Source organism: Zootoca vivipara, chromosome 12 (assembly GCF_963506605.1).
Source record: "Zootoca vivipara chromosome 12, rZooViv1.1, whole genome shotgun sequence".
Lineage (NCBI taxonomy): Eukaryota > Metazoa > Chordata > Lepidosauria > Squamata > Lacertidae > Zootoca > Zootoca vivipara.
This window is the reverse complement of record NC_083287.1, coordinates 51,232,705-51,521,062: the sequence shown is the minus strand read 5'-3', so window position 1 is coordinate 51,521,062 and position 288,358 is coordinate 51,232,705. Positions and strand designations below refer to the sequence as shown.

At 45.5% G+C, this 288,358-nt stretch overlaps 3 protein-coding genes and 2 long non-coding RNA genes across 8 annotated transcripts; 2 read left to right on the top strand and 3 right to left on the bottom strand.

Moving 5' to 3' along the window:
• Window positions 1-43,721: 43,721 nt before the first annotated feature.
• LOC132592870 (uncharacterized) lies at window positions 43,722-52,540 on the bottom strand. Its single transcript, XR_009558427.1, has 3 exons — window positions 52,144-52,540; window positions 44,065-44,130; window positions 43,722-43,758 (listed from the first exon to the last, which is right to left on the bottom strand). It is a non-coding gene; the product is annotated as an uncharacterized LOC132592870 (long non-coding RNA).
• Window positions 52,541-96,020: 43,480 nt separating this feature from the next.
• Window positions 96,021-158,727, top strand: CTDSPL (CTD small phosphatase like). 3 transcript variants are annotated; one of them, XM_035129294.2, is made up of 9 exons: window positions 96,024-96,747; window positions 131,034-131,192; window positions 133,919-134,073; window positions 138,007-138,039; window positions 140,586-140,687; window positions 143,244-143,300; window positions 147,353-147,445; window positions 151,882-152,067; window positions 155,316-158,727. In XM_035129294.2, the coding sequence occupies exons 4-9, from the start codon at window positions 138,016-138,018 to the stop codon at window positions 155,439-155,441; spliced, it is 588 nt and encodes a 195-aa protein (XP_034985185.1). In that variant the 5' UTR covers window positions 96,024-96,747; window positions 131,034-131,192; window positions 133,919-134,073; window positions 138,007-138,015; the 3' UTR covers window positions 155,442-158,727. The 3 variants fall into 3 exon arrangements, with proteins under 3 accessions (XP_034985184.1, XP_034985185.1, XP_034985183.1); XM_035129292.2 differs by lacking the exon at window positions 131,034-131,192 and having other exon boundaries at window positions 96,025-96,747; XM_035129293.2 differs by lacking the exons at window positions 131,034-131,192; window positions 151,882-152,067; window positions 155,316-158,727 and adding an exon at window positions 150,705-151,875 and having other exon boundaries at window positions 96,021-96,747.
• Window positions 137,027-137,278, bottom strand: LOC132592869 (uncharacterized). Its single transcript, XR_009558426.1, has 2 exons — window positions 137,196-137,278; window positions 137,027-137,141 (listed from the first exon to the last, which is right to left on the bottom strand). It is a non-coding gene; the product is annotated as an uncharacterized LOC132592869 (long non-coding RNA).
• Window positions 158,728-170,129: 11,402 nt separating the features above from the next.
• On the top strand, window positions 170,130-221,637 carry VILL (villin like). The gene is made up of 20 exons (XM_035129295.2): window positions 170,130-170,276; window positions 189,734-189,813; window positions 193,850-193,924; window positions 196,768-196,964; window positions 197,865-197,973; window positions 198,529-198,639; window positions 198,969-199,168; window positions 200,123-200,201; window positions 200,394-200,492; window positions 201,500-201,653; window positions 203,049-203,149; window positions 205,228-205,365; window positions 206,964-207,122; window positions 208,113-208,292; window positions 209,742-209,887; window positions 211,083-211,227; window positions 212,662-212,850; window positions 214,108-214,179; window positions 216,111-216,365; window positions 218,710-221,637. The coding sequence occupies exons 2-20, from the start codon at window positions 189,736-189,738 to the stop codon at window positions 218,821-218,823; spliced, it is 2,601 nt and encodes an 866-aa protein (XP_034985186.2). The 5' UTR covers window positions 170,130-170,276; window positions 189,734-189,735; the 3' UTR covers window positions 218,824-221,637.
• PLCD1 (phospholipase C delta 1) lies at window positions 221,103-287,769 on the bottom strand. 2 transcript variants are annotated; one of them, XM_035129298.2, is made up of 15 exons: window positions 287,499-287,769; window positions 259,917-260,081; window positions 241,212-241,440; window positions 237,807-237,936; window positions 236,152-236,383; window positions 235,185-235,386; window positions 233,713-233,857; window positions 232,408-232,557; window positions 231,979-232,107; window positions 230,282-230,426; window positions 228,814-228,930; window positions 228,133-228,311; window positions 227,854-227,986; window positions 225,764-225,913; window positions 221,103-224,726 (listed from the first exon to the last, which is right to left on the bottom strand). In XM_035129298.2, the coding sequence occupies exons 1-15, from the start codon at window positions 287,530-287,532 to the stop codon at window positions 224,638-224,640; spliced, it is 2,229 nt and encodes a 742-aa protein (XP_034985189.1). In that variant the 5' UTR covers window positions 287,533-287,769; the 3' UTR covers window positions 221,103-224,637. The 2 variants fall into 2 exon arrangements, with proteins under 2 accessions (XP_034985189.1, XP_034985188.1); XM_035129297.2 differs by lacking the exon at window positions 287,499-287,769 and adding an exon at window positions 269,558-270,084.
• Between the last annotated feature and the right edge of the window lie 589 nt (window positions 287,770-288,358).

Below are 288,358 nucleotides of genomic sequence, written 5' to 3'. Positions count from 1 at the left end.
GGGGGGGGGTGGATGGGAGCTCCATCCTTCCTTCCTTCCTTCCTTCCATCCTTCCTACCCCCTCTTTCTTTCTTCCTTCCTTTCTCTCCCTCTCTCCCTCCCTCCCTTCTCTCTCTCTCTCACCCCTTCCTTCCTTCCTTCCTTCCTTCCTTCCTTCCTTCCTTCCTTCCTTCCTTCCTTCTTTCTCTTCCCTCCCTCCCTCCTTCCTTCCCTCTCTCTTCCCCTCTCTTGCCCCCCCCCCAGTTTTGATCCTGGGTACGCCCCTGATCTGTGGTGTTTAGGGCATGAATAAAGTCCCTCTGGCCATTCCCCTATACAGTGGTACCTCGGTTTACAAACTTAATCTGTTCTGGAAGTCCGTTCTTAAACCAAAACCATTCTTAAACTGAGGCACGCTTTCCCTAATGAGACCTCCCACCGCCAGTGGTCTTCCACCCTTTGGACTCCGTTCTTAGACCGAGATAAAGTTCTCAAAGCAAGACACTATTTCCAATTTTGCAGAGTTTGTAAACCAAGTCGTTCTTAAACCAGACTGTTCTTATACCGAGGTACCACTGTATTTTAGTTGTCCATGTTTTTTTTTTCCTCTGGCTGAGGGTCACATGCCCTGCTAGGCGGAGCCAGAGGCCAAAAGTGTGTGGAAACAAACAGGAGTCAACCCAAATGATTAAGCGCCTGGAAACCAAGCCTTAGTAGGAGGGACAGTTGAGGAAGCTGGGTTTGTTTAGTCTGGAGAAGAGGAGACTGGGAGGTGATGTGATAGCCATTTTCAAATATCTAAAAGGGCAGTTTTTCTCCTGCTCCAGAGGGTAGAACCCAAACCAATGGCTTCAAGTTACAAGAAAGGAGATTCCGACTAAACACCACGAATAACTTCTTGATGATAAAAGCTGTTCAATCGTGGAATGGTCTCCCTCGGGAGGTGGTGGACTCTCCTTCCCTGGAGGCTTTCAAGTAGAGGTTGGATGGCCACCTGTTATGGATGATCTAGCTGAGATTGCAGGGGGTTGGAGCCTTGGACTCCCTTCCAACTCTTCAAGTCTATGACTCTATGGTTGAGCCAATGCTGGCATCTTTGTGCCCTAGGTGGTGGTGGTGGAGGAGGCGACAACACCAGCTCAGAATTCAACTGGGTATCTGGTGTGTCCTTGGTGGGCAGCTGGAGATGATGGGGGGCAGGCTCTGGAGGTGGTCTTGGACACAGGACTATTCACTGCTGGGATGGCGGCGCAGACGGGCAGAGAGACAACCCGCTGGAACCCACCCTGGGATCATCCGCTGGCAGCTCCTCAAGCTCCTCCCACCTGGCATCCTGCTCTGACCAGCACCTCGAAGGCCTCATGGCAGCCCCCCCCCCCCAATCCCGTACAGCAGCTCCGGCCTGCTCACCATGTTTTGGAGCGAGGTAGTGCCATCTAAAGAAAGGGGCCCTTTTCACAAGAAGCTGCTTTCTACTGAGTCAAACCATTTAGCTTAGTATTGCCTACTCTGACTGGCAGTGACTCTCCGGGATTTTAGGTAGGGTTGTCTCCCATACCTACCTAGAGATGCTGGGGGTTGAAGCTGCAACCTTCTGCATGCAAAGCAACTGCTCTGCCCCTGAGTTATGGCAGTTCCCTCAAAAAGTATGAAGTCCAGAGTCTATAATTAACTAACTCTAGGGAGCCTGAGGTCCAACCCCAAAGGATGTCCTTGTCTTGTTGGACCTCCGGAATCCATAAACTGTGTAGTCTAGCAGCACTCCTCCGAGGGTTCAGCTCGAAGGAGCACTCTGCTCTGTAAAACTTTTACTCATTCTTGGTGTCTTTTTGGCGATGTCGGTGCACAGCCTAATAGAAAGACTGGACGGCCTCCAAGTTCTCACACATGGGAATGAATTCAAATCTGAATTCTCTTTAATCTGAAGATGTAACGCTGAAGCTCCTTTCTTTATTCCCCGCGCCCGCAGTGGATGCCTCGCAGAGCCTATTAAAACTAATTTAAAACACCTCCTAACATTAATGGGTTTTGGCTCAGGCACCTTTGAAATGGTTTTGGTCTAACTGTTGTTTTATGCCTGTACATATAACACATAATATTGTATCTTAGCTTCCTAAAAATAAGACGGTGACCAATTTCAGTACCACCTGTGAGTTATCAGGAAAGATAAGAAATGTACCAATGTAGGGAGAGACAATGGCTTGACCCCCCCCCCCTAGTGCAGCCTTTGTGAACAGGTGTGTGAATCCAAATTTATTTCTATGGTTTATCTCTGTAGGCCATTGCATAAGTGTAACTCAATGGGATTTACTTCTGAGTAGACACTTTTAGGACTGTACTGAAAATACCCTTTCCGTCCCCTGTAAATGCGATCTTGTCGAGCGGCGCACGAGCCCAGAGTGTCACAACACAGTTCCGTGCTTTATCTTCTGTGCCTGCGAACTAATAATTTTGCTTTAATCTTTTTCTCTTTCCCTTTTTAAGTTCCCTTCCCTCTCCGTTATTGTCACCCGAGTGCGATCAACCATAAGTTCAAGGCTTTATTTCAGGCAAGACTGAAACCTATTTTTCTATCTCAAGGGCAGGACTCGTGGTGCAGAAGGCTTTTAACAATTCCGAGAGATGGGAAGAAAGCAGGCAGGGGAGAACAGGAGTTCTCTCTCTCTTTTTTTGCGTTGCCTCCTTTCATCTGTGTCTCTTTGCATGCGCTACGTGCTCTGGTCCTTTTAATCTAGCCGTAGTCTCTTCTGCGGACGATTTGCATGACAAGCTTTTCAATCTGGCAGTCGAGCTTTCGCATTAAAAAGAGGCACTTCCACATGGCCAAAAGTAAAAAGTAAAAAAATGCAACTTCATTTCTCCTCTGCTTACGGGTTTGGAGCAAGGGACTGCTGAGAATGAAAGTAGATCAGGATTATGGCCACACCAGCATACTCTTAGACATGGGTTCAGAGACAAGAATCATCATCTAAACCAGACACTGTGAACTGAGGCCTGCACCTTCCTCAGATACTTTTGACTGGCAATAATAAGTCCTCAAACTTCATGCCCTCCAAGTGTCCCTGTTTTCCAGGGACAGTCCTGGAGTTACAGAAGCCGTCCCAGTTTCTGATTTGATCCTGGAATGTCCCGCTTTTCCCCAGGACATCCCTATGTTCCTTGGAGAAACGTTGGAGAGGATGGAATAGGACGTCCCTATTTTCCTTGGAGAAATGTTGAAGAGGATGGAATAGGACATCCCTATTTTCCTTGAGTGCTCACTGGAAGGACAGATCCCGAAGCTGAGGCTCCAATACTTTGGCCACCTCATGAGAAGAGAAGACTCCCTGGAAGAGACCCTGATGCTGGGAAAGATTGAGGGCACAAGGAGAAGGGGACGACAGAGGACGAGATGGTTGGACAGTGTTCTCGAAGCTACGAACATGAGTCTGACCAAACTGCGGGAGGCAGTGCAAGACAGGAGTGCCTGGCGTGCTATGGTCCATGGGGTCACGAAGAGTCGGACATGACTAAACAACAACATTTTCCTTGGATAAATGTTGGAGGGGATTGAATAGGATGCCCCTATTTTCCCTGGAGAAATGTTGGAGGGGATGGAGTTATGGTGACCCCCCCGAGCCATCTAGAGGCAATCCTGTATAGGGAAGTTTTAAAAAAACGTTTAATTTTTTATTATGCTTTTATATATGTTGAAAGCCGCCCAGAATGGCTGGGGAGTGGGGCAACCCAGCAAGATATGTGGGGTATAAATTGTAAAATGGAATAGGATGTCGCTATTTTCATCAGAGAAATGGTGAAGGGTATGTCATCGCTGACCTTTGGCCACACGGTCTGGGGTTAGTAGGAATTGGGTCCAACCACACAATAGCTGCCTCCCAATCTAATTCCTCCCACTTCTGCTCCTGAATTTTCCTACGTTTCCTCTCCGTTTTTTTACGCCAAACTTGGACAACCCTCACACAAAAAAAGCACCCCAAATGCCCAGTTCATAAATCACTTTGGCATTCATTTATCTCCTAGGCTACAGAGACAGCAGTAAATAATGAAATCAGGTTTCGGTGCTTGCGGAGGAAATTGAGGGAGAGAAAAGTATATGCGAATACTGGGCGATGGAACTCAGAGGGACAAGGTATCTGCAGCGGGCTGTCTTGCACCTGCAAAAGAGAGAGAGAGCAGGGAATTAAGTCAAAACAAATGAAATTTAATTCAAGGGAGAACGTGAACCGAACGCAAATTTGCATTCTAGATAGTGAGTAGGGACGGATTAAGACCTTCATAGGCCCTATCCACTTAAAAGTTTTGGGTGCCCCCATATATATCCAATTCAAAATATAAACAATAAACTGTAAAATAAACTTTTGTTTCTCGAAATGAAACATAAACAAAAAAGGAAGAAAGAAGAAAAAAGTTTATTTTTGTATATTTCTACTTGAAAATGTTTTCTCCTACTTTTTCTAATTGCCAAGTCTTTGATCAGATCCTAAAAACTGAATTCACACAACACTTCTGCTTCTATACGTAGTAGAGAGGAGGCACCCAGCCTGCCTTGTTGCACACTTGTTCTCGGGATTTTTAAAATGTACTTCGACTGAGAAAATGGATGCTCAGCCGAGCAATCTGTGGCCATGAATGTTAAAAATCCGGCAATGGGAAATTTCTGCGGGCTTATTTGGCTTAATAGTTAATCCAGCCCTGATAGCGAGGAGGAACTACTAGCCAAGAAGTGAAGCCGTCTCATATAAAGACCCTGGAATTTTATTTCAGAGGAGCTGCACAAATAAATGCAGGGGGAAAGTAGACCCCACACAACTGTTTGAAATCTCAAGTCAGGATGATGATGATAAGTTTGCAGTGCAATCTTGTGCACATTCCCTGTTTAGGAAAGCTTTTAATGTTTAATAAATTATTGTATTTTAATATTTCTGTTGGAAGCCGCCCAGAGTGGCTGGGGGAACCCAGTCAGATGGGCGGGGTATAAATAATAATTTATTATTACAGTGGAACCTCGGTTTATGAATTTTCGGTTTATGAACACTGCGGACCCATCTGGAACGGATTAATTCATTTTCCATTACTTTCAATGGGAAAGTTCGCTTCAGTTTATGAACGCTTCAGTTTATGAACAGACTTCCGGAACCAATTACACCCATGCTTCAGTTTATGAACGCTTCAGTTTAAGTACTCAGCGGACCCGTCTGGAACGGATTAATCCACTTTCCATTACTTTCAATGGGAAAGTTCGCATCAGTTTATGAACGCTTCAGTTTAAGTACTCAGCGGACCCGTCTGGAACGGATTAATCCACTTTCCATTACTTTCAATGGGAAAGTTCGCATCAGTTTATGAACGCTTCAGTTTAAGTACTCTGCGGACCGTCTGGAACGGATTAATCCACTTTCCATTACTTTCAATGGGAAAGTTCGCTTCAGTTTATGAACGCTTCAGTTTATGAACAGACTTCCGGAACCAATTGTGTTCATAAACCGAGGTACCACTGTATTATTATTATTATTATTATTATTATTATTATTTCTCAGAAGTAAATCCCACTGTCACCAAGTTCCATGGGGATTCCTCCCAGGTAGAAACACAGCAGCCTAAGAGCCCCCGTGGCCAAACAGAGAGAGGTTTTGTGCTGGGTTGGAAAGACCCAAGTTCAAATCCCTTTGCACCACCGAATGGTATCCCATGCAATCCATTTATCAGATTTTCACTTTTAATCCAGACATGTGCTGGGCCACTACAATAAACAGGATGCCAGCCTAGATGGACATTTGGTCTGACCCGGCACCAAGGCTCTTCTTAAGTTCTGTTCCGATGGGGTCACCTGCCCCAGGTAGCTTGCGGATCTGATGAAAGTGTCAAATACAGCGGTGCCTTGGTTCTCAAATTTAATCCGTTCCAGAAGTCCGTTCCAAAACCAAAGCGTTCCAAAAGCAAGGCGCGCTTTCCCATAGAAAGGAATGCAAAATGATTAATCCATTCCAGACTTTTAAAAACAACCCCTAAAGCAGCAATTTAACATGAATTTTACTATTTGACGAGACCATTGATCTGGAAAACGAAAAGCGATAAACAGTGTACTGCAGTCACACAATCAATCAATCAATCAATCAATCAGTAGCTGAACTGGGTTCCACACAGTCACACACACACACAAATAGAGCCACAAAAACACAAAATAAATAGCAAAAACAGACAGACCTCAGCGTAACACTCAAAACGGAAGTGTGGCAGTCAAACCAGGGCATGTTTGGCTTCCGAAAAAAGTTCGCAAACCAGAACACTTCATTCCGGGTTTGCAGTGTTTGGGTTCCAAGTTGTTTGAGTACCAAGGCATTTGAGAACCAAGGTACCACTGTACTGTTCGTTTCCGAGAGGCCTTTTGACTTGTGAAACAACTCTGACTGTTTTCCAGCGGTGCTTTCCAATGACTGCAGGTCTTCCGCAATATTTTGACGTTGATTAACCTAAGGTGAACTTTTTATTGTTTTACTGACTGAATTGCAGTCGTTATATCCTAAGCTGCTTCAGGAAATAAAGTCGCTGTGGGTTGTAAATGGGATGGTAAAGCAATATTTGTCTATAACTGAGCATTGCACTTTATTGTTCTTAAGATTTTTTCCCTCCTTATAAAAATATTTTCGCTTTTCAAGGTTTTTGTTTTGCAGATTGAATTAATGTTGAACATTCTAAATCATGGAATGATTTGCTTATCAGCTTTTTAATAATATGGCTGATCTAACTCATAACTCTCTCTCTCTCTGGTTCAATTTTTCTGTTCATATCAACTTATATAATTTTTCTGCTGGGGGTTTTAAAGAATGGGACGAATGAAATAAGTTTATGTCACGTTTTGTTAGTGGAGACACTTGATACAGGTAGGTAGTTAGGTAGGTAGATAATAGATACAAACCAACCTTTCCCAAACTGGCACCCTTCATGTTTTGTACTACAATTCCCTCGCCAGCGCAACCACATCACCTGTGGCTGGTTGGAATTTGCTTTTATTTGTTTGATTCAGTTTATTTATGAAACACTTCCCACAAAACATCTCTGAAAGATTTCGCAGCAGAAGCGCCAACAGTAAAAACAATGAAAAACAATTCCATATGTAAAGGAAAATACACATACACACACACACACACACACACACACACACACACACACACACACACCAAAAACAATATATATATATATATCTCCCTCCCCCCCTCTCTCTCTATATATAACAAAAACACACTCTTATGTGAAAGCTGTTTCCAGTCCAATACAGAGACTTAACGATCTACACTTAAAAGGTTGTTTGGGTGGGAAGGAAGTCTTCAATAGGCAAGGGAGACGTAAAAAGGGTAAAGACAAAGGCAGGGCCGTCTTACCCATAGGTGCTAGGAGTGCAGGGCACCTGGGCGCCGGGCTCTCAGGGGGGCCAGGCCAAGAGTCTAGGGCTTGAGAGTTGAGTCCGGGGACGAACCCACCCGTCGGTCGGAGCGCCGCAGTGGACTCTTCTGATGCGGGGGGGCTCTGCACCGTGAGTTTGGGGGCGACCGAGCCAGCGAGATGCTGAGGCGGCCAGCTGGCTCCACCCTCCTGCATGCCTGGGACTGGGCAACCTGGAGGGGGGGCCACCGGGCGGATCTTTGCCCCCTGGCACCACATATGCTTAAGACAGCCCTGGGTAAAGGACCCCTGGACGGTCAAGTCCAGTCAAAGGCAACTATGGGATTGCGGCGCTCATTTTGCTTTCAGGCCGAGGGAGCCTGCGTTTGTCCGCAGACAGCTTTCCTGGTCATGTGGCCAGCATGACTAAACCACTTCTGGTACAACGGGGCACTGTGACGGAAGCCAGAGTGCATGGAAACGGTGTTTACCTTCCCAACACAGTGGTACCTATTTATCTACTTGCACTGGCATGTTTGCGAACTGCTAGGTTGGCAGGAGCTGGGACAGAGCAGTGGGGGCTCACCCCATCACAGGGATTTGACCCATCGACCTTCTGATGGGCAAGCCCAAGAGGCTCAGTGGTTTAGACCACAGTGCCACCTGTGTCCCTGCAAGGGAGAGGAAACAGAGACGGCGCCTGTCTGTTACATAATGAGGGCGGGACTTCCAAGGGCTGGGGCCACCACACTAAAGGCCCAACTCCTATAAAGCATGGAATGGTCCTCTGGATAAGATGATGTCAGCATGAAAGCACTGCAGAGCACAGTGATGGGTTGGGTATATATGGAGTGAGAGGTTATCCTGGTCCCGAGCTGCTTAGGGCTTTGTACACCAGAACCAACACCCTTGGGAACCAACTGCATACCCTCCAACATTTCTCTGATGAAAATAAGAGTGTCCTATTCTATAATAATAATAATAATACCCCACCCATTAGACTGGGTTTCCCCAGCCACTCTGGGTGGCTTCCAACATATATTAAAATATATTAAAACATTAACCAGGGGGGGGGGAATTCCCTCTACAGGGCTGCCTTCGGATGTCTTCTAAAGGTTGTACAGTATAGTTACTTATCTCCTTGGCTCGGAGGTTGCAGAACTCCATACCCTCCAACATTTCTCTGATGAAAATAGGGATGTCCCAAGGAAGAGCGGGACATTCCGGGATCAAATCAGAAACTTGGGCAGCTTCTGTAAATCTGGGACTTTCCCTGGGAAATCGTGACACTTGGAGGGTCTGCAGGTGGCAGCCTGTGGATTTTTTTCCAGCCGTGGTGTAACATGGTGGTGATTGTCTGCCCTGTTGACCAGTTGAGCTTCTGCATTTTGCACTAGCTATATCTTCCCACTCCTCAATAAGGAGTGCATTGCGGGTACCTAGCCTGGAGTTGTAAGCTGGAGGGCAACAGGTTGGCAAAGGAGAGGTAAAATAAGTCAGCAGGGGGTTCGGACTGAAATAAACTATGGGTCCCCTTCCAAAATTGTGTCCAGTTCTGGGCACCGCAGTTCAAGAAGGATACTGACAAGCTGGAACGTGTCCAGAAGAGGGCAACCAAAATGGTCAAAGGCCTGGAAATGATGCCTTATGAGGAACGTCTTAGGGAGCTGGGTAGGTTTAGCCTGGAGAAGAGAAGGTTAAGGGGTGATATGATAGTCATGTTCAAATATATAAAAGGATGTCATATAGAGGAGAGAGAAAGATTGTTTTCTGCTGCTCCAGAGAAGCGGACACGGAGCAGTGGATTCAAACTACAAGAAAGAAGATTCCACCTAAACATTAGGAAGAACTTCCTGACAGTAAGAGCTGTTCGGCAGTGGAATTTGCTACCAAGGAGTGTGGTGGAGTCTCCTTCTTTGGACGTCTTTAAGCAGAGGCTTGACAGGCATATGTCAAGAATGCTTTGATGGTGTTTCCTGCTCGGCATGGGGTTGGACTGGATGGCCTTTGTGGTCTCTTCCAACTCTATGATTCTATGAAAATGGCAATCCTGTATCTGTGAGAGTGGAATGTATAAGGGGAGGCTTGCCCGGCCAATTCCTTTGTTAAGGTGATGACTCTGGTTGGCTAGAGAAGTAGCACGATTTAGCATATCCAAAGAAGTTTCCCTGTGTGATAGAAACAAGTGTGTGGACCTTTCTCCCACCTGCCCAGGCTCACCAACTCCCCCAGTTTGTGAGCATGACAACTATGACCCACTACATGAAGGAGTTTCTCCACCACCACCACCCCCCATCATTTTGCCCAGAAGCTGAGACATAGCTGCCAAGTTTTCACTTTTCTCGCGAGGAAGCCTATTCAGCATAAGGGAAAATCCCTGTAAAAAAGGGATAACTTGGCAGCTATGAGCTGAGATCCAGCTCCAAGGGCCTTCTGGTGGTTCCCTCATTGCAAGAAGCGAAGTTACAGGGAACCATGCAGAAGGCCTTCTTTGTGGTGGCGCCTGCCCTGTTGAATGCTCTCCCACCAGATGTCAAGGAAATAAACAGTTATATGACTTTTAGAAGACATCCGAAGGCAGCCCTGTATAGGGAAGTTTTTAATGCTTGATGTCTTGCTGTTTTCAATTTGCTGGAAGCCAACCAGAGCAGCAGGGGTAACCCCGTCAGATGGGCGACCAATGAATAATAAATTATCATTCGTAGTTTTATTCTAGGTTTCCATTTTTCGCTTCCATCATAAGAAGGGAGAGGGATGAAATTCAATTCCGTTTGCATGTAAAGGTGGGCCTACCTAACTCGCCCTTTCTGAAACAATACGGAAACCGCAATGCAGCCATCTTTTGAAATTCACATTTCTCTGAATTTTGCAGTGCAGTTCTCCAGCAAAGTAAAAGGACCTATACTGGGGGGGGGGGTGGATGTTAAAGTGTGCATAAAATTGCCTGACTCCATGAAAATAAGACCCCAAAATGCATGGCATGGCATAAATCTACAATGTGGATGTGGAACCGTAGGGAACCGAACTTAAGCCTGGCAAACTCCGAAAGCGGGAGAACCCAAAACGGATCGATTCATTTTTCCTTGCCTCCTAAATGCAAAGGAGCGTTTTGTTGTTCGGAGAGTATGGTAACTTGAACGGCCTAAAAATACGAGGCTGATCTCATGACCGAGGGTGGCCTGCATTCCTCACCTCTGACATAACCCACTGGGAGCGTTCTTGCAGAAAAACACAAACAAGATGTCCTCGCTGCTGGCTGGCTGGCTCAATGTGCTTACGCTCAAAACCCTCGATGAGGCCCCCAGATGTTGGAGCTAGTTGAGTGCTCAGCCCAGCTCAGCTCTTCCCCTCCCCAGCTACAACCAAACCACACGGCCGGCCGCAGTAACAGGACGCTTCTCGGCTCCGGACGGGTGGCAGCAGAACCCTTCGTATGCCCCAAAATGTGCACTCCACCCATGCCAGCCGCTTGGCCCTTTCCGCTCACCCAGCCTAGATGTACCGTAATTCCTGGGCATGTTGAAAGGGAGGGGAGGGAAATAAACCCAGCGTCTTAAGGAACAACCATCGGTTTGTTTTGAATCATCTCAGAGAGCAGAGGGGGAGGGAAGTAAGAGCTAGGCATGCAGGCACACACCGGTTGACAGAAGGTCCCTCCCAAATGCTTGTACTGTAGGTGTTTTATTCTCACCAGGCTGAGGCTGTATTTTCATTAAAGGCAATCTCAGTTCAGCAAAGCCTTAACATGCGCCGTAACGGCTGGACCATTCTCACATAGACTGGACACCCAGTGCGATGAATCCAGCGTCGTTTCAGCTGACCCGGGCTAAGGCAGCTTCCCATGGGGGCCGGAAATGTATCCGCCCATCGCAAAATGACATTCCGTACACAAACGCACGCAACAGTCTCTGAGCTGCTGTCCGATGGGTCGTTGCATACAAGCCCCTTGGAAAACTTGTGGCGTTAATGGGTGGAATATCTCTCGTGAATTCTCTGCTGGTTTCTGCAGGAAGCTCTCACTTCCTGGTGACATCATCATCACCATTATTATATTTATATTTATATCCCACCCACCTGACTGGGTTACCCCAACCACTCTGGGTGGCTTCCAACAAATTTAAACACAATACGACATCAAACATTAAAAACTTCCCTGAACAGGGCTGCCTTTGGGTGTCTTCTAAAAATCAGGTGGTTGTTTATTTCTGATGGGAGGGCATTTTAAAACTTTAAAAATAGCCCCTCATAGTGTGACGGGAAATGATCTGGGCAGACAATGCGAAGGTTTGTTCTATCCTTTTGGTATCAACATGTCTCTTCCTTGTCATCTTCCTTTTCCAGACCCTCATTCTATTCCCCTTCTCATTTGGTTCCCCTTCCCATACGGCTCTTTTCCTTTCAGTAGCCATTGAGTCCTCATTCCCTCCCAGCTTTAAAGTATTATTCTAAAGCAGTGGTTCTGAGATTGTGGACCATCGGTAGTCTACACGTTTTATTCAGCTCGTCTGTGCAGCGTTTCTGTGGATTTGTGGTTGAAGGCAGGAGATGGAACATCCATCGAATCGAATATTGATATTGATTTTTAATAGTATTGTTCTCGCTTCGTTTATTTCTTATATTGCGTTTTATTGCACAGTAAGCCTGCAACTTATGCGCATTTACGTTGTGCTCATTCAGCTTTACGCGCATGGCAAAAATATAAAAAGGAGCAGAAAGCAGGCAGGGTTCTGGCAAAGATGACTTTGGCAATCCCCCGGCCATCGCACCCAATGTGCTTTGACTATACGCAGTATTGACGTTAGGTTTAAAATACTATGGAATTCAAATTCTGTTGTGACAAAATACCATTCAATATCATACAGCATCCAGCACAGCACATTACAATTGCCGCCACGGGCAGAAATCTAATCAAGTGGTCCACCAAGGCAGTCATCAATTTTCAAGTGGTCCACAAGGGGACATTTGGGGAAGTGACGCTCTAAATATTTTTGTACTCATGCACAGCTCTGGCTCGCCTTGAGTCTGCTGATGCCTCCCTCCCATGCATAGGTGGTGTGAGTTGGCTTCCATTCGCTGGAGCATGTGAAGACTTGATTTGAGATGATGATAAGCTGGAACACCTTCAAGATTAATTCATGTTTTTCACAGGCGACAGATTGTTTCAGGCACCTCCGAGCATCCTTTCCACATCGACTCATCTGCGGAGACTCTCAGTATATGTGGAGCCCTGGTCAAAACCCATCTCTCGCATGAACTGCAGATGGTTTAAGTTCCCCTTCATCCCTCGGACAAAGATAGCCGTTGTCTGTTCAAACCCTTTCCAGGATAACTGAGTTACTCATGCGGGATATTATTATTTTTCCTTCACCTGAAGCCCTAGTCCAGGTGCAACGAACCTTTGTAATCTGAGGCCCACATTCCCTAAATGTTGTTGGTTGTCAACCTACTGGGAGCCACATTCCCATCGTAGCAGCAGGGACTTGCAGGGCTGTCGGGCGTCAGAGGATCTAAGCCCCACAGTAAGTTGCTAGGAACGGATAAGACAAGGAAAGTTCTTACCGATGCTTTGTATTCAATATTCACAGAGAGAGGCTTGGGAATGCAGTCTCTTGGAATACTGGCGTTGCCCCAAGTGACTCTCCACCCCCCTTCCTCTCTCCCATTATGTGTCATCACTATGGGTGCTGAAATGTGCCCTCTGCTTCTGAGCTCCCTGCTCTCCTACTTTCAAGGCCCACCAGGTTCTGGAGGGGGGGGGGTCTGGAATGCTTTCTAGAGACACTGTGTCCATCAGCTGTTGTCCTCCTGGTGGTTCCTCCTCTTCCATTATTTCCCAGCTTTCCCCCTCTTCTGCCTCTGAGCTGTGCTCTCCTTCAAACCCCTGTTGTAATTCTGAACTGTCTTCTTCTCTGGAAGGGCCAGGCTGGGGAGGAGGTCTCTACCATCCCTCCTCTGCCCAGTCCCTGACGAGGACGCTGACGAGTGTGCACTGAGGAAAGGGGGGCAGTGATTTGCGGGGAACTGTACCCGCCAGGAGGCAATAATCATAGGCAGGGGAAGCTTCAGAGCTGGAAAATGGAGCACAGAATGGGTTGCAAGAAGAGGAGGAAGAGGCAGGTCAGGGACATAGCTCAGTTGGTTAGAGTGTGGTGCTGATAACACCAGGGTTGCAGGTTCGATCCCCGTACGGGATAACTGCATATTCCTGCATTGCAGGGATTGCCCTAGATGGTCCTCAGGGTCCCTTCCAACTCTCCAATTCTATGATATCCAAGACAAGTGAAGAGCCGGGTAGTCCCCCTCCTCCTCCGCCACTCTCTCCTAGAACCAGGAGGGGGCTGAAAAGGGATGAGCAGAGGATGCTTCCATGCAGGCTTAGTCTCTGGCTGTACACTCGCAGCCCATTGGGGGAAGGTACCTAAACTGCTGGAGGGGGAACGGTCCCCTGTTGCTGCAACTGCTCCATAGAGCTGCCTAGATGCTCGATGGTGTGCATGGGTATTTGGAGCTGTGGAAATGACTGTAAGTGTCGTATTTGACGATAAAGGGCTCACTATCTGCCAGGTGCATTCCTTCAGCCTTTGACAGGTGGGTGAGGCCAAAGACAAATGTAGGTGTGGCTGAAGGCAAAAAGCAGGCAAGAGCAAAGGTGAAGCAACACACCTGACTCTTACCTTTGCACCGTGAGCTACCTTCCAGTCTTGCAAAGGTTTACACACACACACACACACGTAAAAGTATTATCACAATTTAAGAACATATTCCAGCTTGGGGGGGGGGGACTTGAGCAGAATGTGTAGCAAGGGCAATGAGGACTGTGTCCTGAAGAGAGTCCCAAGGGCCAGATTGCGAAATTTGGAGGGCCACATTCAACCCTCTGGGCAGAGGCTCCCTAGGCAAACATTTGCTGAATGCATCGGAGTGACGGGACTTCTCCCTTCAAAAACTTGGCTCATGGCAGCTGGAATGTGGGTACAAGGTTGCCCACATGGGCATGCACAGGGTCAGAGTTGTGCTCTTGTGCTCATGTTCTGCTTGCCGGTTTCCCACAGGCACCTGGCTGGCCTCGGAGAAAGCAGGAGGCTAGGCTAGATGGGCCATTGGCCTGATCCAGCAGGCTTCTCTTGTGGTCTTCTGCCTGGTTATCACATGAGACAGTGGCCTACTGGCCCATCAAGCTCAGCCTGCCCTTAGCCATTCCCCATTTGCCTGCCTTGTTACTTATATCCAGTCCAGGGAGTAGCCCTGGCTTTCAACTTCATAAGAACATCAGAGGAGCCTCTTAGATGTCCACCAAAACCATCAGCAGTCTGGGCGTCCTCAACACTGCCTCTGAAACCAGCTCTGTCGGCTCAGGGACGGAGACTGCTGGGCAGCAAGGTAAACTAGCAAGCTAGCAGGATCTGTCCCAATTGCCCATTGCCACTGGGGCAGAGAGGCTGGAGAGAGAGAATTTCTATAGATTGCAACAACTCCCCTGCAGCGTGCCAGCAAGGATTCCCTTTTATGTGTCCTGAATCTTCCAGCATAACCTCCTTGAGCTCCTCAGAGGAAAGGTGGGATACAAATGTAAACATAAAATAAGCTGCTTCTTCTTCTTTTTTTAAAAAAAGCACCTGCACAGAAGGGCCTGTGAGCTGTCCAACGTTAGGGAAATGAACTCCCGCAAGCTGTCTTCGGAGATTCCGCAAACTTTTTACCACACGCCCGATGTGGCTGGTGAAGAAAAACCAGCCGTGAAGAGCTGCCGCCGTATTTATACAGCCAAGACATTTTGGAGATCTATTCAGTTTGATCTCCGAGCAAGAGAGTGGAAACTGCCTAATGATCCCAGCGTAAAAATAGCTGCTGAGCTGCAGAAGTTCCATTATTTATAATGTGTCCCCATTTTTCATCTTCCCATTCCCTAGATAGTCTGCTTCTGAGCCCAGTTTGAAGAGCTGGTGTCTGCTTTAAAAACCCTACACAGCTTGCGACGAAGATGCTCCCGTATTTACTTTCCTCTTAGGCATCCTTCACCAAACATCAGGTATCTTCCCTGATGTTTTTGACTACAGCTCCCAGCAGCCCAAGCCAGCAGTCAGCCATGACGCTTACATGGGCCAGTCATTCTCTCAGCCTATCCTACCTCACAGGGTTGTTATGAGGATAAAATGAGAAGGTGGGGTTGGAACCACATACAATGCCTTGGTGAATAAATGTGGCAAACAAAACTTAAGATTGGATGGATGAGAAACCAAAAATTGCTTCACCTGCCTCACTTCTGTTTTTTTTAAAAAAATAATATTTATTGGTTTTATATAATAACACAAAAGAGACAAAACATAAAAAACATATCCATCCACCTTCCCTCCTTCCCCCCACAAGTCCCCTTCTGCCACAAGTAGGTCCTGCGGGTGTTGGGAGTCGAAGGTAGTCCAATTTATAGCTGGGGTTGTCCTCACCCCCCCTCCTTGACCCCTGAGCCCCCCTGCCACCAAGAGGCCCCAGGATAAAAGCAGAGATTAGGGTTGGTTTCCCCCCAGCTATTTATATATAGTCCTCCAACATAACACACAAACAAACAGACAGTTAAAAATATCAATTTCTTACTTTGTTAAACATTATATTTGTGACTTCCTCAGATCCCTTCTTCCTGGATTTCATAATTTCTTAATATAATTATAGCGGGTTTCTTATTCTTAATTCCAATTCTTATTCTTTAAAAACAAAATTATTTTCCACCTCCTTTGTGTCGCCTCCCCACAGGCCCCCTCCTGCCACAAGAGGAACCTATGAGGTGCGACCGTCCAAAGGAGGTCCATTTTTGTAGTTGGGTTTCCTTCTGCCCCTCCCTCCCCCCCAGAGCCCCCCCCCTGCCACCAGAGGCTTCAGGACGATAGGGAGGAAGATAGCACCTGCCTCACTTCTGTCAGGGGACGCACATGGAGAAGGTCCCGAGAACAGCCTTTGCCAACCTGGAATCTTCTAGATGTTTTGGACTCTTGAAGTTGGCACCCGTCTATCTTGAGAGGCAAAGGAGTGCACCTCTGGGAGTGAATTCAAGCCACTGCATTTGCAGCACCGAAGTGATCTCCCCGGGTGCAGGGCTGGGCAGCCTGTATGGAGGTCCTGGGCTGCCCAGATGACAAGATGTGGTCCAAAGGAAAGCAGAGCAAGACGTTGGGCACCAGCTTGGCTGCAGGAGTTGCTGGAAGGAAGCGTACAAGGCACCATCTTAGGGACTCCACTCTAGATTTATGTAGAGTTTACTCCTTAGCCTTTTCTTCTCTCCAAGATACCCCTCAAGGCAGTGGAGGTTTAGGGTCAGATGGGCTACCTTCCCTTCTGCATGTGCAGAAACTGCCTTCTTGACCATTGGTCCCACTGTTGGTCTCATCCGGTCAGTTCACCGGAGCCTGTCTTCGCATACAGGGGAAGACCCTAACTCACTGAGGCTTTGAGACCCGCTGGCTCCCCTCACCTGGTTTAGTTGGTCAGTCAAGGTCATTCCCAGGGTACGGACGCTTTCTCGTGCTGACAGCTTCTAGGAGCCACAGGTGAGAGCTGAGTGGGAACCTGTGCTGGGCCCGGGGGTAACCCAAGCAGCGCGATCCAGGTCCAGTCCAGAAGCCGAGGGTTTCACAAGGAGCCAGTCCAACGGGGCCGAGGCAGGACACGAGGCAGGAAACCAGGTAAGGACAGGTACAGGATTACAGGCAGGATCTGGTGTGCTGCAATGATGGGCATGGTCCGACAGCCTTTTATCTTTGCCTGGGTAATGGCCGGTCCTGATCCCCCGGCGACTCACCTCCCTGTTTCGCCCACAGACGAGCACTCCTGCGAGTACTCAGGTCTCTCCTTCTCTCAGACCTTGGTTTCTGCAGTTCGGGAGACATCAGTTACTAGACCCAGGGGCCGCTTCTGCCTCCCCTGACCAACCTGGTAGTGGAGCAGCAGTAAGTGATGGCCCAACTGAAGCCAGGACAGGCTCATGCCCCTGACTTGGCCCAGCTGGTGTTTGCTGCAGGGGAACCTGTGCAGACTGGGGGACTCTTCAGAATCAGGCCCCAGGCTTGGTTCAGATGGTGTATGAGGCAAAAGATCCGGTGGTGTATGAGGCAAAAGATCCGGTCTACTGCTCTTAACCACTACACCACACTGGACAAACTTCCCCAGAAGGAACATGACATACCCCCCCACCAGAGGTACTACCCCTCCCCTAACACCCCATACATCCCACTATTATTATTAGTATTGATTGATTGAATTTATATACTGTCCTATACCCGCAGGTCTCAGGGTGGTTGATACAGTATTATTATTATTACAATTTGTTACCCCTTCACCCTAAGGTCCCAGGGCAGGTTGTAACCAATAATAACATACTCTATTTAATATCAAAAGACAATATTAGACAACTTTGAAACAATTAAAAACAACTTAAGCTTAACTACAACTCTGTTAGGTCCTAGTCTAGCACCCTAATCACTGTGCCACCTTGGCTCTCTCATTTCAACATCAGTTTGCAATATTATTGTTGTTGTCTTAAAAGTCCTCCTGAAAATTAGTTACCATTTTAATGTACATTTTTCTGAATAGGCAGTTTGCAAGCAGTTCCCCCTGCCAAAAAATAATAATGCATATTTTGTGTGTGTTCTTTTCACAATCTCTTCTTCTTCTTCTTCTTCTTCTTCTTCTTCTTCTTCTTCTTCTTCTTCTTCTTCTTCTTCTTCTTCTTCTTCTTCCTCCTCCTCCTCCTCCTCCTCCTCCTCCTCCTCCTCTTCTTCTTCTTCTTCTTCTTCTTCTTCTTCTTCTTCTTCTTCTTCTTCTTCTTCTGCGATCACTTGTAGCCGAGTAAGATTGTCTTCCATAAACACAGTTTTAACAATGAGTCCGTAAGTGACTGTGGAGGCCAATTCTGGATCCACACGTCTTTCCACAGTGGGGACATTGGTTTCCGGACGAGAGTTGATCACGGTGTGGATTTGCCAAGTGTGCCTTCCTCTTGGCACGTTTCTCCCTTGCGTCCTGAGTTTGAGTGTCTTCAAAGCCCATGACACCTTTGGAAAAGCCTGTTCTCCAACTGGAGCGCTCGCAGGTCTGTTTCCCAATTGTTGGTGTTTCTACTACATTTTTTTAGATTTGCCTTGAGACAGTCTTTAAACCTCTTTTGTTGACCTTTCCATTTTTAAGTTCAGAATAGAGTAGTTGCTTTGGAAGAAGATGATAATCAGGCATCTGCACAACATGCCCAGTCCAACGAAGTTGATGTTGAAGAATCATTGCTTCAACACTGGTGATCTTTGCTTCTTCCAGTACACTGGCGTTAGTGACGAACACAACAGAGGTTGATTTTTTTGGTAGGAAAACTGTTATGTACTGAGCTGAATCCTAGAACAATAGGATTCAGAATCAGCGGGAGCTACCCAATCCAACTCCAGGTGGAAGTGAATCCGCAACCTGATTGGCCTGCTGGAGCAGCCAATCAGGCGGCTGGCAGAAGTGAATCTGCTACCTGATTGGCCTGTAGGAGCAGCCAATCAGGCTGCAGGCAGAAGTCAATCCACAATATAATTGGCCCACAGGTGTAGCCCTGAAGTAGCCAATCACGCAAGGCCCATTGTGTAAATAATGTATATAAGCAGATGGTTTTGGGAAAAGAGCCATTCGTCTTCTCTTCTTCTCCTTGATGAATATGAGCTGAATAAAGAGCATGAAATTCACTCTCGACTCCGAGTATATTTCACTGGCGACGAGGATGGGATCCTGCTGAGCTGACCGCCACCACGCACTGCACCGCAGCACCGCCACCTGCTGCACCGCTGCATCGCACCGTGCATCCAGGCTTCAGCTCCAGGACCCAAGGAACCCAGAATGGCAACCGACAGCAGCTTCTTGCCATTCAAACCAGCATCAGGAGACTGGGAAGGGTACGCCGCCCGTTTCAACTTCCTCCTGCAAGCGAAAGAAGTCACCAACGATGCCATGAAGAGGGCGACATTCTTCAGCGTCTGTGGAGAGGAGACGTTTGAAATCGCCCGGGCTCTCCTTGCACCTAGAGATGTCGCTACCGTCTCTTACAAAACAATAATGGAACGGCTGAAGGAGCACTTTTCACCACAGCCCTCGGTGGTAGCTTGCCGAAATGCCTTCTACGCAAAGCGGCAAGCCCCAGGGGAAACCATAACTGGGTTTGTGACCTCCCTCCGCCAAGCCGCCCGGTTATGCAACTTCTCAGAGTTGGAGAACATGCTTCGTGACCGCCTCGTCGGTGGCCTGAGGGACGAGATGTTGCAACGACGCCTCTACGCCAAAAAAGACCTCACGTTCCAGATTGCTCTGGAGGAAGCCCTGGCAACCGAAGCCGCCGAGAGGTCAACGCAAGAGGCACGACCGGCCCCGCCATCCCAACCGAGGGTCTACCACGAAGACCTCACCGACGAATCCGAATCTGACAGGGAGGAAGTACACCGAGTACAGCGGCGCACTCAAGCAGCACACACACCACAGCAGCCTCGACGAGAAGGAGGGAACTGTGCAAGCTGCGGGGAGAACCACGAGAGGAGGACCTGTCGTTTCCGCAACGCAGAGTGCAGGCAGTGCAGAAAATTGGGACACATCGCCCGGGTGTGTCGGGCTCGACTCACCCGTCGACAAGCATCAGATGACCGACCCAGGAGCCCCAGGTCACACGAGGTACTAACGGAAGGGGGGCAATGTTGGCGCCGCCACTGCGACCAGCTACGGCGACGATTCCCAGGAGGAACCCGGGAGGAGAGCGGGACAGAGGGGTCCCAAGGGGACAGCAGGGCAGTGAGGCCTGTAGAGCGAGAGGGGTGGGCAGGGGAAGCAGAAGCAGTAGGCACAGAGGGGCGCCCCGAGGCTGGAAGGACACCGGAACCAGAGTCACAACCTAGTGGTTCAGTGGCGCCAGACCAGACAGCCCCGGCACAGCCAGCAGCCTCGGAACACGAGCCAGAACCAGAACCCCTGACCAAGGAACACCCCAGGCCACAACGCACACGGAGGCGGCCAGCAGACCTTGGGGACTACGAATGCAACTTCCCGGGCAGGACTGGAACTTAGAGGGGAGGGGTGTTATGTACTGAGCTGAATCCTAGAACAATAGGATTCAGAATCAGCGGGAGCTACCCAATCCAACTCCAGGTGGAAGTGAATCCGCAACCTGATTGGCCTGCTGGAGCAGCCAATCAGGCGGCTGGCAGAAGTGAATCTGCTACCTGATTGGCCTGTAGGAGCAGCCAATCAGGCTGCAGGCAGAAGTCAATCCACAATATAATTGGCCCACAGGTGTAGCCCTGAAGTAGCCAATCACGCAAGGCCCATTGTGTAAATAATGTATATAAGCAGATGGTTTTGGGAAAAGAGCCATTCGTCTTCTCTTCTTCTCCTTGATGAATATGAGCTGAATAAAGAGCATGAAATTCACTCTCGACTCCGAGTATATTTCAAAAACGTTTCCAGTTCTGGTTTTCCAGCTGCTCTAATGTGAATCAAAGGATGTTTGAGCCAAGGTGGCCCTTAAAAAACATGGGAGATGAAATGGAATATTCAGAAGTGTGGCATTTGCCATAGCTGAGAGATTTTCTTGTGTCGATAACTGAGAGATGCCCAGTGTTGCTTTCCAGGAGTTCCCTTTCCTGTTTCTCTTGTTTCTTTTCACTAACCCAATGCATTTTCATGCTCACTTTCCTCTGTTGTATATAGGCACTTGGGTACACCATTTTCTGACTGGAAAATTGCATTGCATGCTTTGGAGGACGGTGAACTTCAAAGGATGGCTACATACGAGTCTTCTGCAAATGAGGGAAGGTTTGCATTCAAAGGGGGAATACAGTGTTAGTGCTGGACAAGGCATCAAGAAATCTGGTTCCGGATCAAGGCTTAGATTCAGGAGTCCAAGGTCAGTAACAAGGGCTTCAAGACCACCTAAATTCAAATAATAATAACAATAACAATAACAACAACAATAATAATAATAGGAGCTGTGAGGTTGTTCCAATGAGTTTCCCCACCTACCCACCAAGCTTTTGCAAACAGGGGTTTAATGACCATCTGTCAGGGATTTTTGAGCTGTGATTCCTGCATTGCAGGGGGTTGGCCTAGATGACCCTCCGGGTCCCTTACAACTCTACAATTCTATTATTTTATGCAGTGGCAGAGAATGACCAGCTACTTGTGAGGATCTGTGTGAAGGAATCTGTGGCCTGAAGGCACGATGTCCACCTAGGGAGAGAAGTCTCCTCTTCTTTCTTGATGCGCCGCCTGGGAGACATTACTGGACCCAATTCCTCATCTTCCAGTGTGGAAACTTCTTCCACGGTTCCAAATGGCCCCCTTCTCTCCTCCATGGACAAGAGGGTGGCAGCCTCTGGGACTCTTGCGCCGTCAGCAGAGTCAGGTGTGTCTGGAGGCACCCCAGCAGGAAGAAGGAGCTTCAACAGAAAGGCCCTACTCCATAGTCTCATCCTCTCCTCCCTCCACCACTTTCAAAATTGTCTTTCTCTGAATCGGAGGGGATCATGGCAGTCTGGAAAGCTCTGCGCAGAAGAGCAAAAGAAGAGCCTGCTGGATCAGGCCCATCTAGTCCAGCATCCTGTTCTCACAGTGGTCAACCAGATGCCTGTGCAAAACCAGCGATCAGGATTTGAGCACAAGAGCTACTTTCCCCTCCTGCGGTTTCCGGCAACTGGTACTCTGAGAAAAGCAATATATATTACTTGTGTGCCATTAAGGACAGGTGGACAAGTCCAGGACTGCTCCCAAGACTCGGGAAGGAATGTCAAGATTTGCATAGAAGCTGAAGTCGGCACGAAAAGCCCTGCACCTCATTAGCAGAGCGGCGAGCCATTCCCTCCCTCCGCTCTTGATGTTGCTCTTTCTTCTTTGATCAAAGTGCATCGGAGGAGATCTATTTTCAGCTCCCCTGCCTTGTGTACCTTGATTGCTCATTGCTAAACATGCTGACGTTCCGCAGCGCTTCGTTTTGCCACCACCAAAATCACAGAACCGTAGACTGGGAAAGGACCCAAGGGTCATCTAGTCCAACCCCCTGTGGTGCAGGGAACAAATGGCTTCCCAACTCTCAAACACTTACTTCTCTATTCACATTTTAGGCTTGCTTCTACTTTTCTCCATTTCTTACATTTTCATACTCCACCTCTCCTCCAAGGAGCTCAAAGCGTCATAGACGGCCTCCCCACTCCCTCCATAATATTTTCACAACCACCCTGCAAGGTAGTGAAGCTGAGAGTTGGGGACTAGCTCAAGATCACCCAGTGAGCTGCCCGGCTGAGTGGAGATTCGAACCCTGGTCTCCTAGGTCCTAGTATGACATGCTAACCAATACTGGTTTCCCCACTCTTGGTTTTATTATTCAAATTAGGGGCTGCTGGCCCCCACTTACAACCCCCCCACCAACCCCACATCTGCCACAGCTGGCCAAGCCCTTCTTTGTTACAGAGCTACAGTTCCCAGAGTGCTTTAACAACCAATCCCTCTTCATGAGGAACTCTGGGAATTGTAGTGCTGGGACGGGGGCCTGCTAACAACTCTCAGTGCAAACTACAGCTCCCAGAATTCTATGGGGGGAAAACCACTCTATGGTGCCCTAGATGCGGTTTAGATCCTCTCTGCCGTGCGGATCGATAAGGATCAGACTGGGTTATGCTCCCCACGTCTGAACTGCAAGAGAAAGAAGAATTGAATATCCGCCCGATACCTGTTGGTTAGAGTCATTTGGTTGTACCTGGAGTAAACAACAGAAGCTGTGAAGAAGACAATGATCCGGAATGTTCTGCCACTGTGAAAAGTGTTTTGTTGATATACCGGCCTTTCTCTGGCACCTCGGCTCAGCGCTGGGGGGGGGGGGCGGTTGGCTTGCCATTCTGTCGCTCTCGCTCTCTGGTTTTGACAGCTAAATTTCAGAGCTTGCCACAGAATGCAGCATAGCAACAGCGAGGTTGCAATTTTCAGCGGCAAGAGAAACAGAAACGACGGCCCCAACTGCCATAAAAGAAAACCTTGAAATAACTGTAACCTTTTGAGCAAAACAAGAACAGCAAGGATCCAGCGGCCTCGAGGAATGTCTGTCCAGCTGTGTTTTTGCCACAGGGCATTTTCCACAACGCGTCCAGGGCATTAGCAATGCCGTAATAATAAACCGGCACATGTTCTTGTGCATTTCCAGGAAAGGGAGAAACACAATAAACTGGCCTTGCTACAAAACTGAGAAAAGAAGGAGGGGGAGAAGCCAAGCTGCGGTGAGGGAACTGTGTTTGAACTTTTGAAAGGAGGAGCCGGCCGGTTTGATGGAAATAGATGTTTATTTGAGAAGGGGATAAAAAGCGGCTTCTTATGGGGGCGGAAGGAGAAATTTAAACCCAGAAAACCATAGCGCGTTGGAAAGGATTAGCAAAGGTCGCTCGCGGCCATCCAGGACTTGTACACCTAGGTGGGAATATAGGGAGAAAGTCTTGGCTAAATGTGCTCTGATGTGGTCTGTGACCCACATAAGTCTGTGTTAGAGATGGGCTGGGCGATGAGGAGTGGTGGGAGACTCCCCCTAGGGAAGCCTGGACATGGAAGACTGGTCAAAGGATGAAGGGAAGAGCAGAATGGTTGGATGCTGAACAAGCAACAGGCTGGAGTGAGAGAGAGGCAGAAGAGGCAGAAAGCACTGTAGATGCGGGACAGGCAGCTGAGGAGGAGGTGGGACAACAAAAACAGAAATAATGGGCTAATGCTGCCAATTTCTTCAACAATACATGCTCAAACTAAGAAAACTCTGAATATAAGAAATTGAATATGTAAATGTATCAAAGCCGCATGAGAGAACCTTTTGAAAAAGAACTTGAGCATTGTGGCCTAAGCCAAGATAAGTGGTTTTATACAAATTTGAATGCACTAAACATAACTGAAAGCAGAAGGAGAAACTACTGAAGAAGCCCGTCATATGGGCAAAACAGGTGAAAAACGCCGGCAGCCTGTCTATCATTGACATTTCATTCGACCTGCTGCCACTTTGCTGACCACTTTGTTGTTGTTGTTTAGTCGTTTAGTCGTGTCCGACTCTTCGTGACCCCATGGCCTCAAAGACCATAAAGACTGGTTTGCCTTTCGGTATTTATTTGTATATGCTATCTGCTTGACGTTTGGTTTTGGCTTCTGTGTCAGCACTTGTATATGGTTCTCTTATTGTTTTCTTTTTGTATTAATAATACTTGATTGAAACTTGATTGAATCTTGTGCCCTTGCGTGCTGCTTGTTTTGTATTTGACTGAGGAGGAGGTGGGGGCTGAGGCTGCAACAGATCACAGGATCCTGCCGGTACTACTGTGTTCAGCTCCCCGCCTCCCTTGTCACTGAGGGCACAGGGAACTTTGCATTTAGCAGAGCAAAGAACACAAAAGGGGCAGGGCTCCCCCCCAACGGAGTTTAAGACTGCTGGGGAAACACCTGGACAGGGAGAAGACTTAGGGGGAAGCAGGAGGCACAGATCATCACTTCTGGCAACTGCTTTACAGGGGCCAGTCTTGCCCGTAGGTTTCTCTGTTTGTATTCTGTTTCTTTGAATAAAGAATCAACTTTACTGCTCGTCTCTGAGTCTCCGCGATGACTTGCAGCCGAGCCAGCCCCGACAGTCAGACTCCTAACTACAGCGTCACTGCAGGGGATGTGGCGTCCATGATCCCCTCCAACTGCACTTTTAGTTTATTTAATAGATGTAGAATCGGTCTATGAAGTGACTTGCTGTATCAGAGTTAGGGCTAGTCCACACATTGGATCTGAGTGCATTCGCGTACTCTCCACATGCGACGCCCAGCAATGGAGGCTGCATACACACCGTGCATTTAAAGCACATTTTCCCTCCCGAAGGACCCAGGGGAACTGTAGTTTGCTAAGGGTGCTGGGAATTGTGGCGCTGGGGGAAAACTACCGTTTCCAAGATTATTTTTTGAGGTTGTGAGGAATGTCTTCAATGCATGATGTGCTTGCAGCCTGGTATTCAATGCATGATGTGTTTGCAGCCTCTGACCCTATTAGCCATCACCACTTGGAGCTGCTAAATATTTTAAACACACACACACACACACACACACACACACACACACACACACACACACACCAGTAGCAGTTAGTTTATCACATTTAGTAAAATGTGGGCCAGAATTATATATTAAAAAAAAGTGTTAAGATTCCTTTTCAAAAGATGGGACCACAAGCTCAATGGAGGGTCACAAATTCAGACCCGTGCTAATTTATCGGCTTTTGATAAATAAATATTCAAATTATGCTCTTCTCTTTCTTTATTCTTTGGTGCCTTCTTTTGCTTTCATGTGCTGTCAATTTTTTTATCATGGCTGGGGCCTCAAAAGCTGCCAGTGGCACGGGCCCCTCTGGACCTCTAAGGGGGCCTGGTGACAGTCCAAATCAGCTGCCCGAGGAAGCCACCTCAGGCTGCCTAACGGTAGGGCCAGCCTTAGCAGCATATCCTGCTTTGGAATGAAGCTCATTCCGGGGAGAGGAGAATCAGACAGACCAAGTGGGTGGTTGCCTAGCAACCTCTCATCTGAATCTCCCCGTCCTCTCTGCCTCCCTAGAACAGGCTTTGCAACGGCGCAGAACCTGTCTGCCAGGCCACTATTAATACTGTTTTTATTTCTCTGCTCCGTCTACCCGTTCCACAAAATATCGATTAAAAATGACAAAGCAACGCACAACTTTTTAAAGCACAGTGACATACAGCCCCGTTGTCCCCATCATGTTGCTTTAGAAAGCAATAGCAATAATAATAATAAAATACAGTGGTGCCTCGCTAGACGAAATTAATTCGTTCCACGGGTCTTTTCTTATAGCGGAAAATTCGTCTAGCGAATCCCATAGGAATGCACTGAATTTTTTTTGAATTTTTTTGCCCATAGGAACGCATTAATTGAATTTCAATGCATTCCTATGGGAAACCGTGATTCGCTAGATGAATTTTTCGTAAAACGCATTCGTCTAGCGAGGCAACCTCTGCTCGAAAAATCCTTTTGTGAAGCGGAAATTTTGTTAAGCAGGGCATTTGTTAAGCGAGGCACCACTGTAATAATAATAATTTATATCCTGCCCTCCCCGGCCAAGCTGGGCTCAGAGTGGCTAAAATCAAAGGATATAATACATTAAAACATAAAATCCAGCAATCTAATGAAATACAGATTAAAATTAGAATAAATCAGATGGCAACCCACAATTTATAACTATAAGGGTTGGGAACATTAAGTGCTCACCAGGCTCAGCTATTGATATGAGCTGCTGAGAAGAGTTAGAGGCCACTTATATGCAGGGTCTTGTAAAAAGAGGGGGGTCAGGCTGGACCCTGACCAAAGGCCTGGTGGAACAGCTCTGTCTTGCAGGCCCTGCAGAAGGTTGCCAAGTCCCACAGGGCCCTGATCTCTTGTGACAGAGCGTTCCACCAGACTGGGGCCATGGCCGAAAAGGCCCTGGCTGTGGTCGAGGCCAGTCTAACCTCCTTGAAGCCCTGGACCTCCAAGATGTTATTGTTTGTGGACCATAAGGTCCTCTGCGGGGCATACCAGGTATGAGGGTCCCAGGCCGTATAGGGCTTTAAAGGTTTAAACCAGCACCTTAAACCTGACCCTCTACTCCACCGGGAGCCAGTGCAGCTGGTGTAGCACTGGGTGAATGTGATCCCGCGGCGAATACCCCGTAAGGAGTCTCACTGCGGCATTCTGCACCCGCTGGAGTTTCTGGGTCAGCTTCAAGGGCAGCCCCGCTTAGAGCGAATTACAATAATCGAGCCTGGAGGTGACCGTTGCATGGATCACAGTGGCTAGATCAGGGCAAGAAAGGTAAGGGACCAACTGCTTAGTACGGCAGAGATGGAAAAATGCCGCCTTTGCTGTGGCTGCAGCCTGCGCCTCCATAGAGAGGGAGGCATGGAAGGTTACATCCAGACAGAAGGTGCTGGAAGTAGTTGTACCCCCGCAAGGGATGGGAGTTTGCCCCGCAACCCCATGTCATCTCTACCCAACCAGAGGACCTCTGTCTTCGAAGGATTTAATTTCAACCAGCTCCCACGCAACAGGTCTGTTTCCCCGAACACCCCCAGCCCCTACCCTGCCATACCTGCCAAGTCCTGGACGACAAAATCCGGGATCGGCAGCCGCATGACACCGGAAGTTGCGTAAATGCAACTTCCGGTGTCGCTTTGCCCATCTATGGGCACCAAAAATGGCCGGCGCCGGCAACGGAAGTCGCGTCTACGCATGTCTGGAAGTGCATAGATGCAACTTCCGGTACCGCTTTGCCCATCTATGGGCACTGAAAATGGCCGGCGCCAGCAACGGAAGTCGCGTCTACGCATGTCCAGAAGTGCGTAGGCGCGACTTCCGGCGCCGGCCATTTTCGGTGCCCATAGATGGGCAAAGCAGAAAAAAAATGGCCGCTGGCAGGAGCAGAATAAGGGAGAATAACGGGTGATCACTAGCTAACAGGGCCAGTGGTCAGGGATCATGGGAGTTGTAGTTCCAAAACATCTGGAGAGCCAAGGTTGCCTATGCCTGCCCCTGGTGATGTCACAGGGGGAAGCCTCCAATGATGTCGTGGGGTGGGCCCTGAAGATGGAGGTTAATTGGGAAGCGGAGGAGAGCAGACCTCCCACAGTGTCTGTGCTATAATTTGCAGCCAGATCCTGCTGGGCTGAATCTTGCAAGCTTCAGGCACAGTCTTCTTAATTCTTATGATTATGACTACTTTAAAATAACAACAATTAAAGACACTCTCACCCACCTGGAGGTTCAAGACCTCCACCTGCCACCCGGAGACTTCAGGTCAGATCTGGAGGTCTGGCAGCGCTGCCCATCATCCCTGCGCTGGGGTGTGGTTGATCAACAATATCTGGAGGGCACCAGGTGGGGAAAGGCTGCCCCCTTGAAGGGCGGGGAGAAGCCCCACATAGCACGGGAAAATTCAGTGGTAAAAAGGAGTTGATGCAGAAGCAAGCCCATGTCCTGTGAGGACAATGCCAGATAATTCAAGAGGCACATCACAGAATGAATTCTCTGGAAAAGAAATTATAAGAGATTGTCAGGGCACATTGCGTCAGGCTGCCTGGCTCAAGTACCACTCTAGGACACTATATATATATATATATATATATATATATATATATATATATATATACAGTGGTACCTCGGTTTATGAACACAATTGGTTCCAGAAGTCTATTCATAAACTGAAGCGTTCATAAACTGAAGCGAACTTTCCCATTGAAAGTAATGGAAAGTGGATTAATCCGTTCTAGACGGTCCGCGGAGTAATCGTTCATAAACTGAAGCGAACTTTCCCATTGAAAGTAATGGAAAGTGGATTAATCCGTTCCAGACGGGTCCGCGGAGTACTTAAACTGAAGCGTTCATAAACTGAAACATGGGTGTAATTGGTTCCGGAAGTCTGTTCATAAACTGAAGCGTTCATAAACTGAAGCGAACTTTCCCATTAAAAGTAATGGAAAGTGAATTAATCCGTTCCAGATGGGTCCGCGACGTTCATAAACCGAAAATTCATAAACCGAGGTGTTCATAAACCGAGGTTCCATTGTATATATATACATACATATACACACACACACACACACACACACACACACACACACACACACAATTTTATTTTGAGCTTTGCAGAAACAAACCGCATTACAAACGGTTGCTCTGGAAGAATTTCCAGCTTAGCTGCCGGAATATGTTGTAACGATAAATCGGTCAAAACCAGATAAATATTATTGTCTGGGCAAACTGTTTAACTTAGCACAGCGGTGCCAGAAATTCATCAGGGCATCATTACATAATTGGTAAATTAAGTATGTATGCAGACGGTAGTTAAAATTCAATAGAATGTGGCTGCATCTGAAAACAGAAACCATCAAATCCTCCTGGTGCAAATGTTTGGGGAAGTTGGTTTCAGTTCTGTCCTAACTAATGCAATGCAATATCATGCCTTCGAAGACCTTTTTCATTAGCATGGGCCTTTGGCTTTGTGAGGCAGGCAATGTTTTTTATGACTTGGTTTTAAGTAGGTCTGGCTCAAAATGACGCTGATGGTTTTCATAACTGTTTCGCTCACCTTGAAGTTGGATTACTGTGTTTTATAAGCCTGCCCTGCCCTTCTGGTGCTCGTATGTTTAAAAAATGACCTTGGTAGGCAAAAGCCACCCAGAAAGGGGGGGGGCATTTCCACCTGCTGCTGAAAGACAACCAAAGAGAGGGTCATCTGTGCTTTATAGATTGAGGTATCCCTCAATATTGGTGCAGCCACCGAAAAGGCCCTGTCTTTTATTGCCATCATCGACTGTGCCTCCAATCTAAGTGAACCAATAAAAAACAGACCAAGAGCTCAGGCCAATATAAGATTCAATAGTGAGAATAATCCCTACTCACAAGTCAAATATGAATTGCAAAAAACAAGAATTGCCAAAAAAACAAGAATACATATAATCATACAGAGATTGTAAACTTAAAGCCACAAGAATGTATACAAAGCAATAATCTGTTGCAGCATTAAATGTGAGAGTCTTTAAGTTGTAGTCAGAAGTCGGTCATAAATCAGAAGCCAGGACAGGGCCCTGTTTCGGTGTCTTAACCTTCATCAGCTGGAAGTATTAAACATTACATGACAACACATTTATGTACCAGTTACATAAATTGAAATTGAAAATATAAGTTATTAAACAACGTTTAAACATGTGGTTCCTCACCTAGGTTTAAATACATCATATAAATGGTTTTCCCAGTAGTCACGTATGGAAGTGAGAGCTGGACCATCAAGAAGGCTGATCGCCGAAGAATGGATGCTTTTCAATTATGGTGCTGGAGGAGACTCTTGAGACTCCCATGGACTGCAAGAAGATCAAACCTATCCATTCTTAAGGAAATCAGCCCTGAGCGCTCACTGGAAGGACAGATCCTGAAGCTGAGGCTCCAATACTTTGGCCACCTCATGAGAAGAGAAGACTCCCTGGAAAAGACCCTGGTGTTGGGAAAGATTGAGGGCACAAGGAGAAGGGGACGACAGAGGATGAGATGGTTGGACAGTGTTTTCGAAGCTACGAACACGAGTCTGACCAAACTGCAGGAGGCAGTGCAAGACAGGAGTGCCTGGCATGCTCTGGTCCATGGGGTCACGAAGAGTCGGACACGACTAAATGACTAAACAACAACAACAATAAATGTGTCCTATAATTTCCTGCGTTTCTCAGGAAAAAAATAAACATTGAATAAGAAAGCATAAATATACACTAATGACATGGATTGAACTTGAAAATTCTAAACAGTATGTAATCATTATGTCTGTTTTTTATTGGTGCATTTACTAACAAGAACACCAATTTATTTAACTCCAATCTAAGTGAGGGACGCCTGCATTCAGACCTGGGTTTGTCTTACTAGTTTATAATGCCAGCACCTCTGTCCCTATTCCCAACTTTCCTGTTGCACTTCAGTACCTGTTGCGTTACGTAGCTCTGGCTCTTTGAGCAATATCATGCCAAATTTTAAACAGCAGGAAAGAACTGTTATGTCGGGCTATCAACCCCCATTTTTGTCACATGAAATGACAAACTCAAAACTCCCGTGATTTTCCAGGATGGGTTGCGAGTGGATTCCCCACCTGTCAGGGGGACTCCCTACAGGGAGCCTCCCCCCCCGTCATTCTGACCAGCACTTCCCCCAGCGACAGCACGAGCAGCGAGTCAGGAGGAGGGAATGGAGCGGTATGGAGGGAGGGCTCAGTGAGGCGTCAGAGCCCTGGCAATGCTCTGGTCGAGGGACAGCGGATGCGGGGCTCAGCAAGAGGGGAGACCTCTCCTTCCGGCGCCCGAATTGAGGCACATGCCCACGCGTAGGGCTAAGGGGCGGCGTTTTGGGGTGCGCAGGCTTTTATGCTGGCCTCGAAGCAGACGGAAGCCATTGCCGGATTCTGGAAGTGACTAGGTGGTCATGTTTTCTGCTATCTCTGCACTGTAAATACTATGCACAATAAAACTCTTAAAGACAGCGCGGACTGGAGCGTCTATACTCGAGAGTAGCCGCAACAACCCCCTGACACCACCCCACCCTCCAGAAACAATTAACACAGAAATGAGCACTAGACTTACACTAGATTTCCGGAACTGGCTTTTAGAAGGTGTGATAGGTCACATAAAATGCAGACATTATCAGGTAAGGAAATGTCAGGGGAAAGATACGGGTGATTCCTCAAAATGAGCATCTCGTACTAAATGCACCAGAGATGGGGAGAACCTGTGGTCTTCCTGATGTTGCTGGGCTACAACTCCCATCATCCTTGACTATTGGCTATGTTGGCTGGGGCTGATGGGAATGGAAGTCCAATATCTGGAGGGCCTCAGGTTCCTCCCATTCCTGAACTATACTAATGCATAGGTGCCAGATTGAAAAATCCGGGATCGGCGTGGCGTGGCACCGGAAGTTGCGCTGCTGCCATTTTGGAACTGGGCAAAGTGGCACCGGAAGTCACTTCTACGCATGCTCTGCCCATTTCCAAAATGGCCACAGCGTCAGAAATCGCTTCTGCGCATGTCCAGAGACTCCAGACATGCGCAGAAGGAGCTCCCCGGGCCGGTAAGAATCCGGGCGATTTACGGGGTTTTTAAAAATCCGGGCTGCCAGTGGGAAACGGCTGGAAAAACGGGGGTTTCCCGGGGAATACGGGAGACTTGGCAGCTATGTACTAATGCTGTCATGGAATCATAGAATTGTACCGCAAGTAGCAGCAATAAGTGTTGTTATTCAGTTGGCAGTGAATTAGGTAGAGATGCAAAGCTACAGAGGAACAATTCCACAGGAACAAAGAAAGCTGCCTCAAACAAAGCCAGACCATTGGTCTATTTAGCTCTGTACTGCCTGCACAAATTGGCAGCCTTTCCCAGCCTTACCTGATCATAGAATCATAGAATCATGGAGTTGGAAGAGACCAAAAGGGCCCTCCAGTCCAACCCCCTGCCAAGCAGGAAACACCATCAAAGCATTCCTGACAGATGGCTGTCAAGCCTCCGCTTAAAGACCTCCAAAGGAGACTCCACCACACTCCTTGGCAGCAATACCTGGTATTGCTAGATATTGAACCTTCGGCATTCTGCATGCAAAGCTGGTGATCTACCACCGAGCTGCGGCCCTTTTCACTGATCTATCAAAAGCGGGAAGGGAGGAGTGAGAACTCTCCTCTTTCCATGGCACCTCATTCCTCTCCCTGTTCCTCCATTCCAGCGTCAAAACCTACTCACTCTGTGCTGTGTTGTGACTTGCTGCTCGCAGAGAACAATTACGCCGAGCTACTTGGGCAGATTTAAAACGGTTGCCACACCAACAGCGAGCGATTCCCTTCTGTTCTTGTCAAAACATCTTGACAACCATTCCTGCCCTCTCCGGCTGAGAGACCCAGCCTCTCCGGGAAATTAAGCAAGCTGTGGTTAGCAATGCCATTGGCCCAGTTTGCCACAACCAACATGAGTTGATGCGCTAAAGGCCTTGGAGCAGAGCCATTGTCTCTATGGTACAAATAACACCCTTCAAATTAAGGAACAGGTTGCCTCCAAATGCATTAGGACCAGCTTACAGTCCTTTGACATCAAAATCCACTCCTGGTTTTCCTCTTAAACTTCCTTTGCGTCAGCAGCCCAGTTCTGAAGATCGGTCCTTGTTGCTAGTGCTAAACATTTGGGAATCACTGACCCCCTGCAAACTACCCGGAGATACACTGGCCCACCACCTGGTCTAGAAGATCTAGTGGATTCCCCTCCGGGCTGGGGATCCTTATTCACAGCCAGTTTTGGCTCCTAATTAAAATGTGGGTCTTCATCTGACCACCTGGGCTCATTTTCTCTCTCCTTCCTTTCCCACCACCTTGCCCTCTGGCGTCAACATCCGGCAATTAGTAGCTCCGCCGAGGCTCTTGGCGGTGCCTGCATCCTGGATGAATCAGTCCTCTTTTTCTCGGCGCCCTTTAAAATCCAAGTGTGTTGTGAACAAACAGCAGATGGCCAAGTGAACTGTGGGATGGAGCCATGCTGGAGCTGCGGTGGCATCCTACCCAGCCGAGCTGGCTTGGGATCGTGGTGGAAGTGCGCTTGGGTGCTGTGGCTTCCAGCACGATACAGGCCATCCAGTGGCACCGGCGGCAGACCCCAGTTGCTGTATGCAGAGGTTTTAAGGCAGAGGTTAGATGGCATGATATAGCTGAGATTCCTGCACTGCAATTCTATGTTCTGTGTGCTCAGTCACCACCTAATGTTAGACGCGAGGAACATTTGCAAGTGGTTCTGCAAGGAAACGATTCATACCTGCAGGACTTTCACGTGTGATGCTGCTATGGGTGCCCTCAAGGACCGCCTCTTTCCATATGAACCTACCCGGACCCTGAGATCATCTTCTGAAGCCCTTCTTTGGGTGCTTCCTCCATGTGAGGTCCGGAGGGTGGCAACATGAGAACAGGGACTTCTCTGCAGTGGCTCCCCATTTGCGGAATGCTCTCCCCAGGGAGGCTCACCTGGTGCCTTCATTGTACACTTTTAGGTGCCTGGTGAAGATGTTCCTCTTCAACCAGGCCTTTGGCTGATTGACATCCAATGCCCTTTTGAAATGTGTTGTGGGGGTGTTATTGGGGTTTTTATTATGATGTATTTTGTGTTTTTATAATGTGATTTTACGTTGTAACTGCCCTGAGACCTGCGGGTAAAGGGCGTATATAAATTTAATAAATAACAATTATTATAATGGGGATCCAGGTGCAGAGGAACTCTTTTGGGTCTGTGATAGTGCCCAGAGAGACTGGTAGGGTGGAAAGTGTGGGAATGTTCAGGGATGTGGATGAGGAGATATTGTTTAATATATCTTATCCCCGCTTGCGCTAGCAAGCACCAAACTTTAGCAGAGTAAAAACATTCCCCTTTTGCAAAATACACAGCAGAAAAGCGTTTGTGCAGGCTTGATTTAAGCCTATAAAATAAAGTGTATTTTCCTGGTATTTTCCCCTTTATCCCTCTTAAAAGAAAAGACACAACACAATGCTCTTAAAAGTATAAAAGATGTTTACTTACAAGCATCTCGAGGTACAGCACACTCAAGAGGTAGACTTGCTTAGTTAAAAGGTAATATATACATTGTGAAGTTCACTTATAAGAAGTGAGACTCCATCTCATCTCTCTCTCTGGGCTGGAGGCCTTGAGAGAGAGACTCACTAAGATGTTGCTTCTTACATGTGTGTAGTCCAAGAGGTCTGGTCCAAGAGAGGAAGTGGCTTCTTGCTAGTGAATTTATTTGCCACTTCCTCAACTCATTTGCATGTGTGGGAACAGGAAACCAAGCTGCCGGTAGTCATGTGTCTTCCAAGTGGACTCTCTAGGGATTGTTGTGACTTGACTGCACTTAACCCTTTGCATCCCACAGAAAGCAGGGAGTCCAACAGTAGAGGGTGTCAGAGCCAATGACAGATAGAGCCATGTGTTCCAGTTTTGTCCTCATCCTCTTCTCAAGTGAGCTCTACAGAGGCAACATGGAGGAGGAGGAGCTGCCATCTCATCTGATTATTAAGGAAGAAGGCTGGCAGGTGGCGTAACTGAGGTCAGAGGGGGTTGTTCCTCATTTACCCCAGTGGACCAACCTCCACTGTGGAAAAGGTAGCTGTGAATTTGCCCACGGGTCCTCCTTTGTCTATGTTCCTCACCAGGATAAATAGCAGGTTGCCGTCAGGGACCATTTTGAGGAGGGCTGCTCTGAGGAGGAATGGTGGGAGCCTCCCTCACCCCCACCCCACCCCCTGCTCCTGATCAGGATTCTGAATCTTCCCAGGAGCAGGAGAAAAGTATAGATTTGGAACAGTGGTTTGCAGAGGGACATAGTTCAGAAGGCAGAAGCTGGGAAATACTGAGTAGTGAGCAGCTAGGAGGAGAAGAACTGGGAGAGAGAGAGTTAACAGATTCACTGTCTCTGGAAAGCATTCACTCGCTCAGCCCAAGGTCAAGGAGAGCTGATAAAGTGGCAGCGCAGAAAGCAGAGTGGTTGTGAGATCCGGTTGCAGGACGCGGAAGTGACATGGGTGGCAAGGGGGGAAGTGGGTAGAACCCTTAATTGGGAGCACCGTCGTTCCTAGGAATGGATTCTTTCTTCTCTCGCTGTGATCAGTAAAGTTTCTAACTGGTAAGAAAGCTCTTTTCCTTTGTTCTGCTTATCTACGGCCAAAGGTTGGGGGAGGGGAGCTGATTCCCTGAAGCCTGACAGTTGCTGGTCTGAAAAATGGCTAACCACCACATGTGGCTCAGCTGTTTCCAAGGCATGGTCCACACCAGGCCATAGCCTTGATAGTTGGCCATCTGTTGATATACACCTGAGCTGCAGGTACCACACTGTAAGATCACAGGGCTACTGAGAAGATATTTGCACTTCCATTTGATGATGCCTACGGTAGCATTGCTGCTGCTGCTGCTGCTGTTATTACATAGGTGCATTTTAATTGCAGCTCATCCCACCGTGAGCCATGTGATTCTGAAGAACCCCTCCTGAACGGCACCAAAGTGTTGGGGAGAGGGGTTCAGTGCTCCTTCCCTGCAGGTGGAGAATATTTTATTTGAGGTGCTCCTTCCCTATCGAGAGTAGGCCGGAAGTCTGGTAAATCTTTAATCCTTTGGGCAGGCTTTTTAATAGCTGGGATTAGGCAAGCATGGCACAGTTTGAAACCTATCCATTGTAAGAGGGTGAGCTGGCAGTGCAGGAACACAGAGTTCAGGCATGATAAGGGTTCAAGGATTTTTCATAGCTTAGCTGGAAAATTGGGTTGTTTTTATACAGAAAATGTTACAGCGATTTCCATGTTTCGCTGTTCAACACTGTGTGTGTGTGTGTGTGTTTTATGTACCTCATTACTCCAGTCATAAAACTGCAAACGAGTCTGTTAATTTCTTTCTTTCTTTTCGAAAGGCAAACATATTGCGCTCGGCTACAGAACAAAGCGGAGCTGTTAAACCAGCTTTCCGTTTTACTTTTCCTATCATTCGTGCTGGACTTTAAAAAAAAACACATTTTAATTAAGGAGCTATCTTGTCCCCGCTATAAAAGTTTTACGGCCTATTCGTAAAGAGAATCGAAATAGACATTTTGAGCAAGAGGCACAGCGTGCAAAAGAGGGAGAAAGACTTTATCCTTTGGAGAGAGAGAGAAATATTTTGCAGAGTATAGGTTTTCCCCACAACCTAATGCCTTCTAGGTGGTTTCGGACTACAACTCCCATTAACCCCGTCAACTGCGCAGGCTGTGGCCGATGGGAATTGTAGTCCAAAACATGAAGAAGCCACCAGTTTGGGAGAGGCTGGTCTAGAAGATTACATGTTTTTCTTTGGCATAACTGGTTACAGAATCTGGTGGCAGGGAGCCATGGTGTTGGTCTAAAAATGAAACACTCTGCTTATCAGTGTGCTTAATTATTTATTAAAGAGACTTCAAGAAGAAAGGAAACACCGTATCATCCAGTGATAAATTAATGGATGATAACAAGATGGAGCTGTGGTGGACAAAGAAGGGCGCAAGGAGCTCTAGCCTGCTCATGAGCATCATAGCTGCCAAGTTCCGTCCTGAGAAATAAGGGACTGGACCGGAAGTAGCGCTGTCTTTTGATGCTGCTCTGCCCTGTTCCAAAATGGCCGCCGCACCAGAAGTCGCACTGCAGCCATTTTGGAACTGGGCAAAGCGGCGTCAAAAGTCGCTTCTGAGCATGCTCCGCCCAGTTCCAAAATGGCGCCAGAATAAACCGGGGGAAAACAAAAAAAAAATCCGTTTTTTCAGCTGGGAACAGCCGGAAAAACGGGGGTTTCCCGGGGAATACGGGTGACTTGGCAGCTATGATGAGCATGTTTTGGACAGGTGTGGCCAACAGCTGCAGAGGTGGCTGGTGCTCATCGGTGGGGCAAAAAGCAGGTAAACCAGCAGGGGGTGGTGCGCGAGCCAATGAGAGGCAGAGGCAGGCCCTGATTGGTTGCAAATAAGAAGGCAGGCAGGTGGAGGCTGGCTAAGACTGCAGGTTGGTGGCGCAGGGGACCATTCTCCACTGATCCACTGGAACTAAGTCCGCCTGCCAGGATGTCATGGACTGCCTGGATACAGAGGAATGGTGGGAGGCACCAGCTGGGAAACCTCCAAGGGAAGAAGGCTCAGAGCCCAGGGAGCCATGGTGGGACAATGAGGAGGGGCTAGATGGAGAAGTCTGGGAGGAGAAGGTGTCGGAAGCTGAAGTTGTAACAGGGCTTAGTGAGCAGGGAGAATGTGTGGCAGAGAGGAGTCCAGAAGGTGAGGCAGAAGCTGAACCAGGAGAGGAGGGAGACCAAGAGGTAGAGATGAGTCCAGCTGGTGAAGAAGCAATAAGCACCCCTCCCCACTGGCCTCCCAGGACCAGGAGAGGCATCAAGAGGGCAGAGGAGAAGTTGGCACCATGTGGGCACAGTCTCTGATTGCGTGGGAAGAATCTGAGAGAGGAGGAGACCTCTCAGTCTCCACAAGTGCCTCCTAGGGGCAAGACCTTTAGAAGAAACGTAATGAAACAGTGAACATTTAAAAACTTCCCTATACAGGGCTGCTTTCAGATGCCTTCTAGAGGTTATCTCCTTGGCTCGGGGGGTCGCATAACTCCATACCCTCCAACATTTCTCCGATGGAAATAGGGACGTCCTAAGGGAAAGTGGGGCATTCCGGGGTCAGATCAGAAACTTGGATAAATCAGGAATATCGGGACCCTTGGAGGGTCTGGCGTTGGAGTCCAACAACATCTGGAGAGCCACAGGTTCTTCATATTCCTGGCTTAACGCCATACATGTGCAGGGTCTCCTGCCTAAGAGTGTCTCCCTAGGAGTGAGGAGGGGCAATTCTGTCATCAGAAATGTTTCTCCAGGCCTCTGTTCCGCCTCCTGTCGAGGCATGATTCCATTCCAACTCTCTGCTCAAGCGATGGGAGATGGCCCTCTCACTACAGTAAATGATGGGAGGCAGCAAAGTGAAGCAGGAACCTTGATCTCCTCCACAGAGATTGGAGCTTTGCTTGGAGGTCGCCATCTCCCCCCCCCCCTGCCGCTAACACAGCACTATGTTGCCTCTGCTTCCAAAGCTCAAAGGCACAGAAAATTTTGGGGACTTTTTGAGTCTGGTCAATTCAGGACTCTCAAGAGAGTATTGCGATTGCTGTCCTGATTGCAGAATTGCAAGGAACTCTGCCAGGTCCCGAAACCATCGCCAGGAACAAGCCAAGATAGACTGTTTAAGTGGGAGTTAGGAAAACAGCCAGCCTGTGGGAAGGAGAAAACTCATCTCTGTGATAATAATGATGGTAACATAAAGAGAGAGGGGGGGTCCCACTGGACGCTTTCAGGGGTCACTATGCTTTGTGAAATGTTTTATTCTTGTTTCCAGCATTTGCGCCTTTCCTCATTACTTGCTGGGATGAGAAGGTGGAAAGTCTTAAATGGCGACCCCACACTTAACGTGGCCAGATTCAAACCCATGCTGCAGACACACAATACATTTAAAAGCACCTTTATCCTCCCTCCGCCCCACCCCCCAAAATCCTGGGAACTGTAGTTTATTCACAGAGCCACAATTCCCAGCACCCTTAATAAACTACAACCAGTATGAGGGTCCGTATAGTTAAAGCCATGGTTTTTGATGTATGGAAGTGAGAGCTGGACCATAAAGAAGGCTGATTGCCGAAGAATGGATGCTTTTGAATTATGGTGCTGGAGGAGACTCTTGAGGGTCCCATGGACTGCAAGAAGATCAGGCCTATCCATTCTTAGGGAAATCAGCCCTGAGTGCTCACTAGAAGGACAGATCCTGAAGCTGAGGCTCCAATACTTTGGCCACCTCATGAGAAGAGAAGACTCCCTGGAAAAGACCCTGATGTTGGGAAAGATGGAAGGCACAAGGAGAAGGGGGGGAGAGAGGACGAGATGGTTGGACAGTGTTCTCGAAGCTACCCACATGAATTTGACGAAACTCCGGGAGGCAGTGGAGTGCCTGGCGTGCTCTGGTCCATGGAGTCACGAAGAGTCGGACACGACTAAACGACTAAACAACAACAACAAAGTATGAGGGTAGATGGGATTATCCCGTCATCTCAGCAACTTTGGGTTCCTCTTGTCTCTGAACTGTGTCCATCCCACGTGCTCCTAATAAGAACTTTGAAACTTGAAGAAGCGCTGCCTGAGTTGACTTCTTCCCTCCCTGTCCTTTCTTCCTTCTGCGTCGTGTCTTGGAGACTGCAAGCCAGTAAACAAGGACTGCCCTGCTGTCCGAGAGCCGTGCTAGGGTGGGGTAGAAACACTCTCTGTGAAGCGTTGGGATCAGTGCAGCATAAAGGAGGCTGGAGTTACCTAAACGTAGAGTGCCCATTTGTCCCCACCCCTGAAGCTCCTTTGCAGGTGAGAGGGGAGCTGAGGCGCCGCTTGCATGCAAAACTCTCTTCTAAAGCGCACTCAAAGGTGACCCTTAAAGACGTTTCCATGCAACCAATTAATAAAGAGCGACGCAATTCCGCAGAGTACATATTTACCTGTTACGATAGGAGGCCCATTTAGCCGCCTTGCAGTTTATCAAAAGATGAAAGAACATTTTCGCCGGCTTTCTTGGAACATGATTCCTCCCCACCCCCGAGCTGGTGGCAAGTAGGGATGGAAAGGAGAGTAGAACCACCATAGGTGCCTCTCTGAGCTCCTTGGAAAAAAGGCTGCTCCCGGTCCCTAAGAACCTGCAACCCTCAAGGTGTTGCTGGACTCCAGCTCCCATCAGCTCCAGCCAGCATGTCCAATGGTTAGGCATGATGGGAACTATGGTCCAAATACTGTACAGTGGTACCTTGGTTTTAGAACAGCTTAGTTTATGAGCAACTTGGAAATGTTGTTGTTGTTTAGTCGTGTCCGACTCTTCGTGACCCCATGGACCATAGCACGCCAAGCACTCCTGTCTTCCACTGCCTCCCGCAGTTTGGTCAAACTCATGTTCGTAGCTTCAAGGACACTGTCCAACCATCTCGTCCTCTGTCGTTTCCTACTTCTATTTCCTACCTCTGTTTCCTACTTGGAAATAGAATGCTGCAAACCCAGAAGTAGATTAACTTTGCCTTTGAAGCTGAACATGTTCCGCTTTCTGTTGAATGTGTTCCGTTTGTAAATTGAGTCCCCTTTGCTAATCAGAGGCTTCCTGTTGAGTCTGTTGGCTGTTCAGTCCTAAGCACCCACACAACACAGAGGTGATATTTGGGGCTTTTGTTTTTGCTAGTTTTTTTGCGCTTTGCTTTCTGTAGCTTTTGCATTTTTTTTGCCGTGGCTGGTGACTTCGTTTTTACGACTTGTTTTTGTGACTGTGTGGAACCCAGTTTCAGCTACTGATTGATTGATTGATTGTGTGACTGCAGAAATGGATAAAAGCCCCACCCCCATCCAAACAATGACTATCATCAGTGCATGTAAGGGGGTGGGGATTAATTCTAATTTTTATCATCTCCAATACTGTCTTATTTATTTTATAGTACAGTACATTGATTATTGCTTTCATTTTATGGATCAATGGCCTCCTTAGATAGTAAAATTCATGTTAAGTTGCTGTTTTAGGCGTTGTTTTTAAAAGCCTGGAACGGATTAATCCATTTTGCATTACTTTCTATGGGAAAGCACGCCTTGCTTTTGAAACGCTTTGGTTTTGGAACGGACTTCCGGAACGGATTAAGTTTGGGAACCAAGGTACCACTATATCTGGAAGGAACCCAGTTCCACACCCCTGCCCTAACACAAGCATTTTGCTGAAAAACAGGACACTTAAGGGGCAGACCTGCTAGTTTCCTCCCCAGAGGCGCCAGCTTGAGAGAGCGATTGGAGGAGGGGAAAATGTTATGCATGTGATGTCAGGATGTGGGGAGGAGTCGGGGTGGAGCTGAACCCAGTGGCCGCATGGCTCAATGGCCAACAGCTCCTTCTCCACCTCCTCTTGCCGCCCCTGGGGGGAAGCTGCTTGGCCCATCCTTCGAATCTGTGCTTTCAGGAATGTTGGACGGACCCAGCATCTATCCCCCAAATATGGGGGGGCGCTAGGAGCTGCCCCCCCTGTTCCTCCCTCTTTCTTCATATGAATACATCTTCTCCAGCTTATTGATCTAAAAATTAACAAGCACTAAGTTCAAAGCTAGCCAGTAGGCTTCTTCTTTTTTTAAAAAGAGTTTTCAGAATTTTATGAAACCAGAAGTTGGGGGTCAAAAGGGTTTTCAAGCTCTCTTGCTAATTGACCGACAATGACAGAGCAAATTAAGCCCCGTGGTGTTTCCTTGCACGCAAGAGGTTATCTATCAAGTTGGCCTTTTAACCAGCAGATTCTTGCTGCCCCCCCCCCCCAAAAAATAATCCCTCGCAAGGAGGAAAGGAGCCAGGGGAGAACCGTAACAGAATGAAAGCCATGTCTGTTTTGTTAAATGGATCCGAATCTCTCCAGAGAACGTTCCGGAAACGAGAAAAACGAAAGACTTTCTCAGCGCAGCCTGTAACGAATTCGTGGAATTTACTGCCACAAACGTATGGAATTTATTGCCACAAACTATTTATGGAATTTACTGCAACTTTGATGGCTGTAACAAGGGCTTAGGTAAGTTTACGCAGGACAGAGCTAGCAATGGCTGTCAGCCACAATGTGGGTGCTGCAACAAAGTGTTGCACCGCTGAAGGGCTATTCAGGGTTAAAGTCACTCCACTTTCATTCCTAACAGTCAGTAGGCACCCTTTTAGCCACTGAGTGTGCTCAGGCCTCATAAAGTTGTTTCTGAAGTCCTTCCTACTTACATTTTTATATATAGATAAAGGTAAAGGGACCCCTGACCATTAGGTCCAGTCGTGACCGACTCTGGGGTTGCGGCGCTCATCTTGCGTTATTGGCCGAGGGAGCTGGCGTACAGCTTCCAGGTCATGTGACCAGCATGACAAAGCCGCTTCTGGCGAACAAGAGCAGCACACGGAAACGCCGTTTACCTTCCCGCCAGAGCAGTACCTATTTATCTACTTGCACTTTGATGTGCTTTCGAACTCCTAGGTTGGCAGGAGCTGGGACCGAGCAACGGGAGCTCACCCCGTCGCAGGGATTCTTTGGCTAAACCGTCCCTGGCCATTGAGCGGCACCCTACACAACAACAGTGGGTGGTAGGGTGGGATGTGAAGCCTGGAACTTATTGAGTAGTGCTTGGTGGATCAAGGCAGAGCTTTCTAGGGAGGGGAGCTTTTCAGCACTGCTTCTATGGCGCCTGGCTCGTCTTTCCTGGTACAGGTTGCTGGACTGGCAAGAGGGCTATAGCAGTAGGTTTGATTCAATGTGCCGCTCTAGCTCTTCTCTTTCTCAGTGGTGGCCTCCTATTTCCTGTGCCACTCTACTTCTTTTGTATCTTTATGCCAGTCCCCTACTTCCTGTGTCACCATGATTCCCTGCCTTTGCCTCCATTCACTTTCTAGTGGTTCTATGACCTCCCACACCACACATTATCTGATAGGGTGGCCACCCTGTCGTCCAATCTCCAACCCCTGAGCCCCCCAGGAGTGGCAACACCAGGAGACACACTAGCTCCTGTTAGCACTCCTTAGCACCAACTAGCGCATCATGTTTTCTGCTGTGGAAATGGGAGGCCGGTCTTCTTTTTGAAAGTCATGCTTCATTTGCTGTTGTAAAGCACAGGAGGGCAAAAAAGAAACGGCTGCTTTCTTCCCCTTCGTTCTCAGCGCACGAGAGAAGGAGCATGTTTCCTTAAACTCTCCGTGACACGCATTGCTCCCGACAGCTGAAATAAAACGAAATTTACGAGCTTATGTCCACGGGCACCGAGAACGCAATCGATTCCAGAGAAGCACTCTTGCACGCCCGGCATAATTCACGGCCCTTCTTCCCTGTTCTCAAGGCAAGCTCTAATTTAATATCATTATGTTTTCATGCCCCCACACATTCCAGCCGTCTCATCCACTGACGCTTTATTGGACTCCGGATAATTTACAGTTGGATGGGCCGCCTTCAGCCCGTCCTATTTTTAGCGAGTCTCACATCTATACATATTCTTTCCTTCCTTCACCACAGAACAAAATGTGTCTGTACACACACATAAATATATATATATACAGAGAGAGAGAGAGAGAGAGAGAGAGAGAGAGAGAGAGAGAGAGAACTGCCATGCCAGGCAAACCATGGATAGCACCAGGTACATCATTAGGGTCCCTGAACCAACGTGTGGTGTTGAGTCAGGCCTGCAAATCGCAATAATGCGGCTTCCATTGCTGCTGCTGCTGCTGCTGCTACTGCTACTGCTGCTGCTGCCTCCGTCAAAGTCCTAAATGAGAAGGATGCAAAGTGGGAAGAGAGATAGACCAGAGCACAGTGACATGAAGCAGAATCTTACAAAGAACTCTCCAATGCAATGGTAGCGGGGAGCCTGTAGCCCTTGGGCCTAATCAGGCTTGCTATTACTCCCCATTTGGCCTGCCAGGCTATGGTGGCCAAGCCACGGCCACCTGCTCTACCCCTAGAGACAGTGGGGAGGGGAGTCGATTCTTTTTGCATTTAAAGGCAAAGCCGATCTACTTTGCACTTCCTGAAACAATGCGAAACGCTGCCTCCCCCCGAAATCTGTTCTCACCTGAATTTTGCAGCGTGCGTCTCCAGCGTAGTCACACATACAAAGATGTGTGCTCTAGGGTAAACCCTGCATGTAAATGCATTTGTCAGCCAAAAAAGCAACATTTAAAAATTCAATGTATATGGGGAAATTGCTTGGCAAAAAATATATATATTTTAAGGCAGAATCGGCATACAAAAATGTGAATATTCAGAGAAATTGGTACTAAAATGTTTGTGAATTTTCACAACACACACACACACATACACACACGACGAAATGAAGAAATTTTAATTTAAGATTGGGAATTGTCAGGGTTTGTTGCGACTACTCTTGAGTAACGACCGTCCACATGCTTGTCTTTCAGACGTTTTTATTGGTGCACATTATTTACAGTGTAACGGATTGCTCATATCATGTCTACGCACTCGAGTCAGATACCTGCACTAAACTCTTTTTGACCAGCATAAAAGCCTCGGAACTGAGAAGCGCCTCCCTTTCCTTCTCTTTCGCAGTTCCGGCGTCGGAGGTACTGGTCTTCTGTCTGCCCTACTCCTGTCCACTCTTTCCCCCTCTCTCTCTTCCTGCCTATGGAGCAGGGGCTCTCTAGTCCTGCCAGAGCCCTGGCACTCCTTCTCCGCTTCCTGACTCACTTCTTCAGACCCCTCGCTCTCATGGCTGCTTGGAGACGGGCTGCTTCTGATGGGGGGGTTCTCTGTAATCCCTCCCCCTTACAGGAATAAAATGAGAAAATGACGTAAAGCAAAGTGGACAGATTCGCCCACCCATTACTACGTCTGACATCATAACTTACGTCAGGTTTGCGGCCAGAAACATGCAAATGGGCCAAACAGGAATTTGTAGGCACTGCTGATCTGCTGATCAAGAGCATCTCCAAAGCCCCACACGTGGTGTTTTGCAGGCAGTGACAATCAGCTGGCTGTTGGGGCTTGGATACTGCTGCCAGACCAGTTGCATGGCGGTTTGGCTGGTTTATAGCATTTCTATCACACCTTTTTTTTGTCAAGCTGCTCCGGGTAGCATGCATGGTTCTCCCACTCCTCAATTGCACCCACAACAACCCCAGGAGGTAGGTTAGGCTGAGAGGCAGTGACTGGCTCATTAAGGTCACCAGTGAGCATCATGGCTTAGTGATGATTTGAACCCTGGTCCCCAGACCACTGTTTGAAAACCACTGTGACAGAAAACATAACTTTCCAAAGGAGTAAGGCATGAGTGCTGTGCTGAAATCAGTCCTCCAGTTTCTCATAGGTTTCCTTCCTTCACAAAAATCGGCTTCTTTGTTTTTCCAGGGAACTTGGAAGTGTCCTTAGGATGTTGGTAGCTGTGGGATTTTGAGCTTATATTATCTCTATCATAGCCGGTGGTGCTGTGGATTAAACCACAGAGCCTAGGGCTTGGTGATCAGAAGGTTGGCGGTTCGAATCCCCGTGACGGGGTGAGCTCCCGTTGTTCAGTCCCTGCTCCTGCCAACCTAGCAGTTCGAAAGCACGTCAAAGTACAAGTAGATAAATCAGCACCGCTTCGGTGGGAAGGTAAACGGCGCTTTCCATGCGCTGCTCTGGTTAGTCATGCTGGCCACACGACCCAGAAGCTGTACGCCGGCTCCCTTGGCCAGTAAAGCGATATGAGCACCGCAACCCCAGAGTCATCCTCAACTGGATCTAATGGTCAGGGGTCCCTTTACCTTTACCTATAATAAAAATGTAAGAATGTCATTGCAGAGTCTCCAATGGTGGACTTGTAGTGCCGCGTCACAATCCTACAGTTGCATTAAGTCAGAGCCCAGCTTCAATTGGTGGATTTGTGGCGTTGTGTGTCACAATACTGGATTTCCATGAACTCAGGGCAAAGTAGGGGACCCAGAGTTAAGGCAGGTTGCACAACATCCGTGGTCATGACACAGGAGTGAGAAGTGAGGAGCAGTGAGAGGGGGAAAGTAGTGAGGGAGGCGGTTTAAGGCCTAATTTCTGATATTTTTTTAATGCAATCTGTTTTCTCCTTAAGTGATTACCGGTATTGGTTGGTGGGATATAGGATAATTTTTTTGGCACAACGCGATAAGAAATGCCTGTCTCCAAGCATTCTACAGTGATGCAGCGAAATTGTTTGGCTCAGCCTGTGCTATTTACTGTATTTATCCTTCCTGGCTTTATAACAAATGATGGCATTGTGGCTCTGAAGGATCCTTAGGCAGAATCTTTGAAAGCCTATATACCGAGCAAAGGAAAGGAAAAGTTCAATAAGGAAAACACTCAAAAGAAATGAAACTTGTGAGAGGAAAACAAGCCCGCAACCACCAAATTCAACCCACAGATTGCTGCCTTATTTACTTATTTCATTTAAAAACCACGGGTGCCTAGGGAATAAGATGCAGATTTTTGAATTGAAAGAAAGAAAGAAAGAAAGAAGAGAAAGAGGAGAAAGAGGAGAAAGAGAGAGAGAGGCTGGACAGACATTTCCCATCAAAGCCTGCACTTGATTACTCCTCTCCCAAAATAAGCACCTGAAAACAAGTAGCAGAAAGTTGTTTACTGTCTCAAGCACACACAATAAGATGCTGATGAGCATCTTCCTGGTTAGTTGTCAGCCCAGCCCATTAACAGCTGGTATAGCTTCTGCCACCTCAGCTCTCAGGGCCTGCTTTTTAAGGTTGAACAGCTGTGTTTTGCTGGTGAAATCAGAAGCTTAGACACTTAATAATTTCACCCACCCTCCACCCCGATATGTTAGTTCAGGCATAAGAACACGGTGGCCGCAGTTTCCTCCCTCCCATGTTGTTATTCACTGATTGGAGGAGGAGGAGGAGGAGTTTGGATTTGATATCCCGCTTTATCACTACCTGAAGGAATCTCAAAGCGGTTAACATTCTCCTTTCCCTTCCTCTCCCACAACAAACACTCTGTGAGGTGAGTGGGGCTGAGAGACTTCAGAGAAGTGTGACTAGCCCAAGGTCACCCAGCAGCTGCATGTGGAGGAGCGGAGATGCGAACCTGGTTCCCCAGATTACGAGTCTACCGCTCTTAACCACTACACCACACTGGCTCTCAGAGAGAGAGAGAGAGAGAGAGAGAGAGAGAGAGAGAGAGAGAGAGAGAGAGAGGTGGACACATGGATAGATATTTATTTCAGTCTGTTAGTTATTTCATAAAATTTATACAGCGCTTGTAAGGAGGTTCTTTTAAAAAAATAGAGTCAAACAATAAAATTTTCAGGAAAAACTCCTTAATAATTCCAAAGGGAAAACTGGCAATAAACACAAAACAAATTCAAACACACACCAACATTCTGCATGTCTGGGTAGGCCTGCCTAAACAAAATATGTTTTCCCCGCAATGCAGGACTAGCTTCTAAAACGCTCATTATATACAGTGGTACCTCTACTTACGAATAACTCTACTTACGAATGTTTCTACTTACGAATGGAGCTCCGTCCGCCATCTTGGATGCGGTTTAGATAGGATTTTTTCTACTTGCGAATTTTTAGATAGGGTTGCTTCTACTTTTGAATTTTTTTCTCCCAATGCATTCCTATGGGATTCGACTTACAATTTTTTTCAACTTACAAATGTGCATTCGGAACGCATTAAATTCATAAGTAGAGGTACCACTGTATTTACTGGATGCGGCTAGATTGACTATCACCCAAGGATGGAGAAATATGCTGGGTTTCTCTTCCCTTCATGTTCAGTTTCAGAAGGCTCTGCATATTCACAAATTCAGAAAAGTTGAGTCACTCAATGCAAGTTTCACAAGGCACAATCAAGCCAATGGACTATGACGGGAAGAATCAGGACGATAAAAATGTCAACAAAGACTTGGGGGAAATTGTAGTATATTTGACAGAACACTGTAAACAGTTAAAAACATTAGCAGGACTGGAATAATGCTTGCAATGTGAAAAGAACTATAAGAAAAAATAGAGATTTGTGGAGAAATGGAGGATAATAGGATATGCAGTGAAAATGATTATCAGCGGACCCCACGAAAGGGAGGATTGAAGTCTGAGAATCTGGGGAATTCTATATTTTTGGATTGTATTTTTCTTTCTTTTTTTGTGATTGTAAAACCAATAAAAATTATTATAAAAAAAGAAAAGAAAAGTGCAAATCTGGCAGATTTCCCTTTCAATGTGACCTGAATAAAATTTCTTCACATCCCACTCTCAGCCTGCTGTTGCCTTCACCAAAGTAGAACACTCTGAATGGGCAGCTGTATTTCTATCCAATCAGAATTAAAACCGCTTTCCTTCTTTGTACACTTGATTTTCTCATTGGTTTGCAGCGGCCGATGGGAGAGCTCGCTGCACATTATAGCAGGTTTTAGACCTCTAGAGCTCTGGGGTTTTGGAGCCGAAGTACTAAGGCTCTACCCTTGGAAGGTGTGTCGCTTGGGATCAGGGGGAACTCAGACAGTGTGACTCCTACGATGACAGCTCCTGGCAACTCTCGATTTAGATATTAAGAGCTAATCTAAGCATTTGGCTTCCTCCCTGCCCCCCTCTCCCCCGCCTGGAGGCTGATCCCAGCTTGTCCGTTCTCCAAGGTGGAAATAATGATTCACCCAGACTTTAAGTTGACCTATTGAGAAACGACGGAGGAATCGGCACACTTGCCAAGAAAGATATTTGAGGCCCTCGCTGCAGGGTTGATGTTATTCCAAGTCGGAGCATAGCATGGTAAACCGAACTACTCTTTCCAGTTATCTTGGCACTCAATCTATCAGGCTGCATCTGCTGTGTTTACTATTATGTTGGGCACAACTACCCATGTTGCCAGGCGGCGTTCAGCGCACCCGCGATAGAAAAAAAGCTTTGTAAAAAAAGGGGGGGCAAGGTCCTCAGTGAAGTGCAAACACTGGTTTAACTCTGTTCCATTTTTAACCCGTCCTCTCTCAGAATGCCCAAGCCAGTTTATAATTCAGATCAACTTTTCCCTCATCCTCTTCGTCCTCCTTCCTAAATTTGTTGTTGTTTAGTCGTTTAGTCGTGTCCGACTCTTTGTGACCCCATGGACCAGAGCACGCCAGGCACTCCTGTCTTCCACTACCTCCCGCAGTTTGGTCAGACTCATGTTGGTGGCTTCGAGAACACTGTCCAACCATCTCGTCCCCTGTCGTCCCCTTCTCCTAATGCCCTCCATCTTTCCCAGCATTAGGGTCTTTTCCTAAATTTACTCTGCCAAAATGTTAAAATGGCCCCACTAGTGACTAACATGGCAGCAATTAAAAGATCTTCTATCGGAAACCAAAGGCATTGAGTGCATTTGAAATTATACGTTTTGAGATGAAGCCTACCATTCCTTATTTGCTATGAGTTGAAAGTTATCTATCTTTGTTATTTCTTGAGAATGTTCTCATTAGAAGAGTTTCATAATATCATGGCTAGTATTTTAATCAGCATCCCTTCTGACTCTTCACATTTTGCATATTTGAGTATTTAATAATGAGGTTGCTGCTTTCATAGCAAAGTTCATGCATGGATATAGATCAGCCTTTGCCAACCTGGTGCCCCCCAGATGTTCTGGGTGAGAATTCCTACCAGCTCCAGACAGTGCTTCTTATCCTATACAATAAAGTGCAAGTGTCTCTGCGTCCAGATTCTCTGTGTCCCTGTGTCCGCGCTACTGCACATGTGCCCCACGGACACAGGGATTGGACGCAGAAAGCTCGCCAGCGCTCGCCCTCGCTCGCTCACGCACTCCCCTCTCGCATCGCCACCCGGCTCAGGTCTTGAGCGGTTGGCGCGCTGCTGACAGCACAAAAGCCGAAGGAAGGAGGCGGAGGCTGCGATGGTAACAGCAGCAGCGGGAGCAGCCCGGCCCGAGCGTGCCTCACCTTCCCTGGCCTCTGCCCATCCTGAGCTCCTCGCCCTCAGGGGACCGGCCTCCATGGGCGCCTAGAGGATGCAGAGCAGCGACGGAGGAGCCCGTGAGAGGAGCGGTGAGGCTGCGGCCTTCCCTCCCTCTCTGCACTCAGCCGCGGGGCACGACAGGAGAGCGAGTTTGTTTACTTGCGTTCCCGGCGCGCCCCGCGGCTGAGCACAGAGAGAGAGGGAAGGCCGCGGCCCCGCTGCTCTTCTCACATATCTTCTAGCGCCCGTTTTCTAAACGGGCTGAATGACACTAGTATAAAATAAACACTTTAAAATGCATTGACCGAACCCAAAGGGTGCTCATCAATGGCTCCTCTTCATCCTGGAGAGAAGTGACTAGTGGGGTGCCACAGGTTTCTGTCTTGGGCCCAGTCTTATTCAACATCTTTATCAATTACTTGGATGATGGGCTTGAGGGCATCCTGAGCAAGTTTGCAGATGACACCAAATTGGGAGGGGTAGCTAATACCCCAGAGGACAGAATCACACTTCAGAATGACCTTAACAGATTAGACAACTGGGCCAAAGCAAACAGGATGGATTTTAACAAGGAGAAGTGTAAAGTACTACACTTGGGCAAAAAAAAAAAATGAAAGGCACAAATACAGGATGGGTGGCACCTGGCTTGAGAGCAGTACATGTGAAAAGGATCTAGGAGTCTTGGTAGACCACAAACTTGACATGAGTCAGCAGTGTGATGCAGCAGCTAAAAAAGCCAATGCAATTCTGGGCTGCATCAATAGGAGTATAGCATCTAGATCAGGCATCCTCAAACTGCGGCCCTCCAGATGTTTTGGCCTACAACTCCCATGATCCCTAGCTAACAGGACCAGTTGTCGGGGAAGATGGGAATTGTAGTCCAAAACATCTGGAGGGCCGAAGTTTGTGGATGCCTGATCTAGATCAAGGGAAGTAATAGGACCACTGTATTCTGCTCTGGTCAGACCTCACCTGGAATACTGTGTCCAGTTCTGGGCACCACAGTTCAAGAAGGATACTGACAAGCTGGAACGTGTCCAGAAGAGGGCAACCAAAATGGTCAAAGGCCTGGAAATGATGCCTTATGAGGAACGGCTTAGGGAGCAGGGCATGTTTAGCCTGGAGAAGAGAAGGTTAAGGGGTGATATGATAGCCATGTTCAAATATATAAAAGGATGTCATATAAAGGAGGGAGAAAGGTTGTTTTCTGCTGCTCCAGAGAAGCGGACACGGAGCAATGGATTCAAACTACAAGAAAGAAGATTCCACCTAAACATTAGGAAGAACTTCCTGACAGTAAGAGCTGTTCGGCAGTGGAATTTGCTGCCAAGGAGTGTGGTGGAGTCTCCTTCTTTGGAGGTCTTTAAGCAGAGGCTTGACCGGCATATGTCAAGAATGCTTTGATGGTGTTTCCTGCTCGGCAGGGGGTTGGACTGGATGGCCCTTGTGGTCTCTTCCAACTCTATGATTCTATGAAATGTGGCATGCTGAACAAATTATCCAGGCGTGGCCCAAAACAGCCGCTTGATTGACTTTTCAGCCCTTCTGTCTAGATTGTTACTTGGCATCAGAAAGCTACACACAGAGACGGTGTCTTCGTCTCCCTTTTCTCTGCTACGATAAGTGGGAAATGGGCCGGAAGGGATTCCATTCAGGTCTACCTATTTGTATTTCCTGAAACAATCCTGCTGCCCTGGGCTGCTTTGGGAGAAAGGACAGAGTAGAAAGTTAACAAATTAATTAAATAAAATTAAATATTTGACGTGAAACACAACCATCCTTATTTAGGTAGGGTGAACCTTCAAAATTAGCATTTCTCAGGATTTTGCAGTGTAGTTCACCAGCCGAGCAATCTGCGCAAAAATTCATGCGCTGGAGGGAAGTATATGTAAACATCCTGTTAGGGGCCACCGTGACACATACATATATGAGCAAAAATATCATACGATGCACTTTATTGGAAGAAATTGATTTACAGTGGTACCTCTACTTACGAATAACTCTACTTACGAATGTTTCTACTTATGAATGGAGCTCCGTCCGCCATCTTGGATGCGGTTTAGATAGGATTTTTTCTACTTACGAATTTTTTCTCCCAATGCATTCCTATGGGATTCGACTTACACTTTTTTCGACTTATGAATCTGCGTTCAGAACGCATTAAATTTGTAAGTAGAGGTACCACTGTATACATGATTTTTTTAAAAAAAAATGCACGCATTTCTTACTATATAATGCAATTGTAAGTCAGCGTCACTCTGTCTTCCAAACACCTTTGCCTTCACGAATCCAGTTCCACTTGTTTCTGCTGTGAGACAACCATCAGTCAATGTTCTGTGCCTGTTGGGTAAACTGAGTCTGGGAAAACTAATGGATTGTAGCTCATGTTTAGCACTCATCATTGAGCTGTTGGGGTGGGGGAGAACTCCCCTTCCTTTTAAAAAAAATGTCACTGCAGGTTTTTTTAGAATTGAATTTCTGCGAAACTTAGGGTTCCCCGGAATCTGCTGGTTGCTCCCTCTTGTGCATGAGTAATGCTGCTTGGGCTAAAAAAGGAAAGACACTCACATCTTGGAGACTGGAAATAGGAGGAATGATATAATCGTTGGCCAATGTTAGAACGGCAACATTGCACCAGGCATCTTGCAAAACTCCGCTCGGGTCACCCCGCAACTGATACTTGCCTACAGAGTCTGGATTTGCACCAAAATATCCCAGAATGTGCCCTTTGCCCATTGGGGGATTTGGGCTAGGGGATTTGGGTTGAACTCACTTCCGCTCCATGTTCTGCAGCTGGAGACGACGGCTGCCGAGTCATTTCCCTTGGCCGTTCCAAATGTTAGCAACAAGGTTGACGCCGCTCCCTTGGCAACCGGGCCACAACAGAGATTCGCTTTCAGTTGCCCCCGCTTTCTCCAGACCTCCTCCTTCAGGGCGGAAGGTACATGCAGCGGCCGGGGGTGCTATTCTATTTAAGGTGTGTTTTCATCAGGCCATGTGAAAGCATCTGGAGAATGAGCGACGGGCACATTTTAGGTGGCTAAAAATAAGGCTGCTCTCATCTCAACTCTGGTCTCTTTAAAGGAGGGGGCCAGATCAAGTCTGCAAGATCACTGTGTGTGTGTTTGTGTGTGTAAAAGGGCCTTCTGTATTATTATTTATTTATTTATTTATTTATTTATTTATACCCCGCCCATCTGGCTGGGCCTCCCCCGCCACTCTGGGCGGCTTCCAACAAATACCAAAATACATTAAAATATCACAGATTAAAAACTTCCCTAAACAGGGCTGCCTCTATGTGTTTTCTAAATGTCAGGTAGTTGCTTATCTCCTTGACCTCCGATGGGAGGGCGTTCCACAGGGCGGGCGCCACCACCGAGAAGGCCCTATGTCTGGTTCCCTGTAACCTCACTTCTCGCAGCGAGGGAACCGCCAGAAGGCCCTTGGCGCTGAACCTTAGTGTCCGGGCAGAACGATGGGGGTGGAGACGCTCCTTCAGGTATACAGGACCGAGGCCATTTAGGTCTTTAAAGGTCAGCACCAACACTTTGAACACTTTGAACTGTGCTCGGAAACTGGAGCCAATGTAGATCTTTCAAGACCAGTGTTATGTGGTCTCGGCGGCTGCTCCCAGTCACCAGTCTAGCTGCCGCATTCTGGGTTACTTGTAGTTTCTGAGTGTTTGTTGTGGGGGAGGAAGGGAAAGGAGAATGTTAGCCGCTTTGAGAATCCTTTGGGTAGTGATAAAGCAGGATATCAAATCCAAACTCTTCTTCTTCTCCAGTGTGTGTGTTGTGTTGACTTTGATGAAAACCACTCGCTGCTCCCTAGATGATCTGCTCCAGTCAGCAGAGGTGTCTTTCTTCCTTTTTTAAAAAATAATTCTTTATTGGTTTTACATAAGTTTTTACACAATAAATGTAACCTTTCCAAAAAAAAAAAAGGTTCTTTTGAACCTACAGACCTCCTCCCCTCCCTCCATGGGTTCCATTTCCAATTTTTTCTCTCTGCATCTTTTACCGTTATCCATCTGTTATATAATCATAGTAACCAAAATTCATTTCACATTACAAGTGTCATTGTATCCCTGCCAATGATTTTAACTGTCTGCAGTGGTCTTTTAAGTATGTTAAAAAGTTATTCCAAACTTTTTAGGAATACTTGATCTTCCTGGTTTCTGATTTTTCCCATCAGTCTCGCCGTTTCTGCGTATTTCAGCATCTTGGTCTGCTTTTCTTCTTTTTTTGGTACTTCTCCTTCCATCTCTGGGCTAGAAGGATTCTCACTGCCGTCGTTGCATACAGAAACAGTATATGCTCAAAGGCCTGGAAACAATGCCTTATGAGCAGGGGTCAGCAAACTTTTTCAGCAGGGGGCCGGTCCACTGTCCCTCAGTCCTTGTTGGGGGCCGGACTATATTTTGGAAAAAAATATGAACGAATTCCTATGCCCCACAAATAACCCAGAGATGCATTTTAAATAAAAGGACACATTCTACTCATATAAAAACAAGCTGATTCCCGGGCCATCCGCTGGCCGGATTGAGAAGGCGATTGGGCCGCATCTGGCCCCCGGGCCTCAGTTTGGGGACCCCTGCTTATGAGGAACGGGTTAGGGAGCAGGGCATGTTTAGCTTGCAGAAGAGAAGGTTAAGGGGTGATATGATAGCCATGTTCAAATATATAAAAGGATGCCATATAGAGGAGGGAGAAAGATTGTTTTCTGCTGCTCCAGAGAAGCAGACACGGAGCAATGGATTCAAACTACAGTACAAGAAAGAAGATTCCACCTAAACATTAGGAAGAACTTCCTGACAGTAAGAGCTGTTCGACAGTGGAATTTGCTGCCAAGGAGTGTGGTGGAGTTTTCTTCTTTGGAGGTCTTTAAGCAGAGGCTTGACAGCAATCTGTCAGAAATGCTTTGATGGTGTTTCCTGCTTGGCAGGGGGTTGGACTGGATGGCCCTTGTGGTCTCTTCCAATTCTATGATTCTTTTATTTTCTTTTGGTAGTTCCTCACCTATTATACCTAACAAAAAAAAGCCTCTGGTTTTTTAACAAAAGTTTTCTTAAACATTTTCTTTAACTCATTATATAAAAAGGTACAGTCGTGTCCGACTCTGGGGTTGCGGCACTCATCTTGCTTTATAGGCCGAGGGAGCCAGTGTTTGTCCGCAGACAGCTTCCGGGTCATGTGGCCAGCATGACAAAGCTGCTTCTGGCGAACCAGAGCAGCGCACAGAAACGCCATTTACCTTCCCGCTGGAGCGGTCCCTATTTATCTACTTGCACTTTGATGTGCTTTCAAACTGCTAGGTGGGCAGGAGCTGGGACCGAGCAACAGGAGCTCACCCTGTTGCAGGGATTCGAACCGCCGACCTTCTGATCAGCAAGCCCTAGACTCTATGGTTTAACCCACAGCGCCACCTGGGTCCCTAACTCATTATATACCAGATGTCAAAAAGAAAAACAACTACTAGACTTTCAGGAGACATCTGAAGGCAGCCACCTGTTTAAGGAAGCTTTTAATGTTTAATAGATTATTGTACAGTCATACCTCGGTTTAAGTACGCCTCGGTTTGAGTATTTTCAGTTTAAGTACTCTGCGGACCCGTCTGGAACGGATTAATCTACTTTCCATTACTTTCAATGGGAAAGTTCGCTTCAGGTTCTTCAGGTTAAGTACGGACTTCCGGAACCAATTACACTCATACCTCGGGTTAAGTACGCTTCAGGTTGAGTACTCCACGGACCCATCTGGAACAGATTAATCCACTTTCCATTACTTTCAATGGGAAAGTTTGCTTCAGGTTAAGTATGCTTCAGGTTAAGTACTCCACGGACCATCTAGAACGGATTAATCCACTTTCCATTACTTTCAATGCTTCAGGTTAAGTACGCTTCAGGTTAAGTACAGACTTCCGGAACCAATTGTGTTTGTAAACCGAGGTACCACTGTATTTTAATGTTTTGTTGGAAGCCACCCAGAGTGGCTGGGGAAACCCAGCCAGATGGGCAGGGTATAAATAATAAATTATTATTAAAATCATTATTATTATTATTCCCAGAAAGCTTTTACCGAGGTGGCTTTCTTCCTAACCATGGCACACATAGCAGGGAGGGAACTTTTAACTCCTCTGCCCAGCATGCCACAATAGGGAAGAAATTCAGGCTGCCCTGCTCCTGAGCTGAACCACATCTCTCAGCAGGAGGAGGCAGGAGGGAGTCCTGGTTTCGCCATCCGTAATGTAGCTAGAGACTTTCCACCCCTACTGGGGTTGGAGGTTATCCATGCCTACAGCAACTCCTCATCTACCTGCCTCTCATCTCATCCCTGTGTTCATGGAGGGAATCATGCAATATTCAGTGGTGGGTGGTGCATCTGCCGTTTGAACAGAGGAAGGGATTTGCCTGTGGCCCTTTCAGAAAAGAACCCTACTCTATCCCCAGTGTCGCTGTTTGCAGCTGGGACTGACATTTCCTGATATGGCTCTTCCAATAATTAAGATCGGTCTTGCTCTTGCACTCAGCTATAATGAAGCCTGCAAACTCCCTCCAGCTTCCTGCCTGATTTGTGACCTTAGCAGGTGTCCACTGAGGACTGGCCACTTGTTAATTTTAATTGATTGTCATGATTTACATCTGAGCGGGGCCTCGCTCTCGCGCACCTCCGGGGTCGAGGAGCGTTATTCCGAGAAAACCAGGAGACTTCGCGTTTCCAACGCAGCCTAGCTGGCAAATGAATGGCAATAAATAATAAGCCCATCTGGGAGAGCAAAGGCAGACAGTTGAGAAATGAATTCATTCATTAGCCATGATTGCATCGCTGAAGGGAGGAGGGGTGGAGGAAAGACTGGGAGACAGGACGGAGGAAATGTAAGCTTAAAGCTTTGCTCTTTCTCTCAAGAAACATCCATATAGGAATACAGGGTGCCGGCTTACACTGAGTCAAAACGTTGGTCCATTTAGTTCAGTACTGTCTGCACTGGCTGGCAGCAGCACTCCAGGGTTTCTTTTTTTAAAAAAATAATAATAATTTTTATTCCATTTTCCCAAATAAACAAACAAAAAGAATTTTTTAATATACAATTCATCTTATATTCACCCATCTCCTTTCATTTCGCTCTGCCGAGCTGTGACTTCCCTCCCTCCCCATCATTCAGCTTTATTTCTCACTCTTATCTCGCAGTTCCTTTTTACCCACTTTTTAAACCAGTTCGTGGGATTTATTTCAGTCCTGCGAGTGTCTTTAAACTTCTACAGTTCTTCTTCATATAGTCAATGAATTTACTCCATTCCCTTTGGTACTTTGTCTCTCCCTGGTCATGGATCCCGTAGTTCAACTTTGCTAACTCTGCACAGTCAATCATTTTTGTCTGCCACTCCTCAATCGTCGGTATCTCTTGTGATTTCCATTTTTGGGCTAATAAAGTCCTTGCCGCGGTTGGAGCATACATAAATAGTCTCTGATCTCCTTTTGCTATTTCCTCTCCCATTAATCCCAATAGAAAAGCCTCCCGTTTTTTGGGAAAGGTATACCCAAACATCTTTTTCAATTCATTATATATCATTTCCCAAAATCTTTTAACTTTTTCGCATGTCCACCACATATGGTAGAAATTGCCATCTTTGTCTTTACATTTCCAGCATAATTCACTACTCGTTCTATACATTTTAGCTAGTTTTACTGGTATTAGATAAGCACTCCAGGGTTTCAAGCAGGGGCACATTCCCGACCCTACCTGCAGAGGCTGGGGAACAGGGACCTTCTGCAAGCAAAGCAGTTACACAAGCTGTTGAAATAAACATAAGCAGCTGGAATATAAATCCAGAAACAGGTTAGCAGGAACCTGTGAACTTAACAGAGAAGATACACTTCTAGGTGACATTTCTGGGCTGGCTTCCGCAATGGCAACAGTCTCCAAGTTGAGAGATTACCTATCAGCTCTTTGAAGGGTCAGGGATTTGGGCAATGGGGTTGCGGAAGGGGGGGGTGTTATCTGTCTCAGAGGGCCAGAAATGCGCACAAAGTCCAAACCAGGCAGCAGCTGAGTCCCAGGACTGCAAACAACGACAGGAGAGGTCAGAACCGGGCTAGTCAATGCAGGGCAGGGGATCAGGAGGAGAGAGAAAATCAGTCTTTGCACATGACTGTGCAAGATTTGCACAGATTTGCATCCCAGACTATCATGTGGATCCGAACGCAGGTATCTGCTAATGTTTGCAGTTTGCAAATGTGCCGACGTGAGTTCTTGGCTCAATATATATATATATATATATATATATATATATATATATATATATATATATATCGATGTGGAACTCTCTCAACACCACCTGAACTGGTTGTAAGGGAGGAGGCCAGAGGCAGTGAGAGGAGACAGGCACTGGTATTGTTATTATATGATCGATATTATATATATAATTATTTATACCCTAGGGCCCAGAAGCCTGGAAGAAGGGCCCTGGGGGGGCCCTGACCAGCTTGCCTATGTTTTGCGCAATTCTTAACAAAATATATATTTCATGTTCAATGCGCGCACGATTCTGAACGGCGGCTTGCGAATTTATGCTGCAAACCGAGCATTTCCGACTTCTATACGAACATTCGCTTTTGCACTTTGACGGCGTGACAGCGCAGCCCTCGTCTATCTACGTGCATTTGAACTTTTCCCGCGAGTGAAACACCGCGGGAAACATGCAACAAAGTTGCTGCGTGGTGCATGTTGCGTTGTTCTACACACACACGAGTTGAAGGTGTATGGTTAGTTTGGCAACTGTAGTGTGGGTGTTTATATTATTGATATTACTCACTAGAATCTTAATATTGTGAAAGCAGGCTGAGGTCGTGGAGCAGCCTCTACTGCCCCCCATCCCTAGCAGAAATCTTTCAATGTAAATTGAAAACATGTTTAATCTTTTGGATCAAATTGAGCACTAGTTACCCTGTAATAATTGGGCACAATTTAAAGTGCTGGCATTGAGCTGGAAAGCCCTACGCAGGTTAGGTCCAAGCTACTTGAAAGACTGTATCCCCTCATACTCACCCGCCTGGGTTTTGATATCTTAAGGGGAGGCCCTTCTTTCAGCCCCCCACCCTCACTGGCATGCTTGGTGGGGACACTTGAGAGGGCCTTCTTGGTGGTGGCTTCTCCCAGACTTTGGAATTCCCTCCCTAGAGAAGCTAGACTGGCTCCCTCCTTGTTGTCCTTCCACTGGCAGTTGAAGACTTTCTTGCTTCAACAGACTGATTTTAATGAAAAGGCTGGTGCTGTGCTATTTTTTATTATCTCATTTTAATTCTATTAATGTTTAATTGATTTTTAATGATGGGGGGGGCATGATTTTAGCTCGAGTCCCTGCCAGGAAAAAAGTCAGGGAATAATAATAATAATAATAATAATAATAATAACAACGCTCTGTTTCTGCTTCTGTTGCTGTGAGACAGCTTGGGGGAATTTGAAATGTTTTCAACAGTAGATATTTGTGCTGCATGTTGTTGTTGTTGTTTAGTCGTTTAGTCGTGTCCGACTCTTCGTGACCCCATGGACCACAGCACGCCAGGCACTCCTGTCTTGCACTGCCTCCCGCAGTTTGGTCAAACTCATGTTCGTAGCTTCGAGAACACTGTCTCGTCCTCTGTCGTCCCCTTCTCCTAGTGCCCTCCATCTTTCCCAACATCAGGGTCTTTTCCAGGGAGTCTTCTCTTCTTCTCATGAGGTGGCCAAAGTATTGGAGCCTCAGCTTCAGGATCTGTCCTTCCAGGGAGCACTCAGGGCTGATTTCCTTCAGAATGGATAGGCTTGATCTTCTTGCAGTCCACGGGACTCTCAAGAGTCTCCTCCAGCACCATGATTCAAAAGCATCAATTCTTCGGCGATCAGCCTTCTTTAGGGTCCAGCTCTACTTTATGGTCCAGCTCTACTTCTTTTGTGCTGCTACTTTATTTTATTTTTATTTTTTGCTTTATATAACTGTGTTTTATATGTTTGGTTCCCTGTACTCCTATTGGAGGTGCAAAGCTAAGGCTCCTTTCAGAGCTGACATGGAAGAAGGAGGGAGGGAAGGGGCAGAACAGAGAGGGAAACAAGCAAATTGATTTATTTATTACATTTATATCCCACCTTTCCACTTAGGAGCTCAATATGGTGCACATGATTCCCCACCCCCCATTTAATCCCCACAACAATCCTGAAATGTAGGTTTGACTGCGAGGCAGTGACTGGCCCAAGGCCACTTAGTGAGCTTTACAGCTGAATGGGGCTGACAACCCTGTGTGGGATCACCAGCCTCATATAAGCAACATGCTTAAGTCCACTTAATGCATGAAGGGGTTAAGACCATAGAGTAAACTGTCCTGCCAGGCTTAGCTCAGTTTGGGAGGGTTGAAGTCATCCATTTGTTCCCCTCAGTCTACCTGAGAAGCTCAGCGTGTGAAGAGAGAGAGAGGAAGGAAGGAAGGAAGGAAGGAAGGAAGGAAGGAAGGAAGGAAGGAAGGAAGGAAGGAAGGAAGGAAGGAAGGAGAGAGAGAGAGAGAGAGAGAGAATCAGGTACACAAATACAATACTGGGCTCATGCAGTCAGGCTCTCAATGCAGGGATTCATCGGATAAATGGGCAAGCACTAATACCTTTGTCTAAAAGCACCAGGCAACCCATGTTCCCAGGAAAGGATGCTTCCTCCTTCATTCACATAATCTATCAAAGCAGCAACGCCTCCATAAAACCCAGGCACACATCTTGCAATTCACAGCCTCCCCGAGCAGACGTCCTCCCGTTCAAATATTCTGCCGCTGCAATTAAAGGAACACCTGGCCTTTGAAGGAAAACTTTGCACCCGCAAATACCTTTCCTCCCTTCTGTTATCTGCATACCATTCATACCGCCCAAGTCCTTGGACCATCGTACAGAAGCCAGCAGGCATACACAACAACAATGCAGCCTGCGCTCTGCAGAGGAGGAGAACCGCTGCTTCAAAACCACGATGCAAAACTGAGCTGTGGACCTTCCTTCCCCAGCGCTTTAAGTCAATGGTTTTAAGGGCCCTGCTGGATTAGACCAAAGGTCTACCTAGCACCCGGAGCCTAGTTGTAAGGAATTCCCATCGTTATCGTGGCAGTAACATCTGCTATGCATGAGGAAGGTGCAAGGTGCAATTTCTGCCATTTCTAGACAGGGCTGGGAATGCGCCCTGCCAGAAAGCCCTGGAGAGATACTGCCGGTCAGTGTAGAGAATACTGAGCTACATGGATCAATTGTTTGAGTCAGTGTAAGGCAGCCGTCAAGGACTGGCAAGTGTGCAGGGGGGGGAGGGGTTTGAGCCTGACTTGGGAGAGGGGGGCAGTGATTTGTGGGGAACTATACCAGCCCAGGAGGCAAGAGTCGGAGTCAGGGGAAGCTTCAGTGCTGGAGGGTGGAGCACAGGACGGGGTGGAAGAAGGTCAGACGGAAGATTGGTGCTGTGGTCTAAAAACCACTGAGCCTCTCGGCCTTGCCGATCGGAAGGTCGGCGGTTTGAATCCCTGTGACGGAGTGAGCCGCCATTGCTCTGTCCCAGCTCCTGCCAACCTAGCAGTTAAAAAACATGTCATTGCAAGTAGATAAATAGGTACCGCTGGGGCGGGAAGGTAAGCGGCGTTTCCGTGCGCTCTGGTTTCCTGTCACGATGTTCCGTTGCGGCAGAAGCAGTTTAGTCCTGCTGGCCACATGACCTGGAAAGCTGTCTGCGGACAAATGCTGGCTCCCTTGGCCTGAAAGCCAGATGAGCGCTGCAACCCCATAGTCACCTTTGACTGGACTTAACCATCCAGGGGTCCTTTACCTTTTTACCTTTACCTACTCCCCCCAAAACATCACCCTCAGGAAAGAATCATCCACGTAGAAGCAGAACCGCCACAAAGTGGTGCCACCCACCCCTAACTTGGACAGCTGCTGCAGAAGGATACCATGGTTGACGGTATCGAAAGCCACCGAGGGGAGAATGAACAGGGACACATTTCCGCTGTCTCTCTCCCAACAGAGGTCATCACGCAGGGCGACCAAAGCAGTTTCTGTGCCCAAGCGGGGCCTAAACCCCAACTGAACTGGATCTAGAGAATCAGTTTCCTCCCAGAGACTGTGGATCTAGCCCACGACCACCTGCTGAAGAACTTTGCCCAAGAAGGGGAGATCGGCCATTGGCTTATAGTTACTTAGATTTCCCAAGCTCAGGGAGCATTTATTAAGGAGTAGTTTTACCACTGCCTCCTTCAAGCAGGCAAGGACCACCCCCTCTCACAAGGAGGAAGAAGAAGAGTTTGGATTTGATATCCCGCTTTATCACTACCCGAAGGAGTCTCAAAGCGGCTAACATTCTCCTTTCCCTTCCTCCCCCACAACAAACACTCTGTGAGGTGAGTGGGGCTGAGAGACTTCAAAGGAGTGTGACTAGCCCAAGGTCACCCAGCAGCTGCATGTGGAGGAGCGGAGACATGAACCCAGTTCACCAGATTTCGAGTCTACTGCTCTTAACCACTACACCACACTGGTGTGTAGATACAAAATTTAGTGTATAGATATAGATTTAGATGGTGTATAGGTATAGACTTAGATGGTGTATAGATATAGATTTAGATGGTGTATAGATATAGATTTAGATGGTGTATAGATATAGATTTAGATGGTGTATAGATATAGATTTAGCCAGCAACAGAGACAGAGTCTTTTCGATGGTGACCCCAGCATCTTTGGAACACCTTGCCCCAAGAATTTCATTTGATCCCAGTTCTGGACACCCCAGTTTAAGAAGGGTATTCACAAGCTGGAACATGTACAGAGGAGGCTGACCAAGATGATAAAAAGGTCAGGATACCAAGCCTGAGGAGGAGGAGGAGGAGGAGATGAGTTGTTGTTGTTGTTGTTGTTTGGATTTGATATCCCGCTTTATCACTACCCAAAGGAGTCTTAAAGCGGCTAACATTCTCCTTTCCCCTCCTCCCCCACAACAAACACTCTGTGAGGTGAGTGGAGCTGAGAGACTTCAGAGAAGTGTGACTAGCCCAAGGTCACCCAGCAGCTGCATGTGGAGGAGTGGAGACGCGAACCCAGTTCCCCAGATTACGAGTCTACCGCTCTTAACCACTACACCACACTGGCATTAATCACCTCCTTGGCCCAGTCAGCTGCCCCCACCCAGCTAGCTTTTATCAGCCAGGAGGAGCAAGGGTCCAGAGAGCAAGTGGTCACCCTAGCTCATCCAATTACCTTGCCCACATCTTTGATCCTTAGCAACTGAATACCAGCCTCTGGCATTACTGAATTTGGATCAGGGAGGGAGTGAGCCCCTGGCTCTGGCCCCTTGAGAAATGACAGTGTCACACAACTCCGAACCATTCCCTCTGCCTCTCTCCATCCATCCAAATGTTCGATTTTCTCTCCGCTTCCCAAATCGTCCCCATATGTCAACAGGCACTAGCTTGTCATCGGGCTGACGTCTAAGGACAGACATATGAAGGCTTTCTCCATTCTTGGGAAAGGCTGTTGTTTTGGGGTTCTTGGAAATGAAGATGTTTTAAAAAGAAGAAGTCGTTTGCAACAGGTGTTCTGCGTAAATGTGCGAATCCGGGGGGTATTCGTATCGACGCTTGCCATCTCCCTTAATGAATCACCGCCCTGTGATCCTCGGATGAAGGCCGGAATAGGTATTTAATAAATGACAGTAATAGCAATGCTTGGAGAAGCAAAGAGAGATGTAGCAAGGTTTAGCTGTCTTGAAATCCAAATGGCGTCTCTTGGTGCTCAACAGTAGGGAGTAAAAAAACAACCCAAAAAAGTCAGCATTTATTTCTGTCTCTTTTGTGGAGACGGGAAGAACGTCAAAGAAATTCCATGGTCTCATGGTCAGGAAATAAGCACCACTGCAAGGATGAACAGGACTTTTCTAAATGCTTAAGAGTGTGCAGTTCTTAGCAATGTCTCTGAGATATGTCACATGGTCACTTGGTCCTTCCAAGCCAAAATGTCCCTCCATAACAGCTGGCTCATTCCATATACAATTGGATCCAGGATTGGCAGAAACATACAAATTGATAATTGAGTGTCTCTGAGCATGTACAGAGTGCTCCCTCCGTATCCCTGTGGAAACAGAGACAAGCCACCACATTCAGGATTACGGGGAAATCATGCCATATCCTGGGCAAGCTTGACTTCTGGCATCCCAATTTACATAAAGTGAGTCCTTTTGCCATTTACAGGATTTCACAATTTCATCTTCCAGGAACACTGAACATTCAAACCTAAGATTATCTAATAGCCAATTTGGGGGCTGAATTCCATTGGCTATGTAGCCAAATCAGGGTCACTGAGGAACTAGAGAGATATCAGCAGGCTCAGAGGAACTCTAAGGTTTGCAAATATATAGATATGGAAAATCTAAGGTGCTCAACAGCAACAAAACAGTCATTTTAAGTGGCAATGGAAAGCTGAATATCTGTTGCAGAGAGAGAGAGAGAGAGAGAGAGAGAGAGAGAGAGAGAGAGAGAGAGAGAGAGAGGGAAAGTACAACGGGCAGCAGGGGGGATGGAATGGAATGAAAAAGGGCATGCCTGCGAGGCTGGAACCCTGAACAGGAGCATTTCACACTACAACATTTTGTTGCAGCCACCGCTCCTGTAGCTATATTTCCAGACTCAGACAGGACTCCCCTAAGCTTCCCAGCAAGCCCAGATTAATTTGTAAACATCATTCGGCTCCTCCATGATAATATGACAGCAACAATCGCAGATAACAATGGCTCTCAAAGTGAACCATTCACAGTGGGATCAGGTGTTAAACAGGGTTGTGTTATTGCCCCAACTCTATTCATTATTTTCATTGCCATGATCCTACACTTTGTTGACGGGAAACTCCCCACCGGAGTAGAAATCATATATCGAACAGATGGAAAGCTCTTCAATCTGAGCAGGCTGAAAGCAAAAAGTAAGGTTACTGTAACTTCCGTCATAGAGCTTCAGTATCCTGATGACAACATAGTGTGCTCACGCTCAGAGGATGACCTCCATACCATCCTAAATATCTTTGTAGAAGCTAACGAAAAGCTTGGCCTATCACTCAACATCCAAAAAACCAAAGTGCTGCACCAACAAGTACAAAATAACCCCTCTGCAGCGCCACAAATCCAACTCAGTGGCGTAACGTTGGAAAATGTTGATCACTTCTCCTACCTAGGCAGCTATCTTTCCACAAGGGCCAACATGGATGCCGAAATCTAGCATCACCTGAGCTATGCAAGTGCAGCTTTCTCCCGATTGAAGTGCAGAGTGTTTGAGGACCAGGACATTCGCAGGGAAACCAAAATGCTTGTTTACGAAGCTATTGTACTACCAACCTTACTATATGCTTGTGAAACATGGACCACTTATAAACGCCATCTCCAACTCCTTGAAAGATTCCATAAACGGTGTCTCCGAAAATTTTTACACATCACTTGGGAAGCCAGGCGAACTAATATCACTGTACTGGATGAACCAAAGATCACCAGTGTTGAAGCAATGATTCTTCAACATCAACTTCGTTGGACTGGTCATGTTGTGCGGATGCCTGATGATCGTCTTCCAAAGCAACTACTCTATTCCGAACTTTAAAATGGAAAGCGTAATGCTGGTGGTCAACAATAGAGGTTTAAAGACTGTCTCAAGGCAAATCTTTAAAAATGTAGTATAAACACTGACAACTGGGAAACACTGGCCTGCGAGCGCTCCAGTTGGAGAACAGCCTTTACCAAAGGTGTCATGGGCTTTGAAGGAACTCGATCTCAGGACGCAAGGGAGAAACGTGCTAAGAGGAAGGCACACTTGGCAAATCCACACCGTGATCAACTCCCACCTGGAAACCAATGTCCCCACTGTGGAACGACATGTGGATCCAGAATTGGCCCCCACAGTCACTTACGGACCCATTGCTAAACCCATGTTTATGGAAGACAATCTTACTCGGCTACGAGTGAAAGAAGAGGAAGAAGAAGAAGAAGAAGAAGAAGAAGAAGAAGAAGAAGAAGAAGAAGAAGAAGAAGAAGAAGAAGAAGAAGAAGAAGAAGAAGAAGCTTCCCAGCACGAGGGAGCAGATCTGTTCCTCTTTTGCTGAGGGCACGGAGAGGTTTTCCTGAGGTTCTTCTCTGCACTTCCCTCTGAAATGTTCTTTCGGGAGTTTCTTTTAGCTCTTTTCCCGAGAAGGGGCCCAACTAGTCTGTCTCCTCTTCCATCCTTCCTGCTGGGAAATGAGGGGGAAGTTCATATTGACACTTGGTTAAGAAATACAAATTTTGCCCATTCAGTGCCAGGGATCCATTGACAGCTGGCTCCAGCTCCTGATCTATTGCTTGGGAGCTGGACGGGCAAAATATTGTTGCCAAAACGCCATAATGAGTGACCACGCCAATGGGGCACACTGGCAACCTTTCCCTCAGTCCAGTATGAGTCACAGTCCCTTCCTTTTCTCAGACGAACATGCCAAGACTTTGAAGCTGTGGGCAGCAGTGGCGACAGCAGCGCTGCGAGGCACCTAAATAGCTCCTTTTTCATACGAACAGCAGGTGATGGGATTTTTGTTTTCCCTCAGTTACTCATTTGCTGTATCCCCTGCCTTCCTTTTGCCCCAGCGCCTCTCCTGCCTTTTTTAAAAGAAAAACAAAACAAAACAGCACTTTATACTTGAGGCGACGTAGTGGAGCCTTCAAACAGAAGCCTTATTATGAAGGGAGAGAGAGAGAGAGAGAGAGAGAGAGAGAGAGAGAGAGAGAGAGAGAGAGAGAGAGAGACTGAGAAACAGACTACCTCCCCGAATCCTAGGCATAGGGCAACACCCATTTCCAAGTCTCTTGAGAGTTTTCAAAAATGTCAATTCTGTGGGATTAAAATGAAAAGGTTGGGTATCGAAGACCCGTGACACTGTGCCCATGTGCCCAAAATTGCTTTTAGGATTTGTTTTCTGAAAAGAAAAGAAAAGAAAAGAAAAGAATCTTCCTCGTACCTCACAGCCAGGCAAAATACTTATGAATCCAATGGGAGTCTCAAATGGAGCTTGTGGCTCCCAGTACGTTTCCGAGCACAATTCAAAGTATTGGTGCTGACCTTTAAAGCCTTAAACGGCCTCTCGGCCCTATATACCTGAAGGAGCATCTCCACCCCCACCGTTCAGCCCGGACATTGAGATCCAGTTCCAGGGGCCTTCTGGCGGTTCCCTCCCTGTGAGAAGTGAGGTTACAGGGAACCAGGAAGAGGGGCCTATTTTCCAGTGACAGTCCCTGATTTAGAGAAGCCATCCCGGTTTGTGATTTGATCCCGGAATGTTCCATGTGCTGCTCTGGTTTCGCCAGAAGCGGCTTAGTCATGCTGGCCACATGACCTGGAAAAAACTGTCTCCGGACAAACACCGGCTCCATCAGCTTGAAAGCGAGATGAGCGCCGCAACCCCAGAGTCGTCTGCGACTGGACTTAACTGTCAGGGGTCCTTTACCTTTACCTTTTTAAGCTACTGAAGGTAATGGGTCCCTTTATATGTCCAGCTGTCCATTGTCAACAACAAATGGTCACTGATTTTTGTGTTGAATATATGCTATGTGGTAATTTATGGACCTAATAGGTATCTAAAGCCATTTGCACATGCAGAATGCAGGCACCCTATATATAGAAATGAGCAAACCAGTGATATTTTAGGGAGCAGGCTAGCAGGCGGGGCCCATGACTTACATCATAGGAGCCTACACAACACAGAACACTGTTGCTGTGTGTAGGTTTTATTTTTATTTTTTTTATCTTATATTTTGGAAATGTACATCCAGGTTTTTTTCCTTTACATTTTTTTGGCACCCCCAAGAGAGTGGAGCCCTAAGCTATAGCTTGTTTAGCTTATACGTAAATCCGGCACTGGGTTCACCTCTATTTCCTTGGCTGCTCCTGGTGAGGATGATCAGAATCTAGTGCCATTTCACCACCACCACCCCCACAGTTTCTCGCTCCTTCCTGTCTGGATTAGACCCAGAGCTGATTGCAGCCACTCAGGGATGCCAACGTGCTGCTTTTTGGGGGCACATGGTATTAATCTCTGCAAGCACCCTGGAGCCCATGTGCGAAATCCTACCAGTGGGCAATGCTTATAAACTCTGCAAACTCGCTTTTTGCGGATTTTAATGAGTTGGCATTTGTCTTTTGTATTAAAGACAGCAGTCCAGCTGCCTGTGTTTGCAGACTCTTTGGGGGGGGGGCAGCTAAGGACTCTCCTTCAAGGCTCTGCCACCTGCCCTGATTTGCTTCTGCAATTCAGAATTTACCCCGATGCTGGCAGCTAAGGCCTCATTCATGCCTGCAAGTGTGAATCGGCCCTGCACTTCCACCGATACGCTCCCTGCCAAATGAAAATCTTTTCTGCGGAGAGAGAGAGAGAGAGAGGCAAAAGCTCACCTCCACATTCCCTTTGGGCTGCACGCCATGTGATGTTGTCTACCACACAAACCGTAAGACCCATCCACTCATAGATTTATGGGAACTGTAGTTTGGGAAGCCGAAGAATTGATGCTTTTGAATTATGGTGCTGGGGAGACTCTTGGGAGTCCCATGGACTGCAAGAAGATCAAATCTATCCATTCTTAAGGAAATCAGCCCTGAGTGCTCACTGGAAGGACAGATCGTGAAGCTGAGGCTCCAATACTTTGGCCACCTCATGAGAAGAGAAGAATACTTGGGAAAGACCCTGATGTTGGGAAAGATTGAGGGCACTAGGAGAAGGGGACGACAGGGGATGAGATGGTTGGACAGTGTTCTCGAAGCTACGAACCTGAGTTTGACCAAACTGTGGGAGGCAGTGCAAGACAGGAGTACCTGGCGTGCTATGGTCCATGGGGTCACGAAGAGTCGGACATGACTAAACGACTAAACAACAACAAGTTTGGGAAGGGCGCTGACGGTTCTTAGGAGGCTGCCTATTCCCCTTGCACAGCTACAGTTCCCAGAGAGGGCTAGCAACAAATCCCTCTTCCCAAGGAACTCTGGGAACTGTGGCTCTGTGTCAGGGGCTGGACTGAGGAAAAATGGTGGGGACCACCACCACCCCTTCTCCTGAACCTTCCCGAGAACAGGAGGACAGTATAGATTTAGAACAGTGGTTTGCAGAAGGGCACAGTTCAGAGGCTGCAGAGGGCAGAAGCTGGGAAATATTGGAAGAGGAACAGCAGGAGGAAGGAGAAGCACCAGGGAGAGAGACAGCTGGCAGACTCAGTGTCCTAAAGCATTCCTGACACACACCCTCCCAAGACCAGGCAGGCATTGAAGGTATTAGACCAGAGAGATCAGAGGCAGAAAGCTTAGATTAACTAACACGGGAGCGACGTCAAATAAGGGGGACGTAGGGAGGTGGGACTTTACTTGGAGCAAGTAAAGTTCTTCCATTCCTTCGTTGATCTCTGTGAATTATTGAATAAAATGCTTGGTAAGAACTCTTAGCGTTTCTCTGACCCTGGGCTGCCCCCGTGGGAGGGAGCTGATTCCCTGAAGCCTGACACTCTGGGAGGAAAATGGGGGTCTCCTAGCAAGCTATATGACAAGCTACATCTCCCAGGATGCTTTGGCTCCCAGGGTGGCTCTGTGGGAATTGTAGCTCTGTGAGAGGTAAACTACAGGTCCCAGGATTCTTGGGGGGGGGCTGGATGTTCTTTAAATGCATGGTTTGCCCCCAACCTCAGAGCCTGACCCCTTTCAGCACCCCAAAGATTGCTCCCCTCCCTGACGAAGCCAACGGGGAGACAGTGTGCGGGGGATTAGTAGTTTATTTTATTTTTTGACACGTGGCTTAGAGTGCCTTCGCAACAGTCCCCTCTCGGCCTTTTGAACCTCGGATGCTATTTCCGGGCAGGCACCCTGTCTCCCTAGCAGATGGCGATGATGGCTGAAGAGCCAGAGGAGGAGAGTGGCTCTTGCATCGGACTGCCGGAGTTTGGAGGGAGGTCTCAGATGGCCGTCCAAGAATGTCTAAGTGGCACCTGATGCCGAAACGGTCATGTCAGCTCTGGCGGGGATGACTGAGACGCTAAGAATAGCCCGTGCCCAGTTTGAAAAGGTGTGGGACTTAGGGAACAAAGCTTAATGGTTTGAATCAGGGGACAGAAGACCTGCTGGGTGGTTGCAGAGACTCAGCGTTGGAAGCTGCACGTGGCTTAGGCTTATTTAACTGCTTATTTAATCTGTTGCCTTTGTGTCCCATCTTCCATCCAAGGAGCTCAAGGTGGCCTACGTGGTTCTCTCCTGTCAGTTTGCATTTTGTAGCGCAGAAAGTATAGATCTGATGTGTAGAGATCTCTCCTGTTCTAATTCGTTCAAGAAGGTTCTGGAAGCTACTAGAAGCTTCTCCGTGTGAGAGAAGCAGGCAGAAGGGTTAATGATTGAGTGGGTTGTACCTTCTGGGAAGCTGGTTTGAACTTATCTCTTCCAATTAAGGTCATGCTGACTATAAATATAGGCCAGGAGGAGCCGGGGTTTAACATTTCTCTTTCTATCTCTCTTCATTCTGGTGTGGTGTTCTGTACATAGTATGCTTGGTGCTAAGGTTTAGTCTTATTATGAGTTGTTGTTGTTGTTGTTGTTGTTGTTGTTTAGTCGTTTAGTCCTGTCCGACTCTTCGTGACCCCATGGACCAGAGCATGCCAGGCACTCCTGTTTTCCACTGCCTCCCGCAGAACTCATGTTCGTAGCTTCGAGAACACTGTCGAAGGCATGGATCAATGCCTTGTCGTGGTGAAGGGGCTTGAATAACTCAGAGAAGCTATGAGCTATGCCATGCAGGGCCACCCAAGATGGACAGGTCATAGTGGAGAGTTTTGACTAAACGTGATCCACCTGGAGAAGGAACTGGCAAGCCACTCCAGTATCCCTGCCAAGAAAACTCCATGGACAAAGACAACAGGCATATTATGAGTCAAGTTTATAATTTTTTGTAAGTGCGGCAACTGGATTTTTATGGACTGTGCCAATCCTGAATGTAATGGATCGGTGACCATTATGCTCATTTGCCTTCAGCACAAGTAAAAGCTCTTTTGGATGAAATATTGCCTCTGGTCTATTTTTTTGAATCTCTGCTGTCGTGTTTTAAGTTTTTCCTCCACACATATGACATCTCCTCCTCGTTTTATCTTCACAACAGCCCGATGGTAGCTTGGGCTGAGAGAGGCAGTCACTGGCCCAAGGCCACCCAGTGAGCTTCGTGGCTAAATTGGGGGTTTGGATCCTGGTCTCCTGGGTCCTAGTCGGACGCTCTCACCACTGCAGCACACTAGCTCCCTTCTGGACTGCAGTTCCCATCAGCCCTAGTCAACATGGCCAAGCTGATTTAACTCTTCCGTTGCCAAAACGTTAAAATGAGCCTGCCAGTGGCAAACATGAATGTCATTAAATGTTTCCCCATCATATTAAAAGATCTTTGATGTCAAGGAGTTGGTTTTGGATTTGTGCATTTAAGGATGGTGCATGACACTCTTGAATAGAAAAAATATTTTTCTTCCATTTTTTGCAGTGTTTAGAAAGGGGTAGCCATATTTTTGTTAATGTGTACATAGGTACTCACCTTCAAACATCTGAAGGGCTGTCACATAATAGATGGAGCAAGCTTGCTTTTTCTTGCCCCAGAGGGTAGGACCCAAACCAATGGATTCAAGCTGCAACGAAGGGGAGTCTGTCTGTTCGACAGTGGAATGGACTCCCTCAGAAGGTGGTTGACTCTGATTTAAGCAGAGGTTGGACGGCCATTGGTCAGGGGTTCTTTAGCGGCGATTCCTGCATTGCAGGGGGTTGGACCACATGACGCTCAGAGTCCCTCCCAACTTGACACTTCTATGATTCCATGAACATTTTTCAGAGGGAGTTTGGAGCTGTCCCTGGTCCTGCATGGAGCTGTCCCTGGTCCTGCAACCCTTGCCTTGCCTTGCCTTGCCTGAGATTTACCCCTGCCCCAACTTATACTAGAAACCTCAAACGCCTCCCTGCTTGTCACGTTCAACGTGTGATGAGCTGAGGTTCCCTAATTTCTGTGGGTCGGTTCTGAACAGAACTTACTTGGCTGCAATCCTTTCTAGCCGTGAGCCAGGCGAGTCCCAACCCGCCCCCTTCACTAGAGCCGTACATCTGAAAAGTGCCTCGTGAAATCTATGACGGTATGGTCTGCTGGCTTTGAAGCTGTGCCGCGACTGGGAGCATAAATCTGATGCTTCTGGAAATGAATAATAGAAGGGGGGGGAGCCATAAAAGAAGATGGCGAGGGGCAGAATTCACCTTACAAACCCTGCAGACGGCCGCCAGAGGTTCCCCACAGAGGAACGGGTGTTCCACGAGAATGGATGAGAGGCGCCGGATGTTACAGGAGTGATGAGGTGCAGGGGCTCGCACTTTCTGCCCTAGCGCAAGGGAGCAATAGCGCATGACAGGGCATAAATCTCCCACAAGGTCAAAGGCGTGAATGACGCTAAGGTGAAGCAAAGAAGTCATTCCCCTTAATAGGCCAGCAGTTGGATGCAGAAGCTTTGTGATGCATTGCAAAGGTAATTGCTGCAAGGGAGAGCAGTTAATGGTAGGGCTGAAGTCCTCTCCCGACCCTCATGCGCATACATGCGTGCACACAGTCTCCACTCTGGTCCTTTTCTTTGCAATAACGCGCTGAAATACTTCCAGTCTTCCAGTGCAGTTTTGAAGAGGAAGGCAGAAGAATGGGAAGGAGGGGACACACAGCTTCTTCCATTTCCCTGACATTTCCTTAAATGTTTATTGAGAGCCGGTGCAGCCTAGTGGTGCGGTGTTGGTCTAGGACCTGGGAGAACCAGGTTCAAATCCCAGCTTGCCCACGAAGCTCAATGGGTGACCGTGGGCCTACCCTACCTCACAGGGTTGTTGTGGGGGTTAAGCGAGGAAGCGGGGGAGAACTGCCTCGAGATCCTTGGAGAAAAAGGAAGGATATACGGTTAATGAAGCAAGGCACCTGGCGCTTGAAAATGAAACACTTTTGATTTTTGGTGCTCCTAAGCACTAAGCAGCTCTCCTTTGAGGCTGATTGTGGCTCTAGGGCAGGGACCTTGTTGCAGAAATAGTATTGTTCTCTCTCTCTCTCTCTCTCTCTCTCACACACACACACACACACACCATGGCCCCAGACCATTACACTACTACTGCAAATAGGAACATAGCAAGCTGCCTTGTCCTGAATCAGACCGTTGTTCTATCCACTTCAGCATTGCACACAGCAATTTAACATGAATTTTACTATCTTACGAGACCACTGATCCATAAAATGAAAGCAATAAACAATGTACTGTACTATAAACTAAAATAAATAAAACAGTATTGTAGATGATATAAATCAAAATTTAAAAATTTTCTTACCTGCACTGATGATAGCCATTTTTGGGATGGGGGGCTTTTATCCATTTCCACAGTCACACAATCAATCAATCAATCAATCAGTAGCTGAACAGGGATCCACACAGTCACAAAAGCAAATTAACTGAAAAAGCCTCAAAACAAAAAACGCAAAATAAATAGGAAAAACAAAAGCACCAAATATAAGCTCCAACTATCACCTCAGAACACTGCAATCGGAAACGGAAGGCTTGAATTACAATGGGGGGAATGCAAATTAGCAGCACAACAGGAAACACAGAGGGATGCAAAACGGAGCATGTTCGGCTTCCGAAAAATGTTCGAAACCCGGAACACCTACTTCCGGTTTTGCAGCATTCGGGTTCCAAGTTGTTTGTGAACTACAGGTGTTCGAAAACCAAGGTGCCACTGTATTTGGCCTCTCAGCCATGGTGGGGGTGCAGACCATCTTCAAGGCCCCTTCACCCACAAATGCCTGACTCTGAGGAAGGGTCCCCACATTCCCTACAGAGGCAGCGGGAGACACTAGCAGGCAGCAAAGGAAGAGACCACCGCCATGCAGAAGTAGATGGCTTTGGTCCACCTTCCCTCAGGCAGTGAAATCTCTTGCGCCGGCCCTGCGAGGCTGTGCTTCAGCACAAACCAGAGACGATCGAAGCTACGTGGTTGGAACAAATCTCTAAATATCAAGTTGTCCCGGCAGATGATAACCCTGATAATGGCTTATTACCAAAGCCATATGTAAGGGGGAGACAGTATAGAGAACCTCCCCCTTGCATCAGAAGTAGCTCCTCCCCAAGCAGTGATGGAAGCGAGGGCTCTGAGGAAACCAGTCAAGAAGTGGAGGGAGAGTGCCAGGGCTCTGGCAGCATGAGAGAGCCCCGGCTAAACAGGAGGGAGGAGATAGAGGGGGAAAGGGGGGGGAAGGAAAGTATGGAGCGTAGACCCTTTCCTCCGGTTCCGGAATTACGCAGGAGGAAAAAGGGGAGGAGGTTTACTGTCCCGAGACTCTTATGTTGGAGGAAGTCACGCAGAGGGGCAGTGCCGGATTCTGCATCGGAATGAGCAGGCATGTTTTCCACACCTGTCTCACTGTAAATAGAGTGCACCAATAAAATACTGTTAAAAGACAAGCATGTGGAGCGTCGTTACTCTGGAGTAGTCGCAATAACCCCTGACACCATCTTTGGGATGTTCCTCTGCCAAAAGGGGGTAGTGATCTTTGCTGAGCTGCCGTGAGAAAACAATTAAAAACTGCATAACGAGATATTTTATTAACGGCGTCCTCTCAATACGCTGCTTTTGCGAACATTTCTGCAGGCCTCTCACAGCCCGTCTCCGGGGGTGTGTGTGTGCCTCTTTGCCACTGTTTTAATCATAACACGAGAAACAGCTGTGTAAACTGGAGATATGGCTTGCAGAGGGGAGAAAGAGAAATCCCAGCGCAGGATCGCACACAGCTGATACGATCTTTTATTTACCAAAGGCCTCCAGCCAAGAGTCACTTTCCATGGGAGGATGAGGCATGGAACAAAACCACAGAAACACAAACAGGATTCTTAGGAAGTGTCGGGGGGGGGAGCTGCAAGAGCATCCACTGCAGGACCCGCAAGTTTTGCCAGGATCAGGCACCTGATATGGCCCCAATGGTAGCATCACAGTGCTGGCAATTGCTGCAGGCGGCTGCTTATCCTGGCCTGGCCTGGCCCTACCATTGGACAGGGTGAAGCCATTGCCTCGGGTGAGAGAGACTGCAAAGGCAACTTTTCCTCCAGAACCCCCAGCCATTCCCCTTTGTTGTTGTGTGCCTTCTCCTGGGTCCCTTAATCGGTCGCGTTGCACTAGAGCAGGCATAGGCAAACTCGGCCCTCCAGATGTTTTAAGACTACAATTTCCAGCATCCCTGGCCACTGGTCCTGTTGTTAGGGATGGTGGGAGTTGTAGTCCCCAAACATCTGGAGGGCTGAGTTTGCCTATGCCTGCACTAGAGCCTATTTGTCTGCTTCAAAGTGTTCTGAAGCACATCGGATAGTTATTGAGCCACCATATCCATTCAGTGCCTGGCACTTTGGTTGGCATCTGCCTGTCTTGAGAGACAGTCATGTGCGTCTGCGGGGGTGAAGTCAGACTGCTGTGTTAGCAGCAGCAAAGTGACTGCCCAGATGACAAGACCCCCCCCCCTTGGCCTGTGGTCCAAAGGAAGGCAGAGCAAGACATTTGGCACCAGCTTGGCTGCAGGAGTTGCCAGAAGGAGGCGTAAAAGATGCCATCCAACTGTCTTAGGGACTACATTCTGTATTTGTTTGCTCCTGAGCCTTTTCTTCTCCCAAAGAGGTTGCACAAGGCAGCGAATGTTTAGGATCAGAGTCTTCCTTCTCCAATACCTGTATTAGCTTCCTTCTCAGGTTGACGAACCCCAACTGCCCCTCTCTTTCCCCCTACAACATGTGCAGAAACTGCCTTCTTCACTGTTGGACCCTTATTGGTCTTGTCTGTTCAGTCCACATGCAATAATAATAATAACAACAACAACAACAACAACAACAACAATGGCAGAATAATACAATTACAAATAAAATAAAGATGCATTTAAAGCACACAACAACTATTAAAGCGTCTAAAAGCTTGCAGAACATCTAAAAACATGGGAAAGAATCACATACCCTGACAGCTAATAGTCAAGGTTGCTAGGGACAATATCTTTCAGCCATATGCTGCCTGGGTGAGCATTATATATATAGAAGGAAAGCTTCCTGTTAAAAGCTCATGATGGGGGAGAGATATGCACCTCACCAGGGAGGGCATTTCACAAGCAGGGAGCCACCACCAAGGAGGCCCTGTCACAGTTTGATGTCAACCGGGCAGCTCCCAGAAGGAGCACCCAATTTAATAAGGTCTCTGATTAAAGGGACGTAGCTGGAACGTCCACCAAAATAGAGAACTTATATCATTTGCTCCCACTGCTGCCCCTCTTCGTGACAGAATAGATGAAATATGTACATTAAAAATGATAAAGGCATTATGGTGATATGGAGCTATAAGTTCCTCCTGCACTGCGACACCCTCTGAATAAGCAAATGGTGGCATTTCATTCCAGACATAATTAACATGCCGCACACATAACCTAACCTCTCTTGCTGAACTGCCGCTAAAGCTTCGGGTCATCTGGAAGCTGTCCTGCTATTTAATTGTATAGAAATGCAGCTGATTGATGGACACAGTAGTGATTATTTATCATATTGTGAGTGGAGGGGGAGAGAGAGAGAGAGAGAAGCCAGAATCCAAAGCAAACAAGATTTACCATGGCTATAAATCGCCCGGCTGGAAGAGACTCTTGAGAGTCCCATGGACTGCAAGAAGATCAAACCTATCCGTTCTGAAGGAAATCAGCCCTGAGTGCTCACTGGAAGGACAGATCCTGAAGCTGAGGCTCCAATACTTTGGCCACCTCATGAGAAGAGAAGACTCCCTGGAAAAGACCCTGATGTTGGGAAAGATGGAGGGCACAAGGAGAAGGGGACGACAGAGGACGAGATGGTTGGACAGTGTTCTCGAAGCTACGAACATGAGTCTGACCAAACTGCAGGAGGCAGTGGAAGACAGGAGTGCCTGGAGTGCTATGGTGCATGGGGTCACAAAGAGTCGGACACGACTAAACAACAACAACAATAAATCGCCCGACACCTTTCACTGAGGTTGACAAACTGGACAGGGCGGGTGGGACCAAGTGTCCATGGGGCAGGGAGGACAGGGGGTGACATTTTTGGTTTTGCCGATGTTGCTTGGTGCTTTGAAAGCACCTTTTAACTCAGCATGCCCCAACCTGGGGTCCTTCAGGTATTTTGGACTAGAATTCCCAACCTCAGTTACAGTACCATTGACCACCTAGGGCAAGGCTGATGAAAACGGTAGCCATTGTTGCCTACATGAAGGGATGTGAGCCAACCCTACAGCAGGACCAAGAAAACAGAGAGGAGGAAAGCTGGAGGTGGTCATCCCAGCTGACTGGAAAAGCCATGATACTCTCTGTGGAGAGCACTGACTCACGGCCCTAGTGACTCTGATTGTGCAGGGGGAAGTACATTATGCAAAGCGAGAGTCTTAACAGGGAGGAGGGCAATGTAATTCCATCAGGAAACATTTCCTGTGTAGAAACCAATGAATAGATACCTTGATTAGAACTGAAACGGCAAAGTATATAATGGGTATTTCCAAAAAATATGTGTTGTACATCCTGGGACGTACAACACTTTTGGGGGGCAAAGTTGTTTAGCTGAGCCTTTTTTTGCTAAATCTAAAAAAAGAAGAAGAAGACATTTCCCCCAGACATTTTAACCAATTTTCAGAAATTCCACCCAGACACTATTTCTGATGGATGGATCCTGGGAAATTCCGGACGTAGGGTGCTTTGACCACTCCCTTTGGGTGACTGTTTGCAGATGCTAACTTATATCATTTTGAGGACTGGCTTTCTGTAGTTACTTCTATTGCATCTTTTTAATGGAGCTGTAGTTTAGTTCAGGGGTTTCCTAACACCTCTCAGCACCCTTAATGAACTACAGTTTCCAGGATCCTTTGGGCAGGGCATGATACTTAAAAGAGATATAAGAGTGCTCAAATCTCAAAGAAATTCAGGTAAGATATGAGTGGGTCAGCAGTGGGAAGCAAGACAGCCATTCATTTGGCATTTAAGAACCGGTGACCTCTTTGAAAGATCTGTGCAGTTCAGTGTTGGCTGAGGGAAGCTGAAAGAAAGGAGGTCACCTTTGGGAATTAGCCTTGGGATTGCAGAAGCGGAAACTTTTAAATGACGCGTGTGACCGTAAATTTCCTCCTTAGCAAATTAAAGAAAGGTTTATGGGCACCTGGCATGATTGCATCCATAGCAATCCGGAGTTGGGTTTCAAATAAACTTTGCTCCTATTAATTATCGTCCTGTAATCACAAGGGGGGGAGGAGTCCCAACGAGGAGGGTGAGCAGCTCCAAAGGAGAGCTATGAAGAAGGGAGGGAGATTTTTCCCTGGAACCACATCTCCAGTTGCCATAATTGATTGATTGATTGATTGATTGAATTAAATCAATCCACTTAGACTGGTGATCCACCTCATTCTGAGAGTTTTAGATAGACAGGAGTGGCTTTATGGCTTTAGAGGCCGATGGCATCAAATGCCTCCTTATCACGCCCTGAAAAGAATGGTGATAATTTTGCTGAGCTTCCTTTCTTAATGTCCTTTCAGTGAAGCTTGTCTAAGTAAAAGGTAAAGGACCCCTGGATGGTTAAGTTCAGTCAAAGGCGACTATGGGGTTGCGGCGCTCATATCGCTTTCAGGCCGAGGGAGCTGGCTTTTGTCCACAAGCAGCTTTCCGGGTCATGTGGCCAGCATGACTAAACCGCTCCTGGCACAATGGGACATCGTGATGGAAGCCAGAGCGCATGGAAATGCCATTTACCTTCCCGCCGCAGCGGTACCTATTTATCTGCTTGCACTGGCATGCTTTCGAACTGCTAGGTTGGCAGCAGCTGGGACAGAGCAGTGGGAGCTCACCCTGTCAAGGGGATTCGAACTGCCGACTTTCCAATTGGCAAGCCCAAGAGGCTCAGTGGTTTAGACCACAGCGCCACCCGCGTCCCGTGAAGCTTGTCTGGGGATAGCCAAAATAGGCCTTTCCCTTTCACATCCTGAGGGCATCCTGAGCAAGTTTGCAGATGACACCAAATTGGGAGGGGTTGCTAATACCCCAGAGGACAGGATCACACTTCAAAATGACCTTAACAGATTAGACAACTGGGCCAAAGCAAACAAGATGAATTTTAACAAGGAGAAATGTAAAGTACTACACTTGGGGGAGGGGATGAAAGGCATAAATACAAGATGGGAGACACCTGGCTTGAGAGCAGTACATGTGAAAAGGATCTAGGAGTCTTGGTAGACCACAAACTTGACATGAGTCAGCAGTGTAATGCAGCAGTTAAAAAAGCCAATGCAATTCTGGGCTGCATCAATAGGAGTATAGCATCTAGATCAAGGGAAGTAACAGTACCACTGTATTCTGCTCTGGTCAGACCTCACCTGGAGTACTGTGTCCAGTTCTGGGCACCACAGTTCAAGAAGGATACAGACAAGCTGGAACGTGTCCAGAGGAGGGCAACCAAAATGGTCAAAGGCCTGGAAACAATGCCTTATGAGGAACGGCTTAGGGAGCTGAGTATGTTTAGCCTGGAGAAGAGAAGGTTAAGGGGTGATATGATAGCCATGTTCAAATATATAAAAGGATGTCATATAGAGGAGGGAGAAAGGTTGTTTTCTGCTGCTCCAGAGAAGCGGACACAGAGCAATGGATTCAAACTTCAAGAAAGAAGATTCCACCTGAACATTAGGAAGAACTTCCTGACAGTAAGAGCTGTTCGGCAGTGGAATTTGCTACCAAGGAGTGTGGTGGAGTCTCCTTCTTTGGAGGTCTTTAAGCAGAGGCTTGACAGGCATATGCCAAGAATGCTTTGATGGTGTTTCCTGCTTGGCAGGGGGTTGGACTGGGTGGCCCTTGTGGTCTCTTCCAACTCTACGATTCTATGATTCTGCTCAGGGTGAAGCTGTTGAGATCAGTCGGAACAACGCTGCGTTGGCCCGTCAGACTGAGGGTAGGGTTGCGTTGCCATAAAAGAGGGGATGAATCACCCCAAGAAGTACATTTTAAGATGGAATCTCATTTAAGATGCAGTACCTGCACAGCACTAGGTCAAGTAGTGTTATCTCTGGATATTCTTGTCCTTTGCTCTCCCCCCTCCCTTCACTTAGCATGCCAAAGATAACCCACCGCGGAACCCAGAGCATTTGGAATATTTCGTGTCACTGGAAAGACGAAGGTCACATTCCAGCACTGATGGCTCAGCATCCGTCACGTCTCTGAGTTAAGTAAATTGAGGGCCTTGCAGTTTTTTTCTGTGGGGTGGCAGAAGGGAGGGGAGAGAATGGAGTCTTCTGAACAAACATTTTAAGGCTGGGTAAAGACCTCTCCCCACCCCAAAGAGCTGGGGGTAAACTGGAAGAGGAGCTGGCGTTCTCTTTGACGTACGCACCAGTCCCACTAGCCTGACCAGTGTTTCAGGGTTTGAAAACCAAGGAAAATCCAAGCTCAGTATGCCAGCTCTTGCGAAAGGCTTGTATCTGATCTGATGAATTCTGCTTTGGCTCTCATACATGCTGGGCAAGTGTATTGGCAAGGCAGCTCGCCTCTCCAAAAGGGTGCGGGAGAATGCAACGCTTATGACCAAGACGATTGTCTACCACACTGCTTGATGAGCACACTGCTTTATGGAAGTGAGTCGTGGGCATTCTTACAACCACCTTGAGTGATATCTCAATGCCTTCCACAAGCACTGAGTTTCAAACAAAGATGCACTCCCCCAGGCCCATGTCCCCAGCATATCTGCACTTTTGTTTCCACGACATCTACGTTGGCTTGGTCATGTTCACAGAATGTAAGATGGCAGGATTCCCGAGGACGTGCTCTATGGGGAGCTGGCTTTAGGCACCAGGCCTGTTGGCAGACCAACGCTGTGTTACACAGATGTCTGCAAAGGAACCATGAAGGCTGGCAACATGAACCCTGCTGCCTGAGAACCCCTTGCAGATAACCACAGCACCTGGAGACAATCAGTCAGGTCATGTATCCACAGCAGTGACCAGAGGAGGAATGGCCGCTGGGAGGAGCGCAGAGAAAGAAACACCATGGTGCATTTGCAGCAGCACATCTGGACGCCTTCATCTGCCCCAGCTGCAACAAAACATGTCTCTCCCTTATTGGTCTCTACAGCCACAACAGGTGCTGTTACCTTCTAACACAGAGCAGGCACACTGCTCTGTGGTCTCCCGAGAAAGATGGGTGCCAACCCATTCCCCGAGGCTAGCTTCAGGTCTTGCCCCAGCTCCATCCTCTCCATCTGGTCCTGGCTCCATCCCCTGACCATGGCCCAGGAGGCCACCGCTTCGAAATCAACCGCTGACAATCTTGTGATCTGCCCCACAATTCCTGATTTGAGTAGGCTATTCATGTGTGGTGTAGTGGTTAAGAGCGGTAGACTCGTAATCTGGGGAGCCGGGTTCGCGTCTCCGCTCCTCCACATGCAGCTGCTGGGTGACCTTGGGCTAGTCACACTTCTCTGAAATCTCTCGGGTAGTGATAAAGCGGGATATCAAATCCAAACTCTTCTTCTTCTATTCATGTGACCCCACTTACAAGGTCAGAGGGGAAGGGTACCTCATCCCATCTCTCCTCGCCTTGCATCTGTGGAGGGTGAGATGCTACCTGCCCGGATTCTGCAACGAGAATAGCCACACTATTTCCATGGCTGGGCTTTGGGTGGTTCCTGGCGAATTACATTTGCCTCCCCTCCGGTCACAAACAGCAGCCAGAGGGATACATGGAAAGCCATTGGCTGATTCGGTGAAGCTCTTAACACGTTTCCATGGTTTGATGAACGCAGTGGATATATCCCTGCCAACAGGCAGACGCTGCACAGCTATTTGCCGAGTACATGCTGTAATACCTACAGCCAGGTGGTCATTATTTTTCCCGGCGGGGAGCAGCAGCGCCTGCCTTGAATGACACGGCGTCCTGGAGGACGCAAGGTAGAATCACAAATCCCGCCTCCCAAGATGCTAAAATGAGAGCATTAGTGAAATCAAGCAGCAGTTCCAGGAGGGAGGAGAGAAAGCCGTCCGCCGCTCTGTGCTGGCCTTCGCTGCCGGAGTGATGACTGAAACTCCCAGCTTTGTTTCCGCTAAAGGCTTCAATGCAGAAATCAGACTGGTCCCTTGGCAAGGCACGAGGTGAAGCAGGTACATAAGAAGAAGAAGAAGGGATGCCTAGCTAAGTGTAAGAAAAGAGTCTGATTCAACAGGTAACACTCATCAGAAGAGCTTGCTGGATCAGGGCAATGGCCCGTCTAGTCCAGCATCCTGTTCTCAACCAGATGCCTGTGGGAAACCCGAAAGCAGGATTTGTGCATAAGAGCAACTCTCCTCTTCTGCGGTTTTTCCAGCAACTGGGATTCAGAGGCACTTACTGCCTCCGACTGTGGAGGCAGAGCAGAGCCATCATGTTCTATTAGGCATCATGAGATGCGGGTGGCGCTGTGGTCTAAACCACAGAGCCTCTTGGGCTCGCTGATCAGAAGGTCAGTGGTTTGAATCCCCGCAACGGAGTGAGCTCTTATGGTTCTGTCCCAGCTTCTGCCAACCTAGCAGTTTGAAAGCATGCCAATGCAAGTAGATAAATAGGTACCGCTGTGACGGGAAGGTAAATGGCATTTCGGTGCGCTTTGGTTTCTGCCATAGTGTTCCGTTGTGCCAGAAGCGGTTTACTCCTGCTGGCCACGTGACCCGGAAAGCTGTCTGTGGACAAACACCGGCTCCCTCAGCCTGAAAGCGAGATGAGTGCCACAACCCCATAGTCGCCTTTGACTGGACTTAACCATCCAGGGGTCCTTTACCTTTACCTTTACTAGCCATCAATAGCCCTCTCCTCCATGAATCTGACTAATCCTCCTTTAAAGCCCCAAACAGCCTCGGCCCAGTATACCTGAAGGAGCATCTCCACCCTCATCATTCAGCCCAGACACTGAGATCCGGTGCCGAGAGCCTTCTGGCGGTTCCCTCACTGCGAGAAGTGAGGTTACGGGGAACTAGGCAGAGGGCCTTCTTGGTGGTGGCACCCTCCCTGTGGAACGCCCTCCCACCAGATGTCAAGGAAATAAACAACTATCCGACTTAGAAGGCAGCCCTCTTCTGGGCTGTTTTTAACGGTTGATGTTGTATTGTGTTTTTACTCCTTTTTGTTGGGAGCAGCCCAGAGTGGCTGGGGCAACCCAGTGAGAAGGGTATCATCATCATCCTCTTAGTTGGTGGCTCTCACTGCCCCCTATCATTTAGATGAGGGAGGAAGTTTTGCGTGGTCACCTTGTCCAACCAGTTTTGAACAACAGCTCCCATCAGCCCTAGCCAACATGCAGTCCGAAACATCTTGTGGGCACCAAGTTGGGGAAGGCTGTGTCAGAACACCACCAAGCCCTGCCCCTTGCCCCTGACTGAGGAAATTGCTGCTGTAAACTCCAGTCAGGATTCCACCTTCCTTGCCATGTGCTTCCCTCTCTCTGCTAGGATGTGGTTTGCAAAAATAAACACCTATGGATTTTCTCACTTGCTCGGGAACAATGGCTCAGTGTGATTTGCCAATGGGTGGCTTGTTAAGCTCCACGCCTTGTTATTTGTCTGCACCACAAAAACATGTCTGTAGCATGATATATGCCACAACTCCTTTGTGCCGCTTATAATCCTGGAGGGGGTCCAGTTGCTTTTCGTCTCCAGGACTCATTCATCATTTCTGCTCCTGATCAGCGAGCAGAGGGCGGTGGGGGTGGGAAGAAACCACACACATCTCGTTCACCCTTCGGAGAATACTGCGAGCATTGATAAAGCTGTTACATAAGAGCTGTTCCCTGTGCTTGTTTTCAAATGGGGCATATCCCTCCAGGGGCTGTGCCGTTTCGAAATACGGACGGAGTAACTCCAATGCAGAAACACTCTCCAGTTTAGGAAACCCGAACGTAGAAAGTGAGCAATTGGGGAGGGGTGAGTGTGGCTTGCAACAAATGTTGCAGTGTTTGCTATTCAGGATTCCATTCCAAGTGGCTTCCCACCTGCCCCCAGGTTTCTGATACATAGAATCATAGAGTTGGAAGGGACCCCAGGGGTCATCTAATCGAACCCCCCCTGCAATGCAGGAATCTCAGCTATAGCATCCATGACTGATGGCCCATCAACCTCTGCTTAAAAACCTCCAAGGGAGGACAGTCCACCACCTCCCAAGGGAGACCGTTCCACTGTCAAACTGCTCTTACTGTCAGAAAGTTCAGTTGGAATCTCCTTTCTTGTAACTTGAAGCCATCTGTTTGAATCCTGCCCTCTGAAGCAGGAAAAAACAAGCATGCTTCCTCTTCTCTTCCATCTTCCTAAGTCCCCATGTTCCAACTCAGCTCTGTATAATTATAAGGCAACATCATGGTGGGAGAGCATTCCAGATAGGGGGGGGGGGCTGGCTGGAGTCTTGAACGGGAGCGCTCCTCTCTTTCTCAGGAGACCGCGTGCTGCAACATTTTGTTACAGATCCCGGCCATCTCATCACCAGCTTGTCCTCTTCCCCGACAGCCCTGGGTAGAGCATGCCTTGGGACCCTGGCCAGTGCCCCCCAACATGTTATTCTGTCACCCTCCCTCCAAAATTATCAGTCCCTTCCAGCTAAGCCCAGAGCACTTGTAACAACTTCTTCCCTTTCTAATCTTCTGGTGGGGCCTGGAAAACAGCCAGATTTAGGGCTCCCTTGATGCTTTCAAAGCACCTGGCCTGCCTGCCTGTGGAACATGGGAGTCGTTGTCCGAAATACCTGCAGACCCACCCGCATGTCCTTATTTTCCAGGGACAGTCTCAGATTTACAGAAGTCATCCCAGTTTGTCACGCTTTTCTTTAGGACATCCCTTTCTTCATCGGAGGAATGTTGGAGGGTATGGAGTTATCCGCCCCGCCCCCAGCCATCTGAAGTGGTACCTCGGGTTGCGGACCTGATCCATTCCGAGGTGCTGTTCGCACCCTGAAAAGTCCGCAACCCAAGCATACCTGCCAAGTCTCCCACAAAAAAATCTGGGATCAGCAGCCGCGTGACACCGGAAGTTGCATAGACGCAACTTCTGGTGTCGCTTTGCCCATCTATGGGCACCAGAAAATGGCCGGCACCGGAAGTCGGGTCTATGCATGTCCGGAAGTGCGTAGATGCACTTCCGGTACCTCCGGACATGCGCAGACACGACTTCCGGCGCCGGCCATTTTCTGGTGCCCATAGATGGGCAAAGCAACACCAGAAAAATAGCCACCGACAGGAGCCAAAATAAGGGAGATTAATGGGAGAGGAGCTCAAACGGGAGACCAGCGGGAAAGGGTAAGAAAAACGGGGGTTTCCCGGGAAATACGGGGTACTTGGCAGCTATGAACCCAAGTGGCGCTTTCACGCATGCACAAAAGCGTGATAGAGCGCTTCTGCACATGTGTGAAGCGCGTAGAACGCTTCTGTGCATGCGGGCGTGGCAGAACCCGGAAATAAATACTTCTGAGTCCGCCGCGTTTGCAACCCAGGAAAAACGCAACCCACAGCGGACACGACCCGAGGTATGACTGTATAGAGACATTGTTAAGGTTTAATGTTTAATTACGTTTTTATATATGTCGGAAGCCACCCAGAGTCAGCCAAACCAGTCAGAAGGACAGAGTATAAAGCACAAAATGATGGTGGTGGTGGTGGAAATAGGATGTCCTTATTTTCGTCGGAGAAATATTGGAGGATATGTACTTGCCGAGCACCCAGTTGGGGAAAGCCGACACAGAGTAATAAAGCGGCCGAGCCTGAGCGAAGTAATTTTATCAATCAGCCTTCATTTCGAGACAATTAAAGATACCAGCAGCCAGCGCCACCAGGGATAAAGGATTGCTGGACAATCAGCACAGTTAAAGGCAACCAACCCCACAGCCTGGGTCGCAATTCTTCTCATTCTTGCTTCCCTATAACATTTCGGTTGCAAATGCTTTGTCCTCTGATTCACTTGAGTGATGCCACCCGATAGACTTGCATTTCAGCTCCTTTTTCTCCCGTCACCTCTAAAAAAGGGATTCTCTACTCCCCCTCCTCCCCACCCCCCCGGTTATGTGCCAAAACGGCAATAGCATCTCCGAAGAAGCTCACGTTTCTAACAGCGCTTCATAAGGAAGAAGGGATGCCCTCACCATAACTTTGTTTCGAGCAATATCTCGTTACTGAAATCCACCCCCGTCGTGGCGTTTGTTGGGGAAACAATAAATGGACTGCAAGGGGGGGGGGGAATTAAGAGGTAATCCTCGCCACTTTGACGTATACAAAGCAATATACAGCCAGCAGACACTGTATGATTTAATAGCTGCAGCGATGCTGAGATGCTTAATCTTTCAAACCATTTACTGGAAAGAGCCTAGCATCAGGCCCCCATAATAAATGCTTACAATCTTTCAGTTTCTCTCCCCCCACCCCTCCAGGGACAATGCTTTTCCTTCCCCCTGTCACAGCGAACTCAAGTGGCTGTGTGCCAGTTGGTTTGGAAGCAAAAAAAAATAGAGGTGCTGTAGGTTAAAATAAAAATAATCTTGCCTTAAATTGGCCTGGATCCATTCGCCAGGCTTATCGGTTTATTCTTCAGCACTGGTGCGGTCTGCGGCACCTCGCGGTATATATGGAAAATTCTGTTTAATTTATTTATCTGTTGCATTTATATCAGGGGTCAGCAAACTTTTTCAGCAGGGGACCGGTCCACTGTCCCTCAGACTTTGTGGGGGGCTGGACTATATTTGGGGTGGGTGGGTGAATGAATTCCTATGTCCCACAAATAACCCAGAGCTGCATTTTAAATAAAGGGACACATTCTACTCATGTAAAAACACCAGGCAGGACCCACAAATAACCCAGAGCTGCATTTTAAATAAAGGGACACATTCTACTCATGTAAAAACAAGCGGGGATTTAGAAAGTGACTGGGTTGGATCCAGCCCCCGGGCCTTAGTTTGGTTGATTTACATCGTGCCTTTCTCCTCTAAGGAGCACAAGGTTCTCCCCCTTGTCATTCCATCCCTGCAACAGCCCTATGAGGTAGGTTAGGCTGAGAGGCCGCAAATGGCCCAAGGTCACCCAGTGAGATTCGAACCCGGGTCTCCCAGGCCCTAGTTCAACACTCCAACCACTACACCACACTGTGGGCCCCTGCTTACAATGAAAAGCGTGGAAGTAGAGAGAGAAGAGAAAGCAAGGTGGGGTTTGACTGACATGGGCAAGGAGGATGGAAACGAACCAGCAGTCTCGTGGGGTTACCGTCGATGACAACAGAGCCTTGCGTCCTTCATGCTGACCTGCGTCTTACTCCAGCCCTGAGCACAATAACTACCACTAGGGCAATGGGGCTTTCCCCCCCTCTCCTCCCCCCCAGTGGCGTACCAAGCCCAGGCGGTACCTGGTGCGGCGCCTGTGCGGCACCCCGTACGGACTGCGCATGTGCGGCATCCCACGCATGCGCACTCCGTACGGGGTGCTGCACATGTGCAGTCCGTACCAGGTGCTGCTGGCGTGCGGTGGCATTATGGGCTGCCGCTCGCGCACTGCGGTTGTATAGGCTGCCGCGCGAGTGGCACCCCAAGGGTCACCCCCCTCCAGGGTGGCACCTGGGGTGGCCCGCTCCCATTGCACCCCTTGCTACGCCCCTGCTCCCCCCCCCACATGCCCCCACCAGGGCCGGATTTTGGTTTGATGAGGCCCTAAGCTACTGAAGGTAATGGCGCCCTTTATATGTCCAGCTGTCCTTTGTCAACAACAAATTGTCACTGTTTTTTGTGTTGAATATATGCTATATGGTAATTTATGGACGTAATAGGTATCTAAAGCCATTTGCACATAACAAAATATGTTTTTTATCAAAGTATTTGTTGAACTGAAATACAATTGAGTGAATGAGTACAATACAATACAAATGAGTATATTAATAGTGAAACACAATTAAAAAGTACAGTGGAACCTCTGTTTACGAATGCAATCCGTTCCACGGAGGCGTTCGTGAATGGAGGCATTCGCTCCCCGAAGGCGCACTTTTGCACGTGCGCGAATCACTTCTGCACATGCGCGAGCTGCGCAGAAGCGATCTGCGCATCTGATGCCGCGGAACCAGGATGTAAACACTTCTGGGGCCGCGGCATTCGTAAACAGAGGCGTTCATAAACAGAGGTAGTTGTAAACTGAGGTTCCACTGTATATTAATAGTGAAATAAGTACTAAGCTCTAACTTAAAATGATTTTTATTCATAACAAACAAATTGGCATTTGGCAGTAACAAAAGAGCCAGTGTGGTATAGTGGTTAAGAGCGCTAGACTCGTAACCTGGGGAACTGGGTTCGCGTCTCCGCTCCTCCACTGGGTGACCTTGGGCTAGTCACACTTCTCTGAAGTCTCTCAGCCCCACCCACCTCACAGAGTGTTTGTTGTGGGGGAGGAAGGGAAAGGAGAATGTTAGCCACTTTGAGACTCCTTCGGGTAGTGATAAAGCGGGATATCAAATCCAAACTCCTCTTCTTCTTCTTCTTCTTCTTCTTCTTCTTCTTCTTCTTCTTCTTCTTCTTCTTCTTCTTCTTCTTCTTCTTCTTCTTCTTCTTCTTTTCCTTTAATTTTTTTTCGGTCCCCAAGAGAGTGGGGCCCTATGCTTATATGTAAATCTGGTACTGCACCCCCACTCCCCCAAATTGGCACGGGGGTGGCTGGAGAACCTCCAGAATCGCACGCGGAAGAGGAGAGATCTTTCCACCAGGCAATGATAAATGTTTGTGCATACAGAACGACTGGAAGAGTGAGGTGTTGAATTTATTATTTATTATTATTATTATTATTATTATTATTAATCATTATCATTATTATTGACAGTAGAGGAAGAAGGAACCAGCTCACATTGTACCAACAGGCTAAGATCAAGCCTGCCCGGCGTCATATGGATCATCATCACCTAATAGCTAATCTAAATGCTAAACAGTATTTCAAATTCCTGGCTGCTGGGTAATGGGCCTCCATTTCCCTTATTCCCTTGTGTGCTGAATTAAGATTAGGAGGAATGTGGGCCTGGGTCAAGGAATGTCAAGCACTAACTTATTTACTGTACTTTACACATTTGTTTCCATTTAACTTCTACCACATCGGAAAGGCTCTCCCAGAGTGTGGCATGACAGGGAGAAGTTTCATTCCCCGTAGCACATCGTCCACACAAATGTAAATTACCCAATGGATAGTTTGTGCCATGGGTAGGCAAACTAAGGCCCAGGGGCCAGATCCGGCCGAATCGCCTTCTAAATCCGGCCCACGGGCGGTCCAGGAATCAGCTCGTTTTTACATGAGTAGAATGTGTCCTTTTATTTAAAACACACCTCTGGGTTATTTGTGGGGCACAGAAATTAGTTCATTTGTTCCCCAAAATATATTCAGGCCCCCCACAAGGTCTGAGGGACAGTGGACTGGCCCCCTGCTGAAAAAGTTTGCTGAACCTTGATTTATGTGTTAAATTGCCCAAAGCTACCTGCTTTGAGCCTGTTTGGGTAATTCTTGGGAGAGGTGGTGTGTGGGGGGGTAATTGTTGGATTTGGATTGCAATGCAAGACAAACTGGGGGTTCAAATACTTCCTTAGCAGTTAAAGTGGCTGTACGGCCTCTGGGGAGTCCCAGGTTCAAATCCCGGTTCAGCCATCAGACTCGTTGGGTGGCCTTGGGCCACTCACTGCCTTTCAGCCTTTCAGAGTTGTTGTGTGGATTAAAAAACAGAGGGAAGAACAGGAAACAAATGAAGGAAACCAGTGCTTGTTGGGGTGGGGGACACACGGGGACTCGTACCGCTAAATATTTTGTGAATCTTTCTACTTTCGTCCATTTATTGTATTTATTTGTCCCAATTTAAACTATAAAATGGTGATTATCAGAGTACCCCCTAAACATTTTTTGTTAGAAAAAAAGCACCGAAGGAAACTTTAATTTTCGTGAAACGTCCTCATCTATACGCACTCCTGAGTTTCTACCCTACCTGAGGAAGGGATAGCGGAGAGCAGGCGGGGGCACAGCTGGCGCGCTGGCCACAGGGGTGTGGCGCGCTGGCTGTGCTGGCGTGGTGCCCAGCGCAGGTGGGGGGGCAGTGCAAGTAGATCTCACTGGAATCATGCTGCTGGGGGCGGTGCACTCCCCCCCCCCACTCCTCTACCTCCGCCAGTGGTCTAAACCACTGAGCCTCTTGGGCTTGCCGATCGGAAGGTCGGCTGTTCAAATCCCCGTGACAGGGTGAGCTCCCATTGTTCGGTCCCAGCTCCTGCCAACCTAGCAGTTCGAAAGCACGCCAGTGCAAGTAGATAAAAAGGTACTGTTGCTGCGGGAAGGTAAACGGCGTTTCCGTGCGCTCTGGTTTCCGTCACGGTGTCCCTTTGTGCCAGGAACGGTTTAGTCATGCTGGCCACATGACCTGGAAAGCTGTCTGTGGACAAATGCCAGCTCCCTTGGCCTGAAAACGAGATCAGCACCGCACTCCATAGTCGCCTTTGACTGGACTTAACTGTCCAGGGCAGGCATACGCAAACTCGGCCCTCCAGATGTTTTGGGCCTACAACTCCCATGATCCCTAGCTAGCAAGACCAGGGATGGTGGGAATTGGAGTCCCAAAACATCTGGAGGGCGGAGTTTGCATATGCCTGGTCCAGGGGTCCTTTACTTTTTTACCTTTTATAACTTTCCACCTTTCCCCCGCTGCAAATGCCCATGGCCCCCTCAGTGTTTAAAAGCCTCCATTGCACAGGTTTTCGCCACTGCTGGAAGGGGTGGTTGCAAAATTGTCTGGCAGCTGCGCAGTAGAGCAAGGCAACCCTTTCAGACAGCCTTACTATTTCCCCAGCAGGCATGAGGGCTCAGCTCCTCCCATTTGTTCGTCTGTGACTGCCTCTCCCTTATGCCTTGCTGTTTTCCCACTGAAAAGAGAAATTGGGGCCACGTCGCGGGTACAAACATACCCCGTGGCACTGGGAAGCAAGCCACAGCACGTCGCTGGAAGCCAGCTCTTCCCGGCTGTTAAAGCAGGCTAGGGAGGGTCTGGAAACTCAAGCTGTAAAATTAAATAAAAATTCAAAAACAAATCTTGTCACAACAGGTACCACATGGAGTTGCTCAGAAAGGGCAGCTCTTCTGAGAAGCGACAAATAACTCTTTTTGTCTCCAGATGTATTTTCAATACTTTTTTGGGGGAAAGGAAAACAGTGGCATTCCTGCACACTGCACCGACATGATGGGGCGAGAAATGCGCTCTAGCCTGCACGTACAAAAGTCGTGTGCAAATTGGCAGTGCAAATTGGCAGCGCCAGGAACTGCCAAATTGGATGTCGCTGCAAATGGCACTCCGGCTGACTGTAGCAGCTATAACAGCTACTACAACCAGCCAGAAGCTTCTGACCGAGAGGGAGCTCTGGCTGACTGTAGCAGCTGTAACAGGCCCAGCTGTTACAGAGCTCCTTCTAGACCTCTTGTGTGACCCAGAACCATCATTCTTCAATATCTAGACCAGGCACCCCCAAACTTCGGCCCTCCGGATGTTTTGGACTACAATCCCAATCATCCCTGACCACTAGTCCTGTTAGCTAGGGATCATGGGAGTTGTAGGCCAAAACATCTGGAGGGCCGCAGTTTGGGGATGCCTGATCTAGACCTAGCGCATGCGTGTGTTGGGAACCACACACACTGGAGCAACATCTAAAGTATACCTGTATTTTGTAGCCCCCCCCCAAAGACTAGTAATTCATACATCATACCAGGGGATACAACATTTCGGGGTACATCGTTCATGAAGCTAGGAAGATTCTCTGGTCCTGCTACTCACATTCCTCAGGTGTTTTTCCCTGGGCGGAATGTGTCCCAGATCTACAATAATACCTCTTGCTTGTCTGGAGAAGGAGTGCATGTATGTGTAAAATAGGGATGGATAACCCTCCCTCGAATTCAGCCCCGGGGCTCTCTCTCTCCAGCCAACATCCTCCTCTTGAGCGACACCCACTCTCTGCAGGCCATGCCCCTCACCAGCCCTGTTTAGAATCGTAGAATGGTAGAGTTGGAAGGGAAACCGTGGGTCATCTAGCCCAACCCCCTACAAGGCAGGAATCTCAAGACGAGTTGAAGCTTTCCCTGCCCAGGTAGGGACATAGTTGGGCCACCAGCTGAAGCTGACAGAAGGCACCACTGAGGCCAGCTGGGCCTGGAAGCGACAGTTACGGCGCACCCCCAAGCTTAGGTGAAGCAAATCAAATCAAATCAAATGGTGAAAGACACCAGTCTTGATTTGCAAAGCTTGTGCAAGATGGGAGACTAGTTTAGTTTAGTTTAGTTTAGGTATCTGAAGAAGTGTGCAAGCACACGAAAGCTCATACCAATGACAAACTTAGTTGGTCTCTAAGGTGCTACGGGAAGGATTTTTTAAATTTTGTTTCGACTACGGCAGACCAACACGGCTACCTACCTGTAACTAGTTTAGAGCTGTTAGAGAACACTCGACGAAAGAGGTTTAAAGACTGTCTCAAGGCAAATCTTTACAAAAGTAGTATAAACACTGACAACTTGAAAAACACTGGCCTGCGAGCGCTCCAGTTGGAGAACAGCCTTTACCAAAGGTGTCATGGGCTTTGAAGACACTCGAACTCAGGAGGCAAGGGAGAAACTTGCTAAAAGGAAGGCACGCTTGGCAAATCCACACTGTGATCAACTCCCACCTAGAAACCTATGTCCCCGCTGTGGAAGGACGTGTGGATCCACAATCGGCCTCCGCAGTCACTTGTGGACTCATTGTTAAAACCATGTTTATGGAAGACAATCTGACTCGGCTACAAGGGATCGAAGAAGAAGAAGAAGAAGAAGAAGAAGAAGAAGAAGAAGAAGAAGAGATTGCAGATCAAAGGATGAAAGAGAGGAGTTGGGTGAGAGACACCTTTCCATCTCTGCAGTGGAATGCATAGCCTGGGATTCCCCAAAAGTGCCATGTGGATATTCAGAATATCCCTGAGGAATTTGCTTGGGGGGCAGGGGTAGGTTTGCTCGAGTGGAACGGAGGATCCACCCCAAAAGAAAACATTTGCAGCTGCGCCCTTAGGATGTAATTGTACGTGTGGTTATACATCAAGATTAGTTTTGCACAGTGTTTTCCCAGGGCACGAACTGGATGGTGTGAGCTACTGCACATGCTCCAGTCCTAGGTAGGGTTGCCAGACTCAACAGAGGACAGGACTTCTGTGCCTTTAATTGCCCTGCTCTCTTTTGAGTCTGGAAACCTTAAAGAGAAACCAGCAGACCCTTTGTTTAATTTCCAAGCAAAGGGTCTGCTGGTTTCTCTTTAAGGTTTCCAGACGCAAAAGAGAGCAGGGCAATTAAAGGCACAGAAGTCCTGTCCTCTATTGAGTCTGGCGACCCTAGTCCTAGGCTTCGTTTTAGAAATTCTCCTAACTAAACCCAATTAACTGTCAATTATTAATTGGAAACCAGCAGAATCATCCCCTCTGTCAACGTTATAAAGAAAAAGCACAGAGAATAATGAAGAATCCTCGCACAAAGGTTTACTCAAAGCCTATGGAAGCGAAAAAGAAATGTTTTGAAGTATTCTTGAGAGAGAGAGAGTTTCACTCGGTTGATGAGTGCCAACAGACACACCTGGACAGAGAAAAGGTCCTGGGAAATAATAAAGCAGCCTCTTCCCTCAGGCAGTATTGCAGGTGTCTTCATTTCAACATAATGTCGAAAGAATGCATTTTTTAAAATACGAAAACGTCACATATTTTGAAGTCATGTCAGGAATTTTAATTATTCCTTTCCCCCACCCCATCAGGTCTGTCCTAAAACTCAAAGCAACTGTGCCTGCTGAATGCTGATATTCTTTTTAAAGCTGGGGGGGGGAACCTTGCAGATGTTGCTGAACTACAACTCCCATCACCCCCTGAAACCATGATCAATGGCCAGGGATTATGGGAGTTGCAGTCCAGCAAGACCTGGAAGGCCCCAGTTTCAACACACCTGCTTTGAAAGTCCTCTCTTCCACAGTACTGATGAGAGCAGAACTTTTTTCATTCTCTGAAAAATTCTAGAAGCCAAAAGAAAATGATAAACGGCATATACTACTATAGGATGGTAGCTTTAACATTTGCATTGGAAGTTTTCACTTGCTCTTCCTTCAGTATCTTTTATACACTACTGAGCATTTACCTTTAACCTGGTATGCAAATATATTTAAATTAGGGCTACAATTGGCTGGATTAACTGATTTAAAAGCTTCAAATCCAATAAAAAGATGTGCCACCTGAATAGTTGGGTAACATATGCACAGTATTTTAAAACTTGTTTACGAAAACCACAGAAAATAAGCTCCATTTTAGAAGAGATATTCTCCCTCTTCTCACAGTAGGAATGTTTCTTCTGAGAGAGATACCTGCTATAATCAACATGGGCATCACAAAAAGGGGAAAAACCTATTATTTCTGCTTCCAAAATATTGGTTGGTTTTTTTTTTTACCAATATGCAAATTAAATATACAGATTAGTTAATCAACTATAATTATTTAAATGGATTGTTGCACTAATTGGAATTTGATCAGTTAATCTACTAATGCTGCACAGTGTGGGAAGATTTTTTTTTTTAAGATACTTTCTGTGTATGCTCAGAAGCAGTCTTGAATCAGGCTTTGCCATGACAAAGCCGCTTCTGGCAAACCAGAGCAGCGCACAGAAATGCCATTTACCTTCCTGCCGGAGCGATACCTATTTATCTACTTGCACTTTGACGTGCTTTCGATCTGCTAGGTTGGCAAGGACCAAGCAATGGGACCGAACTGAGTCCCCGGGATTCGAACCGCCGACCTTCAGATCAGCAAGCCCTAGGCTCTGTGGTTTAACCAACAGTGCCACCCGCGTATACTGCCGACCTATGCCGTGCATCACCCCCTTCCCACCCAAGACAAGACACGCGGCTCCCTCGCCCCTTGAAGACCACCCGCTTGCAGCCGCCAACCTGTCCCCAATATCCGCGCAAGCACCGCCCCCCGCCACACATTTCCCCCCGCCCCTTTCGGGGATCGAACACGCCCCACGCCCCTCGGACCAAGAGCGCCATCAGAAGCAAGCCCCGCCCCCGCCACTCATTTCGAGGACCCACCCACCCCCTCCACCCCTTTGGACGCAATCAGCGCAATCCCCGCCCATAACACCCAACCCTGGTTGGACGGGCCAGCCTCTTCCCCCGCCTTGACGGACAGCCAGCGCTCGGCCACGCCCCGTTGTTTACCGCTCAGGCAGGAGGAGGGAGGGAGGGAGGGAGAAACGGGTCGGGCGGGCGCGCGCAGTTCAAACCGCCCCCCCCTCCCGCCCGCTTTTCCCCGGCGCGAGGCGCCCGCTCTTCCTCCCGCCTCCATGTTGTTGTTGCCTGAGGAGGAGACGCCGCCGCCGCCACAAGGAGGACGGGAGGCTGAGGCGGCTCCTGTCCCGCGCACGGCGGGCCTGAGGGGGAAAGCAGCGGGGGCGGGCGAAGCCTCTGGGGCGCTGAGGGGAGGGAAGGAGGAGGAGGCGGCGCCTGGGACTGGCGCTGACAGGCGAGGAGGGAAGGCGAGCGGGAAGGCGGCTGCTGTTGCTGCTGTTGCTGCTGTGGCGCAGCGCGGAGACCGGCCTCCTCCGCAGGAGCTGCCTCCCCTTCTCCCTTCCCCGTTTTCTTCTTATTCTCCCCCCCTTTTTTCCCCTCCCCCCCTCCCTCGGACTTCCCCCCCCCTCAAGCTGCATAGGGGAGGGAGGTGAAGGAGGGATGAGATAATCCCCGAGGGGAGGGGGGAAGGGGAAGGACAGGACAGGGAGGGGCGGGTGGGGGCTTGATTAGGGGAGGGGGCACGGGAGGGGGAGGGCTCTTTCGGGGTGGGGTGGGGAGCACCTCTTCCTCCTCCTCCTCCTGGAAAAGGGGCTTTTTTTCTTCTGGCGGGAGGGGGGAGGTAGGTAAGTTTAGGGATCTAAATAGAGGGGGGAAGGGAAGAAGGTAGGTGCTGCCTCCAGATGAGGAGGGGGGTCTGAACCCTCTTTTGGGCAAGGGGATTTTGGGGGGAAATGATAGATCAGAGGCACGGTTTGGGGGGGTTACATGTAGGGTGTTTTGAATTGGGTTTTTGGGGGGAGGGGTAATACAAAGCCTTGGCTTTGGGGTCAGTGTGAGTGGGGTGGTTTTTTTAGGGATTAACTCAGGGCAGCCATTTAGGAGGCACAGGACAAATCGGGGGTTCTTGAGGGGGTGCAAAGGTGAGCCGTCGCCAAGACCCCGTATCTGTATTTTCTCTACTGCTGTCCTGAGGTTGCTGTTCAGGCGGGTATTTTTGTGCCTGGAGTAGGGATTTGGAGTGGCACTGGGTTTTTTCTTTAACTCAGAGTGGTACAGGGTTTTGTTTTAGGTGGGGTAGTCTTTGGATTTGGAGTTCCCTCCCCCCCATCTTTTTTAACTCTCTCCGTTATTTGAAGAAGAAAAGAGGACAAGGCACTACAGAAGAGACCTGTATGCGTGCTGCCTTCTATAACATTTTTTTTTGGCTTCGTTCCTGGAGGAGTTCTTTTTTCACACATAAGTCTGCCTCTAGATTTCTTAAAAGGAAAACGAATAAAAAGGAACCCATAAATATAAACGCACACCGAACCTGCCTCTGGGAGGGAAATAGCCAGGTGAAAACGCACTCTGTTTCCATGGACAACCCGTCCATTATCACCCAGGTGACTAACCCCAAAGAGGAAGAAATCCTGTCTTGCTCTCAGGATAAAGGTGAGAAACTGTTCTCTATGGGTACGCAATACTGTCCTAATGGTTGCATACAAAATGGGCAAGCTGTTTTTTTTAAGTTTTCCTGTATTATTCCTTTCAGCATTGTGCCAGTGTAGACTCGGGTTGCTGCTCTGGTGTAGCACCTCAAACCTCTTCACTTAACTGTTTTGCTTCAGTCCAGCAGTAAATTAAGACATCGCTATAGCTATTGAAGTGGAATGCATTTTTGTGCCTCTATGTGTTTTGTCTCTACTCCAATTGGTGTTGAGTGCAACTCATGTAACCTTGTTGTTCCTCTGCCAGCTAGAGTTTGGGCCAAGTCCAAGCTCTAGGGAGGCAGACCTTTATTGAACTTAGTAGGATGGTTTTGAAATCTTGGCATTTGGGCACTGAGGAATTTGTGTTTTTTGGAAGAGACTGTTGTAAACATCCTTCAAACTGTGGATTAAAATGATTGATTTGGAGACTTTTTGTTTAAGGTGTTTTGCACTGAAACAGCTAAAAATGGTCAGGGAAAGCAATAAGGTGTACCAGTTTGGATGTAAAGATCCTACCCATAACATGCATTGAACGTTGCCCTCCAGTTCAAAAACCAGGTCAAACGGTTTTCATTTTTCCTTCAGCAAAAGCAAGGCTTGAACAAAGATCAAGGTGGATGGTCAAAACTTCAGAATTTAAGGGGCGTTTTAGACCATGAAGCATGAAAGAAGTCATTGACTGTGCTCTCGGTGTGTGGTGCCATGAAATGAAATGGGCAGCCCTTTAAAAAAAAGGGGACATGAAATAAACCTGGTGGTACAAATGTAGTCACCTGAAAAATAATAAAGATTATAATCTTCCTCATGACTGCAGATTTATTTTTCAAGTTGTTGTAGCTATCTTTTACTGTAGTGTACTGTGTCTGCTTCAGTTCTGTGCTTGTTTGGTGTGGCTAATAGACAATAATCTTTGTCATGAAGGCTAGAGTATCCTGTTGTGGAGTAGGGTTTTGATATCCTTTTGATTTTGGTTTACTTGTTTTAATTCTGTGATTTCCCTCATACCATTCATACTCATCATCACCATCATATAAAAAAGAAAGCCATTATTTTGAAACCAATTTAATGCTGTTAGTTAAAACATTCATCCATGTTGGATAATCATTTTCCTTCTATAGTGAAGGATATCTTTCCAAACTGTTCTTTGGTCTTGTTCATCATGCTCATTGTACATGGTCTTGTAATAGGGAGTCCTGCTACTAAAGAGACCAGTCTACATAAAACAGAACTGTGTAAGGTCTATGTTGTTTTTGGAACATTAACCCATGTCTAACCGATAAATGTAGTGGTGGCAGTGGAAAATGAAGAACAAATGTGAGAACTTACTAGCAACCTCTGTACTAAGGTGTTCTGTTCAATGTGAACCATGGTTAAGATGGAACAGGCTATGGGACTGCATGCTTGATTCCCCTCCCTGCCAGATCTTAACCAGGGTTAATGGTTAATACTAACCACTGTTGTGTCTTAGCTGGGGTTGGAACTTTGCTAGCAAACCATGATTAGTGTTAACTCTGATTAAAACTAGAATATGAAACATGCTCATGTGAGTAGAGCAGGCATCCCCAAACTTCGCCCCCCCCAGATGTTTTGGACTACAATTCCCATCATCCCTGACCACTGGTCCTGTTAGCTAGGGATCATGGGAGTTGTAGGCCAAAACATCTGGAGGGCCACAGTTTGGGGGTGCCTGGAGTAGAGGGACTGGTGGGGAAAGAACATTTGATCTAGTGGCCTGCTCCTGATTTTGAAAAAAAGAAACCCACCACTTAAGATACAAGAGCATTACAATTGCACTGGCTCGAGGAAATTTCCTAGTACTTCTCACTACTGGTGTTATGTTGAAGCAGTTGTATAAACCAACATTTGTCAGAAACAGATGATTTAATTGAAAAACCTATTAAACGCAAGGAGTGAAGCAAGAGACCTCCTCCATCAAACTCTGGATATTCAAGAGAGGACTGTCTCCTGTATGCTCTGCTTATAAGCTTCCCGGAAGCAGCTGACTGGCTACAGTTAGAAAGGCAGAACTAGATGGGCCCCCTGATCAGATTTAGCAGATTATGCACCTGGAGGAGACTCGTCGGGATCCACAAAGTTGGATTGCCTTGCTAACAGAGTCAGGATTGTGTCCCTCTTTTTCAATGCAATCTCATGCATGTTTATTCAAAATAAACTTTCACTGTGCTCAGTGGGGTTTATTCCAGCATTAGTGTGTTGGGTTTTGGAAGCGGGAGCCAGGGGGATGAAGGTTTGGTTGGTTGGCAAGCAGCGCATATGTTCCCCTCTGGAGTTCTAGTGAAAGTTGGGACTTGTTTTGGCAGCAGGATATGGAGCTGCTCCAAGTGCCTAAGCGGCCCACCACCAAAATGCCCAGCCACAACTTCCTCTAACTTGATGCTAGTGAGCTGTAAAAAGAAATTGCAGAATTACACAACAGAGGATTTTAAATTTCCTACTTGGGGGTTAGTGTATATAATTTTGTGGGTTTTCTCCCTGGTAGATCTTTAGATAAGAGGGTGGTTTCCTGAAATGCAGCAAAGGAGGCGGGAAATAACTGCTTGTGCAGCTGTCTTTTTTCATATTGGGCCTGTTTCTACAGCTGTTTATGATTCTTATTTGTTTGCTTTGTCTCCTCATCGCCATTGCCAGAGGGTGATGAAACACTCGCCATGGTGAGCGTGGGGAGTGGAACGGTGGACCCCTGCTACTAGTGAAGCTTTAGTAATGTGCAGGTGTTGACACATCTGCTTGCCAGTTGTAATTGCTCTGGACCTTTTGGTGAGCAAAAAGCCAGAAGCACACAGGTCGCCATCCAGAATTCTCATTTGTGCTGAAGTTTGGAGTAGGTAGGAAGAGATTTTGTTGCTCTTACCTTCTCCAAATCACAGCACAAATAGGAGAAAACCCTGCCTAGCAAAGCAGCGGGTAATTACAGCAAATGGTATCTGGATAGTAGGCCAAGTCAACATTCATGGACTATTTATCCACATACAATATTGACTTTGCAAATGGGCAGCATGTCTGCAACTAGAGAACTTACAGCATAAGCTGTCTCCAGAGCTGCTTTATAAGTTTTTGTATGCTTTCTTCCTCTTGAAAAAATTAGTTCAGCATTTTAGCTTCGCTACAGATCTGAAGTAGCTTAGGGTGAGAGAAAGTGGCTTGCCCAAGAACTCCCAGTGAACTTCATAGTTGAACAGGGATTTGAACTTTAATTTCCCACATTCAAACTCCATACTCTAGACCAGGCACCCCCAAACTTCAGCCCTCCAGATGTTTTGGACTACAATTCCCATCTTCCCTGACCACTGGTCCTGTTAGCTAGGGATCATGGGAGTTGTAGTCCCAAAACATCTGGAGGGCCAAGTTTGCCTATGCCTGCTCTAGACACTATAACATGGAGGCAAATAACATCGCATGTGCTCCATATAGTTGGTAAGCAAGCATTTGGTAAGCAAGCCAGCTTCAGACCAATAGGTGGCTTTTACATTCTCATTATGTGGTGTCAGCATGTCACACAAAATGGATATGGGCTGGTTTTTAAGAATCCCCCCTCCCATAAATAATATTTATTAAGTCTTCCAATTTAATAACCCAATAGGCTGGTTTTAAAGAATGACACAGTTACTGGTCAATAATGATCACTCTTGGTGCATCAATTGAATAAGTGAATTCTTCCCAGCCTGATAAAGAAGTTGACCCATATTGATGTACACTATTTGGGCTAAAGCTCTTTAATTTATAACAGAATTTGTTAGAATTAGACTCATAAAATGACTTAAGAAAACAATGGTTTACATACAGTTTGTGTTAGTTTCTAAGTGTGCTCTGAAAACTTAATACTAAAGTAACAGAAAATCAACTACACATGCATGTATAAAAATACATAGTTTTTATAATACGATATGAACATTTATATTTCTAATGGAAGGTGGGGTGGTTGTTGTTGGTTTTTTAAACAAAAATTTCCATTTGTAATAATGCAGTGAATGGATACAGTGTTGATCAAATTTTGCATTTTCAAAGTTGTAATCAATGTAACTTTAAGGGCCATGTGATGTATATGTGAGCATGTGTTAGAAAGTCAGGTGAATCTGGAGACATTTCTGATCCAATACTGGAAAAGTATTGCAAGTTGTTCTAGAGACCAACTACATGTAATGCTAAATATGTAGATTAGCACTGCGTGAATCTTTTTTAAAAAAATGGTTTGCTGCTATAGGTGAGAATCTGGACAATGGTGTGCAAGGAGGAGTTTCCTAACTTTTCCTCACCACACCATAGTCCTGACAGTCCACATAATAGTGTGTGTGTTTCTGTTATGTGTCACCTTAAACTGTTATCTATCTCCATTTTGAAGGAGTTGGACAGAACCTGCAACAACGAAATCATAGCCTCATGTGGATATTGTGTATTTAAATAGTCAAGCAATACATTAATAAAGTATTGCTTTTATTTCATTAATCAAAACCATTTCCTACAAATTACATCTCTTTGCTATTACAGGCCTTTAACTTTGTAAACATCAACAGATTGCAATTTTGATCCTTTTAAAGAAATACAAAAGCTTGTTTTTTGTGTTTGTGTTTATGCCTTATCTGTTTCATTCTGCGTTACCCTGCTTTCAAAATGTGACCCAAATGTTTAAAGTTAGTTATTTGGAAATGAATCTTCATAGTTTAATTAGCCGGACTTAGAAACTTTCCTTATTGTGAATATCATTATTTGGCTATATCTTCTGTGCAAAATAAAAATGCTGCCTAGCAGCTTAAGTATAAATTATACACAAATCATCTCTTGTAGCTTCTTCATGCCACCATGTTGTCAGCTGTGACCTACCCTAAAAGATGATCAGCTCTCTATAAGCATTATAAGGCCAGCTATATCAATTCAGCAGTAGCCAAGAAAGGAAGGGGACACTTTACTACAGTAACTTTTGAGAGGGTGCCTAGAGGTGGGAGGTGGTTAGTGAAGAGTGAATGAAATGCAAGTGAGCTGAAATTGCTATGGCCTGAGTGGTAATTTGAGTTTTTCAAAGCATATGTTGGAATGTAGCAGTGCCTTCCAAATAAGTATTAAATTATATAAACCCATTAGCATCATTGACTCTTTTTTTAGATCTTTTGAAATTACAACTGAATGATATATTTTAAAAATGGCTCTAGGCGATAACAATATGAATAAAGTACATAATAAATTTAGTACATAATGCTCCCTCTCCAACATTTTTAATGGTGGTATAATAGGCTCTGTATAATGGAAGTCGAGGTTATGTGATGTTTGGTTTGTTACTCATTTGGGTAAAGCTTTTAAGATGCTGAATGCAAAACAAAATAAATCTACATTATGAGAGCAGTGATGCTGTATTTCATCATTGGCTAGAGTTCTAGGTATTAACAAAACCATTCAGGGTGGGCTTTTCCTTCTAGGCTACCTTCAGCTTCAGATACTTACGATTAATGTAGGGCTTTAAGCACACAGTCATAAACTTCTCTAAGTTTAGAGGTGGACAGTCTTCAGGCTTGCAGGATCTACTTTGTGATGTTTTTTTCTAGATCCCTGAGCTCCAACAACCCGAGCCTGACATGCAAAAGATAAACACTTAGAATTAAAGAATTCTCAGTCCAATGGTTCGTTTTGAGTACCACACATACATCTAGTCATGCAGACCCCAAGCTTTTGTCATTTCAGCAGTGTAGTTTGGGAAGAGGGGAATAAATTTGTTCCTGCTATTGTGAAATAGTTGGGAGTCGGAAATCTTTACTGATCTATTGTAAACCACCCAGAGATCTAGTAGTAGATCCAGGTTTACCTTCTGCCCACTTCTGCTGTAGTTTACCACAATATTAATAAATAGTAACACTGCAGTGTAATTCTCTTCAGGTGTAAGCCTTGTTGGTTCAATGAGACTTATTACCAAGTACATGTGTATAGTGAGGAACCACTTTTGTCAAGAGGACCAGATCCAAAAGTAGTCAATTTTCTGCATGCCACTTTGAGAATTGTGTCATATGCCGTAAGGTGCAGGAAAAGTAGACATGGGCTGGCACATGGTTGGGCTTTATGACCCAAAGCCAGAAGCCAGACAGGGCTGATTAGGCACAAGACCCAGAGGTTCCCAACCAAAGATGTATATGATTCCGGTTTGTAAATTGGCTGGATGTGTTCTAGACCTTTAATGTTACTTATAATAGCAAATTGCTATTATATAATAAAATGCCTAGTTGAAAAATCATTCCTGGCAATGTGGCAGATCATCTCCTGCATACAGAATTGTGTACAAGTGAATATCAGTCTGCAAAACACTTGAGTTGTTTGCTTAGACCAGGTCTATCTATATATGTAGTGGAATAAAATATGACAGGAAACTAGGAAGGTGCTTTATGCCAAATCAGACTAATGATCCACTGGATTCAGTAATGTCCACACTGACTTAGAGCAGCTCTCAAAGCTCTCAGACAGGAAGTCTTCCCAAACCTTAAACGGAGACTGAACCTAGGCACCTTCTGCATGCAAAACAGATATCCTGCTACTGAGCTATGCTTCATCCCCATTTACCAGTCCATGACTGCAAACCAGTGGACAATTGTGTGTGATTATCAGAGCTTGATTCTAACACCCCATTTATTTATCTTCATAATAATATTTCTATGCTTATTTTCTCTTGAAAGCCCCCCCCCCAGAGTACCCATAAAATACCAGAGAAGCAAAACCAGATGTATAAGAGGGTGAGACTTAGTAATTCCAAAGCATAAAAGTATCAATGAATTTGTGAATGTAGAAGTCTAAATGTGGTGTTTTCTAACTGTAGGCACATCACATCTTCCAGAACTACTGTCACTACTTCTTGCCTTCAGCGAAACTTCCTCTCAAAAATGCATTAGATGGGCAAGAGAGTAATGTTAACCAATTATGAAATGCCCACAATAGACTTTTAAAATATATGTCTTTGCAAATTTTATAGCCAGGGAACAATTTACTTTCACTTGTGTCCCCACCCCCTTGCTTCCTGATGGATTATGACAACTCTTCCTACTCTTAAATATTGCTAAGCAGCTGCTGCTCCTTCCCTAAGCTGGGGGATGTTATTTGTTTTCCAAGTACAGTTTGAGTCCTGTATTAGTTTTCCGCTTTCTACTTTGGAAAAATAGCAGCTTTTAAAATACAAATGAGTCATCTTGGTTTGAGCTGTTTTGTGTGTGAGTTGTTCTTCCCCCATCAGTAGTTGCAGGAGTTGTTCCTTCCTTAATCCAATGGCCAGGAATCCTTGTAGGACTTTTTCGCTGAGTGTGATTGACAGATTTATGGAAGAAAATTTGGATTAGTGTAAAGGTTTCTTCAAATAAGACGAATTGATCACATTTGACAGTTTCTTTGCCTGTGTTTTTAAAACTTTCAAGCTGCATGTAGATAATCTTGTGCGCGTTGCATATTTGTTCCTACATGAGAGTTTTACCAGTTTCAAATAATAACCAGTGGAAAAGTGCTCCCCCAGCACACAACCCACATATGTATAAAATTTCATTTTCTGATAGTGGAATCCTATACATGTTCGCTCAGAGTCCCACTAAATTCAGTGGGGCTTACTCCCAAGTAAGTGATTACAGTATAGGATTGCAGCATAAAGCTACCTAAATCCAAAGGAAAGGAAACCCAACTCTCCCCCATACTAATCTAGCTAGCCTAAGTGTATCCCATGGAAGGAAGTTTGCATTATGGTTGGCAAGTCACTTGTTATACATAGTGGCAACCCTTGTGCAATAAAAAATAAACTCGTACATACTTGCAACAATTTTTCCACACTTGTCCAGTTCAGCTATTTTAGGACATTCTAGTACAGCCTGAGGATTGCTGGTTTTGGAAACACTATGCTCAAGTTAAAATTACCCGGGCAGCCTTAAGAACCTTTCCATTCTCATGTTGTCTTCCTGTTATCTTATAAGCTCTGTGTCCAGAAGGCAGAAGGTTTATATGTAGTACAAACTTGCTTAGGCCACAGTGTTGCTTAGCTACAAAAGTGTAGAGTCTTGGTTTCTGCAAATCTGGATCTTGAGGCCCAAATTTTGGGGTGGTGGCAGGCCTGAATCTTGAAATGCAGACCTCCCTCAATCACTTGTAAAGCAGGGGGTGTAGGTAATATATACCGTAATACAAAAAGAAGTATTTGGGTGGAGTTGCTGAACGTCTATGCCTGCTGCACACTATTCCCTAAAGTGCTTTTTCCATTAAATGGAGGTTCAGGGGTGCTAGGCATTGGGGGAGAAAAGGAAATGGCAGTCTGGGGTCAGGTTCCCTTTCCTGTATGCCACTTTGGTGTCTTAAAACCTAGACACTTTTTTTTACAGATCCTTTGAGGGTCTAGTGTACCTTCTTATATGTTTTCACAATGTGAGATGTATACATCTTCCAGCTCGCTGCTGTGTTTTCCTCTCCCCCCCCACAATACTTTTTTTTAAAAAAATGTTGTTGCTCTGGAGCTCTGACTAGAAAGTGACGTAGTGTCCTTTACTTTGCATCTTTCATTCTTGCTCTTAATTCTTGGTCAATTCTTGGTTGGTATCCTTGGGGAAATTTTTTGTTGTTGTTTCATTGACAGAATCATTACTGCTCCATTAACATTGCTCTTCTCTTGACTTCTTCCTCTGCGGAAAATGATGGTGTTAGTATGCAGCGTTGGTTTACAGGTTAACTGTTTGGAAAATGCTTTGAACTGATGTTTATGTATGATTATCTCCCATAAATGCTGTTATGTTTTAGTCTTGATGGTGGCAGATGTTAGCTGTGTGTGCCACACTTAGCTAGCCAAATTGCCTCTAGAAAGAAACATTTGACTTGGGGTTACACAAGGGCATCATAAAGATTGCTGTAACATTCACAGCTGTTGCAAGAGCTGTCCAGTACAGTCACTGCAATCAATTTAACGTGTATACGTAGGATGCCTTGTAGCAAGGTTAAAGGTGTTTTACACTATTCTCTGAAAAATGTGGAATGGCATTACCAGTGCAGGCATGAATTCTTCCTAATCCTGGATACTTAAACTTTCTTTTTTCTTCAATAAGATTGCAGTTCAGATAGGGAGTAAAATGCAAGGAGCTGGCTGGTTGAAGGTTCATTAGTATTGCAGTAATAAAAATGAAGGACACTGCAGCAAGGAAGTGAAACTTGGCCCAAAGTGTATTAGCTTTGTCAGCACTTTGGCAGGAAAATAAATTATCTGAAGTTTAGATATCTTGTGGTTGAAGCTACCTTTATTGTCATCTTAAAGGAACATTGAGTCTTTAAATTCTTTCTTTTTCTTAACTGAATATTTTATTTTATTTCAAGATTCAAAGTTACACTTTGTCACTCAACAGTTATAATTCTATTCTACAATACTAATGACTTCCCGCTCACCCATCATCAATGTTTATAATCATGATTACATACAATTGCATAGAATTGCATTTTAAAGTTCTATCTTATCCAGTTTCATCCTTTGTAACAGATGTCTTACTATGTTTTATTTTTTCTTAGGGTATTTAAATTTAAATAAAATAACCTGTGTGTCCCACTGTTTTCAGTATTAGCTGAGTATTGCAGTATTAGTTCCTCCCACTTTTCTTTGCCTTTGTTGAAGGCTGTAATGTTCCAATGTGGATGCCTGGTTTATTTTAAAGCACTTATGTGTTGCTTAATATTTCAAAAAATATCTCCGTTTTTCATTGGGGTTCTGCTCCTAAGTTCCTTATAAATCATTTGTCTTGTGATGACGCTTGCTTTGGTGGTGGTGGTGATCGGACTTCCATGTGCTCTTGTGTTTCCTGTTGTAGAGAGCATTGAGACTAATCTAGCTTAATTGCAAGGGTATCATGCAAAGTATACACATGCACAAAAAGTCTATGGGGTGAGTAGGCAGAGGGGAGGGACATTAAAAGTGACTCTACAAGCTTAACATGCATTTCTGCCATTGCGGGACATTGAGGTGGAGAATATTAGAGAGGTACAGTTCTCACTTAGATACAAATAAGCTGCTTTCTTTTGAGCCAAGCCTGTGATCTACATAGTCCAATGTCATCTACCCTGTCGGCAGCTCTTTGGGATCCTAATCATTTGACTAGTGACCTTGGACTCTGGACCTAAAATTTTCTATCCTGTCACTGATCTGATACGTCCCATCTGTATACATGGGTGCTGGGGTGATGATGGTGTTTGTATCTTAAGCAAAGTGGGTCAAATGTAGGCCACCAATGCTTCAAAACTAGACAAATACTTGTGCTAAAAACTAGTGTGGACACAGTTTTTAAAAACACAATAAAACACAGTTAATATTGTAACCAAAGAATAGAGGCAGCAATATCATTGCAATTTGCACATTTAATCATTCATGTTCATGTCATAACAACTAAACTGAAATGGCTTTTTGTGGTACCGGTAGCTATATTCAAAATAACTGAGACACGGGTGGCGCTGTGGTCTAAACCACTGTGCCTCTTGGGCTTGCCAATTGGAAGGTCAGCGGTTCAAATCCGTGGCCATGTGACAGGGTGACCTCCTGTTGCTCTCGCCCAGCTTCTGCCAACCTAGCAGTTCAAAAGCATACCAGTGCAAGTAGATAAATAGGTACCACTACAGTAGGAAGGTAAATGGCGTTTCCATGCGCTCTGGTTTCTGTCACTGTGTTTCGCTGCACCAGAAGCGGTTTAGTCATGCTGGCCACATGACCCAGAAAGATGTTTGTGGACAAACACTGGCTCCCTTGGCCTGAAGCGAGATGAGTGCCGCACCCCATAGTCGCCCTTGACTGGACTTAACTGTCCAGGGGTCCTGTACCCCTTTATCTTTTTACCTATTCAAAATAGCTCTAGATAGTACTCTAAGCCACTTTGGGGGATAAGGCTAGTAAGTAAATTTTTGTGAGGTGACAGTGTAAGCTAGAATCATTTGGTGTGTATGCCCCAAATTAGGATAAAACAGCTTGAAACTTCTCTAGTTTCCATTACTGTTAATAGAAAATATGCTGAAATCCCAGGGACTTCTCTGGATATGCAGGCACTTGACATTAAGAATTACTCAAAGCAGTAACTCTTGCAAATATAAAAGCAGCAATGATTCAACCAAACTAAAAACAGCAGCAAGAAGATGAAAAGTTAGTGCTAATCAAAAGCTTGTTCAAAAAGGGATGTCCACGTGGAATACAAATTAAGGAACAAAATAAACCTAACCTCTTTGGGCATGGAATTCCCCATATGGAGCACCACAGCAGAAATACCTCTGTCATCTCTTGTCACCAATGTTCAAAACTCCCATTGTTCTAGGTGCATTTTGCAACAGGGAATTTCATTAGCTCAAGCAGTTTCTGATCTCTGGGTGCAGTACTGCGCCTAAAATTTCAGATTAAAACTGCAGAGTGGAAGGAAAGAAGGACCTTTTTCTGCTTCCCCACGTCTCTGAAGACATGAGAAAAGAGATCCTCCTAAGAATATTAGGGTAGTGGTCAGGCGAAGGACTAGACCATGTGAAAAATGAGCATAATATTTAAACTGCAATCCATTCATTTTAAGCTTGGTATTCTTGTTATAAAAAAAGTGTGCCTAGACATTCCATTGTTGTTCCCATAACCTAGGTTTAAGATGCCATTTAGCTCCTGGCTTTCATATCTCAGTTTCTAACATTGTTTGTCACCAGCTTTGCTTTGGGGGATGATGGGACATGCAAGAGGGATGCAATGGCTAACGTCAAAGGATGGGCAGATTCACATAAGAGGATATGGACTAAGCAGGAGGAGAGTGTCTTACATTCAAACCCTAGCTTTTAATGCCCACAGTTGTGATTCCTCTGAGGCGCATCAGTTTATCAAATTTACCATGCCTCTTTTTTCTGGGTAGTGTGACTGTTAAGTTCTAAAGGAAAATGGCAATCTTCCAGTTCAGTGGTGCGTGGGAAGAACCTAGCAGCGTGGGGATCATGGTGTAAATGTTTCCTGCTCAGAAAAATGTCAATATGTATTAACATAAAAGAAATTGTTTACGGTGTAGGAATGAGGATGCATTCATGTCAACTAATAATACGCTGACTTCATCTCCCAGGAGTTGTTAACACATTGTCAAAAGGACCCCGGGATTGCTGGGACTCTCCTAGGCCTAGTTGGACTATCCTCCATTAAACATTTCAAGTTTCTTGCTATGACTGCCCCTAGTTTAACATCATCTAGGTATCTGTTTTTATGAATATAGCAGTGACGGGTGGACTGGAAATGGCTAGCAAGCCAAATCCTCATCTACTCTGCCCTGCACAGGTCAGGCAGGGCCCACCTGTCAACCATAGTTGCATAGTGCTGTGCACAGACCATAGCAATACATCCCTGCCTTAGGGAGCTTACATAGCCATTGCTGCCCATATTCCTCAGTTTCACTTTCTGCATTTGCTAGTTATAGTTCTGTACTCTGAACACCTGTGCCACCCCCATCCCTGATTCTTACCCTGCTCTGAAACCTTACTTGCCTACTAATGCACTTCTTGCTTCTGTTCTCCATGCCACTGCCTTGCTGCTCTCTTCCAATGTTCTGTCCAGCTTTGAGTCTTCTGATTCTTCTCACCCACCTAGGCTGCCCAACTGGGCATGCTTCTGCCAACATTCTCCTCTATCTACAGCCCTGCAGAGACCACCTGGTTCCTGTACATTTAGTTTGGATGTTAAGATATTAAGATTATATATCTGTTCATAAAATGACTCTTTTAATCATGGAAATGGACTCCCATTTTAGGTCAGTCAAGGTGGTTAAGTATATTGTAGATGTTTTATAACTTGGGCCTGCTTTGTTAAGTCAACATCTTAAATGAGGTTTTTATAAACCATAAGCAAACCGCTAGAATTAGCAAGGTTGTGACATTTAGTTTGATCCTTTTACAAAGTGGTTGGGAACTCCATAGAGACTGCAGTGACTATTAGGTTCTTTAATGTGAAGAAACATGAATCACTAACGGCTATTCCAGATCTCTGGGCTGCTCCAAATATCAAACTTTTTAAAAAAACTTTTTTGCAGTTTTTACAATGTAAGTCTTATTTATTGAAACCTCGGTTTTGAATGTTATTAAAAATGCACTACTTTAAAAGATGCACCATGAAAGAAAAACCTAAAGCTAGAATTGCACTTTGTTGTTATATTTATTTAAGGCTGGGTCATGCATTTCAGATTGATCTGGTATTATATATATATATATATATATATATATATATATATATATATATATATATATATATATATATGTATGTATATGTATGTATATATGTATATATAAAACCCCACCTCTCTGTTATGTTAGATAAAGTATGTTAATAAAAATCTTTTAGCGAAATAAAGCTAACATTCTGGTGGATAATACAGTACTCATAGCATGATTTCTCCAAGGGCAGCACTGGAGAAAGTAGCTGAGCTGCTGTGAGAGTAAGGCGAGAGCAACTCCCCTGCTCCCCACCACTAGCTGAAGTGTATTCCACCTTAAGCCTGAAACATCCAGCAACTTGTGACAGCTGAACTGAAATACTGACTCACCAGCTCTCTAATTACAGTTGCCCAAATGCTGCAGCAGGGCACTTGGCTCAACCTTCCCTCAGGATGCTGCTTGGAGTAGGAGATAAAAGTCCAGTTTGTGCCGGGTGGACAGTTGGTGGGCATGCTACCACTTGGGAAATAATGAGGAATGGGGCAGGAAGCTTCCTGATAAGTGACAAGGGCTATTTTTGGAACCCTAAGTGAGAGGCAGAAGGGGGCGGGGTCACCCCAGGATGGTAGACTAAAGTCAAGGAGGCTCCCACATGATGGGTGGCAGAATCTGCCATTTTATTGAGGTGGGAAACTACTGGATTATCACCAGCCTAGTTCATATGGTTGCACACCTGCACTTTAATGTGGCTGCTGTGCTGTATCATTGCACCTTAAAACTGCCGCTGCAGGGGAAAAGTGCTGGATGATTGTTGCATATTGCACATTGGCACTTTAATTGCCACTGTATTGTAAATGCTGAAGGATTAATATAGTTCATGCTGTGCACTATTGCAGTTTAAAATTGCTGTTGCACTTTGTATACGCTGTTGCAAAAAGAAACTGTACCTTAGGTTTTGTAAGAAGTGCCTTTTGAAATGGCATACCTGCACTTTAATACTGATTATCGCTGCTGTTGTGCTAGCTGCTGTAACTTTAACTGGTTAAAAAAATGGTGACAGAAGAGAGATTTTCTGTAACTTTGTAAGTTACTTGGAAATTTTGTTTTATGTTACAATAACTACTATGCAGATGAACATTTTTACAACTTCATTCCCTTAGTATCTTCTGAACAGAGATAAGATGTGTTTGGGCTGTAGAGCTGTGGAGGTAGGGAAAAGTGTGGTGCCTTTAAAGGGTTGCTACCCTTGTCAGAACCTGCATAGTCATGCTGGTCCACCTAACTTGTTGGTCTACCCTCTCACCTGGTGATGCTGTTGCTAAATGTCAGGTCGGTGGAGTAGTCTTCCCCTTTTGGGATTTCTAGCTTTCTGGACTCAGTGCGTATCCCCAGCACTAAATTACTCTTTGGATCCGGTATCACCATGCACAGTGATTCTGTGGAGGAGTCTTTGACATAGAGTGACACGACCTTGAGTATTTCCTATTGTATGCTTCCTATTGAGTTTATAGCCAGGGATAACCGTGTCCCACAGGTTCTCTCCATTCCATTTGCAATATGAATTAAAGAGAAACTTTTCTTTAAATGTGTATATGAAAAGTTCTAAAATAATGAAGCTTCATAAGCCATTGGTAAAATCCTTGTGTTCTTTTAATATTGTTAACATTTATGGATGCATCATATTTTGGTTGTCTTGATAGCATAGGGCACTTCCATGCCGCATAGTTTCCTTTTGTTGTCGTTTAGTCCTTTAGTCATGTCTGACTCTTTTTGACCCCATGGACCATAGCACGCCAGGCACTCCTGTCTTGCACTGCCTCCCACAGTTTGGTCAAACTCATGTTCGTAGCTTCGAGAACACTGTCCAACCATCTCATCCTCTGTCATCCCCTTCTCCTTGTGCCCTCCATCTTTCCCAACATCAGGGTCTTTTCCAGGGAGTCTTCTCTTCTCATGAGGTGGCCAAAGTATTGGAGCCTCAGCTTCAGGATCTGTCCTTCCAGGGCACCCAGGGCTGATTTCCTTCAGAATGGATAGGTTTGATCTTGCAGTCCATCCCTTTTAGTGGCGTACAAAATATTTCAAAGTTCCCTCTTCCATGGTGAACAAGCAGCTGTGGATGGTGTAAAGCAGCATTACTGTATTAATAAGATGAAAGCCAGGGGGCGGGGGGGGGAGTACTACCCTGTGTTTGTATGCTGGTTGGAGAGGAGAGCTTTTCTTCCACAGTAGCTAAAAACCATGTGGGCTGGCAGAGCAGGGACAGAGTGATCCATCTGTCTTCTAATGGGCTGCTTACTCAATTTGCATGGAATTCAATTCACTCACTTGCGGGAGCAGAGACACCAGTGTTTCTGAATGGCAGTTGCTGGAAACTGCAGGAGGGGAGAGTGCTCTTGTGCCGAGGTCCTACTTGCAGCTTTCCTGTGGCATCTGGTCAATGCTGGGCTAGATGGACCATTTGCCTGATTTGACGGGCTCTTCTTATGTTCTTATAGTCTTAAATGTCTGGTCACCTGTGGCTACCGGGAGAGATGTAGACAATATCATGATGGATAAGGGACGCTTACGTGGTTTCACTTTCTAACTTGGAATTTTTCCTCATCATGGGGCTTCTTATCTGTGTTTAAAAATGGGAAATGTGTAGAATTTGGTGCCTCTTTCTGACCTCCACACTGAGTACCCCCAGGACACACAAATGTGAAAGAATTGCTTACACTTTTCTTCCTGGAGGCACATAATTTCATTAGGAATTTGTGATAACTGTAGCCTTCCCCGCCTTCCTGTTGAAGTCAATGCTTAATTTGGTAGGTTTTTGCAGATAATCTCTCCCCCCCCACCCCCGCATGTGCTGGTGTTAGCAAGAGTGGTGGTTTGTTTGATTTTCAAAAAATGCTGGTAGCTTTAGTGAAGCAATGCTTCGATCTACAGGATTAAATTTGAGGCCCAACTTCCTGTGCAAGGGAAGCTTGAGTGTGTATGAACAGCAAAGGCAGCCAAAAGGAAAAAAAAGGTAATTGGACAAACATAGAAGGTTCAGTTTACTCTGGCATTGGCCAGCTACTGCTTGGTGGACTTCCTGCCTTGGGAGGAGGCTGATATTTTGGGCATTATTTGACCAAGTAAGCATGTCAGGGAGTTTTTTTTTCTCAAGGCAATCTGCTTTTACCTCTCATAAAAGAAAGAAAAGAGAACATGGGTAGGCGTTTCACATATCAGTGTTGAAAAAAACCTCTGATTAATTATGGAGATGCTCATATTGAGTGTATAAAACAAATACTGTTGATGGGAGAACTCTGTGTATTTTGGAAGAGAGTGGTGTGAGGATTACAGCCCTTATTTTGAATTGAAATTGTTTTCTGCATTAAAGCAGCAATTAAACACATGATTTAAGTTCTTTAGAAAGATAATTAGGAGTTCCTATTAAACCTTTGTGCCTGCTTTTTCACACAGATAGTTCATATTACTTTGTCATGTACAAAATCTTTCGTTCCCTTTAGGTGGGTCTTCCACAGCATTCCATTTCAGATTCAGGTCAGTGACTCCTGTTCTTAGCAGATGCAGCTTCTACTTCTGCTACAACCATCTTTTCCCACCTTTGTATATTAATATCCCCTTTCTTGCAAAGAATCCTGCAGCTTTTCAGCTGTCCTTCAACCTAGGTTTCAGTTCAGATGGTAGGCAAAGGTTTGCTATTCAGTCATCTAGCTCTGACATACTGCAGTCCCTTCCACTAGCTTGTTTTTGAGGGAGCATCGTGTTAGAAGACATTTCTTATGACTTCTCAAGATGCTTCAAAAGGCTTCTGGTGTTTTAAGGGGAAATGCCACAAAACACCTGACCCCTGAAATTACACTCTTGCAGCCTTGCCCGTCTGTATTCCATGCCCTGACTTGGCACTGCCAGCTTTCATGACTAAAACCAACAACAACCTTACAGTTCATCCTAGAACTTCTACCCGTCATCTGGTTCATTCAGGATGGAAGGTTACTTATTGTGAGACTAAGAAAGGCTTGCATTTCTTTATCCCTGTTCGCTGAACAGGCAAGGGAAGCTGATTTTGCAAGAGGCAAGAAGGTGTTTACCATCATAGTAGGAACCTGCCACAGGCAACTGTAAGCAAGTTTCATCCGCAAAATTAATTCACCCTTCGGTCAGTTCCAATGAACAGAGTGAGAAGTTTTGGCTGCACGATTCTTGTAACCTTCACCATTCACTGCCTACAATGGAACATCTGAAAACATACCCTCTTCCTTGAGATTGCTTCAATTTCTGCTCCAGAGTGGCCCCTACAGTGGAACACTAATGTACAAACTTCACATCAATATTTTTAGGACAAGACCTTAGGAATGTGGGCAGGTAGTATCTTGTCTGCATGGTGACTTTGGCAGGGATGAAACTAGGCTCATTTTCACCCAGGTCATAGACCCAGTTTGGCACACCCACCCACCCACATTTACACACACACACAGGCTGGAAGCCTCAATGGCGCCCCTCTGGAGGCTTCACCTGGGGCAAAAAAAGCTGCTTATCCCTCCTGTAGCTACAGCTCTGCCTTTGGGGCAATTTTATAAAGCTCATTCATGCTTTAACATACTGAAACTTCTACAGCCCTGTTGGAGTTGTGAACAAACCTTTCCAACCTACCGTGTTTCTCCTAAAATAAGACAGGCCTACAAAATAAGACATGGCAGGCTTTTCACAAGTTGATTAAATATAAGACATACCCCAAAAATGGGACCCAGGTGGCGCTGTGGTTAAACCACTGAGCCTAGGGCTTGCTGATCAGAAGGTCGGCGGTTCGAATCCCTGTGACGGGGTGAGCTCCCGTTGCTTGGTCCCAGCTCCTGCCCACCTAGCAGTTCGAAAGCATGTCAAAATGCAAGTAGATAAATAGGAACCGCTACAGCGGGAAGGTAAACGGCGTTTCCATGTGCTGCTCTGGTTTGCCAGAAGCGGCTTTGTCATGCTGGCCACATGACCTGGAAGCTATACGCTGGCTCCCTTGGCCAATAATGCGAGATGAGCGCGCAACCCCAGAGCGCCTCAGGGCGCTCGCCCCCAGTCACCCACGCAGATCCCGGGCTTCACCTGCAGCCGCAGCTGCCTCTCACCAGGCTCTTCACGTTGCGCTGTGCTCCCCGAAGCGGCTCCCGTGCTGCTTCCTGCTCCACTGACGCGTTTGGATCCTTGGATCACGGCGTTTCTTCTGCTCCCCAGCAGCACGCAAATGGGAGGGCCGGAACCCCGCTCAGTTCTGCAGTTCCGCAGTATTATTATTGTGCTTTGTTACAAGGGCAGCCTTGCCATTTTTATTTTCTGCTCCCCGGCTCTCAACGGGTCCCGCGCGGTGCGCTGCTGCCGGCTCTCAACGGGTTGGGGTTCGGCGCAGCATGCTGTTGCCAGCTCCCGCTTGAAAAAATAAGACATCCCCTGAAAATAAGCCGTGGTGTGTTTTTTTGGAGGAAAAATAAATATAAGACGTGACTTATTTTAGGAGAAACACGGTATTTTGCATCCACGGAAGGGTATGTGTGATTCTGCCAAGGAAAGGTATAAGTTGCCAACCTCTGCTTTGAAGAGGCACAAAGAATTTAGGTATTCAAATATCATGCAGCCTATCTTTAAGCCTGATACAGAAATATATATAGTAGACTTCATTGTAGACTTCATTTGTATGACTTGCAAGACGTCTTTATTTACATTGTGGTCAAAAACACACTTTGCTTTTATCGTTAGCAATATTTTAGGTAGAGAGTAGTTTCAAAATTCAGGAGTGATCTGCAGCACGCTTAAGTTATTTCTAGCCTGTACAGTAATAGGATTTGAGTGCCTCGGAAGAAAAGAAGATACAAAAAGCAGTGGAGTTTAAACTGAATCTCTGGTGAGAGGCACACCAAATGCTGCAAACAAGCACTGTGTGATGGCTATCTCAATCCTCCTGTGCTTGAGAGCTTCCTAGGGGCATCTGTTTCACCACAGTTTGACATACTGCTGCTTGAGATGGATCTTCAGTCTGATTCAGGATGGTTACTGTACCACTGTTATATCTACTGTCTTGAAATAGAGTACACTTCAACAAAATCTGGTGTAGTGTGTTTTTGCAGTTCTTAGACCAAAGCGTACGCAGTTCCAGCATTATTTGCCGCTCGGTGAATAAGCAATTGAAATTTCAGTGTATTGTCTTAACTGATACAAATCTGTTTGCAGACTAATTCTCATCACTTTTTAAAGATGTTAGTGCTGTAGAAACTAATGCAATGTATATTGCTCAGAGAGGAAAACCTTTATGTGAGCAGACCTCCCGCTGTAGCTCAACCATTTTCTGGCTGGCCCAAAGTTAAAAAAGAAAGAAAGTATAAAGCTGTTGTCAGAAAACGTCTAGTTAGTTTTAAGGGCCATTTTATATGTTCAGCAGAAGCCATCAGTAAGGCTTTTCCTGAGCTCAACCACTACAGACCACGTGTGGGGATTGGAACTTTCATATGATTGTATTGTACATCCCTTCTCACAGTAAACTATCAAAGGAGATGAGGCTGAAACTTTTCATTGACGTGCCTACTTAGAGAGTGTTCTTAATATGGGTGAGTATCAAAATACTTCTTGGGTTGTATCCAGTCTGGCAGAAGAATTCTTGCACAAGAGGAATTCCCCATCCTATCTGCCCAAGTACAGGCCCCCGCTCCCTCCAAAAGACCTCTCCAGTGCATCAGGGCTCCAAGGAAAGGCGTGGGATAGTGGGCCACAGTGAGCATGGGAGCACTGCACTGGATGCAATCCTTGACAACTGCTGAATGTATAAACTTATCCTCAGATGCCTTTCATGAAGACTGTTGATGATATGCAAATGACAAAAAGAACCCCTCTTTTGCTTCTCCGTACAAGATGATAATGCCTGATGGAGCTCTATGTATTGCTCAGCCTTCTATTTGCTACGAGATAAATCCCTGAGTAATCACATGCTGTTATTATATCTCATTGCTTAGTTTGCATGTCACCCAGTAACAAAAGGTTGCCATACACTGACAAATAAACATAGACCCCCTTCTCCCTCCAGAAGACTGTACTTTGACCATGTGTTTTATCTGATCCTGATTGTGTCCCCTAGTTTCAGCCATAATACAGTGGTACCTCAAGTTACAAACGCCTTAGGTTACAAATGCTTCAGATTACAAACTCCACTAACCTGGAAGAGTTACCTCGAGTTGAGAACTTTGCCCCAGGATGACAACGAAAATCGTGTGCCGGCCGCGCAGCAGCAGCAGCAGCAAGAGGTCCCATTAGCAAAAGCACGCCTCTAGTTAAGAACAGTTTCAGGTTGAGAACGGACCTCCAGAACGAATTTAGTTCGTAACTAGAGGTACCACTGTACAAACACTATCTCGCAGTCCTTATTCCAGCCCTTGTGTTTATGCTTTCTTCTATCTTAGTTATATTGGACTAGTTTCTGCTGTATGTGTATGTGTATCTGGTCTGATTTAGCTGACCAGGCAGTTATTGAACTGATTCTGCAAAGTAGACCATGACAAGTAATGGGCTCAAATAGCAGCTTGGACAAATCAGCACTTTTATTTTGCTATGGTCTGATCATTAGATACCAGCCTCCAGTTCTTACCCTGCAAAGGGGATTAATAAGCATCTATCTCACTGTGGTTGTTGGGGAGAGCAAGATTATTGTAATAATAAATCCTTGTCTGGGGTTGCTGTTACTTGAAGATGAATGCCTCTTGTTTTTTAGCGGCTTTCATTCACAAATCTTGCAAGTTTTCCTCAGAAACTAGGCTTGCATTATTTAGATCCCTTGTGACTAAACCAAGAAATTGCAGGGTAGGTAAGCTTTCATATATGTTCCCAAACATGTTAACGTGCTTGGATCACGACAGGAGAGAAATCTTCCACATTCCCAGAAGTCTATCAGATATCTACGTGACCAGGCAGAAATAAAATTATCAGCCTTTATTTAGATAATAGTGTAAATGAGTGAAAGGCATCTTGCTGTGTAAATGACGACAATATTTTCCCCCCTCTGCATTTATGCAATTGGCTATTGGCATTGCTTTTCATTAATTTATGAAAAGCAGTTAATTATATAAGCACAGCCTCATTATTTGGTACTCAATCAGGAAAGTTTCAGGCATGCTGGGAGCAAATGAGCCTCCTCATTGCAATTCCCTCCATTCGCTGGCTTTGTAAAGACTTCAGAAGAGTTCGTTAGGGCTCAATTAGGAGCCAAGCAGCCTCAAGGATTGCAGGTGGCAAGCTGGTTCAGGCATAAATTGCATGGTTTCTAGAAGGCTTTTCTGTAACAGTTTCCCAAAGCTCTGGCAGGGGAAAACAGCACAGACTGTGGCTGGGTAACAGCTGACCTAAATTTTAAGAGGTCACTTTGGATTACTTGGGGCTTAAACTGTGTGCTTATTAAATTAAATTTCATTACAATCACACTATCATTTTACTTAGTAGTGGTACGCAGTGGAGTCTTGGCCACTAGGGCTGCTGTTTTAGTATTTAACCTTTGTATAGCAGGCATGGGCAAACTCTGGCCCTCCAGATGTTTGGGACTGTAATTCTCATCATCCCTGACCACTGGTCCTGTTAGCTATGGATGATGGGAATTGTAGTCCCAAACATCTGGAGGGCCGGAGTTTGCCTATGCCTGTTTTATAGTGTGGGTGCCAATTTTTCTTAATTTTCTTGCTTTTTCTTTTTGTAAGCTGAGGGCTAAGCGGTGTATAAATTTATTTTATTTCCCTAATCATAGTTCCTCTCTGATGGGAGGCTGTGGTTTGTGAGGAGGGGTTGGTGGTGCTAATAGTTCAACCCATTAAGATGCATCACACTTTGCGTAGAATATTGCCTGCACGTTTTCCTTCTTAGTAAGCCAGCTGGAAAGAACCTCATTGTCTTTACACCTTTTAAAAACACAAGCACACCAGAGGATCTGGAGACTTAAATATCCTCTTTGTCATGAAGTGCTATCTGTTTGTAAAATTGCAGTGCTTAAGCTTCCACAGTAGTTTGGTAAGGGACGAAGGAGAAAGAATCAGAACATTTTGGCCCTCACCCTTCTGATCTGTTGTCAGCCCCACGAGATCCAATGGGCACCAGCCACTGTTGGTGGTATGTTTCTGCACTGGGACCAATATTCCAAGTGTAGGAAGCTCTCTTGGACACTAAGTTGTGGAAGGAGAGGTAACAATATTTTAAATTATTAAAATGTTGTTTCAAACTTCACAATGGAAACATTTTATTTACTAGCTACTAATATTGTATATCACCAACTATTCCAGCTGACCTGGACAGTCAATTAATCAATATGTCTCATGGTAAAATAAGCACCCAATGTAGCTTTTAAAAAACCCAAATATAAAAATATAGCATTTAAAATACAAAAAAAAACCTTATTACAACATTGGCAGCATAAATGAAAGATAACATAGGAGCCAATGCCAAAACTGAAAAAGGGGAAATAAGTTTTTTTTTTAGGTTGTTCCTCAGGCTGTATTTTTACAAAATTAAATTTAAAAACCGGGCTAGAACCTTGGATCAGTTATCAGCTGTTCCATTTATATGTGGGAGAACATATTCTATGGAAAACATATTTAGCTCTTCAGACACACCCATAATCTTGCAGCCTAAAAAGTTTAAAACAAACAAAGAAAGGAGAGAGTTTTATAAACTTCCAGCATGCCTCCTGGTGGTGAGTCGGTGCTTGAAAGTTGCAGATGCTGTCAGAAACTTCGCAGCCAAGTAGGGTTCCCACAAGGTCCATTCCTGAGGTTGGCTAGTCTATTCTGTCAGCAGTTATTAACTCTGCTCACTTACCATGGCCTGGTAGCCAAACTGTTGTACATTTGCTTCTGTGCGACTTGCCATTTTCTCCAGAATTGCAATTTTCGCTGTAATAATAATAGGCTAGGAAAACTCCTGCCCCTGCCCCTGAATTTCCCATTCCCTTACTTAAACACATTGGCAGTTTTCTTAACCAGTGGACATGAGTTACCCATGTGGCAAATTGTTTTTTCACTTCTCACCTTACTTGTCAACTCCACTGTGAATCTTTTGAATCTGGGCCCTGGTATGTTTGTGCCTGATGTCTGGTTGATTTAAATTTTACTCCTTTTTTATCTACTTTCTTGTGCATGTGCTCAGGCGTTAATAAGCCTGCAGTTTCTCACTTCTTGTTTTGCTTTGGTGTAAACTGGATTCCACCATCTGACTCAAATCCTGGCAACCCTTTGTGGGATTTTGGTGGTTCTGTTTTGCTTTCACTCCCCTTAATAAGCCAATGGGATTGGAGTGGATTTTCTTATTCTTGCATTGTCATTTCTCTATTCTAGTCTTCACCAACTTGTTGCCCTAGTGATATTTTGGACTACAACTCCCATCAGTCGCAGCCAGTATGGCTGCGTTGACTGCGGTTGATGGGAGGTGTAGTCCAAAACAACCAGAGGCAACAGGTTAGTACTATTTATCCTTCAATTTCTCTTTTTTTCCTGGTTCCAGATCTAATTATTTACCTTTCTTGCTTTCTGAACTTTCCTCTTTAGTTCTTATACTAGGTGATGTTCGGTAATGCTGACATAAATATTTTCTTACTCTTCTTGATTCCTTTGAACTTTCTACTATGTATACTGATTCTGATAGTCAAGCTTTACATAGAGGAGCAACTTTTGCTTTTTCATCTCTTAGTTCCTGTTGATTTTTCCTTGCTATTATCTAATCATCATTTCTATTACTAGATGCTGGTTTGCCTAATTGTTCTTAATCCTTTCAATGATTTGACATGCATGTGATCCCACTTCTATTCCCTGTCATTTAACCTTTACTTTCTCCTGTGTTTGCCTCACTTTCTCTAATGAAAATGTAAATACACTTCATTTTGCTTTCCCTGTTAAAATGGATTTTTCCCCTTTTTATTTATTTTGATGACCTTTGTCCAGCCCATGCTTTGCTTGCATTGTGATTGAAATATTCACTCATGTGCTTCACCCACTAAACATCTTTTGGCACATTTCCCATTTATGTTTACCTCTTCTTCATGTGCTCTTGCTCTGCTAAGCACGACTTTTTCTTTATTATTATTACACTCCCCCCCCCCCCGGTCATTTTTTTTTTTACACTATCACTCTCCTTCTCTTCCCCCAACTTGTTGTCAGGGGTTTTTTTGGTCAGGTTTTTTTTAGGTGTATGTGTCATTTTTATTGTTTGTTTCTATTGTTTGTTTCCAATCCTCTTTGTTCTCCATGTCACCATCTTTTGTTCTCAATGAAATCTTCTTTATCTTTTTTTTCATTTTCTTTCCTTCCCTCTTTCTTAGAAATTTGTCACTGTTCTCTTGCCATGAATAGCTATTACTTGTCTCCTTGATCCCATTTCCTTCTTTGTCTTAAACAGATTTCTTTGCTTCCTTTGTATTCTCAGTCTTTATTAAGCTACTGTGTGTTTGCCATCCTACTTAACATCTGTTTTAGTTTCTCCTATTTAAAATAGCAAAATAACCTTCTTGTGACCATTCATTGTTGGCTAACTATCATTCTGTTTCTCTCCTTTACTTGATTTCTAAATTGCTTGAATGTTTTGTGGATCTGTTGGTGTTCCATTTTTTTTACGACACACACTTTGATACCTAAAAAGCTCTTTCCAGCCCTGTCATTCAACATAAACTTCTAACTCATTTCTTTTTTCTGTTCAAACATCAGCTTCAGTTCTCTGTTCTTATTTTATCTTCCACTTCGGATAATATATTCTTCTTTTGCTGATCCTTCATCTTGTCTCTGCTATTCCTTCGTAATTGTTTTCTCTCCCACTTCAGTCTTTTTCAAATAATGTCTTACCTACTTGATTCTTTTTACCATGTTCTTTATCTGTTCCTGATACCACTTCCCTGATTTTCAAGCTTTCATCCTCCTCTTCCCTCTTTAGATTTTGTTGAAAGCTGTCGTTTTCTATTGTTAAATATGGCTAAAGCACATTCTCCTTTGTTTTTTGTCTTGTTTTCAGGTTGCTATAATGTACATTTAGCCACTCATCCTTACTTCATTTTCAATTCCTGTCTTTCCTCATGCATCAGGATTACATGTTTCTGTTACTGATTTCTCTGTATATATTACCTTGTTCACATTTATTTTCACATGATTGACTTTTAAATCTATCCACTCTCTTGTGTCTTCTTCTCTGATCTCTTCGATAATCAATAGATTATCTCCCACTGTTCAAAAGATCTCAAGAAGCATCATTTTAACAATATACTGTATGGTTCTAATTTTGGAATTTCCCTTCTTCTGAAGCATAATTATTCTGCATTTTATTTTTTGCTGTCTTTTTAAACCTGTTTGGAGAGGGCATCCTATGTCTTCTGTATAGTCCCTAGTTGTTTAGATCCATAATAAACATTACATTATAGCTAGGCTTTTATCATTCTGGTTTTGAATAATTACCATTGCTCTGGAGACATTTTACCCTCTTGATTATTTCCCCTTTCAGCTTCCTTTTGACTAGTGACCTCAATTTTGAGAGGTTTCCTCAGTGGAATTCAAATCCACGTTGGACTTCTTCAAAGTTGTTCAACTACATATATGTTGAATTAGACAGCATTGTCTCTTGACACATCTCACATTAGGTCCTGGGTACCATTTAGAATTAGGTCCATGGTCTTTTCAGGGCTGTCTTAAGCATATCCGGCGCCGTGGTTCAAAGACCCCTCCGGCGCCCCCCCTTTCCTAGAGTTGTTGACCTTTCCCCAAGCCTCTGCGGAAATTGCTCTCCTCCACCCTAAGCTTCCACCCTAAGCCACTGTGGCGATCGCTCTCCTCCCGCGGAGGCTTGGGAGGCAAGCTGCACACCCACCAGCCATATGGTTGACGGGGCACAGCTGGTGGGCATGCAAGGGAAGGGGAGGCTGCCGGCAAAGCCACGCAACTCCCCCACTTGCTAGGACTCCCCTGAGAGGCCAGCACCAATAGGAAAGACAGCTCATGAGAAGAAAAGACCCTGATGTTGGGAAAGATGGAGGGCACAAGGAGAAGGGGACGGCAGAGGACGAGATGGTTGGACAGTGTTCTCGAAGCCACCAACATGAGTCTGACCAAACTCTGGGAGGCAGTGGAAGATGCCTGGCGTGCTCTGGTCCATGGGGTCATGAAGAGTCGGACACGACTAAACGACTAAACTAAAACTAAATTGAAGATCCATTTGTTCTTTCTGGACAGTTGTTCAGAAAGCTAGCCTTGGCACACAAACATTTTGTCTTGAGATGAGGTGTATTTCCTCAAAGACCTTTTGCTGGAAAGGTTCTGCTTTGGTACACGCCCACCACATCTGGTACCAATGTCATTACATCTCCTCTAGCAAAGGAAGAAGGATGACTTGCTAATATAATTGCAGCGTTACGTGCCACCAATGCAATAATTTAAAAATATTTTCTTAATATATATTGATGTGTATTAGGGCTTAAGCTATGCCAATCCTCCTCTTCAGTCTGAGCCTCTAGGTCTAACTCCCAAAGATGTTTAATAGAATTAAGTTGGCCTACTTGTATATCACTGATTATCTTATAGATTATTGATAACATTTTTGATAGTGTACATTGGTGCTCAAAATTAGATTTTCAGTTGGTATTAGAGACCTGGAGGCATGCGAGACAACAGATGGGTTGGATATAAAATAAAATATTCTTGTTGAGGCATATGTGGGGTAATCCCCTTCTTTTTAGGTGGAGTCAGTTGCGGGGTGAAGGGAGTTACCAGCTAGAAGCATGACTTGCAGCAGGTTGTAGAGAGGTAAATTGCTGTTGAAAAATCTTGTTACACATTAAACTTCATTTAGTTTTGGCTGGCATTTGTCTACTCTGCTGATATATATGCTGTTATTTTGGGAATTTTAGTTAGTCTTGTCCAGATTAGAAAGTAAATCCTGTATTTATTAACAGCCTGCCAATCCATGTAGATAACTTCTCTACACATATAAACTGTAAAACATTGAACATCCTTCCTTCATTTTAGATCAAGGATTTGATTGTGCTGCCTGGATTTTTTCCCAGTACATTGGTTTGGAACAGGAGTGTAACAGGAAATACTGCAGAGTCTGTGCATGCATTGCATTCCTTTCCCGCCCTGAGAGAGGGGCCAACAAACAAAGCTTTCTTCTAGTAAAAAGAGACAAGCTGCACAAAGTTCAACAGCAGATGCAGCCACAGAATCCAAACATCCTTTTCTGCTGCGGGAAAGAATTCAGTCTGCTAAGTTTAACACACATACATGCACACAAAACAAAACAGCATTGCCATTTTGAGATCTAAAGTTGGCAAATATATACCAGCTTCATTTAGTTGCCGTTCCTTGTGGAAGTTTGCTTGCTGTGATGAGGCATTGGAATGACGGATAGAGTAGTAAATAGTAATTTATCTGGAATATAGAACAATCCAGACAGCAGGCCACTGGATTAAATGAATATTGCTGTGCTTGACTTTTCAAAATTCAGAACCTTTTTTTAGTGGTGCACATTTAGTGCATCTCATTTGGTCCTGTATGGAAGACAGAAGTCTGGACAGATTGCTTAATTGCTATAGGAGATGCAATTTCACCCAGTGAAAGCAACTTAATTGGCCCATAAGCCCTTATGACCTAAACTGGATATTTTATATCGTGTATCTTCTGAAGGGCCTCTGTAAAGTCCCATATTTTGGAATTACATGCACACAGAGGCTCAAACCTGAAAGAACTAAGCCATAGTTGGACGCTGCCTTATGCCATCAGTACATTGGTCCATCAAACTCAGTATTGTCATTGCTGATGGGCAGTGAATTTACAGGTTTAAAACGGGTCATCTCCAGTCCTTCCTGGACATGCTGTGGATTCAACCTGGGATCTGCATGCAAAGATTCTGCATTATTACGAAGCACTGACCCTTTTCCTTTTGGCTTTTGGGGACCAAAAGAGTCACGTCTGCTTTCTTATAAAGTCTGCTTAATATTTGGCTTTCATTTAACTGTTCATGCCTGGTAAAGACAAAGCATGTTTTAAGCCTCAGAACAGTTCCTTCCATTGTGGCCTCCTTGGCAGCCAGGAGGGAACTGGACGAGGCAAAGCTTAATGCAGCCTCCAGCTCTCTTTTGGTACTTTGCATTGGCCATCCAGAAGGATAGTGGAATGAGCTTCTCTCTAAGCTCCAGGGCACTCCCAAATGTGTGTCTGCACCACAGACCTTGGGGCAATATTAGCTGGAGGTAAGCAACTCCATTATTGCCTCTACAGAGCTTAACTTAATGGTTTTTTTTTGCAATTAGCATAATTTTAAGATTGCTGAAATTACTAATTTCCCAAAAACTATATTCCCAAACTGAAATACCTTCTGGATCCAGTAAAGACCCTTGAATTAAAACCTTGTCCAGGACTATAGAGGAACAATATTTGGCATGTACTTTCTTTCTTTTCCTTTTTAACTTCGCAATCCTTATACTGAACAGGAAACACATGTTGAATTTACTAGTTCTTTCTATTGGGTCTAGTCTGATTTGCTTAGCTGTGGGAATAAATTACATCATTTGTTAAGTATTTGACAGAAAAGAGGAAGTGTGCGTGTGTGGAGTGGGAACTGAAGTGGATGGCAGATAGCATCATATTAGGCTTTTCAGTCACCATTAATTCCCTGCAACAATGAATGGGCGTTTTCAGAGCAAGAAAAGCACTTCCCGAACAGGACTGAGAAAAATTCCAAGAGTGTATACATGCTTATAAAGCTGAAATAAGTTCAGGTTGCTGCCCTGCTCTAGTTCTGATTTTTTGGTGATGGTTCAGATGAGAGCCAAATGTTTGCCCAGCACTGAACTAACTTGAAAGTAGTGATACTGGAGTGATTAGGGGAAGAATGTGATGCTCTACTCCCTGCCTAATTAAAAAAGAGAGAGAGACTTCTTATGGTACATATTTGTACACAAGTTAAACTTATATGTTAAAGGTTCAGTTAGCCTGGTCTGGTTATAAAGGTAAAGGGACCCCTGACTGTTAGGTCCAGTCGCGGACAACTCTGGGGTTGCGGCTCTCATCTTGCTTTACTGGCCGAGGGAGCTGGCGTACAGCTTCCAGGTCATGTGGCCAGCATGACTAAGCGACTTCTGGCGAACCAGAGCAGCGCACGGAAACGCCATTTACCTTCCCGCTGGAGCGATACCTATTTATCAACATGCACTTTGACATGCATTTGAACTGGTAGGTTGGCAGGAGCAGGGACCAAGCAACGGGAGCTCACCCCGTCGCGGGGATCTGAACCACCAACCTGATTGGCAAGCCCTAGGCTCTGTGGTTTAGACCAGTGGTCCTCAACCTTGGGCCTCCAGATGTTTTTGGCCTATAACTCCCATGATCCCTAGCTAGCAGGACCAGTGGTCAGGGATGATGGGAATTGTAGTCTCAAAACATCTGGAGGCCCAAGGTTGAGGCCCAAGGTTGAGGTATTCCATATAGTATTTAAAAGAAAAGAGCTCTAAGAAGGGAGAGCAGGTGCCTTGAAGTTGAACATCAACATTTAACAACAGAAGACTGAGCAGGCTCATAAGTTACTTGGTCACAGTTATCTTCTATATTGGGGAATTGTATTTCTTTTTAAGTTACTGTTTCTAAACCTACATCCATATACTGTACTTATTTTCTTACCTTTGAGAGCCAGTGTGGCATAGTGATTAGAATGTCTGACTAGGATCTGGGTGACCAGGGTTCAAATCCCCACTTGGCCATGATGATCACCGGGTGACCTTGGGCCAGTAACTGCCTCTCAGCCCAACAGACCTCAAAGGGTTGTTGTGAGGATTAAATGAGGAGCAGGAGTACCATGTATGCTTCCTTGGGGGGGGTGGATATACAGGCAACTCCCCATTTGCAGGTGTTTGCCATATTTTCAGCACCGGAAGGGAGCAGGGATGGAATGGGCTTATGCATGTGTCCCCAACTCATGCAGTGCCTTGGAGTGCAACCCCCGCATAAATGGGGAGTTGCATGTAAATGCAATTAATAAGTAAATGATAGTGTTTTTAAATTAGCATATGGAAAGTTCATGCAAATTTCTGTCCTCTGTTGCCCGCTCTCTAGCAATGCGCATGTGTCCACCCTAACAGAATTGTCCCCTCTTTGCTCTTTTCCTAATGTAAATCTGAGGCCAGGGCTCTAGAAATAACTGGCGGAGCTTCTCAGCAAACTGCATCATTAGCACCTCATTACCCTGGATATTACTAAGCAGCTATTCCAATATGTGCTGCCTGGGAAGTGTGTGCTGCTATGAGGTCACTTCACAGCAATGAACTCCCCGAGTTATTTGCTGAGCAGCGTTTTTGGAGTTAATTTACGAGCAGCATCCCTATGAACAGCTGCTCTTGCAGCATAATGGAAGTGTAAATGGGGAAGTTCAAAAAGGTGTTAGGAAAGGCAGTACTGGCTAACAGAACACCCATTCTGTATCTATTTTTGGAAGACACCAGTGCTTGAATTTATGTGTGTAGATCAGTGTACGCTGACCAACGCACAGTCTTCGCAGTAAGGCTCTATTCCAATGGCATGAGTATCACAACAGATTCTTATCTGCTGCAGCCTTCATCCACCTTCACAGCCATTATAACATACCGGTACCACTTGTTATCTTCCGCATGTTCTGCTGTTGAGGACTTCTTGGATCATTCTTTGACTGTATCTATTAGCACAGTGTTGAAAATTCCCTTTGTTAAAAGGAAGGAATGTTTTCTTTAGAAGAATAGAATTCTTTCTTCGGAAATAGCAATCACAAGCAATAATAACGTGAAGCTCAATGCCGTGTAGAACTTCACTATAGAATTTAGAATCAAAATAATATATGTGAAGCCAAAATTCACCTGTAAAACAAAGTCACGACCAGAGATCCACAAATGTGCTGCCAGTGGCAATCAAGTTTCCGAGACTCCGCGAGTTATTGTCTGCCCCGGTGCAAAATGGGAAAGGCCGGGCCTCCAATAAAGGGCTGGGGGAGCCAAAGGCATCATTGCTTCAAAAGGTCAACAAACCACAGTGCATCCCAGCTGAAAGTTGTAGCAATCCGTCCGTGGATGCCTTTCGAAAAACTCCTTCGGAAGATTTGGCGAGCTAGCTTTCCTGGAATTGCCACTTTTTCTAGGACTTGTTGGTTGCTTGAGCCCCAACAGAGGGCCGTGAGTTCCCCTGTGCTTATATAGTGGCTGAGTGAACTGTGAGCCAGGAAACCCCTGTCCCAGTAAACCTGTCAACTCAAAAGGTGTCCCTTTAAGCCAGGCATGTCAAACCTGCGGCCCTCCAGATGTTTTGGACTACATTTCCCATCTTCCCCAACCACTGGTCCTGCTAGCTAGGGATCATGGGAGTTGTAGGCCAAAACATCTGGAGGGCCGCAGGTTTGACATGCCTGCTTTAAGCAAGCTGCTGCTTTCTTGGATTCATCCTACTACCTACAATACAAAAATAGGGTTGGCCAAGCCTATGAGGCAGCCATAAAATAATGTAGTGAAAGGATATATTACTTCATTACTTCATTCTCTTATTGGAATGCTTGAATTGCACAAAATAAGTAATTATTTACTGCTACTGTTTTCCTTGCTATCAGTTAGCATATACAGTGGTACCTCGGTTTATGAACACAATTGGTTCCGGAAGTCTGTTCATAAACTGAAGCGTTCATAAACTGAAGCGAACTTTCCCATTGAAAGTAATGGAAAGTGGATCAATCCGTTCCAGACAGTCCGCGGAGTACTTAAACTGAAGCGTTCATAAATTGAAACAAACTTTCCCATTGAAATAATGGAAAGTGGATTAATCCATTCCAGACGGGTCTGCGGAGTACTTAAACTGAAATGTTCATAAACTGAAGCATGGGTGTAATTGGTTCCGGAAGTCTGTTCATAAACTCAAGCGTTCATAAACTGAAGCATGGGTGTAATTGGTTCCGGAAGTCTGTTCATAAACTGAAGCGTTCATAAACTGAAGCGAACTTTCCCATTGAAAGTAATGGAAAATGAATTAATCCGTTCCAGATGGGTCCGCGGCGTTCATAAACCGAAAATTCATAAACCGAGGTGTTCATAAACCGAGGTTCCACTGTATGTGTACCTTACTGTACAGAGCTACTGCATATCCACCTGCCACTTAACACTATATACATTGGGTTTTATATTCATCTATAACTCCTCATTCGTTGCTTTATGATGCTGTCTGCATATTCTGTCATTTTAACTCTGCTTAAGTCTTAAACAATAGAATCCTTAGGGTAGTATGACAAGCCAATTTATCATCAGGACCTTACTTGCTCGTACATGTGGCACATACTTGGCTGCGTGCCTCTCCTTTAGTGCAGATACCACTGTGAAACACTCACTTTGTACTCACGCACATGCACTTTAATACAGGGTAGTTCTTCACTGCTTGGTTAGGCAGATGTTCTTTTGACTGATCTATATTTAAAGTCCAGTAAAAACATCTCATGCTTTTGGAAATAATAGCAATTTGGACGTGGGAAGGTGAGGAAGCTGTAGCTGGCTTTAAAAGCTGTATTGATGTTTTGACTTGAAAGTGTCTCCAGAAAAGTGTCTTAAGTAGAGTGAGCATCTTGTGGAGTGGCTGCAAATGTGACCAAGAAAGCAAACGGGGTTTTATTCATTCCTTAGTGATCGTTCTGCTACACCATGTGGAGCCATCATCAAAGAGTCCTAATACTGTACTGTGAATTCCTTTTTTTAAAAAAAAAACTTTATGCATTTTTCTTATATTTATATGTACGTTTAATCAATAAACATTTTAACACATGCTAACAGAAAAAGAAAGACTTGAAAGGAGAAAGCTAACGATTTACAAAGATTTAAGAAACAAAGAGAAAAAAGAAAACAAATCAAATTTGTATATTCTTATGTAATGTACTTCCAATCCTTCTCATTATACCTTTTTTCTTCTATTATTACTTTTTTCACAGGTTTGTATTATATCCTCTCTCCCCCCCCCCCTCTTTAAATAGTTCCGTTATTTTTTCCTTTCCTTCCATTCACACTTGAGGTACTTGATCTGTTAGGGCTTATTTTTCTAGGCCTTTTGCTTAAGAGACTTACTTGCCTTATGGTTCCTTAATTCATTCATAAGGTTCTCCCCCCCCCTTTATTTTTGTTTTAGAACCAATATACGGTAACTGCAACTGGGTAATCGTTCTTTCTTATTTTAATTGGAGTTGGCCACACACAGTCAGTCTGCATTTCTTGAGAGAGAGAACTGCAGGAAATAGGTAGTGGCTTGTGCATGCCACGCTGTGACCCCCTTGGAAGAAAATTTGTGAAGATTTCAGCCATGTTATACAGCAGTGGTTGGCAGTAAGGAAGCAGCTGGGCTTGGTTGATCTGCCCGCCACCCAGGTTGCCTGCCACTGCGTCTTGGGAAGGCAATTCATGAAGGTATAGGCCCTTCTGTTGCTAAGTAAAGACCTAACATGGGGCTTAGTCTTTGGTAAAATATCATTGGCCATCCCTTTTTGTTCCAAAATGTGTTTATTTCTGCCAGAAACTTTCAAAAGCCTGCATGATTTGCTCACATCTGAGTCGGACGGAAGTAGACAAAGACCCTTCTGGTTTTGCGAGCATAGCTCAAAAGCCTTAGTTTCCAAGCGTTCGCCTTATAATGAAAGCTACTCTTTTGTTGCCATAAGATCTAGAGGGGTTCGTTTCAGGCCAGACCTGGTCCTTTAGGGCAAACTGTGAGCTGAGCTTGCTTTGAGAACCTTTACTCCTACCGGTAAATGTTTGTTAGGGGTTTCTCTATCTAAAAGTCATCAAGTGGTGCAGGAAGTGATGGAAGGAAATGGTGATTAAGCTATATTTAATCTGCCACAAAATAGCATTATTAGTACTATGCACTTACTGACTACTCTGATGTGTGCATCAGTTACTCACCTCCTTATTCAGCAATAATGATGCTAAAACTTCTGCAACCAGAAAGTTGCAACTAAAGCTGTTGAAGGTGCAAAGAGGTTTAATATGCTTGAGCTGAGAAACATTGGAGAGGGGAAATATTTTGTATTGTACAGGGCAATGCTATTCAGTATTTTCATTAAATCAGACTTGTGCTTTTCCTCTAGCTTGGGCAACAAGAAATTGTCTGCAGGCAGGTGCATGAATTCCATGTCCTTGAGCAAGGAGATCGGCAGAAGAGGGACATCCTAGCATAGAAACCAGACAGGCTTCAGGGGGGATTCTCCAGCCTTCCTCTGACAGCTTCCAGCAGGCCAGTCACTCCTGTGAGTTTATGTTGGGTGGCCATCCGTCATGGATGCTTTAGTTGAGATTCCTGCCTTGCAGGGGTTGGACTAGATGACCCTCTGGGTCCCTTCCACCTCTACAATTCTGTGATTTTATGTAAAAGGCTGCAGGAATCCCTCTCAAGGTTCTCCAGGAACGCAAATTGGTAGTCACACCTGATACCGTTGGCTGATCCACACACACCCCGAGTTTGTAGTGAAGTGCAGGTAGAGAGTGTTTAGGGTTATTTTGCAGAAATTGTGAAGCAAGTGTAAAACTGTTGCTGTGAATGCCCGAATCTAGATCATTCAATACAGTACCGTAGTACCTCTGGTTAAGAACTTAATTCGTTCCAGAGGTCCGTTCTTAACCTGAAACTGTTCTTGAAGCACCACTTTAGCTAATGGGGCCTCCTGCTGCCGCCGCGCCGCCAGAGCACAATTTCTGTTCTCATCCTGAAGCAAAGTTCTTAACCTGAGATACTATTTCTGGGTTAGCGGAGTTTGTAACCTGAAGCATTTGTATCCCGAAGCGTTTGTAACCCAAGGTACCACTGTATGTTCCTTTAGGGCAGGCACCCCCAAACTGCAGCCCTTCAGATGTTTTGGTCTAAAACTCCCATGATCCCTAGCTAACAGGACCAGTGGTCAGGGATGATGGGAATTGTAGTCCAAAACATCTGGAGGGCCGAAGTTTGGGGGTGTCTGCTTTAGGGCATCGCCACATTTTAGTTAAATGGGGGTAGGTGCTGGCAAAGTGGGACCACACTGTAGCCTGGTCTTGATTGCTTGCCATGCTAGCATCACACCTCCCTGTCACACCGTTGTACTAGTGCAGGAAATGTTGTCCACTTAAGCCACTTGATACCCAGTCATATGCTCTGACATGGGAACTCAGCTGAGGTACAGTGGTTTATAAAAGGTGGATCCAAATAGGTGGCTAAAATGTTTGAATATTACATTTTGGGCTTGTCTGATGCACTGCAGGCTCTACAAGAGGCCACACGAGTCAATAGAGGGACTCCTGAAACATATTGCACCTTAACAGCGTGTGGGGGAGGGAGAACAGCATTGCAAGGGGGGAAATATGTACTGTATTTACTTTAAGGGAAACTGCAGAATCAGGACAGGGGAAGCTATTCCGCGACTGACAGATTTAGCTTGTAGTCATAGGGAATGAAAACTAATCGCCTTCTGTCTCAACCCAAAATCAAATTCACAAATACCTAGCATCAAAGCCCCTGGAACAATTTGTCTACAATTTGACAGGGTTTTCTTTTTCTACCCAGGGTGACTTCTCTGGTGCCTCCATTTTTAGACCAATTGTCCACAAACACTAAGGGAGAGTAAGTGATTTCCCCCGCCCTTAAAATATTAAAGGCGCCCTGGCAAGAATCTGCAGCTGTCCTTCTGAAATTTGAGGTTTGGGTCCTCGGAAGGAGTAATCTGCCTGCAAATGTCATCCAGTTCTGCCCCAAAATAAAAGTTACAGCCTTTTTTTCTTTTTTTTTGAAAAAACAAAGTCATGTTTTGGAGACGTCCAACAAAACAGCTCCTGATCCAATTTATTTACTCTGAAGGGACTAATATATCTGCTAATTTCATCAACTTCTGTGAACTGGGGGAAATGTTAAAGTGTATGTGTGTTTAAATTTCCCAATAGTGAATTTTGGAGGGGGGGGGAGCAAAGTGGATTCAGACACCCAAGCTGAATTGGAAAGCTTCCAAACTGGCCTGAGCCAAATCAGGCTATTTTACCAAGTGCCAAATGGGGAACCTAAGCTGAATTTTGTGGCCTATATAGTGTTTGTGCTGTCCTGATTACGGGGGGGGGGCAGGTTCCATGCACAGCTGACCCTTTTGCCCAAGCACTATCACAGAAGGCTTTTGAAAAAACCTTTCATTTCAGAAGCAGTTTGCTATGGAGCATGAGGTCCTGCTGTTTGTAGAACACATTTAACACACACACACCCCGCCACCGTTTCAGGCTCGCATAACTGGTCCCCCACTTATTTAAATCCTAGCTGTCACAACTTAATTACATACACAGATCATATCCAAGGCCAGAGCTGTGTCCTGAAATGAACTCTTGAACAGGTGCTTTTGACAGTCTTTGAAATGCATGTGTCAGCAATTTGTTTGGTTGTTTTGTTTGGTGGTGTTTATTTTCTCTAAAGGGCTGCAGAGGCACAGATGCCTTTCACATCTGCTGTGCCTACTCAAAGGTCCTGCCCAAATGGGTCTTAGATAGAACATTCTCTTCCCCTCCTGTATTGTTTGTCATAGTGCCATGGCAATTCCCCATGTTTCTTTATTGCATAAGAAACCAAAGAACTGCTTCATGCATTATTCTCTTGCTTGTTAAATATAAAAGTGTGAATGTGATGGGTGTCAGTGTTTGCTTCAGCATAACATGTAGCTTTGCTGTAAAAAGCCATGCCGTGAGACACACAGCTTAGCAAAATTCTGTCCAGTATATTTCTCTGGTATAACCCGGCACTTCTGTCTTGACACCAGACAGCCTTGGAAAAAAGAGGCAAAACAGTGCTTCCTGGCATAACTCAAAACCATCTCAAAAGAAGATTATTAGAAATAAGGCTTTCACCTTCAACATTATGATGTTACTTTAAAAGTAGTAGGAACACATGTAAGATCACTGAGCCATTTCTTCAAGAGCCTAGGGAAGCTGTTACACACCTCACTTCAAATGTTGCTTTTCTTTACAGTGTCCCAATGTAATCTCAGTTTGAAGAAGCAGAGGAGTCGAAGCATCTTTAGCACTTTGTTCTGCTGCTTTCGTGACTACAATGTTGAGCCACCATCTACCAACAGCACCAGTGTCCTTCCTCCATTGGTGGAAGAAAATGGCGGACTTCAGAAGGTTGGCGTCTTCTTGCTAACTTTTGCTTTTTGGATTAATGCGGGCAAACCTTCCGTTAAAAGTTGTGTGTGGCTGGATATCCTGCAATATCATTTGGAAACCACTGAGCTGCAACCATGACTACAAGCGGGGGAAATGTTGCAAAGTATGGCAGTTGATGAAACCATTTCTCTCCCCCTATTTGAAACATAATAAGTCACTTGCAGGCTGCCACAGCTGTTGAAGAAAACAATATCACTATTAATTCCATGGAAAGCCTAGCTTCTAGATGAAATGTCTGTGGTCTGGTTTAGGTTCACACCGCCCAATCAGCAAACAGGTTTCATGATCAGGAAGCACCCTGCTTCCTCCTTTCCTTCCTTAGTTTGCTGCAGTAGGTTTTTGTGATGTCATGCACCCTTAACCAAGGATTTCTTCCCAACCACGGCTTGCTAGCTAGCATTTCCCTTAATGAATTGTGATGAGAAGATGGAACAGTGTTGTTCCATTGCTGCACACAACGTGGTGCTCTCTCTGACTTTCCTTCAAATGACAACATGCAAACACACTTCAGAAGCCCAGCTCGAGGAGGCCTCCATATATTTGTTTCCACTTGGCCTTTGTGCAACTCAGCTGGATGACAGAGCACTGCAGTTGCTTTCTAGTTAGTGCAGCACTCTGCTATCTGAGTCCATTGCTCTCAGTGGTGGAGCCGTACCATCTTTAAATCACCACAAGCAACCTAGCAACTACCAAATTACCAAACAGGGCTAAGCCTGCTGTGGATGTGCTAACTTAATACCCCCCCCTTTTCCATTTTCCTTCTAAACTATTCCCAGTTGATACTTAACTCCACATACTAATTTGGGTCTGGAGTTTAAAGAGGAGCCTAGGAATTCCATGGCAGCCATTTGTGGAAAAGGAAATGATAAACGCATGCAGGTGCATGCTCTTGGGAGCAAGGGCAGAATGTGGTTGTGGATTGTTTTACATTGCAGCTCCTGTCTTTTAACTGATCTCTTTTCTGCTATGTTGGGCAGAGAAACTTGGCCATGTTGACTATTTGGGAGGCGGGAGGGGACAGAGCTGATCCAACAGTCTTTTTCTGGTAATTATAAGAAGCAAAATGTGACTTTGCCTTTTCCAATATTCTTCATGAAATTGTGGTAAAAATTCAGGAAGATTGAACTGATGACACTTAGCAAGCTGTCGGGCTGACAAACGTTTTAAATAGAGCTCACTTGAGGATATCTTTTTCACACTAGAATAGAATGAAAAATTCCTGGCATTCGGTGTGACAGCAGACTAGCTTGAGCGGTTGTTGTATGAAGCCATCCTCTAATTGGGGGGTGGGGCGGGTGTCACCAAAATTTTGGAGCATATTGCAAGCTAATGAAAGTGTTAGTACCACACACAAAAGCACGTGCCACATGTTGTTCTATTATTTTGGAACAGAATGCTTCCTTCAAGCCTGATTTCAGTAGGTAAAGGTGTGGGTACCAGGGAAGGCCTCTTTGGTGATTCTTGCTCTAATGCAGGAATCATACCCAACTGTGAACAGCCAAGCCAAATGCATCCCACCAGCCATGTATTGTAGCTTGTCATGGGATTGACTAGAGGTCTCCATAAACAAAATACTTATTGGGTCGCTAGACCCCAAGTTGTGCTTGCCTGTTGCAAATAGTAGCAGCCTCCTGGCTACACTGATAATTTAAAACAGGCAGTTTAATGGCCATGTTCAGATAACTCAAACAAATCTCATGGATTTCCTAATTTTGAATTAATACTAATACAACCTAATTGTAGGTGTTCAGTGATTGTGTAACAATTGGCTGAGTAGATAACCGTGGGTAAAACAGGAGATTGAACAGTAGTTTAAATAGAATAAAGTCAAATTTATGTTGACGGTAATAATTAAAAGAATAGTTAAATTCTGAGTTGGAAGCCTAATGACAAAATCATCAAAGGAGATGGTGTTTAAGCTGCAGGGTCCTACATACTCTACCTCTTACATGAAAAGGCCTATTTAGACTACTCAAGAATCTAACAATTATTCTTTTGGGAATTAATATCATGAAAATGCTACTTCAGCTGCAATCCTATACCCACTTGTTTGTGAGCAAGTGCCATTGAACTCGGTGGGACTTACTTCTGAGAGTAAACACATATAGGGCTGCCTTCTTAGGCTCTGTAGAAGAATATCTGCGTTGGTTCCTGCCAGCGAGAGAACTGATGGTTATTTCAGAAACACCATTGTCAGCAGCAACTTCCATAGATTGCCTATTCCGGTGAAGTATAATCTTTCCATATATAAATTTACAGAAATCAGTGCAGGAGCTTATCTCATAGACACAAAGCATTGCACTGGAGTAATTTCCAGTGCATCAGATTGTCTCTCTTCCTCTGGATCAACAAATCTGTACCCTCAAACTGGGGAAAATGTAGAACAGTGCTATGACAGCTGTGCTTGTCTCTCTTCTTCTGTCTGTAAGCCCTTTAAGGTAGGAGGGCAGGAAGGTCCAGTTTGTCACCCTGCTTGCTTGGGTGGACCTGTTATATTAAATGGAGAGTGGCAGGACCACACAACAGATGTAGACTGTTGATTCGGGGTGACAGTCTTCAGCCGTCAAACTAGGGCATTGCTAATCTCTGAGAAGGTAATGTAGGATTTGCAGCAAAACATTGAAAACGTATTTTCCTTGTGTCTTCCTTGCTTCAAGGCAGTGGCAACAAAGATATGAAACAAAATTAAGAGGAAGGAAATTGGAAGCGGGTGAAATAAGATTCTGACATAACCACAGTGACTTCAGTTGCTCAGAAAATAATTAATAACTCATTGGCACTGACACAACTGGAAGCTGTAAGAAAAGCGGAAGGGGGGTTAAAGTTATTTTTTTAAATAGACATTATGACAAAATGAAGGAAGTGTGGTTCACCAAGGCTTAGCCCCGAGGCTTAGAAAAGGGTCCGTGTCATTTATTTATTTATTTTATCTTATTTGTTAGACTTATGTGTTGCCCTTCATCATAAGATGTCAGGGCAGTTAGAGTGCATACAGAATGCCTTTTGTTAAACCTTGAATAATCTACCTGTAACTTGAATACCTTGAATAATCTACCTTGAATAAACCTTGAATAATCTACCTGTAACTTGAATAATCAGCCAGCCACTGCACATTAGGATTCAGAAGAAACAGTTTCCAAGTTCACAAGTCATCTCACATAGGCTGGCCTGAGCTTCAGCATCTCTCATATCAAAAATTTTATTAAAGGGGGTGGGGGGACTTGTCCAGGTTTTCCAGTTCAAACGATACTTTGGCACAATTTATATACAGTAGTCCCAAACCACCAAGCACTGCTTCTAGCAAGCAGAAGGGCTCTTTTTCAACTCACGAGAACAAATGGATGTCAGAAAGCATGAGTGTCTGTTGGTTTTTCCAGTGAATACTTTGTGTTTATAATGCAACACTAAAATAATTCTGAGTGGTAGGATTTTTAAAAGTTTGAAAGTGCATCCACGCACACGTGACAAGCTAGCCTGTCCTCTGTGTTTGAAAATATGGTAATAATTCTGAACACTAATTTTGGTTACGGTACTATTTTACTTTCTTGTCATCTTGGCGATTTAAATACTGCAGTACTGACTGAGCCTCTATGGATTTTCACTGTTTACGAGTATTTTTTTGTAAATTTCTTTCAAACTATACTGTTGATAATATAGGAATTAACAACTAGGGACCCACCTTTCTTACAAATGCTTCTGTTCTACTAACTGATAATTTTAGTTGCCATAGTGCTAGATCATTTTTATTCATCTGGTTTCTCAAGCAACTTTTTGCGTTTCTGTTGGAATGGTTTGAGTACTAAATCTGATACTTCCACTTATTTTTGTGTTCTTCTCTTCTGAAATACCTTACTCTGACAGTGACCTCTTTTTTTCTCCTTTCCCCTTCAGGGTGACCAGATGCAGGTCATTCCCATACCAAGTGTATGTATTTTTATTCTGTTTCCTTTTCTTTTTTTTGAATTTTCTTAATCTGGGGTTGGTTTAATCATTTATCTCTTGTGTTGAGTCTAGATTGATGTGTTTTTTGTGTTGCATGCTGTAGGACCATTCTTTTATACTAACTGATAAGATCTTAGAGGATGAGGTACCAGTAGCTGGTGAATACAAATCATATTAACGCAAACCAAACAAAACATATAAAGGTCTTCAATCTGTCTAGAGCCCCTCATTAAACCTTTGTCATGACACACTTAAAAAAATGGTAACTGCACAACAAACAGCATCAATTAACCCACAAGGTAACAAAATATAATAGATGTCCAATTTCTATCACTGTGTACAGGCCTCGCTCACGGCCACGTGTAAATGAAATTTCAGCTTCTCTTTTTATTTTTATCAGACATGGGTGTTTTTTCTAGAGTGATAAGTGCCCATGACTACCTTAGCCTTATTGGATCAGAAGAGAATTGTTCCACATTCTTGGTGTTCCTTTAATCCATTTCTCAGTGGCCTTTAGGGTTGCACCCTAGATTTAAGCACCCTTCTATCCAGTGAATTTTTGTCACCTGTATCAAGTACCTTCACCACTTTTTCTGCCCATGGCAGCCCAATTCTGCTGGCACCCACAGCACTTTTATCACAATACTGACATGTTTTTTTAAAACCCAAAAGTACTGCTTATATCACTTTAGCAGTCATGACTTGTCCCATAGAATCCTAGGAACAGTAGTTCATTGAGAGTGCTGGGAATTGTAGCTCTGTGAGGGGTCTCCTGACATCCCTCAGCACCCTTAACAAACTACATTTCCCATGATTCTTCATGGCTATTAAAGTGGTATAAGCATGTTTTAAATGCATGATGTGAATGTGGCCTTGGTGGCTATAGAAAATTGCTTACCCCACAGTAACATGCAGCCAAAGCTGCCTATGACGACCAGCTATGTGTCAAATTCCTACCACATCCCAACTACCTCACATTTCTGATCAGTTTACAGGTGCGTAGTAGAAACCCCACTACCAGCAGCCCTGTTGTTGCAGCACAATAAAAGGATATCCATTTTCAGCTATCTGGCTACATACAGAGACTTAGAATAAACACCCATCAAAAGATAAGCCACCCCATGCAGTTCCGCAATAGCCTTATTCAGCGGCCTGACTTTTATTGTGTTGTGTGTTACATTGCAGTGACCGCCAGAACAAAAGGCTGTTCATGTCCAAAGTACATTTGCAAACACTTTTGATGGCCACCAGGCAATGAAGGCCTAGCAGTGTAGATAAATAATATGTACATACTGGTTTAAATCTGATTCTGTTATGAATCAGCCATTTGTGTAACTGTTTCTAGTCTGTTATCAATTGGAGGCCTTAATCTGCTACCTGTGCAGGTACTTTCCATGTGCATAAGGGGAGTTAGTTATGGTTGGCAGGGACTCAGTACCTTGCTCATTTGGGGGGGGGGGTAGGGGGCAGTTGGTTCCAGTTGGTTGAGGAAATGCTATCTGATTTGGCCGTACCAGATTTCTGCGGGATTTGTTCATCAGCATAAAAATCATCACTTCATGGGAAGGGAGGAGTGGGCAAAGCTCCTGTCGAAAGATAAGGCAGCCTATGCAGCTGCAGCAGTAACAGCAAAACGATTGCCAAGAGATAGGGAGGGGGGGTTATGCTGCAGATCACCTCTTTAAAGCATCAGTTGCCTCCGGCTCTCATACACACACATCCTGAGAAGTTGGGAGAGGACTGTTCATGCAGGGTTTTGCCAAACCAGGTCCCATGTTTCAACTGTGTGTTTGTGTGTGAGAGAGAGAAACAGAGAGGCCAGGCAATGGGATACCGGAGGAGAGGCAAATAATGGATCATCGGTGGGACTACAATACCTTGGCAGTGCTTTTCCTGTCCCATTTTGAATTGAGGAGCCATCACACTCTGACCACAGAGTAGTAGAATCACTTGAGCTATAGGGAGATTTACTGTGGAGCTCAGCATTAGGTTTCTTAAGAAAAAAGATTAAAAGTGGAATTACGCTAGGTTTAATAAAGAATCATTTCTCTTGTTGCATTCTTGTCAGTCCATTATGAACTTTAGCTACTGGTTGTTGTGGAAGAGATTATGATGGGTGGCATTCTATGAGGATTATTCCTGAAGATCCCATTCTCCTTCAGAATTGAGATTTTCTTCATTCTCATTGTTTAGGAACAGGATTTTTTTGTAGCAACACTGAAACCCACACACTTAACTACACAAGTCGATGTTTTCCACCTGCTGCACTTCCCAAACACCTAAATACATAACAAGAGCCCTGTTGAATTAGGCCAACTAGTCCAGCACCCTGTTCTCACATTGGCCAGCCAGGTGCCTATGGGAAGCCCAGAAGCAGAACCTGAGCAGAACAACGCTCTCCTCACTTATGATTCCCACCAACTGCCCCCAACATGTCCGTGTTACTCATCAGTGCTAATTATTACCATAACAACTTCACTGAGGATATGCTTCTAACGACGCTTGGTCTTCCTGTGTCTTCCGTTCAGCCACCAGCTAAATACCTCCTGCCAGAAATGACAATATCTGATTATGGAAAAAAATGTGTGGTCATTGATCTAGATGAAACACTGGTGCACAGTTCATTTAAGGTATGTATGCTATTTAATATCCTTTGTGATAGGCTGGTAGATGCATGTATAGCCCATAATTGTCTGAAGAAGCACACACAAGTCCTACAATGGAACCTACTCCTACCTCTCCCCCCGCCCCGCCCCCGCCCCCAAATAGTTGAAATATTAAGCCTTGGGATCCAATGCTGGATGCATCAGTTTTGGAAAAGGGGGCACATGTCTTGTGTCCAGCAACAACCATGCCTTAGAGTAATGTTGTTATAGCACAGCATTTAGTGGTGATTTAGATGTATGAATAACCATGGCAGAGAGAGAGCTTCCATATAGCCTCAAAACTTGGTGCCTTTCAGTGAAGCCACCTCACACTTTGAGCTCCAACTGGTGAGAATCCACTAGGAACGCGCATGTGAAGCCTGTGGGCTTTCCAGTAAGGGAAAACTTCTGTATAGAAACACTGCATTCCTTTTTAAGGCAGAGAAGAGTTGAATGTTCCTCAGCTAGCTCTGCAGCCGTTTCCAGGAGTGCTGGCATAGGAACGAGGCTTGCCCTGATCCATGTTTTGTCTCTCGACCTAGCGGCCATCCATACCTGGCATTTTATGATGGCACCAAAACTTTGTTTCCTAGATATTCTGTCTGATAAAGGGCTGCTGTGCAGGACAGTGGAATGAGAAGCTTCATAATGGGGGCTTTAACTATTAACAAATCCCTGGGGGTCTCGAAAATGGATATAGGTGTGTGTTCTAGTATTTCGATTTTTGTTTAAGTCTCCCATTTTGAACAGGCACTCTGTTTAAGTACTGTTTTATTTTGTGCATGTACGTCAGCGGATAGGTTATATACCCTCAGCCCCCATCTTAACTCTGTCATCGTCTCCTAGACTCAGACTGTGTGTGTGTGTGTGTGTGTGTGCGTAAGTGCAAGGTGACCACCTTCTTCGTTCGTTTCACCTCATGCATATGCTGAAGTTGCCTGTTGCCCACAAAAACGTATGCTCAGTAAAACAGCCTCCATAAATTATGCCTTGGCTTGGCAGCCAATCATTGTTTCCAGGAGCTAGTGAGATTATCTCACATCCTCTAAATTCAGCCTGTCTCTTTTGTACCTTGCTTTAATACTTTGAAGATGAAGTAAACAACAGTTTGTCACCAATGTTACAATAAACGGCATGGTTGCCTTCCAGTGCCTCCAGCAAGAGGTCATGTGACATGCTTTTGGGAGAGCAAGCCATCTCGGCATAACATTTTTGACAGTCATTTAAAAAGGCTGCCACCTCAGAATTTAGGTGGAGGAATAGCACTTCTGAAGGGTACATGGTGGAATAAATTTCTCCCACATCTGATAGGGTCTTATTTGCAGTGGTCTTTTTTAAAAAAAACAATGTAGGAAAGCATTCAAAAATGAGATTCTCCCACATGCAATCTGAAGTGGAGCAGTAAACCTAATTTTGTTGCTATGTGAGTAGACCAGGCCTGAAAATGCATAGCCTTTGTCCCATTAAATACGGACACACCTTTCGAAATGTTTGCAACATGTTCTGAGTCCTTGGTAAAGGGAAAGCCAACTTACTTTCTTAACACATGGCGCAAGAAAAGCTGGTGCAGTCCTCTCTTCTTCCTGGTGGTGTTAGTTGTTAGGACTGCACTTCCTGCTTCTTTCCCCCTTTTGGAAAGAGAGTGCATCGCCAAGGTCCCTTCATTTCCGCTGCATTGTTAACCAACATTAACCAAGGCTGCCACTTTCCCCACTAACTGATCTGTGAGCACGGATGTCAGAGAAATCCAGCAAAAATGGAAGCAGGAGTGAAAAAATGAACCATTTTGGCTTTTTCCGTGCTATGTCCAGAATGGAAATCAATCCAGTGAATAAGATCAGTGTTCGTTGTGCTTACTTTCAGTCCTCAAATGATTATGTTCTACCACCCTGTTTGCATTCTGTTTCCTTTGCGTTGAAATGAATGGGGTAGAACAGCATAAAGAATCATAATTTATGTAATAAGTTACATAGTTTCAACACAGCAGACAAATAACTTAGTTTTTGGTGGAAGGCGAACTGCAGCGGAAGAGGGACGGCACCGCATGTCATGAATACAAAGCAGATCAGAAAATGATGCTTTCTTCCATCCTTGCTGCAGGGGACCAGTCTCAATATTGTTCAGACGAAGGGAAGGTTTCCCACCCTGCCCCTTCATGCAGCAGGCTGAAACCCTTATCTCCTGCCTGCTCTACCTGATGGCTCTGTTTGTGGAAGCCAAGCAAACGCCGCCCCACCTGTGTGAGCACATGAATGAAAGCATCCTCCGACACCCATTGTTTCCATATTGCAAAAGCTGAAAGCGCAAGTGTGTTTGTGCAATAGATTTGGGTTTGTGTGTAAATATGTGAACAGGATGATTTTCCAGCTCTTTGGCAGTTGTTCTGAAGGAGTTTTCTGTGCCAGTTGTCGTCAAGGTTTTGCAGGCTTCGACGGGAGCTGTGCTGTCACTCCCAGTATGTTTCCCTGGAGCATGTGCTTATGATAGTACAGACTGTTCATGTTTTCTCAAACTGATTTTATTTTCACTTTTACCCCCCAGCCAATTAGCAATGCAGATTTCATTGTTCCCGTTGAAATTGATGGAACCATACATCAGGTGAGCATTGCTGTTTTCTATTCACCATGTCACTGGTTTTGGGTGTGCTGGTATTCCCATGCAGCTTTTCATGTCTGGGTAGCTATTGCTGGGACATTGTCTTTCCCTCTTTATTTTACTTTTGAGAATTTCAGAAGCCCTTCCCCATCATCAGGAGATACATAGTGATCCCACAGAGTAACCCTGCCCTCAGGAAAGGGAAGGAAATAGCTGTCCTGTCAGGATAGAAAATCATGTAAAAGATCTCGTTATCTCGGAAGACCAGGAAATGATGAAGCATCTTTTAACTGCAACTATAACTGGAGAGAAAAACTAGGTGGTTGGATGACAGGGGTTTGAGAAATGATAACACTTGAGTATAGAGTAAAAGAAGAGAGGCAGCTTGACAACTGGAAATGGAGTCTCTTTATTATGTATCAGTGTTAACAAGACACCAGAATATGCTCATCAATACATATTATTGAGGACATGGTAAAAGTGTGTATAGAAACTGGACCCATTATCAAATAAGTTTATAAAGTGTTCACATGTGGGGGGGGGCTACATTTTGTTTTCCCCCTCTCCTGTTCCATTAAAAAGCCAATAATTGAATGACTATGTAAAGTAAAACATTGTCAGATTAAAAGAAAAGAATAGATATATATTCACCCTGGAGTTCTTTCCGACGAGTTGGGCGCATCTAAAGAAAGGTGTCGAATTATGAAAGGATGGAGTTTGAGAACTAACTGACGCATTAAAAATAGCATGTCACTGGGGCCAGATGGCATTCACTTGAAAGTCTTTGCACTCGGATTTGAAATGGCTGAACTGTTAACTAGAATATATAAGTTATCACTAGAATCACAGAGGAAAGGGGATCTTGTGTGTGTAGACACAAGGTGAAAGGGTAGGCGAGAAAAGATTGCCCAATCGGTAACAAATTGTTTGCACACACACAGAGCACATTGTTGCGTGATCTCATTAAGAACTTTGAACACAGACTTGTTCACATAACTGATTCACTTGACTAGAGAACTTCTGCCTTTGTCCCATCTAGTTGATAAAACTGGTTTCTCTAATGTATCCATGTGTCATATGGGATACAGGATGGGAGGCTCCCCCCCCCATCCTGCTGACCAGCACTTCGCCCAGTGAGAGCAGCAGCAGTGGGTCAGGTGGGAGGAATGAGGAAGTTAGCAGGGTGGAGGAGACAAGGCTCAGTGATGTGGGAGAGCCCTTGCGCCGCCTTGATCAAGAGGTGGAGGGGAACAGGCAGCCCCTTCTGGCGCCCGGATTAAGGCGCGCCACTAAACGTAAGGTCGGGAGGAGGCGTTTCGGGGTGCCCAAGCTCTTATCCTGGTCACGCAACAGGAAACATCCACTCCCGGATTCTGCAAGTGACTAGGAGGTCATGTTTTCTGCTATCTCTGCACTGTAAATACTATGCACAATAAAACCTTTAAAGACAAGTACGGACTTGGGTGTCCTTACTCCAGAGTAGCCGCAACAACACCATTACACCATAGTTCTCAAAAGAGTGGGCAGGAGAGGATGTCAAGTGTGAGAAGATTCAAGGACATTCAAATAAACATTTCAGTGTAGTATAGCATGCATGCATGCATATATATATTTGCAGAATGTGGATAGATATGAAACAGGGATTTTCAACTCTGACAAATATGAAATATCAGAAAATAGAAAGGCTTCTTTGTGTTGATGAGGATACAAGACTCAGTTTGTCTCCAATTAAACCTAATATGAATGAGATTATCCGGCAAAAGCAAGCTTGTCCCTCTCATTGAGTTTGTATACTGTACATACCTATATAAGAGGCTCGTTTCTAGTCATTTGGGAATGATTTATGTTCTTATGTAGCTGCATTGTTTTATACTTTCTGGATGTCCCATGATCATATTCTAAAGTAGCTGTGTTGTATGTTACAAATCAAGCACTGCTGGGAGTTGTTTCTTTTTTTTACACAATGTATTTCTTGTGAATAACAAAATTCAGTGTGGCGTGAACAATTTTTTATTCTGAAAGTGTTGCCCAGAGAAAAGCCAGGAGGAAAACTTCCACTAAGATTATTTTCATGATGGGTTGCTTGTTACATTCTTGTTACATTCTTGTTTAAATTGGTTTTATTGGAAACTGTTATATTTTATAAACACATTTTGTTGTTCAGCAGGATAAAAATGTTTTTTCCGATATGTATCCACACCATTCATTTAGTCAGTTGTTTTATTTTATGAAATTTGCCCTTTCTCCCAAAGGAGTGCAGGGAACCAGTTCTCTCGCTACAGACTTAAAAGGGGTTGAACATTCATTCTTTTATCCAAAGGGGCTCTATGAGGAGACCTGAAGTTCTCTTAAGACAACCATCTGATCCTTCATTCCCATGATAGTATGGGGCAAGCTATGACAGTTAAACAGATTTAAAACTAATATATATTTGTTGTTGTAATAGGACCTGGGTCACCTGCTATCCACAAATTCCAATCTTTATTTATCAGTTCTCTGCCAAATCAGTCTCACGTGCCAAGGTAGCACTTTCCAAAGATAAGAAGTGTAAAACTTATGGGGTAGAATTGTAAATTGCCAGCATAGAGCAAGAGGCTTTTTTTTAAAAAAAAAAGTGGGACAATTTTCTCTTCTCCCCCCCCCCTCCAAAAAAAGAGAACAAGATGATCATGATCCCATATTGTCCTCCACTACAGACAGGGTGATCCTTCAGCAGTTTTGCAGGTGCTGCCTACAGTATTTGCCCATCTGAATAACAAAGCATCTTCTGCAGTTGCTCAGTAAATTTCTATTCCAGTCCCATGACCACTTGGCACGGTTTTCTGCCTTCAGAGTGCTGTGTCGCTGCCCAGCAGGCCTATCTACATTAGCATTGAGAAGGACTGAGGAGTGCACTAAAATGTGTCTAAGAAACATCCAAAGGCTCCTTTCTTTGTGCGAGAATCGCTGTCGTTTGAAAAGGTTTTTTCAGTTAAGAAGTTCTGGTTTGGAGGGTGTTTGTGATGAGTTAAATTGCATTTCACAATATAAACTGTTGTACCACTGAATAATGTTTGGGGAGAGCTGCATTTTCTCGAACACAGAAGTCATTCTCCATCCTCTGTCCAGGATGATTGGGGTGGGGAGCTCAAACAAAATGTAAAACATCTAGCAGCGTAGCTCTGCATAAGACCCAATGATCTGGGGCTTTGTTTTTAACAGTAGTAGTATTTTTTTGAGCTAAGGATTCTGGTTTTTGTTTTTCTTTTAATCACAAAAATAGCGAGAGGGAAATAAGAAGAACGAGGAACATGTCATTTGAAAGCTGTGTGCATGACTTTAATATGTGATGACTTTGTAGTGCACATTCATTCCCTGAAGGGCAGTGCTCCTTGAATGATCTTTCCAGAAGAGGCTGTGACCTGGTTCAAGTAATCCAGGATAGGCTGTGTGCATTCTAAATGGCCTATCCTTGATTACTTGCACTGGGAGGTAGCCACAACACAGTGAATGCGATGCTGAGAGGTTCCAGTCCATGTGTCTTCTCCCAACTCTTAACAGCAAGAAGACCAACAACCAGATATATTGGGTACCAAAGGCAACTTTGCTATGTTTGTCTGCTTCGCCATCAAGGATCCAACGTTACATTAAACATTGGGGGGGGGGAGAGAGAACATGTGCTATATTGTTGTAATGCTCATTTTTCAGTGTGCAGATGTAACACCGTTTCAAGCAAATGTTCCTTGCAAGCACTAAATGTCCCAGATGCATTGCAGTTTCCATTGCTTAGAAAGACAGCTCTTTTATTTGGTTCAGTTAAAAATTGATTGTTTGCAAATGGAGAAAAAATAAAGGACAACCGCAGCTGCCTTGCTTTCCATGCCACTGTTATTTTTCTACTCCAGTTACCCACCCTGCAAGCTTGCTTTGCCTATCGCCTTTTGTGCAGCAAGTAATAATAGGGCCCATCAACATCTCTTCTCTGCTGATTTAATCCCTGCGGTGTGTTTCCGCTTGTCCCAGAGTCTCAACCTCTCTTCTTTTCCCACCCTCCCCTCCTCCCTGCATCCTTCCAGGTTTATGTATTAAAGCGACCACACGTGGACGAGTTCCTCCAGAGGATGGGAGAGCTCTTTGAATGTGTGCTATTCACAGCCAGTCTAGCAAAGGTAGGTCGCGTAAGTCTTGCCAGTGCCTCTCTGTGTGTCTTGGTATATTTTACCTCCTTTCCAGGTACCTCAGAAACTGGCCGGAGCAAACTTTCAGAGCAGCTGGAAGACCTTTGCCACTTAATAAATAAGAGCCGCTCCTCTTGAGAGCCGCCCCTCAGAATTACGGGGCGAACTGCTTCAGAAGAGTCACTGAACAAGCGTCTTTCGAAACCCGAACCCAGAGCAGCTCATCTAGGCCAAGAGTGTTGCCAACATAGGCAAACCTCTCTCTCTTTATCCTTCGTGATGCCTGAAGTCCCCTTTGAGGACTTTAAAAAAATAAATATATTGGGCTTTCTTTCCCATTGAAGAGAAAATAATTGTCTTAATCTTCCCCCCCTTTCTCCCCTCCTTGCTTTATTTGGCAGCGTGTACTTTTGCCTGCTAGTGTGTGGGTAAGTGTTCCCATGGTAACAATATCACATATGGGCTTGTCTCATAATGTAGCCTCCATGTATTGCTCATGATGGCAATATGAAAGGCCTTTTTTATATATATAGTTGCCATGGTTATGGAGGGTGGGGAGGGGTGGGGTGGGGAGAATGGGAATAAATAGCTTATTACATAACGTAGTATTCCTAAAGCTGCACACAAATAAAGTGTACTGGGTTCTAACGCAGTGCCCGTACAGGCAACGAATAGTCGGGGCTTCAACTAATTAAAGAATACAGAGCACACCTTACCAAGCAGCATTTATAACGTATAAGTGCTTGCAAAGCTTGATGGTGATATTTGCATTGGTGGGTTTGTGGCAGGAGGAGCCAGGAATAATTCCACATTTTGTGTGCACTTTGGAGTAGTTGTAGAAATGCTAGTGCATAGAGCACAAGCTCTGCAGTAGAATTAGCCGTCTCTAGAAGCCGTGATGTTTGCCAGTGGTGTCTGTAGTGGCAATAGCAGCACATTCCTGTAGAAAACAAAGTCAAACTTTTGCAAACTCCCACCGTATTGGATAAATTGGGAGGTGGGGGCTAACTACGTTGCCTCAGCTAGCAGATACTTGGAAGAGGCTTTCCACATATTGGCAGTGTGCTTCTCTGGTCATTGGAGAAGAGCATATTGTTTGCAACAAGGACTTGGGGAGCACATGTACTGCTCCTGCAAAGCAGCCTCTTTTGCTCCTGGCTTCAGGCAAGTTCATTTTGTTGGGCACAGTCTCCTGGTGGGCACTTGCCGGCAGAAAGCTCAAGCTCAATTCTTCCCCTGCTTGTCTTTTAGCAATCACTTTTCTCGGCTACAGCCTTCAAGTGCTTCAATTAAACTTGCCATGAAATGAATCTTTTATTCAAGTCGATATAGCCAGCTTTTATTCAAGTCAATATAGCCAGGGTCAATATACCTGCCATTCGTTTTTCGCATATGCCTAGAAACATGGCTGGGGAAGGGGTGTGCACCCCAGCATTTGGGGTCTGAGAAATCGGGATTGGCTTCATTCCTCCGCATACCCTACCCTCCAGTAGACTTTTGCATGCATTGCAATGAGTGCTTGGGGGTGAAGTCGCCACAGCATCCTCAAGCTTGCCTATTAAATCTTCTTCCTGTTCAGAAGACAGAGGTGGTTTCTGTAGCTTAGAAGATGATAGCTAAGACTTGGATCACATCCACACCACATTTAAAGCACTCTTCTGCCACTCTAACACTTCCCCCAAAGAACCTTGGCACTTGCAGCTTGTTAAAGGTGCTGAGAGTTAGTAGGAGAACCTTCCCAGAGCTACAATTCCCAGCGCTTTTAGCAAACTATAGTTCTCAACATCTTTGGAGGAAGCCATGACAATTAAAATGGTATAAGAGTGCTCTAAATATATTGTTTGGTTGCGAACTTCCAGTTCTACGGAGCGTGAATTTTGTGGGCCTGGTGTTAGGATTTCTGTTGACCAAGGGAATCAGCATTCTGCACAACTCTTAACCTCAAATTAGATTGTTGCTTTTCAGTATTTTGTAGACTTTGGACTGGTGAAGTATGCTTTTGCCTTTGCATTGGAGCTTTTTCTAAAAAGATCTGAAGATCTTGTTGGACTCTTTCTAAGAAGGTCTTTCACACTGTTAATACAATGGAGGCTGCTTGTTAGTTAACAATCTGCCTACATTGCCAATGTGATTTCCTATTACAGTGGTACCTCCGGTTGCGAACGGGATCCGTTCCATAGGTCCGGCTGCATCCCGAGGAATTCGCAACCGGAGGACCGCTTCTGCGCATGCACGTGCAGTGAAACCCGGAAAAATACTTCCGGGTTTGCCATGTTTGCATCCCAAAGTTTACGTATCCAGAGGAATATGTAAGTGGAGAGGGATCCAGAGGGATACGTATGTGGAGGTACGACTGTACTTGCATTTTGTTGTCTGCTTTGTTCTATAACTGGGGGTAGGGGTGCTAGTTAGGGGACTGTAAATATAACATTTATAGTATTTATAGTCAGTTATAATAGACTATAATCACTAACATATATTCTCCCTACAGTGATTATGAGTTGTTTGGAAAGCGCCAAGCTTTCCCTCCTCTGGGTGCCACATCAATCTGAGTTCAGTGGTGCAAATCCAACGTACAATTAAGATTAGCTATGAACTGTCATTGCTACAAGAGAGCCTCTGCTCTCACCCCAAAAACCTTGAACCCAGGACTCTGACAGCAGCACACGGACTCCTTCCTTCCTTCATCACTTAGGCAGCTTTAACCTTCTCCCTCACTCCTAGTAATGTTCAAACAGACTTCACCAGTGTTTCTAGGTTGTCTCCTGTAGCTCAGGCTGTCATTCCTCAGTTCAGCATTGAAAACAGGTTCCTGCTCCTGGAATTCCACATGATGAAGCAAAATAGGAGTTTTCTATACTTACCTGGCAGGGGAGACACCATGATCAAAACAGTAGTTTTCTTTTTTAAAAAAACAAAAACAAAAACATTTATATTCCACTTTTCCTCCAAAGAGCTCAAAGTAGTATACATGGTTCTCTCCCCCCCCTTTCCCACCTCCATATTTTATCCTTCGAGGTAGTAGGTTTGGTTGAGAGATGATATAAAAGTTGAGTGTAGGGTTTGCAGTGCGATAGGGCGTTATTTTAATTTTGGCCTGGCTCAGCCCTAGTCCATATCCCAATGTAATATAAGGTACATTTTAAGGAAGTGCAAAATAAGGCTCTACTCCTTCATGTACCAGTAGCGCAAAGTATATTTGATATCTGTGTAATGACTTTTCCCCACCTCTTCCTGTGAACTTTTTGAGGGTCCATTTCCTGCTCATGCCACGAACCTCTGCATGGCGCCTTGGAGAAGCCACACCAGGATCTCTAGGCCAATTTGGCTTCCCTCACCTTTGTCTTTGGAACCAGACTTGGTACGAGTAGCTTAGAATGGATATCGTGGCTGTACTTAACCCTGTGACTGTGTTTGTCAAATGATTTGCTAGACTTCGTTGGGCAGCATTTTAGCTGAGAAGAGTGGCCAGGATGCCAAGACCCAGTGACAGTTGTTCTACAAGATCAAAGGGGGGGGGTGTTAGCCTTGCTTTCCTTGAAAACAGCAGCTCCCCGCCACCTTCATGCTTCACGGCTGTTTTAGAAACTGAGCAATGCAGCTGTTGAATCCTGCTGGGCTACTGCAAATTTAATGTGCAGTTACATAAAAGAGATGAGCTGCTTTTCCACTGAGTTGGACTATCTGGGTGAATATGGTCTCCTCTGAACATAAGACCACAGGAAGAGCACTGCTGGATCAGGCCAATGGCCCACCTGGTCCAGCATCCTGTTCTCACCGTAGCCATCCAGATGCCTTTGGGGAACCCGCAAGCAGGACCCGAGCACAAGGATGGAGTCGGGAGTGTTTTCTTTCGCCTCAGAGCCTCCTTCGTAATCTAACATGGCCCTTAGGGATGTTTTTAAACGGGCCTACCATATACTATCTCTCAGAAGTAAATTTTTAAATAACTTGCCTGTCGCAGATGCTGTGTGCACCTTGCCTTTGACTGCCCTGACTGTGTTGAGACATAAAAAGTATATTAAATGATTGTTAACACATAGAACACATAGAACAAAGGTGTGTGCGTGCGTGTGGAAAGATTGGGGTAGTCACTCGTCCTGTTGAGGGAGGGTCACTGTATTAAAGGATACCCACAACCTTTTGTGAACGTTTACTCTGGAGGAAGGTGCTTGGCTCATGTGCAGAGCACCACAAACCCTCTTCACAGAGAGGGAGGGCCAGGAGTGCCACCCCCCCCCCCAATTCCTGTTGCACCTTCATGTCTCAGGCATCTGACAAGAGCTTCGTCAAAGCCATGTTTCCTATTCTTCATTTTGGCTCATTCAACATCCGTGTTGAAAAGAGATGCTTGATTTTCACAGGGTTACATATGTCTTCACCGTGTGGCCTCTTCTTCTTCTCCCGCTTCCTTTCTTTAATCAAAGTATGCAGACCCAGTAGCAGACTTGTTGGATCGCTGGGGCGTGTTCAGAGCTCGGCTCTTCAGAGAATCCTGCGTTTTCCACAGAGGAAATTACGTGAAGGATCTAAGCCGGCTCGGGCGGGAGCTGAGCAAAGTTATTATAGTGGATAACTCCCCTGCATCTTACATCTTCCATCCTGAAAATGCAGTAAGTACTAGCACTTTGCAATAAACGGGAGTAAATTCTTTTGTCTCTGGGTTTGTTTATTCAGGCATTTGCTGCCTGCTAAGATGCACAAGTGCTTGCTCTGTAAAATGGAGCACGGCAGCAGCATCAACGCCTGAGGAGCAAACGCTATAAAATGCTTAGGTGTTAAGAGGCAAGAGATGGGCAACTCTTTTGTTTGTGTCAGAAACTCATTGCATTCTGTTTCTGAGCTTGCTTGAAAGATGCCAAGAAGGTGTTGACCAGGAAAGTAGGTGTTTTTTTTCTTCCTTTTTCCTGGATCTTCAGTGCAGACAACTTGGTCAGGAGTGATGAGGCCAAACTAGACAAGAGGCACAGATTCATGACTGGATCTTGCAACGTTTTCCATACACACATACACACAGGGTGAGTCATTTAAAAGAGGCCCCGTGGATACAGAGTACACATGTTCCACAGGGCCTCTTTTAAAAGACTCACCCTGTATATATAAAGCACTGGGAGGTTTTTAGGCCAATTAATTTGGGTAGTGAAAGCAAAATGAAATAGTGCTGGGGAGAACAAAACCCAGTGCCCCAGTGGGGATGTGTCAGAACAAAAGAAGGGCCCGCTGTGTCGGGTCAAAGGAATACCTAGTCTAGCATCCTCTTCTCACCGTAGCCAACCAGATGCTGTGCAGGAAACCCAAAGAAGGCCTGAGCAACACACTCTTCATTTTCTTTTGAGTGGAAAAGGGGTGACAACCCCCTCAACAGTCACAGGTTGATCCGCACAGATTTGAGAGGCCCGCGTATTTGGGGTGTTTGCACCCACATTTGGCTACACCCACCCCTGGCATGGGACGCGGGTGGCACTGTGGGTTAAACCACAGAGCCTAGGGCTTGCCGGTCAGAAGGTCAGCGGTTCGAATCCCCGCGACGGGGTGAGCTCCCGTTGCTCGGTCCCAACTCCTGCCAACCTAGCAGTTCGAAAGCACGTCAAAGTGCAAGTAGATAAATAGGTACTGCTCTGGCGGGCAGGTAAACGGCGTTTCCGTGCGCTGCTGTGGTTCGCCAGAAGTGGCTCTGTCATGCTGGCCACATGACCTGGAAGCTGTACGCTGGCTCCCTCGGCCAATAAAGCAACCGCAACCCCAGAGTCGGTCACGACTGGACCTAATGGTCTGGGATACCTTTACCTTTACCCCTGGCATGTGGCCCCCTGGCATGTGGCAAGGCAGGGAGAGCAGCCGTCTCCTCCCAGATATCTAAACCACGATCTGCATGAGTTCATGGAGAATTTAAATCAAGGATACAAGGATTATTACTCCACAGTGTGCCAGTAAGGAGAGAGCATCCTTCTCCCATTGGGCATTCTCCTCTCCCTGTCCTCCCTGCCTTGCTTATGCAGAGGATCATGGCCACGTTCTTTTATTATTTTCTGCTACCTTGTGCTATAATTAAGTTGTTCCAGAGCTCTGCCATAGTTAAGGAATCCTGGGAGGGAATGGGAATGGGGAGAGGGGGCAGGAGAAGAAGCTGTGGCTCTTTTCAGCAGCCTATTTCAGAGCTGCCGAGCCCTTTTTCTTTTTTAGTCTCTGATGGCAACTAGGCACCTGGATTTTAGGGGCTCCTGTTTACTCACCCCCTTGAAATTGGGGAAAGCTTGAGAGCCGAAGGAGTATACATACAGTTCTTAACGATATTACAGGCTTTTTAGTCTTCCAACTGTTCAGCTCTTTGAGACCATTTGGAAGCTGGTATTTTCACATTCTTCATTGGTTGTTTAATTTTAGAGCAGCTAGACGTTATCTTACATAAGGTACCAAATGTTCAATGTTGGGGGGTGGGTCTGAATGATACCAAATGTTTGTTTTTGTGGAGCTGTGAATGAACTCTGAAAGTGACGGAGAGGGAGAAGGAGAACAACAGCTTTTCACAACCATACAGTTATCTGTATATGTCGGGAGAGTACAGAGCCACCTACAGAAGCACCAGAGACAATCAAGTTTGTATTGGCATGTGGTTTCACAATGGCCAGGTTTGCATGTTAGAGTGAACTCAGAGTATAGCCTACTGTGGCGGCACAAACAAGCCAGCAAAAAGCTCACAGCCGCTTTTCTCCTCCACGGACGTGGGGCAGTAGCTATGCTTACTACTACTTGGCTTAGTGGTTTGTCTGAACCTGGGGTTGTGGTTCTCCGGGTCTCTTCTCCTTAACCATGACCTGTTGCAAACCTCAGCTTTGCTGCACCACATAATGCCTGCGGAGAGCAGCAAAGCGACTGCAATGTCTTCCCTGGGAGCCAGCGCACTCATCCAGTGCTCCAGTTTGGCTTCGCATTCGTCAAGGGTGCTTCACAGCCAGAGGAGTGCACACAGCAGAGACTTGACTCTCTATTGTCAAAGATAACACAGTCAGCTTCCTCAGCTCTGGAGACCTGCGCGCACCCATCTAGCACCCAGGCAGTTGTTCCCAGCTCTGCGCTCTATGGAGCAGCTGCAGCAGCAGCTGGGGACCACTCCCCCTCCACCAGTTTATGTACCTCCCCCTGACGTAGCCAGAGACTATGCCTGAACGGAAGCTGCTTCTGGTCTTCCCACTTCAGTTCTCTACTGCTTCTGCGGGAGAATGGTACAGAGGAGGGTGGGAAAGGACCTGGCCTGCCTCTTCCTCCTCTTCCTCCAGATCTGAAGCTTCCCCTGGCTATGATTCCCACAAACCCCTGCCCCTCTGCCCAAGTCAGACTCCATCTCCCCTTCCCCTACTGCACAATCAGTGTCATACCAGTGGCTGACATGGCATGCTAATGTGGCCAGTAAGAGTTCTTTACCCACTGAATTATATATCCCTGCCTGATCCCATAGAGTCTGGGTCAGATGCACAGTTCATGACTACTAGTGGACATGTGTTCGGTGTTGCGGGCCAGAAGCCTGTGGAACCCCCTCCGACTCCGATTAAGCACCTGGCACACAGATTTTGACGAGTTTCAGGCACATGACAAAGACTTTTATTATTCCAGCAGGCATCTTATAAAGTAGTGTTTTGGTTTAAGTCCCATTTTATGATGGATTTTGTACCCAATTTATTCTCTGCACAATTATGCTAACCATTATGCCATATCTAAATGCCTTAAATTAAAGTTTCATGCAAGACACTTCCTTTGGGAATGAGGGTAGCTGATTTAGTTTCCAGTGAACGTGTTTAATGTGACACTGTTTGTTTGTTTGTTTGTTTGTTTGTTTGTTTGTTTGTTTGTTTGTTTGTTTCAGGTGCCTGTGCAGTCGTGGTTTGATGACATGACAGACACAGAATTGTTAGACCTCATTCCTTTCTTCGAAGGACTAAGCAAGGAGGAGGAAGTCTACACTATGCTCCATAAACTCTGCAACAGGTAGCCCTGCAAGGCCACGCCTCTGCTTGACCGTAGCCGCTCCAGGACAGCCAATCCCAGCGCAGCACCTCAGAGAGGCTGCTCGAGTTGTCAAGAGTAACGATGCTCTCGATCTCCCTTTTAACTTGCTGTGCATGAAGGACAATCATGAATCGATGCGACTTAAAATCATGGGAATATTGATGCTGTAAAAGCGACAAGACTACTTGGAGAGAAAGAAAATTTTAAAAAGAAGCCATTTTGAATGGGGACTGTTTTAATGAATTTCCTAAATGGACACAATTTACAGGATCCACTTTTTTTCTTAAAAACATGCCAAAAATATATATATATTGAAAGCTTGATGTTTCAGCAAGTCGACTGGACCCTTTCCCCCACCCAAACCATCCTGCTATGCAGACCATTTTCCCCACCCTGCCCTGCTTATAAGAGCAGTTGACCTGACTCTGAACTTGTCTTTCTTCCACGATGAAGTGCCTTTTTGAATGTTGTTTTCAGATTTTAAAAAGAGACATTTTTGTATCAAGGCGTATTTCCAGGCATCTTTTAGTCTTGTATTGTTTAAATGCTTTAAGAAGAAGAGAGAAAGTTGGGAATCTTTTTATAGAGCACTGTAATATATGGAGACGAAGGCAAAAATTGAAAGAGGCCGCGAGGAGGTCCTGCCTACAAGATTGTGACATTGGGTTTGCATTTGCTATGCTCGGGTCCCATTTGAAAAAGGTTCAGGAATATATACGAGGAGAAAGTCATCTGGGTTTTATATAGGCTGGTGACGCAACTGTCTTACTAATTTGAGTCATGTTTTGCACATAGCTTAGGGTATCTCTGCATTTTTTGACTACATACGACAAAACGGAATGGGATAAACACACAGTGGCAAGGAGCCCTTCAGCACCTTCAGGAGGTGGGGAGAGAGGGGGTCTTGTAATGTCTTTGCTAACGCACAACTGCCAGGTGTTTCAGATGCTGTTAGCGGTGAGCTACCGATAAGCATTGACGACAAATGGGGGTTTATTTATTAAGCTTGAATTCCTTACCGAAAAATGCAAATTGAGCTGTTAAGAAGTGTGGGCCCAAGCCCCAGTGAAAGGACTGCAGGAGATCACACAAGAGCACAACTCCCATTCCTGTCATAATGGGGTGTCTGTGTGTAGGAGACAGGTCCCCCCCTTTTTGTGCCCTGTATATTTTGTTTTTCTTAACTGCTGCTACTGGAGGTTCACTAAACAGAGCTTAACCCTGGCTGTTATACTGTTCTTCGCCACTGTGCCTGTGCTACTGAAAACCTTTTTCTGTAAGCTGCAAAACATGGGCAACAAATGAAGTGCTAGCCTTGTGTATCAAACAGTATTATATATCATAGAATCATAGAATTGTAGAGTTGGAAGGGAACATGAGGATTGTCTAGTCCAACCCCCTGCAATGCAGGAATCCTACCCCAACGCTGAGGCCCACAACCCTGACATTATGAGTCTCATGCTCTACTGTCTCAGCTATATAGGCTAGCTAAATCAAACGTGGCCTGCAAAACTCTTTCAAACTGGGGTTGTGTTCTCATGTGCTTCATTGTGGGATTTTTAAAAAAACTCACTTTCCCCGCTGTGAGAATTACAAAAATGACAATTCTATGCTTACCATTACTTTTCTCTATTTCATTTCATTTTATTCTCCCCACCTACTAGATGAGATTTCAGATTATCACCCCTTTGCAGAAAAGCTCACATTAACAGGACTGAGGTTACCTATATCACACACACGTTGGAGTTACCCAATTGTTTAAAATTGGAGCATTTGTGTTAAGACTCTCAAAGTGTTCTCCATAGCTTGGGCTTTTATGCTTCTTGCATTTTCTATCGCCCCTGCCCCTAATTTGTTCATGTAAAGAATGTCAGTCTTATCCACAGAGAAGTTTTTTTAAAAAAATAGCAAAGGATTCTATCTTTCATACTCTCATCTCTCTCTCTCTCTCTCTCACTCACACACACACACACACACACACACACCGCTTGAAGCTCCAAAGATGACACACCCAGCAACACAATCCCATTTTGATGATTCGCCTCTCTGCTCCTTTCCTTCCCGATCAATATCTGAGGCCACTTTTTTTTTTCTTTGCACCAACTTGAAATATATAGTTGCTCAGATTAGCCATACTGGACAGGAATTGTCCAAAAGGAAAAAGGAAAAAAAAACCCTCTTTGGTGCTTAGCCCAGTAAACTGTCAGGTGCAGAAACAGCTTGTCTCTACCTGCCTTTACCTGGGTGTGGCCAGTAGGAGCCGAAAATAGGATTTATAGTCCTCCGCTAAAAACATCGAAGAAGCAGCTTTTAACACATACATAAGAAAAACCAGCCAGCCTCCATGGGCATGAAATAGGTTATCACAGGCACAGCAGAAAACAGAATTGTCACTCCATAGTACAATTTTGCACGGTGTTCGCAGAGCCTCTTACAATTCCACTTGTCCCAAAATTATCGCCCACCTTTCCACATCTTGCTTGCCCACCAGAGGTTATTTAACTGAGTACTGTATGTTTTGTCCGCCAGGAAACCTGGCAACGTAAGAGAAAACCTAGGGGTTGTTTTCTTTTTGATTTTGATTTTTTTTAAAAAAAAATTAGTATGGATTCTGGCTAGTCCATTTAAAGCTTACCTTCAGTCAAAGTGTTCTTTCATTTTTGTATTTGAATGCAGAATAATGAAAAAGTGGTTGTTACTGCCAAAGCGTGTTCTCTGAGCAGTATTTTTCCACTGTGCTTCAGGCCTCCTGAGCCTTGAGTACAGTCTGCAGGGGAAAGTATTCAGGTTGTAGCAAGGGCAGGGATGACGGAGAATGGTTGGAACGAAGGAGAAGTCAACCACGGGTGGTTAATCTCGCTCCCATTAAGCTCCGTGATCTTCCAACCATCGCTTGCCCTTTGTCCCGCCCTTTCTAGCACAACGTGACCTTCTGACAAGTTTTACGTGATCTGTTTGTACCTAACGCAGGCCATTTTCATTCGATGTTCACTTTTTTATAAAAGAAGGGGGGCGGGGAATCATCGATTTTATCTCTTAACCAGTTGCCTTAAATGTCTGTGAATGAATGTCGATATTAAAAGTGTCTTGTAACATTGTGGAATCCACATGCAATAGACAATGGAACTTCTCTTTCTGGTTTCTCTTCTCTCCCCACCCCACCCTCCCCTCCCCCAACTCTAATGAAACATGCTGAAAATAACTCTGGGAAATTTAAAAATCTGCTAAATTCTTGAAATAAATAAATAAATAGTGGTTTATTATAAAGCCATGTGACTCCTTACGGGCGAATGCATTTGTCGTAGCATCGGTAGGTTCTGTGAGCCAAGATCTCGCTCTGCCAAATGGCTCAGGAGTTTGAGGAACCTCATGGGGGGGCGCACGAAATCAGGACCGTTTGACAGGTAAATTGCTCAGATCCATTGCCCAATGTTCTTGTGCATTGCAGAAGTCAGTACATGTTTAAGAGCCTGGGAAGAAAAATCAGCTGTAACCTGCTTTAGTGCACCATAAAATTGCATGGGCTGTTATTTTGAATCCATCGTGTGAGGCAGGGAGCCTCCCACTCTCCATAATACACAGTCCTGAAGTCGGTCTTTGCACTCTCCACTGTCCACTCTCGCATCACATCCAGAGTGCTTTATGGCTTGGCCAAAACTTGTTGATCCGTTGTAAAGATTCAGTGGTTGCTGATACAATATTAAAAGTCCGGTTTATATGAAGTTTATATTTTTACCGCTCATTTGCAAGCTGCAACTTAACCAAACTGGGAGAGATCTATTTCATAAGGCCGTGAGAACAAACAATTCCTTAAATTGCCGTGTGACTGACATTAATGCCCTAGTTTTCTCCTGGTAAAGACGATTATACTAAGGGAACATATTAGTGATGCAGGCTTTTAAACTAAATTTCTGTCAGTCACCCAAGCATGATGCTAAAGCTCTGTTGTTGATTGTATGTTGGGGTTCTGGGTGGGTAAGAATAAAATGGGCATGGACCATCTGATACGGTAGGTACAGTGCCTGCATTTAAGGGTACCCATAGGCCCAGTAGAGCTCTCTTTACCTTCACAATGCATACACAGGAAGTGTGATGGTCCATACAGCTTTCCCTCTCACTTGATAAATCATCTGGTGTTTCTCACTTCCACTGCGGAGAGGGGAAGGGAGCAGAAACTGATAAAGTATGGAGATTTTTTTTCTCTTAAAGTGGAATGGAAGGCGAGGAGAGAGAGAGAGATGTGCAGAGATTTGGAAGGACTACTTCAAGAAATACATATTGCAACTGCTACTTTGGATTGCTTGGGTGGTTCTGTTTCTTTTTGTTTGGCCTCTCCATTGTCATTAAGAGAGAAAAACCAGAGATCTTACTCCCCAAACTCTTCTCATGTCTAGTCTGTGCAATCTCTCTCATTGCATCATTACAAATCAGGGTGATTTGGGAGCAATTGCATATCAAAGAACCCTGGCTTGTATTGCAGAGTTGAAAGTTTTGGGAACTTTAAAACACCTGTACAGTAGTCTATATATTTTCCAGCCCACAAAATGCGCTATAGATCTATGAGTTAAAAAAAATAAACAGAACCACACTGCCCTACGGTTTTTTTTAAAAAAAGCTTTTGCCTCTGATTTCAAAGGTGGGAACTTTTGAGTAGATAGAAGGGCAGTTGGGGTTGGGGCATTGCTTGAAATCTTATCGGCTGCCTATGCAAAAAAAGGCGTTTTTTCTACTTTGTTGTTTAAAATGGGTCACTGGGCATTTCTGAAAGGAAGAAAACGCAAAAGGGTGAACTGTTTGTTAATATAATAAAGGAAATTGTTTACACTTTTTCATGTGTTGAACAATTCCACAGTATTTGAGAAACTTACTACCCTGCGAGTGTTTCCCAGGGAAGGGAACCGAGTGTTGTCAGGGAGGGACCTGAATGATTTCTTGACTATTGCAAATAAAAGGTTTTTTAAACAGTTCAGATACTTGTGCATGTATCTTGGGGGGTGGAAGAGAACACTATCCTTAAAAAAAAACACCCTCTTATTTCCCAATTTAAATGGCATAACTTAATTCCAATTGCTTGCCATCTGCACCACTACTATGAACTTTGCAATATAATAACTTCTGAATTCTGCTGAATAAGCCAATGATTTTTCCATTGCTCCAGTATTGCTTTCTGACTTTTTTTTTTAAAAAAAAATCAGCTTAATTTAAATTTTATGTTTTACGAAAACTACCAGTATGTCTAAATACTTCAAAATATTTGTTTAGATTTAGGAAATGTTAGAAAAGTTGTTCCGAAAGGGGAGAAGGTGAACTCTATGGAGAAATTAAAGACATGGCTTAAAAGTGTAGAACTGTGTCCAAAACAATATTGGTTTCGTACTTTATGCAAGTCTGGTCATTTCCCCATTTTCTCATTTAATTTTCCAATTAAAGGCAAACATTTTTAAAACTAGAGTCTTAAAAAAAAAGATTTTATTTTTGAAAGCATCTTCCTGAATGTGCAGCTATCAGCACGTCACACTGGAGTAGGAATAAATTCTGCACATTCTGCAATCTGGCTATTTTTTGCCTTTAAAAGTTCGATAAAAGGCTCTGCTCTATTGAGAGGCTGGGATTGGCTGGGGCTTCTTACGCTTCATGCAGAACTTTTTTCAGTCCACTGGGTGGAAGACTTGAGCTAGTCTTTTCAACTGGGGGAAATGCCTTCAAGCTCCTCAAGATTAAAATTCACCTGCTCTTTTTTAAAAAAACTTTAATTTGGGGAACAGCCATCACCCCATCAGTCACGAATGGAGGAGGGGAGAGTAGGTTTCGCAAATTCGCCAAGAATATGGGGAAAACAGCTGTCTCTAAAATATCTGTCCATTGCACTGAATATCCACCTTTCTTCCCATCACGGAACTCAAAAGCAGGATGTGTGAAATTCGTGGGGTGCTCTCATCAAAACACTGACTGGATTCAGAATGGCTTAGCTTCAACAAGGCTGCTGCTTCATAGATCTTCAGAAGATGTCCCCTTGCAATCTCTTGCAAAATTCGGAGGAGTGTGATTTTTGAACCGTAGCTTCGTTGCAGCCCACCCATTGTTTCACGAAGAGCATATTGGGGAACGTTGTTGTTAAAGAGTCGAAATCAGCCCCCTCCGTGTTTGGAGGTGCTACAGAAAAGGAGACGGTCGAGGCTTTTTTGGCCTTCTACTCTTGCTCTTGCTGAAGCAGATCCTCTTCCAATGATAACATTCGTCATAGGTTACTTGCAGGGTGGCAAGAGAATATTGCTTGTTTTATTTCATTTTGATGCATGTATTTTAATTCTGTCATTCCTTCTCTTTGGCCTTGCCTGGGGGGGGGGGGAGCTGTGAAATGACACCATTCTCCCCTTTGCAGCTTCCAGCAACTGGTATTCAGAATCGTACTGCCTCATACAATCACCATGGAACAGAACAGACCTGCTGATGAGATGGCGTCAGCAAGAGGCCTTCTCCTACAGAGCAGAGGGGGGCAGTTGGGTATGCAAGAGGTGATATTTTAGGAATCCTGGCCCCAAGACACACAGGACTCTGCGCACGGACAGCAGCACCTTGAACTGAGCCCGAACTTGAACTTTGGTCAGCTGCTTCATATTGCCAGGATGGGAAAGTACTTATTCATTCCACCCACCGCCATTCTTGGGCATTTTATATATCCAGCGAAACGTATACCTACCCAACTCAGCCTTAGGCCAGTCTCTGCTGTAACGAGACGGCAATTTCGGGACTGGTGTTTACAGTTGTTGCCTCTCTCTTTTTCCCTTTCAGGGTGTTTCTTCCTCATTCCTGAAAACGATTCTCAGTTCTAGAGCCTTGCCTGTTCCCTCACCACCACCACCCTGGCAGGACTGCAAACACAGTAGCTAGGAAACTCTCCGGCAACCAGATCTCGGGCAGAATCCCGCCCTGTCTGATCACATGGGAATGGTTTTGTGGGGAACCAGCCCCCCTCCTCTCTCTTCTGCTTTGGAACCAAGATTTTTTCTTTGCTCCCCCCCCCATCTCTTTGTTTCTTTATGCCCTTGGCTGACCCCTAAAGATTTCCTGTATGAAGGTGTCAGCTTTTCAGTCAGATACTCCCTAAAGATGCACTAGTAGGTAGCTCTTTAATTCAGCCTAAAACAGGGGTCAGCAAACTTTTTCAGCAGGGGGCCAGTCCACTGTCCCTCAGACCTTGTGGGGGGGGGCGAACTATATTGGGGGGGGAAATGAATGAATCCCTATGCCCCACAAATAACCCAGAGATGCATTTTAAATAAAAGGACACATTCTACTCGTGTAAAAACACGCTGATTCCCGGACCATCCACGGGCTGGATTTAGAAGGCGATTGGGCTGCATCCGGCCCACAGGCCTTAGGTTGCCTACCCCTAGCCTAAACTGTTGGGCTCCCTCCCACCCATGTAGTGAAAAATCCTGTTCATCCATTGGCAAACAATGCTAAAGGTAAAGGGGCCCCTGACCATCAGGTCCAGTCGTGTCCGACTCTGGGGTTGTAGCGCTCATCTCGCTCTATAGGCCGAGGGAACCAGCGTTTGTCCAATGACAGCTTCCGGGCCATGTGGCCAGCATGACAAAGCTGCTTCTGGCGAACCAGAGCAGTGCACGGAAACGCCGTTTACCTTCCCGCCGGAGCGGTCCCTATTTATCTACTTGCAGTTTGATGTGCTTTCGAACTGCTAGGTGGGCAGGAGCTGGGACCGAGCAACAGGAGCTCACCCCATTGCAGGGATTCGAACCGGCGACCTTCTGATCAGCAAGCCCTAGACTCTGTGGTTTAACCCACAGCGCCACCTGGGTCCCTAGTTTATTCTAAATAGTGCATGTGTGAGAGGGAAGGAAGGGGAGCCAGTGTGCTGCAGGGTTGGTTGTCCTGCAGTGATACCAAGCCATCTTTTGGAGAGAGAGTTGAGAAGGAAAATCATAGAATCGTAGAGTTGAAAGGACACCCCACGGTCATCTAGTCCAACCCCCTGCAATGCAGAAATCTCAGCTAAAGCATCCATGACAGATGGCCACCCAACCTTTCCTTCAAAACCTCCAAGGAAGGAGAGTCCACCACCTCCCGATGGAGACCATTCCACAGTCGAACAGCTCTTGCTGTCAAAAAGTTTTTTCCCCTGGTGTTAAGTTGGAATCTCCCTTCTCCTAACTTGAAGCCGTTGCTTCAAGTCCTACCCTCTAGAGCAGGAGGAAACTTGCTTGTTCTCTCTTCCATGTGACGGCCCTTGAGATTGTTGAAGATGGCCTTCCTATCACTTCTCAATCTCCCCTTTTCCAGCTAAACGCCTGGTGTAGAGAGGAAGAGAACAAGTTTATTTGTTTGCCAGTTTCCCAAAAACCCAGCTGAGCAGAAAATGGGTCGCAACAGTCACAAAGGAATTAACAAAAGCGATGCTTCCTAACACAAAAGAAATGGACAATAAAAGGTGCAAAAAATGCAATAAATGAATTGGAGCAATGCAAAATAGCAAACTCATAAAATGCCAGCTCAATTTCAGAAGGGCCTTGGAACCCCTGGTATTTGGGGGTGCCAAGTTGCGGGAACAGCAGCGAGGGATAGTGAGAGGACTCTTGTGGAAACTCCAATGACTTAGGCCCCAAGTTTCTGAAAGACCACATCTGCACTGCAAGCCCTCTTGAGTGTTAAGATTAGCAAGGGAAGTGGCTCTTGCTAATTATGCCATATTGCTGCCTTATGGCGAGACAGACCTGTGGCCCATCTAGCTCTACCTTGCCAACTCTGGGTGGCAGTGGCTCTCCAGAGTTTCAGAATAGTTGCTCCCTGCCCTGCCTGGGACCTCCTGCATGCTCTGCTACTGAGCTGTGGCCTTTGTGCAGTTCCTGATCATGTGCAAAGAGCCTAGACCCTCACTCGCCGTCTTTCTCGTGTGGGCTGCTTCCCCTCCACCTAACCCTACCTCGCCAGGTTGTCGTCACGAGAAAAAGGAGCAGAAACTTCACAGATCCACCAGCTCTTTAATCCCTTGCAGGGAACGGGGAGATAGCGTAGTTGCGGCTAAATGCAATCAAAAGCTCGCGCCACGTCAGTTTCCCCCCCGTTTAAATTGCAACGGAGGCCGCAGGGGTGGTCTGTGGGATACGAATAATGGGAAGGGAGGCTCAGGCAAGTATTTTAAAACCTTTAAATTACAGCCTTAAATCTCGACCCAAGCGTTAAGTGGCAGTGTTCCGGGAGAGAGCAGAGAGCCAGGGACCTCAACCGTGGCAGGGGGTTGCTTAGGGGGGCAGTAGCTCGAGATCAAAACTGGCTGGAACAAGGGAGAGAGAGACAGCCTGGAGGGAAGTGTGGGACAAAGAAAATCGCCTAACTAGGTCCCTGCACAATGGCACAGCCCACAGCAGGGAGGCATTCCCTGGCTCGCTCTCTTCTTTGACTCCACAATAGGAAAACTTCCTGTGGTCTGTCCACTGCGTGCCAAGGTATAGAGCAGGGAGCTGATGCAGGAATGCAGGTTCTCGGGTTTTGAGCTTGCCCATTGATGGTCCTGTCCTTCTAAGGGGACAGATCCTTACATTTAGCTTTTTAAAAATAAAATGAATATCCTTGCGAAGAAATAACCATAGATGCTATGGCTACCAAAATACACTTGGTGACTGGCAGCGATTAGCTGAGCTGCCCTTGTGTCACAGAAGGCAGAAGAGTCAACGGCCTCTTCCCTTCCACTGCGTAAAGCACTGAGCACAGTCGCACATTGGAAGTCGAACGGAATCCATTCCGGAAGTCCGTTCGGCTTCCACAACGTTCGAAAGCCAAAGCACAGCTTCTGGTGGAATCGGAAGCTGCGGAAGCTCCTTTGGACGTTTGGCTTCCAAAAATGGTTTGAAAACTGGAACACTCACTTCTGGGTTTAGATCGTTTGGGAGCCAATTTCTTTGGCAGTCGAGGCGTTCGAGAACCAAAGTACGACTGTACATCCTGCGACAGTGCTGGTTTTTAATAGTAGTAGTAGTAGTAGTAGTAGTAGTAGTAAAGGTAAAGGGACACCTGACCTTTAGGTCCAGTCATGGACGACTCTAGGGTTGTGCGCTCATCTCGTTCTATAGGCCAAGGGAGCTGGTGTTTGTCCGCAGACAGCTTCTGGGTCATGTGGCCAGCATGACTAAGCTGCTTCTGGCGAACCAGAGCAGTGCACAGAAATACCATTTACCTTCCCACCGGAGCGGTACCTATTTATCTACTTGCACTTTGAGGTGCTTTCGAACTGCTAGGTTGGCAGGAGCAGGGATCAAACAACAGAAGCTCACCCCATTACAGGAATTCGAACCACCGACCTTCTGATCGGCAAGCCCTAGGCTCTGTGGTTTAGACCACAGCCCCACCCGCGTAGTAGTAGTAGTTGTTGTTTAGTCGTTTAGTCGTGTCCGACTCTTCGTGACCCCATGGACCATAGCACGCCAGGCACTCCTGTCTTGCACTGCCTCCCGCAGTTTGGTCAAACTCATGTTCATAGCTTTGAGAACACTGTCCAACCATCTCGTCCTCTGTCGTCCCCTTCTCCTAGTGCCCTCAATCTTTCCCAACATCAGGGTCTTTTCCAGGGAGTCTTCTCTTCTCATGAGGTGGCCAAAGTATTGGAGCCTCAGCTTCACGATCTGTCCTTCCAGTGAGCACTCAGGGCTGATTTCCTTAAGAATGGATAGGTTTGATCTTCTTGCAGTCCATGGGACTCTCAAGAGTCTCCTCCAACACCATAATTCAAAAGCATCAATTCTTCGGCGATCTATGCTTGCCCATGCTACGAAGAAAGGATAGGAGTGAACCAAAGCATTGGCAGCATCTCATTTTCCAGTGTCATCATCCTGTTCATCTCTCCTGTTGTTAAAATATGGCTCTCAGGCCAGGTGTGTAAACAGAGAGTAAACAGAAAGCAGCTCTCCCACCCGACGCCTCCCAGAGCACACACATTGCCTGGTCTCTTTTGAGCCTATAGTTTGAATTATGAGAGAGGCTGAGTCATGAGCAAATAGCCATCTCTATTATGCAAGTTTGAAAGAACAGATCCCTTCCGCTTAAAGTTTAAAGTTTGCATTCATTTATGAAATGTCTTTTGTCACTTCCCCCTAAAAAGACCCAGGCCAGGTGATGTACAGCATATTTTTTTGTTATTCTTTTGAAGTGACACACAAAATTTATTTTAAGAATTGTATTTTTTTAGTAAAATAAAAAAGCAGGCATGCACAGATGGTACCCATAGCTAAGTATTATCTGCACTGACTTGTGGGTGTTCTCGAGAATTTGAAGCAGGGAGCATCTCCCTGTCCTACCTGGATTGAATCTGGGACATTTGCATGCAAAGCCGAGGGATAGGCAAATCTATCCATTTTGGTTACCCTCTGTTTCTCATCTTTCCAATTTTAACTTCAGTTCTCCCTATTTCCCACACGAGTACGTGACATTAAAAAAAATTTAATCCACGTGAAAATTCACCAACATTTGCGTGTGACTTTCTCCAATACAGCGATACCTTGGTTCTCAAACCTAGTCCGTTCCAAAACCAAGGTGCGCTTTCCCATAGAAAGTAATGCAAAATGGATTAATCCCTTCCAGACTTTTAAGAACAACCCCTTAAACAGCAATTTAACGTGAATTTTACTATCTAAGGAGACCATTGATCCATAAAATGGAAGCAATAATCAATGTACTGTACTATAAAATAAATAAGACACTATTGTAGATGATGTATATATATATATATATATATATATATATATATATATATATATATATATATATATATATGTTCTTACCTGTACTGATGATAGTCATGGTTTGGATGGGGGGCTTTTATCCATTTCCGCAGTCACACAATCTATCCATCCATCCATCAATCAACCAGTAGCTGAACTGGGTTCCAAACAGTCACAAAAACAAATTAACCGAAAAAGCCTCAAAAACAAAAACGCAAAATAAATAGCAAAAACAAAAGCGTCAAACTTAATCCGTTCTGGAAGTCCATTTGACTTCCGAAATATTCGAAAACCAAGGTGCAGCTTCTGATGGGTGCTTGTTGTTGTTGTTGTTTAGTCGTTTAGTCGTGTCCGACTCTTCGTGACCCCATGGACCATAGCACGCCAGGCACTTCTGTCTTGCACTGCCTCCCGCAGTTTGGTCAAACTCATGTTCGTAGCTTCGAGAACACTGTCCAACCATCTTGTCCTCTGACGTCCCCTTCTCCTAGTGCCCTCAATCTTTCCCAACATCAGAGTCTTTTCCAAGGATTCTTCTCTTCTCATGAGGTGGCCAAAGTATTGGAGCCTCAGCTTCACGATCTGTCCTTCCAGTGAACACTCAGGGCTGATTTCCTTCAGAATGGATAGGTTTGATCTTCTTGCAGTCCATGGGACTCTCAAGAGTCTCCTCCAGCACCATAATTCAAAAGCATAATTCAAAAGCATAATTCAAAAGCATCAATTCTTCGGCGCCTGCACCCATCAGCATCAGAATCTGGGGCGCCTGCACCCATCCGCATCAGAAGAATTGATGCGGATGGGTGCAGGCGCCCCAGAAACAATAGTCAACAGTTTCCTCTCCTGATGAACCCAGCAGAACAAATTCTGCCGACTGTGTTCAGAACTACGCATGTACCATCTCTGATAAGAGAGGCGGCACAATAAGCTGTTCTGTTTTCTAGGCTGATCAGCCAAGCCAAAACTTTTTCCTTTCCTGACTAGCTCAGGAAATTTATGCCTGAGGGCTAAGTGAGGGGTGTGCATGCACACACAAACACACACACACACACACACACACGAGAGAGAGAGAGAGAGAGAGAGAGAGAGAGAGAGAGCATATTAATTTGGTATTCTGTCACCTGATGCTCAACTTAAGCCAAATTTCTTGGCTGTGTGACTCAGAGAGAGCAAGAGGAAAGGGCAGCAGGGAAGGGAACCAGGCTTTCTTGGGTGGTTGTCTAGGCAGTGGAGGCTGGTCCATTAGGACTAAGTCTGCTCTAAGCTACTCCCTCATCTGCCTGTCTTAAACATAGCATTGTAGAGTTGGAAGAGACTAAGTCTGCTCTTAGCTACTCCCTCATCTGCCTGTCTTAAACATAGCATTGTAGAGTTGGAAGAGACTAAGTCTGCTCTTAGCTACTCCCTCATCTGCCTGTCTTAAACATAGCATTGTAGAGTTGGAAGAGACTAAGTCTGCTCTTAGCTACTCCCTCATCTGCCTGTCTTAAACATAGCATTGTAGAGTTGGAAGATACCCCGGGGGGTCATCTAGTCCAACCCCCTGCAATGCAGGGATCTCAACAAAACGTCCATGACAGATGGCCATCCAACCTCTGCTAAAAAAAACACAACCCTCCAGTGAAGCAGTCAGCTCTACTGTCAAAAAGTTCTTACTGTCCAAAAGTCCAGCATCTTGGAAGCAAATGAGAAGGGGGAAACCTAGAATAATGCACAGTACTGCCCCCACAAGAGCCATTTCACACATTACACAGGCACAAACGTGGGTACGCTGCTGAGGCAGGAATCCAGAGTCATCTACTTACCACCTTGCGATGGGCAGATCTATCCATTTCGGCTCCTCTCTGCTTTCCGATCTTACGTCTGGCACATCTCCAGATCCTTTTGCAAAAAGAATGCAAAGTCGTTCTTGCAGAAATTCGCTGGCAGATAGAACCACAGATTTGCAGAGCTGGAAGTGACCCTGAGAATCCTCTGGTCCAAGCCCCTCCAATGCAGGGATCTTTCCCCCCAACATGGGGCTTGAACCCAGGACCCTGAGATTAAGAGCCTCATGCTCTACTGGCTGAGCCATCCCAGCGATGTGAACACTTCCCGTACCATGAGCATTTTCATATGGATTCTTACCTAAAATACATTTTTTCCTGACTCAGTGCAGTGTGATGTGGTGCTTAGAGGTCAGACAAGGACCTGGGAGGTTTGGGGTTCAAATCCCCCCTCCGTGATTTTGGAACACTCACCATCTCTCAACTCTAACCTACCTCACTAGGTGGTTGTGGGGATTCACTGAGAAGTGCGTAGAAAACCATGTTTGCCACCGTGAGCCCTTTGAAGGAAAAAGGTGGGGAACAAATTTTGATGGTGTTTCCTGCTTGGCAGGGGGTTGGACTGGATGTGGTCTCTTCCAATTCTAGGATTCTATGAAATGCAATCAATAAAACAGTCATTTTTCAAATACCGTTTTTGAGAATGTCTGCATTTTTACGCTCGTTTTGTGCCCTTTTTCCGGCTGGCGAACTGCACCACAAAATTCAGAGGACGGTGCATTTGAAGACTAGCTGCATTTTAAAGTTTGTCACATTCAAAACTTTGCTGAGCAGCAAACATGCACCGCCTCACATCTGCTTGCCTCACAGAACATCCTAGGTAAAAAGTGTCTGTGTGTCAGAGAGAGAGAGAGAGAGAGAGAGAGAGAGAGAGAGAGAGAGAGAGAGAGAGAGAGAGAGAGAGAGAGAGAGAGAGAGAGAGAGAGAGAGAGAGAGAGAGAGAGAGGTCTGCCTAGCCCTGTTTCGCCCAGTCGAGAGCAGCACATTTTGGTTGCATTTCCTTGCTCTGTGGAGTGCTGAAACCTTCCGTCGAAAGCATGTCTCATGCAAGAGGATGGGTGTGACTCGCCGGGAGGCTGGCCTCCACCGTCTTGCTTAAGTACACTATTGAATTACCTTCCTCTTTGCCATGCCCCCTTCTGCCAGAGGGAGCCCAGGAGGAGAGAGAGCTTGTCAGGAGCCAGCGATCTGCTCAGTGGTGCATTTCAGGTGGCAGGGAAAAAAGAAGGAGGAGGAGGAGAGGATCTGGATAAGAAGGTAAGTGGAATCTCCTGAGTTCCTTTGGCAAGGGACAGAGCTGCGTGAGGCTGTGGACCCGTTTGCGGACAAAGCATAGTTAAAAGTCGCCTACAATTGCCCCCTTTGGAAGAAATGGGGCCTGTTTAAAAGTCCCTGCTAAGGACAGGATGACACAGAAACTCCCGAAGTGACCTTAGAAGCAAACTGGTTTATTTGGATCGAATCCAATCCAAGGGAGAAAGGGCTACTTCTTCCCAAGGGTTGCCACCCAGCTATGATTTGAAGGCAGCATTTAGATCTGTGTTTTCCCGCTGCATCTATTGGGGTTGCCATGTTTCCTCGCCGCAGGGCTCCTATGCTTCCAAGAGGAGCGTGATGTCAGGCCAAAATACGAGGGGTGTGAACTGGGACCTTTTCCAGCGTGGTGGGGTGTGTGTGTAGATTTCTTCTTCCAGTGGTGTCGCTAATAAAGGGGGAAAGGGGTCAGCTGAATCCTCTTCAGAAAGATTTGCAGAAATTACTATTTTTATTACACCATTGGAAATCGCCTTTTGCTGGGTGGTAGAGGAAACCCTTTCCAAACCGAATACGTACATAACATATATCCAAGACAATAGCTGGCTTTTTCTTCCAGCACAGTCTAATTGCTTTGACTTTCACACAACAAGTAATTATCTCTGTTTTGTTCAGTGTCCGTGACTCATCTGACTTGCGGCAGGAGCTGGGTTTAATTTAAAAGTTGTTCTGTACACTTCTTGTTTCAGAGGGCAGGAAGGGGGAAAAAGAGATTGTCTAGATTTTCTCAATTGATAAAGGATTCCCGTAGCCCAAGCAACAGATCAGCTAAATATCACAGCTTGCCTTGTGTCCATTTAAAAAGAAAAGAAAAGAAATAATTTGGCTGCGTACACACAAATTCAAGGACTCCTGTGTTGCCTGGTTTTTCTACGCTGGTTCCTCTTCCCTCTATTAATTTAAGATGCAAAGCAGGTTCAAGAAGACCTGGACTCTTTACATGGTGGTTTACTTCAGAGTAACACTGGATAGTATCTTAGAAGGGGCGCTGGGCTATTTTTTTTAAGGCAGTGCTAGCCGAGAGCGCAAACTGTTTAATGTAGAAAAGAGGAAGTCAAGTGTATTTATTCCCGAACGTGGGAAACTTTGCTAAAGATAATATTGACAAAAGGTGCATTATTTTTCCACAGGCATAATTGGGCAGGGAATCAGTTGCGGACTGCTGGGGTGGGGGGTGGGGGCAGGCAATATTGGTTAAGCTGTTGCACCCTTCCAGTGCCACTTAATTCCAGGCCGAAATGGCGCCCATACAACCATATGCGGTGTTGGGCCTGAGGGCCACACTCATTCTTAGCCAAGCTTCCAGGGGCCTCATCTCTGCCACGCCCAGGTAAGCAGCAGTGACGCTTGTGTCAGCCACTCCTGCAAAACTCTAATGGGGAAACCAATCCATTGCATTCTCTCTCTCTCTCTCTCTCTCTCTCTCTCTCTCTCTCTCTCTCTCTCTCATTTTGCCTGCCTCTTCCTCCCTAGACCAGTTTCATAATATTTATGGAAGCATTTAAAGTGGTTAAGAGGTTTTTTAAAATGAATTTTGTTAGGATTTAGCCTAAGGGGTCCAGTACGATGGCCCTGATAAGAGTGTTGATGAATGTTGCAGAACCAAAAAAACACTTCCTACTACAGCCAAGTAGGAATTTCATAGAATCGTAGAGTTGGAGGGGACCCCCAAGGGTCATCTATTCCAACCCCTCTGCAATGCAGGAATTTCAGCTAAAGCATCCCTGACAGATGGCCATCTAACTTTAACTGCTTTTTAAAAAAAACCAGGAAGGAGGGACCACCACCTCTCGAGGGAGTCCGTTCCACTGTTGAACAGCTCTTACTGTCAGAAATTTCTTCCTGATGTTTAGCTGGAATCTCCTTTCTTGTTACTTGAAGCCATTGGTTTGGGTCCTAGCTTCTGGAGTGGGAGAAAGCATTTACGAGAAGACATTTCTCTCAGAGAATGCCTGAGAAATTTATTTGCAGACTTTCCCCTGAATATTCTCCATTTCTCTCCACCCCTTCACAACATCCCAGAACATTGTGGAGGATTCAAAATGGGGGCAACAGAAGTTGTTGCTGTCTTAAGCGCCCCTGGCACCGTGGAGCGACGGATCCCTCCGGCGCCCCGCCCCGTTTCCCAGCACGGCGGGCGGGCACAGCGCGCAGCGTGGTGCCGTAGCGGGCGGGCGGGCAGGCACAGCGTGGTTGTCGAACCGGCGGACCAGCCGGCCAGTGGGCGGGCACAGCTCGCGGTGCCCTCCTGGCGGGCCGGCGCCGCGGTGCCCTGCGCCACCGTGGGTCTACCTAGAGCCGGCCCTGTAGAGAGGAAGGGGGGGAGAGAGACTGTGATGCTCTTGCCACTGTTGATGTGGAGCCCCACGTCTGAGAATTTTCCCTCTTCTGGAGAAATTTGGTGAATTTGTTCCTTGCCACCACCATCCCTTCCAGTTCTTCTGCCCACAAGTCGGTGGAGGGGATTTCAAGAAGCCATTGGCACAGAGCTCCCTTTTCCAGCACATGGCCTGCAACACAAGCTCTTCCCTTTTCAATAGCAGAATCGGGCTGATTTTTGCTCCGATAAGCCCCGGAGAGAAGCAATTCTCAGGGCCTGTTCTATCCCGTTCCTGCTGGTTCTAGGCAAAGCGAGGTGGACTCCCCTGCCCGCCACAGCTCAAACAAGCGAGCCCTTCTCCTCCCTCCCTTTCTCTGCCTCGCTCCCTCCCTCCCATGACATTCCTCGCTAAGGACTTGGTGGCAACGGTTGCTAAAGCCTTCCCAGGCGGCTGTGTGAAGAAGTCTGCAAGTTTCGGAGAGGAGAGATCCTTTTGCTTCCAGGCTGATTCCACAAGGAGAAGGAAGCAGAGAGGCATTGCCATGGAAGACAACAGCAGTTTCCAACAATCGGGGGAACTCTGGCAGCAAGTGATGAGAAAGGCAATCTTGTGTTGCAGAAATCCAACACATTTAATAATAATAATAATAATAATAATAATAATAATAATAATAAATTTTATTTATACCCCGCCCTCCCCAGTCAAAAACCGGGCTCAGGGCGGCTGACACCAACAGAATTACAATAAAACATAAAAACCATTAATTAAAATACAGATTAAAATACAGTATTAAAATTTAAAGTTCATTTTTATAGAATCATAGAATTGTCGCAAGGGTTCGCCGAGGGTCATCTAGTCCAACCCTCGGCAATGCATTGATGGTCATCCAACCTCTGCTTTAAAACCTCCAAGGAAGGAGAGTCCACAACCTTCTGAGGGAGACGGTTCCACTATAGAACAGCTCTTACTATCAGAAAGTTCCTCCTGATATTTAATCGGAAACTCCTTTCTTGTAGCTTGAAACCATTGTATTGAGTCCTGCCCTCCAGAGCAGGATAAAACATGCTTGCTCCATCGTCCATGTGATAGCCCTTTAGATATGTGAAGATGGCTGTCATATATCCTCTCAGTCTCCTCTTTTCCAGGCCAAACATATCCAACTCCCTCGACTGTTCCTCATCAGGCTTGGTTTCCAGACCCTTGATTGTCTTGGTTGGCCTCCTCTGCGCACGTTCCAGTTTGTCAACATCCTTCTTAAATTTTGGTGCCTAGAATTTTTTTTGTGTGTCTTTCAGTCAAATTGGTTCTCAAGGTTGTGTACAACTGGTGGTGGCAAAAGGAGTATATGCAGCAATAATAAACACAAATAAACTCTCTGCAGCTTCATAGAATCATAGAATCATGGAGTTGGAAGAGACCACAAGGGCCATCCAGTCCAACCCCCTGCCGAGCAGGAAACACCATCAAAGCATTCTTGACATATGCCTGTCGGTAGTGGCACCCACCCTGTGGAATGCCCTCCCACTAGAGGTCAAAGAGAACAACAATTACCAGACCTTTAGAAGGCATCTCAAGGCAGCCCTGTTTAGGGAAGCTTTTAATGTTTGATGGATTTCTATATTTTAGTGTTTTGTTAGAAGCCGCCCAGAGTGGCTGGGGGAACCCGGCCAGATGGGCGGGGTATAAATAATGTATTATTATTATTATTATTATTATTATTATTATTATTATTATTATTATTATTATTACTGTCAAGCCTCTGCTTAAAGACCTCCAAAGAAGGAGACTCCACCACACTCCTTGGTAGCAAATTCCACTGCCGAACAGCTCTTACTGTCAGGAAGTTGTCAGCTCTTACTGTCAGCTGCCGAACAGCTCTTACTGTCAGCTCTTACTGTCAGCAATTGTAGCTGAGTGCTCTTTATGATATGAAGTGGTGGAAGCAACCTCACCGCAGCTGCTCCGTCTCTGGCCAAGATGGTGTCCCACTTGCCGCGCTGGTCTTCCTGGGAGGTAGAAGGTGGGCCATGGTATTCGGCTCTCCGCTCCCAAGGCAAAATGAAAGACAGCAAATCAAACACACACACACACACACACACACACACACACACCCTAAAATGAATAAAAGTGTGAAACAGGCTGAAATGGAACAGAACGGTAAATCAAAAAGAAGGCGCTGGAAATCAAAAGGCCAGTGTCAGGAGTATGGGCAGGAGTCAGGCTCTGGGACCTGTAGTGCTTTGCAGGACTGGGGCCTGCCTCAGCTTGTGCTGGAGAAGCAAGGAGTGGCCACTCAGGTGAGGCCTCAGCTTCTGCTGGAGAAGCAAGGAGTGGCCACTCAGGTGAGGCCACTTGATACCTCACTGCACCTGGTGGCAGGAGCTGGGAGGGATAAAAGCTCAGCATTTCCCTTCAGCTCTTTGCCACAGCAACGCTATCCCTGCCTGTTTGCATCTGGCCTCTTGATCCTCGAACCTTGGACCTTCGCCTTGCCGACGCCTTGATCCTCGACCCTTGGACCTTCACCTTGCCGACGCCTTGCTCCTTGACTCCCAGACCTTCGCCTCTGCCTTGCTCCTTGACCCTGCAACTGCCTGCTGCTGGACCCTCAGCCCTGCACCTGTTCCTGCTTCTAAACCACCATCTTGCCTCTGGTCCTGACGTCCTCAGCCAGGACTTCAACCGCCCGCCAACCGGACCGTGACAGTCAGAGTGTGGAACGGCATTTGTGACAAGGCAGAATCATAGTAGACCTGGTGGGTGGCTACCCTAACTCCCACCGGCTTGCATCGTTGTGGGTTCAAATTCCACCCTCCCCCAAACCAGGGAGTGTGGGGCCTGTGGACCTTTAAAATAAAAAAAGAAGGGACATAACCAAGGGTGTCTTCAGAAGTGTCCAATATCATGATGCAGCAGCTAAAGCTAGCACTTCTGCCACTTTTGCAGATCACAGGATTATAGAATTGTAGATGTTCCACTGCAGTACCTTTTGTGCTACAACTGATGTTGTTTTCCATCTTCAAAAGCTGGGGTGGGATGAGGAAGCCAGGCACCTGCCTCAGCTTAACATCGATACCAGGAAAGGTCCTAGAACAGATAACTGAACTGCGAACTCATAGAAAAGAATGTTGCGATGACTAAGAGCAAGCAAGGGTTTCTCAAAAGCAAGTCATGCAAGACAAAGCTGATTTCTTATTCTGAGAGAGTTACAAGCTTGGTGGATCCGAGGAATGCTGTGGATGTAGTATGTCTTGATTTCAGTAAGGCTTTTGACAAAGTCGTCTGTGATATTTATGCAGAGAAGCTGATATAATGTAGGCTAGACTATGTTCCTGTTTGGTGAGTGACCAAACCCAAAGAGTGCTCACTAATGGCTGCTTGTCGTCCTGGAAAAAGTGACAAGTGGGGTGCCACAGGGTTCTGTCCTGGGGCCAGTATTGTTCAACATCTTTATAAATGAATTTGATGAAGGAATAGAGGAACTGCACATCAGATTTGCAGATGACGCGAAACTGGGAGAAGTAACTAATATTACAGAAGACAGAAAACAGCATTCAGTATGTCCTTAACTGATTGGAGAACTGGGCTCAAACTAGCAAAATGAATTTCAGTTGGGGCAAGTGTAAGGTTTGAAAATTTGGCAGGAATAATCAGATGCACAAATATAGGATGGTCGTAGTACTGCTCTATTCTACCTTGGTCAGGCCACACCTGGAATACTGTGACCAATTCTAGGCAGCAAAATTTAAGAAGGATGTTGACAAACTGGAACGTGTGCAGAGGAGGGAGGCCAAGAGGATCAAGGGTCTGGAAACCAAGCCTGATGAGGAACGGTTGAGGGAATTGGCCTGGAAAAGAGAAGAGGGAGAGGAAATAGGACAGCAATCTTCACATATCTAAAAGGTTGTCACATGGATGGTGGAGGAAGCATGTTTTATCCTGCTCTGGAGGGTAGGAGCCAAGCCAATAGTTTCAAGCTACAAGAACGGAGATTCCAACTAAATATCAGGAAGAACTTTCTGACAGTTAGAGCTGTTCAATAGTGGAACCGTCTCCCTTAGGAGGTTGTGGACTCTCTTTTTAAAGGTTTTAAAGCAGAGGTTGGATGGCCACCTGTCATGGATGCTTTAGCTGAGATTCCTGCATTCCAACTCTCCAATTTTATGATTCTTTGATATTGCATGCTTTCATTTTAAGTACCGGGGAAACACAGGGAGCCATATAGGTCAGTTGCACCCACATAGCATGGAATATGTTCACAGGAGAAAGTAATTCCGAGTTCCACCCTGTAACTGGTTGCATATTAATGTAGATCTTTTCAGTCACTGCAGGAAGGTAGTGGCTTACTATAGCACCTCAACGATTTATGCCTGGGGTGTGTGTGTGATAGAATGTGTGTGTTGGTGTGACAGCGTCAAAGAAAAGGCGCCAAGGGATGTCTCTGTTCAGCCCATGGATAATTTTTGCCCAATGTTGTTGTTGTTGTTTAGTCGTTTTTGTTGTTGTTGTTTAGTCGTTTAGTCGTGTCCGACTCTTCGTGACCCCATGGACCATAGCACGCCAGGCACTCCTGTCTTCCACTGCCTCCCGTAGTTTGGTCAAACTCATGTTCGTAGCTTCGAGAACACTGTCCAACCATCTTGTCCTCTGTCGTCCCCTTCTCCTAGTGCCCTCCATCTTTCCCAACATCAGGGTCTTTTTCAGGGAGTCTTCTTTTCGCATGAGGTGGCCAAAGTATTGGAGCCTCAGCTTCACGATCTGTCCTTCCAGTGAGCACTCTGGGCTGATTTTCTTAAGAAACAGCTATTTTGCCCAATAGCTGTGGCAAAACCTGCCTCCCAATTTCTTGAAAGTTCTCTCCCACAGCAAACAGGGCTTCTGTTTTCCTTCCTTATTCTCTTTTTTTTTAAAAAAAAATATTTTTATTAATTTTCCAATTAAAACCAATTATATCACATTCAATATTTCAAATTATACACATATATATATCAATCAAACCGAATGTTATGCCAAATCATCTAAAGAATTTTTTATTTGGGTTCCCATGCTTCAAGAAATTGGGAATTCCTCGCAACTGTCCACTGCCGTCTTTTTTCTAAAGTTCAAATCGTCCTCCAAGTTCATAATAATCCAGATCTTCCCCTTACAGTCACATAGATGTTTTCCACTTTCATCCGATTGTTTCCCAGCCGCTGAGATAAATATCAAACAAAGTTTCACAGATGTTCTTTCTCCTGTGTGAGTTAATCAGTCCAGCCTCCCCGTAAATCTTCTTAATGGAGCTCCTTGTTGCGTCGAAGCAGCCCGAAGCAGCGCCATCTCAAAAAGCTCAAATCACTTTCGCTTTCTCTCATAGCCATGAAGATTCACGATCATTATAGAATTTACAGCTTTTTCAGGCAGGAGACCCAAACATCAAACCATAAACTCTTGGTAAATTAATGGATCTCCTTGCCCTATAGCTGAACTTAGCTTCAGGTCGCTGCTCCAATTTAAAGTGCGTCACAACTCATAAATCCTCCGAGCGCGTCCAGAACTCCTTCCGCCCGACTAGGGGGAGGCTTTTCTCATCGGCAACTCCACATCTTTAAAAAAATATGCTCAGTAACAACAGTTATAAAGTTCAACTCACACAGTCTTTTGCTTCTCTTTCACTCCAAACAAGCCAGGACATCGCGTCCGGGAAGGTACGAGGCAACAATATGAAGGGAAAAAAAATAAAAACTCGCTTCCCTTATCGCTCCGTCCCCATCAATCCTTCTTCCAGATGCAGTACAATCTTTGACTCCTCTCCTTTCAGCAGCATAAATTTCTCAGCAGTAAACAGCGCTTCTTCCCCTCCTTCTGAAGTATGTCCATAGATTTAAGCCTAATTATCTTCTTTAACCATGGAAATCCCCGCCATGCAGATTAGCGTCCGGGAGTCCTGGCCCTCGTAAGTGCTCAGCCCAAGCTCCCCCCCACTCCAAAAACAGTCGGAGTGGGTCTGGGGGCATCGCGGGCCAGCGGCCCCTCTCCGTAACCCCCGGAGAGGGTAGGGGGTTGCCATTTACTCCCCTAGCAACCGCCAAATTCCTTACGAAGGTCAGAGAGATGGAAAACAGGTCCGCCATTCCTGCAGGCGGAAACCGGAACCTGTTTTCCTTCCTTATTCTCAAGCCACTTTGGAATTTATTTCCCATTCTGGCGGCTGTAGGGTCGCGATGACCTTATGGCTTCAAAGTGTCTGAGGGCGATATGTGTGGTTTTCTCCTTCTATCCACCGAACATTTCTCCAGCGCTTCGCAGCAATCCCTGACTACTCATAATCCCTGAACTGGAAAAAGCCTTGTGGCAGAATTTACCTCAGGGTGTCTTTAACTGAATGGTGGCAGAATTTACCTCAGGGTAAATTTACTGCTAAACCGCCCAGTAAACGGTTGGGAGCTGGGTTGGAAGAAAAGGGTCCGGCTACTAAGTAGCCTGATCTTGCCCACATCTGCACTGTACTGTACACTTGAAACAGTTCTATACCACTTTGAACCGTCATTTGCTTCTGCCAAACAATCCGGAAACTGTTAGTTAAGGGTGCTGAGAGTCGTATTATTTTAGACGTATCGTGCAGGTGAGGCCTTTGGGGGGGGGGTTATGGCAAGTTCTTCTTTCTACCTTTTGAGAAAAGGGATAGGGAACCTCAGGGCCAAGTGTGGCCTTCCAGAATTTTCCATCTGGCCCTCAGAGCATTCTCCCCAGGCAAATGCCCCTCACCAACTCAGCTTCACACCTCCCTTGAGTACGTTTTCCTGGTTTGAATGCCTCCTTAAACTCTAATAATGCCTCTTGTTTCCCTCAATGGAGGACAGAGACGGGTGTGTGGGTTCATGCAGAAACTAGCCTACTGTACTGAGGGGAAATAGACGGCCATTTTTGCCCTTGGCCTGCCTTCCACTGGCGTTTGGCCTGTGGTAAGTTACCCAGTAGTGAATGCAGACCCCTGGGCTGAGAAAGGTTCCCCACTCCTGTTTACGAAAAAAAAATCTTAAAATGAACAGCTTCCAGGAGCGCAAGCCTCCCTGGATTCCTGAGGTGGCATCATGGTTTTCTTTGGGAATGCAAGTTGCTGGGAAGGCGGTTGAATGATTTGCCGGCTCTGAATGTCCCTTGCTGGGAATCACAGGAGGGCGGAGGGCAGTTGCCTTCAGATCCTACATGTGGGCTTCGCTTTGGCCACTGTTCTGAGCAATACGGGGGCCCCTTCGGCCTCATCCAGCTTCCAAGCTCTTGCTTCTCCACTTTCCTAAGCAGGATAGGGGCAGGAGGTGCTGCTTTGTTTACATGGCGTTTCCCTGTTGCGTGTTTTCTGGAGGTGCTCTGCTGTCCTGCTCTGTTTCCTCTTTCGACGCCAGAGGATGAGTGCTCGTCCCCACAGATCGTTCCGCTCCTCAGTTGGCAAGGCCATGTACAATTCATCCAAACGCCTGCTCTGCTGTGGATCAGGAGGCTGGGGCCGTAAAGGTATAGAAGAATGAATGGGGATGGGGGCTTGAGCCCCACTCTCACAAAAGTTTGAGAAATAAGCATGTGAAGACAGGCTCCAGCAGACTCAGCAGACAAGACCAGTAGTGGGTCCATCGATCAAGAAGGCAGTTTCTGCACATGCTGTAGAGCAGGGGTCCCCAAACTAAGGCCCGGGGGCCAGATGTGGCCCAATTGCCTTCTAAATCCACCCCCCGGATGGTCCGGGAATCAGTGTGTTTTTACATGAGTAGAATGTGTCCTTTTATTTAAAATGCATCTCTGGGTTATTTGTGGGGCATATGAATTCGTTCGTATTTTCTTTCAAAATATAGTCTGCCCCCCCCCAAGGTCTGAGGGACAGTGGACCGGCCCCCTGCTGAAAAAGTTTGCTGACCCCTGCTGTAGAGGGAGGCGAGGGGCAGGTGGGGCTCATTCACCTGGGGAGGCAGTCCATCTAGAAGAAGTTAAACTCTGGTCCTAAACCTTTCAGGATACCTTCTGGAGAAGAAAAGAATCAGGAGTATTAAAAAAACTTTGTCAAATCCGGAGTGGAGTCCCTAAGGCAGTTGGATGGTGCCTTGCATGCCTCCTCCTGGCAACTCCTGCAGCCAAGCTGGTGCCAAATGTCTTGCTCTGCTTTCCTTTTAGGCCACATATGCAAATCTGAGAGGGGGGGTCTTGTTGTCTGGGCAGCCCAGGACGTCCACACACACTGCCCAGGCTTGCACCCCAAGGGAGGTGGTAACTTTGGTGCTACTATCATAGCAGTTTGACTTCGTCCCCGGAGGTGCACTCCATTGTCTCTTGAGACAGACAGGTGCCAGCAACTGAGGATTTCTGCTTGGAAACTCAGCTGTTAAAAGCCCCAGTTAGTGAACCAGGTCTCAAGCCGGTTGAAATTTGCGACATTCTCACTTTCATTGATGCATAGGCAGCAGCCAGGGAGGGCAGGCCAGGGGTTGTTTCTTGGTGTTTTGGGCTTCCCTTTGTTTATGTCTAAATTCACCGCCCACAGGCGCAGCCGAACCAAGGACAAGCAAGTGACCTTCTAAAAACACTGTGCTAGTTTTTGGGGGCTGATTCAACAGTTCATTCTACTTGCTTTCTACGTACCAGGGCATCGGGCGTCAACCTTTGGGGGACCAAAGGACACATTATGAATTTTGAGAGGGTGCTGTGGGCTCCAGTCACAAAATGGCTGCCATGGGGGCATGACATAACACAAAATGGCTGCCATGAGGGTGTGTGGTAACACAAGATTGCTGCTTCTCCTCACCCCACCTCTCCCAGGACAACCTCATGTCTGGGGGCCCAGCCTGAGGGTGCCAGTGAAGACCTTTTGTGGGTGCCACGTGCCCACGGGCACTGGGTTGGTGACTCCTGAAGCAAGTGTTGTTGAATTGAGCAGGACTTGGCTCCAGAGCATTTTTGCAGGAGGGATTCATCTGCATACCCCAAATGCGGCTTTGCACACTATTAAATTGCTCTGTTGTCCTGCTGCAACAAATCTACATGGGGAGGGGGGAATTGGCTTTTGTGGTGCGAGCGGTGGGGGAACTGAAATGAATAAGTGTAGGAAGAACAAATGATTAAAGGGACAATGCACACACACACCCCGCAAGCAAAATCAGGAGAAATGCTCATTGTCATATATAACTCGCCCCATAAACGAATGAGAACAAATAAAGGCCAAATACAATTTAACCTCCTCATAAGCTTTGTGCAAGCAAATCAGGAAGAATTCTCGATAAACAGGTTGCCTGCAGGAGTCCCGTGTTGAGGATCCGGTTCTGAAAAATCCAGAACGTGCATTTAAGGTTAACTGAGGGAGCAGCGTAAGGTCATGGGGTCAAAGGCTGGTTTTTGTAGTGGGATCTGCTGGTAGCCTGGCTGGTTAAAGAATGATGGACACCTTCAGGGAAAGGTCCAAAGTTCAATGGATGAGCATGTGGTTTATGCAATGCCCATTTTCAATCGCCAACATATCTGGCTAATCCAAGGGTGGGCAACTTGGTGCTCTCAAGATGTTGTTGGACTACAACTGTCACATCAACTCCAGGAGCCTGGCAAATGACCAGGACCCCGCGGAGTTACATCTGATGGGGAACCGACTTTTCCAATCCCAACTTTAAAAATCCCAGGTTGGTCAAAAACAAAATGGCCTGTCGTAAATTTGTAACAAGTGAGCAACAGATAAATACAGACATGGATAAGCACATGTCCGAAAAGGAGCTCAGCCTGTAGTGATTATTTCCTTTGACTGCTCAAACCGATACTGGTGTTTATATATGTGCCTGTGGTCTCTTTGATGTTGTATGAAATATGGTTCTCTCTGTCTGTGAGTGGGGAGTCTAATTAGAAGCCGGCTGGTGTCATTTTAACCCAAATGACTGCCCATGAAACCAGGAAGTGGGAGTTCAAAAAACATGCCTATTTTGGTCTTTGTGTAGCAATTGTCCATTTCTTAACGTGCCTGTTCCAAACCAAGCCATCATAGACCACAACTCCCTAGTGTTACAGAGACTTGAAAAGAGAATTGAGAAGGGAAGACTTTCATTCTCTCTCTCTCCAGTTTTAGGAACATTCAGAAGAATTCCTTCCCCACCATCCAAAATATATTTTGACTTAGACCATGTCCTAGTCTGGGTAGGACGGCATGCAAATTCTTGTTGCTTTGTGACTTCTCTATATGCCCACTTTCTTGTCCCATTTTCAAAATAATCCTTACTTTTGTTTTGACTCGGGCATTTTGAAACTCTCTTGCCCCAAGCAACAAAGTATTCTAGCTGCTTACAAATGCACAATTCCTGATACAGAGGAAGGTTAAATAGTAGCTGGAAAGCCTACTTTGTATGAAATGACAAGAATTGTATTTCCAGGACCTCCACTCATCTGGGTGCTGGGTATGATATTATTGACCTCAATTAAAATATCGGCACCAGATTTTGCACACAGAAAAAACTAACTTTAAAAAAGTATAGTTAAGGGTGACAGGTTTCAGTCAGTGTGGACTATCACATGCTCAGAATCTGCGGAATAATCTAGGTAACAAGCAGAGAGTCTTGAAGTATTTTGTAGACAGAAGTAATTAGTTCACCATATCTTGGCTTAATGACCCGAAATATGAGCAAGCCTTTAGGTTTGTGTGAGGCAAGGCCCTTCCCTCTTCCTTTCTTGCAAGCCACAATTCAGCAAAGTTATCCGTTTTATCTGAACTGGGAAACAAACCAGGATCCTAAACCAACTTCAAACCCTGGTTAAGGATATGGGCTTGTTGTGAAGTTGGTGACCATGGTTTCTCAGTTAAAATGAAACAGGAAACTGTGGTTGGTTAGAGACTTCATCGTTGCATTCAGGTATTCCACTTAGGAGGGAACAAAGGGGCTGTGGGCAAAGGACTCATTCATATATTGGCTTATAAAGCTTAAATACGATCATCTGAACTGGCTCAGAGTTTTACCACACCACCATCAATATTGGAGCTGTATAATTTACTTTATTAATGTAGAGGCAATAGCTGGATGCTTGAAACCAATATCATAAACCAGGGATGAGGAACCTATGGCCCTCTAGATGTTGCTGGACTCTACTTCCCATCAGCCCCAGTCAGCATGGTCAGTGGCTAGGGATGGTGGGAGTTGTAGTCCAACAACATCTGAAGGACCACAGGTTCCTTCATCCTACCGTAAACTAGGCATCCCCAAACTGCGGCCCTCCAGATGTTTTGGCCTACAACTCCCATGATCTCTAGCTAACAGGACCAGTGGTCAGGGATGATGGGAATTGTAGTCCAAAACATCTGGAGGGCCGAAGTTTGGGGGTGCCTGCCGTAAAACATTGGAACATAGGAAGCTACCTCATACTGAGTCATACCATCCAGTGCAGTGTCGTCTACCTTGACAAGCAGTGACTGTCCATGGTCTCAGGCAGGGGACATTCCTTGCCCTACCTGGAGATGCTGGGAATTGAGCCTACATTCAAGGCAAATGCTCTTCCACTGAGCTATGGCCCTTCAGAGATCAAGAGGGGAAGACTAGGCCACAACCTAACATGTGAGCTTTATTATATTGGAGACTGTTCAGAAAAGGCTTCCCCTTCTCGGGTTCTGAAGTAGTATGGCCTCCAGGGAGGACTGTACCACACAATAGCTCTGAATGCCTTTCTCCTCGATGGAAAGGCAGTCCTTAAGCAAACAAATCTCTCAGCTCTGGGTTTCGTGTGGGGTTACGGACTCAGACCAGTTTCCTCTCGCCTCTATTTACTTGCGTCTTGAAATTGCAGGCGTGACTTTCATGTGAGGCAACTCTCTTCTCCGTATCCCTGGGCACAAAGAGCCAGCTTAGGAGAGGAGGGTGGGGAAGGGCGGGCCTTAAGCTGAGGAAATTCTCAGGGATTTTAGTTGACAGAAACCTGACAATAAAACTGTGAAGTCGGCTGCACCTCACAGCACAGTTAACGTCCCCTGAATGGCTGGGCAGCCGGGAAGAAAGACGGCAAGGTGCATTGGCACCTTGAATCTAGCCAGCCACACCTCAAGGTCAAACTAGATGTGAGATTCAAAAATGTTCTACGGCCCCATCTGCACACTTCTAGCAGTATCACTGGGGGCCAATTTTAATCCTCAAGGGCAAGTTTTAATAGGGCAGACTGAAAACGATGAGCGGGCTTGAGGCTCTTTTACTGGAATAGGGAGGAGAGGGGGAAATAATTAAAAGAGGTATTCCCTGTGGAGTACTGCAGACAGGCTGTGTCTTCATGTTGTCTAAGGCCACATTCACGAACTCAGGCCAAGAGAAGATGGATTTCAAATAAATCTTCACAAGGTTTTATTGATGTGATGCGGAGTTTAAATGGGAATCAATCCCAATGTTGAAGGCAACATATGTTTGCCTATTTGGTACACTTTGACCTGTGAATCTTTGCTGACGAATAATAGTCGAAACAGGGCCTTGTCCTGATTTTTACTGGAATTTACCTTTATTTGCCTTCAACATTGGGATTGATTCCCATTTAAACTCCGCATCACATCAATAAAACCTTGTGAAGATTTATTTGAAATCCATCGTCTTTTGGCCTGAGTTCTTGCAATTTATCGTTTATTTCTGGACTTTCCCAAGAACTCCAATTTCTACTGTGAGGCCACATTCACAGCATACATTGAATGTTCTGCGACAGGGCTTCCCAAGCTTGGGTCTTCAGCTGCTGTTGGACTACAGCTCCCATCATCCAAAGAGAGCAGGGCCCAGTGGTCAGGGGTGATGGCAATTGTAGTCCAACAACAGTGGAATTCTCATGTGGGGGGAAACCGGCTCTATGACGCCACTTTAAACAAGCATGGCTTCCCCCCAAACAATTATGGGAGTTGTGGTTGGTTCAGAGTTGCCAGGAGACCACCTAATCCCCTCACAGAACCACCAGTTTTAACATTCAGTCCCCTTTCCCAGGAAACTCAGGAAATTGTCATTCTGTGAGGGCAATAGGGGTGTCCTGACAATTCCCAGAGCTCGTAACTACCTACAACTCCCAGAATTCTTTGGGGGACCCATGATGGTTTAAAGCAGCATCATAGTGCTTTCAATGTATGGTATGAGCATGGCTGTTTAAAGTGGTGTGATACTGCTTGAAATGCTCTGCTCAGATGCGGCCTGAGAAGCAGCACAAGAAGTTGAGGGATAGAGTTTGGTTGTACAAAGAAGGGGAAACAGTTTGACCTCTCTGTCCCCCTGGGAATCAGAATCGCACATGCATTTAAGCCGACATTTGCCCTTTTGTTTGTGTTGACATTAAGCCGGCATTTGTTTGTGTGGCCATGTCTAATTTTGCCCCTTTCTAAAATTTATTTCTTAGTGTGTGTCCTTCTCTTCTGCAAATCTACCAAAGAATAAAGTAAAAAGAAAATCAGGATTAAGGGGCTTTCTCAGGATGGTGGGTGTGCTGCGTCTCACTGGTGAAGCGATGGTGGCATTTCTGCCCCCCCCTCTTCTTCTGCTCAAAAATGGAGGGGATCAAGGGGGGTCGGTTGAGGGGAGGCATGAGAAATGTCCCTGTTTTCATCTGAGGAATGTTGGAGGGTATGATTTGAATGCAGAAGAGCCTGACTTCAGTCCCTTGCAGCTACAAGGGCCAGATCGCAGGACATAGGAAGGAATCTGGCCTGAAGCCCTGCAGAGCCCCTCCCAGTCAGCACAGACCAGGCTTCCTCAACCTTGGCCCTCCAGTTGTTTTGAGACTACAATTCCCATCATCCATGACCACTGGTCCTGCTAGCTAGGGAACATGGGAGTTGTAGGCCAAAAAAATCTGGAGGGCTGAGGTTGAGGAAGCCTGGCATAGACCAAGTGAAGCCAATGTGGTGCTCTCTGGATGTTGTCAGACTACAACTCCCATCATCCCTGACCATTGACCATGTTGGCTGGAGCCATTGGCGCCATCTCTGGGGGGGGGGACCCTGGCTGGGCGACCCAATGCGTCTTGCATGTGATGTCAGACGTCAAGGCCCGATGGGGCCCGTCACAGCCGCGGGAGGACCCAATGGGGCTTGTCGCACCGTGTGACATCATGCATGTGCCACATTGGGCCACGTCGCACTATGTGACATCACAGGTGCAATGTGCATGATGTCACACACACACACACTCCAGGAACCCCAAATGTGGGGCGGAACCCAGCATGCCTGGCTGGGGCTGGTGGAAGCTGGAGGCATTTGGAAGGAACTGTGTTTGCTGCCCCCTTGGTGCAGTCAATACAAAGGTGGATGGTCCACAGATTTGAACTCGGTGCAAGGCAGGTTCCTGTGGGTGGATGCAGTGCTTTTTTCCTTGGGGGTTACGCAGGGGTGCACATACCCCTAAACATTGAGTTGGATTTGTGGTGCTGCAGAGGGGTTATTTTATACTTGTTGGTGCAGCACTTTGATAACTGGGAAACACTGGCCTGCGAGCGCTCCAATTGGAGAACAGCCTTTACCAAAGGTGTCGTGGGCTTTGAAGACACTCGAACTCGGGACACAAGGGAGAAACATGCTAAGAGGAAGGCACGCTTGGCAAATCCACACTGTGATCAACTCCCGCCCGGAAACCTATGTCCCCGCTGTGGAAGGACATGTGGATCCACAATCAGCCTCCGCAGTCACTTGCGGACTCATTGTTAAAACTATGTTTATGGAAGACAATCTTACTCGGCTACGAGTGATCGAAGAAGAAGAAGAAGAAGAAGAAGAAGAAGAAGAAGAAGAAGAAGAAGAAGAAGAAGAAGAAGAAGAAGAAGAAGAAGAAGAAGAAGAAGACCCCTAAACATTTTGTGAATCTAAGTTTGGCCTCATTGAGGGGCAGTATTTCAATACGAGTAAGAAAATGAGAGTACCCTTAAATAATTTTTTAGGGGGGGGGGGAAGCACTGGGTGGATGAAACCTCAAACCACAACAGCTTGTCACTGATTGGTTAATTAGTTCCTCTGAAATAAGGATCAATGTCAATTCCATAGAAGAAAGACAAGCAAATAAATTGTTTGCAATGATTCAGAGAGAGTGTCTTCCTCCTACCTATTTCCTGTTGCAGCTCATGCCAAAAAAATGGCTTGACCTTCTGCCTGCGCTGTTTGGAACATGGGAGCATTACTGACTGTCATTTCAAACACCTTAACAAAAAACCAGAAAACAGTGCAAGCAGGGAGGATAGGCTTAGATCAATGCGGAATTTAAATGTACAAAGAATGCTGATGGAGAATGAAATGCAGTCGAGTTTGGTGTGTCTATATGTTTGTTTGCTTGACGGCAAGCAAATCTGAAAGCAGGTGACAGGATCAAGGGAGTGGCATTAAAATAGAAGCTTTCAAGAGGAGGACTATTAGGGAGTCGAACTTTTTAATCTGAAATGCTTCCGGTCTGCCGTGAGGAATTTCAGCTTGGAGACCTTTCTGTTTATTTAACTTCTAGAACTATAAAAGTTCAGGATAAATGATTTGCATGGCTACTCGTACTTAGCTGTGGATCCTTTTGCTCCAGGATGTTGTTCTGCGTCCAAAAACCTTGAAGAATCAGTGCACTGGTGGCTATTGGCCATTCTATCTAGGTTTGAAGCTTCTATATGCAATGGCACTATACCTGGGGATGGGGAGAAATTTGCTTCAGTTTACTGTAAAAAAAAAAATGCATGTATCGGGAAAATTGCATGTGAAGTGTGTGTGTGTGTGTTAGGAGAAATTTGCATTAAAATACTGACAAATTTTCGAGAGGACTAAAAAATAAATAAATCAGAAACTGATGCAAAAGTTTGGAGAAGTGAAGGCTGGAAAAATGACCTTCTGGGAAGCCATTCTTGATGTAATGATTAGGGAAGTCAAGTGTTCAACTCGCCCTTGTTCCTGTGTGTTTAACGGCACAGTGGTACCTTGCTTTTAAAACTGCTTATTTTACAAACAACTTGGATAAGAACGCTGCAAACCCAGAAGTAGGTGTTCCGGTTTGTGAACTTTGCCTTGGAAGCAGAACATGTTCCGCCTCCTGTTGAGTGTGTTTGGTTTGTAAATTGAGTCTCCCGCTGATTATCAGAAGCTTCCTGTTGAGTCTGTCGGCTGTTGAGTCCCGAGTACCCACACAACACAGAAGTGATATTTGGAGCTTTTGTTTTTGCTTAAAAAAAATGCATTTTTGTTTGTGTGGCTTTTTCATTTATTTGACTGTGACTTGTTTTTGTGACTGTGTGGAATCCAGTTCAGCTACTGATTGATTGATTGATTGATTGATTAATTGATTGATAGATTGTGTGACTGCAGAAATGGATAAAAGCCCCCCATCCAAACAATGACTATCAGTGCATGTAAGAAAAAATAATAATATTATTATTTATCATCTACAATACTGTCTTATTTATTTTCTAGTACAATACATTGCTTATTGCTTTCTTTTTATGGATCAATGGTCTCGTTAGATAGTGAAATTTATGTTAAATTGCTGCTTTAGGGGTTGTTTTTAAAAGTCTGGAACGGATTAATCCATTCTGCATTACTTTCTATGGGAAAGCGTGCCTTGGTTTTGGAGCGCTTTGGTTTTGGAACAGACTTCCGGAACGGATTAAGTTTGGGAACCAAGGTACCACTGTAGTTTGATCTGCAGCAATTGGCATCTGATCATTCCCCCTGCCGCCTGCTCAAAATGTTGGCAACAGAACTAATGATACTGTTTGCCATTCCTGCATAAAGGATGCTAAAAATTACACCGGGTCCCCCACTAATGGAATAAATCGAACTGGTTCCCCCCCTCATCATTTATGCATTTATGCAATTATTTTATTGTGTTTATATCTCACCTTTTCTGTCCTCCAAGTTGCTCAAGCTGGCATACACAGTTCTCCCCCTCCTCATTTACTCCCCACAACAACCCTGTGAGGTAGGCTAGGCTGAGAAGTAGTGCGTGGCCCAAGGTCACCCAGTGAGTGTCATGGCCAAGTGGGGCTTTGAACCCTGGTCTCCCAGATCCTAGCCCAACACTTCAACCACGACACCTTGCTGGCTCTCATTTCATCAAAATATGGTATGTACTTTTTAAAAGAAAACCTTCACCTCCTCTTTTTCCTTTTTTCCAGTAATGATGGCTGACGCTGAGGCAGACGTAGGACTCCCCAATATTGAGAGGAAGCCAGGCCTCCAGATATGGACCATAGAGGTACAGTACAGCCGGCATCCTCCGTACACCGCCTGTATTTTTCGCAGGGTGACATAACACGGTGTTCACTCCTCAGGCTGTTAGTATTTTGCAGGAGAGACTCAGGTACATAGCAGAAATTTCAGTTTGTGCAACTGAAGTGGATCCAAGTGTGGGCTTTTTGCGGTTAGGAAAGCGACGGGAGAATGCCCTGAGAAGTGCGGAATAAACAAATGATTTATGGGAAGATGTAGAAACACCTCACAGACGAATCTGAAGACATCTGAAGGCAGCCCTGTTTAGGGAAGCTTTTAATGTTTGACGGGCTATTGTATTTTCATACTTTGTTGGAAGCTGCCCAGAGTGGCTGGGGAAACCCAGCCAGATGGGCGGGGTATTAATAATAATAATAATAATAATAATAATAATAATAATAATAATAATATTGTTGTTGTTGTTATTATTATTATTAAAGATGAATGCTCATTGTCATATATACTCCCCACAGACAAATCAGAACAAAGGCCAAGTAAAGTCTAACTGCCGCGTAAGATTTGGGCAAGCAAATCAGGATAAATGCCTGATAAAAAGGTCGTGTGGGAGAGCTCACCTTTTCATTTTCAATTGGGTTGTTAAATTATACATTAATTAGCTGAACATATTGCCTTGCCAAAGGCAAGGTGGTTCTTTTAAAATGAGATTCAGAAGCAATCCAACTACACGAGTGAGTGAGAAGATTAAAGGCTTTGTTCTAAAACAGCGAGCAATGTATACATACCAAGCAAGCACCTCTGCCACTTGGAAGCCCTCAAGAAGCAGAGAAGCAGCTTCCCCAGGCAGCCTCAGTTTGCACAGCCTTGCGGCTGATCAGTCTCTGCACAAGCTTCAAAGAAACTCTGCCCAACAACTCTGCTCACAAGTGAGTCCTCAAAAGTTACTAGTCCTCAATCATTGACCTAGGTTGGTCTGATTTATTACATTATTGCGCTGAAATTAACTCTCACCTATAAAAACTCCCCTGCAGCAGCCTTACAAGTTAGCTTTCATGATGGTGCAATAGCCACCCACCCTTTGGGATGGAAAGGTTTTGGGCGAAGGTTCACCCTTTCGATTTCTGCCTGTCACCCAGCAGTCGAAAGCAGTTGAACTCTGCCAGAAATAAAGATAGGGCTCATTGTTCTGATTCTGGAATCATTTGCTATGGGGTTTTTGTTTGTTCTTTGTTTCATTACATTTCTATACTGCCCTTCATCTGAGAATCACGGGGCGGTTTACAACATAAAACGGCAATAACGCAGAACATAGTAACAAACGAAAAACAATTTGAAAGGGAGCCCTCTAAATTTTAAAATGAATTGTTAAATAGTAAAACTAAGATCCCCTTCATGGATCAATGCCTTGTCGTGGCGAAGGGGCTTGAATAACTCAGAGAAGCTATGAGCTATGCCGTGCAGGGCCACCCAAGATGGACAGGTCATAGTGGAGAGTTTTGACTAAACGTGATCCACCTCGAGAAGGAACTCGCAAGCCACTCCAGTATCCCTGCCAAGAAAACTCCATGGACAAAGACAGGCATCCCCAAACTTCGGCCCTCCAGATGTTTTGGACTACAATTCCCATCATCCCTGACCACTGGTCCTGTTAGCTAGGGATCATGGGAGTTGTAGGCCAAAACATCTGGAGGGCCGCAGTTTGGGGATGCCTGGACAAAGACAACTGGCGTGCTATGGTCCATGGGGTCACGAAGAGTCAGACACGACTAAACGACTAAACAACAACAAAAAGATTATTTCAAGAATGTATCGACTCCTATTGGATTACAAGGTAATGGAGGAGAAAGTAACAGTCTCTTTGACAAAATGGGCTCAGGACGTTGGACATCCCATTATGATGGTAGATTGGGAGAACCTTTGGAAAATAAATATGAAGTGCACAGCGAACTATAATATTAGAGAAATTATGTTAACAATGAACCATAGATGGTGTCTCACACCTTCAAGGTTGTCCAAAATGTACAAGAATATAGCGAACGTGTGTTGGAGATGTGGAGGAAACAACGGGGAAATGTTCCACATGTGGTGGTCATGTGGAAAGATAAAAAGGTTCTGGGATAGGATATATGACGAGATAAAAAAAAAAATCCTGGGAATTACTTTTTTTAAAAGACCTGAGGCATTTTTGTTAAGTATCACGGGTAGAAATATCTGAATGCAACAAAGAGAAATCTTCCTGTACGAAACAGCGGCGGCCCGAATACTTGTTGCTAAAGGATGGAAAGAAAAGGATGTGCCGAAAATCACCGACTGGCAGAGTAAAATACAGGATTTTGCTGAAATGGCACAATTAACAAATAGTCTTAGAGGCAATTCAAAAAAATAAATTTCTTTAAAAATGGGATAGGTACAAGAAATATGTTCAAAAATATAGTAAAAATGTAATATCCATGATAGCGTTTGAATGATATTAAAAGGAAATGGGGTTGAATCATAATTGTTAGGATGTAAAAGGAACTAAGAATGTACTAGAATAATGGATTTAGAAGTCTGTACTAAGGTATTTACATTCAAGTATAAAGAATAAGTATATACACAGGGAATTAACAGGAAGTCCAAAGCTTTTATTTTTATCTTTATCATATAAACATATTTTTTATTTTATTCTTTATCCTTATTTTTATTTTATTTTTATTTTTTATTTTTTTCTGGTACTTTAATTTACTTAAGGGAGGCAATTGCAATTTGTATAATGTACCGTATACATACATTTTGGTATGTCTTGTATGTTACATATACTTCATAGTTATGAAAAAATAAGCAATAAAAAGGATTTTTAAAGAAAAAGAAAGACAATACTCCCTGTGTTTAAAAGGCTGTGATATTTCTTCTGTAGTTGACTTTAAGTTTTCTTTGGTTAACTTTGGCCCACTATACTAAAGTCTTGCCAGATCAATCCAGAATGCTTAAAAAGTGAAGAATCTGGGCTTGCCATTTTACAGCCCCAAATGTACAAGCACACAGGGCCGCTTGCTTCCACCCTTTTGTGACCCAGGGCTGAAGTCGAAGAAGTCAGCGCAACTTTAGTTCCTGCTTCTCTGCCGAACAAGTTTGTCCAGTTTTGCAATTCGTGCTAGAGGTGAAGCGGAAAACTTTTCACAATTAATTAAGCCGAGAAGGATGTGTGAGATCTTCCAAATGTGTATGTTGAGCCTCCAGGTGCAGAAACTTTGGCAAGGGGGGGGGGGAGTTGCAGCAAGGTTTGCTTATCTATTTCACAAAAATTATACACCCCTTGATTGTAGGTGGGGGACCTCGAAGCAGGTTACAAAAAGATAAAACAATAAAATCCATAAAATTTTATAGTCGTACTTTAAAGCAAGGTCCCCAAACTAAGGCCCGCAGGCCAGATGCGGCCCGATCACCTTCTAAATCCGGCCCGCGGACGGTCTGGGAATCAGCATGTTTTTACCTGAGTATAATGTGTCCTTTTATTTAAAGTGCATCTCTGGGTTATTTGTGGGGCCTGCCTGGTGTTTTTACATGAGTAGAATGTGTCCTTTTATTTAAAATGCATCTCTGGGTTATTTGTGGGGCATAGGAATTTGTTCATTTCCCCCCCCCCAAAAAAAATAGTCTGGCCCCCCACAAGGTCTGAAGGACAGTGGACCGGCCCCCTGCTGAAAAAGTTTGCTGACCCCTGCTTTAAAGCATTCAAAAGTTAAAATACTAACATGGTTTAAAGAACTGTCCTTGCACATAAGCTTGAGTTTGATGTATCCTTAAACACAATGAATTAACAACAACAACAACAACAACAACAACAACAACAACAACAACAACAACAACAACAACTGCTATTATTTAAACGTGTTGGCTTCCATGTGTTCACATTTTTTAATATAAATTCTGTGTGGATTTATTAACATTTTCTTAGCAATCTGTCCACCATGGCGAAACTTTTGACCATAGAACTGAATCTCCTACAGCGAAGCTTGTTATTCCTATCTCTGCATATCTTCTTAACTGGGTTTTTATGCTTCTGTTTTTTGTTGTTATTTTAGAAAATGAAAATGGTGCCTCTTCCTGAGAAGGCCTACGGGAGTTTTTTTGAAGGGGACTGTTACATCATCTTAAACGTAAGTAGCTCTGCTAATGGTGCCCTAGGGTGGGAATGAATCACACAATCACAGAACTGTAGAGTTGCAAGGGACCCCGAGGGTCATCTAGTCCAACCCCCTGCAATGCAGGAATCCTGACAACAAGCAGGTAGCCTTGCAGGGTTTATGTGTTCATGCGACAGGCACAGTGCCGGATTTACGTATAAGCTAAACAAGCTATATTAGGCCCCCACTCTCTTGCCCCCCCCAAAAAATCACTATTAATATACTTCTTCTTAATTGTATTTCAGTTCAACAATTACGTTCATTAAATACATATTTTGTTATGTGCAAATGGCTTTAGATACCTATTGGGTCCATAAATTGCCACATAATTCAACACAAAAAAAAACGACAATTTGTTGTGGACAAAGCACAGCTGGACATATAAAGGGCCCCATTACCTTCAGGAGCTTAGGGCCTCATCAAACCTAAATCTGGCCCTGGACAGGTGGAAATCAAGCAGGAGGAGCTCTCCACAGCAGAAGACTGGAGAAAGATTGGCCCGGTGAATTTCTGCCTGCTGTGTGGCTGTTAAGCACAGAGGGGTCCTATCACTAAGAAAAAGAAGGGAGGCAGGATCCCTGATAGCTCAGTTGGTTGGAGCGTGATGTTGATAATGCCAAGGTTGCAGGTTCGATCCCCATATGGGACAGCTGCATATTCCTGAAGGAGCGTATACCTGAGTATACTTGAAGTAGCGTCTCCACCTCCATCATTCTGCCCAGACACTGAGGTCCAGCACCGAGGGCCTTCTGGCGGTTCCCTCGTTGCGAGAAGCCAAGTTGCAGGGAACTAGGCAGAGGGCCTTTCTCGGTGGTGGCGCCTGCCCTGTGGAACGCCCTCCCAACAGATGTCAAAGAGGAAAACAACTACCAGACTTTTAGAAGACATCTGAAGGCAGCCCTGTTAAGGGAGGCTTTTAATGTTTAATAGATTATTGTGTTTTATTTTTCTGTTGGAAGCCGCCCAGAGTGGCTGGGGAAACCCAGCCAGATGGGCGGGGTATAAATAATATATTATTATTATTATTATTATTATTATTATTATTATTATTATTATTATTATTATTATTATTCCTGCATTGCAGAGGGTTGGACTAGATGATCCTCGGGTTCCCTTCCAGCCCTACAATTCTATGATTCTATGCTCTTTGGCCTAGCTAGCCTGGTGTTGGGACAGTTTCATGGGCGTAGGCAGGGGGGCAGGGAGGGGCAATAAAAAATCAATAAAAATCATAATCAATAAAAATCAATAAAAACACATAGAAAACTGAGATTCTGTCCCTCCCTAGCGAAAGGCCTGCCCCTCCCCCCCAATAAAATCCCCAGCTTTGCCCATGGACAGTTTAGATCCCCCTGGAAACCTTCGCCATGTTTGCATAGTTCCCCGGATCCCACCATGGTGGGAAAACAAGGCTCCACTTCTCTGTTTCTCTGTGAATTCACGGCCAAACTGTCCGTGCTCCCCTCCTCCCTCTTGCCCTCTGGGCACGGATTTGCTCTCTTCCCATACCAATCGCTATGGTAACCTCACCGAGGAGGTGTTTGGCAAATGTTTACTTTGTTGGAGAGCGAGAAGGTGCCAAAAAATGGGTGGCTGCGCATGTTGGGGCATGTATTGCATTTCCACCTCCACCCCCCCCCTTCTTCCTGGCAGTGCGCTATCTCTCAAGACCGTCTTAAGGGTGCTGCCGAGGGGTTTTTGCCCATTTTGGGGGGGGGGTCACCTTTAATACACAGGCTGGGGAGAGGTTTCCCTTGACAAATCACGTATGTTCCATTGTGGCTGCATTCACACCTTATATTTAAAGTGGCATGATGGCACTTTAAACAGTCATGACCCCCCCCCCGAAGAGTTCTGGGAGCTGTAGTTTGCTAAGGGTGCTGAAGGTTGTTAGGGGACCCAAACAACCTACAGTTCCAAAGTGGGTTTAACTGTAAATGTAGTGGTTTGGCCAGTGTGGTGTCATGGTTAAGAGCGGTAGACTCATAATCTGGGGAACCGGGTTGGCGTCTCCGCTCCTCCACATGCAGCTGCTGGTTGACCTTGGGCTAGTCACACTTCTCTGAAGTCTCTCAGCCCCACTCACCTCACAGAGTGTTTGTTGTGGGGGAAGAAGGGAAAGGAGAATGTTAACCACTTTGAGACTCCTTCCGGTAGTGATAAAGCAGGATATCAAATCCAAACTCTTCTTCAATCCCACTTGACAAGGAGGAACTCTGGCCTCTGATCATCTCAAAACCTCTCTCATAACCACCTCTGATATTTTATTGCGAAATAAGATTCGCTTTCTACTCGTTTCTGGCCTAAGATTTCCAGCCCTGGGTCAGCTGGGGGGGGCGCACGAAATTTGATTCATTTTGCCTTTAGACACAAATCTATCACATTCTCATCTCCCAAAGCAACGTGAGAATCGAAGCCATCCTTCAAAATCTGTAGCGACGTGAATTTTGCGGTGCTGTTCTCCAGCCAGTGTTTACAAAAATGCATATGTTAAGGGGAAGTGTGTTTAAAGATGAAAATATCCATGAAAATAACATACAGAAATGCGCTGCACTAGGAGAAGGCACTTGCAAAAAAAAAAATGCATGAGCCAGACAAACCAGCAGACCCAAATCTGTTTATTGGGGAGGAATTCGCAACAAAATGCTCAAGAATTTTCATGAAGATTTGGGTGGGTGTGTTTTTTTAAAAAAATAAACTGCAGATTCCTGTAGAAATGTGGAAAACTGAATTTAAAACGGGGGAAATTAGAATCTGGGAGAACTGAATTGGACACATGCCCTCTTTAATTCCATTGATTCCCCCTTCCATCGCAGAACATGAAGACACGTTCCGGATTCGCCACGGACCTGCACTACTGGATTGGGCGCGATTCCTCCCAGGACGAACAAGGCGCGGCTGCTTTCTACGTGACTCAGCTGGATGACCTGCTCGGCGGGAACCCTGTCCAGCACAGAGAAGTGCAGGGGCACGAGTCGGCAGCTTTTAAAAGTTATTTCAAGAACGGCATCATGTGAGCGCTGGGGAAAGGCTTGGTGGCTGGAAAGAAAACCCACTCCATTTTAATGGGGCTTCTGTGGGGAAAACAGGATAGAATCAGGCAACAGGCTGCCTCCTTTTTAAACCTCTTGCATTATTCCAGGCTTCCTCAACCTTGGCTCTCCAGATGTTATCGGCCTACAACTCCCATGTTCCCTAGGTAGCAGGACCAGTGGTCAGGGATGATGGGAATGTAGTCTCAAAACATCTGGAGGGCCGAGGTTGAGGAAGCCTCCATTATTCCCATATTCAAAAGTTGTATGAGCAACAATAAGGACTAGTCCAGCCATCACCAAACTGCGGCCCTCCAGATGTTTTGGCCTACAACTCCCATGATTCCTAGCTAACAGAACCAGTGGTCAGGGATGATGGGACTTGTAGTTCAAAACATCTGGAGGGCCGAAGTTTGGGGATGCCTGCCCCACAGCAGGTTTGGGGAACCTTTGGGCCTCCAGATGTTGCTGAACTACAACTCCCCACCCTCGGCCATTGGCCATGCTTGCTGGGGCTGCTGGGAGTTGTAGTTCAGCCACATCTGGAGCGCCACAGGTTCCCTGTGTCTAATGTAGAAGCTACTGCTCTCTTAAGGCTTTCACCCATGGACACCTGCGGGGATTTTTCCTGGGGGCGAGGGTCAAAGTAAAAGAGTGAAATGGGTAGCAACTTAGTTTCACACCTGCAAAAGGGATGAATAATAGTGCCTATATACTTTACCTTACATCTCAGTTTTTACAAGTGCCAGCTAGAAGCTTACTCTGGAAACTGGGGGGACTGGATATCGTGGTTCTTCCAGGGGGCAACTGCCCACTTGCTCCCCACACCATGGGCACACATGCCCCCCCTGCAATTATTAAAACCTCCTTATCCCCAACAGCTACAAGAAGGGAGGAGTTGCTTCAGGGTTCAAGCATGTGGAGACCAACATGTACAATATCAAACGCCTCCTTCACGTCAAGGGGAGGAAACACGTCACGGCTACAGAGGTAAGGAAGCAGGCGAGATCCTGGGGTTGGCTGACATTTGGATGGTGGCAGAAATTGCCAATGTTCGCTTATTCATCCACTTCCAAAACAGAAATCAATCCAGTGAATGTGATTGGTATTTGCTACTGCTGTTTTCACTCTGCCATAGCTGCCAAGTTATCCCTTTTTTAAAGGGATTTTCCCTTATGCTGAATAGGCTTCCTCGCGAGAAAAGGGAAAACTTGGCAGCTATGCACTCTGCAAGTGATACATGATTGGGGGAGGGGCAATCAGAATTGTGCTTCCTTCTCATTAAAATGAACGGTGCAGAATTCTTTACGTTATTCCACACCGTTCATTTTGGTGCAAAGGAAGCAGTTGCATAGAAGTTTGCCAAAGAATACAATGAGACAAATGCCTCGTCGGAAGTTGAATTGCAGCAGAACGGAAAGGGCGCTGCCTGCGACAAATACAGGAATCATCTGGTGCCTTCCGACATCCCTAATCGCACCACCCTGCGTTCTTTCCTGTGGCTTCTTGTTAAAAACAACCCCCTTTTCTTTTTCCTCCTGACAGGTAGATCTCTCCTGGAACAGTTTCAACAAAGGAGACGTCTTCCTGTTGGACCTCGGCAAAGTCTTGATTCAGTGGAACGGTCCCTCATGCAACGTTGCAGAGAAATCAAGGGTGAGTGCTGGAAATCAAAGTGGCATTAATTCTGGTGCAGTTTTCAAGAAATGGCAATGCATAAGTCCATTGGTAGAACATGAGACTCTTAATCTCAGGGCCGTGGCTTCGAGACCCACATTGGACAAAAGATTCCTGCATTCCAGGGGGTGATGGACTACAATTCCCATCGGTCTGTGCTATCTGGGGCTGATGGGATTTGTAGTCCAAAACATTCAGACTCCCAGCTTCTAGGTGAGGCTGGAGGAGACAATACAATGTTAGATTGACCAATAAACTGACTCAGCATTATGTATATTGATGTCTCTGTAATTCTCCCTGTCTTCTAGGGTATGGTCTTGGCACGAAGTATCCGGGACGGCGAGAGGGGGGGCCGTGCTCAGATTGGCATCATTGACAATGAGAAGGACTGCCCAGACCTCATGCAGATCATGAAAGCGGTGTTGGGGGAGAGGCAGGGGGAGCTGCGGGAAGCATTGCCTGACGAGAAAGCTGATGAACTTCAGAAATCCAATGTCCGTCTTTACCAGTAAGCCTTAGGGAATTATTTCTCAGTTTCTTTCTTTCTTTCTTTCTTTCTTTCTTTCTTTCTTTCTTTCTTTCTTTCTTTCTTTCTTTCTTTCTTTCTTTCTTGCTCTCGCCAAAAAAAGGCAGATGGCCCAAAATTGGCTTGTTTTCTTTAGGCCTAGGAAATTTAAAAAGCAACTCCCGTTGAGTTTGAACCCCCCCCCCAAATTCTGTGATGGGAAAAGTGATGTAAATGTCTCAAGGGCCTCCTTTATATCACCGTTAATACCAGCTGAAGATTACGGTCACGTTAGTCACTGATAAAGTGCCTTAAATTTGTACGTGCTGTGTTCAAATATAAGCTTGCAATCTAACAGGGCGCGACACAAAAGGGAAAAGGTTCAGGGAGGGAGGAGGAAAGCAGATGTTGAAGCTGCTGCTCTTTCACTGGCCAGTGAGTGGGACCATGGCGGTTTCTCCCTTGTGGTGAGGAGATACGGGGCTGGGAGTAGGAAGTCGAATTGGGCTTGGCAAGCCCAATAGAAGGAATCAAGGGCTGCCTTCATCGGGCACCACTGAAAGCCCACACCCCTGTATGCGGTCCTTGCCTGATTTCTGACATCAGAGCCAAGCTTGGAGAAAAGTTGGCAGATGGAGAAGGAAAAGTTTTGCACTCGGGACAAGCTGCATGATTAATGTAAAGTGTCGTTTGGCTCTCAGAGGGTGAGAGTTTCAAGGACGGCATTCCAGCCAGACAAAAACTGTTCAAAGGGGTGCAAAGGGCTGGCCTGTAGAGAGTCACAGGGGCCAGATGGGGGTGTTGGGGGGTGCATTAGCCTGAGGATAACTGGATAACTCCCCAAGGAATGGGTGGCATTTAGGTCCTTAGGGTTGAGGGCAAGGACTGTCCCCCAGCCCTCAACCTCAAACCCTGGAGAAGGCCTTAAAGATTCCTACTGTCTGTTTCCTCCTGCAGCGTCTATGAAAATGGGAAGGATTTAGTAGTTCAAGAAATTGCTACCCGGCCCCTGACTCAAGACCTCTTGCAGAATGAGGTAAGGTACCAAATAGTCTGTGCAGAATTGGGGTGGGGGCGGGGGTTTGATGATGTGACATCCTCTCTCTTTTGGTCCCCCTGTAAGAGTATCCGTCAGTTTATCAGATACGTGCCCTGGTCTACAGGAGCTCAAAGTTCTGGATTCAAATCCAGTGAAGGTCCTTGTCCCCCACTCCCTTTATTTTAACAGGACTGTCACATTCTGGACCAGGGAGGTTTTAAAATTTTTGTCTGGCGTGGAAAAGACTCCAGCAAAGAAGAGAAGAAGGCAGCGTTCAGCCGAGCAGTGGTGAGTTGGGAGCTCAAATAGGGGTGCAAAAAATGTGGGGTTTTTTATTCCACTTAAAAGGGGGGTGGGGTGGGGGTGGGAAACTCAGCCAGATCATGACAGGGACATTCTGACACAAAGCAGGTGGAAACAGCTAATGGAGGTGTATTGGCATGGACAGAGTGCCAAATCTGAATCAGGGAGAGCTGGGTTCAGGTCTCTTTCTCATGAGGCCAATACCTGAACCCACCTTGGATGGTTCTGGCAAGGAATGTAAATATAATTAGGAAATGGTCAATTGTCATTATAATTATTGTCATGCCCTAAAGAGAGAAACACAGAGTGACGTTTTGAACCTGGCATGTTTGGCAAATGGAAAGTCAATGTGTGTATGCTAAATAATAGCTGCATAACTTGTCTTGTTTTTGCGAGTCTGGGCAAAGGGCGAAAAGTTCAATAGGACCTGAAAGCTCCACCCCAAGTCCTTGCTCCAGCCTCCATTGCCCCTTCCCTCCTCTGGGGAATGCTCATGCCCTTAGCTGCCCTTAGCAGCCTTGAGAACTAGAAGCACTATTTTTAAAACAATGGCAACACAGAATACAGTGGTGCCTCGCTTAACGAATGCCCTGCTTAACGAAATTTCCGCTTAACGAAAGGTTTTTTTCTAGCGGAGGTTGCCTCGCTAGACGAATTCGTTTTATGAAAAATTCGTCTAGCGAATCACGGTAAAAATTCAATGCATTCCTATGGGATTCGCTAGACGAATTTTTCGTTATAAGAAAAGACCCATGGAACGAATTAAATTCGTCTAGCGAGGCACCACTGTACTAATATCCTACTAATAATACAAATTCTTCACCCAGTACCAAACATATGCATCTGCTTTGCGGTAACAGCACTGTAGGATATGAATGTTTTCTTGACCATTACATTTCTTCACTCTGTGGGCCACTAAGTTATAGATTTGCGGAATTATTTCCCTTTGGGGATTTGCCAGAATTGCTGACACCTTCTCGGGGTCCTTCTAGGGTTTCATCCAAGCCAAAGGGTATCCTCCCACCACGAACGTAGAAGTCATGAACGACGGAGCGGAGTCGGCGATGTTTAAGCAACTCTTTCAGAAGTGGACCGAAAAAGACGAGTCTCAGGGACTTGGCAAGACCTACAACGTTGGCAAAATTGGTGAGACAGAAACACCCAAATCTCTTTCCTTCGGGCAAAGGTTGACATGATGTTAAATGCACTTTTGCACTTAATGAGCAGTTTCTTTGTTTTTTTGTTTTTAAATGCTAATTGCACCAGCCTTTGGGGTGGGTGGGAGGGCGCTGATAATTAGGCCTGGGTTGATCAGTTGCTTAGAGCATGGTGCTGATAAGGCTAAGTTTGCAGGTTTGAGCCCAATATGGGACAGCAGCATATTCCGGCATTGAAGGAGGTTGGACTAGATCAGGAATCCCCAAACTCAGCCCTCCAGATGTCTTGGGACTACAATTCCCATCATCCCTGACCACTGGTCCTGTTAGCTGGGGATGATGGGAGTTGTAGTCCCAAAACATCTGGAGGGCCAAGTTTGGGGATGCCTGGACTAGATGAATTAGAATTAATGGGGTCAGAGCATGGAAGAAGATGGACCTTAACCCTTTCTTCCCCTGCTACAATCCTGAGCAATAGCCCTCCTCTGAAGCTACTATTTGGATGCATTCTTTCTGTGCCGGTAAAGGAGATTGATTGAAAGAAGAAAGCTAGTATTTGTTTTGGGAGAGGGAGATCCCCATTGGCCCAAATAGATGATTTCCTCCCATTACAAACACGTGGTATAAATATGTTAAACATAAAGAGAAAGGAGCAGAGAAACCAGTGTTGTTGTTGTTGTTGTTGTTGTTGTTGTTGTTGTTGTTGTTGTTATTATTTTATCATCATCATCATCATCATCATCATCATCATTACTATCATCATCATCATTATTTTGGAGGGGGTTGAATTCAATTCTGTTCCCATTTAAAGGCAAGCTTACATATTTTGCACTTTTCAAAACTTTGCGTGGCAGCTGTCCTTCAGGATTCACATTTCTATGAATCTTGCAATGTGGGTCACCAGCTAAGTAATGCATACAAAAATGCCTATACCACCAAGGTAAGGCATATAAATGCATATATTGTGTAGGTGTTTGTTTGTTTGTTTTTTTAAAAAAGGATGAAAAATTGTATAAGTTAGGGGAAATTGGCAAAATTGCATTAAAAACTGTGCTAGCCGGAAGAAATTTTCACTAAAATTCTGATTAATTTTCATAAGAATTTTTTTAAAAATGACAAACTGATGTGGAAATGTGGGGAGCTGACCTTAAACTTGGAAAACTGGACAACTGATTTTGGGAGTCACTCACCTCCAGTTTCCAGCCTTATTTTTTGCTTCGCTAAGGAAGCTCGAAATTTTTGAAAGGGGGAGCTCATCTGCTGTGTGCGAGAAAGGCTATGCACATCCTATAAATAGGCATGTCCCAGTCCTTATGACATATATTGCTTGTAGAGAATGCGTTTCAGCCAGGTGAGATAACATCTCTCTGTGTTCTATATGCAGCCAAAGTAGATCAAGTCAAATTTGACGTCACTCAGTTGCATGCGAGACCGGAGCTGGCTGCTGAACAGCGGATGGCAGATGATGCCTCTGGAAATGTAGAGGTGAGTTCTTCCCCGCCCTACCTTGATGCCAGATCCAGATTTTGCGGGGTTATTGGGCAAGACCCGACCTGGCCACAGTGATCCATGCGACGGTCACCTCCAGGCTGGACTACTGTAATTCGCTCTACGCGGGGCTGCCCTTGAAGCTGTCCCTGAAACTCCAGTGGGTGCAGAATGCTGCAGCAAGACTCCACGTGGGGTCCCTGCCATGGGAGCATATTCATCCAGTGCTTTTCCAGCTGCATTGGCTTTCGGTGGAGTACAGGGTCAGGTTTAAGGTGCTGATTTTGACCTTTGAAGCCCTTCACGGTCTAGGACCCTCGTACTTACGGGACCGCATCTCTCGGTATGCCCCGCGGAGGACCTTAAGGTCCATAAATAGTAACACTCTAGAGGTCCCAGCCCCGAAGGAAGTCAGATTAGCCTCAACTAGAACCAGGGCCTTTTCAACACTGGCTCCGACCTGGTGGAACGCTCTGTCTCATGAGACCAGGGCTCTGCGGGACCTGATTTCTTTCCGCAGGGCCTGTAAGATAGAGTTGTTCCACCTGGCCTTTGGCCTGGACCCAACTTGATCCCCTCCCCCACTTTCCCTTTTCTTTTTTTCTTTCCATATGAGGCTGCATTTCAATTTGCATTTCAATTTCAATTTTAATGTTGTATTTAATCTTGTTTTTAAGCTCTATCTTAATCAATTGTTTTATTTCTAGTGTTAGCCGCCCTGAGCCCAGTTTGGGCTGGGGAGGGCGGGGTATAAATAAAATGTGTTGTTGTTGTTGTTGTTGTTGTTGTTGTTGTTGTTGTTGTTATACATCATTGCCATTTATCACCTGCTGCCATTTATCTCATCATTTTTATTTATTCATTCATTGGATTTATATACCACCTTTATCTTCCAAGGATCTCAAAGTGGCATCCATGGTCCCCCTCTTCCCCATTCCATCCTCACAACAACCCTGTGAGGGAGGATAGGCGAAGAGATGGTGACTGGCCCAAGGTCACCCAGCACCCGCTCCTAGCCATCTCCTCCCACCGTTGTCTGGGCCAGTGCTGGGGCGACAGAACATGCAAGCAAGTTGCAATAGTCAGGAAGGAGGAGGGCCAGGGCCAGAGGATATTTGTCAATGGGTCTGTTACTGGGGTGCTGCAACCTCAGCAGGCTGGCTGACTAGCATGCCTGCAAATTTCATCCAATTCTTCCAATGACAACAAAGAAGTTTCTAGGTGGTTCCGTAAAAAAAAAAAAAACACCCAAAAAACTCACCACAACTGTAATGGTGCCCAACACGGAAACAAAACTCTGCACCTATTTGGCCAGATAGTAGCAATTTTCCTTGGGCATGAGAAGAAGCAATAGGCAGAAAGGGTCAGCCATTTCTACCTACTGCTGTTTTCACCAGCTGGGCCAAGAGGTCATCAGTTCTACGTGCTGTGGGACAAGGAGCAGTGCGGCCATTTGCTGGGGGCGAGGGCAAGATATCAGCTGGGCCCCCATGATGAAGCTGGCATATGGCTGGTATAGCTCAGTTGGTAGAGCATGGGGCTCAGGATCTCAGGGTCATGGGTTCAAGCCCCACACTGGGCAAAAGATTCCTACATTGCAGGGGGTTGAACTAGATGGCCCTCGTGGTGTTTTATAGCTCAACAGTTCTATGATTCTATGACATTCCAGTTAGGCCTCAGAAAGCCAATAGCCCACTTTGTATAGTCCAGCTGCATTCTCAGAGCCACCTAGGCCTACTTTGTCAACTATAAGCAGAACCTCGCAACATTAAGACTTTGATGCCTGAGTTCGCTTGTTTTCCTCTTCCCTCCCCATCCTTTTTTTCCTTTTGTGCCATTTCCTTTTTTCTGATTGTTAGCCCCAGGGGCAAGGTCTGTGTAATTTCTACCGAGTTGTATGCTGCTGTGGGATGTTTTCAAGCAGAAGAGCAGGGTGTGGACGCTTTAAATAAGAAACAAATAGGCACATTTCAGAGAACGAATATTGCTTTAAATTAGCTGGCCCAGCGTTTTCTAAACTGCGCACACCTCATCCCCACAACCCTGAATTCCGAACCCTGTGCTTCTCTCTATAGGTGTGGAGGATTGAGGATCTAGAAATGGCTCCGGTTGCTCCCAGGACCTACGGGCAGTTCTATGGCGGGGATTGTTACCTCATCTTGTACACCTACACAAAATTAGGCAGGCCTCATTACATCATCTACATGTGGCTTGTAAGTAATGGCTGAGATCAAGAGGTGTGGTTTCATTATTCGGCAGTGTCCTCTGAGAAGGTGAACTGGGCCTGGTGGAACACTGGTGTTTTTTTACATCTTAAGCCTCCTGTTTTCTTAGTGACTTTCAGAATCGACCTACAGCTTAAACTGGAGAGTGCAGGGTGCTAGAGGCTGTTTTGGCTCCATATTGCAGCATACAGTTAAGGCTACCAAGCTGCCCAGAGAGAGCAGGGATTGCTCAATTTTTAATTCTGTTAAATTGTCAGATCCAATCAAATAATAATAATAATAATAATAATAATAATAATAATAATAATAAATATCCCGACCATCTGGCTGGGTTTCCCCAGCCACTCTGGGTGGCTCCCAACAGAATAATAATAATAATAATACAGTAGTAATAATAATGTGACAAAATATCAAACATTTAAAACTTCCCTAAACAGGGCTGCCTTCAGATGTCTTCTAAAAGTCTGATAGGTGTTTATTTCTTGACATCTGATGGGAGGGCGTTCCACAGGGTGGATGCCACTCCCGAGAAGGCCCTCTGCCTGGTTCCCTGTAACTTGGCTTCTCACAACGAGGGAACCTCCAGAAGGCCCTCGGCGCTGGACTTCAGTGTCTGGGCTGGATGATGGGGGTGGAGACGCTCCTTCAGGTATACTGGGCCGAGGCCGTTTAGGGGTTTAAAGGTCAGCACCAACACTTTGAATTGTGCTCACAATGAGTTGCATTTAACAGAGCACTAAGCAAATTGCTCCATTAGTCCAAATATTTCTCCTTGCATAACAGAATGCTCTCCCCCAGCCCCCTAAATCTGTTCTGGGGGTCCCTCAACCCTCCAGAGCTGGGGTAGTTGCAGTGGGCACAGGCGAGGGGAGAGAGTCCTGTTGCACTTGTACTAATCTTTGCACTAGCACTTGCAAAATTATTCTGTTGAGTGTACATAAAACAAAGTAAATAAAAGCCAGCATCAATTTTCTTTAACGCAGTTAAACTAAGGGATGAAATGTGAAATTGTTCTAGCTGTATGCCACAGCTTTGCCGCAAATGCTTTCTTAAGACCCACCCAAATTATCCGGATGCACCCTATGATACAAAAACAGCCTTATAACATCCAGCTCTGCCTCAAGGACCAAGTCTAGCCCAAGCTAAACCAACTATTAGACACCCCACACTTCCCTGAGCGAGTCCCCTTGTGGTGCTGGGCAGTTTTATTCCCTCTGGGGTGAGAGTTAAGGGTGCTGGATAATTCTGTTGAGAACCGAAATGGGGACAGTCTTCCTCACTAGGGTGAGATGTGTGTTGTCCCCCCTATTTATTTTATTATAGTAATTGTTTCTTTTTTTAGAGGGGCGGGTGACACATTCCTTCGTTGGGGGCCATGCCTAAGCAGGCCACCACCCTAAAGGCTGTCATCTAGTTCCCTCTAAGTTATATTCTCCAAGCTTTACAAAGCTCACAAAACAGCCCTCCCCCCTTCCACCGTTTTTGCTAATGCCACGTTCTCCGGTTTTGCAAGCCATTTTTGGTGACTCCTCCTCAGGTCTGAACAACACTGCATTTCTGAGGGTGTCTCCCTTGTTCTTCTTCAGGGCCGCCACGCCTCGGCGGATGAAATTACTGCGTGCGCCTTCAATGCTGTGGAGCTGGACAAAAAATACGGGGATGAGCCGGTGCAAGTTCGAGTGACGATGGGGAAGGAGCCGAGACACTTCCTCTCCATCTTCAAGGGGAAACTGATCATCTATGAGGTAGGCTTTCCCCATCCAAAGCCCACACCCACCAAGGGACCTCAGAGTCCCTTCTTTCTCTTGGAAATTGGTCCACCTCCCTTCCATTCCCTCCTTCCTCTCTCTTAAGGAGAGCAAAACTCCACATCTTTAAAACAAAAGTGGCTATAGTACTATTCCCCCCCAACAGGGCCTTCCTGGGGGTGGCTCCACAGTTGTAGAACTCTCTCCTTTCTCATTTGCTTGGCCCTTTCCGGGAGGCCATAATCTTTTTAAAGTTGCCTGTCTTTAACATACTTTAGGCGATCCAATTCAATATTTCCATGTGTCTGTTTGTCTGGATCCACTCAGTGCTTCATAGTCTGCTTCTTTTTCTATCCGTATATCACTTTGTGAGGGGCTTTACCCTGAAAGTAGTGGATGAAACAAACAAACATTTGATTAACATAGAGAAGGACCTTGCTGAATGTGATTCAATAGACTGTGGAACAGCAGCTGGGGATAATGTATCGATCTGTTACGTGTTCCTCTTCCAGATCATTGTGGAAAAGCAGTGGCTCAACAAGGAATTGGGCAGATCTGTCCGTTTCCATATCTCATTTTTCCAGTCTTTTGTTTCCCCCCATTTCTACATCAGATTACGATATTCTTTTTACAATGCATTGTGAAAATTTCAACAAATGTTCATGTTCATTTCTCTTAATGTGCAAAATCTTGTCCAATGTGCACACTGCTGCAAGGAACTTTTCCTAATAAAATCCATTTTTGTACACCTATTTTTACTGATATCTGTGGGCTGTTTTTTTTTTTTTTGTATGCACTTTCCCCTGATGTACACACTTTCTTGTATACCCCTCTTGGCTGGAAGACTGCATCACCAGAAATGGGAGGCATGCAAATTTTTGCACATTGGTTCAGGAAGTGCAAATTTAGAAGAATTTGCATTGAGATGCAAACCAAATGGATTTATTTCCTACCCTCCTGCTTCACAGACTGCCTTGTTTCTTTCAGGGAGGCACAAGTCGTGCCCAGAAGAGTGAGCCGGAGCCCGCTGTCCGGCTCTTCCAAGTGAGGGGGACAGATGAATTTAACACCAAGACTGTCGAGGTCCCAGCAAGAGCCTCCTCGCTCAACTCCAACGATGTCTTCCTTCTCAGAACCAACCAAATGTGCTACTTGTGGTGTGGAAAGGTAGGTGAATATTAGGGCATATGCTCCAGCATATTCCAATCTTGTGTCCCCATCCCCTAAAACTCCCACCATCCCCAGCAAGCTTGGCCAGTGTCCAGGGATGATGGGAGTTGTAGTCCAACAAAGTCTGGGGGCCCAAGGTTGAAGAACGCTGCTCCAGATGACCTGCTTATTGAGCCTTCCTTGCAGAGTGCTTATGTGAAGACTAGGTTGTATCTTGTCTTCCTTGAGAATTCGGTCCGATTTGTTTGCAGGGAGATTATTCAGACAATGGGCACTCGCAGGATGTTTATGCATCTTGTTAGTCATTTATTCATCCCACCCTTTTCTGATCCATTTCCCCTTCACTTTGCTAACCGCAAAAGGATCAGTTTCTTTTTTTCTTTCTTTCTTTTTGAAGTAGATTTCTTGCACTAGGGCAGTGGTTCTCAAACTTTTCCCCCCTCTGGGCCACACTTTCACAATAAAAATTTGCTCATGCCATGCCAAAAAAAAATTATCAATAAGAAATACAATGGAAAACAAAAAGAAACAACTTCTAGCAGTGCTTGATTTGTAACATAGAACATAACTACTTTATATTATGATCATGGGTAAAGCAATGCAGCTACGTATTCTGCAAATTAAAAAATATGTTGATACTATACTGAAATGTTTAAATGTTTTTATTATTGTCCTTGAACCTTCCTGCCATTCTCTCCTGCCCCACCTTTTGAGAACCACTGGGCTAGAGTGATAGAGTCCTTTACTCCACTTTAATTGCTCAGACCTACATTTCCCAGTATACAGAGGCACCCTGACTGTCAGGCTTCGGGGAATCGGCTTCCTCCCCCATGGCAGTAAATAAGAAGATCAAATGAAAGGAACATCTTACCAATTAGATTCTTTAATAATCACAGTGAGAGACAACAGAACACGTCTCCCTAGAAATGGCAGTGCTCCCAATTAAGGCTATCTCCCCCCTCCATCCCTATTAATCTGCGTCACTCCTACATCTTGTAATCTGAGCTTGTACCTTCTGTCCTTTCTGTTCTGAGACTTTCTGAGCTCTTCTCGACCTTGGGGAGAGCGGTGGGGAATGCTGTCCAATGACTGTGAATCCGTTAACCCTCTCTCCCCCAGTGTGTTTCTTCTTCTTCTAGCTGTTCCCTATCCAGTATTTCCCAGCTTCTGCCTTCTGAACTATGCCCCTCTGCAAACCACTGTTCCAAATCTACGCTGTCTTCCTGCTCCTGGGAAGATTCAGGATCAGGGAGAGGGGGTGGCTCCCACCATTCCTCCTCAGTGCAGCCCTCCTCAGCACAGTCCCTGACACTGACTGAGCGCAGAACCCCCAATTATGTGAAGCAGGGCTGCACACCCTGAGTCCCAGTTCCACAAGTGTCCCACCCTTTCCCTAGCGTTTTGTACCGACTCCTCATTTGCTCTGGTTTTGTGCTGCCTCTCCAGGGGTGCAGTGGGGACGAGAGAGAGATGGCCAAGAACGTGGCCGACATTATCTCCAAGAGGGACAAGCAGACCGTGCTAGAGGGCCAGGAACCAGCGGAGTTCTGGGTCGCGCTTGGAGGAAAAGCCCCCTACGCCAGCGATAAGAGGTAAGAGTTGCCCGGTTCCATAGACCCTTCATCGAATGGATGTGAATAAATCTGAAAAGAGCATCAGGGGAAGCACTGGAGCTCAGCGGTAGAGTATCTGCCTTGCATGCAGGAGGTCCCAGGTTCAATCCCCAGTATCTCCAGGTAGGGGTGGGAGAGACTCGCTGCCTTAAACCCTGGAAAGCCTCTGCCAGTCAGTGTAGACAATACCAAGCAAGATGGGTGAAGGGTCTGACTGAGCATAAGGCAGGTGTCTATAGCCACAAATGCACATCCACAGACTTGAGGTTAACACAGCTTGCCAGTGGCAAGGCAGGGGATAAAAATGCATATACAATAGGAGCATGTGTGTGTTTTGGTGTGTGTTTTTCACAGCTCATAATGCTGGGTATCCAGAGTAATATACAGTCATACCTCGGAAGTCGAACGGAATCCATTCCAGAAGTCCATTTGACTTCCAATATGTTCAGAAACAAAGCTGCGGCTTCCAATTGGTTGCAGGAAGCTCCTGCAGCCAATCGGAAGCCACGGAAGCCCTGTTGGACGTTCGGGTTCCAAAGAATGTTTGCAAACCAGATCACTCACTTCCTGGTTTGCAGCGTTTGTGAGCCAAAACATTTGATTCGCCTTCTGAGGTACGACTATACTTTTCCCACCAAGCCCTGATGCCTTTGCAGAAGGAAACGACAAGAAGTCATTTGAAATTTCTCATTCCGATATCTAAGTCGATAAGTCAAGTGCATAGATAATTTGGTGGCAGGACACCCCTCACACACACACACACACACTTTGTCACCTCTTATAGAAAGAAAAGTTCTACCTTGCCAACTGCCCCTCATCTTTTAATTCAGTATTGCTTTCCTGTTTCATATTATATTTCTTTGACATGTTTACTTCGCCTGAAAAACAGAAACTCATTTTTATTTTATTTTATTTTATTTTTTTAAAACCTCATGGGACAAACGCTTCTTTAGGATCGCTAAACAACATTAACCTTAAAACATACAAATCTACGTCCACCGTTGGGAGATTGGCATCCTGATTGGTAGCGGTTAAGAGGCCGACAGCTCACTTTCTTTCCCGCTTAGGAGTCAGGAGCCTGCCCCCTAGTGGTTAGAATCAGCGTAGGATGTTAGAAAGGGACGTGGCTTCATCTCACGCAGAGTCTCTCCCTCCCCAATGTTGCACCGTCCAGGTTCCAAGAGCAGTTTGCCCAGTACCAGCCCCGCTTGTTCGAGTGCTCCAATCAGACGGGCCGGTTCATCATGACAGAGATTGTGGATTTTTGCCAGGATGACTTAGACGAGGATGACATCATGCTGCTGGATACCTGGGAGGAGGTCAGTGGAGATGAGCGAATGCTTCCGCAGAGGAGTTTTCCCAAGCGTGCTGCTGTCCCTGCTGCAGGTTTGCGTGCATGCCTTGGGCGTGGATGCAGAGCCTCCCTCCAGAATGAACAGGGCGTTCTTCTCAGTAATAAATACCCGTCGCTCATTGAATAATATTAATTGTCTAGAACAGGGATGGGGGACCTCATCTGACTGGTGGGGCCAGGTCCTTATCTTACCTACCCCCTTTGCACCCACCTGTCCATCACTTGGTGTCACAATGACGTCATGCAACGATGGCTGGAACTTCAGGGTATCTCACAGGGCTTGCAATGAGCCCTGTGGGGTGATTGGAAGCACCGTTATTCAGCAAGCTTGAAGTCTCCAGCCATCAGCCGCTGGTGGTGACTTCAAGCCTGCTTTCTGCAGGTGTTGGTTGTTCCATGAAGAACTTGGTCCTGCGGCTAATTCTCCTGTTTATATAAAAATTCCCAATTTACATTTCAAAATATTCATTTAAACAACCTTAAATCAATGACTTCCCTTCTCCTCTTTCCAAAGTTCATTTTGCATATCATACATCCCTGTACATGAACTAAACCAGGCATCCCCAAACTGCGGCCCTCCAGGTGTTTTGGCCTACAACTCCCATGATCCCTAGCTAACAGGACCAGTGGTCGGGGAAGATGGGAATTGTAGTCCAAAACATCTGGAGGGCTGAAGTTTGGGGATGCCTGAACTAAACCATTCAGTAATCCATTGTTACATCCATCAAAAACTCATTTACCCTGTTGAATTTATCTTAATGCTACCAGCGTTTTTAAATAAACACAATTTTCACCCATATATTCAGTAAACATTTTCCAGTCTTCTTTAAACATACATTTTTCTTATTCTCTTATTCTGTTAGTTAAACCAGCAAGCCACTCGTATTCCATCAGCTTAAGTTGTCATTCTTCTTTAGATGGGACCTTGCTCATTTTCCATTTTTGGTCTAACAAAACACGGGCCGCAGTAGTGGCATACTTAAATAATCTTTTTTGACACCTGGGAATTTCCCTCTGAATTATTCCCAACAGAAAGTACTCTGGAAAATTATTTTTAAACATTTTTTTCAATTCATTATATATCATTTCCCTGCATCTAATTCTCTACCTGGCATCACATACGACGTCAGGTGTGGGGCAAGTGGGCCTAGTTAGTGGGAAGCGAGCCAGATTGGGGAAGAGTTTCCACAGCCTTTTTCTAGGGCAGGCATCCCCAAACTGCGGCCCTCCAGATGTTTTGGCCTACAACTCCCATGATCCCTAGCTAACAGGACCAGTGGTCAGGGATGATGGGAATTGTAGTCCAAAACATCTGGAGGGCCGCAGTTTGGGGATGCCTGTTCTAGGGGGGGAAATGACTCTTCCTCTTTCTTCTCCACCTCCTGTTTTCCGCCTGTAGATTTTCCTTTGGGTTGGCAAAGCTTCCAACGACTATGAGAAGAAGGAGTCCCTGCCCTCGGCCAAAGATTACCTGAAGACCCACCCAGCGGGAAGAGACTTGGGGACACCGATTATTGTGGTGAAACAAGGTCACGAACCCGTCAACTTCACAGGCTGGTTCACCGCTTGGGACCCGTACAAGTGGAGTGTAAGTAACCGCAAGCAAAAACATCTCTGCGCTGAGGCCATAGTTTGGTAGCCTGTTTTTAATTCCACAAAAAGTTGCGCATTTCAAGAGCTCTCTCTCGTTCCACTAGAAACTGGGCTGCTCTGCCTCAGCTTCTGTGACACCTGAGCTGGAAAGCCAATGAGAGCCAGCAAATCAGTGACTCCTCCCTCTCACCCAGACAAGCGCCATGACAGCAGAGCAACACGTCTACCATTTTGCTGCGAAATGATGCTCACCCAATGTGCATGTTCACTAGAACGGGAGTGGGCAGCTTTTTTGGCCTGAGAGCTCGGTCCAGAACTGGACCGTACACTGCAGGGCAGTTTAAACAGGTGGGCAGCGCTACCTGCCTGGTATCATATGGTGCAGTGAAGGTTGGTCCATCAGGGCAAATGGTGCACTGCCCTGTCTTCTTTCTTCTTCTTTGGCGATCCCTCGTAGCCGAGTCAGATTGTCTTCCATAAACACAGTTTTAACAATGAGTCCGTAAGTGACTGTGGAGGCCAATTCTGGATCCACACGTCCTTCCACAGTGGAGACATTGGTTTCTTGGTGGGAGTTGATCATGGTGTGGATTTGCCAAGCGTGCCTTCCTCTTAGCACGTTTCTCCCTTGCGTCCTGAGTTCGAGTTTCTCCAACTGGAGTGCTCACAGGCCAGTGTTTCCCAGTTGTCAGTATTTATACTACATTTTTTAAAGATTTCCCTTGAGAGAGTCTTTAAACCTCTTTGGTTGTCCACTGGCATTATGCTTTCCATTCTTAAGTTGGGAATAGAGTTGCTTTTGGAAGACGATAGTCAGGCATCCTAACAACATGACCAGTCCATTGAAGATGTTGAAGAATCATTGCTTCGACACTGGTGATCATTGCTTCTTCCAGTACAACTTCAGCTGCTTCCACCTGCCTGCCTCCTTCCTTACAACCAGCCCAGAAGGTGCCCCTGCCTCTCAACTTCTTCCTCCTTAGTCTGTGTTGCCTTTGCAGAACTCAGCAAGGAGGAAGGGGAGGAAGGGGACAAGTAGAATTTGTTGGCTCTGCCTGCTGTTGACTCTGGCACCACCTACTGTCGGCCTCCTGCCTTGCAGCCCCTTTTGCCCCAATGAGCACCAGGTAGCACTGCTTAAGTGCTGATTCGGAAAACAAGGTCTCACATAAAGTTGCAATCACTTTGCTCTTTGGGTAACTAAGGCTTCCTCGCAGATCTCAGCAGCAATTTTTCTTTCCTTTCCTCTCAGGATGGCAAGTCCTCCTACGAGGAGATTAAGAGCAGCTTGGGAAACGTAGCCACCATTTCGGAGATCACCGTGGTGAGTAAGCCCAGGGTGGAAACTGCAGCTTCCTTGTGCAGAGGTAGCACCCGTCTCTTTACAGCAGGGGCCGAAAACATTGTCAATCAGTGGGTGGGGCCGGCCACTTGTCAATCACCTGACATCACAACAGTGTCAGGTGACTGGAATAATAATAATTTATTATTTATACCCCACCCATCTGGCTGAGTTTCCCCAGCCACTCTGGGCGGCTTCCAACAGAACAGAACATTAAAATGCAATAATCTATTAAACATTCTTTCCAGCAGCACCTTAAAGACCAACTAAGTTTGTGCATGCACACTTCTTCAGATACCAGTGCACATGAAAACTTCTTCAGATGCATGCACACGAAAGCTCATACCAAAATAAAAAACTTAGTTCGTCTTTAAGGTGCTGCTGGAAGGAATTTTTTTATTTTGTTTCGACTACGTCAGACCAACACGGCTACCTACCTGTAACTATTAAACATTAAAAGCCTCCCTAAACAGGGCTGCCTTCAGATGTCTTCTAAAAGTCTGGTAGTTGTTTTTCTCTTTGACATCTGATGGGAGGGCGTTCCACAGGGAGGGTGCCACTACCGAGAAGGCCCTCTGCCTGGTTCCCTGTAACTTGGCTTCTCACAGCGAGGGAACCGCCAGAAGGCCCTCAGCACTGGACCTCGGTGTCCGGGCAGAACGATGGGGGTGGAGTTGCTCCTTCAGGTATACTTCAGGTAAACCTCTTCCTTTGTGGGTACAGCTTGAGTTGCGACTGCATGGGAAGGTTCCTTGCATGACTGGCTTGCATCAAGTCCAGATCCCAGCTGGCTTACTGTGAGCACCAATTAGCTGGCCAGCACTTTGAGCCAACCTGATTCCGCCAGGGTTAGGCTGTGCTAGGGGGCTCCCCATCGACAACTCACCATTCAGGCCCTGCCAGCAGCCACGTGCCATTTTAGGGGGTGAAATTCAATTCCCCCCCAAATTTATTCAGTGAAGGGTCCTTTGGGTGTAAGGAATCCAAATTTGCTATTATTTTTGTGACTGGACAACATTTATCTCGGTGAGTCTACATTTCATGAAGAAGCCCATAAACTACCTTTGGAAAACCAAATAATTCTAATTTTACCTTCTGAAAATGTCAGGTAACACTAAATACTGCTGCTGTTACTACTAAATATATAATATTCCTGCAAGTACTAGGCACTTTTAATGATTTCTATGCAATTGTACACACATTTTACTTACCGAGCAAAACTAAATTGTGCTAATTTAACCAAAATATATTTTGAATCCCCAAGCCATGTTACAACTTCTTAGCACACCTCATTTTTGGAATTTGTAAATTGAGAAATTCAATATGTGCCCCTAACGCTGTACAGTGTTAATAGCAAAACTCACTAGCCAAGGAACCATCAGAGACACACTTTAAAGGTTCCCAGTTGTTCATTGGCCAGATGGGACAGGTGGGTGTGGTTCTGGGGAAATGACCTCATTGGCCAAACCTGCCGGGCTGATTTGCCCCATGGGCCAGAGGTTGCCCACCATTCCTTGACAGCCTGAACTTGTGTAAAGCAAAGGGGGCCTTAATGTAAGCACCCAGTGGCACTCAGGAAGCAGAAGGTCCCAGGTTCAACCATCATCTCCAGGTAGAGGCTGGGAGAGACTCCTGGTCTGAAACCCTGGAAAGCTGCTGCCAGTCAGTGTAGACAACACTGAGCTAGGTGTGGCTCAGTACAAGGCTATTTCCTAGGTGCAAAAGGGTGGAGGAAGAAGCTTGAACTTCACTGCCTACCGAGGGCTGGCTCTCACGTCTTGCCGAAACCTGAGGGCCTGCTGAATGTGGCAAGGAACTTCTGATTGGCCAATGCTCCTTAGCAAGGCATGCTTGCCCCATGTGAAATGTGCAGAGTGCCCTCCTGTTCACGGGCTTTTCCTTTATTTTGGCAGGACCTTAAAAATGCCAACTTGAACAACAGGAATGCCAGCAGTAAGCCTGCCACCAATTCAGCCGTTTTGGAGACTGACAGGAGGCCGCCAGTACACCAACTGCCCTCCAGCAATGGTGGTGGCGGCGACAGCGGCAGCTACAACAACAACCCCACCTCCGTGGAGACCAATGGGACTGGCGCATATCACAGAGATGCTTTGATCAACAAGACGGTGGATGACCTTCCGGAGGGAGTGGACCCCACCAAGAAAGAGGTAGGTGAACCCTCCCTGAATATTGTTTATCATTGCCACGGCACTTGCTGATCGAGCGGCTCGCTCCCTGGTCATTTCTCACACAATTTTCACCCAACTGCTGTGGCTAACATCGCTGGCACGGGAAGCAGCTATGTGAAAAGGGCAGCTCACACGAACAACACAATGAGGCACTTAAATGACACATTTAGAATAGAATAGAATAGAATAGAATAGATCTTTATTGTCATTGTCCCCTTGCGGGAACAACGAGATTTCTTGGTTGCTATATCAACTCATGTCAACTCAAATAAGACACTCCACATAAATTAAAATACTAATAAGCGCAATACAATAGAGAACAATATAACAAATACAGTGGTACCTCGGTTTACAAACACAATTGGTTCCGGAAGTCAGTACTTAAAATTATTATTATTATTATTATTATTATTATTATTATTATTATTAAACCTGAAGCGTACTTAACCTGAAGTGAACTTTCCCATTGAAAGTAATGGAAAGTGGATTAATCCATTCCAGACAGTCTGTGGAGTACTTAAACTGAAGTGTGCTTAACCTGAAGCGAACTTTCCCACTGAAAGTAATGGAATTAATCTGTTCCAGACGGGTCCGCGGAGTACTCAACCTGAAGCGTACTTAACCCGAGGTATGAGTGTAATTGGTTCCGGAAGTCCGTACTTAACCTGAAGCGAACTTTCCCATTGAAAGTAATGGAAAGTGGATTAATCCATTCCAGACAGGTCCACGGAGTACTTAAACTGAAAATACTCAAACCGAGGCGTACTTATACCGAGGTATGACTGTAAATAAGATGACTTCAGAGTCCAGAGTTTCCATTTAAGGCCAAGATTGCTCTAGGAAAGAAACTGTTCTTGAAACTGTTCTTTAAGTGCAGTCAGGAGAGGGTGCTGGGAATAAGTCACACAGGATAAGTGAGGCTAACGTTTTATTAAAAGGAACACGGTCTGCTCGGGAGTGCCAGGCTAAGGAGCACAGCAATAAGGTAGGTCTTGCACCTGTGAGTCAGTTTGGAAACCGAAGGTCTCCTGATCTTGCATGTGAGAGACATTAGGACATTAGAAGATGCCGTGCTGGACGAAGAGAGAGGCCTTTTGAGTCCAGTGTCCTGTTTCCTAAGCAGGCATCCAGGTGCTGCTGGGGACCCCACAAGCACCATATTAGCCCTCCCTTGCTGTTGCTTCCCTATAATTGGTTTCCAGAGATGTGCTGCCTCTGAGCACAGAGAGACCGCATGGTCCTTGTGAGTGGTAGCCACGCATACGGTAGCTTTATCCTCCATGGCCACATACCTAATCCTCTTTTAAAGGCCCCTGAGCTGGTGTTTAGGATGGTGAATGTGCCGCAATCCTTGGTGTGCGACAGGCTGAAATTTCGTGCCACCCACTTGATCTCAAGAGAGAGGTTAAAAAGTGGTTGGAATGCAGATTGACCCTAATGTTGGTAGTTTCCGGCCCCAAATGTATATTGGAAGCAAGTATATTAGGAGGGTTAGGGATGCGGGTGGCGCTGTGGGTTAAACCACAAAGCCTAGGGCTTGCCGATCAGAAGGTTGGCGGTTTGAATCCCCGTGACGGGGTGAGCTCCCGTTGCTCGGTCCCAGTTCGAAAGCACATCAAAGTGCAAGTAGATAAATAGGTACCGCTACAGCGGGAAGGTAAATGGCGTTTCCGTGTGCTGCTCTGGTTCGCCAGAAGCGGCTTAGTCATACTGGCCACATGGCCTGGAAGCTGTACACAGGCTCCCTCGGCCAATAACACAAGATGAGTGCCGCAACCCCAGAGACGGTCACGACTGGACCTAATGGTCAGGGGTCCCTTTACCTTTATTTTAGGAGGACCCGGTATGTGTCTCTGCTTTCTTTATCCACTAGGTGGTGCTGTGTATTATTATTATTATCATCATCATCATCATCATCATCAGTGCTTTTTTCCCTAAGAAAATATTTAGGGTTACTCTCATTTTCACTTAAGAAAACCACCGTTTTATAGTTCAATTTGGGGAAAATAAATACAGTAAATGGACAAAATTACAGTACAAAGATTCACAAAATGTTTAGGGATATGCGTACTCCTGCATACCCCAAGAAAAAACCACACTGATGATGATGATGATGATGATTATTATTATTATTATTATTATTTCATTTATTCATTCAAGTTCTATACCACCCTTCCTCTGTAGATCTCAGTGCGGTTCACAACATAAAAATACAAGATTTTTTTTTTTTTTAAACACATCATAGAAACAAGAGCAGAACGAACCAGTTACCCCTCAGGCTTCTCCTCTCAGTTGTTTCCCTTTGCTCTCACTCTCTTTGCAGTACTACCTGTCTGACGCAGATTTTTATGACATCTTTGGGAAGACCAAGGACGAGTTCTACCAGATGCCCAGGTGGAAGCAGCAGAATGAGAAGAAACAATTTGGACTCTTTTGAGCAAAGGAGCTTTCGGCCTGCACACCTGCTTGCCGGCTGGCTGGCTCCTTAGAACTCATTTTGGGATAACTCCACGGGTGTGGGAGGAAGTGAGCCTGGATAAAAGGTGCTTCCCTCCATCATTGCCCCCACTATGAAAAAGGACTATTTAAAGACCCCACACACACACACACACCTGTCTTGAAATCAGTTTTGTCAAAGAAAGGCTTGGTAGATTATTTCCTTCCCCCTGCACCTGAGCGCCTGAAAACGGCAACCTCTTTTGCCTGCCAAGCTTTTTATAATTTATCTGTGCGGGGAGAAAGTTCCTTGCATTTGATGAGTTTGGAAATTCAGGGGTTCCACGTGAAGTTGTAAGCTTCAGGCAATGTTGAAGGGGAATGAAAGACTGGCCTCTAGGGCTAATTCTGGACCCTTTGGAAATTTGGAAGGGGGGAAGTCTCATTCTCTCTCTCTCTCTCTCTCTCACACACACACACACACACACACACACAACACACACACACACTCCTTAGTTATGCAGCAACTGGCCTCCAATCTGAAGGCATGGAATTGAATACCCTGACCCATCCTTTCCTCCTCCTTTGTAAATAAAGCAGTGCTGAGTGCAGTTGCCTCAGGTGGCAGATGGTGAGGGGCAGGCAGCAACAGCAAGATGTCGGGAGGACAGACGCCCATACGTTGCCCTCTGGTACGGTGGAGGACCATTTCCGCCCCGTTGCTTCTGGATGGCTTCTCTCCATGAAATTTGAGAGGACAGCGCCACCTTGTCCTTTACCTCAGGCGGCCATGTTTTGGGCTAGTCTTATTCCTTGTGCTCACAAGGACCCCGGAGCATCCGTCTGGGTGCCACTGGAAACAAACGTTGGGCCTCTGCTCTCACTTATTTTCTTTTCTCTCTCTCTTATGAAGCCAGGATTGGGAAGAAAGGCAGCGTACCAGTGGCCTCATCTGGGGCCAGGGGAAATTGTATCGCTCACGTTTTGAAGCGTTTTTGGGATTTTGCGTTTTAAGGGGTATAAAGAGGAGGAACCCCACGTGAACTGTCTGGGGTCACAGTCTTGACTATAGTTGCTAAGTTTATCATTATTATACTGCCAGTCAGGCTAGGGGTGAGGTGCTGGTGGAATAACCGCTCTCATTTCGCTGGCAAATAAGCATGTGAGGGATTTGGGTGAATATCACAATATGATGATCAGTATATGATGAAGCTGCCTAGAGAGTCTTAAATAATGAGAATTGTAGATCTTGGGCTTAACGTTTGTGGTACCCTAGATTGCTCCGTGAATGTTTATGGTACCCTAGAAGTGTAAGGTTGCACCCTGAGGGCTGTAACTCCACGCTGCTTTTCTCCTCAAGGTTTAATGGCACCTTTTCTCATCCAAAGGCCTCAAAGGCCTTTCAGAGAAAACATCCAGAAAAAACAGCGCCAGTGGCAAAGGAATTCACAACATTCCTCACAGTTTCCATCACAGCTACCTGTGGCCATTTCACATTGTTCACTTCTGTGCCATGATTTCGAAATAAAAAAAATCAGTGACCAGCGGCGTGCGTTTTTCATAAATCTACATACGGTAGCTTCACTTGGGACGAAATCAGCAAGTGAAATTGGGGCGCTCCTGTTTTGTCTTCCATTTTGCCCCCAAGAGGAAGGACTTGTGGCCGACCCCACCATGGTTTATCGTGTGGTAGAGATCCTTGAATGACTTTTCGCATCTTGAATGGGAGAAGGAACCAGTGTCTGGGTAGGAGACCCTGACATGGAGGTTAAAACATACATAGAGCCACAGTAATAGTTGCCAACCTATTTTGGCCAGCAGGCCCATTTGGACTCTTGAGACGTTGCTGTGGGTGTCAGTAACAAAATGGCTGCTGTCAGGCATAATACAAAATGGCTGCCGTGTCGGAAAGAGCAGAAAATGCTCCCACCATCATTGGGGGCGGGGGGGGGGCTCTGCCATGCTTGCTCAGAAAGCAGTTTCTTGAACCTCTCCTCTGTTAAGAACAGGTGGGAGGGTAGATGTTCAATCCTGCCATTCAAGAAAAAGTGAGCATTTGGGGTGGGGGCAGAGTTCAAGGTAGGAGAGCTTGCGCTAAGCCAGTTTAGTTGGCTATGTGCAGTTACACATCAGTTGAACCCAGTAAGAAAAATAAATAGGAAAAGATGAAGCAGAGAAACATTCTTTTTTTACTTTTCATTTTAATCGCAATTAAAAAATATATTATTTACGGTATATCGTACTCTTGTCAACCCTCTAAATCTGTAGCTTTAAATTAAAAAAAAACACAATATAAAAGTTTTGTTTGCAGAATGATTGGGTTATATCTCGCTAAGCCGTACTAAAAAGCAGATCCGCTGAAATAAAGGGACTTTCATTAGCTGCGCTCGCCAGTTCCAATGGGTCTACTCAACAGTATGACTGACATGGGATATAACCCATTTAGGGAAGATCCACTGTCATGTCAGGGCAAGAAGTGGGAGCGTTGGTGGTGTTGGGCAAACTATTTTTGTTGTGTAAACAACAGGAACACAACAGTACAAGACTGCAAATGATAGGCTGGCAGGGGGTTGGACTAGATGACCAATTGGTCCCCTTCCAACTCTATGATTCTATGTCTTACACCAGCCCAGGCTCCCCATTGGATTCAGCTATTGCATTATGACTCTGCCAGGGCTCCACTTATGGCATATCTGTTAAAAGTCAGCTACAGTTGCATCTCAACCATCGTCCTTTTTTCTTTTCTTCAAGTTACCACCCCATGATTGTTTTCTACACAAACAGAATAAGGCTGGGGCAGTTATAAGGTCCCAATCCTTTTTTTAAAAAAGTGCTAGACCAGGACCTTACAGTTACCACAATAAGGCAAGGTGTGACTTTTCTATTGCAAAACCCCAGGTGGAAGTGTTTGGGGGTAAGAGGCAACACCGTTCAACATAGTGCCTTGAGAAACAAGATAACGTTCGCCGTAAGAGACAGAAAACGTAACGGCTTTTAGAAACCACCTTCCCGTTTAATGGCAAAGCCTAACCCAAACCAAGAGGTTATGTTGGGTTAGAGACACATGGATTTCCATGACACAGGATGAGTTGGTGTGTGTCTCCAATGAGGCCCTGCTCTAGAACAATGCAGACTCCATTTTGCGGATGAGAGGATTGGAGGTGGCGGCCATTTTGTGAGGAGGCCGGCCAAGTCTCGAAATTCACACTGAGAGGTAGTGAAAATGGTTGACTGACAAATGAACGCCTCGATCCTGTCAACTTGATCACAGATGATGCTACCCTGAGGGAGCAACTCCCTGCAAATCGAGGAATTCAAGTTGAGATCACAGATTCTCTCGGATCACTTTCAGGCACATCTGCTTTGATGTGGGACTGCAAACTGGCCAGTGCTGTTGACCAATTCTTATGTCTAGAAATGAAATCAGGGGCCTTTGGCACTTGGCAACGCGCCACAGTATAGGCACCTAAGTCTGAAGCAAGCTTTGGGCCTGTTCTCATGAGATAAGATTGCGTGTAAATGAGCCTTCAGCCTCCACAGGTTGTTTAAAAGGATTCTGCTCAGTGAAAAGCAAAGGTTCTCCTCTCTTTTCAATCTGAAGTGAGTCTTAGAGGCTGGGACCACATATAAAATAAGAGGATTTGGTACGACATTGTCAGTAGGATAGCATTTTCACAATTTGCTATAGAACACAGTGTAACATGCAGCAAAGATCCAGAGCCATTTAAAACTCGTAGATATCACTGGGAGAATTAGGTACATATTCAAGTCTTTCCCACTGAAATCAACAGAATCTGGCTTTAGGTGGATTGAGGGCATGAATTCTGTAGTATATCTCACATGTAATGTAAAAGAGGCACAATGGTGGCACAAAAGGACTCCGATTCAAAGCTTTTTGATGCGAGGTTTTGTAAACTCTCCAAAAGTTTCTAGTCCTCACCAATTCACGGAAAATCTTTGATACAATTGCATCATGTTCAAAAGCAGTAGTAATTCAGAACCAGCTGGGGGAAAACCTAATATTTGAAACAACAGAATGATCATATTTTGTATCAGTCAGTTTCTTTCAAGCAGCTGAATTTGCTAATGTTGGGATAAATTTCCACAGGCAACAATCGTTTTTCGATAATGGCCTATGAGACTGATTAAACCCCAGTCTATATCCTCACCCCCTTCAAATTCAGAACAGTTCCCAAGCTACTAAGAAAAGTGAGGGTGTGACTGGTTGCTTTCGCCTAAAAATAATGTAATACAGTAATTAATTCTAAAAAGATCGAACAAAATTACAAAATTTACAAAAAAGAAAAGAAAAAGTAGCATCTAGCAAATTCACAACGTGATGATTGACACACTTGCCTCAGCTTCTAAAACTGAAAAAGCCCAATGCCTACCCTGACACTGTTTTGGGAAAGTCCGAGGACAGTGCTTACGTCTTAATGTCTAAAAAAATACAGTATATTTAAAAAATCACATTTTTAGAGTTATGAAATCCGGCTGGGAGTACATTGCTAGTCTACTGTACTGCATCAGAAACACAGACCATAACACTGACCCAGAAAGCAGCTTCTTGAGAATCTCTTGTTTCAGTCAATGGGTAACTTACCAGTCCTTACAACTTGAAAGAAGGTGAGCGATGCCCAGTTCAATTTCAGAAGTCGGAGAAGTTGCAAAGGAGGGGTTTTGGCTGCTGCTAGACGCAGCATTAAACATTGCACAAGTCAGCTTAATTTGAATGATTTACACACAGTTTGCAGCACCCAGCAGCGGAATGCGCGCTTTCTTAAAACTGTGTGTACGTATGGACACGTCGTTCAAGAACTTTCCTTAGCTTTCAAAATTGCATCGCAAACCGCCTTTACGCTTTTCAGCTTACCTTACATATCGTAAGGACTGGAAACTTTAAAAAGTGAAAACCCTGAAAGGTGACGTCAGGAAGAACTGGCGCTTTGCTGCCCGAGTGCGCAAGGCAGTCAGGAACCATCGGTCATAAGGGAGGAAACAGAGGCATGGAAACAAGCGGAAAGGACACAGAAGTGGGGAAGCCACATCTCGGATCTGACTCAGAAGATGCCTGAAGCTAGTGCTACAGTCCAGATGAGGTCTTCAGAGACAACAAAGGGGGGGGCAGTGGCCAGTGTGTGGACCTCCCAGCCTTAAGGGACTGAAGTAACAATCTCCCGCGGCTGTCCCTGTGCTTCTCTCTATGATTGCAAAGCTGGTGCTTCTTCTCCTTTCCCCCAGAAACGGCAGGTGGGATAAGGAGCAAGGGTCAGCAAACTTTTTCAGCAGGGGGCCGGTCCACTGTCCTTCAGACCTTGTGGGGGGCCGGACTATATTAAAAAATAATAATGAACGAATTCCTATGCCCCACAAATAACCCAGAGATGCATTTTAAATAAAAGGACACATTCTACTCATGTAGAAACACGCTGATTCCCGAACTGTCCGCGGGCCGGATTTAGAAGGGGATTGGGCTGGATCCGTCCCCCGGCCCTTAGTTTTCCTACCCATGGTAAGGAGGATAGCCCAGCTTCCCAACCACAACAGAACATGGCATTTTATAGGCACTTGGAACAGCACTTCTCCACGATGCTTTCTAAACGCAGCAAGGCGGCTGGCACAACGACCTCTGCGGTGGTTGGCTCGACTCATCTGTCCACTTCCTGCTCTCCGGGGATGTTGTGGAGATTCCACATCGGCAAAAAAACCAGGGTAGTGTTTGAGGTCTCTCTCTTCCCAGCTTGGTAGGCAGGTTCATTTGGAAAGGGATAGCAGGGACCTCCCCCTTGAGCGGTCTGAGAAAATTGTCCTTTTACTAAGCATCCGTAATATTGATGTGCACAAAGAGCGTGGCAGAAGGGTACTGGTCTCCATTCTTTGTCAAGAGATGAATGTGGCGATAGCCTGGAGATTATCAGAGGGGGAGAGAGAGAGAGAGAGAGAGATGTTACATCAAACATTGTGGTGTTCTCTTCACTTGGTGTACAGTATTTCAATAGCTGGCACTGGGAGTGGCGACAATCAGACTCACACATGCCAGGGGGACCGGAGGATGCAACATAGAGATGGGGGAGAAATTCAGTTTTAACATGGCCTAATTCTCTCTTTCCAAAACAAAACACAACCTGGAAAAAAACAGATAGCCTTCGAAACCTGTACATCCCTGAATTCTGCTATGCAGTTCTCCAGCCACAAATCTGCATATATTAAGAGAAAGTGTGCTATAAGCTGGCTTCTCTGAAGGCGGCCAACTCTTCCTCTTATACGTGTCACCAATAAAAATTCAGAAAAGAAGTGAGGTTTGGATAATCAGGAATTTGGGAAGCGCTGCCTGATCTGGGCAGTAGAGGGCGATGTGCTCCTATAAGACACCTGGGAGGTTCCTAAACTGTGTGGTTCATCTGTTGTTGCAGACCCCTTGAAATTAACGAACCCAAGTTAGCCATGTTAATTAACTTCATTGGGTCTACTCTGAGTAGGACTAGTGTTGGTATTACGGCCCTATCCCTTGCATTTCAGCCCACAAGCGAGCTTATTAACCCCAAAATTTGGGAATCCCTCCAAACCTGTGTCAAAGTTTTGCAGTCATTTTGCAGCAAAAAAACCCACATTTTGCAGCACGACCCCCCCAAACTGAGTAATTGATACATCAAAGCGGGGTCCACACCCAAAAATCCAACATTGATTCACTCCAAACCGGTGCCAAAGTTTTCACTGCAAAATGACTGCAAAACTTTGGCACCGGTTTGGAGCGGATGCAAAATTTTGGGGTTCGTAGTTAATGAAGACCTCCCAGCCATACTGAAAGAGACATTACACTTAAAAGGGAGAGAGAACTTTTTAAAGAAACAAAACCCAGTTGTTAGCTGGCCGAAGAAACTCCCTGTTACTCTAAGCTTCAAATGAAGAGTTGCTTTGAAAGTTAAGATGGGAAGACTCACCTTGCTTCAGACTTGTGAAGGGAGTTGTGAATTGCCCGATAAAGTCATTTTTGGTCGACGCGTCAAAGTCTTCCACCATGAAACGAACCAGAGCGAGCTGCGGGACGTCGATGTCAAACTCAAACACTTCATCCCATCTGGGGTTAAAGCCTGGCAAGGAGGAGAGAGAGTGTTAGGTGAGGAAGGAAGAAAAGACAAACACAGGCAACACAGAGATGTACAAGTTTGAACATCTTTCCGGTAGGCTAGTTCTGTAAAAGATGGGAAAATCTGGCCTCGTCCTTGATCGATAAAAAAGATGCTCAGAGACTCGTTTTTCCTTCTTTCTCTCTCCGTCTGAGCTACATCAATAGAGTGGTGTTCAAGAGAAGTATTCTGCCTTGGTCAGACCCCACTGGGAGTCTTGTGCCCAGTTCTGCACACCACAAGGATGTGGACAAGCTTGAGGGACATCTAGGAATCTCAACTAAAGCATCCATGACAGGTGGCCATCCAACCTCTGCTTAAAAACCTCCAAGGAAGAAGAGTCCACCACCTTCTGAGGGAGTCCGTTCCACTGTTGAACAGCTCTTACCATCAATCATGAATCTCCTTTCTTGTAGCTTGAAGCCATTGGTTCGGGTTCCACCCTCCGGAGCAGGAGAAAACAAGCTTGCTCATCTTTCACCTGAAAGCCCCTGAGATATTTGATGACTAACTTATCTCCTCTTCTCCCTGGTGTGTAAGCTTTCCACATGCCAAGGAGATTGTGCCATAGTGGGAGTTTCCAAAACAGCAAACCCCTTCACCCCAGTGTCTTGCAAGGTGTTATAGCCTTTTGAGAGGACTGTACCACATGCATGCCTGCACACTTGAAAGGGTTTTCAGTTGGGCTGAAAGCCATGCAGTCCATTGTGCAAAGTTGGGAGAATATACAACCAAGGCTTTCGCCAGCTATTGGTAGTTTTGGATTCAGGACCCCTTTCCCCTTCCAAGAAGCAATGAAAGGCCCTTTTGTAAGGCATCTTGGAGAAAGAAGAACAGGTTCAGCTTTTTCCTTCGCTGGGAAACAAATGAATAAAGCCGCTATTGAATCTCCATTTACCCAGCTACAGCAAGAAGAAAGAGCCTCTCCAAGCTAGGAGCCAAGGGGTTTGTCAGAGTAGCAGCCCAGAAGGCATGGCAGCCAAAATCTTGGTCCTTTTTTTCAATCACAATGCAGCAGAAACACTGGGCTGGACTTTAAGTTCATGGTTTCTAAGCGCCTTGGTGTCATGGACTGGTTGAATGCAGAGGAATGGTGGGAGGAATCAGCTGGGGAACCCCCAAGGGAAAAAGGCTCAGAGCCCAGGGAGTGGTGGTGGGACGACAATGAGCAGTCAGAGGGAGAAGACTGGGAAGAGGAAGTGTTGGGAACTGAAGAGGCAACAGGGTTTAGTGAGCAGGAAGAGGCTGTGGCAGAGAGAAATCCAGAATGAGAGGCAGAAGCTGAAGCAGGAGAGGAGGAGTCCAAGAGGCAGTGATAAGTTCGGCTGGTGAAGACTCACAGGGGTCTCCTCCTCCTACTGTGGCAAGCTCTCCTCTCCCCTGATCTCCCAGAACCAGAAGAGTCATGAAAAGGGCAGAGGTGAAGTTGGCTTCACACAGGCACGGTCTCCTATTGCTTGGGGAAAGCCCTGAGGAGGTGAGGACTTCCAGTCTCAGCAACTGATTTTCATGGAGGAAGACCACTAGGAATGAGCGGCTGCGCTTATTAGGCCTGACACTCAATCAAGCCTGTGGAGATCGTGTTTTTGCTAATGAAGAGCTAACTCCAGCTTTGAACTGTGTGATTACTGACTGGGGGCTGCTGAGACATTTGAGGACAATGTTGCAAGGGATGTTTGGAGGCAGAAAGTGACTTGTGTCAAAACTGTGAGCAAATGTGGGCTTGAAGAAGGACTGGGTGAGAAATAGGGAAGTAATTGAGAGAGAGCTGGGAGGGAAGGCTGCTATGAGCGAGAGGCACAGATGCCACCCGATCAGATTAACTGGTTAGTTTAAAGCAGGAGATTCCAAACTATTCCTCCTTGATTTCTCAGGAAACGTCAGAAGGAAACCTCTCCTCTTACCGTTGTTGTCAATGACGGTGGTTTGCTTCTTCTCATTGTCCCTCTGGATGCCGTGGATCTCGATTATCACCCTGGGGTCCACAATAGAGTTTTGGCTCTTGTTCACCTTGGGCAGTTGCTGGCCTGTGATGACCTGTATGAAAGAAAGAGGGGGGCAATGTTTGGGTCTTGAGTGCCCATCATGACTTGGAAGCCTTCCAGTGGACAATAAGGTACAGCACTGGGACACCAACTTTGGACTTCAGAGAAATGCTTGTAACCCTCGTTTCCAATTCCTACCTTCACCTGGAGTTTCTTCCGGGTGCACCACGGCCCTTCGGAGATGGCCTTGGGGTTGAACCTGGACTGCTCGTCCCGCAGAAATTCCGGCTTTAGGACGTACCCACAAAAGCCGTTTTCCTGGAATCGGCCTTGGTAGACATCCATATCGGTTCCCTTGGACTGAAAATTCAAGGCAACTGGGGGGGGGAGAGAGAAATACGTACAATTAATTGGCAAATTATTATTTTCAAAGGCAATGCTTCAATTAGGTGTGTATGATCATTAGTAGCCCTTAACCCACTGAATGGGGCACGAAAGCAGATTTACAGAACATTGTCGTGTTCTGGAAAAGTAATGTAGTCCTTGCTTTCGATTGCGCCACAGAAAGTTGTTGTACAGCTTATGGGGACGTTGAAAATGCACCTGTTTATCCCGGCTTTTGACACTTGAGGTGTATATACCTTAAGACCGGCCTCATTTTTAGGACTGTAATTTGTTTTGAACTAATTTTAATATTGTGTATTAATGTTGTAACCACTCTGAGGCCTTAAAGGGGAGGGCAGGTGATAGACAAGCAGACAGAAAGACAGAGATAATATTACTTCACCGACCCCTTTCATCCCCAGTTATTCACAACTAAATAAGCCATGATTTTAACAACCCAGTTGGCCTACTCCTTCCTCTCCCCTCTGCATTTACCAATCTGGCACCCCACATTCCACATGTCAACAGGGTTGTAGTTAGACGAATCCGTCCTCCATCCCGCAGGGTAGATTCTGCTCAGATGCCTGATGTTGTGATGGATGAAGTCGGTCCCTGGAATGAGAACAGAAAAAAAATGACAATTTCTTTCTCCTCCTCTAATAATAATGGAACTTTGGGAGAGCTGGGGTGACCCAGAGAGAGAGATTAGGGTCGTGAGGGCGGAAAACGCTTCTTCGTACAACACATAATTAAGGCTATCACACATGAGGCTCCAATAAGTGTTGGAAATGTAAAGAAAAAGAAGGCACATTTATTCATATGCGGTGGAACTGCAAAATGATTAAAAATTATTGGGATATGATTTATAATGAAATTAAGAAAATGTTTATGATAACATTTGCTAAAAGAGCAGAAGGTTTTTTATTAGGGATTTCAGCTCAGGATCTGCCAAGAGAAAAGAATAAACTTTTGATGTATGCTACGACTGTGGCTAGGATGCTAGCCCAAAGATGGAAAAGTGATGAAATACCAACCAAAGAGGAATGGCTACAAAAACTGATGGAATATGCTGAAATATGCTAACAGAAAGACTTACAGATAAAGACAACAGAGAATTTTTCAAAAGATTTTGATTTACAGAAACAAAGTAAAGACATGGATTCACTAGCAGGGTTTGAGTAAACACTTATAATTAACAAAAATAAGTACAGAAATTAGAAAAGTGATGGTAAAATGATAAGAGATAATAATAACTAATATAAAGAATTTATATGAAGATATAACAAGGCAAGCAGGGGGAGTGAATATGTAAAAAAAACCAGAAGAGGAAGTTGGGGGAGGGAAGGGGGAAATCGGGGGAATGTATTTCTTTGATTTTGATGAATTGAAATGTTGTTAGCATGATAAAAATGCAAAATTCAATTTAAAAAATTTTTTTTAAGGCTATCACACATTAATGTGGCCACCGGGATCTTACAGAACAAATCTTCCAAGCATTATTAGCGATGCTGGCCAAACAGAGCTCCCAGGTTCAGCAGCAGTATATCTGCGAATGGGTGGTGCCGGAAAGGAGAAATAGGGGGAAGGAGTGGTTTGGCATGCCCTCCCAGTAAGCTTATAAGATAGGGAGGAGTTCAAAAGTGAAGGAGACACCCCCCCCAAAAAAAAAAACACAGCCCAGTAAGGACTGAGCATGATCAATAGCCATGGACTGCTGACTGGTTATTAGGGGAGAAAAAATAGAAAATAGGGGGTGGGTGGGTTTGAATGGAATTTCCTTGGCGTGGGCATGGCTAGCTGGCTGGAATGGAGTATCCTGGGAATGGGCATAGAATCGTGAATAGCAGTGCACTCCACACTGCAGTGTTTTACTTCAGGTCACACACCCCCAAATGTTCTTGGGTTATGTTCGATCGGTGGATCTCTCTTTTGAACACATCAGACCAGGCAGGGGGCTGCTTACCAGATTCCTGGGCCAGCTTCAAAGCTTTGCTTTCACTAAAGGATGACATTTCATTGTAATCGGCATTACTGAAACCTTGGAAGTGGACGCTTTTGCAGTAGACCACCGTGTCAGATAGCTCCTGGGCAAGCTTCAGTTTTTCACTCTAAAAAGGGATAAGGAACAAGGTAGAAAAATGAGAATTCATCATAATTTCAGGGGCGGGAGGCAGGGCGTGAAACAACCCACTAGCTTCTAAATCTCATAGGTTGTGGCCAATGCTCGTCTTACTCAGAGTAGACCAATTTAAATTGATGAACACTAACGGGTCTACTCTGAGTAGGACCAGCACTGGGTACAACCCCAAATGTGGCCAGCACACTAGCAGGTAGGTAGCTTATTTGCTACGATTCAGAGTGGTGCAGCGCAGCGGTTTTCAAATTATGTTTCAGGGAACGCTGGGGTTGCCTGGATGTTTTCTCAAGGGTTCCTCCATGAGAACAACAGCAATGGCAAATCATCTTCCTTGAAAGACAGACGGCCTACCACTGTTCATTCCTTTCTCTTCAATATACATCCACATGAGAGTCCTGGGTGTGTCCCAAGGCACATATATAATGCCAACAAGAAAAGAATGAGATCCAAGAAGACCAGCCAGCGCCCCACATGGTCCCTTCACCTATCACCTTCTCCATGGAACACCCTCAAACCCTTGGCTGGCCATTGGCTCCTCATAAACAGGAAGCAGTATAAGAGGACTTCCTGTCCCAGCTGAGCCTTGCTTAAGTAACCAGGGCCACTTCATTGGTTGTTCTTGGGTCATGACGTCTGCCTTGCTCCTTGACTCCCAACTTGTTCTTCAGTGCCGACTACTGGTTTCTTCCAATGTCTCCTAGCTTGCCTCAGCTTTGACAGCATGCCATGGTATGGCTTCCTCCATTCTCAGAGGCAGTATGGTCGGCCACTGTGAGAACAGGATGCTGGACTAGACAGGCCTTGGGCCTGATCCACCAGGACCTATCTTCACAAGTTTTTATGCACGTCTGTGGCAAATGAAGAACGCAGAAAGGAAAGCCCAAAAGTGTCAACTGTGACACACAGATTATTGGATTTGGATCCTAAATATGTTTACTCAGAAGTAAGTCCCAGTGAGTTCAGTGGACCTTACTTCCTGGTAAGGGTGCCTGGTGATTGCCACCTTGACCTGTAATCCTTTGCACACTTCCCCAGGCATAAGGTAAAAAAGGTAAAAGGTAAAGGACCCTGGGACAGTTAAGTCCAGTCAAAGGCGACTATGGGGATGCGGCGCTCATCTTGCTTTCAGGCCAAGGGAGCCGGCGTTTGTCCACAGACAGCTTTCCGGGTCCTGTGGCCAGCAGGACTAAACCGCTTCAGGCACAGTGGAACACTGTGACGAGTGCCACAGTGCACAGAAATGCTGTTTACCTTCCCGTCACAGTGGTACCTATTTATCTACTTGCACTGGTGTGCTTTCGAACTGCAGATTGGCAGAAGCTGGGACAGAGCAACGGAAGCTCACCCCTGTTGCAGGGATTCGAACCGCCAACCTTCTGATCAGCAAGCCCAAGAGGCTCCATGGTTTAGACTGTGAATGCTGCCCAGTGAATGGAGTGGCGTTCCCAAAATCCATGCTAGCGGTTGCTAAGAACACCCAGAACCAGGGCCTGGAATTGCTAACATTGGTCCACGAGGCTCACCGTCCTTTTCGTCTCCACCTCGATCTTCACAGTTTCGTCTTCCATTTCAGCTGCTTCATCCTCATCAGAGACTTCTTCCGTCTCTGGGCTCAGCTTCTTCCCTTTCACGAGAATTTTCCCCTTTAATTGCTAGAGGGAAAAGAAAAAAAGAGATATAACAGCAGCAAAATGGTGGAACGGGATCAGTATCTCTGGCCCTCCAGACGCTGTGGGACTCCAATTCCCATCAGCCTCAGGAAGCATGGCCCAATGGTCAGGGAAGGAGGACTACATCTCCTATCATCCCAAACCAAGCTGTCTGGGACGGAGGGGAGTTGAAGTCCCACAACGTCTCGAGGGCCATAGGTTCCCCACCCCTGACTTAATTTGTCAACCAAGATGGCAGCTGTGGCGTTTTACGTGCTGATGATAAAATGCAGCTAAACTCACCTCCGGCGAAGGGAGCTCGGACGCATCTGAGTCGACTGGCACCACCAGCAGCATGTCTTCCAAGATGTTGTGCATGTGGTATGCTATCGTTTTCTGCTGCTCAAGACTACAGTGGTTCTCCAGGGATATGATGACAGGATAAGGAGAGGTCTGCCGGGGGGGAGGGGGAGAGAACAGTGACATTAATACATGAATAACTGCTGTTTTCCTCCTGTCCGAGTGAATCCAGTCCTTGAGCTCTTCAAGAAAGGTCCTGCTATGCTGGGTGCTTGCTTTTGGGGAAGTAAAATCAAGCGGCCCTCAGAGCAGGGCCTTCTTTTTTAAAAAAATTAATTTAAATGTTATTAATTTTCAAGAAACTTTATCCAAACACTTGGTCTTCCCCCTCCCCCAGAACACAAGTCTAATGCAACAGAGGTCTTCATACATCTACAGCATGGGTAGGCAAACTAAGGCACGGGGGCCGGATCCGGCCTAATCGCCTTCTCAATCCGGCCTGCGGACGGTCCGGGAATCAGCGTGTTTCTACACGAGTAGAATGTGTGTTTTTATTTAAAATGCATCTCTGGGTTATTTGTGGGGCCTGCCTGGTGTTTTTACATGAGTAGAATGTGTGCCCTTTAGTTTAAAATGCATCTCTGGGTTATTTGTGGGGCATAGGAATTCGTTCATTTCCCCCCCCCCAAAAAAAATATATAGTCTGCCCCCCACCAGGTCAAACGGATAGTGGATCAGTCCCCTGCTGAAAAAGTTTGCTGACCCCTAATCTATGGTATATGCTTAGTTGGTGGGTGCCTGACATCTGGGTGTCCATTTGAATAAAGGGATGCCATATTTTAGCAAAATGATCACAATCAGTTTCATCATTTAGGGGAGGCATAGGAAACCTTGGCTCGCCAGATGTTTTGGAACTACAACTCCCATGATCCCTAGCTAACAGGGCCAGTGGTCAGAGATCATAGGAGTTGTAGTTCCAAAACATCTGGCGAGCCAAGGTTGCCTATGCCTGATTTAGGGTGTGTACTCTCTGTTAGTTTCTTAGAAAAAAGAGCAATTGTCCCAGATTGTAGCACAGAAGTCCATCGGATCCCTGCATTGCTTGACTTTAGACATGTAGGTTTTTTGTTTTTTTAAGCAAAAAAATTCACCCGGGCATTTTAACTGGGACTTTTTTTTTTGAAATGCCTATTGTTGCTATTTTCATTTCTTGCTCGAGGCATGTCTCAAAGTGTCTTGCAATGGTACAAGTGGCATAAAGAAATTTAATGCTAGGGTGCTGGCTGGGGGGAGAGGAGCCGCCCTTACTTTGAAAGCGTAGTTCTTGATGGCTTTGATGGCATCGCAGAAGAGGATTTTGGAGGTGAGCGTGTAGCCGTGGTAAATGACGGGCTCCGAATTCGGCCCGTCCCAGCAATCCAGCTCTACACACCGGCAGCCTTTGGTCAGGGCTCTGCAAAGGAAACATCACAGGGTCTGTTGGGAGTTGTTCAAAACGAGATTCCCAGAAATCTTGCCTTATGCCAAGTCAGACCATTGGCTCTATCAAGGCTACACTCTAGTGCAAATTAATTGAAACAAAGCATGTTTTCTATCTCACTCGTAATCCTGTACTCAAAACAAACACGAAAAGTCAGCTGATCATTATGGTGTCGGAAGCCTGCAGCCAATAGAAGGAATGATGCGCTCGCCGCAATATACTGAGGTTCTACGAAAGAGAGTTATTCCAGAGCTGGAAAAGAGGTATCCTGACGGTACAGGGATATTGCAGCAGGACCTAGCCCCCTGTCACAAATCGAAAGTGTTGAAGAAATTCATGACAGAGCAGCAAATACAGGTACTTGATTGGCCAGGGAAATTCCCTGGACGTAAATTGAGAATTTGTGGGCTATATGCAAAAGTCGCCTCCGTGCTGTAGATTGTACGACTATGGAGCAGCTCATTCAGGCGCTGATTCAAGTGTGGTACAGGGATCTGAAAATCAACAGTGACTGTTCGAAACTAGTAGACTCCATGCCAAACCGTGTTCAAATGCTGCTTAAAAATAGCAGAGGTCACAATAGCGGAGGTCGTATCCGTTACAAATGTACGTATATGTGAGTTTCGTACAATAAGCTACATTGTTGGTTTCAATTAATTTGCACAAGGGTGTAATACTGTTGACACTGACTGGCAGCGGCTCTCAAGGGTTTCAGGGAGGCAGCCTTTCCCAGACATGTCTGCAGATATTGAGGTTGTACCCGGGAACTTCTCCACACAATGCAAATGTTTTGCCGCTGAGCAAGGGCCAGAACGATGGCTGTTTCTCTCCCAAGGCCTGCGGTTCCCAGAATGGTTTAGCAACCAATCTCTCCTCCCAGGGAACTCTGGGGATTGTAGTTCTGGGCAGGGGAATAGGAATCTCCTGACAACTCTCAGCAAACCTTAACAAACTACAGTTCCCATGATTCTTTGCGGTGGAAGCCATGACTATTTAAAGTGATACCGCTTCAGATGTATTGTGTGGCTAGGACCCAAGGCTGCTCACAAATTCTCCCCTTACCCCAGCCTTTGCTGACCTGAAGCCTTCAAGATCTTTTGGACTACAGCTCTGAAACAAATTGTTTGCCCGGCACGCTGAGGGTCTGACGAGTGCCGCCGTTTTTAACTTCCCACAAAGCCTTGGGGTGATGCTGTGCCCCAGGGGCACTGTGGGTAATTAAAATGGAAGCCCCTCTCCCAGGAACCTCTAACAACTTTCTTGGCTCCTCCATCAGAAGAGGGGAGGTGATGCGCCGCACCTGATGTAAGCCTCGGTGCTGCTGGGTCCTCTCAGCTGGTCCTCCATGAGGTAGGTGTTGTGTGAAGACGATATGTAATAGTGGCTCAGCGGCTGGGTCATGTCCTGGTACACAGGGATGTGAGCTTGATTGAATACATTTCCGTGGGAAGACAGCAAATACATCTGGAAGCCATCTTTGGTCATGACGTTTTGTCCCTTGACTGTAAAAAAAAGGGGGGGGAGTACAAAGGGGAGAAGAAAAGGACAAAACTGAGAATGGGGCAGGCTGTGACTACATGGCTTGGGGGGGGGGGTTGTTGCCAGCTTTGAGATATGAATATTCAGTTTTAATTCTGATTTTCAGAAATTAAATCTTATTGTTTTCCTTTATTGTATTTATGTGAGCTGCTTTGATAGTGTTGCTGGGGGAAATTGCTGGTGGAGAGAGAGACAGACAGACTATAGCAGGGGTCAGCAAACTGTCGGTCTATATTTGGGAGGGGGGTGAATGAGTTCCTATGCCCCACAAATAACCCAGAGATGCATTTTAAACACATTCTACTCATGTAAAAACACACTGATTCCTGGACCATCCGCAGCCCGGATTTAGAAGGTGATTGGGCCAGATCCAGCCCCCAGGCCTCAGTTTGCCTACCCTGAGTTTGCCCAACTCATACCATCAGAAAATTCTTCCTGATGTTTAGTCAGAATCTCCTTTCTTATAACTCAAATTCATTGGTTCTGACCTTACCCTCCGGAGCGGGAGAAAGCAAGCTTGCTCCACCTGCCATGTAACAGCCCTTCAGATATTTGAAGATGGCTACCACCTCAGCTCTCAGTCTCCTGTTCTCCACTCTAAACATATACCCAACTCCCTCAACCATTCCTCATAAGGCTTGGTTTCCAGATCCTGCATCGTCCTGGTCGCCCTCCTCTGCACGCATTCAGTGTAAATATTGTCAAATCCAAAGGGTTAACTAACGTACCGCTTCCGTTGGGTTCGTATCTCTCTATCAGAGAGAGGGCCAGTTCAGGCCCTGCATCCTCCTCGCGCTGTTCTTCTCGAAGGAACCTCACCAGATCCTCCAGTGACATCATCGCTTGGCCATTGGAGTGCTCAGAGAAGATCTCGTCGATCTCGCTCCGTTCGGTCAGTATCCTATAGAATTCCTCGATCTCGTCGTCTTCCAAAGTATCCGTCTGGGATTTGTCGCATTGCTGTGAACGCAGAGAGAAGAGGTAAAAACCTGTCTTCTTTATGGGTTGAAACCTGAACCAGGGCTAGACAATGCAAAACAGATACGGGTCATGTCATTGGAAAAGGTCAGCTTTGCAGCCTAGCAAGGAGTACATGATTGGCAGGTCTCACCGACCTGCCATGCCTTTTTCTCTCTATTTTAGGGCTGAATCGGACATGGCTAAATAAAGTGGGGAACGAAGAGTGGATTCTGGGAGCTAGAAAAGGGAGCTGCCATGTTGAGGGCTTCGGAGTAGAGAAGAGGGATTCTCTCAATTTTGGTTTCCCTCAGTTTCTCATTTTTCCCCCCAATCTTAAATTCAGTTTCCACATTTCCACATCACTTTGTGCTGCTTCTTCTTAAGTCCTCTTGAAACTGCATTAGCATTTTAACATACACTCATACCTTGGTTTAAGTACGCTTCGGTTTGAGTACTTTCAGTTTAAGTACTCCGTCTGGAACGGATTAATCCACTTTCCACTACTTTCAATGGGAAAGTTCGCTTCAGGTTAAGTACGCTTCAGTTTAAGTACTCCGTGGACCGCCTGGAACGGATTGATCCACTTTCCATTACTTTCAATGGAAAAGTTCGCTTCAGGTTAAGTAAAGACTTCCAGAACCAATTGTGTACTTAAACCGAGGTACCACTGTACTTTTATCCTAAAGTACCTATGAGCATTCAATATGTGCGTGACCGCACACACATGCATCGTGTTGAACCCAGAAGTAACCCAAAAACGTCACAAAAAGGGGAGGAATTGAGTGTTCGCAGGCTTCTCCAATGATGTTTCAAATATACGTGATTTCACTGACACATGCGGTGCCTCAAAATGTAACCCCTACGTAAATTGGGGGGGGGGGGGTTGCCTGCATTTTTGTATGCAATCTTGCCTAACGTACACATTTCTTCCATGCTTTTTTGTATTTGTGTATGTCCTTTTCACTAGCCATATGCATTTTATGGCAAACTGCATTGCAAATTTCAGACAAGTGTGAATTTTGATGGGCAGCTGTGTCAATTCGGTTTGTGTATTTTTCTAGAAAGAATTCAGCAGGTTTGGCTTTAAACGTGAACCAAACTGAATTTCTGCTCCATTGCTATTCGGTGTGCTTTAATCCACTTTAATTATGCATTAATCCACTTTAATTATGCAAACCAAAATTTCCAATATTCAGCTGAATCCCTCCTACAAAATTCTGAGAGTCAGGAATACACACACACACAGGTCTAATGAGTGCAAATCCTACCCTTTCCATATGTTTTACTCAAGAGGAGGTCCCACTGGATCCCATCAGCCTTCCTTCCAGAGAATGTCCATAGGATTGGGTCCCTACCATTTCATGAAACATCGCTGCCTCATAACAAAATACGCTTGCAAGTGAGCGAATTAAATTCTCCTTACCTCAAAGATATTCCGGGCATAGTTGTCATCAACTTGTATGTTGACTTCTTTCATAAAGTTCTTGAGCTCTTTAAAGCTCATCTTGTTGTCTTTGTTCTTATCTGCCTTCCGCAAGCAGGCGTGTATCCAGCTGTTCAGTCACTTGTTAAGGGGCCTACATCCAAAAATAACCTCCCGTCCCAATATTACTTCCTAAGCTTTTTGGGGGCGAATGTGTGTGAAAGCAGGTGGCTCCGATTTCAAAATAGGTTTATCTCGGCCTCTAGCCAGGCTGTGCGTCAGACTCCACCCTTGGTCACTTTGGGTAGGATATGGATCTCTGAAGTGGCACCGAGGCAACATTGATGCTTTGCCGGCCCTCTCATAAGAAAAGGTGAAGCAACTGCCTCAGGTGGCAGATCCACAGAGGCAGCAGATCCAGTCTCCAATGAGAGCATCACCTGCTCCTGCGGTGGCAACAGGAGCCCTCCGGTGGCGCCCTCCTTGGAGACAGGATCCACCATCTGCTTGGCAGTCTGCCCCCATGCCACCTCTACCTCTCAGCAAATAGGGAACGCTGCTGGTTTCCTCCCACCCCTAGGGAGGAAATGGTATTAGTTGTCCCCTGGGGTCTGCACCCACCTGTCGAGATTCAGAGCAGGCCCCTCTTCCCCGCCCCATGACGAACTATGATCCCCACTTCAACCCATACCTGCCAAGTTCCTGTGGGTGAAATAAGGGACGGACCGGAAGTAGCGCTGCCGCCATTTTGGAACCGGGCGGAGCATGCTCAGAAGCGACTTTTGATGCTGCTTTGCCCAGTTCCAAAATGGCCGCCGCGCCAGAAGTTGCACTGCAGCCATTTTGGAACTGGGCAGAGCTGCATCAAAAGTCGCTTCTGAGCATGCTCCACCCAGTTCCAAAATGGCCGCCGCGCCAGAATAAACAGGGGGAAAACAAAAAGAATCCGTTTTTTCAGCTGGGAACAGCTAGAAAAATTGGGGTTTCCCGGGGAATACGGGAGACTTGGCAGCTATGCTTCAACCGTCTGGTAAGGTTGAGTTGATTTTGGTCCCGATATAGATTGTTACTCTCGCTTTGTCCCTGGTGTCGATTTTCACCCATCTCTTCTTCTTCCCTGGTGGGAAGAGGGCGCCATTTTGTGGTTCGCCTCAGGTGCCAAAATGTCTCGGGCTGGCCCTGCACAGGGCCATCGGTCACTGACTGCCCTGTGGGCAGGCGCAGGAGACTGAGGGAAGCAAGGAGACAAAGATGGCCTCACAACCAGGTCAAAATGAAGCACCCCCTCCATAGCCCCACAGAGCCAACTGACACCAACTGTCCTGGGAGAAGGATCCTAATGAGCAGCTGTTCTTACACCATCTGATTGTGATCAGTTTACTGTAGTGTTTCTGTTTTACCTGTAAACCAGCTAGGCCCAATCTGTATCCTTCAAGGCAGTATATAATAATTCAAAACAAGGCTGAGATTCACAAGCACTTTTGAGAGGTAAAAACAACCAGCATGGATGTATTCTGAGATGTGTGTGTGTAGAAACTGGTTTACAGTACAAGTTAAAATTTTCATCTATTACAGTAGTACCTCAGTTTATGAACTTAATCCGTTCCGGAAGTCCGTTCTTAAACCAAAACCATTCTTAAACCGAGGTGAACTTTCCCTAATGAGGCCTCCCGCCGCCAGTGCCTTTCCACCGTTCGGATTCCGTTCTTAGACTGAGGTAAAGTTTGCAAACCGGGACACTACTTCCGGTTTTGCGGAGTTCATAAACTAAATTGTTTGTAAACAGGACTGTTTTTGAATCAAGGTAGCGCTGTACTCTGCTCCTTTTTTTTGTCTCTGGTCCTGCTCACCAATATAATGTGGCCTCCAGAAGGGAATGTGGCCCTTGGTCTGTAAAGGGTTCCCCATCCCTGATTTATATTAATGGTGCATATGACACGTTTGCAAAGCACAATTCAACATCCTAAATGCACTGGAGGAAGTCATTTAAAGGTTGGAATGACACGCACTCAGACGTACACACACACACACACACACACACACACACAGAGAGAGAGAGAGAGAGAGAGAGAGAGAGAGAGAGAGAGAGAGAGAGAGAGAGAGAGAGAGAGAGAGAGAAGTGTTGTGAATTAGTGCTTGCAGCACATTTCAAACGGACTACTAATCTTGCCCCAAGCGTACCCAAATATTTAAAAGCCCAGCTAATTATAATACAGGTAATTGCAGCTTCAAGGAAAACCTCTGACTAGTGCTGAACAGTCAGCGGGAGTTGACCTCAGCCAAACCTCGGCTCAAAAAGGCAGTTGGCTTTCAAAATGTTTGAACTGGATCAAACCCCTGGCCGACGAATATCTAAATTTAGAAGTCCAAGTTTTAACCTCAAAAGCAGCGTCAAACTCATGCTTGTCTTTGAGAAGCTGGGTTTTTCCAAGAAAACGGCCCAGATCAGAAGGCATGATCGCTGCATGCTGGTAATTATCCCCTTCAAATGGGCTGTGTCTTTCTCCTCTGCTTAATTACCCAAACAGGGACACATTTTCACTCCGTTAAGAAAGGTTTTTCTCCAGGCACCAATGTCGTCCTTTGGGGCACTGATTTAGCAAACATAACGGCTGGTTCTCAACCCACTGGTGGAGCCTGTCACTTTAGAAGAGGAGTGGGGAACCTCAGGCCCAGGGGCGGCCCTCGGAATATCTCTGTCTGGCCTTCAGTACACCTGAAGGAGCATCTCCACCCTCATTGTCCAGCCCGGACACTGAGGTCCAGCTCCGAGGGCCTTCTGGCGGTTCCCTCACTGTGAGAAGCAAAGTTACAGGGAACCAGGCAGAGGGCCTTCTCGGTAGTGGCGCCCTCCCAGTGGAACACCCTCCCATCATCAGATGTCAAGGAAATTAACAACTACCTGACTTTTAGAAGACATCTGAAGGCAGCCCTGTATCAGAAGGTTTTTAATGTTTGATGTTTTATCGTGTTTTCAATATTCTGTTGAGAGCCACCCAGAGTGCCTGGGGAAACCCAGCCAGATGGGTGGGGTATAAGTAATAAAATTATTATTATTATTATTATTATTATTATTATTACTACTCTCCTCAGGCCATACCCCCTACTTGCCCTGCCTCACACCTTCCTTGAGTGTTCGTGCCTGGCCATAATGTCTCCTTGGACTCTGAAAACACAGAGGGTTGTGTGACTCTGTGTAGAAACTAGTCTTCTGTACAAAGGGAACATTTGCATTTGACGCTCCGCCCATTTTGTTCCTGGCCCCACCCACCACCACCAGGTGTGTCGTCCTCCCCCAAAAAGGTTACCTTGAAGGGAATGAGGCTCTCAGGTTACAGTTGGATATAAATGCAATAAACAAATGCATAACAGTGATAATAATTCTGGAACGAAACAAAAGGATACTGTTGTAATTTCTGCCGCTGGCTCATGGAGTTGCTCTTTGTGATGATCTTGGCCAGGCCTGCCACCCAGTGATTGGCATCAGCTTCAGAGCCAGCTATGAGGTCCAGATTCTTCCTGTGGTCTTTGAAGATGATGGAAAAGCAGCGATGCTCGGGTACATCCTTGCAGTATCTTTCCATCCCTTCCGTCCTGTGGCCTGCCCTGACGTCTTGGATATCCTCGATGGAAACTGCAGGAACAAACAGGTCGGGTTTTTTATTATCAAGAGTTAGCTATGAGCCCAGCCTTATCTGCATTTTGCAGAGGAACCAAGCAACATTTTCAGTGCTCTGATTTGCTCTTTTCTCACAGCTTCTTAACCAGAGTACCTGCTTCTTAAAAAGGTTCAAGCTTTTTACCTTCCCGCCACAGTGGTAGCTATTTATCTACTTGCACTTGACATGCTTTCAAACTGCTAGGTGGGCAGGAGCTGGGACCGAACAACAGGAGCTCACCCCGTCGCAGGGATTCGAGCCGGCGACCTTCCGATCGGCAAGCCCTAGGCTCAGTGGTTTAGACCACAGCGCCACCTGCCTCCCCAATCCTCTTTTTAAAGACTTCCAAATTGGTGTTCCTCACTGCCTCCAGTCCTGAGGGAGCCAGCTCCAGAATTTAATTGTGCGCTGCCCAAAGAAGTGCTTTCTTTTATCACCACAACTCTCAGCAGTGAATCCCACGGTTAAGCGAGACATGTGAAGTTTTTGTTAGCGGAGACCAAAGTAACAATGCCCCCCCCCCAAAAAAATCACAGCACGATTTGTAACAGCTGGCTGCAGCGAGGGAGATAAGACTACAGCACATTATCTCACTAAACCACAGGCCTACAATGACTCCTAAGATATATGTGGGCAGCTGAGATGAGATAGAAACCGCAAAGTGTCTTTTCTCCACAGGCAGCTTGTAAAGCCTAAAGGGAGACCCTTATCAGTCATCCTTCTGTGTGAAAAGATTCAGTGAGGGGAAACCTCACTTGGATTGAAAAGGGGCTGGTTTCATTCGAACACCCCGGTCAGCCTTTCCCAACCTGGTGCCCTTCAGATATTTTGGACTACAACTCCCATCAGAGCCAGCCTGGTGGGAGTTGTAGTCCGAATCATATGAAGGGCATCAAGTTGGGAAAGGCCGGCATATAAGGACAAAGGGAAAATACTCATTGGACCTTTCTGAGGCCATATCCAGCCTCTACATTTAAAGCAGTATCACACCACTTAGCTTCTCCCAAAGCATCCTGGGAACCGTAGTTTGCGAAGAGTGCTGAAGGTTTCTTGCCCCTTTTCTCTCTAATTTATTTTGGATCAGATCTTCCAGAGCACATCAAAAAAATTAGAATCGCATGCCCCCAAAATCAACCAAAACCCGTCCATACTTTTACTGTATGTGGATGATGTGACCTTATTATCACTGAGAAGGATCGGTTTGAATTATCTTTTACTCTCCTTGGTTTCTTACTCTCTATAAATTATGAGAAGACAAAAAATCTGGTCTTCTCTAAATCCTGGAAACTAGAGAAATGGAAAGTAAGGGGACAAGAAACCCAGCAAGTAAAGATGCGCAGATATCTCGGAATTTTATTCCAGAGCAACTCAGGTTGGGCAAACCATCGCGCAAGTGCTATAAAACAGGCAAAGTTTTATAGGAGCTCGCTTTTATTTTCAGAAAGGTCATCAATTTATACCAGCTGCCACTCAGATTTTTCAAGCTAAAGTGTCGTCCTAGCTACTTTTTGGGATCCCAACATGGATGCAAGCATATTAATAGGGATGTAGATAAGATACCCCCTTCATGGATCAATGCCTTGTCGTGGCGAAGGGGCTTGAATAACTCAGAGAAGCTATGAGCTATGCCATGCAGGGCCACCCAAGATGGACAGGTCATAGTGGAGAGTTTTGACTAAACGTGATCCACCTGGAGAAGGAACTGGCAAGCCACTCCAGTATCCCTGCCAAGAAAACTCCATGGACAAAGACAACAGGCATATAAATAGGAGTGCCTGGCGTGCTATGGTCCATGGGGTCACGAAGAGTCGGACACGACTAAACGACTAAACAACAAAGATAAGATACACTCAAGTTTCTTGAGACAAATCCTCGGGCTCCCAAATTAAATCAAGTATGAGACAATGTGTGCACATGATGGAATATTGGGTGTGGACTAGCAATATAAAATACTGACTGCGCTGCCATTTCCGTTCCCAACCTTTGAGCCTGCTTTCTGAATTTACTTAAGGACTCCTATAAATCCAGACACAGGCTCCAACTCAAACAAAGCAAAATCAGATCTATTGGTATTGACTTGGAATCTATATATATAAAAATGTAAAAATCTTGAAATTGACGGCCGCTATGTTCTCCGTAACCGCTTGACTGATCGTCCTGAAATTTTGACACAGCGATCCAGGCCACTCCCCGAGGGTTGTAGGGGACATGAAAAACCTCAAATCACACACCTTGGCAGGATTTGACCCACTTTTCCACCAAGTCAAACAGCGCCCTCAAGTGGAATTCCTCCCACAGTACACCCCCTCATAGCTGCCAAGTTATCCCTTTTTTTAAGGGAAATTCCCTTATGTTGAATAGGCTTCCTCGTGAGAAAAGGGAAAACTTGGCAGCTATGCACCCCCTCCCTTCCTGAGAAATCTAAGCCACACCCACAAACCAAATGACATCATCAACCAAGCAACTTAAAACCACACAGGCGGCCATTATCAGACAGACTAGGCCGCTTTCCAGACTAGGCCAAGTGGAGGTAGGGGGGGCAATAGAGGGCAGGGATACGTAATGGGTCAGAACGGGGGGGGGGAGAGACACAGGGATGAAACCTGCCCTGTCCACAATATCTCACCTCGGCTTTGCAGACTAGGCCGCTTTCCAGACTAGGCCAAGTGGAGGTAAGGGGGGGGGCGAATAGAGGGCAGGGATAAGTAATGGGTCAGAACGGGGGGGGGGAGAGACACAGGGATGAAACCTTCCCTCTCCACAGTGTCTCGCCTCGACTCAGGGGGACTCTGAGGCTCAGGGGTATCTGAAGGGGGGCTATTACCCTCCATTTCACAGACTAACACACAGCAATGCGTGCAGGGCCAGCTAGTTATTGTATAATTCTAGTAAGCAATATGGCCACTGGTCCCATCACCTCCTGGCAAATAGAAGGGGAAGAAATGGAGGCAGTGAGAGATTTTACTTTCTTGGGCTCCTTGATCACTGCAGATGGTGACAGCAGTCACGAAATTAAAAGACGCTTGCTTCCTGGGAGAAAAGCAATGACAAACCTAGACAGCATCTTAAAAAGCAGAGACATCACCTTGCCGACAAAGGTCCGTATAGTTAAAGCTATGGTTTTCCCAGTAGTGATGTATGGAAGTGAGAGCTGGACCATAAAGAAGGCTGATCGCCGAAGAATTGATGCTTTTGAATTATGGTGCTGGAGGAGACTCTTGAGAGTCCCATGGACTGCAAGAAGATCAAACCTATCCATTCTTAAGGAAATCAGCCCTGAGTGCTCCCTGGAAGGACAGATCCTGAAGCTGAGGCTCCAATACTTTGGCCACCTCGTGAGAAGAGAAGAATCCTTGGAAAAGACCCTGATGTTGGGAAAGACTGAGGGCACTAGGAGAAGGGGACGACAGAGGACAAGATGGTTGGACAGTGTTCTCGAAGCTACGAACATGAGTTTGACCAAACTGCGGGGGGCAGTGGAAGACAGGAGTGCCTGGCGTGCTATGATCCATGGGGTCACGAAGAGTCGGACACGACTAAACGACTAAACAACAACAACAGTAAGCAATATATTTGTCGCAATATCCAAATTAGATTAAGGGATATTGAAAAACAAAACACTGAGTCAGCTGTAAATAAAATCTGCTCCCCCAAGTTCTGTGGTTTAAATATAACCAATAACAGGATCGCTTATATCTCAAAGTTAACAATTCCAGCCCAACGCAGGGAATTTATGTTAGCCCAACTGAACATTTTCTCCTCAGCTTTTGTTAAGGGCAGATATTTAAACATCCCTAGAAATGATAAACATTGCGGGTGTTATTTGAATGTGCCAGACACTGTAGAACATATTCTTTTCTTCTGTCCACCACGTAAACACGTGTTATCCCATTTTGGGGGGCAGTCTAACATCACGGTACAAAGAAAGTATCAAATTCTTAACATCACGGTACAAAGAAAGTATCAAATTCTACCTGTCTGATATTAACCCGGAGGTAGCTGCAAAGGTGGCTGAGTTTCTGTCAATAGTATTGCTTAGAGTGGCAAATGGGAAGACACACCAAAGAAAATTTCTGTTACTATATATGTTATATGGCTGCTTCTTTGTATATATTTTATTTATTTATTTATTTATTTATTTATTTATTTATTTATTTATTTGTATAGGGATGTTTTAAGATGGCCTATTATCTGTACAGTCGTACTCGGTTGTCAAAAGCCCTGGAACTCATATGTTTCGGCTCCCAAACAATTAAAAACCAGAAGTGAGTGTTCTGGTTTTTGAACGATTTTGGGAAGCTGAACGTCCAGCGCGGCTTCCGCGGCTTCCGATTGAGTGTCCTGCAGCCAATCGGAAGCCGCGTCTTGGTTTTTGAACAGTTTCGGAAGTTGAACAGACTCCCAGAACGCATTCTGTTTGAGAATCTGTAATAATGCCTAATAAAGGTTTGGAGAACGAAAGGGTGCCAAAGGCTGTTCCCCTCACAGAGCTACAATTCCCAGAGTTCCCTGGGAAGATGGGTTCCATGTTAAACCACCTATTTGCCCCTTTTGTGGTTTAAACCACACTCGGACACACCTGCCCCACTTTACAGGGAACAACGGGGAGATCTAGTGACCTTCTGATTCACAGGCCTGTCAACCTGGGACTCATAGGGGGTGGGACTTACTCTGGTGGGTGGAGCCAGAGTGGATGCTGGGTGGAGCCAGAGCCTACGCTAGGTGGAGCCAACTAGAATCATAGAATCATAGAGTTGGAGGAGACCACAAGGGCCATCCAGTCCAACCCCCCCTGCCATGCAGGAAACACCATCAAAGCATTCTTGACATATGCCTGTCAAGCCTCTGATTAAAGACCTCCAAAGAAGGAGACTCCACCACACTTCTTGGCAGCAAATTCCACTGTCGAACAGCTCTTACTGTCAGGAAGTTCTTCCTAATGTTTAGGTGGAATCTTCTTTCTTGTAGTTTGAATCCATTGCTCCATGTCCGCTTCTCTGGAGCAGCAGAGAACAACCTTTCACCCTCCTCTATATGGCATCCTTTTATATATTTGAACATGGCTATCATATCACCCCTTAACCTTCTCTTCTCCAGGCTAAACATACCCAGCTCCCTAAGCCGTTCCTCATAAGGCATCGTTTCCAGGCCTTTGACCCTTTTGGTTGCCCTCTTCTGGACACGTTCCAGCTTGTCAGTATCCTTCTTGAACTGTGGTGCCCAGAACTGGACACAGTACTCCAGGTGAGGTCTGACCAGAGCAGAATACAGTGGTACTCTTACTTTCTCCCAGAACCAGAAGAGGCATGATGCGGGAACAGCAAAGACAGGCACATAGGCACAGTGTCAGATCAGATTGCTTGGGGAGAGGAAGAGACATAGCCGGCAGTGGGGAGGCGAGGACCTTTAGTCTCGGCAACTGAGCATGGGGCAAGACCTACCAAGGATGAGTTCCTGTGCTCACTGGGCCCGACACTCCACCAAGTCTGTGCAGATCCTGTTCTTGCTAATGAAGAGTTAACTCTACCTTGCACAGTATGATTTACTGCTCGCTCCCTCCTGTCAATGATATTTCTGTTCTTGCTCCAGCTATTGAGTTTCTCCCCCCCCCCTCTGAATTTGATCTGGCAGTAGAAACAGCCAACAGACATTGTCATGGCAGGGTGGCATTTGAAACAGAGAAAGACTTTGCTAAGCAGGACTGAGTGGCATTGATAAATGCCAGCGATCAGAAAGCTCAGCAGGCAGACGGGTCCTGCATTCAAAGATCACTTGAGCTTGGCATAATGTGCTTCCATTTGGTTTTCCGGGAAACAGGGTTGTCAAGCGCTGAGCGAAGAATGGCTGGTGGCTGCTCTCCCAGACACATTCACTTCTGGAAGCAAGGGCCACTTTGCACTCTGCAGACTTCCCAAGCAGAAAACTATTTCCCCGCAGGAACAAGCAAGCAGCCTGCTCAAAGGTTTTCACAAAGTTTTGGGCCAAAGTTCAATCAACACCCAGCTTACATAAGAACCCAAGAGGCTGGCTGCTGGGTCCGGTAGCCACTTCTTACATTCTTAAATTGTTGTGGCAGTTGTTCTTTAAAACAATGGAAAACTTAAACAGGGGTCACATTGATTGTGATAAATTTCAGATCTGGGGCAGGCCTTTTGCCTAAAAACAGATCTTATTCTTGCGCGTGAGAAGTACAAACATCAAATACTTTCCCTCCTCCGCAGTCCTGATTTGAAGAGAGCCACTTAAGTCTCTGTTCCCCCATTAATGGATGTGGCAGCACTGATAAGAACACGCTGAATGAAAACTGTTATTTCAATGGGCAGCCCATCCCCACACTCGCTTTCCCCTTCAGAGATATCTGTTAGGTCTGCCACTCCGATGGCAACACGGATAGCTCAAACCTCAGAGCTGTTATCCAGCCCACAAATTAATCTCTCTCAGCCACTTCCTCAGCAAGCAGATGCAGGAATCGAGAAGCAAACTGGATAAGAGCTTTTTCTTTAAAAACAAACAAAAAACCACAAGTGTTTTCCTACAAAAGAAACCTTTCATCCACTATGATAGTGACAGTCTGTTGGTGCAGATAAGCAGTCTCCAGAAGGGCACCGGGGAGAGGAGCTACGTCCTGGGGCTTTGGTTTGACGTACTTTGCCTGGGATGGAGTGTTAGACTTGCCCTGCATTTTTGCCGTGGCCCCCTTTTTGTGGAAACGTCGGCAGAGGAGCTACCTTAGGACCCTCGTGCCTACGGGACTGCCTCTCCTGGTATGCCCCGCAGAGGACCTTAAGGTCCACAAATAACAACATTCTGGAGATTCCGAGCCATAAGGTGGTTAAGATTGGCCTCAGCTAGTGCCAGGGCCTTTTCAGTACTGGCCCCGACTTGGTGGAACGCTCTTTCACAGGAGACCAGGGCCCTGCGGGATTTGTCATCTTTCCGCAGGGCCTGCAAGAGAGAGCTGTTCCGCCTGGCCTTTGGGTTGGATTCACTCTGACCCCTGTGTTTTTCCTCCCTCGTGGTTTGGATTTATGGACTACTTAAAATGAGGCTGCATTTTAAATTTTTATATTGTATTTTAATATGTATTTTAATTAACTGCTTTTTATGTTTTATTGTAATTTTATTGGTGTTAGCCGCCCTGAGTCCGGTTTTGACTGGGGAGGGCGGGGTATAAATATATTATTATTATTATTATTATTATTATTATTATTATTATTATTATTATTATTACCTTGCAGTGCCGTGGGGAAAGGTTGCTGCTGCTCCCCGTCCACAAAGGGCAGGACAGCCAGGACACCCACACAGCTTTGTGTGGTGTACACAAAAGGGTCCAACTTGTCTTTTACCCAAGTCAGATCTCCCTGCCTGCTCACCCCGAACCCTCTCACTGCAAGGCCCTGCAAGATGCCCTGTAACAGACCACTGCCGTTTAGCTCTGTGCACACATTGCGGATTCCTGGGTATGATTAAAAAAAAACAGCAGCCAGATGTTGTAAAATTTAAGCTGGTTCCTATGAACCCAGAGAAATGGATCTTGACCCAGGGAGAGCTCAAGGATCCAGGCAAGCAGACGAATTTAAGCGTCTCCTGCCCACCAAATAACAGAGACCAAACCAGGACGTACGAAGCAAGGCACTTTTATTTTTGCTGTTGCAACAGGGTCCTTCCTCTCACACAGGAGAACAAGGAAGGAACCCCAAACAAAGATGTCTTGCCCTTAAAAAGAAATTTGAAATTGGTTTCAGCCCACCCCCCAGAAGCATCATCCATATGTCACAGAAGGGGTGTAGCCCAAGACCCCCCTCCCTAGATTCATCATAGGTACATCATGAAAGGGGAGGTCTGGTGGCAGTAATCTGAGCAGTCTGGACCCTGCCCCCTGCCCCCCAAAACCTAATCAACAAAATTGAGAGATATTTACATTTCCCTGTTTCCCAGCCAAGTTAATCACACCCTTTTGTCTGGCAGTCAGGTATCAGGATGCCAGGGATTATCACTTTAATTCCTGAGACAATGAGAAGGTTCCCCCCACCCCACTTCTTCCTTGCAGAGGAACACCTGGTCAGAGAGAGAGTCAAAATGGTGTCAGAAAGGCCTGTCTTCCTGTGCTGCTTCAGACATGTGCCTGTACATTCATGTACATGTTTTATGAACAATTATTATATATATATAGATATGACCTCAAAATTCTTATAACAATTCCCCATTTGGGGCTATAATTTTTCTTAAAAATTGTTGCCCCACAAAAGAATAACCAGATGTGTTGTTTTAGTACTTTGGGAGAAGCATTTCTCAAAAATGGTCTATGTATTACACTTAACAGGATGGTCCACCAATATTGACTGGAAAGTGCAGTTTGCTTGTTTACCCTTTTGTGTGTTCTCAGGTGTCAAAAGCTAGCTCTCCTCTGGTTGCACACCTCCAACGTGGCACAACAGCAACAATCCCTGGTGAATCCCCTTAGGGCTTTCATATTGACCATGTCGCCTGGCACTCACCATAGCTGCCACAGGTTTGGACATGTCATGAGAGAGATGCCTTTGCCTTGGGCTTTCTATGGGCCTTTATTATAGGCTCTGGCCTTGCACTGTAGGGAGTTGCCCAGTTGCTCTTAAAGGAAGAAAGCTACTTGCACCTTGGATACACTTGCCCAATTAGAACTGAAGCCAAATTAAAATTTATACAGCCCCATAAAACATGTCCAAATTAGTCAAATTTAACTCTAAAAGGGATCATTCCTGTTAAATCAAGACATAAATACCTTCATTTATCTGGTGTTTCATGGATCTTGGAGCTTATTCTTGGTAAAATGAGTAAAAACAAATTTAAAAAATGTGTAGAGAAGGTTGGCACACTGCAGAGTGCCAGGTGGGACAAGAAAATGTGGTCATAAGTTGATCTAATCTAAATACTGAACTATGCAATATCCTGATCCTTTAAAAGGCATACAATGCATGGCAATAATACAAAAAAAAAACATTGGGACACTATACATTTTTTTTAAAAAAAAAAAAACCCAACAATTAAACACAAAATTGGTTCACCTCCCCCTCCTTGTGGAAATAACATACTGTCAGACATAGTTCAATGTTTCTGTCGAATATCACGCAACATAAGACCTAATAATTATATATCAGTTGTATGTCTTGAGGCCATCATGATCTTGAGACAATTCCGGCTGCTTTTAAATCCTAGGGCACAGAGTCTTGAGGTCAAGGAGAGAGAATGTCCTTGCAATTCACTTTCCCCCTTTGTCCCAAAGTCATTTGACACATTTCAGTGTTCCTATATAACACATAATGCACAAAACCTTCAAATTATTAATTATACGCCACTTGTATATCTTGAGGCAATCAGGTGAACTTGAGATAATTCTTGCTGCTTTTGCATGTATCTCCAACAAGGGGGTTTTCTTGTCTGCCTTCGAGTCACTGGGAGGAAGTTAACAGTACTTCTATAACAGCACTTCTAAACCTTGCTGAAACGTTATAGCTTTCTAGGTCCTCCTTCTTAGGTTGTGATCAAAGAGAAAAAATGTCAATTTGGTTTCCTGTAAAACATCCTTTTGAAAATAGGCCTGCAGGGGGTTGGGGTCTGAAGATATAATTAGTTAAAAAATAATAATAATAAATAGTATAATAATGATAAAGTCAAGAAAGGGGAGAATATTCTAGAAATTTCTTCTTGGGAAGCTGCAAAGAATATAAGATCATAGTTAAGCATTTTATTCATCTAAATATTATTATTATCATTCATATTTAATTACTGCTGTTATTGTCTGCTCAGTCAGTTTAATTTACTTCACCTAGTTTGGCTGTGGAGGAAACAAAGGACAAAAATTTTGTTAATTAGGACACAATCGATAAGTTATTAACATTTTCCTTATGTGGTTCTGAATTCTCTTTGAGGTTCATGTATCTTGTTTGAAAGGGATTATTATTATTATTATTTACAGGAAAGAATGACTTAGATGCTACATTTGTATGTACAGAAAGAAAAAGTAGAAATACAAAAAAAAAAAAAGATACAAAAATAAAACAAAATAAAATTTAGATTACCACTCACACAACAATTTTTACCTGGTTATTGTTAGAATAATTTCATAGACATAATGGAAAAACTGATATAATAAATGGAAGCAGATTATTTATAAGCTAAAGAGAAGCGCCAAAGAGAAATGAAATTACTGTTTGTATCTCCTCACTCCTCACTTTTTTTTTTTTTTTTTTTGCTGTGGAAGAAAAGAATTGGCAAAACACTCAATCATTGCTACATTAGAAAAGGGAGGGTTATATTAACATAGGGTAATGCTTCGGGGTGAAATGCAAATGAGAGATAAGTATCCATCCTGAGTACCTGCTAGGAAAGAAATGGAGCCTTTTGTTTGCATAGTCTGTCAACTGGTAGACAGCAATTTTCTATGAATTTCCAAGTGTGGAGGGGCTTGTTTAGGTGGCGTCCCCCCCCCCCCATTGGGAGATAATTTTGCATTAAGGTTCTGAAAGAATTTCTCCACACCCTGAATCTCAGTATTCTGCTGGAAAGGGAAAATTATTTCATGTGAAAATCAGTCAGGAAATGTTCCTAAAATGTACAGAGTTTTGCATGTTGAACTGGAATTGGCAGCTTCTAAACAGTTGATGGTTCTCAATGGTTCTTTATCTATTTATTTTTACATAAGGAAATTTAAATTTAAGTTTCATGTGCAAAGCATAACCTTGAACCTCTTAATTAATTTATAAACTACTCAAGAGACAGACTTATAGTAGTACTCTGCTATTTATACCTGTGGAAAGAATCTGGCATGTTAAGATTTTTGGAACTTGGCAACCACTTAACCTTGATGGACCAGTAACACACATGAGGTTGTTTTCCCTCAGTGGTTCAAAGCTTTACATTAAGAAATTTGAATAATATTTCATGAGCAGATTATAACCTTTTCGCCCCTTAGTTAAAACCTCATTTTTCTCCTCTATTTTCCTCTTCAAGCTGACATAGCCTCTGTGCATGTACAGAGTTCATGATTCGGCAGACTATTGTACCATTTTTTAAAGTGCTGCACCTCTTGACAAAATTACCATCTGAATAAAGGAAGGGAAGGGGAAAGAGTAGATTTTAAAATAGGGTTAGATTTTACACAGAAACTCACTTTTCAGTGCTTACAAACACATTTTCTCTCCCTCCTTTTTGCAAGTTTGGAAAGGGTTGGAAGGGATCTTGAGTAATCTAGTCCACCCCTTCTGAAATATGGGGATCTCAACACTATCACTGCCCTTAGGATACACATACATTTGAGTACAGACGCCTGACTGAGAAGGAAACACAGGCTATGCCCTATCACGGAAGCACATGTGTGTACTAAGGGAAAAATAAGGAAGGGGAAGATTAAAAGTACCAACGTTATATAGAAGCCTTTAGCAAACCTTAAGATTGGATAAACAGTTTAAGAGGGAATTTACTTCCTTACTAAAACCATTCTGTCCATTTGAATCAAGGTTAAAGTGACTCAGATAGACATTTGCTGGCTATGGATCCTCTACTTTTAATAACATTTCCCTAGAAGGAACACCATATTCCATAGTCACATGGTGAAACATTACATACAGAGCACATGGCTCCCTTGTGACACAGACCTTAAATATTGTGAGTTCACAAACAAACATTTTCAAGGTTACAATCTCCCTTTTCCCTTCCCGCTCCCCCTTTCTGTACAGAAAGGGGTAGGTATGCACATACACCCCACTTTTACTCTCTAGAGAAAGATTGGGAAATGTTCAAGACTTTCATATGTGCTTAAACTTTAACCCTTAATAGAGAAAGTGATAAAAACTTATATAATCACTCCACAAAAACAACAATTACACTCTTGTTCCAACTCTGAAAACCAATAATCTTTCCTTGCCAGAAAGCAGAGCTGGGCTGAATTTCAACCCATCACCACATCAGACACATTGCCTTTCACATAGCTCTAAAATGGGGGTTAGAAGGGACCCTGAGGTCATTTAGTCTAACCCTCTAAGATACAGGATTCACAAGATTTGAATGAAAATACCAACTTTATATAGAACCCTTTAGCAGATGAGTTTTTTTCCTTAAGAGGTGATATCAGGAGCCCAACACAATTGAAGTTAAAACTAGACTCAGATAGACAATTCCTGGCTAAGGAAGCTCTACTTTTGACAAACAATTCACCTTTATAGGAATAGCTGTTCAATTTTCCTTTAGTCAATATTCCTCTAGTCACTTGGAGGAAGACTCCCTTTTAGAGCCTCTCTCAATAACAAACATTTGCACACCTCATGAAGTGAACATTTTCAAGTTTCAAAATATTTTCAAAGCATTGAGCAAGCATTTTCAAACTTACTACTCTTATTTTCCTTCATCCTGCCCCCTCTTTTTACTTTTGGAGAGGAAAAAATGGCCTTCTACAGCCTCTTTAAAACAAACCTTTACACACTACCTCCACTCTTTTAAATATTTGCCATTGTTTTTGGGTTGATCAAGCCCTTACATAAGATTATTTAAGCAAGCTTGCCTTATTATTATATTATTTTAAACTATGCATGCTTTAAAAAAGGCAGTCTGTGGGTGTCATGGCCAAATTTTACACAAACCCCTAATTTCCTAAACCTGGATTATATCTCTCATTTACTTTAAGGGGAACAATGAACTATAGCAGACACAAGGATCAGACGCACATACACTTCACAGACAACACAGACAACATGTAACATGCAAACATATATAATTTGATACCATAACATACTTTGTAGGATTCCTCACAAAACTTTTCTCATTCAGAGTTCACCAGGGTTAATTTTAAAGCGGAGATTCACTGTATGTTAAAGGAACCTCCTGGTAGCCATTTCCCCTCATCTGGGTGGTCCATAGTAAAGCGGACCCAGTGTTTTTTTCTTACAAAGTTTTTGCAATTGGTTCCCTTCAAGCTTGTCCGCCCCGGGGATTTCGTGCCAATTTAAGAGAACGAATTGGAGTGGACTTTCATCCTCAAAGTCCTTACCGGAGCCAAGCCTCAGTTGTGCTTTGCCTCGGTTGGGAGTCTGGGAAAGGAATTCCTTAGAGTGGGTTGCACCCATTTTACTTAAGCCTTTTTATACTGCAGTTCGGGTCCCCGACCCTGTTCCTGGACACTCTTAACTTCCCGAGTCTATGACTCACCCCCACGTCCTAGTGGTGTTCCTGCCTGCCGTTCGCGTGCACTAACTACTAGGCGGCCTGGTGCAGCTAAAACCCTATTGGAACCCTCCCACTGGTCATCAATTGCCTGAGGGTTCCACAGCAACTTCCCTGCCTCTTACACACTAGACTCATATCCTACTGAACGCTTGCCTACGCAATGTCAGGTCGGAACTGAGGAATACAGAGATACAGAGTAGTAGGAAAGGAACGGGCGCACTTGCAATCTCTGGTCATGGGTCATACCTAACAAAGGTCGCCATGGCAGGGGGGCGTCTTCACCCGAAGATTAAGAGCAGAGGAATAGGAAACAGAGCTGGGATAGCCAGATTCCCAGATTGGTAGAAAAGCGACAGTTTGCTCAGACTTCTGCTCAGTTTGGCAGAAGGGAGCTGGGACAGTCTTTCTGAGCTCTGCGTTTAACGTAAAGACTGTTGCCCTGGACCTCAGTTCTACCTTGTAACTGTGCCTGGCAGCCTTGCTGCAACTAAGGTCCAAAGAGGAGAGTAGAAAAGGATAGTCCAAGTGGAGAAATAGATTTTTAGTTGCTGTGGTTCTTAGCTCACCCAAGGTGTCCCCTTTTAATACTCACGACCGATCCTTTCAGTCGAATCCCGTTGTCTCCAGCTTCCAACTGGTTCCTGAAAAAAAAACAGCCTTGTCCCTTTAAACGTTGCTTCGTCCTGGGGGTCCCGCTTGGACTCTCAATTACTACCAAGTGCCTCGGGTCCTGAGGTTGGTTTACCCCCCTGCAAAAGAGGCAAGGGCGCGCTGGGCTCCCCTTCCTCAGTGAACCCGGAGCTCAAGGCAAAACTGGGTCCCCGAAGTGGTCGCCAAATTGTTGTAAAATTTAAGCTGGTTCCTATGAACCCAGAGAAATGGATCTTGACCCAGGGAGAGCTCAAGGATCCAGGCAAGCAGACGAATTTAAGCGTCTCCTGCCCACCAAATAACAGAGACCAAACCAGGACGTACGAAGCAAGGCACTTTTATTTTTGCTGTTGCAACAGGGTCCTTCCTCTCACACAGGAGAACAAGGAAGGAACCCCAAACAAAGATGTCTTGCCCTTAAAAAGAAATTTGAAATTGGTTTCAGCCCACCCCCCAGAAGCATCATCCATATGTCACAGAAGGGGTGTAGCCCAAGACCCCCCTCCCTAGATTCATCATAGGTACATCATGAAAGGGGAGGTCTGGTGGCAGTAATCTGAGCAGTCTGGACCCTGCCCCCTGCCCCCCAAAACCTAATCAACAAAATTGAGAGATATTTACATTTCCCTGTTTCCCAGCCAAGTTAATCACACCCTTTTGTCTGGCAGTCAGGTATCAGGATGCCAGGGATTATCACTTTAATTCCTGAGACAATGAGAAGGTTCCCCCCACCCCACTTCTTCCTTGCAGAGGAACACCTGGTCAGAGAGAGAGTCAAAATGGTGTCAGAAAGGCCTGTCTTCCTGTGCTGCTTCAGACATGTGCCTGTACATTCATGTACATGTTTTATGAACAATTATTATATATATATAGATATGACCTCAAAATTCTTATAACACAGACATAATCCATTGTTTTCTCTGCATCTAACAAATTAAACTGGACTGCTGCTCCTGCCAAGCTAGCCAGGACATTCTGCACAGCTTTAATCAGGCTGATTTCATGCCCGGCATTTTCCTTATCCTGTCAAGTGTGAAAATCATTCTTTGAGCGTCCTCCAGCTCTCCAGCTTTTCCCGGATGAAAACTTGTACCATCCCAAGAGTGACTTTGCATTGCTTTACCTCCTTCTCTATGATGCCCTCACTGCAGACACATAGAGAAGGAAGAAAAAAAGCTGAATGACACCTGAAAGTAGTTCCCATAATTGCCAAGTAAACAAAAGGTGAATTAAGTTCATTTGGGGTAGGACATTGAATGTTTTCTAGTTTATCTTCACAGTCATTTTGCCCTCAGCAGGAGACCCAGGTTGTGAGCTTTCATTTTTTTAAAAAAGTAAGTCAATCGGGAATCTATCAAGAAAGTTAGCAATGTTCCAAGCAAGGAAACTGTGGATGCAATTCAGCAGATATGGAGAGTGCAAAAATGGGGAAATGGGTGGGGGAAGGGATGGGGGAGGAACTTGATTCAGTTCATTTAATTTGCACTTTGCAAAACAGTATGATAACTGAAACCCAGCCATCCGTCAAAATTCGCACAGCAATGTCACTTTCCAGGCAAGTAACATGTATAGAAACACTTTTAGTTGGGGGAAATGTCCCTAAAAATTCATAATTTGTGAAAATAACATACAATATAGCATTACATGCGGGGAAATTGCTTTGTAGAAATGTGTTCATTAGGCAAAATTGCATACAAAGAGGAATATATTAGCCAAAATTCGCACTAAAATGCTGTTGAGAACTCTGAACATAATGAAATCCATCTTTAGTAGGGAGGGGAAAATGCAATGGAGTGTTGTGGAGGTGGGCATGGCTGGCTGGCTGGCACCCCAAAACAGGAGCACTGGCTTTAAAGGGCCTTTAGGCACATTTTTCTGCAGGCCCCCCACTTCTATGAATAAAATGTAAAAGGCAAGCATGGGAGTAAAGTAGAGAATTTACCAAGGATAGCCAAATAAAGGTTGTTCCTGGTAGTTGGAACATATGCATCTGTTTTGCTGAGGCCGCACACATGTGAAACTCACTGAGGTTTCCAAACAGGTTTTATATGCTAAGTAATCATAAAGTCTTTTGGATATACAGTATCTCATGAGAGCTTTGATGGATCAAGTTAAAGAGAGCTGCAGATATTAAACAAATACCTTTGAGATGCTTTTCCAGCATACACAATCATGAGATTAGCGCACAGATTACAAGCTTTAAAACTGAATGGAATAAATCCTTATTATCCTTCCCTGCCTGAAACTTTGGAGAGATGCTGGCAGTCAGTGTAGACGACAGTGGGAGGAGGAGGAGGAGGAGGAGGAGGAGGAGGAGGAGGAGGAGGAGGAGGAGGAGGAGGAGGAGGAGGAGAAAAAGAAGAAGAAGAAGAAGAAGAAGAAGAAGAAGAAGAAGAAGAAGAAGAAGAAGAAGAAGAAGAAGAAGAAGAAGAAGAAGAAGAAGAAGAAGAAGAAGAAGAAGAAGAATTTTATTATGTGCACATTGCCCATCTGACTGAGTTGCCTCAGCTACTCTGAGTGGCTTCCAGCATATATAAAAACATAATAAAACATTAAACATTAAAAAAACAACTTCCCTATACAGGGATAGATGAATCATTTGTTTGATGCAATATAAAGCAGCTTCCTATGTGATTTTCCCCAAGAGCCGTGGGAACTAGCAACTTGAAATACAGAATTATTTTGAAGAGGGAGGGGGGAAAACTTTCTTTTGGAGGAAAGGAGAGCTGGAATCCTTACGACACTTTTACTGTGAATCACGATTTATTTTTAGACTAAGAAACCTGCATTTGCATTGTAGCATTATGAGGGAATTTGCTTCTCAGGAAGCCCTCCCCTGCCTTGGTGCACCTAACTTTGGCCGGGGCTTCGAAACAGCAAACAAGCAGAAACCATTCCAGGCACAAACAATTCCACAGAATACTTGAAAATCCAGTTTAGGACGGACTCAAGAAAGCCTTTCATGTACTGTATGCGTCGGATTGCTGTTTCTTGCAACAGAAGATATATTAAGGCTGGTTTCCTTTCCAAAGTCCCACACATACACACACACACCCTTATTTGCTTTTAGCAGCTACCAGTAGATGTTATCTAGTCTAGAACTTTGTTTTCTCTTTAAGGCTGGGCACTAAATGAACAGAGGAAACTGGGTGTTAACTGAGAAGTTAGCCAAGACTCTGTTGATATTTTTTAAAGATGTAGGGCACTTCTGCGTGGCAGTTCATCGTAGGCTCAGGGCTCCTGCAGACAGGTGTTATTTTGCAGGTGAACTCGGCATTGTGTCATTGATCAAATGCTCGCACATTCGTGCTGGGTTTATACTGGAATGTCCCCACATCATCCTGCTTTATCAGTTGTTCCACGATGTTTCCCAAATGTTACTGCATCATTGCCATAACATGCCACTCTTGTACTAGGTAAGGTAAAGGTAAAGGACCCCTGGATGGTTAAGTCCAGTCAAAGGCGACCATGGGGTTGTGGCGCTCATCTCGCTTTCAGGCTGAGGGAACCGGTGTTTGTCCACAGACAGCTTTCTGGGTCATGTGGCCAGCATGACTAAACCACTTCTGGCACAACAGGACACCGTGACAGAAACCAGAGCACACGGAAACGCCGTTTACCTTCCCAGCACAGTGGTACCTGCACTGGCGTGCTTTCAAACTGCTAGGTTGGCAGGAGCTGGGACAGAGCAACGGGGATTCAAACTGCTGACCTTCTGATCGGCAAGCCCAAGAGGCTCAGTGGTTTAGACCATAGTGCCACCCGCACCCCAACTCTTGCAATGCAGTGCAATGAAAACAGCAAACCCCCCACATCCCGAACATTGCAGGATTTCAGCAGGAAGCTATAGGACATGCACGGTCTTGAAAGAGGGATTACAAATAACTGATACGTCAAGAGCAAAAATCACACAGTAAAAGCACAGTAAAGAGGATATATTATCCGTATGTGGGCATCCATATGTCTTGAGAGACAATGGAGTGCGCCTCTGGGGGTGAAGCAAAACTGCAGTGTTTGCAGCACCAAAGTGTCCTCCCTGGGGCACAAGCCTGGACAATGTGTCTGGAGGTCCTGGGCTGCCCAGATGACAAGACCCCCCTCTCAGCCTCACTGATGTGGTTCAAAGGAAAGCAGAGCAAGATGTTTGGCACCAGCTCGGCTTCAGGAGTTGCCGGAAGGAGGCGTACAAGGCACCATCCAACTGCCTTAGGGACTCCACTCTGGATTTGTGTAGAGTTTACTCCTGAGCCCTTTCTTCTACCGAAGATATACTGCAAGGCAGCAGCTGCACATCTAAACTAGCAAGTGCAAATTAGAGGCATATCTGTGCCCGCTTTCGTCCCCTCTTTTTTGGTGCGTGTATGGCGTAGTCCGTTGCTAGCCTGGCATTGTGGGAAATTAAAATGGTAGCTGGACTCACTGCCAAACACTGCTGCTTTGGGTGATGTAACAGTGCAGCCCAAGGGGACCTACAGACAGAGGAGGGGACTTACCTGAGTTCTTCTTGCCTAGGACCCGAATCCCCACCCACCCAGGAACCACCCCCTAACTGCGCTTTGTTCATAAGCTGAACACACTGCTTTAAAGATGGACGCAGACTTACAGAGCTGTGATTCAGGAGACCTCAGCATCTTCTTGGACTCCTGCCAGATGGTCTTGCAGTCTTCCTGGAGTTTGTAGAACCTCTCTCTCCTCCAGGAGTTGGACTTGACCTTCAGCAGGTGGCCTCCACGCAGGAGAAACTTGAGGTCCTTATCATCTTGCAGACCTAGGGGGCACCAGAAAGGTAGGATAATTAGTGGGAAGGGCCATAGCTCAGTGGTACAGCACCTGCAATGGACTCAGGAGGTCCCGGGTTCAATCCCCGGCATCTCCAGGTAGGGATCAGAGTGCCCCCGTCTGAAACCCTATAGGGCCGCCACCAGTTGATGTAGACAACAAGGAGCTAGACAGCGCTTGGTAAAAGGCAGCTTCCAATGTTCTCATTGTGCACAACTCTTTTGGACCATTGTACCTCTGGTTAAGAACTTAATTCGTTCCGGAGGTCCGTTCTAAACCTAAAACTGTTCTTAACCTGAAGCACCACTTTAGCTAATGGGGCCTCCTGCTGCCGCCACGCCACCGGAGCACAATTTCTGTTCTCATCCTGAAGCAAAGTTCTTAACCTGAGTTACTATTTCTGGGTTAGGCGGAGTCTGTAACCTGAAACGTTTGTAACCCGAGGTACCACTGTATGCACATAATCCCTGAGAAGACTCCCTGGAAAAGACCCTGATGTTGGGAAACATTGAGGGCACATGGAGAAGGGGACAACAGAGGATGAGGTAGTTGGACAGTGTTCTCGAAGCTACTAACATGAGTTTGACCAAACTGCGGGAGGCAGTGGAAGGCAGGAGTGCCTGACGTGCTCTAGTCCATGGGGTCACAAAGAGTTGGACACAACTCAACAACAACAACAACAACATGCACATAATCCCTGATGCGACTGGCCTTTAGCTGTCCTTGAGGTGCCCGTAAGAACCTAAGCAGGCATTCTGGTGGATCCCACCCAAGGCCCCCTGTCACACAGCATGCTGAATCTCACGATGCCTAGGCAGATCCTGATGGGAATCCCATGACAAGTATCCAGGGGTATACCACCTCTGGTCCTGGAATCACTACAAAGCTATCCTCATGACTAGCAGCCACGGCTAGCGGACAATTAGTAGAGGGGTAACAATTCTGGGGTGTTGACTACCATATTTGGCCTAAAGCAAAAGGCTATTCGAGGGTGGTATTTAGAGATCACAGAATCATAGAGTTGGAAGGAACCACCAGTTATCTGGTCCAACCCCCTGCAATGCAGGAAACTTTTCCCCAACCTTGAACCAGACTTAGGAATCTCATGCTCTACTGAGCTATCTCGGCAGGTGATGGATAGGAGGTCTCCCTCACTCCCCACCTAGAGCTTTTATACCATGGGTAGGCAAACTAAGGCCCGGAGGCTGGATCTGGCCCAATCACCTTCTAAATCCGGCCCGTAGACGGTCCAGGAATCAGCGTGTTTCTACATGAGTAGAACGTGCGCTTTTATTTAAAATGCATCTCTGGGTTATTTGTGGGGCATAGGAATTCGTTCATTCCCCCCCCAAAAAAATAATAATAATAGTCTGGCCCCCCACAAGGTCTGAGGGACAAAGGACTGGCCCCCTGCTGAAAACGTTGGCTGACTCCTGTTTTATACCATACTTGATGGGTTGTTCCTTGCATTCACCCCCACCAATGACTGAATCTCGGGTTCCACATGTCAAGTGACTATTGTTTTGAACAATTAAATGGGACCGAGTGCTAGATATGCCTGCCAAAGAAACAGACACCCTCCCAATTTGTGCTTTTTTTTTTAAGGGTGACTCTTTGACCTGTGCTGATAACATTCCAATTTACTCTCCAATTTACTCAGGTAGAAGAAACCAGCTTGGAATTTACCGGTATAAGGGAGAAGAGAAGAGAACCAGCCAGTGAGATAGTGGCTGGAGTGTCAAACTAATAATAATAATAATAATAATGGCAATCTATAAGGATAATGGAATCTATAATGGAGAAGAGAAGAGAACCAGCCAGTGAGATAGTGGCTGAAGTGTCAAACTAATAATAATAATAATAATAATAAATAATAATAATAATGGCAATCTATAAGGATAATGGAATCTATAAGGGAGAAGAGAAGAGAACCAGCCAGTGAGATAGTGGCTGAGTGGCTGGAGTGTCAAAATAATAATAATAATAATAATAATAATAATAATAATAATAATAATAATGACATTTGGGGGGTGGAGCCCAACAACTTTTGGGTTTTCCTTAAAGAAGCTCAACAGTTTGGGGAGGTTTCCTTTTAAAAAAATTCAACAATTTTGGGGTAGGATACAACTGCCAGAATAAATAAATATCAGTGTTGCTTCAGATGTTGTTGGACTACAACTCCCATCATCCCTGGCCATCGGGACTGATGGGAGCTGGAGTCCAACCACATCTGGAGAGCCATGAGATCCCCACGCCTGTACCTGATTAAGTGGAATGCCCTGTCATGTGATGCATCCATTACTAAACCCCATCCCGATACACAGTATGGTGATGTGGTTTTGCATCCCTGTGACACAGAGCAGGAGGGTCATTCCTGCCATGCAGACAGAAGGAATCCAGGCCATCTGCCAAACGCAACAGGAATTTGCCTCTGCGCCCAACCTCCTCTTATGCAATTTAAACGGTGCTTTCTCGGAGTTCAGCTGCGGTGCCTCCATGTGTCACTCAGGGCACGTGAAGAGCTGTAATTGCTGCCGGCAGGTCTTCTGTGATGCAAGATGATGAGCAAAACAGGCACGGCAGAAACCAGCATGACTATGGCCACATCCGCACCTTACGTTGGAAACAGCATGCACCGCTTTGAACCACCGTGGCTTCCCGCAAAGGATCCTGGGAACCTGCCAAGAGTCGTTTCGGGGCCCCTATTCTCCTCGCAAAGCTGCAATTCCCAACAACCGGCACTCGGGGCCAGACTGCCTCTCAACATGGAGGTTCCACTGAGCCATCGTCGCTAGTAGACCCTGATGGAATTCCCTTCCGTGAATTTGCCAACCTGGTGCCCTCCAGATGTTTCAGACAACAACTCCCACCCAACAGGAAAACGCAGGCAGGCATTTGGACGCCAGTGATGTTATGTGCATGCGTGAGAAGCAACAATCCCACAACACACACACATACCTGAAAGTGCCGTTATTTGCACGCAAATCGTCCTTCCTATAAATGCAAGTCGCTGGATCCCAGGTCAAAACTAAATAGGTGAACTGGACTTTCGGTTTCTGTCTAGCTATGCATGCAGGTTAACCCCAAGTTCTGCTTTCCTTTCCATCTCTGCTTACCTGCTTCCTATAAACTACAATGCAGTAGCTCCTGCTCTCTCTTCCGTATGGCGACTTTTCAAATAACTTCACCCCGTGGTCAGTTTAAACAGAGAGAGCCTCGTGAAGCAAAGAAATTGACCCAGTTTGCACAGGATGCAAACCACGGTTTGTTGACCCTAACTATGGTTTGTCTGACCGTGCAAACCTAGCCCGGGCGATTAACCATAAAGGCTTCTGGGAATCCCCGCAGACAGATAAGTAGCATGTCAGGGAGAACAAGAACCAATGAAGTGCTCTCAGTCCTCAGCAGGAAAGGACTGGGGAAAGGGTGTTCTCCAGGCAGTTTTGGAACAGCATCACAAATATCCTTCCAGCTCCCTGGAAAGGGAGGGGAAAGGCGAAAGATAGAGAGAAATGGCTGAGTGACAAGATCATAGCAACCAAGACCGTTAAAAAGAAATCAATGGAGGAGGGAAAGCAGGTGTTCACTGTATGAACAGTCCCTGCACCATGCAACTCACAAGCTGCTGCGTCACTATTGCATTAATAATAATAATAATAATAATAATTTATACCCCACCCATCTGGCTGGGTTTCCCAGGCCACCCTGGGCGGCTTCCAACAAAAGAGTATAAATACATTAAAACATCAGTCATTAAAAACTTCCCTATACAGGGCTGACTTCAGATGTCTTCTAAATGTCAGATAGTTGTTTATTTCCTTGACATCTGATGGGAGGGCATTCCACAGGGTGGGCGCCACCACCGAGAAGGCCCTGTAACTTCTCACAGGGAGGGCACCGCCAGGAAGCCCTCAGAGCTGCACCTCAGTGTCCAGGCAGAACGATGGGGGTGGAGACGCTCTTTCAGGTATAGTGGCCAGACTGCTATTAGCATGCGTGACAATCTCCGTTCTCTGTGTGCTGGTCTTTCTGTTGTCATCAAAATGGCACTATACACAAAGTTTTTGCTTTGCAGAAGTTCAAAACAAAACTTTAGGAAGAGACTGCATCCCTTAGGTTGCAGGTGGCGAAATCGTTCGTCTGAATGACTCAGCCAAGACACCTGTTCAGAAAACCCACTACCTCACCTGGGCTAGATGATAAAGACAGGTAGAGCTGGGTGTCATCTGCATAGCAATGACCAAGCAGCCCAAACTTGCAGGTGTGAAGTATCTTGGAGAAGAGGACAGATTCCCGTCATACTGGGAGGAAGAAATTCCCCAGTGCTCCTTCTGCAATTGAGCGTCAAACAGGAGCAGAAACACTGGATAAGCGAGCCATTTATTCAGGTTTTTTAAATGCACTGACCACCCTTCATTCAAGAATTGGTTTAAGGATACAAAGAAACTTAAAATTACAAGTTGTTCAAATTTGTTTTAATATTAATGGTAATTGTTGCAACCCACACTGAGACCTTAGGGTGAAGGATGGGTCATGCATTTTAATAACAAGAATATATCGTCATTAAAAGAACAAAAACGAAGAATACAATAAACAGCACTGATGAGATGCTACCGTGAACAATGTAGCAAACTACACCAAACTTTATCAACCATTGGTGATAGGGGTCTTGTTATCAATGGGCCCCTGCTGCTAATAAGCCACGTTTGTTTGTTTTTTATTAAACAAAATAAAGCAAAGATAAAAGAGCATAAATAAATACTATTCCTGCAGGTTGGAAGCAGCATAGGGCTGGGCATTATCACTGAACTTGTTCCTAAACAATCCATGCCTTCGAGACAGTTGACAAGATCCTTGGTTCTTTGATTAATCAATAACATAAACTTTGGCTCTATTCTGCTGCAAATGTCCTTCATAAATAAATAAGCAAAGCATAGAGGAATGAAACCATACCCTGCCAACATTTCTCCGATGAAAATAGGGACAGCCTATTCAATAATAGTAGTAGTAATAATAATAGTAATAATAATAATATTTATATCCCACCCATCTGACTGAGCTGTCCAAGCCATGCTGGGTGGCTTCCAACATATATAAAAACATAATATTAAACATTAAAAGAACCTTCCCTATACAGGGCTGCCTGCAAACGGCTCCAGGGGTCACATAACTCCATACCCTCCAACATTTCTCCAGTGAAAATAGGGACTTCCTAAGGAAAAGCAGGACATTCTGGGATCAAATCAGAAACCGGGACGGCTTCTGTAAATCCGGGACAGTCCTTGGAAAATAGGGACACTCGGAAGTGTCTGATGAAGCCATACATCCAGCTCAAAACATCATAATCTATAACAGGGCTGGGTACACTTCAGGCTTGCGTGATCTCCTCCAGCGATGGTGGGAGTTTTGCTAGAACCTCAAGATTCCCCACCCATTGCCTGGTGCAAACAACCAGGCGTTTGTTCCGATTAGCAGAACAGAATGGCGCTCATAATCGTCCTTCAGAGAACCCCACTCCTGGTTTCCCTGCCAGCACTGTTTCTTTCAGCAATATAATTTAGGGCGATATTGTTGCTTCAGTTGTTAAAACAATTGGGTATCAGGTTGCTTCCAGGTGGCCTGTCTACCTAGTATTCATCCTGGTTTGCTTGCACAAAGCTGACAGGGAAGTCAGATGACATCACCTATTGCTGAGCATTCATCCTGATTTGTTTGCAGGGAGGTTATACAATAGATGTGCCAAGGAAACGTTATCCCACTTTTTCTGGTGCATTTTCCCATAGCTTTCCTTATCACAATACAGGTGAAACTCGGAAAATTAGAATATTGTCGAAAAGTGCATTTTTTTCAGTAACGCAACTTAAAAGGTGAAACCAATATATGAGACAGATGCAGGACATGCAAAGCAAGATATGTCAAGCCTTTATTTGTTGTACAATTGAAAATTGATATATTGTTCTAAAATATTAATTCAATTAATATGTATTTTATTTTATGAAGCTTATAATGCGAATGTTTTATTCATAATTTTGTTCTGAAGCTTCTGAACTTGTCATGCCTAATAAAGGTTACTGATTGATATAAATAGAATGTAATTAATGAGCTGTAATAGCGATGTTTATTTTTGTATTATTGTAACTATTTGCTTTATTACTGTGGAATTTCCAAAAGAAAGCATTTGTAAAAATTAAAAGAAAAATAAAAAATAATAAGTTGCATTACTGAAATAAATGCACTTTTCGACGATATTCTAATTTTCCGAGTTTCACCTGTAAGTCCCGATTTGGGGAGGAAAATGGGTTTGTTGCGAGTGATTTTCTCCTGCAAAAGAACGACCATCTGCAAGCACCCCAGAAATCATTGCTGATTCCTGCAAATCACCCAGAGATCTACCGGTACCTTCTGTCCACCCCAATCTAAAATGTCTGGGCAAAGAGAGGAATATACGGGTGAGGAATACAGTGTCAGAACCAAACCTAACCGCTTTCGGAGGGCATTTCTCACTCACGGCGCCACTACCAAGGCAGCTCCCACTTTTGCACATGCATAATGCACTTCTCCAGAAGATGAAACATGGAGAAGGATCTCTTATATCTAATTACAAAGGGAAATTCAGAACGGACACCGTTATCAATAGCATCAACAACAGTTAAGTCATTGGGAGGGAGGGAGGATACGTTTTAAATGGATTTATACACAGAATTTGGTGGTGGTTCCAACCCGATTGAGCTTTGCTTGTATCTGACGTCTCTTATATTGTCTGATGTCTGTCATTCATGCATTGTTTGCAGGGGAGGGGGGGGCGTATAAGTCCAGCTAATAATAATACTATGCAAAAGAAGTCAAGTTCCACGCTTTAACATATTTCCACAGCATAGATTTATAAATAATGCATATGTTTTCTTTAATACATTTATCGATGAATACAGTACATCTATTTATGTGATGGTTACTTTAGGAAACCTGGGGTGCACAGGGCAAAGTATATACCGGTACATAAAATAATGCAGGCATAGGCAAACTTGGCCCTCTAGATGTTTTGGGACTACAACTCCCATGATCCCTAGCTAATAGGACCAGTGGTCAGGGATGATGGGAATTGTAGTCACAAAACATCTGGAGGCCCAAGTTTGCCTATTCCTGAAATAATGCATATAAATTGCTAGAATTTTTTGCATTTTCAGTAGACCCAGAGAGTGGGGGGGGGGGACCTTGATTCTCACTTTGAGACTAAGGAGCAAGGCATGGAATTAGGGAGGAGGCGATCTGTGCAAATAAGCTCGACATCAAGATTTTCAATAAATCCCATCCCTAGACAAGAGGTTTACCAAAATCAGCAGAGTCACACTGGCTCTCTTCTTTCAAGCCAGCAATGTGAGGAAATGCACATACCTGGGCTCAACTCAGAACCCAGACACCCTTTTGGAAACTAATTTTGTATTTTGTAACGCAGAATTATTTTCGCCTGCATACGACTTTGATGTATTTGCTGCCTGCATTGAAATGTAAGTAAACCTTTTAAGTTTATCTTAAAAACAAAACAAAACAGAGTCACCCTCCCCCTGTCTCTCTCCCAGAAAAAGTACTCAGCCAGAGCAACCAAGGCAGTTTTAGTTCCCAAAATGGATTGAAAGCGTCTACATCACAGAAGTCAGCCAGGGATGTGCGGAGCTGAGCTATCACCACACACTTGAGAGCACTTGCCTAAACGCAGGGTATCTTCTTCAGTACTGGACTCGCCACCACTTCCTTCAAATGGAGGACCATCCCTTCGCTCTTAAAGAGGCATTAGCCCATTCTTGCACTAAGACAGGCAGATTTTAGAAGCTAAGTTATAACCCAAGGCTCCAAAAAACAAGAGACTTTTCACTCTGCCAGAAATTATTCCCTGGTAGAACTGAATGGAAGTAATTATCAGGGGAGAAATCTCTCTTTTTTCACCAGCATCACTGCCACAGAAGAAGGCACTAGCCTGTGTTTGATCAGGTTTGCTTCAAGATTTTCTCCACCTTAGAAAACCAGGGTCCAGCCGAGAAGACTCAAGAATTAGCCCTAGAGGCCAATCTTTCATTTAATTGCCCAAAGCAAAGAGAATGTTCAGATATTTGAGTCACCATCTATAATATAGCATATCCCAGTAATATAGGTGCTTTTACTTCTGCATTGAGAACTAGACCTAGGTTTATTTTTCCCTTATAAATTTTATTTATTGCATTTCAATCCCACCTTTTCCTTCAAGGAGCTCAAGGTGGCATACACGGCCCTCTTCCTCCCCATTTTATCCTTCCCAAATTATTTTTTCCAGGGGTGGGGGATATGTAAAGGAGCCCTCCTTGAAACCCACAAGCCAGTCCCCTGAAATTTAGCCACATCTCTCTCACACACATATTCACACACACACACCAGAGTCCTTTAAATACAGTAACCAAAGGGGACAGACCACTTCTTGCCCCCTATAAAATCTGAGTGCAGCTTATTCCTGTGCCTCATCTGGAACTGACACCCCCACTGTTCCATGGAAGCGGCACAACCTGAGATCATCCCAGGACATTCTAGGATCTATCTCTGTGCTGATTTCCTTACCATCAAAACATAGACTGCAAGCTTCTTGGGGCATTGGCCTGCTTGAATCAACTTATTCATGTATTTATTTCCTTATGAAGCATCGTGTGCATTGATAGTCCTGTATAAACCACCAGCCGCAGCAACTGAATCAATGGGGTTGGGCCAGACGACCTTTGGAGAGCTCCTTCGAGCTCTTATGATTCTAACAGCCACAATTCTTTTAATATATGGCAAAGTCAGGAGCCTTCGTGTTACAAGAGCCATTTACTGAAGCCACAACAACAAGGGAGAGAAGGAAACAGAAAGTTCCTGTTTCTTTCTTTTTCAAGTTTACAGTATTTCAGAGCAGTAGATTAGACGCTGAGTTTTCCAATAGTAGCACAACAACAACACTGCAATCAATAAACTACCACAGGCAGACCGCGGGAAACTCATTGTCCTTAAACTTAAGCACAATAACAAAAGGACCCAAGCAGTTTCTCCGAGTGTTATTTTGCCCAAAAACATAACAGAAACCTCCTTTGATATCAAGTAGATTGAAGCGGAGAAATTGCATAGACACATACATTATAAATCACTTCCTATGAACACATCTCAAAGCGATGGACTGTTTTTTAAAACACACGCACCTACGATAAAACAAAACTTTTTTTAAAAAAATCCAGTCGAGCTACAGATTGAGATAAAGAAGATCTCCACTTTTTGATAAAAATAATAGCTGGAAAGGTTAGATCTTCAGTAAGTGCTGAACTGGGGACACACACACACACACGTTTAAAAAGGCACAGAAACAAGGTTTACTTTAAAGGAGCGGCAGAGATTCAAACATCCGCCACTGCAGTTAGAGAGCTGCCAGGAGCCCAAGGAGGCATTTATTTGGCTGAGACACCAGCCCCTTACCCAGTCTTTTCCCATTCAGAGCTGCCACCTTCCTGCTCTCTTCCAGCAAGAGGTTTTCCTGGGACTTGCTGAGTTTGGGCTGCCTTCTGAAACACTGCATGTCCCTCGGGGAGAGGCGCCCGGGCAAGGACAAGCATCGGGGAGTCAGTCCCCAGCCCAGCCGGCTCCCTGGTCGCCCTGGGGCTGCCGCAAAGTCCTTGTGTGGTTAAACAACTCGTGCAAAAAGGCACTCCAGCGACAGCAGAAACAGAAACACAGGAGGAGGCCGGCTTCAAATGAAGGAGTGCGGCGTGAGGCAATCGCAGTTCTCTTGCACCAGTCAGGCCAGCACAGGAGGATGCAACAGACTCTCTGAGTTATACTGCACTTGTTGTGCTGCTCCAATCCTCAGGCAAGGGAGGGACAAAGTTCCCCAGCAATTAAAACTGGATTGCCTGGCATGTGACATGGCACTGGAAGGGCATTTTATGGCATTGCCTTTTCTTTTCCCTTCTTCTCCTTTCTCCTCAGTGCCTGCCTGTCTTGTCTCCTTAATGTCTCTCACATATAATTAGGCTATAAAAGGTTTTCTGTGCTTTCCTGTCTTCGAGACCCATTTCCCTATTGGCCAAACTGCTCTGAGGTCACAGAATGTTTGCCGACTTTCAAACTGCTCATACGGGATGTGAGTGGGTTTGTTTATTTATTTATTTAATAGAATAGGATAGTGACAAGCAGTACAGGTTTTGCAAGGGGAATGAAAATTACTTTGCCTGGGGAAATTCTCTTGCAAAAGCTATGCGGCTATGGGTAGGGGTGTTGCAGAAATCCATCGGGGATGGGAGCAGAATTCCCCGCAATTCGCACGTCCGTCCAAGGTCGGGAACAGAAATCACACAAGCAAGCCTGAGCAATATTTGCTATCCTTTCGTTAGCCTGCTAGTGTAAATTACAGCATTGTGGGGTTTTTTCCTGCATTCTGTATTATGGGATGATGTATTTCACAGAAGCTGAACTGTAGCAGAATGAAAACAGAGCTGATTGTGACCCATCCAGGATGGAACGGAAACCGTTGCCTCCTGATATCCCTAGCTGTGCTTTGTGAAGCCATTCTGGTTGGGGCTGATGGGAGTTGTAGTCCAAAACACCTGGAGAGCACAAAGTTTGGGAAGGTTGCCATTGAAGAATCCAGGGCTCCCCAGTGCAGTTTGAAAAGCCCTTGTTGTTGTTTAGTCGTGTCCGACTCTTCGTGACCCCATGGACCAGAGCACGCCAGGCACTCCTGTCTTGCACTGCCTCCCGCAGTTTGGTCAAACTCATGTTGGTATCTTTGAGAACACTGTCCAACCATCTTGTCCTCTGACGTCCCCTTCTCCTAGTGCCCTCAATCTTTCCCAACATCAGGGTCTTTTCCAAGGATTCTTCTCTTCTCATGAGGTGGCCAAAGTATTGGAGCCTCAGCTTCACAATCTGTCCTTCCAGGGAGCACTCAGGGCTGATTTCCTTCAGAATGGATAGGTTTGATCTTCTTGCAGTCCATGGGACTCTCAAGAGTCTCCTCCAGCACCATAATAATTCTCTGATCCAACCCAAAGCAGCAGCCGTGGCCTTTAATAACCGATGCTCCGGAACTGAGGCTCAGTACTGATACAACACTGACAAATTAAGAACATAAGAAGAGCTTCCTGGATCAGGCCAATGGCCCATCTAGTCCAGCATCCTGTTCTCACAGTGACCAACCAGATGCTTGTTGGAAACCAAGAAGCAGAACCTGAGCAGAAAAACCCTCTCCAGGGGCGTACCCAGGATCAAAACTAGGGGGGCAAGGGGGGGGCCAAGGCACGGGAGGGGAGGGGCCACAAGGTGGGAATGTGGGCAGGGCTACGAAGCCCAGGTGAAACTTTTTGCAGTCGGAGCTCCGCTGACAGCACACAGCCAGGGCGCTCGCTCTGGCCCGCCGGGCTGCCCCCAGTGCACTATGGCCAGGACCCCCGTGGCAGTACGCAGCCGTGGGCGAGAGCGGCGCTGCCAGCGGGGCTGGTGGGCAGAGGCGGAGGCGGAGCACAGCTCAGCGGAGCGCGAGTTCGGTGTCAAACCTCTTCTTACGTCTGCCTCTGCTTGTGTCCCATTTCGCCCAATGTCTGCGGCAAACCCGGAAGTAACCGGCAAGTTTGCTGCTGTTCATGCAGGAGCAGCAATCCCCATTTACACATGCGCAGAAGCATAGAAGCGGGCGGTCGCCCCTGTGCACAATGGCGCCTCTTCCAGCAACCCGTTTCGACCTCCGGAACGGATTATGGTCGCAGGTAGAAGTTCCACTGTATAGAGACTACTCTGAATCTCGAGACTCCCCACCCCCACCCCCTCCATGGGTCCTATTGTCAAAATTTACAACTGCATATTATTCTATAATCATTTTATATCAATCCACGGACACGACTAAACGACTAAACAACAACAATATTGTCCGTAATATTTGTTGCATTACAAGTGAGATTAAAATCCTGCTAATGTTTCCATCTCCTTGCAGTGGTAAATTGTAACTTTTTCCCATTCTTTTTTAAAGTTTTTGTCCTCTTGATTCCTGAGCTTTTCAGTCAGCTTTGCCCTTTTGGTGTATAGTCCATCAGCTTAGCTTGCCATTCTTCTCTGATAGGGAGTAGTTCTTCTTTCCAACCTGTAGTAGCATCCGTGCAGCTGTTGTCGCATACATAAAAAGTATTTTCTGCTCCTTTGGAACGTCTGTACCTATAATTCCTAAAAGAAAAGCTTCTGGTTTTTTAACAAAAGTTATTTTAAACATTCCCCCCCCCATTTCATTATATATCATCTCTCAGAAAGCTTTTATTACCTTACACTACCACCACATGTGATAAAAGGTACCTTCCTTTTCTTTACATTTCCAGCAGGTATTTCTACTTGTTCTATACGTTTTTTGCTAACTTAAAGGTAAAGGGACCCCTGACCGTTAGGTCCACTCGCGGAAGACTCTGGGGTTGCGGCGCTAATCTCACTTTACTGGCCAAGGGAGACGTTTGTCCGCAGACATTTTTTCCGGGTCATGTCGCCAGCATGACTAAGCCGCTTCTGGCAAACCAGAGCAGCGCAGGGAAACACCGTTTACCTTCCCACAGGAGCGGTACCTATTTATCTATCTGCACTTTGACGTGCTTTCAAACTGCCTTGTTGGCAGGAATATGACTTAGCATTCGTTGGGGTGTGAAGGGGTAACATAATATGCCGTTTTGATGCTTCAACATTCCTCCTACTGACATTCCACGTTACACAGGGATCATATGATTTAGCACATGGGCACTTAAGTGGATATGAAAATGTTCCCTGCGTACACTAAGGGCTTAATCCTCCTCATGCCAAGTCACCTCACTGCGGAACTCAGGTGAATAACTTTCTGAAAAATCAGAGGACCTGTAGTATCAGTGACTTGGTCAGCAATTACTTAATTTTAATGGGAAAAGGACTCACTGATATCACCTCAGCCCTTTCCTTTTTTTAACAGAACATTTTGTACTGCTGGAGGCTGAACTCCAGTATATTCTTAAAGGCCACCCACGGGTGTGGGTTTGGGCTTTCATTATTATGTTTTTCCTCAGGGGGTGAGGTCTGCTCGCATCACGTTCCCTGTTCAAGAACACAAACTGGATTGTGAATTATTGTGGGTTGTCGACCCTCCCTGCATGTTTCAGAGAGACGCTGCTGCGTTGTTTTTCAAGCGTTTGCAAGCCTTTCTGATTATGTTTTTCCAGTGTGGTAGATTAGGGTTGCCACATTTTTAAAAAGTTGAGTTTTTCTTGGCAAAATTGTTGAGCTTTTTTCTTTTCGGGCGGGGGAAGTTGTTGAGCTTCTTTTTGGAAAATCTCCAAAGAGAAAGAGAGAGAGAGAGAGAGAGAGAGAGAGAGAGAGAGAGAGAGAGAGAGAGATGGTTTTGAGCTATCGTTTGAAGAAATTTGCCCCCCCCAAAAAACACCCAACACTTCCAAAATGGGTTGCAATGGGATTTCCTGTACATTTTTCATTATTTTTGGAAATTCAGCCTGGCCGTATGGCAGCCCTATGATAGATAGATAGATAGATAGATAGATAGATAGATAGATAGATAGATAGATAGACAGACAGACAGACAGACAGACAGACAGACAGACAGACAGATAGATAGCCGTCTTTCCCATAGGGCTTAGTGGTTTGTTGCGCCAGGGTGCCGGCCTCTCAGGGGCACCCCAGTGAGTGGGGGGAGCTGTGTGGCTTTGCCGGCAGCCTCCCCTTTCCCTGCACGCCTGCCAGCTGCGCCCCACCAACCATATGGCTGGTGGGCGTGCAGCTTCCTTCCCAAGCCTCCCTCTTTCTGTCACCCCCACACCCCAAGGCTTCCCTGCGGGAAGGCAGCATCTCTCTCTCCCCCTCACCTCACACCCCCATTCTCCCCTGCCTGAATGTAGGATCCCCCTCCCTCAGTCTTCTCTCCGTGAAAGTAGCATTTATTACTACTTGGGAGGAGGCAGGGGCAGCAGCAAGATGAACATTTGGGGGCGCTGGGCGGATCTTTGCACCCCGGCGCCGCATATGCTAAAGATGGCCCTAGATAGATAGAAGATAGATAGATAGATAGATAGATAGATAGATAGATAGGGATAGATAGACAGACAGACACATACAACAACAATTAAAAGGGGGCGGGAGGTGAATCCATGAGTGACACAAAGCCCGGTCAATCCACCTGAAGCAAATCTGCCCTCTGCTACAAATGGTGGGAACAGGTTTGCCCTGAATTCTACCCAAAAGAGAAGACGGATATAAGGAGGGCACTTTCCTTTGTCAGACTCCTTGATGAAACAGGGTAGCAGTGCAGCTGCTCTGTGTGCAGAAGCACACACACACACCATGGAGCAGAACAAGGAATGGAAGCAAATATGAGCTGGAAGTGAAACAGGGAGAGTAAACAGGCAGCGGCAGTTTCCTGTTTCTAAAAGAAGAAATTGTGCATAGAGCAGGGGTGGCCAATGTGGGGCTTTTGGGTGCCTGTGGGTCTGCCAGTCCCTCCTATGGCGTCCATGAAAGGCCTTGGAAGATGTTCCCCTTATATTATAAAGCTTTAAAGGAATGGCTGATAAGACCACTGACAGATTTGTGCAATGAGATCCTGAGGGGAGGGGGGGCACCGGACTCCTGGAAAGAAGCTTTCATCACGCTGATACCAAAACCAGAAATGGACAAAACTCAAATCAAGAATTACCGCCCCATATCCTTATTGAATGTGGATTATAAAATTTTTGCAAATATTTTGGCCTCCAGATTGAAGACGGTGTTGGGGGATTTGATTCATTCGGACCAGGCTGGCTTTTTGCCGGGCAGACATATGAAGGATAATATTAGAAATGTAATTGATATTTTGGAGTATTTACAGGAGAAAATTAACAAAAAAGCGATGTTGATTTTTATTGATGCGGAAAAGGCATTTGATAATATCTCTTGGGCCTTTATGAAGAAGAATTTGGAAAGGATGGGGACGGGAAGTGGTTTTATGAATGCGATAAATGCAGTTTACACAGAGCAGAAAGCAAAAATCACTGTAAATAGTGGGGTATCAGAGGAAATTAGAATTGAAAAAGGAACCAGACAGGGGTGCCCCCTATCACCCCTCTTATTTATATCGGTCCTGGAGGTGCTCTTGTCAATGATTAGAAGAGAGGAATCGATTAAAGGAGTGGGGGTAGGGAGGAAACAATTTAAGTTAAAAGCCTTTGCTGATGACCTTGTTTTAACTTTGCAAGACCCAGAAACCAGTGCGATTAACGCACTGAACTTAATCCAAGAGTTTGGCAGTGTTGCTGGTTTTAAATTGAATAAAAGTAAAACCAAAGTGTTAGATAAAAACTTGACACCGGAAGAGAAAAAGACATTGGAGGAAGCCACCGGCCTACAATTTGTGAAAAAAGTGAAATACTTAGGGGTGAATTTAACTGCGAAAAATTTGGATTTATATAAAAATAATTATGTGAAAGTTTGGAATGAGATCAAGAGGGAGGTTGAAAGATGGTCGGATTTAAAATTGTCTTTGTCAGGAAGAATATCAGTTGTGAAAATGAATGTATTGCCAAGAATGTTATTTTTGTTTCAAATGTTGCCAATTATAGATAAGGTGGAATGCTTTAAAGAGTGGCAGAAGGTGTTATCTAAGTTCATATGGCAAGGGAAAAAACCGAGAATTAAATATAAATTGTTAACAGATAGTAAAGAGAGAGGAGGTTTTTCCCTGCCAGATCTTGAGATTTATTATGAAGCTGCCGCTTTTTGTTGGTTGAAAGATTGGTGTTTACTAGAAAATACAGATGTTTTAGATTTGGAAGGATTTAATAATGCTTATGGATGGCATGCATATTTATGGTATGACAAAGTCAAGAATCATAAAAGTTTCAAAAATCATGTAATTAGAAAATCATTGTTGAAGGTGTGGATTAAATATAAAGATTTATTAGAGAGGAGAACACCCCTGTGGATCTCACCTTTGGAAGCTAAGGCTCATAAAAAATTGACTACGGAGGCCAGGTGGCCCAAATATAGAGATATCTTGGTGGAGGAAGGAGGCCAATTAAAGTTAAAAACGTATGAGCAGTTAAGAAGTAAGGTAGATGACTGGCTCCAATACCACCAGATAAATGAAATGTATAAGCTAGATAAGAAAAATGGTTTTTCACAGGAAAAATCCAAGCTGGAAACAGAACTGCTAGATCCAAAGACAAAGAATCTTTCCAGAATGTACAATCTGCTACTGCAGTGGCATACGAAAGATGAACAAACAAAAAAGGTAATGATAGATTGGGCAAAAGATGTGGGACACAACATTATGATGGAGGATTGGGAAAGGTTATGGAAAAAGAATATGAAATTTACGGCATGCACGGTCTTGAGAGAAAATATGATGAAAATGATGTATAGATGGTATTTGACCCCAGCAAAACTTGCAAAGATGTACCATAACCAGGATAATAAATGTTGGAAATGTAAGGAGGCAATAGGAACGTTTTATCATATGTGGTGGACGTGTCCATTAGTAAAGGACTTCTGGGAAAGGATTTATAATGAATTGAAAAGAGTCTTTAAGACTACGTTTATTAAGAAACCAGAGTCCTTTCTTTTGGGCATAATGGGAAGAGAATTACCTAATAAAGATTGGAATTTGTTTTTGTATGCCACGACTGCGGCAAGAGTATTACTAGCAAAGTACTGGAAGACATCTGAGCTACCAACAGTGGATGAATGGCAGATGAAAATGTTGGACTATATGGAACTTGCTGACCTGACCGGGAAACTACGCGACCGGGGAGACGAGAAGCTGCAAGAAGACTGGAAGAAATTTAGAATATATGTTAAGAAGTATTGTAACTTAGACATTTGAAGGGGATTTTAAGCAATTATATAGGTTGCAGATGGGGAAATAGGAGGTTTTGGGGAAAAAATGAAACCTGTAAAGTGGAGCCGATATTGGAACCGTTAAAAAGGGGGCTCGAGGGGGTCCAATAAGGAATTAAGAAATTTAAAATTAGGTAATTTTATTGTTATTATTGTTTTTTTTTTCTTCATTGTATATGTTTTCATTATATGTTATATTTTGGATGTGGACATTCGGATTTGGAAATAAGATTGTCATGATTGTCTTTATTTGTTGTTTATAATCGGAAAATTTAATAAAAAATATTTAAAAAAAAAAAAGGAAGATGTTCCCCTTAAAAATCCAGCGCAGGAGGGGACAAGGCTTGCTCTTCTTCCTCAGTCCCTGTCTTGCGCTAGCTCAGCCTTTCTCCTACATTGAACTTGCCCCCTTGAATCTGCCCGCATCCACCGCCCCCTCCATACGGGAGAGATGCATATTCCTGCATTGCAAGGGGGTTGGGCTAGATGATCCTCAGGCTCCCCCTCCCTTCCAACTCGACGACGATTCTGTGATTCTAAACAGAAAGAAGGCAAAAAGCCTCTCTCTGTGAGTGAGAGGGTGCAGGGACCATTTTACCATTCGTCCAGCTGCTGATACTGTAGGAGAGGGGAAAGCCTTTCCCATAATATTTTGTGGTGTTAGGATGCTGTCAGCGGCTCCCACCTGGATGCCCAGGAAAGTATAAAGGCAAGGGAAAGTTTCTTACTGTCCTTTTTTATTTCAGTCTTCACAGAGAGAGGCTATGGAACCCAGCCTCTTGGATAATGGCATTGTCCCAAGTGAATCTCCACCCCCACCCCACCCCGTCTCTCCCACTTCCTCATTCATCACTTCTACGGGTGCTGCTATGTGCCCTCTATCTTTGAACTCTTTGCTCTCCTACTTTTAAGGCTCACCGGATTCTGGGAGAAGGGGAGGGTCTGGAATGCTTTCTAACAATGCTGTGTCAGTCAGGTGTTGTTCCGGCTCTCCCAAGATTTCCCAGATTTCCCCCACATCTGCCTCTGAGCTGCGACCTCCTGCAAACCCCTGTTGTAAAGCTATACTGTCGTTGTCGTCCTCCTCCCTGGAAGGGTCAGGCTGGGGAGGCGGTCTCCACCATTCCTCCTCTGCCTAGTCCCTGAAATCCTGTCTCTTTTAGCTGGGGCAGCTGTTTTGTGGTGTGACACATCCCATAAGCAATCATGTTGTGCCCCATGGCAGCCATTTTGCGACTGGCGCCCACGGCACTTTCTCAAAGTTCCAAATGCATCCATTGTCCCAAAAGCGTGCTTGTTGGCGACCTCCGGTGTACAGGATTGCAGCCGTATGGATCTGGCTGTATTCGCAGACGACCTGTTTACTGAGCACTCATCCCGACTTGCTTGCTCTAATGTTGCAGGGAGGTTACATATATGATGCCTACTGTTTATTGAGCATTCATTCTTATTTACTTGCGGGGAGAATATAATATACTGCATCCAGCACTTTGCTGCCACTTTCCTCACTGAACAACAATAAGAAGACCTTAACTCTGCATTGCATGAAGAACTCTTTTATTTGTCCTGAATCTCCCAACGTTCTGCTTCACTGAATGTCCGCGATTTCTAGGGTTGTACACCTCTATCATCCCTATCCCCAACTCAGCTTTTCTCTAAACTATGATGTCCCAAATGCTGCAAGCCTTCCTCGCAGGAGTGTCGCTCTGCAAAATCTGGGGGTTTGGGGGAAGCAGGTTTGTTGCACCAAATGCACTTCAACCTGAATTTGCTTCAATGAGACTAAATCCCACCTGAAAAATAGCAGTCTATTCTCTGTTCCCCCTGCCGAATGGCCCTGCCGACAGTAATTTGTGTGATAATCCTAGGAAGCAACACGACCAGATTAGAGTTATAATCCTTCTGCGATTCTCTTATTTCACCCGTTGGCCTTGCCAGTGTGGTGTAGTGGTTAAGATTGGTAGACTCATAATCTGGTAAACCGGGTTTGATTCCCCGCTCCTCCACATGCAGCTGCTGGGTGACCTTGGGCTAGTCACACTTCTCTGAAGTCTCTCAGCCCCACTCACTTCACAGAGTGTTTGTTGTGGAGGAGGAAGGGAAAGGAGAATGTTAGCCACTTTGAGACTCCTTCTGGTAGTGATAAAGCGGGATATGAAATCCAATCTCTTCCTCCTCCTCCTCCTCCTCCTCCTCCTCCTCCTCCTCCTCCTCCTCCTCCTCCTCCTCCTCCTCCTCCTCTTCTTCTTCTTCTTCTTCTTCTTCTTCTTCTTCTTCTTCTTCTTCTTCTTCTTCTTCTTCTTCTTCTTGTTTTTCTTCATAATCAAAATGTTCCATCTAGTGGAAACGTTAGGAATCAGCAAGGCAGATCTGCAGTCATTGCTTTAGCTCTGTGCCAATGTGCTTTTAACGCAAGCTGAGAGTTTAAGGCGGGGTTGCCTCAACTCATTCATTTATTTTGCCTTCAGGCCCTACCCCCACCCCCGATGGCTTGCAACACATCCAGTTAAAACACAATTGAAAACAACAGCGCAGCATTCAAACTAAGCTGAACGTTGGAGCATAGGAAGCTACCTTAAACTATAGTTGCCAGATTTCAAAAAGTAAAAACCAAGACACCCTGAAAGTTGTTGAAGTTTTTTTTTCTTCAGAAGACTCCAAAATGGTTTAGCTTTTTCTAGGAAAACCCAAAAGTTGTTAAGTTTTTTTTTTTTTACAAAAACGCCCCAAAACCCCGTGATTTTTCAATTGACTGGACAATTCAATTCAATCCAGGACAAAGTGCCGCCTTTCACAAATCCACACACCCCCACCCCCACCCCGGATGTCAATTCCGCCTTTGAAATCCCAGCAATGTCCTGGAAGATCTGGACGTATGGCATCCCTACCTTAAACTGAATCAGACCATTGCATACACCGCAATCTCGGTTTTTTTTCTCACACGAGCACGGCGGCCATTTTCAGTCCTATGATCTTGCACGATTTCACACGATTTTTGGGTTTTGATGCTTTTTGTGTGTGTGACTGCGTGGAACCCAGTTCAGCTACTGATTGATTGATTGTGTGACTGCACTACATTGTTTATTGCTTTCATTTTATGGATCAATGATCTCATTAGATAATAAAAATTAATATTAAATTGCTGTTTTAGGGGTTGTTTTTAAAAGTCTGGAACGGATTACTTTCTATGGGAAAGTGCGCCCTGGTTTTGGAACAGACTTCCAGAACAGATTAAGTTTGAGAACAAAGGTACCACTGTACTTTAAACATTTGGTTTGAATGCCATCTTAGTCACACTGAGGCGTTGCAATAGGAAGGATAGCGGTTCTGGGCACCTTTGCATGGGCACCATGTAGAACAGTCTCCTTCAGGAGGTTATGGACTCTCCTTCCCTGGAAATTTTTAAGCAGAGGTTGGATGGCCATCTGTGATTGATGCTTTAGCTGAGATTCCTGCATTGCAGATGACCCAACTCTGCAATTCCATGATTCTATTAGTCTGCCCTTAGTCTCACAGTTGGCATGAGGAGGACTCTGATTCCCATGATGCCCCATTGCCACACTTGGTAGGGGATCCTCAGCTTCTAAACTACCCTGGCCCTTCCACACTGCCCTGTCAGCCTCAGGCAGAATGGGCAATGGACAAGAAGCATGGGATTTGTATTACTAACACCACCAGGAGGGACATGGCTTCTCCCATCACCGGCCTACAGGAGTCGTTGCCATCCAGCAGATACGTTGAAACCTGGCCCGTCATAATGACAATGTGTTAATAGGATAATAACCAGCCATCATGGGATCGGAAGCATAGTTTTCATTGTGTGCGGCTGACTGTTGCACATGGGAGAACAGGTCTTGAGAAGGAGGACAGGCAATGCGTAATAGGAGGGATGAATCACAGAGGACGGCTGCGTTACTGGAGTTCTTTGGTGAAGGCCGAAAGCAAAAATGTGATTAGTCACACCCGAAGCTCCTTCTGGCGCACATGCAGAATTGTGCTTGCTTCAGCAAATGAGTTCGGCACCTTGGCTATGTTATTTCAAATGCACTGCTCGCAATGTTTAGAAATACTCTTGATTTGGAAAGCAACCCTGAGTGGCTTTTAAAACCCCAGGCAGATTGCTTATTGATAGTTACCAGGATTAAATGCTGCCTGGATTTTAATTGGGAGAGTCTGACCCGTGTTGTGATTCATCGGGTATAAATGCAATAAATTACCAACAAACAAAAATACAACCGCTGCTGCGCGACAACTTGAGCCCTGCCCCATCATCAAGGCATTCTCGCTTTCCACGAAATAAGTGCTATGGCTCTAAGTATGCCCTCCTAGTGGTGCGGCAACAAAACTGCTAGCACATTTGCAAAGAGATCATAAATCCGATGCTTGCAAAACCATATATTGCTGAAAAACCACATCCAGAAGAAATGCATTGTTATCAGGGGGAAGACTGCTTTGCACAAATGTGTCAGTTGGGCGCAAAGATGTGTGCAATAGGAGAAATGTGCACTTTGATGTTGATGTATTTTTCACGAGTTCTTTAAAAGTGCAAAGCATTGTGGAGAACTGAATTTAAGGCTGTAAAAATGGGAAACAGAAAAATGAGAGTGTTGCAGATTCGCCCATATACAGTACCCTTCAATTCCTCTCCATAGTTATTTTCCCTTCTTCCTGCTCTCCCTAAACTTCCGCCCCTGTATCTCTCTCTCTCTTCCTCTAATGCCTGGAAAGTTTCTGGCTCGCAGACTTTCAAAGCTTTTCCCAGCTGAGTCAGTGTTCCCAACTGAGGCTGCTCAGAGCAGGCCTGCTTCCTCCGAGGTCCGCGCCCTGACCTAAGGGGGGAAACGCGTCACTTTCTGATTAAAACAAAAAATCTTAACTCTTGGAGACGGGGAAGGGGAGGGGGAGAGAGACTGTGAAATCAGGAGGAGGCCGATTCAAACCACGTCGGCCTGAAAATCCCCCGCTTCAGAGATCATAAAAGAAATGCAAGTTCAGTGGCAGTGAAAAACGAATTGCGCTAAAAGCTGCTCCGCGGAAAAGAGGAGCAATGCGTCCTTGCAGCAGGGGCGCATCTTGGTTTTTGAACACGCGGGCGCGCTTGTGTGTCTGCAAACTCGCTTGCAGGCCCGATCCTAAGGCTGTTGACTCGTGAAGACATGTGAAGTGCATAAAAAGCGCACTTCGATTGGGCATAAAAGTGCAGTTTCCACGTTGCCGTCCAGTGTGCGTTTTGGAGGGAGAAATGGGAGCAAACTGCGTGTTGTGTTAATAGCTATGCTATTTAAATCATGATAATAATAAAAGCGACCGGGATGCAACCCTTAACACAAAGTAGCCTTGGGAGGGAGGCAGGGGGAGACGACTGATCCGGATCGGGACCGTGATGTGGGTTTAAGGGATGTGGCAAAAATAACCCACCCCATCCAGCGCTCTTTGCTCAAAGGTGAAATTTGCTCCTGGCTGGTAGTTTGTTGATGAGCAAACAGCAATTTTGTCAGGGTTGTGTGCAAAATTGGGGGCCACCTCCTCTTCTTGCTGCACAGTCCAGATCCGGATTTGGCACACAAACACCACACACCACGTGGTTGGGTCCCCCACCCCCCTTTATTAACAAAGAAATGCAAAGTCCTAATTGTGTGTTTTTAATAACATGTAAAACATGGAAGTGTAGGTTGGCTCCCAAAGAGCCATTGCAAGTATATCTACTCAGAAGTAAGTCCCATTAATTTCTATGGGGATTTACTCCTGGGTAACTGAATAAAGACTCAGGTAGGTAGCCTGTTGGTTTGATGCAGTCTCTCTCTATATATATACATATACATATACTGTACATAATTGTCCAGTAGCACCTAGACCAACTAAGTTTGTTCTTGGTATAAGCTTTCGTGTGCATGCACACTTCTTCAGATAAGCTTGTACCAAGAACAAACTTAGTTTGTCTCTAAGGTGCTACTGGACAATTTTTTAATTTTTTAAATATATATTTTGAATAAAGACTACCGCCTTTGAATTCGTTTGGAGGTTAGACTACAGATGGACAGACTACTATTCTAAATATTGAAGGGGGTATGAACGCGGCACGGTTTCCTATCTTGTTTGTTTGTTTAAATTTTCATCCAACCTTTCCACCAAATGGTGCTCAAGCAGTAAAGTCAAAATAATCAGCAAGTCTGAAGCAGCTAAAACTGATAAAACAACTCCCTGCATATTTCTAGCAGCCATAACAAGGCAATTTAAGAGGTCAAACGGCCTTCTGAATACATACTGTATACATAATGTATTTTGTTACTTGTTGGAAGCCACCCAGAGTGGCGGGGAAAACCCAGCCAGATGGGCGGGGTATAAATAATAAAATAAATAATAATAATAATAATAATAATAATAATAATAATACAACAATCGAACTACTGCTTCTGGATAAAAAGGTTGTGCAGGTTTTTGGCATTGTTTCAACACCTGCAAATCCTATTTGAGCAGGGATGGAACACTGCAGAACAACCCTAAAATGTGTGTACACAAAGGGTAATATTAGTGACTCCTACTAATTATATTCTTCTAATGCTCCCAGCTAAAAGCGGAATTGCAGCAGAGTTTCCAAACTATTGGGGGTGTTGTTTTTTGTGTATTTACATCCTGCTATGTTCTTTCCATATCAGTGGGAGCGTCACAGTTGCTGTAGCCGGGGGAAGTCTAGTTCACTGAGGAAGTCATTTAAAAACAACAACCAAGTGAATCCTTAATTTTTTTAAAAAATAAAAAATAAAAATCAATTATTTAATTACAACTATGCACTTATTCATTAAGCATACATAATTAGGAACATGGGGCGCGGGTGTGTCTAAACCACAGAGCCTAGGGCATGCCGATCAGAAGGTCAGTGGTTCGAATCCCCGCGATGGGGTGAACTCCCATTGTTCGGTCCCAGCTCCTGCCCACCTAGCAGTTCGAAAGCATGTCAAAGTGCAAGTAGATGAATAGGTACCGCTCAGGTGGGAAGGTAAATGGCGTTTCCGTGCGCTGTTCTGGTTCACCAGAAGCGACTTAGTCATGCTGGCCACATGACCCGGAAGCTGTCTGCGGACAAACGCCGGCTCCCTCGGCCAATAACGCGAAATGAGCGCCGCAACCCCAGAGTCGTCCACGACTGGACCTAATGGTCTGGGGTACCTTTACCTTTACCTTTTTAATTAGGAACATAGGAAGATGACTTTTACTGAATCAAACCATTGATTGCTCCAACAAGGTCAGTATTGTCTATTCTAGATGGTTTTAAAGGGTGTGTTTGTTTTTATTTGTTTATGACATCCTTCTGGACTCTCGAAGAAGCAACAAGCTTCTTTCTCTCTCTCTCTCTCTCTCTGGAGGAAGTGGCAACATTGAAAGGAAGTTGCAGGGGGGACACACCTTCATTTTGGGTACAGTTTCATCTTTGGTTGTTCTGGCTGTAAGATCGTATCTCCACGCTGCTGAAAAACCATACTTACGTGTATAATGATACAGTAGTTTTTATTGGACCAGCCTATGTTGGTGTGGAAGAGAGGCCTGCAAGCTTCACAGGTCTCTAACAGAGATGTTGCTTGACATACAGTTCTGCAGAATCTGGAAGCCTGCATGGGTTGTCCCAATGAAAGATATCCCTTTATCTATTTACTTAATCTCCTGCCCCTTTTCTGCGGGGTGGGCCTTCTGTTCCTTCTCAGCTATTACACAGTATGGAACTTGGGGGGGGGGAGGGAATCAAATGCTCCCACAGTAAATTCCATTTTTGCAACTATTGAAGAATGAAACAATCTAACACTCCTCCATTTGTGTGTTGGAAGAATCTGATAATGTGCTCGGTGGTGCGTTGTATTTTCTATCACTTCTTTTCAATCCTTCAGTACAAATACTTCACATGCTTATAACTACAACTTCATATATTTAGCTGGCCGGAATAATGGGACTAAGGCTGCAATCCTATATACGCTTCCCTGGGAGTAAGTCCCATGAAACTAAATGGGACTTACTTCATAACACCGGTCCTGAAAGACCTACATTGGCTCCCAGTACGTTTCCGAGCACAATTCAAAGTGATGGTGCTGACCTTTAAAGCCCTAAACGGCCTCTGTCCAGTATACCTGAAGGAGCGTCTCCTCCCCCATCGTTCTGCCCGGACACTGAGGTCCAGTGCCAAGGGCCTTCTGGCGGTTCCCTCGCTATGAGAAGCCAAGTTACAGGGAACCAGGCAGAGGGCCTTCTCGGTAGTGGCACCCACCCTGTGGAATGCCCTCCCACCAGAGGTCAAAGAGAACAACAATTACCAGACCTTTAGAAGGCATCTCAAGGCAGCCCTGTTTAGGGAAGCTTTTAATGTTTGATGGATTCCTGTATTTTTGTGTTTTGTTGGAAGCCGCCCAGAGTGGCTGGGGGAACCCGGCCAGATGGGCGGGGTATAAATAATAAATTATTATTATTATTATTATTATTATTATTATTATTATTATTATTATTATTATCATTATTATTATTCCGAGTAGTACTGGACCATTATGAGAGCTAGTAGGATGACTCAAGAAAATGAGGCGGGAGAAGCCCGCAGTTCAAATCCTCCCACCCATAAACTCCCCAGGTGATTTCAGGGAAGCTCCACTTTGCCAACCTCAGACCACACAGTTGCAAAATGGAGTTAATAATAATAATAATTAATAATAATAATAATAATAATAATAATAATAATAATATGTTTATACCCAGCCCATCTGGCTGGGTTTCCCCACTCACTCTGGGCAGCTCCCAACAGAATATTAATAATAATAAAACGGTAAAACACCAAACATTAAAAGCTTTCCTAAACAGGGCTGCCTACCGTATACAGTATAAGCCTACCTTACAGAAATGTTGTAAGGATCGCTTAAACTGGTGTTTACAAAGGCTGTAGAGTACTGGGGTGGAACGCTAAACAAATATTTAGTGTCCCCATTTTAATTTTAGACAGGACTTCTGGTCAATATGGCATTGAGGCAGGCATCCAGTCGCAGAGGCTCCCAGATAGCAGAGTTTCAATTTTTAGTTTTCATTGGGCTTAACTCATTTTAAATAAATTGTTTTTATGTGGAGGACAAATGACTCTGGAGCTTCAGCACAAAAATGCAAGGAACTGGCCTTGAGTGGAGACGTTTTATCTGCCTCCTTTTACTGAATTTCAGACTGTCTAGTCCTCAAGGAAGAAACCTGTTTTCTTGAACTTTGTAAAATACCATGCACGTTGATGACATAATAGCGTACAGTGCAACAACAAAAATAATTTGCCTTAAGTGAAAAGTATGGTGATTACCAAGTCTTAAAAGAAGCCTCTTCTACTCCATGGGCTCAGCCTGCTCTGTGTATGACTAATATTGGCTGTCAACTGGTGCCATTCCCAGTCAAAACTTTGAAAATGCTGTACAAAATAAAAAAAACTTCACTTCAGCACTGAGAACGTCTTGGGAACAGCTGTAGCTCAGAGCCAGAACATCTGCTTTGCATGCAGAAGGTCCCACATTGATCTGCCAGCGTCTGGGGAGGCAGGGCCGTAAAAGGCAACTTCATATAGAAGCACAGAATTGTAGAGTGGGAAGGGACCGCAAGGGTCATCTAGTCCAACCCCCTGCAATGCAGGAATCTTTTGCCTAATGAGGGACTCGAACCCACAACCCTGAGATTAAGAGTCTCATACTCTACTGATTGAGCTGTTATTACACATTCCAAACAAACATAGATTTGCCTACAATTCATAAAACACATTTTCAAATTTGGATTTGATTGTGTTATCCCAGAAGTTGTACTCTCCAATTAGTTGCTTTTATTAAAAAAAAAGTAATAGAGATTTACCAACATTTGTAAAGTTGCCATGGTCCAAATCCCAAACAGTTTCCAGGTTTCAGTGAAACAGATACATTGACCCTGTATTAGTGCTAATTTTGAGTCTCCATTCATTACATGCCAAGATACTGTTGAGTACACAAAGAATAAAAACACTTCCCCTACAGAGCGTAGAATGAAAGAACGGCAGCGAGCCAGGGTACCAAATTGCAATCTAGCTTTACGAAATATCAGATAGCATTTCAATACCATAACAAAAAATTACTTTTGCTTTGATAAAAATGCAATTAAAAAGTGGTTGGTTGAAAAGAGGTTCAGTTGGAGCGGTCTCTTTTACTATCCTTAAATAAATGTTTCTCCAAAGCGGAGCCACAAACGGGAACAAATAAAATATTCCGCTGGGATGAACTATTTTCCTTCCTGCAGCAAAAACACTGATCAATAAGTGGCGCAATGCCTGGGCAGCACATCGCTCAGATCTGCCTTTGCCAACCTGGCGCCCTCAAAGAGTTTTGGACTACAACGACCATGCTGGTTCATGATAGTCCGAAACATCTGGAGCATGCCGCTTTAACAATGGCTGACTCAAAAATTCACCATGGTGTGGGGACTTTTCACCCTTAAGCCAGAGGCAAGGGAGCATTTCTCAACAGCATTCAACCATGCCTGCCATAAATCACTGCAAGTCTCGACTCACCATCAGAGGCCAAGGGGCTGCCATTCTGCTCCATTCTCCAGGAAAGCCCGCCGGAAAAGGCACTTATGCAGCTGCAACAGATGTGGTTGCCCAGATGTTAGAAGCGAGCTGAGCGGACTGGTTCCTGCAAATAATTCTGCAATCCAGGCACAGCCTGAGAGGCTCCTCGACTTTTCTGTGCGCAAGGGAAAGTGCTGATGTAGCGGCAACTCACTCTTTTTGCAGCACCATAGGTCTCAGAGGAGTCCAGCCACAGCAGCTTGTGTCTCTCTCTCTCAGGCAAATTGAGCCCTCCTCTAATACTGACGTCCCTACTGGCAGCTGTGCGGGGGGGGGGGAGCAAAGCAGGCCTCCGCCCAATTGCTCATCACAACCCTGTCATTTGGCAGCTGGAATGTAAGTCTCTGCTAGTTGGGCCTTTCGGTTTTGGCAGGGATATTTAAAGCCCATGGGGGGGAGGGACAAAAAGGAGCAACACAGCAGAGAAGAAGGTCAAAGGGCAATATTCGCAAACAGAGAGAGAGAGAGAGAGAGAGAGAGAGAGAGAGAGAGAGAGAGAGAGAGAGAGAGGAGTCCCAAACTATATATGCGTGGAAAACTTTTTTTTTTGGCCATATAATTTTTATTAGTTTTTAACAATACAATAATAATATCCATCACATTTTTTCCTTATTTTAACGTTTTGGCTTTTTAGGACCATGACTTCCACCAGACCCTCCTTATGATGTTCTAATATTCATTACTAATATTTATACTTCACATATCAATCACTGCCTTAAATTATTACACTTTATCACTAAAACTCCATGCCGCAATGACTTTTCCTATTTTATCTTACAAAGCTTCTCGTAATCCTACCA

What these genes read in the sequence shown, in the direction of transcription:
- CTDSPL (XM_035129292.2), top strand. Translation starts at nt 96,489, where the DNA reads ATGCGTGCTGCCTTCTATAACATTTTTTTTTGGCTTCGTTCCTGGAGG. An exon ending in AAAATGGCGGACTTCAGAAG is followed by an intron (nt 134,074 to 138,006) that starts GTTGGCGTCTTC and finishes TTTCCCCTTCAG; the next exon opens with GGTGACCAGATGCAGGTCAT. An exon ending in AGGTCATTCCCATACCAAGT is followed by an intron (nt 138,040 to 140,585) that starts GTATGTATTTTT and finishes TCTTCCGTTCAG; the next exon opens with CCACCAGCTAAATACCTCCT.
- VILL (XM_035129295.2), top strand. Translation starts at nt 189,736, where the DNA reads ATGATGGCTGACGCTGAGGCAGACGTAGGACTCCCCAATATTGAGAGG. An exon ending in ACATCATCTACATGTGGCTT is followed by an intron (nt 205,366 to 206,963) that starts GTAAGTAATGGC and finishes GTTCTTCTTCAG; the next exon opens with GGCCGCCACGCCTCGGCGGA. An exon ending in GGAAACTGATCATCTATGAG is followed by an intron (nt 207,123 to 208,112) that starts GTAGGCTTTCCC and finishes TGTTTCTTTCAG; the next exon opens with GGAGGCACAAGTCGTGCCCA.
- PLCD1 (XM_035129297.2), bottom strand. Translation starts at nt 269,657, where the DNA reads ATGCAGTGTTTCAGAAGGCAGCCCAAACTCAGCAAGTCCCAGGAAAAC. An exon ending in CAGCGGCAGAAATTACAACA is followed by an intron (nt 237,937 to 241,211) that starts GTATCCTTTTGT and finishes GTGACTGAACAG; the next exon opens with CTGGATACACGCCTGCTTGC. An exon ending in AGCACCGAGGCTTACATCAG is followed by an intron (nt 233,858 to 235,184) that starts GTGCGGCGCATC and finishes TTTCCTTTGCAG; the next exon opens with AGCCCTGACCAAAGGCTGCC.